This window comes from Palaemon carinicauda, chromosome 22, assembly GCF_036898095.1.
Source record: "Palaemon carinicauda isolate YSFRI2023 chromosome 22, ASM3689809v2, whole genome shotgun sequence".
Classification (NCBI taxonomy): domain Eukaryota; kingdom Metazoa; phylum Arthropoda; class Malacostraca; order Decapoda; family Palaemonidae; genus Palaemon; species Palaemon carinicauda.
In genome coordinates, this window is record NC_090746.1 from 38907541 (window position 1) to 39187540 (window position 280000).

General features: G+C 44.9%; 2 protein-coding genes and 1 long non-coding RNA gene across 4 annotated transcripts; 1 reads left to right on the forward strand and 2 right to left on the reverse strand.

The window, feature by feature from the left end:
- Positions 1 to 7938: 7938 nt before the first annotated feature.
- On the reverse strand, positions 7939 to 138735 carry LOC137616063 (OTU domain-containing protein 3-like). The gene is made up of 6 exons (XM_068345740.1): positions 138570 to 138735; positions 106856 to 107010; positions 106579 to 106727; positions 78375 to 78487; positions 19140 to 19265; positions 7939 to 8253 (listed from the first exon to the last, which is right to left on the reverse strand). The coding sequence occupies exons 2-6, from the start codon at positions 107008 to 107010 to the stop codon at positions 7939 to 7941; spliced, it is 858 nt and encodes a 285-aa protein (XP_068201841.1). The 5' UTR covers positions 138570 to 138735.
- On the reverse strand, positions 118721 to 119293 carry LOC137615846 (octapeptide-repeat protein T2-like). Its single transcript, XM_068345535.1, has one exon. It carries the CDS (start codon positions 119291 to 119293, stop codon positions 118721 to 118723), a length of 573 nt encoding a protein of 190 aa, XP_068201636.1.
- Positions 138736 to 161382: 22647 nt separating the features above from the next.
- LOC137616064 (uncharacterized) lies at positions 161383 to 164595 on the forward strand. Of its 2 annotated transcripts, none has more exons than XR_011039271.1 (3): positions 161383 to 161475; positions 163314 to 163423; positions 163974 to 164595. It is a non-coding gene; the product is annotated as an uncharacterized lncRNA (long non-coding RNA). The 2 variants fall into 2 exon arrangements; XR_011039270.1 differs by having other exon boundaries at positions 161385 to 161419.
- Positions 164596 to 280000: the final 115405 nt, after the last annotated feature.

Here is a 280000-nt window from a genome sequence, read left to right on the forward strand (position 1 = left end):
AAGATGATAGAGAGAGAGAGAGAGAGAGAGAGAGAGAGAGAGAATAAGAATTTTTGCAAGGATATACGAACAAATGAAAAAAGAGATTCATTCTATTATCTAATAAAAGGATGTACAGAGAGAGAGAGAGAGAGAGAGAGAGAGAGAGAGAATACAAGTATTTGTATAAATAGCAGGGGTATATAATTCGAGAGAGAGAGAGAGAGAGAGAGAGAGAGAGAGAACTACGCATCTGTCAAACTCAGTCCTACAGACGACGCCATAAGGATGACGTCATCATTTAAAGACCGCTATTTTCATTGTTTGGACAAATGATTGACTATTTGTTCTTTCTACAACCTTAGGTAACATTGGCCTTGCTATAATGTTCCCGAGGGCGTTGTGGAAACACAATGTACATACGAACTTCAAGTAAACAAACGCATACATTATAACTTCTATACATCTTTGGCATCTTTGGCTTCTGTTTTCTTGTTCTCCACTTACTTTTTGTTCTTTCTATCACCTTATGTAACATTGGCATTGCTATAAAATTCCAGAGGACGTTGTGAAAGCACAATCAACATACAAACTTCAAGTAAATAAACACATGCATTATAATTTCTATATGTCTTTGGAAACTTTGTGAAGTGTTCGTAGGTGGTAGTTTTCATTCACCTACCCTCTACCAATGTCTTTCATTTCTGCCAGAGGTACGAGATTTCGAAACATGAGAGAGAGAGAGAGAGAGAGAGAGAGAGAGAGAGAGAGAGAGTTGAACATTGTTATTATAGTATTTGTATAAATGGGAGTTTTAAATAATTCGAGAGAGAGAGAGAGAGAGAGAGAGAGAGAGAGAGAGAATAAAAGTATTTGTATAAATGGCAGTGGTAAATAATTCGAGAGAGGGAGAGAGAGAGGAGAGAGAGAGAGAGAGAGAGAGAGAGAACTGCGCACCTGTCTAACTCAGTCAGGCAGACGACGCCATAAGGATGACGTCATCATTTAAAGACCGCTATTTTAATTGTTTGGAAAAATTATTGACTATTTGTTCTTTCTACAACCTTAGGTAACATTGGCCTTGCTATAATGTTCCCGAAGGCGTTGTGGAAACACAATGTACATACGAACTTCAAGTAAACATAGGTATACATTATAACTTCTATACATCTTTGGCAACTTTGGCTTCTGTTATTGTAGTAGACTTCACTCATCTACACTCTACAAATGCCTTCCATTTCTGCCAGACGTACGATAGATCGAAATATAAGTGAAAAATCGCTATATATATGCAAAATTACACACAAAGACGATTTTGTCAAACTAAGTCATGCAGACGACACAGTAAGGATGACGTCATCATTTAAAAACCTCTATATCTTCGTTATTTGTAAAAATAATGGGTTGAAACTTCTGGAGAGCATGTACGATATGTTTCTCTATACAGAGAGACAATAAAACGATTTTTGAATTTTTCAAGTTGGTATGACAAAATACCACCGCGGACGGTCCCCTTAAGCTAGCCTCTGACACCCCAAATGGATCCTGTAACTATATGGCATTATTAAGAAAGTCACTTTTTCTTTTGAGCCTCGCCTCTGGCTCCAGAATCTCAGAATTGTCAGCCTTATCTAGAGACCCAGGTCATATAGAGTTTCTCTCTTCGGGTGAGGTCCTTCTCTCCCCTAACAAAGTTATCCTGGCTAAAAATGAGGACCCCCAAAACAGGTGGTCTCCCTGGAAGATTGTTCCACTTCCTCGGGATCCATCCCTGTGTCCAGTTACCACCCTGAAATCCTACTTAAGTAGAACTTCCACCACAACCACAGGGCCCTTATTTATTAGAGAACACAGAGGAACTATTACCCTTAAGGGAATCAGACAACAAATTCTTTATTTTATTAAACAAGCTAATCCTAAATCATTCCCACATGTCCATGATATTCGAGCTGTGGCTACCTCAATTAATTTTTTCCACCATATGAAATTTGATGAGCTCTCAAAATATACGGGTTGGAAGTCCCCTAAAGTTTTCAAGCGCCACTACCTAAAACCTTTAGAAGCTCTTAGATTTGCCACAGTGGCTGCAGGGAATATAGTTCCTCCTGAAGGTACCGAGTCCTAATCACCACGTCTTGCTCTATCCTCTTTCCCTCCTGCCTGGCTTACCTATTGTTCCTACCTGTTTTGTTTGCCATACACCCTTATGGCGTATTATTTTATTATTCATTGATCAATTTCACGAATTGTTTTTTATTTCACTTGTTCTTAAATCTCCGAGCTGATTTTATTTTTGTAATGTTAAATCTTTGTTATGGATTCACTTTTGCTTGGTTCTCTCTATCATCCCCTGATGGGATTTTGTACCATGCTCATATTCATATCTATGATTGAATTTTTACCTTTGCATTTTTGATTACCAACCTTGATTACCACTATTCATATCTGTTGAATTTTACCTACGGGTTTCATTATTGATTGTTTACCATGTCTATTTATCAGTCATATGCATGTTGATCTATTTTTACGGGTTTCCACATCCCTCTTTGTTTTTATATTAAAACTCATCAGCTATGTTATTTTTGTGTTATTCCCTCCTCAGGTAGTTAGCCATATTGGGTCCCCATTCTCTGGTACGATTTCCCTGGGCGCCACGGGTCGGAGCCCAGAAAAGGGATTTTGACGTAGGAAAAATCTATTTCTGGGCGAGAGACCCGTGCCGCCCAGTGAAATAAGAGTGAAATGCTCCTTTTACATCATTTCCAAGGTAAAAACGCCTATGAATTTACCAGAGAAAAATTTGTATAGGAATGCTAGGTTGAACCCAGCTCGCTCACCTTAATAAGGTGTCGGTATAATACTGGGGCGTGAATAAATCACAACCAGAGGCCTCGCACCATTTAGATATCTCCTGTCAATATCCCCGAACAGCGAGGTGCCATTCAACATCCTACTACTACTAGCGATCCCACGCCAGTGACGTCACTCCTTATAGCACCCCAGATTGGAGCCCAATTAGGGAGGGATGGGTGGGTCTATCCGCAGTCTCTCCATTTGCTATTTGGTAGAGCGATTTACTTGCTTACCACATGGGCTGTGACCTCAATCCCATTATGGAGAGGAGAGCACTCACTTCTACTCCTTACTAGATTTCCACACAGACTGGACTTGGAGAGAGCATCACAGGTAATATAATAACTGGTACAGGGATACCAAGAGAGCCACACAAACCTGGATTCCCTGTACAAGGGGGAGCACGGAAGGTACCTTTTTGGGTCTCCCAGACACCGGTCTTGCTGGGAAAGGGGTCATGGGCACTAGAGACAATCTTGGTCCTCACCACTGATGTTACTGGCGAGGAGGAGGAGAAGGAGGATTTGTTAACAGCTCCTTCAGAAAAGCTATAAAGGCCAAATTGAAAAACCTAAATAGAGCATGACTACTTTAGGTTGAACTTGCCTTCTGCAGTCTTTATGGCATTGGAAGAGTTCTCTGAACATGTTATGCTGGGGTCACACTTAGGCAATAGGCCTTGGCAACCAGAGGAGATATGGAAAAATCACAAAAATTTGGATACCGCAGGAGCTTTCAGGCGATATTCCAGCACATATTTTTCGAAACCCAGGACACAGTGGCATACCCGGAGTAGGCGAGTAGGGGAGATGCACACTGCAGGCACAAAGCAATAAGGGTGATACATGGGGATACACCGCTGTATATGGGATCACATCACAGTGGACAAGTTGTGACATCTCAATTGGTCCAGCACATTGTGGTAGTGATTTTTGTGATCCATGGGACTTCCCCATATAAAAAAGTATTCCACCACTCCATTCAAGCATTTTATAGAGTAAAAATAAGTTTGTTTCCTCCCAAATATATTTCATTTCAATTATCAGAAAATATATACTGTGTGTGTGTGTGAACGCATGCGCAGTGATGCAAGTTGCCACATCTTTAATAGGGAGGTATACTGCATATATAGTTTTCAGAGCAATTAGGTTAGCAATACCAGCGGAACAGAATACGAGTAAAGCGATGTTTTTTCTCCTTGCACGCATTGTACCACAGGTGCCCGACCATCATCGCACACTTCATGAAAAAAAGGAGCAGGTTTCATTCCGTCTGCCAGTGTTGTGACAGAGCGTGGCAACCCGGGATGTATTGTACACGTGACTACGCTCATCCTGGTCCGTGGGATTTTGCGCGAAACACACCGGGATTAATGGGGACGTATGGCGATATGCTCATAATTTAGTTAAAATCCACAGCTCACCGCATCGCCACTACCGTATTGCCCAAGTGTGACCCCAGCATTAGAGTGCAGTATAGACATACCATTAAACCCTGAAAAACTTGCCTGTGTAGATATAGGTTCTCCTAAATCCTGACATGTAATCACTGGGGACCCAGCAAGGGGCCTATACTGTATGGAGTAGATTAGGTGACCTGCTGTCTAGATGGTGAGAGAAAAGAGCTGTAGAACTTCTTCAGCATTGCCAAGGATGACTCCAAAGAATCCTTATGCTTCCATTTCCTCCTCAAAGTGAACACCTGCCACTGAACACAAGACCATGATCTATGCTAGGCACATGATAATTGCAAAATAAAATTTTGAGGTTTTCTGGAATCCTGACATCTAAGATCATTGACTCCGATATCATTTATTTTAAATAGAAAATAAAAGAATATTCAATTAAAACCATAAAAGCAAAGATGTCATTTTAATAGTTAAATATCTTTCAGAAGACCTGCTTCTGAAATAAAGCTAAAAATACAACTAGCATGGTCCCAGAATCTTGGCAAGGATGAACCTGCCATCCTCACCTCATGCCTCAAACAGATATCTATTTCTCTCACTACTATATGTGGGGCATTCGGTTAAAAAATGCCTCACTGTCAATGCTACCAAACAGTCATTGCCATATGGTTAATTTTGGCCAGCCAGCAGAAACTCATGTGTCATCTGAGTGTGACCAATGCGGAGACGATCAAGAGTAGTCTCTCTCTTTCGGGGCATCCCGTTATACCTCAAAGGGGATATAACATTACTTATTTCTCGCATCTTATTTTTTAGTAAACTATCCCAATGCTGTTGCCAATTATTATAAATAAAATTACTAATTGAATGTAAAAAATCACTACAGGGAATGGGATCCCTTCTTGGTAGCAACTCAGCTGCAGCACTCTTTGCCAGCAAATCCGCCTTCTAATTTCCAGTCACACCTACGTGTGCCGGAACCCAGCAAAATCGAACTGTTATACCCTTCATGACGCATTAAGGCTTTCATGAGGAAACTGAAGACTCTTATTTCATCAGTCATACAACAGTGACGATTTAACTGTAAATGAACAATATGTGATATGAAACTTTAAATACACTGAACGAACAAGGTAAAACGACAGTGGAGGTCCTGTAGAGAGTGGGGTTCTCCAGCTGTATGGGACCGGAAAAGCAGCCGTCAAAGTCAGTAAGTAAAGTAATAATTAAAAGCCACTAAAATTTTTAAAACTAAAGGATTATTGGAATTAAAAACTTCTAAAGCTCGTAGGACACTTCTTGCATTGCTAAAAAAGGTAAAATTGCCCTCGTCTTTTAAAGCTATTTTCTCTATAGTGGTTAGTATGTCATACAGTTTGGCAGTAAATATAGAAGATACTAGAGGAAGTGCACCTCTACAATTAAAAGCACTACTATATACAGTACTCCAAATCCAATGCCAGCATCAGATTTGGAGCCATCAGTATATATATATGTTGATTCGATGTGTTTCTCAATGTTCCATAAGGAGCAACCTGGCTTCTAAGTCAGTCATGTTCTTTTTTATACCAATAAAATATTTACAAAAAGATATATCCGGTAATTTCCAAGGGAGCACTTTATTTCTACCTATATCTAAACTGTCTCAATAATGTTTCTACCCGGAAATCATAAGGTTGAGGAGATTTTGGGTGCAGCTCAAAATATCTATAATGTCTTAAAAGGTTTGCAGTCTGACAAGCTAAAGATTCAGGGAGTCTTAGCAACCTAAATCAATACCGAACAATAGAAGACATCCGGTAAAGGTCTAAAGGTAACTCTCCAGCGTCAACAAGGAGCCTTGGGATAGGCAAAGTTCTAAAGCTCCTGTGGACAATCTGATACCAGCATGGTATAGACAGACTGTCATATTAGGTATAAAAAAGTTGCTCTGTACACCCTTTCCCTGGCACTTACGTACTTCCTGCCTAATTTGTGACAAAGCCAGCATAAGAACATTTAAAACTGTAAGTAAAAGTACAGTGATACCTCGGTAGTCGAACGACTCTATACTCGAACAATTCGGAGTTCGACCAAAATTTTCGAGAAATTTTTGCTGCGGTGCTCGACCAAAAATTCGGTACTCGACCAGCCGAACACGTGACGACCGCATGGGCTTTGTGATGATCGCGCCATCTCGGCCACTCTCGCTTGTTCGGGAAGCATCAGTTCTCTCGAGAGCGTCACTCAGACAACGCGCGATCAGCATTCGTTGTGATTTAGTGATTTTCAGTGCTTTTAATTGCTTTTTTAGCTTTCATAATGAGTCCCAAGAAAGTAATGAGTGTTAAGGGGAAGGAGAAGAGGAAAACAGTGCGAACAACGATCGAGTTGAAGAAGGAAATTATAGCGAAATATGAGAATGGTGTACGAGTGTCCGATTTAGCGGTAGAATACGGAATGGCGAAGTCGACCATTTCTACGTTTTTAAAGCATAAAGAAATGATTAAGAAGGCGAATGTTGCAACGGGAGTTACGGCGGTAACTAAGCAAAGGCCACAAGTGATTGAGGAGATGGAAAAGTTGCTTTTAATATTTATTAAAGAAAAACAGTTGGCCGGGGAAAGTGTTAGTGAAGCGTTCATTTGTGAAAAAGCGTTGCATATCTATGAAGAATTAGTGAAGAAAAGTCCGAGTACCAGTGAAAGTGATTCATTTACATTTAAAGCGAGCAGGGGTTGGTTTGAAAAGTTTCGTAATAGAACAGGTATTCATCGTGTTACTAGGCATGGGGAGGCAGCTAGTTCGGATCAAATTGCAGCCGATAAATACGTGGGGGAATTCGATCGGTACATAAATGAACAAAATTTGATCGCACAACAAGTCTTTAATTGTGATGAGACTGGGTTATTTTGGAAGAAAATGCCAGCCAATACGTACATTACCAAGGACGAGACGAAGATGCCAGGTCACAAGCCAATGAAAGATAGGCTAACATTGTTTTATTTTAGTACAGTAAATGGTTTAAAATTGTTTTATAGGATTTTCTGACCAATTTCATACACATTTAGATAATTATTGTTGTTTAGGTACACGTTTTATTAATATTTTGGGCCTGTTCGAGTGCTTGGGAACGGAATAGAATATATACCATTATTTCTTATGGGGAAAAAAAATTCGGTACTCGAACAAATCGGAGGTCGAACACGGATCTCGAACGGATTATGGTCGAGTACCGAGGTATCACTGTATATCCATACTAGTTGCGGCCAGTGACTAAAGATAAGAGCTTGACAGAAGAGTGGGCGGGGCTACTCACCTGCACTCACCACCTGTCATTGACTACCTCATTAAAAAATTCAGCAGCCATTACTGATCCAATGAAAAGATTTCCTGATTTAAAGGAAGAAGGGTTTTTATGCACGTAGGACCAAAGAGAATGTTACTTTTCCCACATGATTTCCATTTTAATCTAACCCTTTCATTCATTAAAATTGATGTCTTCTCACAACCAAGAATGTTTCATAAATCTCTTGTCTACAACTATGACAAGAGGGTAAAATAAGTTAATGTTTAAACACTGCTAAAAAAAAACAAATATACAAACATAAAAACTATACAGTGAATAAAAAATTAATATAGTACTGTATTATTCTTAAAGACTTCTTTTTACAGGTTACATTCAATACAAAATCACATGATGATAGTCAAGCTTTGTACTAACCTTTATGTTGTAATACTATAAAGTTGATAATCGCATCAACAGCTTCATGGACATCATAGTCATGAGCCTCTAAGTGGAGCCGAATTAGGCTTAAATCCTCACAGCCTGTTTGTTCCATAACCATTTGCTCAGCTTTAGATAATCCTTCGTAGACCGGTTCAGAGTAATCATAGTCTTTTGCTGACCAAGAATAATCTTTGGTTGGAAAATCTTTGTTAAAATTATCGGAGAAACTGTCAGATGAATCTTTAGATGATGTACTTTCAGCTTTTGAAGCATCTTTAGTGGTTCCATCTGAGGATTCTTGTACCTAATAATGAAATAAGAAAACTGTCTACATAACAGGAAAGTACTGTACTGTATTTCATTCAAATCTATAACCCCCTTGTGATTTATGACTATCAATTTATAATGTTAAGGAGCATACTACACATCAAAACCTTTCTCTAAAAATCATAAATTGTTATGAAAGCTACATGGAAGATTAATGACAATCTACAAAATATTGCCCTACTGTAAGAAAAAGGAACATCACATGAATGCATCAGCTATACAGCATATATCAGAAAACAGCACCTGTACTGTTCACTAAATAAAAATAAACCATTCCTGAATCACAAATTTAATGTATAAAACTAAAGAAATTATACTTCTTTATATTGCGACCATTGAAGCTTAATCAAGTGAAAATTAATATAAATGCACACTTTAGAACGTAAGCTGCTTTCTCCCTTTATTGTGCAGTACCAGTTTAGAAAACTGCAGTACAATAGTTAGATTAAATAGGTCAGTAGAAATTATCATCATTATGTAATGTACTGCATAGGAGTTTCATGAGCTCACCAAGACATACAGTATTCTTAAACTACTCTGGCTTTTATGGAGTTTCCTGTACATGTGACATATCCAAATGAGATTGAAATATGTTTTTCCAAGATCAGTTAAAGGATGTAACATATGTTGCTTTGCTGAAAAATATTGTTTTTGAAGGAAAACTATGTGTTGAGACATTCCATAAATCTTTAGCTATTGCATATAAATCATTCATTTATTCAAAGGATGTTTTCCATCTTTTTTTTTCACAAAATTATTTCACTTTCCTCAGCAAATTCAACCTACCTATGAAAAGATTACTACAGCTATACATAACAGCTGGACTCCCAGAAGGGAGAGATATAAAGGAGAGAACTTTCATTTTTATTTATTTATTTTTTTTTTTTTTAAGTTGAGAAGCTCCTGCTTTGAGTATATCAGCAATGTGACTTGCATGTAAAAATCATCAAAATCATGAACTTATGAAATTACAATTTACTCTAAACATCTGATAAAAAAAATAATTACAAATAGATACAAAATCCAAATAATTACTGTAATTCTCACTAGTTATTATTTGCTAGTTTTACCAGTATAATAAAGTCTGTAGTAAAAATGTATAGATTTCAAAGCTGATTCTTCAACATTAATTTTATACTTATTTTTATTAATGACATCTTATTTAAAACAAAGATACTGACCTATGTTTATGTTTAAAATTTCCTTTGGGTACCTAATGTAACTTCAAGAAGCATTGGAGGTAAGGATTACCATAGTGGGTACAGGAACTCATTTCCGCAACTATACCAGGCCTTTCGATACCATGAAATTAATGGTGTACAAACACTACAAATTCTATATAATTTCCATTTTTCTAAGCTATACAAACATGAGTCATTTATATGGGGTTACAACTTATGTTTTCTAAGACCAGCCAATTAAAATTTTAGTTGACTGCGTCATGCTTTGTGCTGGGTAAACGCAGCGCATGAGCAATTCCCGCTTCCTTACAGCATCTCCAGTCTCTTCGTCTTTGCGGTTGGAAAGAGATCCACGGGAGGACGACCCCAAAATCGCCACAGACTTTTGCAGACGTCTCGGTGTAAAATCCATTCTGTGGGGAGAACTTGACCCTCCTGCTGAGTCTGTCTGCACTCACATTGTTGACCCCTTGAATAAACAGAGTCAAAAGTGTCACTTTCCTTTGCTCTGCCCAAATGAGAAGAGGTCTCGCTATCTCGTACAAAGACCAAGAGTGGGTCCCGCCTTGCTTTGCAATATAGGCAAGAGCTGTAGTGCTGTCCGCATTGATTTGGACTACCTTGCCTCTGATCTGCTTCTCGAAGCCTCTGAGGGCCAGATGAATTGCCAGAAGCTCCTTTTGGTTGATGTGGAGAGTTGTTTGTTCCACTGTCCAAGCCCCCGAAAGCTCCTCCTTCCCTAAAGTAGCTCCCCACCCCGAGTTTGAGGCGTAGGAACACAACACGAGGTCTGGGCTCTTCTGATATAACGACAACCCTTCCTTCAGTCTGTGCTCGTTGTCCCACCATTGAAGATGAGACTTGATGGAGGTCGTGATGGGAACGCAATCCCTGTCTAGGCTGTCCTCTTTTTTCCAATGGCGATTGAGATGAAACTGAAGGGGACGCAAATGCAACCTCCCCAGAGTTACGAACTTCTCTAGTGAGGAGAGAGTGCCCAGAAGGCTCATCCAATCTCTTACGGAACAGAGTTCCTTCTTCAGGAAAGTTTGGACTTTTTGGAGAGCTGACTGTATTCTTACAGGCGCCAGAAAAGCCCGAAAAATCCGACTGTGAATCTCCATCCCCAAATAAAGAATCTCCTGGGATGGAGTCAGTTGCAAATTTTTTCAAGCTCACCAGGAGGCCCAGTTCCCTGGTTAAGTCCAGAGTTATTTTCAGGTCCTTCTGACAGCGATCGGCTGAGGAGGCTTTTATCAGCCAATCGTCCAGGTACAGAGAGACCCTGATTCCCCTCGAATGCAGCATGCTCGCTACATTCAGCATGATCTTCGTAAATAATAGAGGAGCCGTGCATAGTCCGAAGCAAAGAGCCCTGAATTGGAAGACCTTGTTTCCGTCCATGAACCTCAGATAACGTCTGCAGCTGTGATGAATTGGAATATGGAAATAGGCGTCTTGGAGGTCTATTGAGACCATCCAATCGTCTTTCCTCACCGCTGCCAGAACCGTCTTCTGAGTTTCCATCGTAAACGTCGAATTCTGGACGTAACCATTCAGAACACTTACGTCCAGAACCGGCCTCCACTCCCCGGAAATCTTGGGGACTAAGAAAAGGCGGTTGTAAAACCCCGGAGATGTTACATCCTGGACTTCCTCTATTACTTGCTTTTCAAGTAAAAGAAGCATCTGGAGACACATGGCTTGCTTCTTCGGACCCTCTCTGTACTTGGGCGAAAGATCCACTGGATCTGAGACCAAAGGAGGAATAGCTAGGAAGGGGATCTTGTAACCCTCCTTTAACACTTGAACGGACCAGGAGTCCGGTCCATTCCTCTCCCAGGTCTTCCAGAAGTGAATCAACCTGGCCCCCACTGCTGTCTGAAGGATAGGGCAGTCAGACTCTACCTCGGCCGGTTTTGTTTCCTCTGCTCCTAGGCTTCCTTCCGTCCGGTTTGAAAGAGCCCCTTGCGGAGGGTTTCCCACGAAAGGGCTGAGAAGGTCACACACCAGTAGAGACTTCCTTAGGTTTCCACGAAGCAAAAGTGGAAGGCAAAACTTTCCTCGGCCTATTGGTCACCAAATCATGCGTGGCCTTCTGAGTGAGAGCAGTGGCAACTTCCCCCACCAACTCTAGTGGAAACAAGGTGGAAGACAAAGGAGCAAATAGTAGCTCCGTTTTCTGTTAGGGAGAAACTCCTGCTGAGAGAAAAGAGCACATAGTGGCCCTTTTCTTGAGGATTCCAGCTGTGAACAAAGCAGCTAACTCATTCAAGCCATCCCTCACACCTTTGTCCAAGCAGGGCATCAAATGCACAAGGCCACTAGTGTCCGTGTCCTTCATATCCGAGACCCTCTTGCTCAAAGCTCCCAAAGACCAGTCTAGATAATTAAGTACTTCGAAGGCCCTGAACAGACCCTTAAGTAAATGATCGAACTCCGTCATTGACCACGAAACCTTTGTCTTCCTTAAGGCAAGACGACGAGACGAATCTACCAAACTTGAGAAATCCCCCTGGGCAGAGGAGGGAAATCCCAGGCCCAGCACTTCACCAGTCTCGTACCACACACTAGATTTAGAGGCTAATTTTGCAGGAGGAAAGGCAAAGGCCGATTTGCCAAGAGTTCGCTTAGAGTCCATCCAGGAACCCATTAACATCAAGGCCCGTTTAGAAAACCGTGAAAGGACCATCTTGTATACACCGGCACCTTGGTTGTTTTACCTAAGATAAACTCCGATGGAGGAGAACGAGGGGCCACAGGGGTAAAATGATCAAGGAAAACTTCTGTAAGAGTCAACATAAATTTCCGAAGGTCAACAGCATGTTGATAATGTTTCTCTTCCTCATTCTCAGAAACCTCCTCTAAAGGCTCGTCTACGTCAGACTTCTCTTCAAGTTCGTCTTCTGGCAGTGCACCAACTGCTGCAGCCTAAACTGAAGGAATAACGTCTGAGTGAGACCGCCTGTCAGAGTCAATAACTTCATCCAACTGAAGAGGGGAGGTCGAAGTAGACTGATGAGAGACCTGGATGGGTTGACGCTCGCCGTCAAAAGCCAACTGTCGCGTGTCGTCCCGAGAATGCTCAGAAACTGCTAACTGTTGAAGCGACCGACGCTTGGAATCGGATGACAACTGCCGAGAGTCAACGCGTGGCCCACTAGCGGTTGACGTGAATGATCTCTACCGTCAAAAGATGACTGTTGATGGTCGTCTCGTGGACGCCTAGCGTCCAAATGTTGTTGACGCTGCCGCTTCACTGCGTCCAAAGTTAGCTGCAGAGAATCTTCGCGGCGACGCCCTGCGTCCAAATGCCGACGTCGGTGTTCTTTCTCACGTACGGAAGGCGAAATTTGATTAGCAAGAACTCTCTGGCGTGACTCCTCTATATCAACCTGGAGTCGAGCACTACGAATGGGAGACCGCCAGTACGATAACTCGTCAGCTCAAGAGACCACCGGTCGCCTGTGCGACAACTGGTCTGATGTCTGACGCCCAATCGTACTGCCAACACCCGGTTGATAAGAATCCATGAACGATGAGAGTTGTTTCTTCATAGATAAAAGCATAGACCAATTAGGATCTTCAGGCAAAACATTTGACTCCTTCCTTGACGGTAAAACAGAAACCTCATCACCACGCTTTTCGGGTGACGAAAGCCAGTCTAAGAGGAGAGAAGGCGCATGAATCGTAACATCGGCTATAGAAACAAATTCAGAATCGGAAAGAATAGGCTCTACCCGAATACCGTGATCTGGACGCTTCGCAGGAGTACAAGTGACGGGAGAGCGAAAACGCTCAGGGGAATCCCACATACTACAGCCTGGACGTGCAGGCGATTCCGGATGCTGAGCAACCGCATGCCATCTCTTAAGCAGTCTAGACGCTCGCCACCACATCTCGCTACCCGAACCTTCATCGGAGGACGGGAATAACGTACCAACCTCACCTTTCCTACGATGAGGGTGAACGACCTGTGATACGGCAACAGGAACGTTCGAGGGAACATCTGCACGATTGTTGACGCTTCTCGTTCCCTTTAGCCGATCGACTTTACTTCTCCCATGGGTTTGAGAGCTCGAAAGAGGTCTAAGGCTAGGTGAACGACAAGATCGTGCAGACGCGCCCTCCACAACACAGAACACATTAGAAACACTTTCCACAGTTCCGACAGTTTCATGATTTTTCAGCACATTTAATTCAGAAAAAGTTTTATTTCTATCAGCCGATAATGACTGCACTTTTTCACCGAGAGCCAGAATCGCGGTAAACATGTCTTTCATAGATGATTCCTGATCTACTACTACGGTGGAAGGAATAGGATTAGGAATATTAACATTAGGTAAGGCTACCTCAACAAATCGTGAAGAACTACGCCTAACTCTATCCCTCTCAAGTCTCCTAACATAACGCTCGTATGTTACCCATTCATCATCCGTTAATGAAAAATATTCATTACATCTATTATCAAAAGAACAAGGTTTCCCCCTACATATGACACAAATATCGTGAGGATCAACAGACCCTTTAGGGAGTCGAGTACGACAACCTTCACAAATACACTTACGAATAGTAGGGGAGGGGTCGGCCATTTTGAATGGTTAAGAGAAAGACCAACAACCAAAAAACAAAGGAAATATTAATAAATATAACCACCAACAAAAGGATTTCAAGATTAAATGAAAGAGAAAATGATTAACGATAGTTCAAACTCAAAGAAAAAGTTGTACATCACCAAACAACTTCCCAACAGAGTAAGACAGCGAGAGCGAACTTCAATATGACAGCCAGCTATGGCGGCAGAAGAAGAACTGAGTGGCTGGGTGTAGTTCCACCTGTGGTACCGCTAGGGCGCTGTTGTACACCTGCCATATCTACGATAGTGTGAGATTTTGAATTTCTGCCACGGCGTCAGGAGACTTCAGCTCTTATATAACCAGCGGGTAAGTTTTATATTTAAAAATAACTCTTACTTAATCAGAAAATAAAGGCTAGAATCCCAAAAACTTTTTTGGTTGGCTGACAACAGAAGGGGTGTGGAGGATTAATTTTATTTAATTTATTTTTTTTTTGTTTTGCCAAAAAGAGAGAGAGAGAGAGAGAGAGAGAGAGAGAGAGAGTTGTTTTAGTATTGTTAAATCGAGACATTTTATTTGCTTTAGCTTTGTCATTAGAGAGAGAGAGAGAGAGAGAGAGAGAGAGAGAGAGAGAGTGTTTATTTACTTAAGTTTTGTCAAATTGCAAGAGAGAGAAAGTGTGTTTATTTGTTTTAGTTTTGTCAAATAGAGAGAGAGAGAGAGAGAGAGAGAGAGAATTTCATTTGCTTTAGTTTTACTAGATCGCGCGCATGAGAGAGTATGTGTGTATGTGCGTTTGTGTGTGCGTGTTTGTGTGTCCGCGGTGCGCGCCGAAGAACACGGGTAGTTAGCGAATGATTGTTTGTAGTGGGAAAGACTGTCGGTATATTTGAGGTTGTTTGTTTACATTTTTTTAGCTAGGATAGGGCGGTGATGAATGTCTTGGGCGAAAGGATTTGCTATTTGACTGTAGAAGGAGTCGGTTCTGTTTTTTTTGTTCTTCGAAAGCCGGCTGTGAAGTTTTTTTTGTATCGGAGCCGTAATTCCTCCTTTGGATTCCTTTAGACTCCTTGGAGTTTTAGTTTGGCCTGGAAGGTGGTGTTTGCCAGCCGTGTGTATTATATTGTATATGAATAGCTTGATGATGACGACCCGGACCGGACAATGAATGTAGGAATAGACTGCTGAAATACAGAATTTTTGAACGTTGATGACCCGGCTAAAAAATACGGATCTCTCACGACAATTGATGACGACGACCACCGCATAAGATTGCACGGTCGAATTGGCCGTACGATAGTGTTGGCCAGTGCCAGTAGGCTACAACTTGCGCAAGGACTGTTGCGTGTGAACCAAGAGGTTCTCTTGGTTTGGCATTACATTTTTCGTGTGTTGCAGAATATGATTGGTGTTTAGTATTAAGTAATTTATTTAGTCTTAAGTGTGCTTTTGGTACTGTGCGTGGACTGACGGTGTTGGGTGTATTAAAGGGATATTGTTTTTTTCGATTGTTGGCGAGTTCTCGGTACCCTCGCGCACCAATATACAGCAAATTTTGTGTGTATTTTTTGTCTATTGAATTTATGATAAATTGTGATTGTTCCTGGTTTATGGCATATGGTGGATGGTTTGGTGATAAGTGATTTGTTTTAGTGTTAAGTCGGTTTAATAATTTGTGTTCTGTTTTTGGTTGCGTTAATATAGTTTTAAGGCTATGTTTTGTTTTCATTTTCCTTCTGTCCAAGAGTCCAGTTGATAACGTAAGGGGAAAGTTTGTGCAGAGAAGACATTTGTCAGTTAGTGTGATCAAGGGTGTGGGGGTTGTTTTGTTTACATCCCGCCACAGGGGGAGGGGCTAATATTAGGGAGCGGAGATTCTTTAGTGAAATTTCCCCAAGAGTGAACTTAGGTGATATACAGCTGTGTGTTATACTCTTTCGTAGCTTATAAAAATCATTATAATAATGATAACAACAACAATTATAAAGATGATGTTATCCCGACGTCACTGTGTGTATTACAAGGCGTGTTTTGAAGTGTATTGACGTCATCGGAGTGAAGGGGTTAATAGAGATTTATCTTAAATTAGTACATGGTGCAAATTGTGCTATGAAGTTGAAGCCTAACAAAACTCAAAGTATGATTGTAAGTAGGTCGAGCACAGTGCCCAGATCTCTACATTGATAATTTTTCTTTAATTCTATATGACTTTTAAAATCTTAGGTATGATTCTTGATTGCAAATATAATTGAGAAAAAATTGTCTGTTTCTTCTTTGCAAAAAAAAATGGCTCAAGAAAATCCACTAAGATTTTTTATGATTAACCTATTCAGAAATTATTCAATTCTATCATACAGCCTTGTTTTGAGTATTGTTCTCCTGTCTAGTCTTTAGCTGCTGAATCCCATCTAAATTTGTTAAACAAAAACTTGCAGATTATTAATATTATTATTCCTGATCTAGATAAAAACATCAAACACTGTCGTTTAGTTAGTTCTTCATGCATATTGCATAAGATCTTTCATAATTCTGACCATCCTTTGCATTCAGATCTTCCCACATAGTACCATCCTGTATGCAGTTAATTCTAACAGTCTTGCCTTCTCCATCATATGGCTCAACACTGAACAGTACAGTGGTACCTCTACATACGATCTTAATTCGTTCCAGAAACTGCTTCGTATGTTAAAACAATCGTATGTTGGAGCAAATATTCCCATAAGAATACACTGTAATTTGTATAATTCGTTCCACACCCCAAAAACCTATATTATCTCCTTAATAAATTACTACATATAATTACACATAACAATAACATAACAGCATAATATGAAAGAAGCAAGTAAAAAAGATAATTATAAAGAAATAATAAATAAAAAATGTGTTTGTCACTTTACCTTAGAGACAGGCCAACGCAGGTGTAGGATTTGCTATGCCAGGAGGAGACAGACGATCGGCGAGAAGGTAGACATGGTGTTAACATGTTCTTTAAATAAATACACTCTCTCTCTCTCTCTCTCTCTCTCTCTCTCTCCCTCTCTCTCTCTCGTTCTTCTTCACTGTTAACGTTAGAGACGTCTATTAATTTTTTTCTGAGAGAGAGAGAGAGAGAGAGAGAGAGAGAGAGAGAGAGAGAGATTAAACAAAAATGTGTTGTGTACATATTTTTTTTAACAGCGTCAACGAGTTGAAAGACAATTAAATGTAACTAAAAGAATATCAGCGAATCTGAATTCCTTTATTAACTAAAACAAATATTGATACAAACACACTCGTGTGCGTATGCGCAAACACACACACACGCAGGAGGAGACACTATCTGCGAGGAGGTAGAGATGGTGACTGCGATAACGTACCGTAACTTACACTACGGAAACTTTAATCTAACTTAGCTTATTTATTTTTTTCATTTTTATATTTCATATTTTTTACATTTTATTTCTTTTGATTTTTAATTTTCATCACTTTCAGTGACGAGTTACGGTACGTTATCGCAGTCACCATCTCTACCTCCTCCCCGACTGTCTGTCTCTTACTGCGTAGCAATTCTTGTACCTGTGTATGTGTGTTTGTGCATACGCACACGAGTGTGTTTGTATCAATATTTGTTTTAGTTAATAAAGGAATTCAGATTAGCTGTTATTACTTTCATAGTTACATTTAATTGTTTTTCAATTCGTTGACGCTGTTAACAATCATATGTATTCTAAACACATTTTTGTTTAATCTCTCTCTCTCTCGGAAAAAAAATAATAGACATCTCTAACACTATAACAGCGAAGAGAGAGAGAGAGAGAGAGAGAGAGAGAGAGAGAGAGAGAGAGAGAATTTTTTATTTAAAGAACATGTTAATGCTATGTTTAGAGAGAAACAGAAAAAGAGAGAAGACTTTTTTAAAAGAGCTTGTTAATGCGGTTTTCATTGCTTCACTTTTTTCGTTCTTTCTGTTCATCACGCTGGCCCTTCTCACAAATGATCGTTGCCAACAATCTCTGTCCTTTATCCCTATCAACAAAAGGCGTTCCATCTTTTCCAGGGTATTGCTACGATGTTTTGTAATAATGGTGATCCCCTTCGATGGTTTATCTGCTTTAATGGCTGCCCTCTGCTTGATGATCGTCGAGATCATAGGCCTATTTCAGCCATATCACTCACATGCACACTGCTTTCATGTTTTTCTATAATTTCTTGCTTCAATTCTAATGAAAGAATTGCCTTCTTCCTTTTCTCACCACTACCTGTACTGAAACTTAGCTTCTTAGGCACCATGATTATAGGTAAAATCAAAAAGGAAATAAGAGAAAAGGAAGAAAATAAGCACTGTTAATAACAGACCAAACAGAGAACAACCACACGATACACACAAGAACAGAGAACAGAGCACTCGACGCTCAATGGTGTCCCTCATACGTGCTGCCATCTACCGGCGTAAACAAGATCTACATCGGATGTTGGAGCATTACTTCGGGTGTCGAGACAGAAATTTGGTCGAATTTTACTTCAGATGTTGGAAAATTTGTATGTTAGGACAATCGTATGTAGAGGTTTCAGTGTACGCTAAAAGTTTTATTCCAGATGTGATCAGATTCTGGAATGATCTTCCTAATCAGGGACTTGAATAGAGTAACTTAAAAAAATTCAAAGGTGCAGCAAATGTTTTTTGTTGAACAAGCCAATATGTTTTTCTTCATAGTTTACATATGACAGCAATTTAGCGTTATTACCAATCTTGAAATATTTTACATTCTTTACTCATTACTTCGTATGTAATTTATTTATTTCCCTTCCTCACTGGGTTATTTTTCCCAGTTGGGGCCCTTGGGTTTATAATATCCTGCTTTTCCAATAGTGTTATTACTTAGCTAGAAATAATAATATGCAAGCACCAGCTGAGAGACTTATCACTATTGTTAGGAACTTGCGTTTAACTTACTGATACACAGCCACACAAAAAAAGTTTAAATTTCAAAAGTTGAACACCAATAATAATCAATTTGTTCCCTAAATCTTAAGATAAAGAGATTTAACTATGCATATAATATATAAGGGCTTTACAAAAACAGGTTTCACACACAAAAACTCCTAATCATATTGAAGGTACTTACAGCTAATTTGATGCTCACAGGACTTGTAGTGCAATCACCAAATCGTCGCACGCTGTTGTAATGATCACCATTATGGTAGGAAATGTGAAGTTCACGTAGGTTCTTTTTACCTTCTAAACCACATATCTTTCGGTAGAGAAAGCAAAAACAAATATTAGCGACTTCAGAAGATAGAAATAATCCCAACAAAGACCAGATAATGCACATAGCATATTGTAATATGGCATGTTAAACACAAATAATTGTAAAGTATATTAGTTTTGTCATGAAAAATTGGTTTACAAAGGTTAAATTTTACACTACTGTAAACTACCAAATGCATTTAATAAATGAGTAAAAGAAATCTAATAAATAGAAATTATATTGGAACTGAAATGTTAGCAAGCGACATCTGCTCAGGAAGAAACATGAATTAACTCGGTTCACTGATCAATAGCCTCAAGTTTGTCTCATACAGTCAGTTATGCTATAGCATCAACATTGTGAGGAAAAGTATATTTAAAATCACTGTAAGGTATTGGTATTCATGTGATAACAGTAGTACCTTGGTTTACATTGGTTTATAACTAATAAATAAAAAAAAAGTAATTACTGTATAAAAACTTGATATAAAAAAATTCTGTTCAGTAATCAATTAAGTGGGAGTTTATAGTTCTTCTGTTTTGGGACACGCCGAGATTCAGCAATCTACTGGCGAGCCATAGTAATCTCTCGCAGCACCAGAGACGGGCTAACCCAACTACGCTCCAGGTACAAACAGGGTGCCTTTAACTGATCAATAACCTCACGTAACAATTGGTATTTGCGGGTTATCGACATCCTCTGATGTGAACCAGACACAGAATCCGTAGATTCAGAAGAGGACAATAAAAATCACGAAAAATCAGGCGATGACTCAGGCAAAGTTCTGTTTTTTCAGACAACCCAAACACTGCTGTTGCATTCAGGTTAGATACACATGACTGATTCCCTTCAGCCTCGAGTTCCGCCCTGTGTTTCAATCTGCCATCAGAAAGTCGGAAAGGGTTTGAGTTCTGAGGTGACTCAGGAGTGGAGGACAGTTTCCTCTCTCTAGCATTCTTCTGATCAGTGAGACAAGGCCTACACTCCATGACTCGAGGGTGGACTAAAGGTAGGTCAGAAACTGGACCATTTGACCTAGTCCATGGTGGACTACATCCACTAGAGGTGGTATTTTCAGGCAACAGTCGGCCGTCACAATCAGGCGGAAAAAAAGCCAATTATCATAATCAGGACAAATGGACACTGCTGAGTCAAAAACAGAGCTTTCTAAACTAGCAGGTCTTGACAAATTTGGACTGGTACTCATGGAGCCAGCAGAAAGTAGATCCAACAACGGAATACTGGAAGCTTCTTAGAATTCCCAACTACCTGGAGGATGAACGACACCTTCCTCTCGGAAAGAGGAGGCTAAGACTTGGGGTGTTGGAAATTCAGGCACAGGAGAGTGAACCACCAATTCAAGTCAAAAACGGGGTTTCACACATTTCAGTGGAGCCATTCTCCCACAGTAGAAGGACCGCACTGTCTCGAATAAGAATCAGGCTTCAATATAGGATTCTCATCAAAATTTTCTGGGGATATAACCAAGCATCCAATGCTCTTTTCCTCTAATAAGTCCTAGTTGGCTTAAGAATGGGCTTAGGTTGAGTAATAGTTTTCATGGAATGGTAACTTTTCCTTTGTTGTCAGAACTTGTTAAAATCCCAAGACAAAAAGTATGAAGCGACTATTGCAGCCACCCCATATAAGTCACCATTGCTACTAGAACCAGAACTCTCAGAGACTTGAGAGGATGTCGAACTATTATCCACACGTCCTGGACTATTCTGATGCTCAGTTACAGGATCAGGACCCCTCGGATACCAGAGAAAGTGCCTCCTAAGATAAACTGGAGGTTCAAGCCAGGTCTTTAACTGGATATGATGAGCTTTTACCAGTTCACCATCAAGCAGTCTCTGCAGCTCATAGGTGACCTTATTCTTGTGTATTAGTAACACGGAATACCCCCTCAAATCTAGGGATGAGCTTGTTCGACAGAAGGTGGCCCAACTGGTGCACTTTCTTAAGAACCTGAGAACCTTCCTTAAACTGTTTGTACCGAGGTTGCCCTTCAACCCATGGGTCTCTCGTTTCTGCCGACAGCAACATGATACTGTCAACATCGTGAGCACCCTTCAGTATGTTTTCACCTGGAGTACATCCAATCTCAATTGTGGTGGGCATGGTTGTAGCTGAGAACTGCTCAGGATAAGTACTAAACCCCATTTTTGAGATTCCCAGAAATTACCCTCAGTAACTCACCAGTGGTATGGTTCACCCACTCCACGGCACCATTACTAGAGGGTTATACGGAGTAGTTTTCACATGTACAACATTGTACCGCTCCAACAACTCGGTAAATTCCTGGGAAATAAACTCAGGGCCATTATTAGTCAATATCCAGACTGGAACACGAGGAATAACAGGAAAAACTTGGTCTTCAAACGCCTGGCATATCGTACTGCTCTTCTTATTCCTTATGGGTACTGCTGTCATCCACTTTGAATAATGGTCGACTACCATCAGACACCCAATAAAACCAGTACTGGTTGTTGGGAGACTCACAAGGTCCATAGCAATTAATTCAAAAGGAAAACAGATCACTATCTTAAAGGTTGGCAGGGCAACCACCTCCTTTAAAACCTTAAGTCTGATATTCCCAACATGTCCGGCACATAAACCTGATTACACTAATCAAAGATTTGTGCAAAACAAGTTGAAGGATAATTGCAATCATTTTTCCGATCCCCCAGTGAGCATTCTGGAGTTGTGTCTCAGACACTAGATCTATCAGAAAATTGAAAGTGACTACTGGGACTACTGAGCTGTCTGGGTTCCGCTTCACTAGAAAACCCTGGTGCACTTCCAGGTCAGACCAACATCTCTTATAGGGTAGATAGGAGCGTGGAACTCAAGATGCAGGAACCCTGGAGTAAATCATTGGATCTGTCAATGATCTCCTTGGATCTTGGCCACCTGACTAAAGGACAGAAGAGCATTCCACGAGAACACTCCACAATCAGGTTCAGGGTCAGTCACCTTCATAACAAAGGTCTCGGTATGCAGTTGGGAGAAGACTACCTTGAGAGACAACTGAAAAACAGTAGTGTGGTCATACATCAACTGTTTTTGAGGTGAATCCAGTGTCACGTAGGCTGCGTCCAGTAGATTCCTACCAAGATCAAAACAAAGGCTAATGTCTTTGGCAGCTACTAACGCATAGTTAAACAGCGGTATTCTCCACCCAGAAGGACAATTCACCTCTAACTGGACATAGCCTAGAATGCTGGTGCAGGAACAAGTCAACCCCTCTAACTGTTCTCCTGACAATAACTGGTACTTTATGCCAAGTTGGCTCAATACAGACTCATTTACAAGACAAACCTGTGCCCCTGTATCAACAAACACACAAAATAATGTTTCCTGTATCATTACTAGACCTACTGCTGAGTGTTGAGACATGTGTACAAGTAGACTGATAAGGTGCCTTTTCTGTCATTTACTGGATTACAGGACAATCCTTTGGTGCTTCCTGATTATCAGTGACCAAGCCCTCAGTGTCGGGCACACAAGATTTTACCTCCACCTTACGGCCCAGAATCATATCAGTTGGAGGGATGTAATTGCGGAGCTCGATTAGAGGGTTAAAATGCACTCCAGATGGGCACTGAAGATGCACACACTAAGGCTCAGTCACGGATGGATCACGATAGACTACAGGACAAGTGGGACCATAATGTACCCAGATTTCGAGGTTCAATAGGTTAGAAGCTGCCAAGAGCAACTCCAGAGCATGCTAAACCCTAAGCCCCCATCCTCGGCAAGGCTTCAGCATCTGGGGGGTTTTGCGAAGAGTTATTAATGCAGTACTGTAGAAATAACATCCTGATCATGAGATGATTCCACTTCAGAGATAACCGGTGGTTCTATCTTGCATGATTATCGATATGGCCAAAGCATAGTCTTTCCGTCTAGAAACAGGCTATTACGATTCAGGTAGATCACAGCAACCTTCTTCAAAATAAATCCCCTAAAGTGAAACAGTGGCAAAGACTTCTGGGGCACCTCGCATCTCCAGAATGGTTGGTTCTCTTCGGAAGGCATCCTGGAACTTGGCTTCCTTCAGTTGAATCGGGTGCAACACCTGACCCTTCCATCCTGCAGTTCACGACTAGCTCCAAGGATTCTATGAGAGAATCTGGGCCACTAGGAACCTCCTTATACAAGGCCAGTCCAGTAGGCAACTTGGGAGCGGTAGGTTCAGTAGCAAGCAAACAGTTAGTTAATGAGGGCCAGCAGGATAACCAGTCTGCGGCCACATTCTGATCACCTGGACAGTAGTTAACAACAAAGTTAAATTCAGACAGGTCCTCCAGTGTCTGTGCTAGGGAACTATACACAATCTTCATGTCATGAAGATACATCAGGGGATGGTGATCAGAATGAATCAATAAGAACTGACCATAGAGGAAGGCCCTGAAGGTATTCACTTCCCATCGCAGAATAGCCAACTCACGCTCAATGGTAGAGTAACGGGTCTTGCAGTCAAGGAAGGTAATGGAGTCGTACGCTATCACCCGACGCTCCCCTGGATGCTCCAAGGACTCCTGGCACAGCCAAGCACCAGCAGCCTAACGCAAATTGTCAACAAACAACTCCAAGGGTTTAGCATCAACGGAGTAGTCAGGGTACGACAACATAATGTCCTCCTTGATCAGTTCCTTCAAGCATTCAAAGGCACAGACCATTTCAGTTTTCTAGTCCCTTGGAATTTATGTCCTCCAGTCTTTGCAGATACTGGTTTGGCTATCTGTGCGAATATGTGGATAAACTTCCGTTGGAAGTTTACCATTCCCATGAGTCCTACGTAACTCAAGCACAGTGGTAGGTTTAAGGAAGTCCTCCACTTTCTGAATGTATTCTGGTAGCTTACGCATACCAGAACATCCAACCAGAGGACCAAGATACTTAACCTCGACTTGAACACAAGAACACTTCCCGAGTTTTATCTTGAGTCCGTGCTTCTGAAGAGTACCCAAAGTACGAAGTTCTACCAGTTCCTGGTGTTCCTCAAAAGAAGACCCAAGGATCAAGATGTCATCCACGTAGACAACTACCTTGGCTTTCGGGAACTCTTGGAGAATACTCTACATTTCTCTATGGAACACTGCAGGTGCATTCTTCAGTCCAAACGATAAGCGTCCGAACTGCCAGTGTCCAAAGGTTGTAGAGACAGCTATCCTTTGTCAACGGTAACTAGTAGTATCCACGAACCAGGTCAAGGATTGAAAAATATTAGACTCCTTGTAGCCCAAATAAGGAATCTGCCATGTTTGGCATTGGGAACTTAGATTGATTGATTGAAAGTTTTCTGGCATCCTGACATCAACTTATCAGACAGAGTCACCTTTTTCAGTCTACAGTAGTCCACATACAGTACAATCATATACTATTGTCCCTTTTTTTGGACTGGAACAATGCATGAAGACCAAGGAGAAATGCTGGGTTCAATAATAGCCAGTTTATGCAACTCCTTTACCGTTCCTTGATGGCGTTAGCGACGGGTTTTGCAAACCGCCGAACCCTCTGATAAATGGGTAATTTGTCATACAGGTGGATGCGTATTGGTGTGCTCGAGCACTCTCCCACATCATGGTCACCAGTACTGATGACTGGAAGATGATGTCTAAGCATTTGGCAGAACTGGTCCTCCTGAAAAGAGTTCAGTTCATTGGAGATAGTCAGATTGTCTATCTATTCCAATACACTTGGTTCAGGTGTCAGATCGCACTCCTGTGCTATCAGGCAGGATAGAGGAGCATACACCATTGCCATGGTGAACACCTTCCCCAAAAGATGACCTTTCTTGATCTTGGCAGTTCCTTTAGATGAACACATGATTAAAGCGGAGGTTTTTCCATCTTTCAGTTCTAAGATGCCAGGGATCGCTGTAGCTTTTTTTGACAGACCGGGGGTTATGATGTCGTCATCATAATACATCTCCAGCCAACAGCTGGTCGGACAAGCAGGTCACCTAAAAGAGGTGTCAAGTGCCTTAGGAAAGTCTACAGTAACAGGAACTAGTACTGGCTCAATACTGGCAATCCTTATTGAATCGGCTGCATGTACTTCAAGTGCATAAAGCACTTGCTGACAACAGGCTCCACGTATCAGGACATAATACTCCTAAAGAGGCTCTTGCCTTAGTACTGTAGATGACGTTGAAGGTCGAGAACCGACTTCGAGATTTACCCCGACTTCAAGATCTTGACTAAAATCTAGAAGAAGGTTTCTGTAGTATAGAGCCTGAGATTTGGACCGCCAGCAACAGCCAGTCATCCAGGTAACGTAAAGGTTTAATGTCCATGGCGTGAGCCCAAGACAATAACCATGTGAAGATTCTTGTGAACACTTGTGAGGTTATAGATAGGCCGAAGTAAAGACTAAAAATTGGAATCTCTCTCCCCCAAGAATGAAGTGGTGATACTAGATTTTGAATAGACTGGAAATCAAAAGTATGCATCCTTGAGGTTAATGTACATCACGAAGTCATTTCCTCAGAATACTTATAGGATATGCTAAGGGTCTACATTTTTAGCCTCGTCTGAAGAACACAACGGTTCAAACAAAACAAGTTACAGTGGAACCTCTACACCCGAACGTATCTACATCCGAATTTTCCAACATCCGAAGTAAAATTCGAGCAAATTTTTGACTCTACACCCGAATTTTATTTCGACACACGAAGTAAGCAATTTTCGTCGTACCGGTTGTATCCGAATTTTTCGACACACGAAGTACAATTCGAACACTTCCTACTCTACACCCGAATTTTTTTTTCGACACCCGAAGTAAACAATGCGTAGTCGGTGCTCATAGCGCCTGATTTGTTTTTTATTTCCGCCAATAGAAGGCAGCACTTCAAACTCGGAGGGACCCTCAATTAGCGTGGCTTGGGTCAGTCCTCTGTTCTCTTTGGCTTTGTGTGGTTGTGCCATGTGCGTTCTGCTATTAATTGTGTTTTAATCGTGATTTTTTATGTTCATCCTTTTACGGTATTTTACGAAAATCATGGGTCCTAAAAGGCTTAGTTTCACAAGTGGCAGTGGTAGTGGTGAGAAAAGGAATAAGGGAATGCTTTCTTTAGAAGTAAAGCAAGGAATTATTGAAAAGCATGAGCATGGCGTCCGTATGAGTGAACTTGCAATAAGTTCCGCGCAAATAAAAGAGGTGTTAGGAAAATATCAAGATGTGGTCGACTTCATCGACAAATACCATCCAAAGAAATTGCAGGTTTGTCGTGTAGTTGCGCAGTTTGATGATGTTTCCCTAACTTATTTTCGAAACATTCTGAAAAGCGATAGCTTCTTTAAAAAAACTACGAAGCGAACTCGTGATGAAGAGGAAGGAAGTGGTTCAAGGAAAACAGCAAAGAGTGAAGAGAAAAAAATTCAATCAATTTTAAGTGTAGAGAGTGAAAGTGATTAAAATTAATCATCAAAAAGAAAAAAAGAAAATGTAAAAAAAAAATATAAATTATAAAAAAAAAAAAATAAGCTAAGTTATGTTAAAGTTCACTTAGTGTAAGTTAGAATAAGTTATGGTAGTGTACGTTTATCGTAGTTAACCTCTCTACCTCCTCGCCGCCCGTCCGTCTCCTCTCTGTGTAGCAAGACTAACAACACCTGCGCTGGAGTTTCTAAGGTAAAGTGACGCTAAAAACCCGTTTCTTATTTATCATTTTTTGCTAATTCTTCTTATTTACATGTCTATTCTTCTTATTTACATGTCTATTATCTAATTTAGTGTTCATTATTCTCATGGGAAAATTATGTGTAGTAGTTTATTAAGAAGTTATCATAGGTTTTTGGGCTCAACCACGGATTAATCCTATTTCAATGTATTCTTATGGGAAAATTCGTTTCGACATCCGAACATTTTCTACATCCGAAGTTGGTTCTGGAACGGATTAAATTCGTATGTAGAGGTTCCACTGTAATGACTAGTCACCAACCATCCGTAAGCTTTTCAACCAGGAACAAGCTGCTGTAGATGCTTGGAGACCGATCGTGGACTTCCTCTTGGGCACCCTTTCCCTGTATGGTCTGAACCTCATCTTGTACAAGAAGATTTATGGTTGACCCTCAGAGTACAATGATTGGATCGTCGGAGTCCGAGTGGAGGAGGATTACAGTTCATGAACTGGTTGTGATACTTGGAGTGATGGGCCTCTACCATCTAGAGATCGGTCCCATAAAACTGTCATTTTGTCCAATGACTTCTCTACTGTGGACCTCGCTGACCTCGGACCCCCCTCCTTTTGTATAGTCCACTGCAACAAAATGAAAGTGACCAAGTTGTTTTGTGTCCTACAATATAATGAGGATGCTTGCCCCCAGAAGAAGCCCGCTACGCTGCTATTGCTGTTTAGTAGGAGAAGACTTAGACTTGGCAAAAGCCTGAGGTGCTTGTTTAGATGAAGCTGCCTGTCGCAACAAGGTGGCTTGGCTCGATTTCTACATCTCTACTACCACTGCAACATTTTTGGGGGGAACAAGGTTGAGCATTGTGTCAAGGGGGTGGTATGTAAAGCCAGCGCACCCGAGACGCCCTCTGATGAACAAACTTGTTTATTCCTGCATCCGTACCCTTGAAGATGCAATTACGCCACAGGAAGGAACATTAGTGGATAAAAAATTAAAGGGCCTTGCCACTGAATGGACGAGTTCTTTGTACCGTTTCTGTTTCTAGGAACCTGAGAGTTCTCCGAAGCCGCAAAGTAGGAGACTGTGCCCAACAAGTGGTCCAACTACGAACAAGCTTATGAAGTCGACATGGCCACAGTTTCCAAATTTAAAGTCTTAGCCGCAGAGAAGACAGTCGGTTGCTGAGCAAGTTTCTCTCTGGACATCCCCGGGGATCAAGGTAGCCCAGTCTGAATCAAGAGACAACGGGTTAGCACACCCACCCAAGTTATTCAGTTTCCGTAGGACCCCCAAAACTCTCAGGAGAGACGATTCCTTTCACGGTTCTAAAACCAAAGACTAAGGGATATGCTCCTGTTGGATCTAATAAATCACATCCAGTGAGATGCTCAATGGAAAGCTCAGGAATAGTTATGAAGATGTTACTTGGTGGACTAGCATTGTCCTCTAGCTACAACGATTCTTGCACCATTCCGAGACATCTTTCCTCTCTCCCTGGACCTCTGGAACAGAACAGGAGAATGAGACATGGATTCCTCTAGTGGAGTCAAGACATCAGGGAGGCAGGGTCAGGATATTGAGACAGGGCCCTACAGAATTGCTTCACATCCTCCATATCCGATTGTCAAAGGCCAAGACACTAGGGGAAGGTGATAGCACAACAGAGCACTTCTCAGACGGTGTGCGGCGAGCTGCAGTCGTAACATGCTTAACAACTGGGAATAAAGATGCAGCTAAAGGATCAACCTCTAGCGAAGGATCTCCTGCGTTACTATGGAAGGCAGAAAAATCCATGTCATCAGGAAATCCTGATAAAACACTTCATTATTATTATTATTACTAGCCAAGCTACAACCCTAGTTGGAAAAGCAAGATGCTATAAGCCCAAGGGCTCCAATAGGGAAAAAAAGCCCAGTGAGGAAAGGAAATAAGGAAATATATAAAAGATGACAATAAATTAACAATAAATCATTCTAAAGCCCGTAACAACGTCAAAACAGATATGTCCTATATACACTATTAACAATGTCAAAAACAGATATATCATATATAAACTATAAAAAAAGACTCGTGTCATCCTGGTCAACATAAAATCATTTGCTCCAACTTTGAACTTTTGATGTTCTTCCGATTCAACTACCCAATACTTGGTAACAGCTGGAATAAAACTTCTAGAATACTGTGTAGTATTGAGCCTCATGGTGGAGAAGGCCTGGCTATTAGAATTAACTGCCTGCCTAATATTACTTACAGGATAGAATTGTCCTGGGAGATCTGAATGTAAAGGATGGTCAGAGTTATGAAAAATCTTATGCAACATGCATAATGAACTAATTGAACGACGGTGCCAGAGATTAATATCTAGATCAGGAATAAGAAATTTAATAGACCGCAAGTTTCTGTCCAACAAATTAAGATGAGAATCAGCAGCTAAAGACCAGACAGGAGAAAAATACTCAAAACAAAGTAGAATGAAAGAATTAAAACACTTCTTCAGAATAGATTGATCACCAAAAATCTTAAAAGACTTTCTCAATAAGCCAATTTTTTGTGCAATTGAAGAAGACACAAACCTAATGTGTTTCTCAAAAGTAAATTTGTTGTCGAGAATCACACCTAAAATTTTAAGAGTCATACAAATTTAAAGAAACATTATCAATACTGAGATCCGGATGTTGAGGAGCCACCATCCTTGACCTACTTACAATCATACTTTGAGTTTTATTAGGCTTCAACTTCATAACCCACAATTTGCACCATGCACTAATTTTAGCTAAATATCTATTAAGGGATTCACCAACTCCAGATCTACATTCTGGGGATGGAATTGATGCAGAGAGAGTAGCATCATCTGCATATGCAACAAGCTTGTTTTCTAGGCCAAACCACATGCCATGTGTATATACAGTAGTATGAAAAGTAATGGGCCAAGAACACTACCCTGTAGAACACTCACATTCCTATACTCCCTATGGTGCCCATCAACAACAACTCTTTGAAATCTATTACTTAAAAAATCAATAATAATGCTAAGAAACGACTCATCCACTCCAAACTGTTTGAGTTTGAAAACAAGGGCCTCATGATTAACACAGTCAAAGGCAGCACTAAAATCAAGGCCAATCATACGAACTTCCTGACCACAATCAATGGATTTCTGTACAGCATTGGAGATTGTAAGAAGGGCATCACATGCTCCAAGGCCTTTACGAAAACCAAATTGCAAACTAGGGAATAGACGATTACCTCCAGCAAACCTATTAAGATGTTTTGCCAGAAGACGTTCAAAAACTTTAGATAATATGGGAGTTATGGATATTGGGCAGTAATCAGTGAGACTTGAGCTACCACAAACACATTTACATAGAGGAGTAATATTACCAATTCTCCAACAAGTGCTAAAAGCTCATCTTCTTGCTAACTTGCGCAAAATAACAGATAACTTTGGAGCTAAGAAATCTGCTCTTTATAAAAAAACAAAGGAAAATGCCATTTGGGTCTACACCTCCATAAGCATCAAGGTCCATCAACAGAGCTTTAATCTCATGAGATCGAAAAGCTAAACGAGAGTTAGTTTAGCCTCAGGAAAACAGGAATGAGGAAGTTCAAGTTTTTCATTACTCTGTTTACTGTCAAAAACATCAGCCAAAAGGGTTGCCTTTTCCTTTGGACAGTGACTGAGCCATCTGGTTTAAGTAAAGGAGGAACTGTTGCATCTACACCAAAGAGTGCAGATTTAAGGGTAGACCACCATTTATGTTCCTGAGTTGTACCAGAAGGGGTTTCTTTTATGGTTAAATTGTACTCCTTTTCAGTTGAGGCATAAACTCTCGGAGCAAAAGCTCGAAGCCGAGTACTGTATAGTTGTTCCAGGTCAAATCTGATCTGTTACCCTTCCAAAGATTATAGGCCTCCTGCTTCTCCAAATAAGCACGTCTACAATCATCATTGAACGACGGTTTGTCCTTTACTCGGTACCTTAGCACACGAGAAGGGATACGCCTATCAATTATGTTGACTAGATTCTCATTCAAAGCGACAACAGGATCTACACTACTATATAATTGTGACCAATTCAAGCACAAAAGATCATGCAAAATCCCATTCCAGTCTGCTTGGGATTTCATATAAATTTTACAAGAGTATGATATATCAGGGACAGGCTGCTCAGTCTTCACTACTAATGAAATCATGGCATGATCAGATGTCCCAAATGGAGAACCAACCTTACTAGTTATAACACCAGGGGAGTCAGTGTATATGAGGTCCAAGCAATTACCAGACCTGTGAGTAGCTTCATTTATGATTTGCTCACAGCCTGATTCCGAGGCAAAGTCTAAAGCTATTAAGCCATGGCGATCGGTAGGAGAGATAGAACTTAAACACTCCCTATGGTGAGCATTAAAATCACCAACAAAGACAAAAGAAGCCTCTCTATCATCTTCTTGTATCTTGGCCATAATGGTAAGAAGACAATCGAAGATAGAATCATCCATGTCTGGATTCCGGTAAATGGAACACAAATAAAAGTTGTTATGCCTGCCACAAACTTTTATTACCTGAATCTCATGACATCCACATTGATAGCAGGACTTATGAGAAGCAGGGTACTCGGTCCTAATATACACCGCCATTCCCCTGGCCCTAGGGATGGCATCACGTTTCAACATTATTGGCTTCTTAAAACCACTTATAAGGAGCTCAGAGGAGTACCTCATATTAGAAACCAAAGTTTCTGAGCACAAAAGAATATCATACTGTCTGGATGCAACTGTAAGGTCTTGGATATTTGCATGAAGACCATGAATATTGCAATACAGAAGACGACATTGACAAAATCTAGGACGTACTGGTCACGGATGTCACTCAATGTCTCCAGACAGCATAAGAATTAATAGAAATAAAAAAGAGACATCATATCTAAAAACTAGAAAAACAAGAATTATAACAAAAACAATATGTACAGAATTATGAATAAAGTGATTGATGAAACCCATAGACTATAGTAAAAAGTCGGAAAAACTGGTCAACATGGAGGAGCCGATACACCATGCAAGGCTAAATACCCTCCAGGATAGCCACTTCAACTGAAGGGAGGACAGTAAGGATGGTTTTGAGAAGAAAAAGAATCAGAAAAGGAAAAGACAACCTCTTGATAAACCACCAGGCATCCATGGCCCTTCTATTAAGCCTGCCCAATACACCATTTAAAAAACACAAGAGGAAGAAAAAAAAAGAATAATAAGATAGAATAGTGTGCCCGAGTGTACCCTCAAGCAAGAGAACTCTAACCCAGGACAGTGGAAAACTTGGCCGCCATCATCCTTCTTCACCTTGTCCTATGGAAGACTCAAGGACAAAAGAGCAGGAAGGGGAATTTCAGAAGTCGGAAAAAGAAATTTAGATGTTCTGCTCTTTCGAAGCTGAAGCTGTCGAAGGAGAAAAAACTCATCTTGATTTCTTTTTCTTTCTACCATGAAATTTCTCCTACTGGGAGGATGCCCATCCCCTACACAACACAAGAAGACTTTTATGTGCAGCGATGTCCTCTACACACCGGACACAAAGGATGAGAATCGACATCTTAACGACTCGTGTATGTTCCACATTGACGACCATCCACACCAAGACAAGTTCTCATCAGACAACTTGCTTTGCACTCATTGTGAAATAAATAGAAAAACAGAAAAACACAAAGAAGAAAAACTTCAAAGGCCGGATGCAACAATACGTTTTAGCAGGACAAGAGCCGGAGTAGAAATGGGTTGCTGCCCAGTGTGAGTAGAGCCTGTCCAGTCTACGCAGTGGTGGAGAAAGGCTGTCATGTTGGCTGCCAGATCCTTGATATTTCTTCATCGGCCACCTCCAGCTAGCACCAGAGGAAACCACTTTCAAATGACGAAGGTTTGTTTCATGAAGGAACAAACTCAATTTCAGCCATTATGTGATTTAGACCCATACTTGATTCTATGCCGCAGCATCGGGAATTAGATGTCCCTTTCAAGTAGTGGTTAAGTAATGACAGATAAATTTTCTGGAATTTGGTGGTAGTTTTACAATATTTAAAAGGTATTACAGTACTTTTATCTTTAAACTTATAAATCTGTAACTATTTATTGGGGATTATCCCTCAACAAAGCTGCAAGGGTAGCCATCAAGACTTTTAATGCGAGGTGGAAAGCCTACCTGACCACTATAGTGGAAAGGTTAGGGGGTGGCTGGGGGGTAACCAGCCACCTATATCTACTCGCACCTCGATGAACTACGTCACTTTTTTATTGCGGGTAGGACTAATCAGGGGACAGGTGATGGCGGGATAATTTGTATAAAGAGCTACAGGTTTGCATTAGTGACGAAAAATAAAAATTATTTCCAAATTTGTCATTAGTTCCTTCACCAACAAACCTTACGTTATTTATTAGGGATGACTCGCCCTTTGGTGGGTGGTAAGTCAAGTCCGACAACTAGCTTTGGTCATTGACCTGGGTTTTCTCTGTACAGTGCGAGAATGTAGCTAGAAGAAAACCTTGACTCCTCATTAAGTGATACATAAAATGAGTATTGATAGGAGCCTTAGCAACCTTTGTGGTTGTGAGAGATGGCATATGAACGTCTAAGTATATATATTTTGAGTTTAAAAATAGGAATACTTAAGGGGACAGTCCGCTATGGTGTTTGACATAACTTTAAAAAATTGAAAATTGATTCATTGTTACTAAGTATGCAGAAACATATCGTACATGCTTTCCAGAAGTTTGAGCCAATTATTTTTTTAAATAATGAAGATATGGCAGTCTTTAAATCATGAGGTAATCCTTACTGCGTCGTCTGCATGACTGAGTTTGACAGAATCGTGTTTGTGTTTTATTTTTGCATACATATAGCAATTTTTTCACTTGTGTTTCGAAATATCGTACATCTGGCAGAGATGGAAGGCATTGGTAGAGGGTAGGCTAACGCAAACTACGATCTACGAGACGACCAGCCAGTTTACAAAAACATATAGAAGTTACGTTGCATGTATGTTTATTTATTTGCAGTTCGTATGTACCGGTACATTATGTTTTCACAAGGTCCTCATGAACTTTATAGCCAGGCCAATGTTACCTAAGGTCAAAGAAAGAACAAAAAGTAAGCAGAGAATAACAAGAAAGAACCACGAGAGGGAAAAAAAAAAGGGTACGAAACTGAAACATTTTAACTAAAACTCTGGCAACAATGAGAGGCCGCTGGCAACTCATGACACCCTTACACCAAGTGTATTAGTAAACTTAAGGTTTAAATACCTCATTTAGAGTCTTCATGGAAGAATAAATAAAAAAAGTACAAAACAGATTTTGAAGCGAAGCGAAAAATCTATTTTTGGGCGAGATAGCCATGTTGTACTGATGGAATGTTCCTATTGGTAGCTTTCTAAGGGAAATTTGCCTACAGTGATTTTCCCAGTGAATTAACCTTCAGGTCTCCAGAATTCTAACTCCTGGCGCGAATATCTTTAAAATTTCACTAAAGGATATCGCACAATATCAGGGGACGTATATCTTGATACGACACATAGCAATCTTCACCCCGAATAGCGTTTTCGTTTCGAGGGGGAAGAGTGGCGAAAATAGAAGGGGAGCCGTTATCAAGGTTACCCTTCCGCCTGTACTATTACGAGTATCCAAAATGGAGCTCATTCCTATTTTAGTAGCGATTGCGCACGGTGGTTTTCCCTGTTATCTAACGTTTTTGATCGTTATTGAGAGGATTTAATATGCTATCTCCAGCTGCTTCTGCCTCTGGAAAGTTGAGTATTTTTATCTTTACAGTGTATAATTTTTGGCTCCTGCTTCACAGTGAAATTACCTTAATGTATTGTGTTTTGGAGATTGGCCAGTCACTGCAAGCGCCATGGGCGCTGTCGTTCGTTATGCATGTGTTATTTAGTAAGCAGTACGACATTCCCAGTGGTTATAGCATTAATAAATTATGAAAGCTATTTATTATTATTATTACTAGCCAAGCTACAACATTAGTTGGAAAAACAAGATGCTATAAGCCCAAGGGCTCCAATAGGGAAAAATAGCCCAGTGAGGAAAGGAAATAAGGAAATAAATAAATGATGAGAATAAATTAACAATAAATCATTCTAAAAACAGTAACAATGTAAAAACAGATATGTCCTATATAAACTATTAACAACATCAAAATAGATATGTCATATATAAACTATAAAAAGACTCATGTCAGCCTAGTCAACATGAAAACATTTGCTCCAACTTTGAAATTTTGAAGTTCTACTGATTTAACTACCCAGATTAGGAAGATCATTCCACAACTTTGTAACAGCTGGAATAATATTTCTGGAATACTGTGTAGTTTTGAGCCTCTTTTAGATACAATTATACTAGTAAAGATATATTATGCAAACAAAATTCCTCTTCCTTATGTCGATCGTATACGTTAGAGTTTCTGTGATTTAGGTAACCGAGATCTCGACCTGCGCTAGGCTACCTAGCATATGCGCTTTAGCATACTGTACTTTCTTTATCCCCGGTTACCCTCGTGTATCGTTTTATCAATTCAACAATAGATGGTATATCTCCTAGAATTATTTATATAACTCGATACTCGTCTCCTGAGGAGATTTAACAGTAATCCCTTTTTCCCTCTGAGTGCCGCCATAGGCGACAACCCTATCTTAGTCTTGCCATAGAGTAGTTCACTCAGGTTTGACTAGGCTAGTGTTTTCTGTCTCCCACCCTTGCCGACGAGTATGCCGGCTTGTGTTTTCGACAGAACCTCTGAGTATTCAGTCTTTCTGCCGGCAGCTGAGCGGCAGGGTGAGTAGTCACTTCCCTGCTGGCTTAGTGCTGCCGGCATAGGAGGCTAAGCCTCCCTAGACCGCAATTGAAGTGGTATTATGATGCCGCCACCTTCTCCCCTGCGGTCTAGAAGACTAGTCCTGTTTCGGCAGACCCTAGGCTGAAGAATATTTATTCATCTGCTACCTAGGATGGCGCCGATACTGAAACAATGTTTCACTCTTGTGTGGAAGTGGCGGCAATCTTGCCGCCTTCTTCTACACTTGATACAGGACCCTTTTCCCTCCCCTCTCTGTCCTTTAGCGATGGCTTAGCTATCGCAATCTTGTGGCCGTTGTCCTGCAATCTCACCGCTTGCCGGGTAGATTGTGGTGCCGGCCAGGCTCCTACATAAGCAGCTGTATAGTCACTCAGTCTTTCCCTTATGGCCATAGGCTCCGGGAAAGGTTGTGCCGGCTGTGACGGCTGCCAGTGAGAGACCCTTCCGCTACCGAGTGTTCTTCAGTCCTCTCTTGGACTGCCATCCACATTCCTGAAACCAGCAATGCCGGCAACGGATCTTGTGGCTGGATGGAAGCTTGAATGATGCATTCTCCCCTTCCATTTGAACCCTCATTCTAGAGGAAGGCAGTAGGGTTATATACCTACACCCTTATTTATTGTAAATATACATTTTAATATGGCAGCCCTTCACTCCATGCTTTCTCTCTCTCTGTCAGCTAGTGCAGCTAGGTACTAACCCAGCCGGCAGCATGTCGACTGGACTGGTGCCATCAGGTACTAACCCAGCCAGCAGCATGTCGACTGGACTGGTGCCATCAGGTACTAACCCAGCCGGCGACAACCCGGCATGCCAGGTGCTAACCCACGCCAGCAGACCGTGCCGCCAGGTGCTGGCCTAGCCGGCAACATGCCGGCTGAACTACCAGTATATGATTATACAGTAGCCCGTATATTTGCAGTATAGTATAAACTGCAGAGAGAAAACTATAGTATATATTATACAGTAGTAATTTTCCAACATACCTTGTATATCCTTGCACAGTCTATTGCTGAGACCAATCCTATATTAAAAGAATAGAATTCCTTCAATAATCTGATTAGAAATCAGTTAATAACTTACCCCACAACATTAAATAATTTAAGAAGGGTCAGTGGTAGTATACACTTTTTCTATCCCTAGAGGTTAGAACTCTTCTCTTTTGAGCTTGCTCTGATCAAGGAAACTCTATAACCTTAATATTGAGGGGAGGTCATAGCAATTGACTTGGAAGGATACACAAGTATGTGTCTTTCCTAATTTCTTCTAGCTTACTATCCTAAGCTATAATGGTTAAAATATTAATACTAATATTTTGCATAATCTGTTTATCATGTGTGATAACCGCATACTCATTTAATTTTCCTTTCTTTACAGGGGGAACCCCAGATGAAATGCGATGCAATCTTCTGCAACCATAGGAGTAACTTCTACGGTCACAAAGCATGCAGGTCTCATGCCCCCCGCACCATCATTACCGAAACCCTGCAGTACTGGGACCCCCAAGTCTGCAATATCTGTCGGACCTTGGTGACCGAAGGTTTCGACGACCCCAAGTCAACGGAGTTGAGGGATGCGGTACAAGAAATGCTACGCAAGTGGGTACGAGCGTTCCAAAAGAACTCTCTGGGACCACACCTACCTAACGATAGGATGCGTAGATTGCTGTTCCCGAAAGCGGGTAGTGAAACTGTCGTGCCCCATGCACGACCCGGACCTCCCTGCGTCCAGATTGCCATCGAGACGGATGTCAGTGGGGCGTTGCAAAGCATGGACATCCACCAGGAGGAAAGGATGTCGGAAGTGTCTACGGACACTGAAAAGGATCTACTAAAGGATGATCCCAGGGAGGAGTCTACTCTACCTCCGGAAGAAGATGATGATGTCGAGTCGGAGTTCCTTCCGTCTGTGCCGGCACCGGAGCCGTTACCCTCGACATCTTCAGCTTCTACCCCTCCATTGGACAACATGAACCAGGCACTGGCCCATCTTCAGCCTTAATGGAGAACATTCGCAGGTAAGGCAAAGCAAGGGAAGCAAGACTCGAGAGAGAGCTCCGTGAAGCTTCACTTACTGCCTTCCAAGGGTCATACAATCGACCCAGAGTCCAAGACCTCCCAACCTGCTCTAAAACCAATCCCTGGAGGTATGCAGAGTTTATGCTGATTACTAACGGCAAACTTTACATCTCGGAGAAAATGGGAGCCGTCCCCTTAGACTACATCCAGTTTTGGCCAAGCTTTAACGCTTACCCTGATTGCTTCATTCGACTGAAGCATGAACCATTGTCAAAAGAGGAGACTGAACCGAAGGAGGTCATCGTTTTGGACCACGATAAGGCACAGGCTCTCTTGTCGAATAGCCTAATAAAGGCGGGCTATTCTAATTCGTAAGTGTCCGCCTTGAGCAAGAAATACCCTACCTTCCTTGCTCCTGCTTCAATAGCCTTCCCCTTTACGTCAAAGGCATTTAAAACTGCACTAGAGGAGTGCAGGCCTCTGTCGTTAGCCTTACCCATGGAAGAGAAGGAATGGAAGGAAGTCCACCTAACCTTCTCAGTAAGGAAACTGGACGTAGACATCGCTGGACGACAGTTTAGCAAAAATATCGCTAAACTTTCTGACTTTCTCTTGCGCGAGGAACGAGAGACGAAAGAGAGACTTGCTGCATCCTTATCCCTACAAAACTGCATCGAGATGTGTGCAGGCCAAAGAAGTACCCCAGACATGCTCATGGTCCTGGCCACCCTAGTAAAGGACCTATATGCTTTCATAAAGGCTAGGAGAGCCTGTAGAGAGTTCGTGTTCGCTGCTGCTACAGTGAAACACGAACCCAGGAAGCTGATATCTTCTAACATCTGGGGTAAAGACCTCTTCCCGAACGAAGCTGTCAAAAAGGTAGTTGAGAAAGCCGCCACGGAGAATAGGAACCTTCTCCAGAAGTGGGGCATCTCCTCAAAGAGAAAGTTTTCCCCGGATGCGGGTCCCCAACCTAAAGGGAAGACGAAGGAGCCATGACTTCTCTCTCGGCCTGCTCAACAACATCCTGCAGTCACCATGAAAGCGGTGCCCCAAGTGGTGGACCAAACACAGACCACCTTCCAAGTGGTGCCTCAACAGGTTGTTGCCCAGTCACTAGCGTTCAACCCTGGGTTTGAGAGGCAAACCACTACCTTTCGGCCGAAAGGTAAAGAATCCAGCCGGGGCTCCTCTAGACATCCCTCAAGAGGTAAGTGAGGACGTGGTCGAGGAGGTAAACCCTCCGGACAATCGAAGCAAGATGTTTCCGGTAGGAGGGAGGATCCAACATTTTCAGGATCGTTGGACCTTCGATCCTTGGCTTCACGGCCTAATCAAGATTGGATTAGGATGGAAATGCAACAAGTCTCCACCATCATTTCCTCAATTCTTCCAACACTCCACCCCCTCATTAGAAGAATATACCCTAGAGCTCTTGAGCAAACGGGTTATAAGGAAAGCAAAGTCTATCGAATTCCAGGGAAGGCTGTTTTGTGTTCCCAAGAAGGACTCAGACAAACTCAGAGTCATTCTGGACTTGTCGCCACTCAACAAGTTCATAGAAAACCGCAAGTTCAGGATGTTAATCCTTCAACACATAAGGACCCTGTTACCCAAATGGGCGTTCATAGTCTCGATAGACCTGGCAGATGCCTATTGGCACATTCTAGTCAGTCGCTCCCTCTCCTCCTACCTAGGATTCAAGTAACAGAAGATAAAGTATGTTCTCAGAGCCATACCCTTCGGACTAAATATAGCCCCAAGGATCTTCATGAAACTTGCAGACGCAATCGTGCAACAACTATGCCTAGAAGGCGTTCAGGTAGCAGCATACCTGGACGACTAGCTGGTGTGGGCAGCATCCGAAATGGCTCGTCTGCAAGCATCCAAAGAAGTGATTCAGTTCCTGGGACATCCGGGATGCAAGATCAACTTCAAAAAGTCTCGACTCTCTCCAGCTCCAGGGTCTTAATGGCCGGAATTCCATTGGAACCTGAGGTCACACTGCCTCTCCATTCCCTCAGGGATGAGGAGAGAGATCGCAAGGTCTGTCAAGAGACTACTGAAATCCTACAGGATCTAAAGACGCTAACAGGAAAGATTACTCGGCTCTCTCCAGTTCGCAGCAGTAACAGACCCAGTGCTAAGAGCACAGCTGAAAGATGCGTCAGGAGTCTGGAGAAGATACGCATCAAACGCTCGAAGAGATCTAAAAAGACCGATACCAGCCTTACTACGATCACTTCTCAAGCCGTGGTCGAAGGCCAAGAGCCTTACGAGGACCGAGCCCTTGCAACCACCTCTGCCGTTGGTGACCATCCACACGGATGCCTCAACGGAAGGATGGGGAGTTCTCTACCATCAAAGGAAAATCCAAGGGACTTGGTTATCTCTGTTCAAGGCCTTTCACATCAATATTTTGGAGGCCATGGCAGTCCTCTTGAAGTTTGGAAAACTCTCCCCTCGCAGATCAGTCCACATCAGACTGATCTTGGACAGCGAAGTGATAATGAGATGTCTGAACCGACAAAGCTCGAGATCGTCCCATATCAACCATATGATATTAGCCATCTAGAGAGATGGCACTTATCAGCAGTTCACCTAGGGTTCCGCAATGTGACAGCGGACGCTCTATCCAGGCTCAAGCTGATAGTCAGAATGGTCCCTAGATGCAGACTCATTCTCCTCCATCTTGGAACAAGTCCCACAACTGCAGATCTACCTCTTCGCGACAAGCGACAACAAGAAACTACCTCGATATGTAGCCCCATACGAGGACCCTATAGGAGACAACGGACGCCATGTCCCTCGGTTGGAACAAATGGACCCGGATTTTCCTGTTCCTTCCATCCTACCTCTTGCTGAAGGTCCTCAACGAGCTGAAATCCTTCCGGAGAACAGCAGCTCTAGTGGGCCCCAAGTGGCCCAAGAGCAACTGATTCCCTCTAGTGATGGAACTGAAGCTGAGGCCAGCCCCTCTACCGAACCCAGCACTACCTCCACGGGTTCAAAAGTCGACTGTCATCGCTTCATCACAGAGAACCCAAAACCTTCATCTCATGATTTTCTCACCTTAGCGGTTAAAAAAAGATATGGGATCTCAAAAGGCAGTATAGACTTCTTAGAAGAATACAAGTCTAAGTCAATTAGAAGACAATATGAATCGTCTTGGAAAAAGTGGGTTGCTTTCGTTAAAGCAAAAGGACCGACAGAAATTTCAATAGACTTCTGTCTGTCCTTCTTTATCCACCTCCATGAACAAGGTCTGGCTGCCAACATGATAACTACGTGTGAGTCAGCATTGACTAGACCTCTTCTACACACCTTTCTAGTGGACTTGACGAACGAAATCTTGAACAGGATCCCGAAGGCATGCGCTAGACTTAGGCCTACAGCTTCTCCGAAGCCCATTTCATGGTCCTACATTATGCTTCATCTGTGAACAATGAAGATTGTTCTCTCAAGGATCTAACCCAAAAGGTTATTTTCCTGTTCGCTATAGCCTCAGAGGCTAGAGTTAGTGAAATAGTAGCACTATCAAGAAATCAGGGCCACATTCAGTTCACAGAAGTGGGAGAACTGAATCTTTTTCCTGATCCAACCTTTCTCGCCACGAACGAGCTACCCACTAAAAGATGGGGTCCTTGGTGAGTCTTCCCTCTGAAGGAAGATGTCTCTCTGTGTCCAATAGAATGTCTAAAGGTCTATCTTCGAAGAACTTCAGACTTCAGGGGAGGACAGCTCTTCAAAGGAGAAACTTCAGGATCAAACTTATCCCTAAAACAACTGAGGGCGAAGCTCACCTACTTCATTCGCAGAGCGGATCCTGACAGTACACCCGCAGGTCATGATCCAAGAAATATTGCTTCCTCACTGAACTTTTTTCAGTGTATGGACTTTGAGTGTCTTCGCTCATGGAAGTCATCCAGAGTGTTCTGCAAACACTCTGCAAAGCAAGTGCACGAGCTGAAGCATTACGTGGTGGCGGCAGGTAGTGTATTAAAACCTGTCGTCTAGTGCTGCGATGAACAGTGTATTGATTAGGACTATCAATTAAGGTGAAAAGGTGTTGACACTTCCAGTACAATACCTTTTAAGTGGGTGTCACCATGGTGACACTAAAACTGTTCAAAATCTCAGGTGTGGAATTATACAGATAACACTTGTGCCGGGTCTACATAGTACACAGTGTTGATAGTATACAACATGTACAGAAAATTATATAAGAAAATTTCATCAAAATTTTCAAATTTCAGAGTGACACTGATCATTTCTTCCACCTCAGGGAGAAAAAAGTTTTCTGTATACGTTGTACGTATAATTCCCGTAACATGTTACACTCGTTATTCCATTTGAACATTTATTCAAAATAAATGTCTATTAGAGTGTAATTGCGTCTTATTTCGCCCAGCAATTAGCACAATAAATATGGCCAGAGTTCTCTTACTTATTTAACTAAGTAAAACTCATATTATTGTATGCTTACAAACTATGGATATAGTTGATGCTTAGTTGTTCTGACAACATATACAAACCGTGAGACCTTTGTATATCTAGTTGATATTTATGTTTGTTCATACAATATATGCAAACCTTGAGACCCCTTTTCTACTGTCTAGTATGACTCTTCTCTATAGGGGACAGGAAGCCCTAACATGGTCCATGATTAGAGGTAATGACGTATAACGGTAACGTCATATATCTCAATGGTCCAGATGACCACAGAAAAATTTGTCCCAAGGTTAAGGCACCTATGAAAATCCACAGATACAGTACTTTCTAGTAATTCTCTGGTAAACTTCCATTGAGCCCAAAAATAACAAATTTGGAAATAATTTATATTTTTCCTAACATACAAACCTGGAGCTATTTATAATAGGGTATTACTTTCGGTAAATCAGTTGTTGTTTGCGGATGATACTGTACTGGTTGCAGACACAGAAGAGAAGCTTGACCAACTAGTGACAGAATTTGGAAGGGTGTGTGAGAGAAGGAAGTAGAGAGTTAATGTGGGTAAGAGTAAGGTTATGAGATGTACGAGAAGGGAAGGTGGTGCAAGGTTGAATGTCATGTTGAATGGGGAGTTACTTGAGGAGGTGGATCAGTTTAAGTACTTGGGGTCTGTTGTTGCAGCAAATGGTGGAATGAAAGCAGATGTACGTCAGAGAGTGAATGAAGGTTGCAAAGTGTTGGGGGCAGTTAAGGGAGTAGTAAAAAATAGAGGGTTGGGCATGAATGTAAAGAGAGTTCTATATGAAAAAGTGATTGCACCAACTGTGATGTATGGATCGGAGTTGTGGGGAATGAAAGTGACGGAGAAACAGAAATTGAATGTGTTTGAGATGAAGTGTCTAAGGAGTATGGCTGGTGTATCTCGAGTAGACAGGGTTAGGAACGAAGTGGTGAGGGTGAGAACCGGTGTAAGAAATGAGTTAGCAGCTAGAGTGGTTATGAATGTGTTGAGGTGGTTTGGCCATGTTGAGAGAATGGAAAATGGCTGTCTGCTAAAGAAGGTGATGAATGCAAGAGTTGATGGGAGAAGTACAAGAGGAAGGCCAAGGTTTGGGTGGATGGATGGAGTGAAGAAAGCTCTGGGTGATAGGAGGATAGATGTGAGAGAGGCAAGAGAGCGTGCTAGAAATAGGAATGAATGGCGAGCGATTGTGACGCAGTTCCGGTAGGCCCCGCTGCTTCCTCCGGTGCCTTAGATGACCGCGGAGGTAGCAGCAGTAGGGGATTCAGCATTATGAAGCTTCATCTGTGGTGGATAACGGGGGAGGGTGGGCTGTGGCACCCTAGCAGTACTAGCTGAACTCGGTTGTGTCCCTTGTCAGGCTGGGAGGAACGTAGAGAGTAGAGGTCCCCTTTTTGTTTTGTTTCATTTGTTGATGTCGGCTCCCCCCAAAAATTGGGGGAAGTGCCTTGGTATATGTATGTATGTATTACTTTCAGCGCAGCTGAAAGACGAGCCATGATAATTTCAGTGAGGGATAACTACCCCATCTGCTAGTTAGTGGGTGGGGGTGGGGTAGACTGGCTACCCCGCTCACTCACACCTCTCGGCTGAGTAACCACTTTGCTTTATGGCAGGACTTCTTGGGGGACAGGGTGGCGGGCCAATTTTAATAAATAGCTCCAGGTTTGTATGTTGGGAAAAATACAAATTATTTCCAAATTTGTTATTTGTTCCGACACAGATACAAACCTTCGCTATTTATAATAGGGTGACTTACTCTTAGGAGGGAGGAAGTCCTCACCAACTGGCCTTGGTCATGACCCAGGGTCCTATCTATTTCGATCTGTGATCAAAAGTAGAAGGGACCCTACCCTCGCTAAAATCAAGTGCTGATATGAGGTAATGCACTGATAGCGGCCTGCAGAAGCTTGTGTGTGAGTGGAACTAACAGTGTGGCTTGTCTTTAACATAGGAACTCGAGTACAGAACCTAATGTTCTTAAAGACTTACCCAATACCCTCCCTCTAAAAGGTATTGGAGACGTAACAAAGTATTCTTCTATACTTAGGAGGCACAAGGGAAATGGGTCTTACCTGCAGCGAGGTGAGGTCAGCTATGCCGAGGCTTGCGGAGCTGTTTTCCCCAGAGGGGAGAAGGTGAAAGGAAGAAAGGAACCAGGCATTCTTACTCATTCACCCGAGACTAATCCGGGTAGCCTCAACCCTCAACCTTCTGCTACTTGTCCATCAAGGAGCCAGAGGTGTTTAGACCATTTGTTGTGCGACCACCACAGGACCAATGGAAAAGGTCTCCATGTTCTTGTGGGTTACCTCTTTGCAGGTAGTGGGTCGTGAAGGTCGATTGACGCTTCCACATGCCCACTTAAAGTATCTGCACCACAGAGTATTTTCATGAACGCCAGGGATGTAGCAACGCCAGTGACGTTACGAACTCTGGGTCTTAGGATAGAGGAGAGTCTAGATTAAGAGTAACCTCAATTGGCTTCCAATCCCAGAGGGGAAGGAAAACATTGAGGTCCTCCTCTTGACCTTCCCCGTGCTGGTCAACAGTCCCGACACACAGGGGTGAGCTGGTATCGTTCTTTTAAGGTAACCCTACAGACTCCTCACTGGGTAAAACCCCAGTTGATGGGTTTCCGGTTACCGAACGAAGACTCTTTATTCGAAATAGGCTGCACCTAGGGTACATCACACTCAGATTTGAGTCTTGGCAATCCACTCAGGGACACCGCTGAGGATTACTTCTTCCCGTCTCCTAGGGTAGGAGACATCAGAGGTTGGAACATACAACACACTAACTTTCTTGGTCAAAAGCCCAATTGAGTAGAAAGGGCGTCTTCCGTGTAAGGATGTGATCTGCTGCTGGGCCTAAGGTTCGTAGAGAGGGGTCTTCAGAGACTGAAGGACCCGAACCGCGTTCCCAGAAGGAGGTTGAGATCTGACGGGGGACAAGTTATCTCAAACTTGCATAAGTAAAGGCACCGATGGGAGAGAATCTCCTTCTACGATATCAGTCACAAAGGACCGAACACTTCGCCTGGAAGACCGACGCTGAAAAGTGTCTGAGGTGCCTAGATATCTTCTCCGAACCTGTTGCGAAAGGCCTCTCTGAGAGGGGTGGTGTAGGATCGTCCCATGCGAGAAGTCGAAGCAAAGCTACAGCTTAGGAAAGCGTTAGCATGTGGCTGCTAGGAAGATCGTGCCGTGGAGGAAGATCCCTCGGAACTCTGTGAGGAGCTGTAGAAGGTCCTGGAACCATTCTGCGGGTTGCCATAGCGAAGCAATTGGAGATCCGTCAGGGGCTGCAGAAGGTCTGGGAACCATTCTGCAGGATGCCATAGCGAAGCTATTGGAGCCGTTGATAAGATCCTGCTTATCCTGACTTGGCTGAGGACTTGTTCACCAGACCGAATTTTGGGGGGTAGCCGACATCAACAAATGAAACAAAAAAAGGGACCTCTCCTCTCTACGTTCCTCCCAGCCTGACGAGGGATTCAGCCGAGTTTGGCTGGTACTGCTGGGGTGCCACAGCCCATCCTCCACCATTATCCACCACAGATGGAGTTTCATACGCTGAATCATCTACTGCTGCTACCTCTGCAGTTACCAAGGCACTGGAGGAAGCAGCAGGGCCTACCGGAACTGCATCACAATCACTCGCCATTCATTCCCATTTCTAGCACACTCTCTTGCCTCTCTCACATCTATCCTCCTATCACCCAGAGCTTTTTTCACTCCATCCATCCACCCAAACCTTGGCCTTCCTCTTGTACTTCTCCCATCAACTCTTGCATTCTTCACCTTCTTTAGCAGACAGCCACTTTCCACTCAACATGGCCAAACCACCTCAACACATTCATAACTACTCTAGCTGCTAAATCATTTTTTACACCGGTTCTCACCCTCACTACTTCGTTCCTAACCCTATCTAATCGAGATACCCAGCCATACTCCATAGACACTTCATGTCAAATACATTCAATTTCCGTCTCTCCGTCACTTTCATTCCCCACAACTCTATACAATCCATACATCACAGTTGGCACAATCACTTTCTCATACAGATGTCTCTTTACATTCATGCCTAATCCTCTATTCTTTACCACTCCCTTCACTAACCCCAACACTTTGCATCCTTCATTCACTCTCTGACGTACATCTGCTTCCACTCCACCATTTGCTGCAACAACAGACCCCAAGTACTTAAACAGATCTACTTCTTCAAGTAACTCTCCATTCAACATGACATTCAACCTCGAACCACCCTCCCCTCTTGTTTACCTCATAACCTTACTCTTAGCAACATTAACTCTCCACTTCCTTCTCTCACATACCCTTCCAAAACTCTGTCACTAATCAACCAAGCTTCTCTTCCGAGTCTGCAACTAGTGCAGTATCATCCGCAAACAACTACTGATTTACCTCTCATTCACGATCACTCTCGTCTATCAGTTTCAATCTTCGACCAAGCACTCTAGCATTCACCTCTCTCACCTCTTGCTTGAGGGTACACTAGAGCACAATATTCTATCTTATTTCTCTTCCTCTTGTTTTGTTAAAGTTTTTATAGTTTATATGGGAAATACTTATTCTAATGTTACTGTTCTTAAAACATTTTATTTTTTCCTTGTTTTTTCCTCACTGGGCTATTTTCCCTGTTGGAGCCCCTGGGCTTATAGCATTCTGCTTTTCCAGCTAGGGTTGTGGCTTAGAAATTAATAATAATAACTATAATAATAATAACTATAATAATAATAATTATAATAATAATAATAATAATTATAATAATAATAATAATTATAATAATAATAATAATTATAATAATAATAATAATAGTACTGTAATAATAATAATAATAATTATGATAATAATAATAATAGCACTGTAATAATAATGATAATAATAATGAAGACGACATTACTCTATGTCACTGTTTGTATTACCAAGCAAGTTTTGATGTATACCAACTTCATCAAGGCAAAGGGGTTAAAAGGGATGACTCACCCATTAGGTGGAAGTCCTGACTAACTGGCTGATCTTTGACCCGGGGTTTTCCCATACGTGCTCTGCACGTAACAGAAAGAAACACTGACACCTCACCAAACTAGACATGTAAAGCACAGTTAGCAGCCTAAACAATTTTGGTGAATGTATGATGCTAACAGTGTGATTAGTCTTTGGAAAATATTCCAAGAAATGTACGAATCTTAGAAATAACCAAAGACGTTACCCAATCCCACCTCACCAAGGGGGTATGGGTATGCAACAAGTATAGTAATCTATACTAGGTTACACAAGGAAAACTGATATACCTGCAGACAGTGGAGGTCAGCTTTGCAAAGCACCGTAGGAGCTGATGCCCCATAGAGAGGGAGGAAGATGAAAGAAAGAAGAGTCAGTCATTCTTTGTAAATCATCCCAGGCTTATCCTTGTTTAACTGCCCTCCCCATCTGCCCCTTGTCCATCAAGGAGCTCAAGGTGTTATAAACCTTTTATTGTGTAGCCACCACATGGGCAATAGAGAACGTCTGCATGCACCTGTGGGTCACATCTTACAGGAAGGGGAAGGTGAAGGTAAAAATGCTTTAATCTTGCCACTGACATAGTCTGCGGCACAAAGTAGCTGCTTGTAAACGTTATAGGCGAATTCCACCCAAAAAAATTATGAGCTCTGGGTCACCTCTAGAGGAGGAGAAGGATAAGGATTCAATGACTGGTCTATGATCCTGTGGGCCCCAAACGAGATCATGATGAGCCCTCTTTGACCCTCCAAAGGTTGGCGAAGAGTCACGAACCTTTGGGGCGATCTATTGTATCTTCCTCACGGTATAAACTCAAGTAAATCACTGGAGTACTGTACATTAATAGCCATTGATCATAATACGGAAGATTTCCAGTCCGAAAGGCTTGAACCTGAGGTTTGAGCTGTCTGGGAAAAAAGTTGGATGTTATTTGGTTCTTCGCCGTGAGTGAGACGTCGAGGGCGACCCATAAGGTACGCCTACTCTCTAGGTCGAGGGTATCACCGGGAGAGGGCTGTCCTCGGGATTAGGTGAAGGTCTGCTGTCTAGGGGTCCTGGGTCATTAGAAGGTGACATCCCCGGGACCTAAAGAAGCAACCCGTGCACCGTCGTAGGGCTGTATTACCAGACTAAGGGTAGGTAGGCTCAAACCATGTGAAGAGCAATGATTGGAGGCGAGGGAGAAAGGTACAGTGAATCCTTCCGGTCTGGCGGAGATACTTGAGGAACGAGCAGTGGCCTCTCGTCGCCTAAGTCTGGGAACGGAATTCTTCTCGATGGCAATTTTGAGGGTCTATTACTAGAATAGCGCCCTCGGGAAGAGAAAAACCTTACACTATTCCCACCATGGAGCATCTACTTAGTTACTTTACTTTAAGGGCTGCTTATTTGGTTCTGTACAGCAGGGGAACCCTACTCTCTACAGGGCCTCCATGGTAGTTTTATGATGTTCATTCGGGAGCATTTAACATTTTACAATGCGTATTATTCGCTTACTATTTGATAATCACTGTCAAAACACTTGTAGAATAAGAACGTCTTCAGTTTGCTCTTGAAAGCCTTAATATCTTCAATTATTCAGATGTCTTGTGGAAGCTAATTGTAGAGTCTCGGGAACGTATATTTAAAGGCTCTAGAGCCTACAGTAGACATGTATCTAGGTTCTAATACAGTAGTTTGAAACCATCTGTAACTTTTCTCCTGTCGGGATGATTTGTTGGTTACAAAATATGTAGCAATTCTCTTAGATATTTTGGATGACCGGTTCTGATAACTTGGTGAGTTATTGTACATATTTTAAATTCAATTCTTACTTTAATCGGCAGCTAATGTAGATCACTTAGTATAGGGGTGATCCTTTCTCTACGTGGGACACCTTTTAACAGTCTTGCTCTTCTGTTTATTATTTTTTGTAATTTCTTAAGTTGTACTTTTGGCATATTGTAGTAGATGGAGTTACAGTAGTCAATTCTGGTAATCAAACAGTTTATCACAAGTTTCTTTACAGAACATTCATCCAGGTACTTTTTTATAAAAGCAACATTTCTTAGATGATAAGCAGTTTTTACTACATTATCTATTTGGGCATTGAGAGAATATTTACCGTCAAGAAATACACCTAGATCACAAACTTTACTAGATATCGGCAAGTCATTATTTATGTTTATCTGAATATAACCCATGCTTCTCACACTGTTTCCCTTCCCACCACCATGAACTCAGTTTTTTTGTTCTTATTTAATTTTAGTTGTTTAATTGTGATCCATTCTCCAACACTATCAAGGATTCTGTTTAGTTTCAGTAGTGTCATCTATATCATTTATAGAGAAGTAAAATTGAGTGTCATTTCCAAATAGTTTGAACTTCACACCATGCCTTTGTAGTATTTTTGATAGACCAATAGTATAGATACAGAATAAGATTAGGCCAGTACACTCCCCTGGGATACCCTCTGTTTAAAGGTTCATAAGGTGAAAGAGTGTTTCCAGTTTGCACACAGTAATTTCTACCAACCAAATAGTCTGTTAGGTACAGGTAGTCGTCAACTTACGACATAAGCGACTTACGATAATTCGACTTTACGATAATGTTTTCAAGGTGATAACGTCACAAATCTATATGTGTGAGAGAGAGAGAGAGAGAGAGAGAGAGAGAGAGAGAGAGAGAGAGAGAGAGAGAGAGAGAGAGAGAGAGAGAGAGAGAGAGAGAGAGAGAGAGAGAAAATGATTACTACTGCTGATATAATAGTCATTATGAATATATTTTTAATAAGAAATTTATATAAATAACGCTGTCTGTGCATAATCGCAATATGGTAGCGTGACCTGGAGATCCGCTGATGCCTATTGAAAGTAAAACCAAAGTAATTGTTGAATATTGAAATGTTCCAGAAAATTAAAAATAGCATACAAACGTTCTTTAACCCACGAAGGATGCCCCGTCCATTTAATGGATGCATTAATTGCTATCAACTAGCGACCGTCTATATTGTGGATGGATTTTTTTCATCCTTTTTTCCCTCCTACATATGACTTTAGCTCCGCCTTCTATTGACGTCACAGGCTACTTTAACCAATCAGTGATCGTTTACAAAGCAAAGTTGCCAGAAATCTTATACTTTGAGATTATAGGAGTGTACTAAGCATGCGCCGTTGGTGGTGGGGGTAGGTGCCGTTTGGCTTATCGATCGAGATTTTGTTATCTGTTGGCAGGATAAAAGATAACTTTTTTATGCAAAATTAAGAGTTATTTTGTTTTATAATGGCTAATATGGAATATCTTTATGATTCAGAAACAAGTGCTGATGATTTGGACAGCCATAGTAAGCATGATAGTGATGATTATATGACTGATAGCGATGTTTATGACGACGATCTTGACATTGAACCTGTTGCCTCATCCTGGGCACGTGTTTATCCGCCTGAAGGTATTGACTGTGGGAGTGATTTGGTTTTTACCCAAAGAAATGTAGGTCCTTTAGGGATTCCTAACCGCAATTCACAGCCTATTGAATACTTTTCTTTATTCATAACTGATGATATTATAGATATTCTTGTTCGTGAGACTAACATATATGCCAACAGATTTTTAGCTAGTAAGGAAGAGTGGATTAGAGAACATCCACGAAGCAAATACAAAATCTGGAAACCAGTAACTCATGAAAGAATGAAAAAGTTTTTAGCTCTTAGTTTGCTCATGGGATTGATAAAAGTGCAGGATATAAAAGATTTTTGGAGTACGTTTCGTTCAACTAGAATTCCTTTTTTTGGAGAAACCATGCCACGCGATGAATATCTTCTAATTAGTCTATTTCTTCATTTGAATGATAATACCTTGAATAAGCCCAGAGGTGACCCACAGTATGACCCATGGTTTCGAGTGTGCCCTCTTTTAGATTCCTGCAATAAGTTATTCAAGGATCATTACAATCTTCAGCAGACTATCTCCCTTGATGAAAGTATGATTGGTATGCGTAATAGGTGTGCATTTATACAATATATGCCCAATTAACGGCACTGTAGGTATGGGATAAAAAAGTTTGAACTTTGTGAAGCTTCCACTGGATATGTTTATCATATAGATTTGTATTCAGGGCGTGATTTTTATGCTACTGGAAGTCACCAAGGCTTTACTCATACAGTAGTAATGAATATAATGGAGAAAAGCAAGGTTCTGAATAAAGGTTATCACCTGATTACTGACAACTTTTATACAAAGATTCCTCTAGCAGAAGCCCTACTAATACAAAAGACATCCCTCACAGGAACAATAAAGATCAATTCTAAATTTTTGCCTCAAATTTTGGTCAAGCAGAAGCTCAGCACAGGTGAAACTGTCTATGTAAGAAAAGGAAAGTTGCTTACCTGTGGTTTCAAAGAGAAAACAACTCGCAAGCCAGTTTACCTTTTGACAACATATGCTCATGCTGAAAATGTCACATTGCAGACAAGACATGGAGAAAAAATCAAGCCTAAAGTCATAAATGACTATAATGTTGGTATGGGAGGTGTTGACCTTTCAGACAAAAAACTTTATCATTATGCTGCACAAAGGTGAACCAGGAGATACTGGAAGAAAATTTATAGTAATCTTATAGATGTATCAGTTCTAAATGCTTATATTATCTATCAGCAAAATACTGATAAGCCATTCAAGAGAGATGATTTTTTTTGTGACATTATTGAATGTCTGTCAATCCCGGATGCTGCATCTTACCCTCTCATTCCACAGTTGCCTGGTAGCCGACTTTCTAATTTACCAGGTCGTAATCCTATTCCTGTCAGTTCACCTGGTTCAAGCCATGTATATGCTAGGTTAGATGGTTGCAAGCAAAGATTATGTGCAGTTTGTCCCAAGCGCTTGAAGCACTGGTGTCCTGGATGCAATGCTGGCATTCATGAGCAATGCTGGCCAAAGCTGCAACATTACTTCAGGGTGAAAGGTCGTCCTAAGAGGAAACATGAGGACAATGATGACCATGAAGACTGTCAGTAAATTCAAGTCAATAATTGTGGCTACTTTTGTGAACGCACTTGATAATTATGAATGTTGTGATATTTTTGTAAATCCGCGTTACCAAATGGTGAAAAAGTGTCACTTGATATGTTGATATATATTTTTTTTACCACGCTATCACTGAATAGAATAATCTGTTTTTTTTAGGACTTTTTCAAAATTACATTCTTTACAAAATTAGCACTGTTATAACAAAAAAGAATAATAAGTTTTGTAATAATCCAGCTTCAAAGTGACTTTGATTTTTTTGCAACTGTGATTTCTAAAGATATTTTTTTTATATCCAAAGTAATTAAATATGTATCAAACAATAAATGCCCTATTCAAAAAGCTCATCTTCTTGCGGTTTCAATGATACCAAATACTTATATATTAGAGAGAAAAATATATTTACAGATTTTTTTTTCTTTTTTCTATAAATATCAATAAACCGTCGTCGTCTTTTGGCAGCGCGGCCCGTCGTCCTTCGTGGGTTTAATAAGCCACAGTTAAAGACAATAATTTCTAGTGAAATATGAAAGCTTAGTAATGAATTAAAATTTAAATACAGTAGTGTATAAACTAGTTGTACAAACACACACACACAGAAAGAGAGAGAACATATTTGTATGATTAATAATAATGGTCATAAACGAACTATATGAAAACAATATCCTGTAACATACTGGTGCTGATGTAATATTCATCATGAATATATTTAAAATAAATTACATAAACAATACGCCATTCGTATGGCTTGATACGGTAGCGGGACCTTCCGATCAACAGCACAACTGATCACAACCAAAGGTAAACTTTAATGGCTAAAATGTTTCCAAAATTAAAAAAAATATATAATAATGCTTCATTAGAACATATGATATCCCATGGAGAAAGAAAATCAAATAATGACACAGTAAGAAAATAATGATAAAATATGACTTGGATGATTGCCAAATCATAACGCAGATTAATAAATCTATGGAAACATGACAAATTCGGAGATAATTTGTATTTTTCCTAACCATACAAACCTCAGCTATTTACATGGGGTATTACTTTCGGCGTAGCTGAAATGACGAGCCATTAGATTTTTAACGAGGGTTAACTACCCTCTCGCTAGCTAGCGAGGGGGTAGGGGAAGGGTAGCTAGCTACCCCTCCCCCCTCACACACCGGTGAACTGATTCACTTCGCTTAGAGGTAGGACTTGCCTTGGGGGACAGGGCTGGTGGGCAAATATGTGTAAATAGCTAAGGTTTGTATGGTTAGGAAAAGTACAAATTATCTCCGAATTTGTCATTTGTTCCGTAACCGAAATGCAAACCACGCTATTTACATGGGGTGACTTACCCCTTAGGAAGGGTGGAAAGTCCCAGCCTTACTGGCTTTGGCTTTGCCCGGGGGCTCAGAATCCGAGTGAGCAGCACTCGAGAAAAAGAGTCCCTGCACCTCGCAAGTCAAGGAACGTGCGGCCTACATAAGCCTGTGTGTGGAGGGATGAAGTGTGACTTGCCCTAGGGAGTTGACAGGAAGTCCCTTAGATGGAATTCTAGACTAGGACGTTCCCAATACCACCTCGTCAGGGTATGGGGGACGCGACAGTATTATCTTAATACTAGGGACACAAGGAAGCATGGTTTACCTGTAGAGGTTTGAGGTCAGCTATGCAGAGAACCCAGGATGCTGCTTTCCCCAAGAGAGGGGAGGATGAAGAAAGAAGTAAGGGCCAGACATACTTCTTTCATTCATGCAGTCTAAAACCGGGTAACAATGCCCTCAACCTTCTGCTACCTGTCCATAAGGAGCCTGAGGTTAGACCAGCTGTTGTGTAGCCACCACAGGGCTGATAGAAAACGTATCAAAGCTCCTGTGGGTCACGTCCTGCAGGTAGTGGGCTGTGAAGGTCGTTTGATGCTTCCAGACTCCAGCTTTTAGCACCTGCGTCACAGAGTAGTTCCTCTTGAAGGACAGGGACGTTGTGATGCCTCTGACGTTGTGTGCTCGAAGGCGACGTGACGGAGGAGGGTCTGGATTCAGGGCGTGATGGATGACCTATCGAATCCAGGCTGAAAAGGTATTCTTGGTGACCCTCCTCTTCGTCCTTCCTGTGCTCCCAAACAGGACTTGCACGTGAGGACGAACTGCAGCTGTTCTTTTAAGATAACACCTCCGACTCCTTACTGGGCATAGTATGAGATGGTCTGGGTCATCTGTTACAGAACGGAGACTCGAAATCCTGAAGGAGTTGAACCGAGGGTCCGGGCTCCAAGATTTTGAGTCTAGTAACCAACTCAGGGACGAACCTGAACGTTACCTCCCCCTCTCCTCTTGAATGGGCGACGTCGTACAAGAGACCATGAAGTTTGCTGGCACGCTTGGCCGAGGCCAGAGCGAGCAGGAGCACAGTCTTCCAAGTCAGGTGACGATAAGAAGCCTGGCGTAATGGTTCGCAAAGAGGCCTCCTAAGAGCCCTAAGAACACGAACCATGTTCCATGGAGGAGGTCTCACTTCCGACTGGGGGCAGGTAGGTTCGTAGCTTCGTATGAGCGAAGAAAGATCCAGCGAGGAGGAAATGTCTATTCCTTTCAGCCTGCAGGCCAGGCTTAAGGCTGAGCGATAGGCTTTCACTGCCGAGAGCGAAAGGCGCATTTCCTCCCGCAGGTATACAATAATTCCGCTTTTGCTAAATAATTCCACTATTGCTGGAATAGTGGCATCAAGGGGAGAGGTACCTCTCCCGCGACACCAACCACAGAAGACTCTCCACTTCGCCTGGTAGACCCCTGCGGATGACTTTCGCAGGTGTCGAGAAATCCGCTCCGCAACTTGTTGCGGAACGCCTCTTTCTGTGAGGGGATGCTGGATAGTCTCCAAGCGTGAAGCCGAAGCGATGCTACGGCTTTGTGGTAGATGTTGCAGTGTGGTTGCTTGAGTAGCTCGTGTCATGGGGGAAGCTCTCTCGGGAGTTCCGTCAGGGGATGCAGAAGGTCCGTGAACCACTGCATGATGCCGTAGCGGAGCTATCAGAGTCATCGACAGGTTGATTGATAGTCTGGTCTTGTTGAGTACCCTTCTCACCAGACAGAACGGTGGGAAGGCGTAGACGTCGATGTTGTCCCACCGTTGTAGGAAGGCATCTTGCCAGAGTGCCTTGGGGTCCGGGACTGGGGAGTAGTACAGCGGCAGCTTGAAGTTCAAGGCTGTCGCGAACAGGTCCACAAAGTCAGGAGTTTGTTGGCTACTAGAGGGTCCAAAGACCACTCGGTACTTACTATCTGCGAGGCTCTGCTCAGACTGTCGGAGAGCACATTCCTTTGCCCGGAATGAAGCGAGCCGATAGTGGTATTGAGTGGATTTCGGTTCATCTCAGTATCTCTACTGCAAGTTGGGAAAGCTGTTATGAAAAGGTACCTCTCTGCTTGTTGATATAAGCCACAACTGTGGTGTTGTCGCTCACGGAGTGACCCGCTAGGGTTTGTTGTAACTGTTGAAGGGCCAGATACACGGCCTTCGTTCCTAGCAGATTGATGTGGAGGTACCTTTCTGATTCTGACCATAGGCCTGAAATCCTTTGGTTCAGAACGTGCCCCCCCCCCCCCCCCCCACCCTTCTCTTGACGCGTCCGAGAACAGCATCAAATGCGGGGGAAGGACGAGAAGATCCACTCCCTTTCAAAGGTTCCCGTAGGTCAACCACCACTGCGGGTCCATTCGTTCCGCAGGTCCCATAGGGACCAGAATGTCCTTGGTTCCACCGGGACTTGAGCTGCCATTGCAGGGATCTCATCCTGAGGCGGCCGCTTGGAACTAAACGGGTCAAGGAGGAAAGGTGACCTAGGAGACTTAACCAAGATTGGGCTGGAAGTTCTCCTCGTCTGAGGAAAGGTTCTGCGACCCTCCTCAGCCTTGCTATCCTGTTGTCTGATGGGAAGGCTTTGTGGAGACTGGTGTCTAATATCATGCCTAAATATCCCAGTTGTTGGGATGGGAGCAGAGAAGACTTCTCAAGATTTACCAGGATCCCTAGATCTTGGCAAAGTTCCAGAGGCTTGTCTCGGTGTCGAAGAAGGGCCGATTCCGAGACTGCCGGGGTTAGCCATTCATCCAGATGGCGAAGGAGATGGATGCAGATCCTGTGGGGCCACGAAGATATCAAGGTGAACATTCTGGTGAACACCTGCGGTGCTGTGGAGAGATCGAAACACAGCACCTTGAACTGGTAGATCTTGTTGTCTAGGCTGAATTTCAAGTACTTCCTGGAAGACGGATGGATTGGGATCTGGAAGTACCCGACCTTCAGATCCAGTGTGCACCTGAAGTCTTGTGGTCTCACTACAAGTCTGATTGACTCTGATGTTCCACGCTTAAGGAAGTTTGTTCGACAAACTTGTTCAGAGCTGATGACGTGTCTCCAGCCTTCAGATGCCTTCTTTACAAGAAAGAGTGGACTGACGAAGCCGGGGGGGAGCCGTCGACGACCTTGGAGAGCATCCTTCTAGAGCATGGTCTCGAATTCTGCCCAAAGGGCTGGACCCTTTGCCGATCCCATGGCATAGGAGCTCAGCGACACTGGATTCGCTGTCAGGGGAGGTAGAGATGTTATGAACGGGATGCGATATACTTGGCTGATCACAGAGATCGAGCAGGAATCGGCCCAGAGTTGCTGCCACCTGAACGCGCAACTTTAGGCATCCCCCCACAGGGGAACATGCAGGGGGGGTGGGGGGGGCAATCCTAGCGTTTGCGGCCTCGGCCGCTCCCTCTAGGATTACTGCCTTCCCAGGAGGACTTCCCGTCCTTCTTGTCCCTGACAGGAGGGGGCTGCTGTTTAGACACCTTTGTCTTTGCTGCTGGAGCCGGTTCCGATGTCCTAGGCTGACGAGGCTGTTGTTGTTGAGGCGCTGGAGGCTTGTAGGGTCTGGATGTAAGCGCCTTTTGGAGGGGCGAATCGTGATTCGATTTCCTCCACCTCTCAGCTGTCCGTCCCACGTCCTTGGGCTCAAACAAGCTATTTCTAAGGATGGAAGTGTGTTTGAGCTTGCCGACATCCACGGTTGGGACTTTCGAGAGGAACCTCTCGGTCACTGCATCTCAATGTTTCAACATCGAGTTTGCCCACAATTTCGAAACCTAGTGAGCCGGAAATCGATCTTGCTCGTGCCCGAGAGGAGGAAAGTTCCATGGCCTTTCTGGTGCTCTCCTTAGACAAGTCCTCGGAGCGCAACAGGATGCCCAGAGATCCAAGCCAGACGACCGGCCACGAAGTGGCCTGCACGGCACACTTTGCGGCCTTCTCCTGGCTCAAGATCTCAAAAGCCGAAAATGTCACCTGCCAGGCGGAGAGTTTCTCGAGAGAAATTTACCTGGTAAGCCCTTCCATGGAATGGTGGAGAGGCAGAGCTAAACCAGGCTCCCCCATAAACTCGAAGTACCTCCTCTGCTGACGGCTGACAGACGCAGTGTCAGCGACTCCCGCTGGCGGGAAGGGGATCGGGTGATCCTGAGGAGTAGAGATGATGGGGCCTGCCTGAAAAGACTGAGAAGAATGTTGCCCAGACCTCTCTGAAGATTCTTCCTGCTCCTGCACGTGCGCTGCTCTGCGTTTACGGAGTGGAGATCGTGACGACGATGATCTGGAAGTACGCGCTCCAGAACTCGCCAGGTTGCCCGTGTTGCGAAAACAGACGGGAATCGCGGTCGAAATCGCGCTGGCGCTCGCGCGATGGTAAATCGTTGGTTCACGAGCGGGCGAACGTGGGGGCGCATGCGCGCGGGCAAATGTGGGGGCGCATGCGCGCAGGCGGGTGGGCGCAGGAGAGGGTGAGCGCGGGTGTAAGGGCGAGCGCTGGCAGCCGGGAGACCGATGGCGCGCAGGCAAGCGATGGCGCGTAGGCAAGCGATGGCGCGTAGGCAAGCGATGGCGCGTAGGCGAGCGATGGCGCGTTGGCGAGCAATGGCGCTTTTTGGCGAGCGATAGCTCGTTGGCGGGCGATGGCGCGTTGGCGAGCGATGGCGCGTAGCGGCCGATCGCGTACAGGAGTGTTAATGCGTGGGGGCATAGGAGACCTACGGCGATCTGAAGCGTGGCACGTTGGTGCGTTAAAAAACGCTTGCGAGCAGGCGAAGAATCGCGCGGGCGCTTAGGAGATCACTGGCGCGCAGGAGATCGTTGGCGCACCGTTGCGCAGCCAGAAGATATCAGCGAGGGTGCAGAACCAGATGGTGAGGTTGCGCGCAAGGGCGAACGCTCGTGGACGGGCACAGGAGACTTCTCGTGGGCGCGCGGGCGCGCAGAGACTCGATCAAGTCTTGAAGTGCGCACCGGTGATGGTGCGCAGGCAATGGCTTGCACGTGGGCGAGCTCTGAGGGAGCGCAGGTGATCGTCAGTGAGGAGGCGATAGAAAAATCTCCTTGCCTGCGCCAAGATCCGGAGATCGGGGGCGCGAGGGCGAACGTTGGCGCGCATTGCGCACATCAGTAAAGGGCGCGCAACTGTGCGCTGGCGAGCAGGCGATCGTGGGCATTCAGCGAAGGAATAATCTCCTCGCCTGCGCCCAGATCCGAAGATCGTGGGCGAACGTTGGCGCGCATTGCACACATCAGGAAAGGGCACGCAGATGTGCGCTGGCGAGCAGGCGATCGTGGGCGTTCAGGAGACCGTTAGCGCGCATGGCGCATAGCAGGAACATGGCGCGCAGATGTGCGCTGGCGAGCTGAAGAGTGCTGGCGCACAGAAGGTCTCAGAAGCGCAGGTGAGCACTGGCGATCAGGATATCTACGGCGAGACTCGGCTACAGGAGATCGCTGGAGAGTTGATTCAGCAGACGTCTGGTCCACAGCAGGAGAGAGATTGTGCGCTACTGCGCGCGAGCGCGTAGGAGAACAAGGTTGCACAGGTAAAACCTGGCACTTAAGGGACTTACTCACATTGTGAGGTAAGCCCTTAGCCCCGAAGGGACCAGTGCCCGTTGGATAACGGGGTGCGTTGGCGCCCACTGCGCATCTGCGTCCTGGAACATAGATGGAAGACAAGAAGGTCTGGAAGGCGTCGGAGATCGCGAACGATCTGCCGAAAGTTCTAGCGATGCAGCAGCAACGGTCAGCTCTCGTCGAGGAGGATCCTCTGCGGGGCGATGAAGATGAAGACGACCACAGACAGGAGCACCATCATCAGTCCTCCGAAGAGGAGTCTCTGTTAGTGAACTCCCCCGAGGGGGAGAAGCACTCGCAGGAGAGACCGTTGGACTCAGCTGCCCCCTCGAAAGATGTTCGGAGGGGGGAACCGAGCCTTCAGCAACATCAGCAACAACAGCAGGGGGAGTCCTCCGAAGAGGAGTCTCTATGAGTGTCCTCTCTCACGAACGAGAGAGGTGAACACTTCGTAGAAGAGACAAGAAAACTGATGATAGCGCCCCTTAGGGCTATTGGATCAGCAAGCTGACCTAAAAGCAGTAATCCTCCGAAGAGGAGCTCCTGCAGCTGCTCAGCCCCTTGAGCGTAGCTGCAAGTGCGACAGCTCAGCCCCAAGAGCATAGTCGCACGAATTCCATGGTCCGGCCTTGCAACCGCTCAGCCCCTTGAGCATGGTTACAAAAGCGGTCGCTCAGCACCAAGAGCATAACCGCCCGAGGACCAGGAAAAAACCAACCAGGAATTATGGAGGCGAACTTCTTGAGCGTTCTAAGATGGACTAAGGAGCTGACAGTTGTCACGGGAGAACTTCTAGGAGAAGGGAACACGCCCATGACGAAGGCCTAGAGAGGAGGCAGCAACAGCAGACTCCCCAGGCCCAAACAGGATAGCTCTGCTTCGTTAGCACATTAGGCAAACGAAAAACTAGATGGGTAACTGTGAAAATAAAATAAATAATTAGTTAACATTCATTCCCCCGGGGGAACTCCGAAGAGGAACCCCGAGGGAAAAGAACATAAGAATTACACAAGGTATGCGCCCTCCTACCCCACTGACACTCACGGGAGAAGGGGGGGAAGGCGGAGAACTGTAACAAAAATAGAATTATAACAATAGTAATTATGTAATTCATCTAAGAATGTTCACTAATAGTAAGAACGAATGAACCCCGAAGGGAAGCGTTCTACACAGAAGCTGAAAGGTTAACAAATACAATTAGATTTCATTAAAAATAATTGAGACAAAATAAACGGAGTAGCAACACAACCCGCAACGGGAAGGAAGCTACCGTAATACGTAGTAGTAAAAGGGTGAACGACCTCGAGAGAGAGAGAGAGACTGTAGTCAAACTAAACTCCCAAGTTCCCTTCGCTGATAGACCAAGTTCCCCGTAGGGAAGGAGGAACAGCGGAGAAAACAGATTAATAAATAGAGTCCATCGATGACGATTCCACACGGCGCCCGAGAATTGGCAGCCGAAGGAACGACCGAAGGACCAAGGGAGAGATCGCGACCCATGAAATGTTACCATGGTGGCCTGGAACTACACGGAAAAGTTGTCGTACACTACACACACACAGCACAAACACCGAAAAGGAAACTTACTGTATTTCTATACTCAAATATATACATAAACATAAGAATGTTTATATCAAAAATTCTAAAAAAATTTTATTTTTCCTAACATACTCACCGAGAACTACTTTCTATAGGAGAGTCACTTGACCTCTCAATCTCGACCAAGATTTTCCCGCGTTATCCCCCTATCTCGCTCCATATAGTTTCTACCCCCGCCGCCAGGATACGCTCTGAGGGCAGGATTAGGGCAGGTCACTGCCTTCCCGGGTCAGCATCCTCATTAAGTTCGACGTTTAGCCCAACTCGGCAATGGAAGAATGGCACTCGGGGACGGACGGGAGGGCCATTACCCGAAAGTGGTTCTCGGTGAGTATGTTAGGAAAAATAAAAATTGTTTAAAATTTTTAATTTGTTCCGACACAATATACTCAGCGAGAACTACTTTCTATAGGAGACTTACACCTTAGGAGGCGGGAGAGCCATTCTGCCACTTGGTCTGGCACATAGTGCCTGGAGGGCTAAGGAATGCGGGGGTTACAGAGAGCGGATAGAGGGTAACTGCGGAAACCTTACGCTTATATTTTAAGACTCACCTCTTAACATCTTCTCTACTGAATCTTCTCCTGAAGAAGTAGGGACGAGTCTATTCACCGTTGGGGACGTCTTCTAGCCTGCCGCTACACAGCTTGAAGGGCGGCGATGACTGTCCCAATGGAGAATCCATCCAAAGACTTTCTTGAATAGTCTTTGAGATAGTGGGCAGTGAAGGTCGACTGGTGCGACCAAGTGCCGGCCTGTAGGATCTGCCCCACTGCCATGTTTCTCTCAAAGGCCAAGGAAGTGCTCAGGCCTCTGATGTCATGGGGGCGGGGAGTGCCTGGTACTGCCACCTTGTCCTCTTCATAAGTCCTAGTGATGACTTGTCTCAGCCAGAAGGAAATAGTGTTCTTGGAGACTTGCTTCTTATTAACACCTGAGGAGACGAAGAGGTTCTTGGCACCTGGGCGGAGATGAGCCGTCCTTTCCAGGTACTTCCTGAGCGTCCTGACCGGGCATAACTTCAGGTCTTCCGTATTGCCTGTCTTGGGGATGGCCGGAATTGAAAAACCTTCAAACCTCGGGTCCCAGACTGCTGGGTTCTGAGTCTTTGCTACAAAGGAGGGTACGAACTTGAAGGATACCTCCCTCCACCCTTTGGAGTGTGCCACGTCGTAGGACAGACCATGGATCTCACCTACTCTCTTAGTTGAAGCCAAGGCTAGCAAGAAGACTGTCTCGAGGGTGAGGTCTTTGTCCCCGATATCTTTGAGGGGTTCAAAGGGAGGACGACACAGCATTTTCAGAACCTTGGCCAGGTCCCATCTGGGCACTCTCCTGGCTTGAGGAGGACAGGACTGCTCGAAACTTCTAATCAGCATCGCTATGTGTCTCGAGGTTCCCAGGTCGATGCCTTTCAGGAGAAAGACTTGGCCTAAGGCTGCTCGTACTCCTTTAATAGCTGGGATTGACATCCCTATTTTATCCCTAAGGTACACGAGAAAGTCAGCTATGTCAGGGACCGAGGCTTTAAGAGGTCTTATGTGTTTTGCCGCGCACCACTTCGTAAAGGCGGCCCACTTCGCCTGGTAGACCACGGTAGAGGATTTTCTTAGGTATAGGGACATCCTCTTAGCTGTGGAGGAGGAGTACCCCTCCTTCTTCAGGAGCCGCTCGATAGTCTCCAGGCGTGAAGGCGAAGAGAGAGAGGGTTGTCGTGGAACTTGAGGAAGTGAGGTTGACTCAGCAGATCTGGCCTGGGGGGCAGAGGCCAAGGCGGATGGCTTGCCAGGTCTTTTAGATCCGCGAACCACTCTCTCTCCGGCCACCAGGGCGCTACCAAAGTCATCCTTAGGTTTTGGGAGGCTCTTACTCTGTTGAGCACCTGCCTTAACAGCGTGAAGGGGGGAAAGGCATATACGTCCAGGTTGTCCCACTTGTGCTGGAAGGCGTCTTCTAGGGCTGCTCCTTCGTCTGGTACCGGGGAGCAATAGACCGGTAGCTTGGCGTTGAGCTTTGTTGCGAAGAGGTCCATCACCGGGGAGCCCCAGCGTTGAAGGATGAGTCTGACCCATTCTGCTGAGGCCGTCGGCTAGCACGTTTCTTTTCCCGGGGATGAACCTTGCTAGAAGTATCACCTGGTGCTCGTCTGCCCAATGCAGGATGTTTATGGTGAGGTCGCACAGTTCTTTCGACTTCATGCCACCTTGCTTCTTTATGTAGGCTACCACCGTGGCGTTGTCGCACATTAGGGCCACGGTGTTTCCCTTCAACCGACTTGCAAAGTGCAGACATGCCTTCTGTACTGCTTTTAGCTCCAGGACGTTGATGTGGAGATGCCTTTCGGTCTCCGACCAGGTACCGCTTGCTGTTTCCTCCCGCAGGTGGGCTCCCCACCCTAGGCTGGAGGCGTCTGTGAACAGGAGAAACTCGGGGGGACAGGACCCGAGGGGCATCCCCTTGAGGGAGTTCGACTGGCATCGCCACCATTCTAAGGCTGCTCTCGTGTCCGGAAGGACCGGAATCAACGCTTTCTGAGAGCCTGTCTGGGACCATAGAACCTTGAGGTTCCATTGTACGGGTCTGAGCCGTATCTTCCCTTGGGGAACCAGTTTCTCTAATGAGACCAGGTGAACTATCAGCCTCTGCCAGTCTTTCGCCCTCCTGGAAAGCTCCGACAGGAACGGCTGAATGATATTGATGAGGTTCTGTATCCTGTCTTCCGAGGGGAAGGCCTTCCCCTGCACGGTGTCCAACGTCATACCCAAGTACCCCATTCTGTTGGATGGAGTTAGGTTCAATTTTTCCAGGTTGATAATGATTCCCAGACTCCTGCAGAATTGGAGGAGGTCCTTCTCTTGCTCTTCCAAGAGGGCCTTTGAGCTGGAAAGGAGCAACCAGTCGTCCAGGTATCTGATGAGACGGATACCTCGTTCGTGAGCCCATACTGAGACCGTTGCGAAGACCCTCGTGAACACTTGAGGGGCCGTCGACAGGCCGAAGCAGAGGGTCCTGAACTGCAGGATCTGGGAGCCCCATTTTACCCGGAGGAACTTCCGACTCGACGGGTGGACCGGGATCTGGAAGTACGCATCCTTGAGGTCGATCGTCATCATAAAATCCTTCTCCCTCAAGGACATCAGGACGGATTTTGGGGTGTCCATCTTGAAGTTCGTCTTCTTGACGAACTTGTTGAGGGCCGACAGGTCTATCACTGATCTCCACTCCCCCGTTGCTTTCTCCACCAGGAACAGGCGGCTGTAGAAGCCTGGCCCTGGGAGAAGGACTTCTTCCATGGCTCCCTTCTCTAACATGGAGGAAACTTCTTTTTGCAGGGTGGCCCTTCTCAACGGGTCCCTGGGAGCCAACCATTCTGTCTGGGTGGCTGGAATAAGAGGGGGTGGATCCGCTATGAAGGGGACCCTGTAGCCTTCTTTCAGGACGGACACCGTCCAAGCATCCGCCCCATGCGTTTTCCATGCTTGCCAATGTGGTCTGAGGCATCCCCCAACCCGAGGCTTGGGCGGGAGTAGGGGGCCTCTCCCTCTACCTTCTCCTAGAGGGGCGGCCTGATCTGCCTCTCTTCGAGGCGGAGTAACCTGACCTGAAGGAGCTGGCAGAAGCTGGAGCTCCCCTGCGGGAGGGCTGAGGGGTTGTTGTCCAGGAGGAGGAGGGGGCGTCCCTCCTCGAAGAGCTGGGGGTGGCCTGAGGAGTCACGGCACTATCCGAGACTGATCTCCTGTAAGGAGGCCTCCTGGAGGATGTTTGTCTGGGGGCGTTGGTCTCTCTCCTCTTGGACACCTTCTCCATTAGCACTTCTAGCTCCTTCAATGGAAACAGCGACTCACCTCCTAGAGGTAGGCTACGAACCACTCTGGCCTCTCTGTCCGGGATTTTCCTTGCCAACTTAGAAAGCACTGTGTCCCGTTTTCTAAGGACCCAGTTGGCCGTCAAGGAGAGTGCTTGATAAGCCATAAACTTGAAGGCTTTCCCCCCGGAGGTGAGAAGGTCCATCAGGAGACCTTGTTGCTTAGGATCGTCGGGGTCTGTGGAGGCTCGTACGTTCACCAACGTGGAGGCCCACCAGTCCAGCCATGAGGAGACGTTCACAAGATCTCTTGACATCTCCTCCATCATGGCGGCTTCAGTGGGTGAGAAGGACACAGGGGCTGAAGAGGCCCTTTCGTCCGAGCCGCCTTGTCCCAGGATGTCCAAGGCTGGGTCCACCCTACAGGGACCTGGGCGCCGTCCTTCCGGAATATAAACCTTGCCCTGTGGTTTGAGACCTTGGAGGAGTTTGGAGGCACTCTGGGACTTGGGGGCCTCCGCACTGCTGGCCACCAAGTTATCAATGTATTCTTGTCCCAGTACTAGGTCTGGGGCGAGAGGAAGGGCCAGGGAGGACTTCGGCAGGGCGTCACGGTGAGTGTATCTCAGGAGGCTCGACCTCCAGGCATTCACCTTAGGCACCGAGGGTTCTGGAATTCCATGGAGCCTCCTGATGAGACCTACCACCCTTCTGTAGGCGGAGTCCTCCGACGGGGAAGCCTCGCCTCCGTCGGCCGAGGCCTCGGCTTGGCGTGGGGGCGCCGTGCTTGGACGGTAGACAGGGCGTTCTCCTCTTGGTTCCAGGGAGGTCGACCCGTAACCATAGGGCGCTCCGTACGCGGGTGGGTCTCGCCGTAGGGCGGAAGTCACCGGCTCCGGGAGGACGTTCGACTGCCCCAAGGCTCTGGAAGAGGAGGACACGGTCCCGGTGGGATGACCCGACCACGGGAACCGGTCCTTCCTGCTCGACGACCGCCCCAGCTGGGCTGGTTCGGTCGGGCTGCCTTCTCGGAAGCGCGTTTCCCCCCGCTGGGCGGTGTGAATTGGAGGCCCCGAGGACTTGTACCTAAGAGCGAGGTCCTTCCTGCGTGGCAGGTCGAGCGGTTCTAGGCTGTGCGTAGGTAGCGACAACCTAGAGGCTCGTTCACTGGACCGAGAGTCTGGAGAGCGGTGCCTTCTGGACTCTCCTGAAGGGACGTAGACCCATTCACCGCCGGGAGAGACATCCCTCCTGTACTTACGGGAGTGAGAGCGGGGGCGCTTCCTGCTGTGCCGCGACCTCGACCTGGAGCGGGAACGATCGCTTTCGGCCCGCTCTCTCTTCCGGTGTCCCTGAGTTCTCCTCCGGAGGATGAATCTGCCTCTGAAGAGTCTGAGGGCGCCACGTTCCTCGCGTAACGACTGCTCGAGTGATGCGCGGGGGAAGCTCTTCGCCGTCGATCGTCCGAGACAGGATGTTGAAGGAAGTCCTCGGGAACTGCTGTAGAGATCGAGGGCACTGTGTCTACTCTATCCCTGTTAGGAGGCCAGGGGCCTAGGGACACGTCCATCCTTAGCGGTGACCTCCCCGGAGTCTTCGGCAATTTCCACCCGAAGGCATCGCTACTCGGGCGGCGAACTCTAGCGTGGTTGTCCTCTGGAGGGGGAGAACCCGACGCACCGGCCCACGAGGGTGGGGGGGACTCCGAAATAGCAACACTGCCCCACACTGGGTCTTCTGAGGAAGCGTGATCCCCTGCCACGTGGCCCGATTCCCCCGAAGCACTAGCGGCCCTTCCGTTCTCTCCAGAGGGGCCAGCCCTTGGTTCCTCCCTCACACTGGGTTCACCGGGGAGAACACTATGGCTAACTATAACACTGGGGGCTTGTTGCCCGCTCCTCTGCGAAGGAGACGGAGAGGCCGAGGCTTCGTCGGACCGATCACTGACCGACGGTAAAGAGGACACGCCACTTACTTTCTTGGGGGAACGCTTAGACGACTTCTTCTTCTTGGTACTATACCGTACCCACTGTATGCCGTCCCAACTTACGCACTCCGGACACGTGTCCGAGGAGGAGCAAACTTTACCTCTGCACGTGGAACAAAGGGAATGAGGGTCCACTTCTGGCTTAGAGAGGAAAGCCCCACACGACTTTCCGGCTCTAGGACCAGGGCAACGACGCACATGCTCCATCGTTCGCACACGAAGGGCCAACACTATCGAGTTACAAGAACACTGGATATACGCAAGGGGGACGTACTGAGAACACTTTGCGAAAATGCACTACGCAGAAAAAACACAAGTCCCCACACTGGAAACACGTGGAATCACAACGCGCCAAAGGATCGAGAGTTAAGCGAGAGGGTGAGATGTTTCACATCTCACGACCAAGAACTTAATGAGGATGCTGACCCGGGAAGGCAGTGACCTGCCCTAATCCTGCCCTCAGGGCGTTTCCTGGTGGCGGGGGTAGAAACTATATGGAGCGAGATAGGGGGATAACGCGGGAAAATCTTGGTCGAGATTGAGAGGTCAAGTGACTCTCCTATAGAAAGTTCTCGCTGAGTATATTGTGTCGGAACAAATATATATTAAGTATAAGAAAAGTAAGTAATCAAGTAAAGACAAAACATTAATGGCTGCCATGCGAGGGCGGGAGCAGACACGTCTGCACACCGTCCGAGCCAAAAGCGAAGAGAATCAGATCACCGGTGTGTGAGGGGGGAGGGGTAGCTAGCTACCCCTCCCCTAACCCCTCGCTAGCTAGCGAGAGGGTAGTTAACCCTCATTAAAAATCTAATGGCTAGTCTTCTCGAAATTTTTTCCAGACTATTTTACACCAGTTACTCCGCGATCTCCCCCTTATGAGTTTACCTTAGGCAAGGCAGTGGAGACTTCCTTCTATACAAAATGGTGCTTTTCCCGCTCTTATAAGAGTTTTGAAATTAATGAGAGCATGGATGGATCTAAGAAAATGGATGTCCCGAAAAGAGGACCAGAAGGACTAGTCCTAGTGTCAATCTTGTACAGGAAGCCAAGGGCTAACTGTTGGTATGATCGCAAGCCTTCCCTCGCATGACAGGGTTTGAAGATCAGACTCTTTCCACAATCAGAGGCTAAAACTGGCAGTGGCCGGATGTTCCGATCGCGAGGATAGAGAGAGATTGATTCCCATCTCCTAAAAGAGAATGGAAGACACAGAGTATCTCCTGTAGCTTGGATGTGGACTCTTGGTCTTGGCAAAAAACTTGAGCCAAGTATTTTGAGCTCATAGGATGGGTTTTTCAATCACTAAAAACCTCCCTCTAGGACAAGAAAGGAAGATATTCCTTCCAAACAACTCCGGCCGAGGGGAGTGCTCCAGTTACAGAAGAGTCGTTGTCTGAGTTCACGAACAAGACCAAGTCTCTTGAAGGGTTGGGCAAATATGTTTTTCCCGAAAAGGATTTTGCAGATGGAGGCAAAAGGAGCTCCCTCGAAGTCCAAGAGCGTATAGGCAGACGGAAACTGGGAGTAAACAAGATGACAACAACCTCTGGTGTTCTACAAGGTCATTCATTCCAGGGATGACCTGGAATTCTAGGAGATAAGTTGGCATAGCTGTCACGTTAGAAAGCACTGAATTCAATTTTCTAAGAATGAGAGAATGAGAAGGGAGGTAACCCATGGGGTTGTGCCTCCGGATGCAGAGGGAGGAACAGAGTCAAGGAATCTGCCTCCACCATCGCGTCCGAGATCCGAATTGCTGTCGGGGACTGCGTAACTAGCTCAGTTCCTATCCAAGCAAAGTCGGCTCACGAGGTAGTCCTATACCATACGTGAAACAATAGAGGAGGTAGCACCAGAAGCAGCAACCTCGTCTTTGAGGAACCTGTCACGTAAGCAATTCTGTAGAAGGAACGAAGTGTAGGTGAAGAACGTATGTTAACGAGGAATGAACGTCCGCGAACGTGCCAAATTCAATGAAGAAACCTCGCTACACGAATGCGGGTTTTTCAAAGTTTGCAAGGGATAAAAACCTCAGGAACCAAAGAAACCCTGTTTGTGAGAAACAAAACCCACAAGGCGAGAGGGGTATTAAGCAAAAAGGTAGCTGACGAACGGTGAGCTGTCGTATGGAGATAGCGAATGCCTCAATTGGTAAGGTGGAGATCGTCCAGCCCTTGAATCGACGATTGGACAGCTGGCGAATCGGTAAACTGGCAACCAGCGAGCAGGCGATCGGCAGTCGGCAAGCTTGCAACCAGCAAGTAGGCGATCAGCAGTCGGCAAGCTTGCGATCGGCGAGCTGACGATTGGTGACCTGGCAACTGGTTAGCAGGCATTCGACGAGCCGGCAATCGGTTAGCTGGCGATCGGCGACCTGACGATCAGAGAGCTGCAAAAAGGTGAACAGGCGAATGGTCTAGCTGTATTTTTCCTAGTTACAAAAAATATAAGATTTTTCACATAAACCCCTTATTATTAAAGCGAGTCGACTGTCGGTGAGCGGGCGAGCCGGCGATCTACAAGCTTGGGATCGGGTATTGGCGAGAAGCGCAAATCTGAAGGGCGAGACGAGTCTGCTGGAGAAAATAGACAGCAGGAAGAAAAGAATCTACACGAGACGAGATCTGGACACGATGAGTGCTGTTCCGAAGATGAAGATCAGGAAAAAGACGAATCCAATTCCCGCTGAAGGAATCCCAAAAATGGTGAAGGAAGTCTCCTTGCAAGCTGGAAGAATGCCGAGCAGTGGCTGGTGGAGGGACTCCCCTTGGAAAGTTCCAACACCTGGAGGCAAACCTCCGGGCAGCCGTCTCGGCTTCTCTTCAACGAGTTCTATCTCAAATGAGAAAGAATCCAAAGTCCTTTCTCTGGGTTTCGCCGAACAGGCTACACGAAAAAAACGAAAGTCAACGCAAAAGACGGGAATGGATGAATCCAATTCCTGCCGGAGGAATCTCCTGAAGGAGAGACCAAAACAGGTGGAGGAAGACTCTCCCACAGATAGGAAAGGTTACCAACATCAGCTGCTGCTGTCAGCAATTCTCCGCCAGAAGGAAGATTGCTGAACAGCGGCTGGTGGAGGGACTCTCCCTCACAAGGGGTAGTTCCAACACTTATAGGCAAGCCTCCAGGCAGCACTCTCTGCTTCCCTTCAACAAGCTCTATCTCAAATAGAAGGTCGACAAAGATTTACTTGAGAAACGAAGCCGAAGCTTATTTCTGGGATCTCCCATAAGGGATTACTCACAGAACTCCGAGGAGTTCCGGACAGTCTGTTGTGGAGGTCCGAGACTGCAGCAGGTGCCGGTGAAGTAGCTGAAGGCTGCAGGAACATCTGACTTCACACTCCTACATCGGCTGCTAGAGTTGAGGAAAAATAAAAAAAAAGAGAGAATTAAAAATTCTTCCCCTCCCCCAAAGGGGGAAAATCTAACCTACAGACGGGCGAGGTATCCCACAAGAGGTGCAGTAAATCAAAGCGCCATCAGCGATGAGGACCAAGACCAAAGTTCAACTCTGGGTAAGCAGCACGAGGTCTTCCCTCCATGAACTCGCAGCGGGTCGCTGCACTCGGAGAAGCAAGAGAGGCCACCAGCCTGTGGTTGACCGACGTCAGAGAGGAGGAGACTGAACAAGATTTCTCCGCCCTCGAGAACGCCGCACACGCTGACAATAGAAAAACAGCAACATTCATACTGTAATTAAAAGAAAAAAGTTTATATATAGATATAAAAACATTGCAATAAAATGTTATTTTCATTAGTAAAATAAATTTTTGAATATACTTACACGATAATCATGTAGCTGTCAACTCCGTTGCCCGACAGAATTCTACGGGAGGGATACGCCAGCTATCACTATACTAGAAGGGGGTGTACTCACCAGCGCCACCTGTGGCCAGGTACTGCAGTACTTCTTGTTGACACCACCTCACTTTTTCCTCAGTCCACTGGTTCTCTATGGGGAGGAAGGGTGGGTCAATTAAATCATGATTATCGGGTAAGTATATTCAAAAATTTATTTTACTAATGAAAATAACATTTTTCAATATTAAACTTACCCGATAATCATGTAGCTGATTCACACCCAGGGGGGTGGGTGAAAACCAGTGTACATGACTAAAGGATAGCTAAGTATCCCGTATTTCATATAATCAGTTATTTCAGAATAACAATGAAATAATAAGTACCTGGTAAGGAAGTCGACTTGAACCGTTACTCTGCCTTTATTAAGTTCGTCTTCCTTACTGAGCGCAGCGTTCCTCTTAGGAGGCTGAATCAACTCTAAGGTGCTAAAGTATACAGGGCTGCAACCCATACTAAAGGACCTCTACACAACCTCTAACCCAGGCGCTTCTCAAGAATGAATTGACCACCCGCCAAATCAAAAAAGGATGCGGAAGGCTTCTTAGCCTACCGTAACAACCCAAAAAACAACAATAAAAGCATTCAAGAGAAAGGTTAAAAAAAAGGTTATGGGATTAAGGGAATGTAGTGGCTGAGCCCTCACCTACTACTGCACTCGCTGCTACGAATGGTCCCAGGGTGTAGCAGTTCTCGTAAAGAGACTGGACATCTTTAAGATAAAATGATGCAAACACTGACTTGCTCCTCCAATAAGTTGCATCCATAATGCTCTGCAGAGAACGGTTCTTATTAAAGGCCATCGAAGTGGCTACGGCTCTCACTTCGTGGGTCCTTACCTTCAGCAAAGCAAGGTCTTCATCCTTCATGTGAGAATGGGCTTCTCTAATCAGAAGCCTTATATAATACGAAACTCCGTTTTTGGACATGGGCATCGAAGGTTTCTTGATTGCACACCATAAGGCTTCTGACTGTCCTCGTATAGGTTTTGACCTATTAAGATAATATTTCAGAGCTCTGACAGGGCAAAGAACTCTTTCTAGCTCGTTACCCACCATGTTGGAAAGGCTAGGAATTTCAAACGATCTAGGCCAAGGACGTGAAGGAAGTTCATTCTTAGCTAAAAATCCGAGCTGTAAAGAACATGTTGCAGATTCGGATGTGAACCCAATGTTCTTGCTGAAGGCATGAACCTCACTGACTCTTTTAGCTGTTGCATGGCAGACGAGGAAAAGAGTCTTGAGGGTAAGGTCCTTGAAGGAAGCTGACTGGAGAGGTTCGAACCTAGGAGACATAAGTAACCTTAAGACTACGTCTAGATTCCAGCCTGGAGTGGGTAAACGACGTTCTTTAGAAGTCTCAAAAGACTTAAGGATGTCTTGAAGGTCCTTGTTGGAAGAAAGGTCCAAACCTCTGTGGCGGAGAACTGAAGCCAACATACTTCTGTACCCTTTAATCGTAGGAGCCGAAAGGAATCTCTCATTCCTTAGATGTAAAAGGAAGTCAGCTATTTGGGTTACAGAGGTATTGGTAGAGGAAACTGCTTTGGCTCTACACCAGCTTCGGAAGACTTCCCACTTGGATTGGTAGACTCTACGAGTGGATACCCTCCTTGCTCTGGCAATCGCACTGGCTGCCTCCTTCGAAAAGCCTCTAGCTCTAGCGAATCTTTCGACAGTCTGAAGGCAGTCAGACGAAGAGCGTGGAGGTTTGGGTGCACCTTGTCTACGTGAGGTTGACGTAGAAGGTCCACTCTTAGAGGAAGAGTCCTGGGGACGTCGACCAGCCATTGTAGTACCTCTGTGAACCATTCTCTTGCAGGCCAAAGGGGAGCAACCAGCGTCAGCCGTGTCCCTTCGTGCGAGACGAACTTCTGAATGACTCTGTTGATGATCTTGAACGGTGGGAATGCGTAAAGGTCGAGATGGGACCAATTCAGCAGAAAAGCATCCACATGAACTGCTGCTGGGTCTGGAACTGGGGAACAGTACAAAGGAAGCCTCTTGGTCATGGAGGTGGCAAACAGATCTATCGTAGGCTGACCCCACAAGGTCCAAAGTCTGTTGCACACGCTCTTGTGAAGGGTCCATTCCGTGGGGATGACTTGATCTTTTCTGCTTAGGCGATCTGCTGAGACGTTCATGTTGCCCTGAATGAACCTCGTTACTAGAGTGAGGTTTAGACTTCTTGACCAAATGAGGAGGTCCCTTGCTATCTCGTACAGGTTCCTCGAATGGGTCCCTCCCTGCTTGGAGATGTAAGCCAAGGCTGTGGTGTTGTCGGAGTTCACCTCCACCACCTTGCCTAGCAGGAGGGACTTGAAGTTCATTAGGGCCATATGAACTGCCAGTAGCTCCTTGCAGTTGATGTGGAGCGTTTCCTGTTCCCTGTTCCACGTTCCCGAGCATTCCTGTCCGTTCAAGGTCGCGCCCCAGCCCGAGTCTGATGCATCCGAGAAGAGATGAAGATTGGGGGTCTGAATCGCTAACGATAGGCCCTCCTTGAGAAGGAGGTTGGTCTTCCACCACAAGAGAGTGGTCTTCATCTCTTTGGTGACAGGGATAGAGACTGCTTCGAGCGTCAAATCCTTGTCCCAATGAGCTGCTAGATGGAATTGGAGAGGGCGGAGGTGGAGTCTCCCTAACTCGACGAACAGGGCTAACGATGACAGGGTCCCTGTGAGACTCATCCACTGTCTCACCGAGCAACTGTTCCTCTTCAGCATGCTCAGGATGCAATCTAGGGCTTGGCTTATCCTTGGGGCCGATGGAAAAGCCCGAAAATCCTGACTCCGAATCTCCATTCCCAGGTAAACTATGGATTGGGAGGGAATGAGCTGGGACTTTTCTAAGTTGACTAACAGACCCAGTTCCTTGATCAAGTCCAAAGTCCAGTTGAGACTCTCCAGACAGCGACGACTCGTGGAGGCTCTCAACAGCCAGTCGTCTAAATAAAGGGAGGCTCTGATGTCCGATAAGTGGAGGAATTTTGCAATATTCCTCATCAGATGTTTAAACACCATAGGAGCTGTGCTTAGGCCAAAACACAGGGCTTGGAATTGGTACACAACCTTTCCAAAAACGAATCTCAGGAAAGGTTGGGAGTCTGGATGAATAGGAACGTGAAAGTAAGCGTCTTTCAGATCCAACGAGACCATCCAGTCCTCCTGCCTGACCGCTACTAGGACCGACTTCGTCGTCTCCATAGTGAACGTCTGCTTGGTGACATAAGCATTGAGCGCGCTGACGTCCAGCACCGGTCTCCAACCTCCTGTCTTCTTGGCCACCAGAAAGAGACGGTTGTAGAAGCCCGGGGATTGATGGTCCCGGACTATAACCACTGCCTTCTTCTGTAACAGGAGCGACACCTCCTGGTGTAACGCTAGCCTCTTGTCCTTTTCCTTGTAGTTGGGAGAGAGGTTGATGGGAGAAGTGGTAAGAGGGGGTTTGCGGCAGAATGGTATCCTGTAACCCTCCCTGAGCCACCTGACAGACTGGGCGTCTGCACCTCTTCTTTCCCAAGCTTGCCAGAAGGTCTTGAGTCTGGCTCCTACTGCTGTCTGGAGAGGAGGAGAGTCAGTGTTTGCCTTTTGAAGTCTTGGGACCTTTCCTAGACCTGCTCCTGGAAGAGTCTGGACGGGAGCTTCCTCGGCTGGGGGCTCTGCCACGAAAGGGCGGAATAAACCTTGTAGCAGGAGTATCAGCCACTGGGGTGCGGTAAGTCCTGGGAACTGAGGGAGCAACCTTAGCCTTACGAGCTGAAGAGGCCACAAGATCATGAGTGTCCTTCTGAATCATGGCCGCAGACAAATCCTTGATAAGCTCTTCGGGGAACAAGAACTTAGAAAGCGGAGCAAAAAGGAGTTGAGACCTTTGACAAGGTGAGATGCTGGAAGAAAGAAAGGTGCAAAGTTGCTCCCTTTTCTTAAGAACTCCTGAAACAAACATTGATGCAAGCTCGCCAGACCCATCCCGAATTGCTTTATCCATGCAGGACATTAAAAGCATGGCTGAGTCCTTGTCCGCAGGGGAGGTCTTCTTGCTCAAGGCCCCCAGGCACCAGTCTAGAAAATTGAAAATCTCAAAGGCACGAAATACACCCTTTAAGAAGTGGTCTAAATCGGAAAAGGTCCAGCAAACCTTAGAGCGCCTCATTGCTGATCTACGAGGAGAGTCGACCAAACTTGAGAAGTCAGCCTGGGCAGAGGCAGGGACTCCCAAGCCTGGTTCCTCTCCTGTGGCATACCATACGCCCGCCTTAGAAGTGAGCTTAGTAGGAGGGAACATAAAGGAAGTCTTCCCTAGTTGCTGTTTGGACTGCAACCACTCCCCTGATATTCTTAAAGCTCTCTTAGAGGACCTAGCAAAGACGAGCTTAGTATAAGTTGACTTAACAGGTTGCATGCCCAGCGAAAACTCAGATGGAGGAGAGCGGGGGGTAGCAGAAACAAAATGGTCCGGGTATACCTCTCTGAAAAGAGCCAGGACCTTACGAAAGTCAATGGGTAGAGGAGAAGACTTGGGTTCTTCCACGTCTGATGAGGGATCCAGGTGCGCAGCTTCCTCCTCAGAAACCTCATCACCAGAGTGTAGCGAAGTGAGAGGTAATGTAACAGCGGTATGCTGAACAGCAGAATCTGAACAAGCGGGTGCATAAACACTTGTGGTTTCATCCTCAAGTCTCTGTTGCTGAGTTAAAACCTGAGGTTCAGGCTGCAAAGACTGGTCAAGAAGAGTAGAGGAAGGTAGGCGCATGGGTTGAGGTGGCTGACTCCTAACATGAGTTTCTTGTCTCAAGAGTTGCGCTTGCTGTAAGGGTTGCGGATGCGCAGTAGCAGGTTCCTGAGGAACGAGTTGAGGTTCCTGAGGTGTGAGCTGCGAGAGTTGAGGTAGCGGCTGCGCAGAACGCAGTTCCTGTCTCGCGAGTTGAGGTTCCTGAGGTGCTAGCCTAAGGAGTTGAGGCTCTCGCCTTGAGGAGGGTTGAGGTCGCTGCAGCGAGTGCTGAGGTGGCTGGCTCATGGATGGAAGAGGTTGTCGTACCTCAAGAGGTTGTTGCCTAGCTGGTTTAACCGCAAGAGGAAGCGGAGGAAGTAAGGCATAAGACTCCTGCTCCCATTGCTGAGGTTGCCTTAAGGAAGGCGGAGGTTGCTGCACACCGCTGGTAACTGGCAACTCAGAACGCGGTAAGGTAGCCTGAGGAACCTCAACTTCGTACGCCTGGCAGACTGGACTGCGGTGAGGCGGAGCGCTCGCAGGAGGAGGTGTAACCTTCTCAGCCTGAAACTCACGCATTAAGACCGCAAGCTGTGACTGCATGGACTGCAGAAAAGACATCTTGGGGTCAACGGACGTTAAGGTCTGCTGAGGCAAAGCCTTAACAGAAGATGAGGTCTGTTGCGGCATCACCTTACCTCTCTTAGGAGGTGTGCAGTCACCTGATGACTGCGGAGAGTCAGAGCTAATCCAATGACTGCAACCAGGTTGTAGAACTCTTGAGGTCTGGACTTTGCGTTTGAGAGGTCTTGAGACCTGAGTCCAGCGTTTTCTCCCCGACATTTCTTCTGCAGACGAGTAAAAGACGGGCTCAATCGTCTGCGGGTGGGAGTGACGGTCTCTGTAAGACACGCCCGCAACCACCGAGGATACTTCTGTGCGCCGATCAAGGCCTGCCGAACCCTTTTGCCCTTCGACATTGCTTCTCCCCTGGGCTTGGGAGCTTGCAAGAGGTCCCGGACTGGGAGGATGACTGGCACGCACAGAAGTACCCTCACGCACAACACTGACACTGACACTAGCACTTGGCACCGCACTGACACTAGCACTTGGCACAGCACTGGCACTATCACCTCCCACTGCACTTTTGACCTTAAGTTCTTTGACTTCTGCCATAAGAGACTTATGGTCACTAACCACCGATTCCACTTTGTCACCTAAAGCCTGAATGGCACGCAAAACATCGGACATATCAGGTTGAGCACAAATAGTAGGTTCGGGGGTAGCCACTACAGGGGGAGGAAAAGGTTGAGGATCATGAGGTGAGGAAAAAAGCGAAGAGCGAGAAGAACTCCTCCTAACTCTCTCTCTCTCTAACTTGGTTGAATATTTAAGGAATCGAACAAATTCAAGTTCCGAAAGTCCGGCGCATTCCTCACATCGATCTTCCAACTGACAGGGTCTTTCCCTACAGTCAGAACAAGCGGTGAGAGGATCAACCGAGGCCTTCGGAATACGCCTATTACAAGACCTACATCGTCTATGGGGAGGGGCTTGTGAAAGGTCAGACATCTTGAATCAAAGAGCAAGTCAAGGGGGATTCCAAATCAAGCAAAAGATCGTTAACCATTAATCAAAACCAAATAAAAGCTATCTAAGCTAATTAGAAAAGTTTCCAGTATAGCGAAAGCTGAAATCTTAGAGAAATACTTCACCAAAAACCGTGAACAATACTCCAAAATCATAAGCGTATCCAAGAACGTCTTGCCGGAAGCACGACAGAGGAAAAAGTGAGGTGGTGTCAACAAGAAGTACTGCAGTACCTGGCCACAGGTGGCGCTGGTGAGTACACCCCCTTCTAGTATAGTGATAGCTGGCGTATCCCTCCCGTAGAATTCTGTCGGGCAACGGAGTTGACAGCTACATGATTATCGGGTAAGTTTAATATTGAAAAATTTAAATATATATATAGATACACAAATAAAAAGAAAAAACAAAAGAAAAGTATAAGAGCCAAAAGAAAAGTATAAGAGCCAAAATAAAAGTATAAGAGCCAAAAGAAAAGTATAAGAGCCAAAAGAAAAGTATAAGAGCCAAAAGAAAAGTATAAGAGCCAAAAGAATAAAGAAGTGATCAGAAAACACAGGTGTGTGTGTGTGTGAGATGGGTGGCCGGTTACCCTGGATACCCCCTACCGCTAACTAGGAGTAGAGTAGTTCCACCTCGTTAAAAAGTCTTGTGGCTAGGTTCAGCTTTTCCGAAAGGATAATTCCTATTAAATAGCGTTAGGTTTCTTAGTGATGAACTAGTAGATATTCTCCTAGCCTCAAATACAATAACCTGAATTTCCAAAATTCCATCTGGAGGTTATGAGTTGCACACCTTAACCTGTTAGGTGTCACCCACATGATATTACGTTTATTGCGATCTACTCAGTACGGTACCATCTTCAACCTACTACAGTATGTTTATGACTTTAAACACATGTTTATAACTGTCATCCTCATAATAATATCTTTACTCATAAAAAGTGTAGGAACATAATGTGGCCACATACTAAGTACACACACAATGTAAATGTAAAGTTAATAGGGCTGCCTGGCAAAGTTTTTTAATCTGGCGCTTCAACGCTTGCCATCAAAAGGCTCAAATTTTTTCAGTATGCTTCCACCCTATTTTGTATAAACTAACCTTTTGGCTTTTATTTTTTACAATCTCTCTTGCTAAGATGTATATATCTTCAGGAGGTATTGAATAACTAGCCAGTAATAATAATAATAATAATAATAATAATAATAATAATAATAATAATAATAATAATAATAATAATAATAATAAAAGAAGACAACTCTAATATTGGTAACCCCTTAGATGAGCAGAGCTCTAGTCTTGAATCCTCCAGGGATGAATATATCAATTTTTTTATATCGACTGATGATAACTTTTCATTATCAAGTAACTAAATGACAAGATGTAGAGAGAGATAGAGAGTAAGAGATCCCTTAGCTTTTGTTGCTGATTTTGGTGGGAAATTTATGGTTGAAGATTAAAAAAAAACTCATTAAAACATATGGATTGTGAATGGTGTGATGGTACGAGAGCAGAGGGATCATGTGGGTGTTAACTATTAAGGCCAAAACATTTCTTAAATAATATACTGTACTTTGACATTTGAATAAGATTTTATAAAACTATCTGTAACTTACCTGCCAAAGAGGAGCATTAAGTTGGTGAATAACAACAATAACTTGATGAAGTCGTGCAAAGGCTACAATACAATCATTGCCACCATAGGTACCAAGCTCTGCCAAGTTACTCACTGTAAACATGAAAAATTTATAAGCAAATACTGATTATTCATTGGAATTTCACAATACCTAAAAAATGTTTACATTGGCCTTTGTTTAGGCAAATTTCTTGTTAATAAGGCTACAAATCAGGTTTTTTTTTTTGGGGGGGGATAGCTTTTTAAAAACAAAATGGATTTTTCCACACAATCCCATTGGTTAATTTGTGGTAACAAAATCATCCCCATGATCTAGTCCCTTTTAAAATAAACTGTATAGGCACAGGTAGATCCCCTTGTCCTAAGCAGCCCACAGACTAGGCATTCACTCCATCTGATCCATGAGCTGATAGAATACATAAGAGTTGGGAGGAGGGAACCTGCATTGTGAATAATGAGTTCAAGCTTTTGTATTACTTCAATTTAACAACAAACCAACTACTTACACTGCAATTCATGTGGTTAGGATAGAGCAGCTGTAGGCTCAAGCTTAGATAATTGAGACCTGCAAGGTCCGGTTGAAAGCTCCAGTATTCAAATAAATACTGGGAGATATGTTTGTGAAAGAAACTATTGTATAATGCTACAGTATTTTGCTATCTGAATTTTAATGTCTACCTTACACTTTAGACTTGTCAAGTAATACCATATGTCAATGGGCCTGTATTCCAATGAGGAAGTGCTGTAGCCTGGAATTATATTTATACATTAAGTGAGATGTATAACCAAAAGCCAAAAACACTTTTGCAAAAACAGCAAAATGGAAAATGGAAAGATAGTCAAGAGAATAGAGATGAAAACACTAAGAAGGGAATCTTAAATACAAGAAGTAGGGACCACCTGTCTGATCCCTACTACAAGGCCCAACAATCATAAATTTAACCAACTGGGTATTGCTCAAACTGTTTTGATCTCAAAATATCTTCCATAAACATGTATCAATGTCCAACTGTTAGAAAAGTGGTAAAGTTAAAAAAGCATAACTTTTGCATGGTTCCCTGATACCTAATAGATTTCTTGCATAGTATAAGTTTTCAAGTACCGTCAATAGACACCTCGGGTCTACAAAGAAACAAGAATTATTCTGATATAACAAAGAAGACTGTCATCTTTGTAATTGGCAAGGAAAAAGTGACATGAGCATCAGCAATTCTCAGCTTTCCAAGATATGTCTCTGTAACAAAGTCAGTTAAAAAAAAAACATATCTACTGACTTCCAATCCTTGGTAGATTTGGGCATCCCTAAGATAACCTGTACAACTTATTCACTACTTCCTTAGTTGCAAAGTTGACATAACAGCCTCGGTGATAATGAAGAGTCACACAGTTGTACTAATGGTTCTGACCGGAGAGGCTCTGACTAGGCATTTTTCTGTCTAATATCTACAGGAGTTGAGTATGAGCAGTGGATTCTCTCAGCTGAAGAGATTTCTAGGAAGATCCATCAACACCCTCAACCTGATAAAGTTAATACTGTACAGTAAACACTTACTGCAACTATAAGTCACTTGGGGCTCTGGATTTTGTTGGTTACTAATATGATCACCTATCCATTTGACCTGGTAAAGCAAGTCAAGGTAAACTCAAGAGAGCCTGAAATCACTCCAAGATGATATTCCTAACTCCTCCTGTTCTCAGAAGGATTATTACCTGGACTTTCTTCAACTACAGGTGGGTCACCCCCAGGTCACTGATGAAATGGATGAAGCTTCAGAAGCAACAGTACTTAAAAAAAAAAAAAAAGAAGAAGAAGAAGGAGAGAGAGGGAATTGCAGTACTGTACTTTAACCGCTAGGCAATCAAGCAAGGAGGCTTCCAGGAATTTGCTACTGCAGCTATTCCCCATTCTTGCTAACTCTCAACTGTCAAGCTCCAACAAGCAATATAAGACAAATTTTCATGTTGGCTGTAAAATGAGCATCAATCAGACAACATTCCTATTCCCATTTGTACAGATTTCATTCACCCGCGACTCCTAATGAAAATGTCAGCATTTTCAATCGAGGGTTATGGGGCCTTACTCTTAGGTTTGGAACTTTGGGGCATTAGAGATGAGCTGCAAGAGCTTAATAAAAAAAAAAATTTTCCTTCACACAGAAAATACTCCTTCTTAAGACAATAGTTACAGCAATTGGACCTCTCCTTGGTCCTATATAGCCTCAATACACCTACAGTATACAAAAGCAGCAATTTAGAATGACAGTTTTCCTTTCAATTATCATGTCCTTGAGGCCTATGAGTGAGTTGCATGCTCTTTCTACATCACCTATATCAATGGAGGATCTTTGACAGGATTATCATAAGCTCCCAATTTTTCACAAATACCTAGACTACTGATACTCAGGACTGCACAGAGTTCCTTTTCCCATCCAGCCTTAGAATCAAACAAGGCAGATAGGCAGTCCCGAATGACTACTTTTTCTTGACTACTTAAAGAGAAGCAAGAACTCCACATGAGATTGAACATAATTTTTATCCAAATATCAGTAAAGGAAACATGATTATAAGAACTCTGAGACAGGTCATACTTCAGGAAAGTTCAGATTTCATCAGAAAACCCAAGTTGCTTCAGTGACTGTGAAAGAGATCACAGTTATCTCAATTTACTTGGTTTTCAAGGACTTTCAAGAATGATTTAGAACACAGTATTCGCCTTTTATGAATGTTGATAATGGAGATGTTAATTTCACTAAATTTTCCTTATTTTTATACCAAATATATTATGCATCTCATTACAACCATTATTTATGACAGGTCAGGTTTCTCCAGTAGCAGAAGTGCATTTTTTCTCTCCCTAATTTTTGTCATCTCCCTAGTTCATTCAACTTTCATTTTCAGGAGTAGTCCTCTATCCATGTTATGGCCACTCACTTCTCTCTTCAACTAGCTAATCCCAACTGTCGCTGTACACTGCATATTCATTTACTCTGGTATAAAATTACAGCTAGATCTGAAATAAACTGGATTTTGATTAAAATGGTGTTCCACTTAACTCTATCCAATAATAATGCAAGTAATATTTACATTTTAGTATCGTATTTGTGAATAAGAACATAGCGAATTATAATCTTTACCATTGTTTACTTTATACTTTCCAAATCAGCTGATTAACCCTGTGTGGTATGCCATTGGTAACCTATATTTTCGCATCAAATAACTCCCTTATTATGCTATGCTACCGAAGGATATTTCATATTTCTTAAATGAAACAATTATTACTAGGATATTCATAATTTTACTTTATAAAATAAGCTGTATTTCTGTTTAAGTAAAAAAATAAAACAATTTGGGAGTTTAACTTTACATATTCTCCTCTCCCTCTTCCCCTTAACTTCTTCCTTCTTTTATTCAATATTTCCCAATATACTTTACCTACCTTAATATTTATATATCAACATAAGATTTTGTATACACTAGACGAATTTCTCAAGTAAAAGCAACGCTTTCTTTGCCTTCCCAGCACTCGCTAAAGCAACCCAAGTCACTTACTCTTTTATGTATCTTAACTCTCGTGAAAAATGAGTGCCAACTGTACAAGCAAAACAGCTGTTTTTTATTCTGTTGGAATTGTGGCTATATGCATTTACGCAATGACTGTAACATAATTAACGATACTTTTATCAGTACCTTAATTTTCTAACCCATTGAAGTAAATGATGTGATAATATTACTGAGTTACTGTAGATGCCGGACGGAATCCCTACAGAAGACGACACCAACGCATCAGGAATAGCGTCATACTAAAAGAAGGCAGCGTAGAACTTCATACAAAAATGGTTAGTGGTCGTTGTATAAAATATATGCAGTAAACATATTTAATATCACAAATTTTTAAGTAATTTGTATTTTTCCTAACATACTTACCTAGAACTACTTTCTTAGGAGTTACTGGTAACTCACTCCCAACCGACCAGAATTTTGTGTAGTTTACCCTATTCCCATTTTCTATGGGTGACCTCAGGCAGAGTGATACGCGCCGTGGGCGACCCGGGGTCGGAGAGCGTGCTAGCTCAGGTCGTGCTCCTCAGTAAGTTTCGTTGATAAAAGGGTTCTCCTCAATCCTGCAGGACCCTCGGGGAAGGATGGGCGGGCCATAACCCGAAAGTAGTTCTAGGTAAGTATGTTAGGAAAAATACAAATTACTTAAAAATTTGTGATTTGTTCCAACACAGAGTACTTACCAAGAACTACTTTCTTAGGAGACTTAAACTTTAGGAGGTGGGAGTGTCCTGCAGGGACTAGGGTCTGAAGGTTGGGATCACGAGTGGGCAAAAAAGGAACCTAGATAGGGACTAGGTTCCGATGACCCCGTACTAGAAAACTGAATGAAAATAGGGGAAACTACCCAAAAACCTAACTTAGTGTTTAAGTGGCTTACCTCTGTACCAATACTTCTGAGATGTATTTCTTGCTGAAGACGTATTTCCTGGCCGCCAGGGCCTCTTGAGTCACGCCCACGCTGGGGATTAAGGGCCAGGGGAAGGATGATAAGGGGAAAGGTAAGGGATGAACGTGTGTCTCTTGGCTTACCGCCCCCGGTTTCCCTGGGCCCGTGACTTTAAATCTTTTGCAGGGCCGATATGACTGGGCCAAGGGCGAACCCATCCAAGGATTTCCTAGAACAGTCCTTCAGGTAATGTTCCGTGAAAGTGGACTGTCTGGACTAGGTACCCGCTTTCAGGATTTGGCCCACGGCCATGTTCTTCTCAAACGCTAGGGAGGTGCCTAGACCCCTAATATCATGAGGCCTTGGCCTGCCTGGGAGAGGGGTTCCCGAAGCATCGTAAGCTCTCTTGATCACCTGTCACAACCAGAAGGAGATTGAATTCTTGAAGACTGGTTTCTTCACCCGACCGGTCGAGATGAATAAACCCTTGATCTCAGGTCGGAGTCTGGATGTCCTTTCAAGGTATTTTCTTACTGCTCTGACCGGGCATAAGAGTAAGTCTTTAGGATTGTCCGACCGAGGGATTGCTGGGACCGAAAAGCCCTCGAGCCGAGGGTCCCAACAAGCTGGGTTCTGTGTTTTGGCCACAAAGTTAGGGACGAACTTAAACGAGGCCTCACGCCATCCTTTTGAGTGTGAGACCTCGTATGATAATCCGTGCAACTCACTAACCCTCTTTGCCAGAGCCAGGGCTAAGAGGAAGACCGTTTTGAGGGTGAGCTCCTTATCCAGGATGTTCTTGAGGGGCTCAAAGGGCGGTTCTGACAGGGCTTTGAGTACTATGGCTAGGTCCCACTGCGGTACCCTCACCTCTTGTGGGGGGCATGACTGCTCAAAGCTCCTGATGAGCATCGAGATGTGACGGGAGGCTCCCAAATCAATGCCCTTAAGGAGGAAGTCTTGACCTAATGCTGCCCATACTCCTTTTATTGCTGGAATGGAAGAGCCCATATCGTCTCTGAGATACACCAGGAAGTCCGCCACGTCGTGGATCGAGGCCCCCAAGGGCTTCATATTCCGGGAAGCACACCATTTCGAGAAGACTACCCATTTCGCTTGGTAGACTGCGATAGAGGAACGCCTTAAGTAACCCGACATCCTCGCCGCAGTCCTCGATGAGTATCCATCTTTCTTCAGAAGCCGCTCGATAACCTCCACGCGTGAAGGCGGAGGGACCGAGGGTTTTCGTGAAACCTTTGGAAGTGGGGCTGACGTAGAAGGTCTGGCCTGTCCGGGAGCGGCCAAGGAGGAAGACGGGCCAGTTCTTTTAGGTCTGCGAACCACTCCCTCTCCGGCCACCAAGGCACGACCAAAGTCATTTGAAGGTTGGTTGTTGTTCTTACTCTGTTGAGGACTTGTCGTATCATCCCAAAGGGGGGGAAGGCGTACACATCGGGGCCGTCTCAAGGATGTTGGAAGGTGTCCTCGAACACCGCTGACGGATCTGGGACTGGAGAACAGAACACAGGAGTTGGGCGTTCAGACGTGTGGCGAAAAGGTCTACTACTGGGGAACCCCACTTGAGTATGACTGACTGAGCTATCCTTGGGTGTAGAGTCCCCTCTGACCCTATTACCTGTCCTACTCTGCTGAGGCCGTCCGCCAGGACGTTCTTCTTTCCCGGGATGAACCTTGCTGTGAACTCGATCCCTTCTTTTGCCGCCCATTCTAGAAGTTGTCGATAACGCGCATAGTTCTTTCGACTTTAGACTCCCTTTCTTCTTTACGTAGGCTACTACTGTGGCATTGTCGCACATCAACGCCACTGTGTTCCCCCGGAGGAGATGAACGAATTCTTGACTCGCCCTCAGCACAGCCATCATCTCTAGAACGTTTATGTGGTGCTTTGCTTCTTCGCTCGACCATTTTCCCTTCGTCGATTTGTCGAGTAGGTGAGCCCCCCAACCTTCCTTCGACCCATCCGTAAACAATAGGACTTCCGGAGGGTCGGGTACGAAGGGCATCCCCTTCTCGGTGTTCATCCTGTCGTGCCACCACTGCAAGACTACCTTTGCTTCTGGGGAGAGCGGAACCACCTTGTGGGGATTTCTCCCTTGGGTCCAGTGTTCCTTCAGGTTCCACTGTACAGCTCGTAGTTTGAGTCTCCCTTGTGGCACTAACTTTTCTAAGGACATTAGGTGGCCCAGCAGCCTCTGCCAATCCTTGGCCCCCCTGGGTTGGTCCAACAGAAAGGGTTGCAGAACTCGCTCCAGGTTCTCCAATCTCTCCAACGATAGGAAGGCTCTCACTAGTCGGGTGTCCAGGACCATCCCAAAAGTAGGTCATCCTGGTGGAGGGACTCAGTTGGGACTTCTCTAAGTTGACTGTGATGCCCAACTCCTCGCAGAGACGAAGCAACTTCGCGCCCTGCTCCTTCAATTCTTCCTTTGAGGCTGAAAGAAGCAACCAATCGTCTAGGTATCGGATCAGACGGATGCCCTGCCTGTGTGCCCATATGGAGACCATCGTGAAGACTCGTGTAAACACCTGAGGAGCCGTCGACAGTCCGAAGCAAAGGGTCTTGAATTGTAGCACTCGGGTATCCCACTTTACCCTGAGAAACTTCCTGCTGGAGGGGTGAACGGGGATTTGGAAGTAGGCGTCCTTGAGATCCAGGGATATCATGAAGTCCCCTTCCCTCAAGGTGGCCAACACTGTATTTGCAGTGTCCATCTTGAACTCGGTTTTCGCCACAAACTTGTTGGCCGACAGGTCTATTACTGGCCTCCACCCCCTGTCGCCTTCCCCACCAGGAAGAGCCTGCTGTAGAACCCCGGGCCGGGCTCTTCGACTAGTTCCAACGCTCCCTTGGAGATCATGGACGACACTTGTTCCTGCAGTGCCGCCCGTTTCAAGGGGTCCTTGGGTATCAACCACTCCGCCTGAAGGGCTGGAATGAGCGGGGGGAGGTTCTGCTAAGAAGGGTAGTCTGTAACCTTCCCTCAGGATTGTCACCGTCCAGGGATCCGCACCGTAATCCCGCCATGCTTGCCAAGAGTGTTTGAGGCATCCCCCTACTTGAGGCTCCTGTAGGAGTAGGGGGCTTCACCTCCTATCTCCTTCTGGAGGGGCGGCCAGACCGACCTCTTCTTGAGTTCCCGAAGGACGGTCTAAAGTTCGACTGAGGTGCTGTGGTACCTCTACGGGGGGGCTGAGTTGCTTGCAGCCAGGGATCCGAAGAGGCCTCTCTTCTAGGTTGGGCCGGGGATGAACGGGAAGGGTGAGGGGCGTCCACGGAGGGTCTCCTGTGTGGTGGGCGTCTCATCGGGGGAGGTCTATGGTCTCCCACGTCCTTCATCTTCCTCACCCTTTCCATCGTCTCTTCCACTATCTTAAGGGGAAAGATTGCCTCGTCCCAGACCGAGGAATTTCTCAACCTTCTCGCTTCCCGGTCAGGGAGTTTCCTCACCAATTTGCTGAGAATCGTATCTCTCTTCCTTAGGACCCAATTGGTAGCCTGGGAGAGAGATTGGTAAGATAAAAATTTAAGGGCTTTGCTCCCTGAGCTAATCAGCTCTCTCAATAAGGCTTGGTTCTCTGGTAGGGACAGATCGTGAGAAGACTGAAAGCCTACCAACGTGCAGGCCCACCAGTCTAACCAGGAGGACACGTAAACCAAGTCCTGGGCCATGTTCTCCATCATGGAGGTCTCTGAAGGGGAAAAACACACCGGGGCCGTGGATGCTCTGTCTTCAGCAGCACCCTGGTTCAACATGGTGATAGCTGTCTCCGTTGTGCGGGGTCCTCCCGACGACCTTCAGGCACGTAAAATCTCTTCTGCGCCCTTAGTCCTGGGAGCAGCTTCGAGGCACTTTGACTCCTAGGGGCGTCCGCCAGGCCGTCCGAGAATTTGTCTATATGCTCCATACCCAGCTTTACGTCAGGAGCTAAGGGTAGAGCTAAGGAGGGCTTTTGCTGTATTGGATTCTCCACCAGCCTGCTAAGTCCGGAGAGCCAGGTCTGTTCTGTGGTGGGCATGGGCTCATCCAGCCGATGGTGCCGCCTTATGAGGGCCAACACCTTTCAATAGGAAGAGATGTCATCGGATGAGCACTCTCCTCCCTCAACCAGGGCCTCCGTCACCAGTCCCTCCGCACGAGTATCATCGGTGACGGTGGGGGGGGTAACGTTGGACGGGCCTACCCGTGTCACGGGCGGGCCCGCAGAGACGAAGGTATCCGTCATGGGATTAACTTGCCTTGCGGGTTTTCTCGCATCTGTAGGGATATCCCTGGCCGTAGGGCGCCCTTGGAGCTTAATGAAGTCAGCCAAGGAGCCCGTGGCTGGCGCTACGCCTTCCATCTGGTGGAGCGCCTCCCTCCGCAGAGTAGAGGCAGCGGAGGCCTTCGTCGACTTAGGCGCATCACGGGGAGCTTGGGAAGACCTCCCTTGGTGGGGTTCTGGTCTGTAGGAGGAGAAGGCGGGGCGAGACGGTTTGGACGAGGCTCTAGGGAGCCACCCGGAAGCGGCCGCGGCTGTGGTGACCTTTAACAGCTCGCTACGGGGCAGCGTGATGTTCACCCAATCCCTCGACTTACTCCTCTTCGCCTTCTTCTTAGCTGGTCTGGACTCCTTCCTATTCTGTCTTGAACGGGAGAGGGACTTCTTCTTTTTCCTGGACCTCTCGCGTTTTCTCCTTGAGGACCTGGTTCCATCCTCCGATGACGATGAATCTGCGGATGAGGAAGACGAGGAGGAGGAGAGGGAATCAGCCGAACCACCTGAGACGTCCAATTTCGCAGGGGGGACTCCATGACGAATTTCTGGTGCCGCAGACTGCAGGAAGACGGGCGGGAGCATCGCCAAGGGCGACGGGGGGGGACCGAAGAAAGTTCTTCCGGGCGAGCCATTGGTCAAACTCTTCTTCTAGCATGAAGGGTGACCTGCAGGGTGTTCTAGGGAGATCCCAAACAGCGGGGTCCGAATTCGACGAATGACCTTTCTCGGCATCCCCCCCGGCGGCCAAAGTACCTGAAACACATACCAAAGATGCAGGGGAAGAGGTAGTACCCGACTTCCCCCACATAGGGTCTTCAGTAGAGACGGGCCCTGCGGGCACCAGGACTTCGTCTCCCACACACACTCCCGCACCTCCCTCAGGCCCAAACACATGCCTGTATCACATCAGTAGCTTCCCCCACAGGTAATTCAGACTCCTGGGAAAGGACAATGGGCGGCTTCCCCGCAACGGACTTACCTCGTCCCCTACTCTGGGTAGGGGAAGATGGAAGGGAGCCACGTTCCGACGAGGCATCTGGAGACACCAAAGCAGAGGACGCGTCAACACTCTTGGGCGATTTCTTGGCCGACTTCTTCTTCTTTGTTCTATAAAGGACCCACTGGATATCGCCCCAGGACTCGCACTCCGAACACGTGACGGTAGGGGAGCATACCTTGCCCCTACATGACGAACAACGCGAGCATGGGTCAACCTCGGGCTTCGAAAGGAAAGCCCCACAAGACTTACCGGCCACAGGCCCAGGGCAACGGCGGGGATGCTCCATAATGAAACACTAACACACCAAGAGACACAGGGACACAGAGGAAAGGAGTAAGGATACAGACACAGGTACCACGTGGTGTACACAAAGGGTCGGGGACACAAAGGGTCGCACTGGGTAAGAGAGCGCGCGGCAAGATGTGAATCACGTCGCGACCAGAAACTTACTGAGGAGCACGACCTGAGCTAGCACTCTCTCCGACCCCGGGTCGCCTCAGGGCGTGTATCACTCCGCCTGAGGTCACCCATAAAAATGGGAATAGGGTAAACTACACAAAATTCTGGTCGGTTGGGAAAGAGTTACCAGTAACTCCTAAGAAAGTAGTTCTAGGTAAGTACTCTGTGTTGGAACAACTTGAATTTTACTGTATACATATTGTACAGTACAGAATTACAGTAATATTTATTGTAAATGTAGACTACATGTGCCGAGAATCAAAGTTGTCTGAACCAAAAAAGGGAACACATAAAAGTACAATTAAGCTTTACTGTAGTGATAGTAGTATATTACAGTAATATACACTAAAGTATCAGCAGGTTTTATACAGTATTACTAGATAGGAACAACTATACTGTGATAGAAACCAAGTAAAAACCTATCAGGCAGTACTTAGTGGGTCGATTATCCGAGCGTAGGCAATAGCAGTGAGTTGTTAGGTTAGGGTAGGAGTTATCCCCCGCCAGGGTAACATGCTTTCACGATTTTTTCCTTATCACCCCTGTCTTTATAACCTAACCCTTGTAAAAAACGAGGACTGACTGTATATAGATATATATCCTACCTAAAGGCAATATAGAACTTGCCTGCAGTCAAAAGAGTTCTAGCTGACAGGGTCTTTGGATGCTATACTCAAGAGAGAGGAAGATGAAGAAAAGAGAAGGCCAGTTATTCCTTTTTCATTCATCCTAGATTAACACTGGCCACCCGTTGAGATACTACAGCTAAAATTATTGGGGCCTTTGACTGGCGAGATAATGCTACATGGGATCCGTCTCAAGTTACAGCTCATTTTTTATTTGCCTACAAAAACACTGAATAGTCTGGCATATTCTTTACACACCCTCATCTTTCCTCATACACCTGACAACCCCACGATAATCAAAAAATTCTTGTTCACTCAAGGAGACAACTACTGTACTGTAATTGTTCAGTGGCTACTTTCCACTAAGCGAGGGTAGAATAGACTCTTTAGCTATGGCAAGCAGGTCTTCTAGGAGGACACTCAAAAATCAAACCATTGTTCCCTAATCTTGGGTATTGATTTAGTTTCTGTAGCATGGTCTTCCAATGCCTTGGTTAAGAGTTTTCTTGCTTGAAGGTACACACAGGCACACTAGTCTAACTGTTACTTTGTTTCCTTTCCTCACTGGGCTATATTCCCTGTTGGAGTCTTTGTGCCTGTAGCGACCTGCTTTTCAAACTGAGGAGGAGGAGGAGGAGGAGGAGGAGGAGGAGGAGGAGGAGGAGGAGGAGGAGGAGGAGGAGGAGGAGGAGGAGGAGGAGGAGGAGGAGGAGGAGGATTATAGTCCACTTGCTGTGCAGCTACCACAGGTCCTATCGAAAATATATCTAACAGCCAGGGTGTCACATCTTGCAGGTAGTGGGCAGTGAAGGTTGTTTATCCCCCTCCACAACCCTGCTTTGAAGTACCTGCATCACAGAGAGGTTCTTTTTGAATGCCAGGAACGTATTTATGCCCATGAGCTCCAAGATAAACATCTTGCTGTCGTGAAGGGCAAAGATTGATTGTATGGTCAATAGCCTGCCTGATCAATGAAGCGATGATGTCCCTTGTCACCCTTTTCTTAACCCTGCCTGAGCTGACAAACAGATGCTCGATCTGTGGACGAACTCCTTGAGTTCGTTGTAAGTAACGCCTTAACACTAACAGGACGCAAAAGCAGTTGATCCAGATCATGGGCTACCTCCCGAAGACTTGAAATTCTGAAGGAACTGAACCTATGATTGAAAACCACCAGATTTTGAGTCTTGGCAACAAACTCAGGGACAAAGCTGAACACATCTTGAACAAATCCTGTTGAACGGGCGTCGTCGTAAGACCATGCAATTCGCTAACTCTCTTGACAGAGACTAAAGGGAGAAGGAAGACCATTTTCAACAATAGGTCATGGTCTGAAACCCTATGCAATGGCTCATAAGGTGCTCATTTCATGGACCGAAGAACTTGCACAAAGTTCATAGGAGATGGTCTTGTTTCCGACCAAAGACGAGCCTGTTCAAAATTGTGTGTGAGCATGGACAGCTCTGCCAAAGACGAATCTAACTATTTCAGTTTAAAGACTTGGCATATGGCTCAGCGATAGCCTTTTACCGCAAAGACTGAGCAGTTTTTCTTCTCGGAGATAAAGTAAAAATTTGCCAATTAGGGGTACAGTGGCTATGAGCCGAGAGGCACAGCTTCCATGACACCAATGACAAAAGATCACCCACTTTGCCAGGTAGAATGAGATCAAAGACCTCATGAGGTAACTATTTCACCACTGGTCACGAGATGCAGGATAACCTCCAGGCGTGAAGTCATGGGGATCCCTGTGACTGATGTTAAATTGGGCATGAGGTTGGCATAGCAAGTTGTGGAGAGGCAGCTTCCTCGGAACCTCTGTAAGCAGTCTAGAAACCATTCTTTCTGTTCCCATAGCACAGCTATAAAGGCCATGTATAGGGTGGTTGCCGACCAGACCTTATTGAGGAGTTTTCTCATTAGGCAGAACAGGAAGAACACAGATGGTCTCATGAATGTTGGAAGGCAACCTGAAGCAGTGCCTGTGGGACCGGTAATGGAGAGCAGTACTGTACATCGAAGGTTTCTGGTTCAAAGACGACATGAACCCCACAAAGTTATTACTTTGCTTGCTATCTGAGGGTCCAAAGACCACTAAAAACCGACTGAGTCTCCCTCGTGAGCTTCTCAGCCAAGATATTCTTTTTGCCAGATATGAAGTGGGATGACAGGGAGATCGCAATGTCCCCTGTCTATCGCTGGATTTAAAACTGCTAGTTGGCAGAGTTGCAGCGCAAAAGTACCTTCTTATTGTTTAGATAGGCCACTACGATCATGTTGTCACTCATCAACACTACTGAGCGACCTGAAAGAGCTGTTGGTTATATTGAAGAGCAGGGCAAGTTGATTTCAACCTCAGGAGGTTTATAAAGCATTGCCGATCTGACTCGTACCATAGCCCGGAGGCCATGTGCTGTAGCAGGTGAGTGCCCCACCCTCTCATTTGATGCATCCATTAAGAACAATTCGGGAAGGGAAGAAAGAAGATCTACCCCTCTGAGAAGGTTTTCATCTGAGATCCACCAACCACTGGAATGAAGATCCCATGGAATCCCTGCTTTGGGCCCAAAAGGTCTTCAGCTACCACTGAAATGACCAAATGCAATGATGAATATTGGGCACTAAGCACTCTAATGAGGCTAGGTGACCCAGCAGGCACTGGCACAGATGAGCTTGTAGCAAGCTTCACACCAGAAACCGGCAATCCTTGAATCCTAAGATTCTTTCTGATAAATTTAATATTTTTACAATATTTACCTTCTTTATATTTCCTTCTTTATCTGATGTTAGCTTTGTCCACATAAAAACAATTCCATCCCTAAATACATACGAACCAATACACACACGAGAGCGCGCCTGCCACCAAAATAGTTCAAACACCATGAAACCAGTGAGCTGACTGCTTCTCCAACAATCGTCCTCACTAACAACAACACGTGACCTGACGTCGCATAAACAACTCTTTCCTAAACTAATAATTGATATATTACCTATATTTATTGTAAAAAAAATCTGATGTTTTTTTCTCACAATCTTCTTTATACATCTATATATCAACCCTTCTAATAATACTGTACTTCTACACATATTAAGCCTTTCAACTATCATACTGTACTATTCTAAATTCTCTTACTTAGAATAAATCAAAATAAATTCTCTAATCTCTTTCCTGCGATGAGGAGACTTTCCCTTGTAAAGAGTCTATCCGCATACCCAGATATACCAGATTCTGTTTGGGCTCTAAAAAGGACTCCTTAAAATTTACTAGGATCCCCATATTGCCACAAAACTCGATAAGTATGGCTCGATGTTGGAGAAGGGCCTCCATTTTGTCTAACAGAAATAGCTAATTGTTTAGATAGTGAAGGAGACGAATGCCGTTGGCATGTGTCCAAACTGAGACCAGTGTAAACACTCAAATGAGCACTCGGCACTATTGTATCTTTCCCTGCAAAATGAATCTTAGGTACTTCCTTAATGAGGGATGAAGAGAGATATGGAAGTACGTATCTTTAAATCTAACGTGAACATGAAAGTCTTTCATACTTACAGCTAGTTTGACCAATGCTGCAGTCTCGTCCTTGAACGGTGTTTGACTGGTCTCCAGCCTCCAGATACCTTCTCTACAAGAATGAGTCCACTGATGAAGACTGGGGATTCGTTGGCATTCTCCTGAAGACCCCTTCTTCATCATGGTCTGGATTTACTGCCCATTGGGCAACATGCTTCAGAGATCCATGTGCGAAGAATAATGATCTCGTTGCTGGACGAATTACAGGAGAGGCCGAGGACATAGCCTTTGCGAAGGACAGCAACCACCTAACGTTTGGCCTTGTGGTGTTGCCACTGCTGCCACCTTGGTAACACGCATCCTCCCACCAGTGGCATAGCAGGAGGAAGGCCCACACTAGCAAGGATGCTAATAACATCCACCGGCTTTAACCCCTCAACCTTTCTACTTATTACCCTGAAAGGGTAACCTAAAAGGGGTAGACTTTTTGGCGGTGTTCTGCCTTGAAGTATCCTTAGCGGACTTGTGAGGTTGCCTTGCCACAGGAGAAGCTCTAGATGATACAGTTGCTGAGGTGAATCAGGATGTCATATTGAAGATGGAAGCTTGGGAAAGTAGGCACGTGTTTGCACGGAGGCAAGGGCTGGCGCGTTGGCGCAGCAGTGAGCAGGAGAGCGTTGCTGCGTTGGTGAACGTTGGCATGTTGGAGCAGGCTGGTGCGTCGGCAAACATTGACGCGCACGGGATGCTTTGCAATGAGAATTAACTGCCTGGTGGTCCATTGATGAGCGCACGCGTTGATGATCAGGCGACTGTTGCCGTGGAGTAAGTTGGTGAGTACGGACGGCAGAAACCTCAGGGGATCTCCTTGAGGTATGGTGAGGGACAGCAGTCGTGCGTCCAGGAGAACGATGGCCTGCAGCAGTGCGCTGTCTGAGCGAACGGTGCTTTGCAGGAGCTTGGCACGCTGGCGAACGCCACGTTTGTTGCCGTTGGTTGGAGAGCGCGCGACGAGCAGGATCCTCTTGACGAGTTGGAAAGGAGCGCGCAGGAGAAAGACGCACAGGCAAATGGTGCGTGGGCGAATGACACGTTGGCGATTGGCGCGTGGTTGGTTGTCTTAGACTTCTTTCAACAAAACCCAAACCTTTTCATCTGGGAGGCAGACCACTCCGAACACTCAGAACATGTGTTACCCACATCACACCGTTGACCTCTGCTGGAAGGGCATAGGGTGAGGATCGGTGTCCCCAGCGGACATGAAAGTACTGCAGGAGCGGCCCTCAGGTCTAGGGCAGGTACGCATGGCCGGCAGAAGTCAAAACACACAAAAATGGCATTAATGGCAGTCCAATTACAGTCAGACCTCATTAAACGCAGTTTCGTTTTTTTGCGGCCAAGGAGGTAAAAAGAAAATTGGGTTATTGTTTACCCAACATTAAGAATTTGATTTTGAAAAGTTGGCAACAGCATTAGGATGGCCAACAATTCAATACCTATTAAATATAAATTCTCATATAAATTGCAATAAAATTCAAGCTGGACAATAATTTCAAATAGACCGTGCTCCTTTACACTGGGAGCGCTGCGCGACACTATCCTAGCTCTCTGTACAGTGTGTATCCAATCACCATGATAAAAAATTACAGCTATATTTGAAATAAACCAGATTTTGATTAAACTGGCATTTCACTTAACTGTATCCAATAATAATGGATGTAATATTCAGTTCTTAGTATCGAATTTATAATTAAATATATAGCGAATTATAATCTCATACATTGTTTACATTCAAATCAGCTTATCAAATCTGCGTAGTCCATCGTCAACCTACATTTGCTTTCACAATATTATTCCCCTGATATGACCATTCACTTTCACAGAATTACCTCACTGATATAACCTATCATGCATATTAGTATGATATCTCCTTCACATTATTATTGTCCTTCACTTATATTACTATATCCTTAATCCTTTTACCAAATCCCTTTTATACATTTACTTTGCTCTCGCACACACATCTACAACTCTTTCGATTCTCTTTATTTTTTGCAATTTTATTCATCTTCTCTTTTCAAGCATTCATTCCTCATTTTCATCTTATTAACCATTCTAAATGCCTTTCTTATTCCTCATTCTACATATTCCCATTCCTATTTTTCATTCCTTCTCGCATTTCCAAAATTCATTGATTTATTTAATTTAGCACATATTTGGCTAAGGGAATGTGCTACCACAAGGCTCGGGCAATCTGAACGCACGCTACCGCCTCCCTGTCTCGTCTCTTTGTCATATTGTTTCATCCTTCTCTCTCCCTGGCGTTTCAGTTAACTGTATCCAATAATAATGCATGTAATAACCACATTTTAGTATTGTATTTATAATTAAAAACTTAGCGAATTATAATCTTATGCATTGTTTACATTAAAATCAGCTGATCAAACCTGCCTAGTCCGTTGTCAACCTCAATTTTCGGATCAAATAACTCTGGTGATGCATGATATTCTAGTTTTTAGCTCTGTGGTGCTTGATTATAAAGCCACAATAAAGACTTAGCAAAGAAACAGATTTCATTTAATACAGAGAGAGAGAGAGAGAGAGAGAGAGAGAGAGAGAGAGAGAGAGAGAGAGAGAGAGAGAGAGAGAGAGAGAGAGAGAGAGAGAGAGAAATATGAATGATTTGAAGTTTTCTGGCATCTCTCTCTCTCTCTCTCTCTCTCTCTCTCTCTCTCTCTCTCTCTCTCTCTCTCTCTCTCTCTCTCTCTCTCTGAGAGAGAGAGAGAGAGAGAGAGAGAGAGAGAGAGAGAGAGAGAGAGAGAGAGAGAGAGAGAGAGAGAGAGAGAGAGAAATATGAATGATTTGAAGTTTTCTGGCATCCTCTCTCTCTCTCTCTCTCTCTCTCTCTCTCTCTCTCTCTCTCTCTCTCTCTCTCTCTCTCTCTCTCTCTCTCTCTCTCGATTTTGTTTCAGAGGCATTATTGGATTTTAGAAAAATTATATTTTCAATTTAAAATAAATTTTTTAATATACTTACCCGGTGAATATATAAATAGCTTACGTCTCCGACGGTCGACAGATTCCAAAAACTCGCGAGCGATCGCCATGAAGGTTGCCGGGTGTGCCCACCAGCGCCGACTATCGGCCAGATACCACATATACTTCTCAACCAAACCAGTTCTTCTCAGTCCGTAGGGTCTCTGTCGGGGAGGAAGGGAGGGCCTTGAATTATATATATTCACCGGGTAAGTATATTCAAAAATTTATTTTAAATTGAAAACATCATTTTTAAATATTAAACTTAGCCGGTGAATATATAAATAGCTGATTCACACCCATGGTGGTGGGTAGAGACCAGTATTAAAACAATAAAGGCGTATATGCTCAAGAGTTTTTGACAAATATTCAAAAAAACAAACTTAAGTATAGGTACCTGATAAGGAAGCTGACTCTGATGATTACTCTGCCTCATTAGTCCGCTATCCTCACGAAGCCCAGCGATCCTCTCAGGATGCTGAAAGACTCCCAGGAGCTGCTATAACCAGGGTAAACACCCCTACAACAGGACCTCATCAATACCCTTAATCTGGGCGCTCTCAAGAAACAATATTTTGACCACCCGCCAAATCAAAAGATTGCGAAAGACTTCTTAGTCTCCCGTGCAACCCAAAACAAGATTAAAAATTTCAAGAGAAGATTAAAAGGATATTGGGATTAAGGGAATGTAGTGGTAGAACCTTCACCCACTACTGCACTCGCTGCTACAAATGGTCCCAACGTGTAGCAGTCCTCATAAAGAGTCTGGACATCTTTCAAGTAATATGAAGCAAACACCGACTTGCTTCTCCAAAAGGTCGCGTCCATAATACTTTTACGGGATCTATTTTGTTTAAACGCTACTGAAGTTGCTATCGCTCTAACTTCATGAGAGTTGACTTTAAGCAAATTACGATCTTTCTCACTTAAATGAGAGTGTGCCTCTCTAATCAATAGTCTAATAAAATAAGACAACGCATTCTTCGACATGGGCAAAGAGGGCTTTTTAACGGAGAACCATAAAGCCTCTGAAAAACCTCGCAGCGGTCTAGTTCTGGATAAATAAAATTTAAGAGCTCTAACGGGGCACAGCACTCTTTCAAATTCATTCCCACAATCTCAGATAGACTGGGGATTTCAAATGATTTAGGCCAAGGACGAGACGGAAGTTCATTCTTGGCCAAGAAACCAAGTTGAAGAGAACATACTGCTTTATTAGCAGAGAAGCCGATATTCTTGCTAAAAGCATGTATCTCGCTAACCCTTTTCGCAGAAGCCAAGCTCACCAAAAAAAGTGTCTTGAGGGTAAGATCCTTCAGGGAGGCTGAATTTATTGGTTAAAACCTGTCTAACATAAGGAACTGTAGGACCACGTCCAAGTTCCAAGCAGGAGTAGAAATATGACGCTCCTTGGAAGTCTCGAAAGACTTAGGCAGGTCTTGAAGATCTTTGTTATTAGAAAGATCCAAATCTCTATGCCTGAAAACAGAAGCTAACATGCTTCTGTAGCCTTTAATGGTAGACACAGAAAGGGAGCGACCGTTTCTCAGATAAAGCAGAAAATCTGCAATCTGCGCTACAGAGGTACTGGAAGAGGAAATAGAGGAGGACTTGCACCAGTCTCTAAATACCTCCCATTTAGACTGATAGATCCTGATGGTAGAGGATCTTCTAGCCCTCGCGATCGCTCTAGCTGCCTCCTTCGAAAACCCTCGAGCTCTAGAGAGTCTTTCGATAGTCTGAAGGCAGTTAGACGAAGCGCGGGGAGGCTTTGATGAAATCTCTTTACGTGAGGCTGCCGCAAGAGATCCATCCGCAACGGCAGACTTCTTGGAATGTCTACTAGCCATAGAAGTACCTCTGTGAACCACTCTCTCGCGGCCAGAGGGAAGCAACCAACGTCAACCTGGTCCCTTCGTGAGAGGCGAACTTCTGAAGCACCTTGTTTAGGATCTTGAAAGGTGGAAAGGCATAGACGTCTAGGTGAGACCAGTCCAGAAGAAACGCGTCTATGTGGGCCACCTCTGGATCTGGAACCGGAGAGCAATAAGTCGGGAGCCTCTTTGTCAAAGAGGTTGCAAAGAGATCGATGGTGGGTCAACCCCAAGTCATCCATAGTCTCTCGCACACATCCTTGTGGAGCATCCACTCCGAAGGAATCACCTGTCCTCTTCGGCTGAGACAGTCCGCTAAGACATTCAACTCCCCTTGGACGAATCTCGTCAAAAGAGAGATGTTTCGATCTTTTGACCAAGTGAGAAGGTCCCTTGCGATGACGAAAAGAGAGTGGGAGTGAGTGCCTCCTTGCTTCGAGATGTAAGCCAAGGCCGTGGTATTGTCTGCATTCACCTCCACCACCTTGTTTCGAACCAGACTCTCGAAACTCCTTAACGCTAGATGGACTGCTAAAAGCTCTCTGCAGTTTATGTGAAGACTCCACTGGTCTGCGGACCAAAGACCCGAGCACTCCAGATTGTCCAGAGTCGCCCCCCAACCCAAATCCGATGTGTCTGAAAACAACACATGGTTTGGGTTCTTGACTGCCAGAGAAAGACCTTCCCGAAGTCTTATGTTGCTGTCCCACCAAGCTAGACAAGTCTTGACTGAATCGGAGATTGGAATCGAGACCGTCTCTAAACCCTTCTCCTTGTTCCAATGGAGGTCTAGGTGAAACTGGAGAGAGCGTAGGTTGAGGCTCCCTAGAGAGATAAACTGCTCCAGCGACGAAAGAGTCCCTAGGAGGCTCATCCAAACTCTCACAGAGCAACTGTTTTTCTCTTGCACGAGACGGACTTTGAGCAAAGCCTGCTCGATCCTGTTGGAAGACGGAAAAGCCCGAAAAACTTGACTCTGTATCTCCATCCCCAAATAGAGAATGGTCTGGGATGGAGTCAGTTGCGACTTCTCCATGTTCACCAGGAGACCTAACTCTTTGGCTAGGTCCAAAGTCCACTGTAGGTCCTCCAGACAGCGATGATGGGACGACGCCCTGAGTAACCAGTCGTCCAAATACAGGGAGGCTCTGATCCCCAATAAATGTAGGAACTTCGCTACATTCCGCATGAGCCTCGTAAAAACAAGAGGAGCAGGGCTGAGGCCGAAGCACAGTGCTCGGAATTGATACACCACCTTCCTGTACACAAACCTCAGATAATGTTGAGAGTTTGGATGTATCGGAATGTGGAAGTACGCATCCTGCAGGTCGAGAGAGACCATCCAGTCGCCCTCTCTGACCGCTGCTAAAACGGATTTGGTGGTCTCCATCGTGAATTTTGTTTTTACAACAAACACATTGAGAGCACTTACATCCAGCACTGGCCTCCAACCTCCTGTGTTCTTCGGAACCAGGAAGACACGGTTGTAAAAACCTGGGGATTGAAGGTCCGAGACTTTCACCACCGCCCCCTTTTCCAACAACAGACACACCTGCAGATGCAATGCCTGTCTCTTTGTCTCCTCTCGATACCTGGGAGAGAGGTCTATCGGAACTTTCACAAGAGGAGGTCTTCGTACAAAAGGAATTTTGTAACCCTCCTTCAGCAACAAAACAGACTCCCGGTCTGCACCCCTCTTCTCCCAGGCCTGCCAGAAGTTGGTCAATCTGGCCCCTACTGCTGTCTGAGGACGTGGGCAGTCAGACTCTGCCATGTGAGGATTTAGATCCTCTCTTCTTACCTCGTTTGCTATCGGCACGAGAGCCTCCCCTACTGGGAGCTCTGCCACGAAAAGGCGGGATAAACCTCGCCGCTGGCGTGTCAAACTTGGGTCTGCTGACATGAGAAGACGAAGGCAAAACCTTACGAGCAGACGTGGCCATTAAATCATGCGTGTTCTTCTGAACAAGAGATGCCGCGATATCTCTAATAAGCTGTTGAGGGAACAAAGTAGAAGATAAGGGAGCAAAAAGAAGTTCTGACTTCTGACAGGGAGTAACCCCTGCAGAAAGAAAAGAACACAGAGTCTCTCTCTTCTTAAGAACTCCTGCTGTGAACGTAGCCGCCAGTTCATTAGAGCCATCCCTTATTGCCTTGTCCATGCAAGACATTATCTGAATAGAGACATCCCTGTCCGCTGAAGAGACCTACTTACTTAAGGCTCCCAGGGACCAATCCAAAAAATTAAAAACCTCGAAGGCACGGAAAATTCCTTTAAGGAGATGATCCAGATCTGTAGAGAACCAGCAAACCTTCGAGCGTCTCATGGCTAGACGACGAGGAGAGTCTACAAGGCTTGAGAAGTCTCCCTGGGCAGAGGCAGGCACCCCCAAGCGGAGAACTTCTCCCGTGTCATACCAGACGCTCGCACGAGAAGCCAATTTGAAAGGGGTAAAGGCAAAAGAAGACTTCCCTAAACCTCTCCTGATCATTAACCAGTCTCCCAACAAACGCAAGGCTCTCTTAGAAGAGCGAGAGAGAACCAACTTCGTAAACGACGGAGTCGAAGAAGTCATGCCTAACGTGAATTCAGATGGCGGTGAACGTGGAGCCGCAGTAACAAAATGATCGGGGAAAAGATCCCTAAAGATAAGCATAATCTTTTTAAAATCAAGGGATTGCTGGACAACCCTAGGCTCCTCTCCATCTGAAGGGATCCCCAAAGGAACATCAGTAGGAAGGGGATCAACAACTTCCTCCTCCGAAGGAACATCATCCGACAAAGGCAAAGTCTTGCGACACGGAGAAAACACAGCATGCCGAGGCGGCAACGATTGACAGGCCACATCAATATGCGAAGGAGCCGCAGCAAAAGTCGAGGGAACGACGTCACATCGAGACTGCAAAGACTGAAGGTCTTGAGGCTGAAAAACAACACCAGACTGTGGCGACTGACGTTCGACATCACGTCGGGACAACGGAGTCGGCCGACGAACGTCACGTCGGGACTGCGGCGACTGCTGCTCAACGTCACGCTGTGACTGCGGAAATTGAAGTTCAACGGCACGTAACTGACGCGACTGACGAGGAACACGATCAGAATCACGTTTAACAGCACCGCTAACATTAGCGCTAACGTCAAAACGACGAGACAAATCTCGCTTAGGAGGTTGAAGACCTGCGTCACGCTTGCTGGACTGACGAACCGCAAGCAAAGGATCTTTACGAACCTGGTCATGATCATAAACTTCCATTAAGGATGAAAGTTTCAACTGCATGTCTTGTAAGACACTCCACTTAGGGTCAACAGGAGTCGAAACGGACCGTGACGTCGGCAACGTCTGTGCATGCAAGTCATCGCACCGAACGAGACCCTCGAACTCAACGTCACGTTTACGCTTAACAGGAGAACAGTCATCCGATGACTGAATAAGGTCAGAGCTGTCCCAATGACTACAGCCAGGATGCTGGACCTGTCCTGAAGGGACCGACTTGCGTTTCAAAGGTCTTGAAACCTTACGCCAAGGCTTCTTATGAGACGAATCATCGGAAGACGAGGAGAACTTCGTTTCTCCCGTCTTATGGTAAGGACGCGCTTGAAGAGCAACGTCTGATACCTTTGAGGGAACGTCTGTACGTTGGTTTACACCTCTCACTCCCTTAAGTCCTACGACTTTCCTTCTCCCTGGTGCAGGGGAGCTTGAAAGAGGTCTCGGACTAGGCAAGTGACAAGCACGAACAGACGAACCCTCCGTCAAAACACTAAACACATTTGAAGCACTTTCCACTTTACCAGTTTGACCCTTTAAAATTTTAATGTCGGACATAAGCTGGTTCCTGTCCGAGGCCAAGGATTCGACCTTCTCACCCAACGCTTGAATGGCCAATAACATCTCACGCATAGAAGGTTCATTAGTGCCAATAGGGGGTTCTGAAACTACCACTACAGGAGAAGGATTAGGTTCAGGGCCATGGGAAGAGGAAAAATCTATAGATCTAGAAGAGCTTCTTCTCACCCTATCTCTTTCGAGTTTCCGAATATATTTCTCATACTCCAACCACTCGAATTCCGATAAAACAATACATTCCTCACATCGATCCCCTAATTGACAAGATTTACCACGCCAATTAACACAAATAGTATGAGGATCGAGGGAAGCTTTAGGAAGACGTTTATTACAGTCTTTCGCACATTTACGATAGACAGGAGAAGGGTCAGCCATTATGAAAATCTCAAAAAAAATCCAAAAGAAAGCCAAGTTCAGCAACAATAATCAAAAAAGGGTTTCAAGAGTTTTATCGAAGAAAACCAACACAGCGAAAGCAATAAAACCAAGAACAAGTACTTCACCAATCAGTAGAAACTTCAGGTTAAGCGCGAGCGGAACCAATGCTGTCACTACCACCAACAGAGAAGAACTGGTTTGGTTAAGAAGTATATGCGGTATCTGGCCGATAGTCGGCGCTGGTGGGCACACCCGGCAACCTTCATGGCGATCGCTCGCGAGTTTTTGGAATCTGTCGACTGTCGGAGACGTAAGCTATTTATATATTCACCGGCTAAGTTTAATATTTAAAATTACTATTTAAATAGTTAATTGTGCTTAAATAAAACATTTGTGCTTTTTAAATTTTGGGTCTATTTAATCAAGCTAAGTATTTTGGGTGTTGTGCTCAGATCATTTGATATGATCACTTGTTTCGGACAATTAGGAACTTTTACATTATTTGCCAAGAGATCGCATGGTGGTTGTTCGAAACCTCTAAATTTGCAGGTTATCGGTACTTACACTATGAGATACAGGAAAACAAATGATGCAAAAAAGTTTAAGAAAAAAAACAATTCAACAAACTTGAAATTAAAAACCATAAAAATCAACACTACCATTCGAACTTTTAAAAAGTGCTTAAAAAATTCCACCATCCTCTAGGGGATAATCTTCGTTGCTTTCATTTGTACTACAGTACTAGCACATTAGCACTGTCATCGTCCTCTGTTTAGTCTAAATTGATTGAAATGCTTTTACTGTATACAGTACTTAGAAATCCTAAACAAATTAAATAAAGATGATTTCATATCATACTTTTGCTAAACACGCCATCTAAAACCAAATTCATTGCTTAATTTACATTTTATCGACAATCATAATGAACAAACGAACGCAGTTACACATCTGTGTATGGGTTAGAAACTTAACATAAATGAAATAAGAGCAATTTTATGCCATGATTTTCATAAAAAAAGCCCCCTAAAACAGAAAAAGTTTTCTTTATGTTTCATTGCCGATCATGATGAACAAACGAACGCATTTACACATGCAAGTGATAACCAATGATAATAAGAGCTTTTAGTAAAGATGTTATTATGAATAAAGATTATATGTGATAAAATACTTATAACCAAAGTATAGTAACAGGCTGGCCTTGAAATTGCTGTCTGCCCATTACATGGAGTAGTGTATATGATAAAACTGCTTTTTTTTTTAAAGGAAATTTTGGGGTTCGCTGTTTACATTTAGTCGTCCTTTACACGGTAATATACGGTATATGATTTATTAAAGCTTAATTAACGATTTAAATAATCGTAATTTTCTAGAATGCAATAATGCTTCCGAAACAAAATCGAGAGAGAGAGAGAGAGAGAGAGAGAGAGAGAGAGAGAGAGAGAGAGAGAGGAGAGAGAGAGAGAGAGAGAGGAGAGAGAGAGAGAGAGAGAGAGAGAATCAGCTGTTGAAAAGTGATCAAATGCACAGATTTTGTTTTATTTATTTAAAAGAAACAATTATTATCAACATATTTAAGTTTTTAGTTTATAAAGTACAGTAAGCTGTATTTCTGTTTACGAAAGCATAGATAACATACTGCGCAAGAGACAACACAAAGTTGCGTCATGCTTCTACAGTAGCGGCATAGGCTACAGTCGTCTATACAAAAACACCGAACATTTACAGTAAGTACAGTTCGGCTGTAATGTAGTAATACATATACAGTGGTACCTCTACATACGAATTTAATTCGTTCCACAACCAACTTCGGATGTAGAAAATGTTCGGATGTAGAAACGAATTTTCCCATAAGAATACATGGTAATTCATTTAATTCGTTCCTCAGCCTAAAAACCCATACTAAATACTTAATAAATGGCTACACATAATTACACATAACAATAACATAACTGCATAATATGAAAGAAGCATGTAAAAAAGATAATTATAAAGAAATAATAAATAAAAAATGTGTTTTATTGCCACTTTACCTTAGAGACAGGCCAACGCAGGTGTAGGATTTGCTACGCCAGGAAGAGACGGACGATCAGCGAGAAGGTAGACATGGTGTTAATATGTTCTTTAAATAAATACTCTCTCTCTCTCTCGTTCTTCTTCACTGTTAGTGTTAGAGACGTCTATTATTTTTTTTCTGAGAGAGAGAGAGAGAGAGAGAGAGAGAGAGAGAGAGAGAGAGAGAGAGAGGAGAGAGAGAGAGAGAGAGAGATTAAACAAAAATGTGTTGTGTACATATCATTTTTAACAGCGTTAACGAGTTGAAAGACGGCTAAATGTAACTAAAAAAACAATATCGGCGAATCTGAATTCCTTTATTAACTAAAACAAATATTGATACAAACACACTCGTGTGGGTATGCGCAAACACACACACACACACACGAGGAGACACGATCGGCGAGGAGGTAGAGATGGTGACTGCGATAACATACCGTAACTTACACTACGGAAATTTTAATCTAACTTAGCTTATTTTTTATTTTTTTATTTTTATATTTCATATTTTTTACATTTTTTTTTCTTTTGATTTTTTATTTTCATCACTTTCAGTGACGAGTTACGGTATGTTATCGCAGTCACCATCTCTACCTCCTCCCCGACCGTCTCTCTTACTGCGTAGTAATTTTTGCACCTGTGTGGTGTGTGTTTGTGCATACGTACACGAGTGTGTTTGTATCAATATTTGTTTTAGTTAATAAAGGAATTCAGATTAGCTGTTATTACTTCTTAGTTACATTTAATTGTTTTTCAACTCGTTGACGCTGTTAAAAATCATTTGTACTCTAAACACATTTTTGTTTAATCTCTCTCTCTCTCTCTCTCTCTCTCTCTCTCTCTCTCTCTCTCTCTCTCTCTCTCTCTCTCTCTCTCTCGGAAAAAAATAATAGACGTATCTAACACTATAACAGCGAAGAAGAACAAGAGAGAGAGAGAGAGAGAGAGAGAGAGAGAGAGAGGAGAGAGAGAGAGAGAGAGAGAGAGAGAGAGAGAGAGAGAGAGAAAGAGAGAGAGAAAGAGAGAGAGAGAGAGAGAGATATTTTATTTAAAGAATATGTTAATGCTATGTTTAGAGAGAAACAGAAAAAGAGAGAAGTCTTATTTAAAAGAGCTTGTTAATGCTATCATGGTTTTCTTTGCTTCACTTTTTTCTTTCTTTCTGTTCATCACGCTGGCCCTTCTCACAAATTATCGTTGCCAACAATCTCTTTGTTCTTTATCCCTATCAACAAAAGGCGTTCTATCTCTTCCAGGGTATTGCTAAGATGTCTTGTAATAATGGTGATCACCTTCGATGGTTATTTGCTTTAATGGCTGCCTTCAGCTAGATGATCCTCGAGATCATAGGCCTATTCCGGCCATATTGTTTAGCCATACAGTATCACTCACATGCACACTGCTCTCATGTTTTTCTATAATTTCTTGCTTCAATTCTAATGAAAGAATTGCCTTCTTTCTGTACTGAAACTTAGCTTCTTAGGCACCATGATTATAGGTAAAATCAAAAAGGAAATGTGAGAAAAGGAAGAAAATAAGCACTGTTAATAACAGACCAAACAGAGGACAACCACACGATACACACAAGAATAGAGAACTGAGCACTCGACGCTCAATGGCGTAATGTTTACTTCGTGTGTCGAAATAAAATTCGGGTGTAGAGTCAAAAATTTGCTCGAATTTTACTTCGGATGTTGGAAAATTCGGATGTAGATACGTTCGTGTGTAGAGGTTCCACTGTATTATAGTAATATAAATTACAGTATCAGTGAGTATTAGGTTACAGTACAGTATTACTAGGTAGGAATAACTTTTGCTATACAGAACAGTAAGGGAATGATGACGACTCTGTAAACTTTACCTTAGCACAATAATGTACTGTAACCTTACCGTGTCCAGTACACGGTGTACATGTGTGCAAACGTTCTATACACTGTACGTATGATTATAAACTGTTGTAGAAACCAAATTAAAACTATTAGGCAGTACTTACTATGTTAATCATCATCTCGGGCACCCGCTTGTGGCACAGGGCAGTGACTTTTTAGGTTGGGAGCTAGCCCACCCTAGAGTATTATTTATTCGCGATTTTTCACTTATCGTGTCTCTCTCTGTAACCTAACTATCACGATAATCGAGGTCTGACTGTACTGTATTTGGGAGGATGAAGAGCGGCAACAACAGTTCACCATCCAAGCCAAAAGCAAAGTGAGCTCAATCACAGGTGTGAGAGTGGGAGGGATAGCAAACTAACCCCCCTACCGCCCTCACTAAATTTTAATGGCTCAACCTTTCAGCTTAGCCAAGAGTAATACCGCTAATTAATAGCGTAAGTTTGTATTCCAGTTACGGAACAAATTCCATTTTCATATTACAATAACTTTTTCATACAAACCCATCAATCATACACTAGCACCACCCACTATACCCTTATTCTTCTTGTTGTAAGAGTTACTCTGCAAGAGAAAAAGATCCAGATAGTTACTAATAACTTAAGTGCATGTGTGTATTGAGTATTTCCTAGTTATTCTACTTTCCCATAACTTGGACATCAGAATTGCCATGTTACGGGATACTGCAACCACAAGTTGGGCTCTATAGATTGATATATTTGTATGAATACAACATACACACACATAAGTACAGTACTGTATATGTTAACTTTATAAAACTTACAATGGCGGTCAAAAGGGACATCATCCTCCACAAAGGGTTCAAAATCACTACGGTGTTGACGCATATAAGCTACAACATCTTGTCTGTGCTTCTGATGAGTATTTGGAGTTCCATCTAGTTGATCACCTAAAGCTCTAAACAGACAATTTCTGCAAACAAGATAGCACAATCACATAAAAAAGCCAATAAACTTCATGTTTATTTACTACATTATAATATCCAAACAACAAAAATTTAAAATCAATATCAGTCGCAAAACAAATATAAAAAATCTTACCCATCACCAGGGATCTCTCTAAGAGTAAGTCCCATGGCAAACAACTGTTGTTTTAATGATACGTAACTTGAATCTGTACCATTCTGACCTGATCTGGCTTTTCGTGCAGCTCGCTGGGCACTTCTAGTAGCCCTTTCTTCACGTTTGCGGGCCATCTATGAAAATTATAATACAATAATTAAATGTGCAATGCTTTACTTCTTATTGCGATTCTGATAAACAGTAACTTAAAATGGCAACAAAATTGCATCCTACTAAAAATAAACTGCAAATATGACTTCTCCAACAATGGGTGTGTGACATGTGGATGAATATCCAACAGGGTGAAGGCTACCAATTTTCCCACTGCAAGCAAGAAATACTGTATTCTTATTACATAATCATCAAGCTTATTTCATACTTGATATAGAAATCTTTATTTTCTTCAGTCCTCACTTCTTATTACAATTTTTAATCACCAATCAATTCTAAACCACATCATTATTGTTTACCTCCAAAAACCAATTGTCACCTTTTATCATTAATTTTTAAATACACCAATCTTACATGATTGCATATGCTGTACCTTTGATAAATTAAGTATGACCTATTCGGATATAATTTGTATTTTTTCCCCAATAGAAACCTTAAGCTATTTATGTGGATTAATCTTTCAGTGAAGCTGGAAGGTAGCCATTACACTAAAAGTGCGATGGTGGCAACCCTGCCTGACCGCTTGAGCAGGTAGGTCGGGGGTGGGCTATAGGGTACCCAGCCGCCTCTATATATACACCTCACGGCCGTGAGCTACGTCACTTTTTGATTGCAAGCAGGACTTCTGGAGGAACAGGTGATGGCAAGCCAATTCATATAAATAACTACAGGTTTGTATTACTAAGAGAAAAATACAAATTATATCTGTGAATTTGTCATTCGTTCCCATACAAATAAACCTTACGTTATTTATGTGGATGACTCACTCTAAGGAGAGTGGAAGTCCTGATTCTGGAATGGACATTGACCCAGGTTTACCTAGTACAGTATATGACTGTGGTCTAGGGAAAACCTTAACACCTAGCTAAACATAGAAAGTGAGTATAACAGCGGCCTGAGCTATGTGTCATGAGAGCTATGTAAGTCTTGTATGAACACATTTCAAGTTTATATAGGAATTAACATAGAAGTTTCCTGTTGCTTACCTCGCGGGTAGTAACGGGGGACATGGACAGTATATTAATTTATGACAATACTACGCTACACAAGGGAAGTGATAATTACGTGCAGAGGTTAAGTCAGCTTGCAGAGGGACCCATGGTGCTGTAACCCAAGGGAGGGGAAGATGAAGAAAGGAAAAAGCCAAACATACTCTTTTTCATCCCAGTCTTAACCCCGGGTAACCAATGCCCTCGACCATTTACTACTTGTCAAACATGTAGCCCAAAGTATTTCTTAAACCACTTGTTGAGCAGCCACCACAGGACGATAGAAAATATATCGAGTCTCCTGTGTGTCATGTCTCTTAAATAGTGGGCTGTAAATGTATTTTGACGTTTCTACACTCCCACATGTAATACCTGCAGCAGAGAAAAGTTTCGTTTGAATGCCAGGGACGTACTGATGTCCCTGACGTCATGGGCTTTAGGTCGTCGTGCCGAAGGAGTACCCAGGGTAATTGTTTACAACACCCACCCACGCCTCTCCACTTACTCCGAAATAATGCAATCCTGCAGTTCTCAACCTCCTTGCACGGGTAATTAGGTGGTTATTTAAATTCTGGGAAAACAACAATTAGCAAGATATGTTGAGGCAGGGGGAAGGGGGTTATAAAAAGAAAATAGCTCGGTTTCCTCACTAAAACGACTTGGAACTGACATGTCAACATAGTCAACCAAACAGAATTTGTGATGCCTGCGTACAAAAACAAGAAGTTTGTGATGCCAGCACACATTTGATATACTGTATATTCAAAATATACATACATACATACATATACCAAGGCACTTCCCTCCAATTTTGGGAGGTAGCCGACATCAACAAATGAAACAAAAAACAAAAAAGGGGGACCTCTACTCTCTACGTTCCTCCCCAGCCCTAACAAGGAACTCAACCGAGTTTCAGCTGGTACTGCTAGGGTGCCACAGCCCACCCCCCTCCCCTGTTATCCCACCCACAGATGAAGCTTCATAGTGCTTGAATCCCCTACTTGCTGCTACCTCCGCGGTCATCCAAGGCATCGGAGGAAACCTGCAGGGCCTACCGGAACTACGTCACAATCGCTCGCCATTCATTCCTATTTCTAGCACGCTCTCTTGCCTCTCTCACATCTATCCTCCTATCACCAAGGAGCTTCCTTCACTCCATCCATCCACCCAAACTTTGGCCTTCCTCTTGTGCTTCTCCCATCAACTCTTGCATTCATCACCTTCTTTAGCAGACAGCCATTTTCCATTCTCTCAACATGGCCAAACCACCTCAACACATTCATATCCACTCTAGCTGCTAACTCATTTCTTACACCCGTTCTCACTCTCACCACTTCGTTCCTAACCCTATCTACTCGAGATACACCAGCCATACTCCTTAGACACTTCATCTCAAACACATTTAATTTCTGTCTCTCCGTCACTTTCATTCCCCACAACTCCGATCCATACATCACAGTTGGTACAATCACTTTCTCATATAGAACTCTCTTTATATTCATGCCCAACCCTCTATTTTTTACTACTCCCTTAACTGCCCCCAACACTTTGCAACCTTCATTCACTCTCTGACGTACATCTGCTTCCACTCCACCATTTGCTGCAACAACAGACCCCAAGTACTTAAACTGATCCACCTCCTCAAGTAACTCTCCATTCAACATGACATTCAACCTTGCACCACCTTCCCTTCTCGTACATCTCATAACCTTACTCTTACCCACATTAACTCTCAACTTCCTTCTCTCACACACTCTTCCAAATTCTGTCACTAATCGGCCAAGCTTCTCTTCTGTGTCTGCAACCAGCACAGTATCATCCGCAAACAACAACTGATTTACCTCCCATTCATGGTCATTCTCGTCTACCAGTTTTAATCCTCGTCCAAGCACTCGAGCATGGATTAATTACTCAAAACTGTCCATAAAATATGCAATTTACAAATAGTGACACTTTTGAGTAATCACTCACTTTTTGATTAAGTATATTTTGAATATACAGTACGTACATCAAATGTACGCTGGCATCACATACTTGTTTATGTACGCTGGCATCACAAATTCTGTTTGGTTGATTATGTTGACATGTCAGTCCCAAGTCGTTTAGTGAGGAAACTGAGCTATTTTCTTTATATAACCCCTTCCCCCCTCTTCAACATATCTTGCTAATTATTGCTTTCCCAGAATTTAAATAACCACCTAATTACTGTGCAAGAAGATGTGAACTGCAGGAATGCATTATACTGGAGTAAATGGAGAGCGTGGTGTTGTAAACAATTACCGTATCCGAGACTAGAGCTTTTTCAATCACTTGGCTTATCTGGGATGAAATAGTGTTCTTAGTGATCCTCCTCTTAACCCTTCCAGAGCTAACAAAAAGTGATGTTAGTCTGGGCTGTGTTGCTGCAGTGCATTCAAGATATCTTAAACTCCTCACTGGGCACAGTAACAATTGATCTGGACTATTGGTTCCAGAACGTAAACTCATAATATGAAAAGGCCTGAATCTAATGTCCAGTACCCCCGGGATTTTGAGTCTTGGCAATGAACTCAGGGACGAAGCGGAGTGTCACTTCCCCCCATCCCCTTGAATGGGCGCTGTCATATGAGAGGCCATGAAGTTCACCAACTCTCTTTGCCGAGACTAAAGTGAGCAGGAACGCTGTCTTTAAAGTGAGGTTTCGGTCAGTTGCATGACATAATGGATCGTAGGGAGGTCCTTTAAAGGACCTCAAAATGCGAACCGCGTTCCAGGGAGGACGACGGATCTCTGACCGAGAGCAAATGATCTCATAACTCTGTATAAGTAAAGAAAGCTCCAACAAAGAGGAAATATCCACTTCTTTCAGATTAAAGGAGAGGCTCAAGACTGAGCGATAGCCTTTCACCACCAAGACTGGAAGGAGCTTTACCTCCTGAAGGTATACAAAGAACTCCGCTATTACTGGAATAGAGGCATCGAGAGGAGAGATATTCCTTCCACGACACCAACCACAGAAGATTGTCCATTTTGCCTGGTACACTGAGGTTGAGAACTTAGTTGCGTATCTGGACATTCTCTCAGCAACTTGTCATGAATAGCCCTTCTGAGAGAGGAGACACTGGATAATCTCCAGGTATGAAGTCAAAGCAATTGCACTGTTTTGTGGAAGACTTTTGTGTCTGGCTGTTTAAGTAGATCTGATCGTGGAGGGAGTTCTCTCGGTAGATCTACTACAAGTTGCAGGAGGTCCGGGAACCACTCTGCATGATGCCATAGTGGAGCTACAAGGGTCATCATTAGATTTTTGGATGCTCTGGTCTTGTTGAGCAATCTTCTTGTCAGACATAACGGAGGAAAGGCATATACGTCTATGTTGTCCCACCATTGTTGAAATGCACCCTGCCATAGAGCCTGAGGGTCCGGCACTGGAGAACAGTACAGCGGAAGGTTGCTGTTCAGAGATGTTAAGAACAGGTCTACAGTTGGGAAACCCCCCAAAGTCAGGACTCTGTTGGCTACCAGAGGATTCAAAGACCATTCGGAGCCAACCATCCGAGTCGCTCTGCTCAGATTTTCCACGAGCACATTCCTCTTGCCCGGTAGGAAGCGAGCTGATAGGGACACCGAATGTTCTTCTGACCATCTGAGAATCTCTACTGCAAGATGGCACAGAGGCTGCAAAAAGGTACCGTCTTCTTTGTTTAAGTAAGCCATCACTGTGATGTCACTTATCAACACCATCGAGTGGCCTGCCAGCAACTGTTGGAACTGATGAAGAGCTAGGTATGCTGCTCTCATCTCTGGTACCTTTCTGACCCTGCCCAAAGGCCGGAGATCATGTGATGCATCTGTAAACTGTGAAGAGCATCACGTGCGGAGGAGAGACGAGAAGATCTTGACCTCTGCGAAGATTTTTGTTTGCCACCCACCTAAGCAGATCAGTCACTTGTTCCTGAGTAATTGGAACTCGAGTGTCTGGCAGATCCGAGTGTTGGTTCCACACAGACTTTAGCTGCCACTGTAGGGATCTTATCCTGAGGCCTCTGCTTGGAACGAGACGGAGAGTGAGGTTAGGTAACCTATCAGACTCGACCAACAATGGGCTGGTAGATCTTCTCATCTGAGGAAGGATGATGACACTTCTCTCAGCCTGTGTACTCTTTCGTCTGATGGGAAGACTTTCTGTTGGACGGAGTCTATTATCATACCAAGGTATACCAGTCTCCGCGAAGTAAGCAGTGATGACTTTTCGAGATTTATCAAGACCCTCAGATCCTGACGAAACTTTAGAAGCATGTTTCGGTGACGAAGAAGGGTCATCTCCGAGTCAGCCAGAACCAGCCAATCACCTAGATATCTGAGGAGACGAATGCCATTCCTGTGAGTCCAAGATGACACTAGGGCTTCTGGTAAAGACCCGAGGTACTATTGCGAGACTGAAGCAGAGAACCTTGAACTGGTATATTCTGTCCTCGTGTATGAATCTGAGATACTTCTTTGAAGATGGATGGATTGGGATCTGGAAGTATGAATCCTTGAGATCCAGTGTGCACATAAGTCCCTTGGTCGAACCAACAGGATGACCGTGTCTGCTGTCTCCATCCTGAACCGAGTCGGTTGAACAAACTTGTTCAGGAGAGAGAGAGATCAATGACTGGTCTCCAGCATCCAGTCGCCATTTTCACTAGAAATATTTGACTGTAAAAGCCTGGAGACCCATCCACAACCTCTTGGTGAGCGCCCTTCTTCAGCATGATCTAGACTTTGACCCTGAGGACCAGCTCCTTTGCGGATCCCTTCGCATAGAAGCTTAAGTGTACTGGATCCCGAGTCAGAGGAGGGAGAGAATGAATGAACGGGACGCAATACCTTATGGCAACCACTTCGACCATCCAGGGATGTGCCCCGTGATGCTGCCACCTCTGCCAGAAACACTGCAGGCATCCTCCCACGGGTGGTAGGTGGTGAGGATTGCCATTCTTAGCAGGAGTGACCAACTTGGCCATTGCCCTTCACTTCTTTCCTCTAAAGGACTTGTTCCCCTTCTGGCCTTTGGACTGAAAGGGATGTTTGGACACCTTAGGAGGTCCTGAGGACCTGGAAGTTGAGGGATTAGAGGTAGCCAGTTGACCACGTGAAGACTGGGATAGTCTTCCATAGGGCCTTGATGTCATGGCCCTCTGGTGAAGAGAATCGTTCGACGATTTCCTCCATCACTCAGTAGCTCTCTCGATCTCTTCAGGAACAGAGAGAGATGAACCCTCAAGGGTGGAACTCCTCAAACGTGAGACTTCCTCCTTCGGAACTTGTTTATAAAATTTCCCTATGATGATATCCTTTCTCTTGAGTACAGTATAGCATTCGCACACAAGTTGACAACATGGTGCGACAAAAATTCATCATTTCGGGTACCAAACAAAAGGAAAGACTCCAAGGACTCCCTAGCGGACTCCTTTGAGAGATCATGGGAGCGCACCATGTAGCCCAAGGACCCCAACCATAAGTCGAGCCGCAAAGCAGCCTGCAAGGCGTACTTCACACCCCTCTCTATGTTGTGGAGCTCAACTGCCGAGAGGGAAGCTCTCAAAACTGAGAAGGATTGAGACAGAAGACCCTTCGTCAGAGATTCCACCGAAAAATTGGGGGACATGGTGGCATGCGGTTCCCCCCAATCTCATAATACTTCCTTTGTTAAACGAAAGGAAGCGGTAAAGACTGGGCCATCTCTAAGGCGACCTTTAGAAGCAGCAGTCCTCCGCAGAGGTGTCTCTATGAGTGAACTCCTACGAGGAGGAGAAACACTCGCAGGAGAGACAGACAAAGAGCTTAGTTTCCCCCTCGAAGGATGAATAGGAATGGGGGAAACACAGTCGGCAGCAACAGCTGGAGAGTCTGAAGGTGCAGCGGCCACAGAAGACGTCTCAGACACCATAACGTCAACGCATGACAGAGGATCCAACTGGAACCATTCCAGTGATTTCTCAGATCTTCCATGCCCATAGGTCTCTAGAGGGGAGGAGGGGGGGAATTAAATTATATATAACTACCGGGTAAGTATGTTCAAAAATTTATTTTATTATGAAAATATCATTTTTAAACATCTGACTTACCCGGTAGTTATATATATAGCTGATTGATACCCTTGGTGGGGGGTCAGAGACCACCTACATTGTTGGAATTTTACTTAAGAGTTAATAAACAAGCTTAAGGGTTCGTACCTGATAAGGAAGCTGACTTCAATGAATTCCTGCCTCATTATGTCCGCTTTCCTTACGAGATCCAGTGATCCACCCAAGGGGCTGAAGACCTCTAGGAGCTGTCAAACCGGTGTAAATACCTCTATGTGACAGGACCTCATCTAATACCCTTGTTCCGGGCACTCTCAAGGAACAAAACTGACCACCTGACTAAAATCAATGATTGTGGAAGACTGTCGACCAATCTCCACAAACAACCATAAAAATACAAAAGTTCCAAGAGAAGAAAAGGGTACTAGGTTAAGGGAATGTAGTGGTAGATCCTTCCCCCACTACTGCACTCGCTGCTACGAATGGTCCCAGAGTGTAGCAGTCCTCATAAAGGCCCTGGACATGTTTCAAATAATGTGAGGCGAACACAAATTTACTCCTCCAAAAGGTTGTGTCCATAATGATCTGCAAAGATCGATTCTGCTATAAGGCTACAGAAGTTGCTACAGCTCTAACTTCATGCGTCTTGACTTTCAACAGTTTGAGGTCTGCCTCACTGCAATGTGAATGAGCCTCTCTTATTAAGAGCCTGATAAAAAATGATAGGGCGTTCTTTGACTTGTGTAATGAGGGCTTCTTGACCGAGCACCAAAGAGCTTCCGACTTGCCTCGTAACTCTTTCGTTCTGTCCAGGTAGAACTTCAGTGCTCTTACTGGGCACAGGACCTTCTCCAATTCCTCACCAACCCCTTCCGAAAAGTTCGGAATCTCGAAAGACTTGGGCCAGGGGTGAGAAGGGCGTTTGTTCTTGGCAAGGAATCCTCGTTGCAAGGACCAGATAGCTTTGTTGTTTCTGAAGCCAATGTTCTTACTAAAAGCATGAATCTCACTGACCCTTTTAGCTGTCGCCAGACTAGCTAAGAATAGTGTCTTCATAGTGAGATCCTTAAAAGAAGCTGAGTGCAAGGGCTCAAACCTGTCACCCATGAGGAACTTCAGGACTACATCCAGATTCCAGGCCGGTGATTCCTGGTGTCGCTCCTTAGATGTCTCAAAGGATTTGAGAACTCCTGTAGGTCTTTATTACTAGATTCCAAGTTCCTGTGCCTGAAGATGGCCGCTAACATGCTCCTGTATCCCTTGATGGTAGAAGAAGAAAACTTGCATTTTCTTCTAAGGTCTAACAGGAAGTCAGCAATCTGAGTCAAAGAGGTACTGGATGAGGAAACAGAGTTGACTGCACCATTCCCTAAAAGCCTCCCACTTGGACTGGTAAACATTGATGGTAGAAGTCCTCCTTGCTCTTGCGATAGCCCTAGCTGCCTCCTTCAAAAATCCTCTAGCTCTTGTGAGTTTTTCAATAGTCTGAAGGCAGTTAGATGTAGAGCTTGGAGGTTTTGATGGTATCTTTCCAAGTGTGGTTGAGTAGATCTACTCTTAATGGATGGCTTCTCGGGGTGTCCACCATCCATTCTAGTACCTCTGTAAACCACTCTCTTGAGGGCCAAAAGGGAGCCACCAAGTCAATCTGGTTCCCACGTGAGACACAAACTTTTGCAACACTGTACAGAACTTTGAATGGAGGGAACGCGTACACGTCCAGGTGGGACCAATCTAGAAGGAAAGCATCTATGTGGACCGCTTCGAGATCTGGCACTGGGGAGCAGTATGTTTCTAGTCTCTTCGTTTTCGAGGTTGCGAACAGGTCTATGGACGGACGACCCCAAATCCGCCATAGGTTCTTGCAGACCTCTTGATGAAATGTCCAATCTGTGGACAGAACTTGATCTCTCCTGCTGAGGCTGTCTGCCATCATGTTCTTTTCCCCCTGAATGAACCTTGTTAAAAGGGTTACATTCCTCTCTTTTGCCCAAATGAGAAGAACCTTCGCAGTCTCGTAAAGGGACCTCGAGTGAGTTCCGCCTTGTTTGGCTATGTAGGCCAATGCTGTAGTGTTGTCGGCGTTGACCTGCACCACTCTGTTCAATACTGACCCTTCGAAACCTTTGAGGGGCAACAGGACTGCTAATAGCTCCTTCTGGTTGATGTGGAGGCTCTCCTGATCTTTTGTCCACAGACCCAAGATCTCCAACTTGCCCAGTGTTGCTCCCCACCCCGAGTCCAAGGCGTCGGAACACAACACAAGGTCTGGGCTCCTCTGTTCCAGTGAGAGACCTTCTTGAAGTTTGCCCGGATCATTCCACCACTGGAGGCAACTTCTTACAGATTCCGTAAGGGGGATGCATTTCGTCTCTAGATCCTTTTCCTTGTCCCAATGACGATTGAGGTGGAACTGAAGAGGACGAAGATTCAGCCTTCCCAGGGAAACAAACTGCTCCAACGAGGAGAGGGTTCCCAGCAGACTCATCCACTCTCTCACAGAACACTTCCGTTTCTTTAGAAAGGTATGAAGTTTCAGGAGGGCTTGTTCCGTCCTTGAGGGTGACGGAAAGGCCTGAAAAACTAGACTCTCAATCTCCATCCCCAAATAAAGGATCTTCTGAGATGGTGTCAGTTGGGACTTTTCTCTGTTTATACGAAGACCCAGTTCTTCTGATAACCTCAATGTCATTTGTAGATCCTCCAGGCAGCGATTGTGGAATGAGCTCTGAGTAGCCAGTCGTCCAGAAACAGGGAGGCTCTGATACCTCTTGAGTGCAGTATGCTTGCAACATTTAGCATAAGCTTCGTGAATATTAGAGGAGCGGTGCTGACGCTGAAACACAAGGCCCGAAACTGGAAGACTTCCTTCTTGTAAACGAACCTCAAGTAATGCTTGAAACTCGGATGAATGGGGATATGGATGTAAGCGTCCTGGAGGTCTAAAGAGACCATCCAGTCGCCCTTTCTTACTGCTGCTAGGACACACTTTGATGTCTCCATGGAGAACTTTGTCTTCTGAACGAAGGCGTTGAGGGCACTTACGTCCAGGACTGGTCTCCATCCCCCGCGAGTTCTTGGGAACCAGGAATAAGCGGTTGTAGAACCCTGGTGACCGCAAGTCTCGCACCCTCTCTACTGCCTCCTTCTCCAACAAGAGAGACATTTGAAGTTGTATAACCTGCCTCTCTGACTCCTCTCTGTATCTAGAGATCTATCGGAGCTAACACTAAAGGAGGTTTCCTTATGAAAGGAATTTTGTATCCCTCCTTCAGTAAAAGAACGGACCAAGGGTCTGCTCCCCTCTTCTCCCAAGCTCGCCAGAAGTTGTTCAGTCTGGCTCCTACTGCTGTCTGAAGGCGAAAGCAGTCAGATTCTGCTTCGCCCAGGTCTGGATCCTCTTCTCCTTGCTCTCCTTCCCTTGGGTCTGGAACTACCCCTACTGAAAGACTTCCCTCGAAAAGGCTGCGAAAACTGAGGGAATGGAGCTCCTTCTTTCGGCTTGCGGCTAGTGAAGGAAGTAGGTAGGACCTTCCTTGCTGTCTTTGAAACCAAATCTTGTGTGGCCTTCTGGGTTAAAGCGGAAGCAACCTCTCTGACCAGCTCCTGAGGAAAAAGGGAGGGAGAAAGAGGTGCGTACAGCAACTCAGACTTCTGAAAGGGTGTAACCCCCATGGACAGAAAAGAACACAGTTGTGCTCTTTTCTTAAGAGCCCCCGCCGAGAATAGGGCTGCCAACTCATTAGAACCGTCTCTAACGGCTTTACCCATACATGATATGATGTGGATGATACTATCAGTGTCAACATCCTTTAAGGTCCAAACCTTCTTCCCCAAGGCCCCCAGAGTCCAATCCAGGAAATTAAAAACCTCGAAGGCTCTGAAGACGCCTTTGAGAAGATGATTGAGTTCTGAAGTTGACCAGAGAATTTTGGTCGTTCTCATGGCCGTCCGACGAGGAGAGTCTACCAGACTTGAAAAGTCTCCTTAGGCAGAGGCATTAACTCCCAAGCCGAGAACTTCTCCCGTCTCATACCACACGCTAGACCTGGAGGCTACTCTAGCCGGAGGAAAAGAGAAAACCGTCTTACCCTGGTCTTTTTTGGACTGCATCCAGTCTCCTAACATCCTTAAAGCTCTCTTCGACGATCGAGAAAGAACCATCTTAGTGAAAAGAGACTCCTTCGCTGCCTTCCCTAGGGTAAACTCTGAAGGAGGTGAACGCGGAACAGGCACAAAATAATCTGGAAACTCGTCCGTAAAAACTCTGAGTTTCTTACGGTCAACCGAAGGATGAAGGGTCTTAGGCTCTTCTCCTTCCGAGAATTCCTCTAACAGCTCAGTAGGGGAAAGGTGATCACCAATCCCTTCCTCCGATAAAGCTCTAACTGAAGTAGAGACGTCTTGAATATCCTTAGGCAACTTCTTACAGGCCTGACTTTTGTCGTCAAGAGGTGCAGGATCATCACGTATCGCGTCACGTTGATCCAACGCTCGACGCTCAGAAACAAGAAGCTCACGATCATTACAATCGGAACTAAGTCGCCCGCGATCTCGACGCTCGGTTCGACTAGCGTCATCACGACGTACTGTACGAGGCTCTTATGCTTGGCATCACGTCTGAGTGCTTGACGTTAGGCATCTGCTCGACGCTCGGCGTCACATTCTACTTGACGCTCTGCGTCACGTCCTGCTTGACGCGCGGCGTCACGTCTAGTTGCTTGCCGCTCGATGTCACGTCTTGCTTGACGCTCGGCGTCATGTCTGGCTGATTGACGCTCTGCGTCACGTCTGGTTGCTTGACGTTCGGTGTCATGCAGATCAGTCTCTCGACGTTCAACAGAAGGAACTTTATAACGTCGTTCGGTGTCGTGTTTGATTGCTTGACGCTTGGAAAGCTGTCCGTCGTCAAGAGCCTCTTGACTAACCGCCTTCCGACGCTTGGTGTAAAGGTGCGAAGCTTCCTGACGCTCGGGGTCTTGGCGAGCCACTCTCTTGTTGTCCGCAGGCTGATATGCTTGCATGAGAGAAGAGAGTTTCTGCTGCATATCTTGCAGCATACTAAAATTAGGGTCAACTTGTTGTGGCAAAACAGGAGAGGTTACTTCTACCACAAGCTCGCTTTCTCCGTCGCTCACGGAATGCGCAGAGCGTCCAGAGGACGACAACCAATCTGAAGGTGGCAGCGGAGCATGAACCGAGGTCATGCCAGACTCAGGAAATTGTTCTGCAACAGGCTAGGCTGGACGCTTGGCAGAATCTGACATCCTTACAGAACACTTAGCAGGAGAGCCTTCTTCGGAAGAAGGAAAATGCTCCGGACTGCTCCAATGACTACAACCAGGAGCTTGCGGCGACATGGCACGACGCTGGTCGACCCCGTCCATCTTCCTCTTCAGAGGTCTGGAAGCTTGCGCCAGCCCCGACTGGGCACTGTGTCATCCGAAGATAAAGTAAACACTTTCACCTCACCTTTCCCGCGGTGAGGGCGAGCGTCCCGTGAAGCGTCAACAGGTACGCTCGAGGGGACGTCTGCTCGGGCGTTAACGCCTCTCGTTTCCTTTCGCTGATCGACATTCCTTCTACCATGAGTTGGGGAGCGTGGAAGAGGTCTAAGGCTAGGTGAATGACAGGTCTGAGCAGACGCACCCTCCACTGCACTAAACAAATTAACTGCACTTTTCGCACTGACACTGGCACTTTTTAATTGATTAACATCGGACATTAACTGGTTTCTGTCCGCAGCAAGTGATTCAACTCTAACGCCCAGGGCTTGAATAGCAACCATCATGTCCCTTAGAGTTGGTTCCTCAGCAGTAACAGTAGTGGGATCTGTAACTACCATTACAGGGGAAGGATTAGGTTCATTGACACGGGAAGAGGAATAATCTCTAGAGGAACAAGAAGAACTTCGTCTAATTCTATCTCTCTTAGTGTAGCGGTCAAATTCTAACCACTCACTTCCAGACAACAAAATACATTCATCACACCGATCCCCCAACTCACACACTTTACCCATACATTTTACACAAATGGAGTGGGGATCAATAGAGGCTTTAGCAAGCCGGGTCTTACAACCTTTCACACACTTTCTATAAGCAGAAGAAGGGTCAGACATTTTGAATATTTTAGTAGAGAGATCAGATGAGCAACAGTCAAAATAACAAAATTCAATATAGGTTCAAAAAAATCCAAAAGCAAATCCAAACAAGCGAAACCCAATACCCAATTAGTAGTACATCAAGATAACTGCAAAAATTTAGGTTAACAATGAGTGAAATATCCAACGATATCGCTGGCGTGGCGGCAGGGAAGATCTGAGGAATCACTGGAATGGTTCCAGGTACCTGGCTGGAGGGCACACCGGTGGTACACCTGGCTACCCAATCGGCGATTGCCGTGAGTTTTGAAATTCTGCCGGGACGTCAGGAACTAAAGCTAAATATATAACTACCGGGTAAGTCAGATGTTTAAAAATACAAATTTCAAGGAATTCAACACTGAGTAAAGACAATTTCCTTATGAGCCCTTTGCAATGTAAGAACAAGTTTTTAACAAGAGCTCTCATTGCTATAAAACAGTGCCAAGTTTGACACGAGTATCACAGGAAGCAAAATAAACACCTTACCTTTGCAATTTGTAGTAGTAGTAGGTTGGCCAGGGCACCAGCCACCTGTTGAAATACTAAAACTATAGAGTTATGGGCTCCTTTGACTGGCCAGACAGTACTTCATTGGATCCTTCTCTCTGGTTACGGTTCACTTTCCCTTTCCCTACGCATACACCAAATAGTCAGGCCTATTCTTTACAGATTCTTCTTTGTCCTCATACACCTCACAACACTGAGATTACCAAACAATTCTTCTTCACCCAAGGGGTTAATCATTGCACTGTAATTGTCAGTGGCTACTTTCCTCTTGGTAAGAGTAGAAGAGACTCTTTAGTTATGGTAAGCAGCTCTTCTAGGAGGACACACTAAAATCAAAACATTGTTCTCTAGGTTGCTGTGGCCTGATTGGTAACGTCTCTGCCTGGTGTTTGCCAGTCGGGGGTTTGAGTCCCGCTCAGACTCGTTAGTGCCATTAGTGTCTGCAACCTTACCATCCTTGTGAGCTAAGGTTGGGGGGTTTGGGGGAGCCTATAGGTCTATCTGCTGAGTCATCAGCAGCCACTGCCTGGCCCTCCCTGGTCCTAGCTTGGGTGGAGAGGAGGTTTGGGCGCTGATCATATATGGTCAGTCTCTAGGGCATTGTCTTGATTGCTAGGGCAATGTCACTGTCCCTTGCCTCTGCCATTCATGAGTGACCTTTAAACCTTTAAACCTTTGTGTAGTGCCATAGCTTCTGTACCATGGTCTCCCACTGTCTTGAGGTATAGTTCTCTTGCTTGAGGGTACACTCGAGCACACTATTCTTTCTCATTTCTCTTTCACTTGATTTGCTAAGTTTTTATAGTTTATATAGAAAATATTTATTTCAAGGTTGTCAGTTCACAGAATATTTTATTTTTCCTTGTTTCCTTTCATCACTGGGTTATTTTCTCGGTTGGAGCCCCTGGGCTTATAGCTTCCTGCTTTTTCAACTAGGGTTGTAGCTTAGCAAGTATTAATAATAATATTAATTATCAACACAGTTCATACTCCCTACAAGTTATCCGGTCCACAGAAATAGTCAGTTCCTGACAGGATCGAAGGGTGATTGCAGAATTGTTCCATGTAGAACTTTTTTTTAAGCTGACTTGCAAAAAAATTATACAAATCAATGAAAATCCACCCATGGATATCACATACGAAACACTAACACAGTAACTGGTGTTACACAAGAACCAACAAACGCTTGAAGAATGAAGGCTCACTGGGATAAAAGGAAAATGGAAATGCAATATACCAACAGTATGCCACCGCTCGGTATTTACTGATTATCAACGCAAATGGAAAGCCAGTTCAGCAAGCAGTGTTGCCAACGTGAGGCTAGAATAGAAGGTAACAGGGTTGCCAATGTGGCTAGTTAAATTATCCTAAAGTAATGTTTATCAATAAGCTTTACTCAACCAAAGCAGTACGCAGGGAGGTACATATGTCAGTACATCATCATGGCTGAAGTCAAAGTGACGGTTGCTCTATGACTACCTCCTTACAACCTTAACGACCATTCCAGCTAAGATGTACTGTAGTCATACTGCTATTAAATGTTAAGGGTTTGTATTACATGCGGGAACAAACCACACTCCACGAGGGAAACAAATAGGGATGTGACCTAACATAAGTTCCACAACTAACCTAGCCTTAGACACACAGCTTGCGTAGGCTGCGGACCTTTCATAGCAAGGTTTCAGTGAGGCGCAGGGACCCCTTATATTTCAGTACTATAGCTTGCATAGGCTGCGGACCTTTCATAGCAAGGTTTCAGTGAGGCGCAGGGACCCCTTATTTTTTAGTACTATAGCTTGCGTAGGCTGCGGACCTTTCATAGTAAGGTTTCAGTGAGGCGCAGGGACCCCTTATTTTTGAGTACTAGTATGATAGTACTAAAAAATAAGGGGTCCCTGCGCCTCACTGCAACTTTGCTATGAAAGGTCCGCAGCCTACGCAAGCTATAGTACTAAAAAATAAGGGGTCCCTGCGCCTCACTGAAACCTTGCTATGAAAGGTCCGCAGCCTATGCAAGCTATAGTACTAAAAAATAAGGGGTCCCTGCGCCTCACTGAAACCTTGCTATGAAAGGTCCGCAGCCTACGCAAGCTATAGTACTAAAAAATAAGGGGTCCCTGCACCTCACTGAAACCTTGCTATGAAAGGTCCGCAGCCTACGCAAGCTATAGTACTAAAAAATAAGGGGTCCCTGCGCCTCACTGAAACCTTGCTATGAAATGTCCACAGCCTACGCAAGCTGTGTGTTATGATATATAGAAGTGTGACCGTCCCGGTAAAGTTATTCATAGCTCCGCTATGGCATCGCGCAGAATGGTTCCCGGACCTTCTGCATCTCCTCACGGAGATCCCGAGGGAGCTTCCTCCACAACACAACCTCCTCAAACAACCACATGCCAACATCTTTCACAGAGCCGTAGCCTCGCTTCAACTTCACTGGAGACTATCCAGCACGTCCTCACACAGAGAGGCTTTTTGCAACCGGTTGCGAAAAGAATGGCTGGACACCTCAGGAGATCCACAGAGGCAGTCTACCAAGCAAAGTGGTCAGTTTTCTGTGGTTGGTGTCGTGGAAGGGGTATCTCTCCCCTCGATGCCTCTATTCCAACTATAGCGGAGTTTCTTGTATACCTTCGGGAAGAAAAGCTTTCCTCAGTCTCAGCAGTCAAAGGCTACCGCTCAGCCTTGAGTCTCGCATTTAGACTGAAAGGAGTCGATATTTCCTCCTTGTTGGAACTTTCTTTGCTCATATGCAGTTACGAGCTTACTAGCCCCCAGGCAGAGCTAAGACCTCCCCCTTGGAACGTGGTTCGGGTCCTCAGGTTTCTGAAGGGCTTTCCCTATGAACCACTACGCCAGGCCTCAGATCGCATCCTCACGTGGAAGACAGTGTTTCTGTTCGCTTTGGCTTCGGCCAAGAGAGTCAGCGAACTTCATGGTCTATCTGCTGATGTCTCCCACTCTAGGAGATGGGGGGAAGTAATCCTCAACTTCGTCCCTGAGTTTGTAGCTAAGACTCAAAATCCGGGTGTGCCGGACTCCAGGTTCGGCCCATTTCGGATAGAGAGTCTTCGTTCTGTAACCGAAGATCCAGACCAAATGTTACTATGTCCAGTGAGGAGTCTGAGGTGTTACTTGAAAAGAACAGCAAAAGCTCGCCCCCTTGTACAAGCACTTTTTGTCCGCATGGGGAAGGTTAAAAGGAGGGTCACGAGGAATACCATTTCCTCCTGGATAAGGAAAGTAATCGAATACGCTCTATATCCAGATCCTCCTCTGTCCAACCGACCCAGAGCTCATGACGTCAGAGGCATTGCTACGTCTCTGGCGTTCAAGAAAAATTTTTCTGTGGCACAGGTATTGCAAGCGGGCGAGTGGAAGCGTCAGTGGACCTTCACAGACCACTACCTGAAAGACGTAACCCACAGGAGCATGGAAACCTTCCCCATTAGTCCTGTGGTGGCCGCACAACAAGTGATCTAATGCCTCAGGCTCCTTGATGGACAAGTAGCAGAGGGTTGAGGGCTGAGGTTATCCGGGTTAGTCTAAGGTGAATGAAAAGAATGTCTGGCTCACTTCTTTCTTTCTCCTTCTCCCCCCCTGGAGAAATAGCTCCGCAAGACCGAAGCATAGCTGACCTCACCCCTCTGCAGGTAAGAATCATTTCCCTTGAGCATCCTGGGTATGAATGAATACTTTGTTACATCACCAATACCTCTTGAGGGAGGGTATTGGATATGTCTTAGAATCGTCGAGTTCCTACGTGAAGACAAGCCACGAGTCTCTCACACAAGCTTCTGCAGGCTGCTATTAGTGAGTTACCTCGTAACTATTTTGATTTTAGCGAGGGTAGGGTCCCTCTACTATCGATCGCAGGTCGAAATAGAGAAGACCCTAAGAGTAAGTCACCCTAATAAATAGCGAAGGTTTGTATCTGTGTCGGAATAAATAACAAATTTGGAAATGATTTGTATTTTTCCTAACATACAAACCTGGAGCTATTTATACAAATTGGCCCGCCACCCTGTCCCCCTAGAAGTCCTGCCAGAAAGCAAAAGTGGTTACTCAACCGACAGGTGTGAGTGAGCGGGGTAGGTAGTCTACCCCAACCCCCTCCCGCTAACTAGCGGATGGGGTAATTATCCCTCACTAAAATTGTCTTGGCTGGTTTTCAGCGTTGCTGAAAGTAATACCCTAATCAATAGCTTCAGGTTTGTATCTTAGGAAAAATACAAATTACTTCCAAATTTGTTATGTTGAGTGCGCGGGCGCGCGGGAGAGTTTGCGCGCACCTATACCACCCATAGGGCGCGCAGGAGAAAGATCCCTAGTGTGCGGGCGCGCAGTTGAATCATGTGGGGCGCGTGGGAGCGAGAGAGAATGTTGACGCGCATCCTTTGGAGAGGATGGGTGAGCGTGCGCGTATCCTCGCGGATGCGTGCGGGAGAAGGCTGACGCGAAGGTGAGCGCTGGCGCGATGGTACTGGTTGGCACGTGGGAGAAGCCAGCTTTGTTGACTTCTCAAAAGCACTACGTTCAGTAGATCGTTGGCGCTCAGGAGAGTTGGATGTTGGGCGCGTATGTGCGCGGGCAGGAGACTGATGGCGCGCGGGAGAGCGCTGGTGCGCAGGAGGTTGACGGAGCGCAGCTGGGCGCTGGCGCGTAAGAGAATGTTGGCGCGTAGGCGCACGGCGCGCAGGAGAACGTGGGCGCATATGCGCATGAGGGCACACACAGCGCGTGATGGAGCTATGCTCCTGTTGGGGCGTATGCGCGTGTTGGCGCGTACACCCTTGATGCCCTGTGTTAGGGCTTAGTGATGGGGACTGACGAGCTACTAAGGAGCGTTCGTCAGGTTTCGTTGGCGTGTAGCACGTATGTGGTTGGCGCGCCTTAGCGTGCTTAGGTGAAGCCTTGTTAGGCCCATGTAGAAATGGTGACGGCAGGTAGGCAGGTCTGTCGGATGGAAGGTTGACGTGTCCTTTAAAAGGACGACCTTCCACTGAAGGAGATCGCGAACGATCTGCAGAAAGGTCCAGGACTAGTTCAGGAGCAGTGATAGAGTATTGGTCACGAGGCTCCTCTGCAGTGAACTGCATCGAAGATGTTGAACCAAAGAGGTAAAGTGAGCCTTCCGACGAATGCGCCCTCTGGGGGCCGTTGGATCAGTAAGCTGACCTTCTGCAGTCCTCCGAAGAGGAGTCTCTGTAAGTGAACTCCCCAGAGGGGAAGAAACACTAGCAGGAGAGACTGACGATGGACTTAGTTTCTCCCCCGTAGGTTGAACAGGAACGGGAGAAACTAAGCCGTCAGCTACCGTAGAGTTTGGAGAGGCAGAGGTGATGGGGGTGATACCGCATTGGATACCTCTGACACCACAACATCGACAAGAGACAGAAGATCAACCTCTGACGGTGACGGCAATTGCTTGACAGCGGCCCCAATCGGATGTAGTTAAGCAAAACCTGAGGGCGAACCCGTAAGCCTCAAGGAGTACCAAAGCTGAAATAAGGTTATCCTCCCGGGGGGGGGGGGTGGAGTGGAGCTGCTTCGCTAGGGGAAGCAACGTCATCTCCCGAGCCCCGAGGTTGGTAAACAGTACATCGGTCTACGCTACCACTCGACGGTCTTTCGAAAGAGACCGAACGAGTGGTAGCTTCGGAGGAGGTTTGGGCAACGGAAAAAAAGGCCTTGGGTTTTTCTCCTTTCAAAGAAACCTTTGAAGGAGAAAAATCCTTTTTGGATTTCTTCCGTCGTCGCGAAAACCTCTCCCACTGGGAGGTAGACCACTCCCTACACCTGTTGTTGCTATCACACCGTTGGCCCCTACAAGAAGGACAAAGGGCGTGAGGATCAGTCTCGACCGCCGACATGAATGTTCCAGAGGGGCAGTCGGGAAACACAGGGCAGGTGCGCATGATCGCAGAGGCCAACTTCACATATACAGAACTTAAAAAAAAAAAGAAAAGACAAAAGCAATTAAATGGCTGCCAAATGACGGCGAGGATGAGAGCGGACACGTCCGACCACCATCCGAGCCGAGAGTGTGAGAGGGGGGGGTAGCAAATTGTGGGTAGTAAACCCTTGTTAAAAATGAATGGCTCGTCATTTCAGCTACACCGAAACTAATATCCCTATTAAATAGCGTGGTTTGCATTCCAGTTACAGAACAAAAGGAGGTTAGTGATATATCCTCCCTCGGGGGGAGAGGTGGAGCTGCTTCGCTAGGGGAAGCAACGTCATCTCTCGAGTCCCGAGATTGGTAAACAATACATCGGTCTACGCTACCACACGACGGTCTCTCGAAAGAGACCGACCGAGTGGGAGCTTTGGAGGAGGTTTGGGCAACAGAAGAAGAGGCATTGGGTTTTTCTCCTTTCAAAGAAACCTTCGAAGGAGAAATATCCCGTTTCGACTTCTTCCGTCGTCGAGAAAACCTCTCCCACTGGGAGGTAGAACACTCCCTACACTCGCTACACCTGTTGTTGCTATCACACAGTTGGCCCCTACAGGAAGGACAAAGGGCGTGATGTTCAGTCTCGACCGCCGACATGAATGTTCCACAGGGGCGGTCAGGAAACTCAGGGCAGGTGGGCATGATCGCAGAGGCCAACTTCACATATACAGAACTGGAAAAAGAAGAGACAAAAGCAATTAAATGGCTGCCAAATGATGGCGAGGATGAAAGCGGACACGTCCGATCACCATCCGAGCCGAGAGCAAAGTGAGCTCAAGCACAGGTGTGGGGCGGGGTAGCAAGCTACCCTCCCCTACCCCAGCTAACTAGCGGTGTGGGTAGTAAACCCTCGTTAAAGATGAATGGCTCGTCATTTCAGCTACACCGAAAGTAATACCCCTATTAAATAGCGTGGTTTGTATTCCAGTTACGGAACAAATGAATTAATGGCAGTCCAAATAACAGCGAAGAATGAGGAACGGCAACGACCGTACACCATCAGAGCCAAAGGCAAAGGTGAGCTAAATCACTGGTGTGCGAGTGGGAGCGGTAGCAAGCTAACCCCCCCTACCCCTGCTAACTAGCGGTATGGGTAGTTAACCCTCGCTAAATTTTAATGGCTTGTCATTTCAGCTACGCAGAGAGCAATACCCCTAAACAAATAGAGTAGGTTTGTATTCCAGATACGGAACAACTCTCCATTCAGTATAGAATTATTATTGCTCATCTTAAGGTAAAAAATATCCCAGAAATAATGACCCACATGATTGGTGTGTGCAGCTCATCCATGTACTGCTTGCCAGATTAGTGAAGCAGTGACATTATGTTTATTAACTAGTGAAGCACGCCACGGCGGAACAAAATTCATTTGAGGAACGTGATATAACTTATAGATACTGTAATTATGATACAGTACTTGAATAGCAATCCAAAGAGACAGTGCAGCAGCACATCCATATACAGCTTGCCAGAACAGAGGAGCGGTGAGATTATGTTTATTTGCCAGCGAAGCGAGCCCCGGCAGAGTAAAAACCACTTAAGGGATGTGAATTATAAGTAATTATGAAACTTTAATTTTCAACCACCACTCATATGATCCATATAATTTTCCAACTGGTTACCTTGTGTTTATTTTCCATTTCTGATCATTACTATTGCTGCCAATCACTGGTTTTTGACATTTCCCAAACCAAAACACCAGTTTCTCCCTGTGATCCCCCAGAATTGTTTTCGTAAAGGGATAGTAAAACTCATGAACAGGTGGTTTTCCCCAATATTCAAGGTCAGAAATGAACAAAACACAAATCAACAAGTATGGTATTTTTATTATAAAATAAATTTTTAAATATACTTACCTGGTAGTTACATATATATATAGCTTAAATCCCGCATTTCGACGCGGCACGACAGAAATTCCAAATTCGTGGCGATCGCCGCCATGACAGTAGGTGGTCATACATGAGCGCCATCACTCGTAGGTTATTAGAACCATTCTCAACATCTTCAGAAATTCGATGTCTCTGTTTTCAGAGGGGAGGAGGGAGGGCCCTTTTATATATCTAACTACCAGGTAAGTATATTTAAAAATTAATTTTTAATAAAAATACTATTTTTAAATATGTAACTTCCCTGGTAGTTACATATATATAGCTGATTCACACAGTTGGAGGTGGGTTGAAAACCTCATCCCCTTGGGAATTCGTATAATTATTAATAACTACAATAGTAGTACTAACAATCTGGTTCTAACCTGATAAGAAAGCTGGCTTTACAATGATACTGCTTCATTTCACCTGCATTGCTTAAGAGACTCAGCGATCCACTCAGTGGGCTGTAAAAGTCTCTTGGGGTTGCCACAAGGTCGTCGACCTTAGCGTGGCTAGACCACCACCCTTGCAAACCTGGCAAAGCCAAGGATACTGATTCTGGCGTTCTAACTTGATAAGGAAGCTGGCTTTAAAATGATACTGCCTCATATCGCCTGCATTCCTCAAGAGACTCAGTGATCCACTCAGGGAACTGAAAAGTCTCTTGGGGCTGCCACAAGGTACACGACCCTTAGAGTGGCTAGACCACCATCTTTGCAAACCTGGCATAGCCAAGGATACTGATTCTGGCGTTACAACTTGATAAGGAAGCTGGCTTCACAATGATACTGCCTCATTTCGCCTGCGTTCCTTAAGAGACTCAGCGATCCACTCAGGGGGCTGAAAAGTCGCTTGGGGCTGCCACAAGGTCCACGACCCTTAGAGTGGCTAGACCACCACCCTTGCAAACCTGACATAGCCAAGGATACTGATTTTGACCACCTACTCCATATCAAAACTAATTTGATTTGCATCCCAGATTGACGGAAGGCTGCAATAAGCTTCACAGATAACTGTGAACGCATTAAAACTAACTTGACTTGCATCAGAAACTGACGGAAGGCTGCAACAACCCTCGCAAACAATCTATGAACAAGTACAAGAAAAAAAGGCAAGGGTATACATTAAGTTATAGGGAAGAGGCAGTAGACCCTTCTCCAACTAAGAAGACGGAGGTAACGTACGGACCCAAGGAATAGTAATCCTCATACTGGGTCTGGACATCTTTGAGATAGCAGTCTGAAGATTGATTTACTTCGTCAGAAAGTATGCTCCAAAATTGACTTCATTGACCTATCGTGTTTGTAAGTCATAGAAATTGCTACAGTTCTAACCTCGTGTGGTTTTACCTTAAGGATAGGGAAAACTTCCTACTCACAATCTTGGAGTTACCCTTAAATCCTTAATGAAAAAAGCCAGGGTATTCTTTGATAAAGGGAAAGAGGGCTTTTTAACTGAGCATCATAGGCTGTCTGTCTCGTGTTTGAAAAGAAAGCCTAGCTGAAGGGAGCAAATTGAATTGTCTCCATTAAAACCCATCTTCTTGCTGATGGTTTTAAACACTCCTACTTCTTTGACTGAAGCCAATGAAATTGGGAAAAAGTCTTCTTAATAGGATACTTCCAAGATGACTTGTCCAACTGTACAAACCTACTTGAGGTTAAAAAGGCCAGGACTACATCTAGGTTCCACGAGGAGGTTGGATTGTCCTTCCTCTTGGTTGTCTCAAAAGATCTAATGAGATCTGAGAGGTCCTTGTTACCTGACACGCCAAAATTTCGGTTACGAAAGACAGAGGTTAATATGCTGAGGTAACCCTTGATGCAAGGCATAGCTAGCTTCTCTTTTGTACGTAGATACAAAAGAAATCTCTGCTATATTGGTTATAGAGGTATTGGTAGAGGAAAATCTATTATTCCTGCACCACACTCTAAATATGTACCACTCAGATTATTCAACCCTAATAGTGGTAATGATCTGGGGGTATCTACCAGCCACTCCATCATCTCCACAACCCAATGTCTCATAGACCAAAGAAGCAGCTATCATGGTAATGCGGACGTTGGCCGAATCCCTGAATCTTTTCAGGACTCTGTCTAGGATCTTGAATGGAGGAAAAGAGTACACTTTTAGACCTTTCCAGTTCAGAAGAAAAGTATCCAGTGCGACTGTTTCCTGGTCTGGTACTGGAGAGCAAAATACCGGAAACCTCTATGTCATTTGTGAGGCGAAGAGGTCTAACGAGTGTTGACCCCAAAATCATCCAAAGGTTGGTGCACACCTCGTGATGTAGGGTCCATTCTGCAGTAAGAACTTGCCTTCTGCTGAGAAGTGAGTAATCAGGGCTCGGTGAATTGCCACTAGATCTTTGATATTTATGTGTCTTCTCCTCTGAGACTCTATCCAAGGATCATTGTCGCAAATTGTATGTGTCAAACAGGGACGAAATCAACTTCTCTAGTTAAGGCAGACCAGACACATGAAGCGCGCCGTGTGCGCGAACTAAACCGTGTGCTGTTGGCTGCAAGGGATCGTCAACCGTAGCCGGGTGACCACCAGGGGAAAGTCCTTGTGACATTTCTGGAGCGCCTTGAACACGAACTGAATCGACTATCATCCCAAGAAAAATGAAATTCTGTGAGGGTGTTAGTTGAGATTTGGCCAGCTTACCATCAGACCTAACTGTTGCGTTAAGGGCATTAACCTTTGAAGAGCCTCCAGACACTTTACTTGTGATTCTGCTCTGAGTGGTCAGTAGTCCAGGTACAAAGAAGAAACCTTACTCCCTTTATGTGTACAATGGACTGATGTCCAGAACAGGTTTTCATCCCTCCCGAGTGTTTCGGAACAAGGAAAAGTATGATGTAAAGAGCCCTCCGATGAGGTGACCTCTACATTACTATGAATGAAGCTGACAGCATAAGGCTCACTTGTTCTTAAAGAGCTGCTGCCTTGTCTCCTGAGTGGACTGTTGTCAGCTCTAGGGGTATAGACGACATGGGAGGCATAAAACGTCTCACTTTTTTATTCGGTTTGTCGACTTGAGAATCTGCGAGCTTGATCTCCAGTCGCAATCCTCTGAGGTCTTTTTAAGAACTCCTGCCATAAAAAGGGCGGAAAGTTCGATGGGGACATCCCTCCAGGCCTTAACCAAACAGGCAAACAGATGCATCTGAGCCTTGTTCCTAGGGTCTGTGGCTTCTGCGAGAGTTCCGAGAGTCCAGTCCATAAGGCTGAAGACTTTTATTGTCTAAAAGTTTACTTCAGCCGATGGTCTATTTCAAAATTGGACCACAAACTACGACTTGCTCATGATTGACCTGAGTGAGGAAAAGAAAAAGGAGGCCTTCCCTAGAACCACCTCTTGAACGTCCATTGGTTGAGGGTTGAGAAAACTCTCTTAACCAATCTAGCCAGAACCATTTTTTTTTTTCATTTTTTAGTAGACTGTAATGAATCCTGAGATTAGTCTTCTAATTCGGCTAATGGAACATCGATTCTCCGATTCGAATGAGTAGGAGACAAAACCTCGTCATTGTGACAGTTATTATCTTCCAAAATAATTCATCTTGTCTGGAAGAAATCTCGTGAAGGATATCGTCCAGTTGCGAAATAGTATCACGTTTAAGTTCGAGGGAGAGAGAGGTTCTAGTGCTTCTAGCATAAGATCATCATGCCGTAAGGGAGCAACAACATCTGTAAACCCATTTGAGGGAAAATCTATGAACGCATGCGTCCAGCATGTTGTATGTCAACAGCGCGAAGCGAGGGAGCGTTAGTTGCGGGTTCAGAAAATCGTGAAGGAGAGATAAAAAACTTATCTATCCTGTTGCGAGGACAAGTTCCGACCATATGAGTCCATCATGGGTCTAGCTTGAGACTGTTGTATGTTTCTCTGAGAGGTATCATCAGTCTAATGCACGAGTCCCGAATGCCGTGAGTTTGCCGCGAGCGGCGAGGAAACGCGTCCAGTCAATCGCAAAGAAGAGACAAATGTTTGTCTACCGTGACGTGTGACAAAACCTGACTTCATGCGTCTAGTATATGTCCAGACTGCCGCATGCATCCACTTTGCCGTGAGATTACAGACTGCTGCACGAGTCCAGATTGCTGCGTCCGCCGTGGCATGTGTGTCTGCCGTGGTGTCTGTGTCTGCGTCTGCCGCGAGGGAGACACCAGACTGCTGCATATCGTCAACTGTCGATACTTCTATGTATCGATTGTTGTGAGAGATCTCCCCCGAGAGACCAGACTGGCGTCTACGTCTGCCGTGAAGGAGAGACCAGACTGGCGTCTTTGTCTGCCGTGAAGGAGAGACCAGACTGGTGTCTGCGACTGCCGTGAAGGAGAGACCAGACTGGTGTCTGCGACTGCCGTGAGTCAGAGACCAGACTGCCGCATGCGTCCGTCCTCGCGCTTGCCGCAACGCAAGCTGATCGCTGAGAGGGAGCAATGCTCAGTATCGGAGAACTATGCTGTCCGATACTATCGGAAGACCGTTTTCTTGGTCTATCGCAGTGTGCCCGAGAATCGTAAGCGTCAACAGAGACGAAATAGACGTCTTTAATTCTGACAAATCAGATACATAATGAGCGGCGTGTGTTTTAACTGAACTATGTAGTGATCGCTGAGAGGTATCGTCAACTGTCGATACTTCTAGTGTGCGATCTGAATCGTGTTACAGTACGTGTATAGATTGTTGTGAGCTGAGCACCTTCTTTATCTGACGGACTATGCGTCTTACGCAATTGTTTCGGTGCTGACACGTAGTCTTAGTTCGAAAGGAAAACCTCCGGTGAACACAGTCACTGCAGGAGGGTTTATTAGGAGACATACGTCTCTTGCGTGGTTTAGAACGTAGTGGTTGGCTCCAACCACGTCGCGATTTTTGCGTCCGATGAAGACGCATACATTTTTAACCTCGTTTTTACTATTAAGATGGAGCGATCTGTACATTGTTAACATGATCGTTCGAGGGGACGTTCGTTCGCTATCAAGGTCTGCCATATCCTTTTGCCTTTCGAATTTCCTTCCCCCAGGGGTTGGGGAGCATGGAAGAGGTCCCTCGTTGCGAGAGAATATTCTCTTTAGTCAAGGGCCAGAATGAAAATACAATAGGATATATGAATAATATTAGTATTCTCAAAAGCGAAATATTAAATAACGATACAAGTATTGTGAAACAAAAATGATCGTTTAATATCGGACATCTCTCTTAGTCGTACTACGAGCGTAAAATGACTGTACGCTCGAGAAAACTCCAAATCGAAAATTGACTAGGCGAAATATACTAATATTACAAATATATACTTGAAAATAATATACTGTATTTCCTTACATTATAAACATACTTTGCTTAGAAAGCTAATATTTTAAACATTTCTTGCAAGAAAGAAAATAATTCATAAAATGCAAGTTACTGTATACTAAACGAATTACGTCACATGACTGTGACTTCATCACCAAGAAGGACTGAATTCCTACAAGGTAATCACATTCCGCTCTGCTAAGAGTTACGTTACAAAATAGTAACATCACAATGTTTAATGTAGAAAATGTCTTCCTTCCATTATAACTTTAAGAGTTGTTCGTTAATAAAGTAGGGGGGAAAAAATCTTTGATCCCTCAATACAAGGAACGAAAACAAATACATTCATGTTCCCTTTTAATTACAGTGCGGGAAGAAAGAGCAGCTCGAAAGCTGGTCTAGCCCAACAACCAAAGTTTAACAACAGAAGAGCCATTACTGGGTCTGGACATCTTTGTATGAAATCAAGTTCCCTTAAACTGTCCAAGTTGGACCCGCAAAAAAAATTATCTTATATAAAATCTTTGATAGTTGAAAGGCAGCGAAAGCTATTAACAATAATCAGACAAAAGGTACTTCACCAAATTGTAGAATAAAGTAATATATCCACGAAAAGAATTCCCGAGGTGTTGACACGATCAACGACAGAGAATTTCTGGAGATATTGGGAATGGTTCTAATAACCTACGAGTGATGGCGCTCATGTATGACCACCTACTGTCATGGCGGGGATCGCCACGAATTTTGAATTTCTGTCGTGCCGCGTCGAAACGCGGGATTTAAGCTATATATATGTAACTATATATATATGTAACTACCAAGGAAGTTACATATTTAAAAAATCAGATTTAGAGATACAAGAACGCCATTAATAGGGTTCCTCAGTGGGAAATCGGGATTTTAGGGTATGAGAATACAGAAAACAGGTAAACTAAGAGAAGCTGTCTACCCTAAACACACCAATGATCATAATAAAAAAAACAGTTACGGTAATCAAAATTGAATAATAGAGATGATACACTGTCAAAACACTGGAGCTTTTGTTTGCCAGACTTCCGGATGCATAGAAAACATGGTTTTTCCTCTGCAGCATGCTCGCTTCGCTTGCTATTAAACATTATCTCACTGCTCCTATGTTCTGGCAAGCACACTGCGTTTCATTATGCACATTACCCCCTGGGCTAGTATTTTTGGGTTAATTATCAATTATACAAACTTTATCAGCAAACATTTCCGTAACCCTTAATTTGCGGAAGATTCGAGTAACTCTTTTGTATGAATCATCTAAAAACTATACGGTAAGTAAAAGAATAATAGATATCGGATTTTGGATGAAACTGTAGAGCCTTCATAGTTTGTTGGGACAGGGTTGGGATTGCCAGAAAATGGAGTACAAAACATCAGAAAACGGCCCTTGATTTACAGGCATTGTCACCGAACGAAATATTAATGAATTCACTAGTTTTGTAAATGGTTGTCCCAACAATCTACATACTAGGACCACTAAGCGCATGAACGAAGGAGACCTGACAGAATAGCCAACAAGAAACGTGTTGGAACACTAAGAATACCCTCATTTTGTGCATAGCATTTCATACAATATCAAATAACTGAAACTTCATTTGTATGTCCCAACGTTCTACATCCTAGGAACACTATGTATATAAGAAAATCCGGTAAAATTATAGAACAACACGAGACAACATTTCTAATATGAAAAACAGCTTTTCTTACAGTAAATATTGTGTTTTCAACGAATTTGACCTTTATTTCAACTGAAAATAAGCTGTTCTACCATTATGGACTCCGCTCCCCGACAGACACAGGTGGGAACCTGGGACTTTGGGTGTATGAAAACAGGACAAAACATGATTACTGTAGTTGACACTTTCAAGATTTGTAAAAGGCCACAGAAATTAACAAATACACATAACCTAACCTAGTAGTGACAAAGTCACAGACCTAGTCAGGGGCAAGACCCCAGACCCTCCTTCCTAGGTCACACATTAAAACTAAACCACAAATAAATCCTTACATTATGATATAGAGAAAAACAAATGAATCCTTACCTTATGACTGACACCCACGTCTCTTATTTTTTCGTCTTGGCAATCTTTACAAAACCAACAACTAAGGTTCCCGCACCTCCAATTATAGAGGTATTGGACAGTATGTACTTAGCGGCCATCACGCATAAGAGCAACATCACTGTTATAAGCTTCACAAGACTTCCTAAAATCCCCTTAAAGTTCTTCACAGTATAATAATTAAAAAAATTTTGGGGTGAACTCAAATTTTCTTAATATAAAAACTTAATTATCGTCAAAGCATCAAGCTGATCAATATCAGTGATAAATTTGACCACATCACTCAAAGTAAAACTATGGGGTATATGTTTGTCCATCACAGCAGTTAACGTTTAAAAGGCTTACCTCAGTTCGGTCAAAGTTACGTCGTGGCAGGAGGGTTTAAAGATTTTGAAATCACGCAGCCAACAAAAGCAGGTCTACAAGCGCACGAAGCTTTGAATGGTTGTAAATACAATAATAGACTGTGCAGCAAAATAATTGGAAATGTCCCAACAAACTAGAAACTTAACAATTTTCAATCTTGCGACACCAGCTGATAGGCGAAAGACACGCTTCCAAACAGATTTTTTTAAGTCAAAGAGAAAGCATTGCTTGGGGGCAATTTTATGATAGAGTAACTTAGCCGTGGCTTCAGCGACCGAGGCATTATATGGACATGTTCCCTACCCCACATTTCATGATAACGATTACAGCAGTACTCAATGCAAGTGTACAGGACATGTCCCAACCAACTACAAACTTAACCAAGAGGTAAGAATGTATATGGATGGAACAGCATTAATAGTAAAAACGAACGCCTCATAAACTGGGACGACACAGACTCTATCTATCAGAAAATTTGGAAACTTAGGAGGAGCTGAGCTACCAGTGGATGGTGTGTGGACTGGGCTGAACTTGAAAAATATTGCTTGGTAAAGGTAAATCATACTATAATGTAAACTGATAAAATAGCTTCATATTATGTTATTTCAAACCAATACAAAGAACATTTTTCCCATAAAGAAAAACGATTTGACAAGTAATAAGATATCGCCTGTCCCAACAAACTAAATTTATTCGGAAACTGTAATAATACCGATAATGGGTTTCATTGTATATTATTCCATGGTAATGTAACCTAGGAAAAAACTACTGTTTCATATAGAAAAAATTACGCTCTCTTTGAAAATGACACTCATTCCCGTCGCAAATTAATAGTTTCAGAAATAAATATACATCTATATCCTCCAATAATGGGGGACCCCCAGTGGGAACTCGGGGTTTTGGGTGGGGAAAACATACTGGGGAATCGATATATAAACGTAAAACAAGCCTTTTCTTCTCTATACATTACCTTCTTGAAATTATAATAACTGGAGGAAAATACAAAACAGTATATCTGGATAAACTTTGGAGGCGCCGTTACAAAGATTGTGTCATGAAAAAATACAGTAACCAGTGCTGCCAACGTCCGATGTAGATCAAATGTTATTTTGTGACCTGTCATACTACTAGGCTAGGTTAGGTGGGTTTGTTAGGTTCTGTGCCCTTTTTGTACATTTTATATATTGAGTAAAACTTATATGAAGAAATTATTTAATATATGGAAATATCTATCATTACTATCTTTAGTAATGTCAACGTGCCGTTGGTAACTCTGTGTACCATACGTCAACGTTGGTAACACTGTGTATTATTGGTAACGTTGCTAATGTTATCGTTCGTTCGTAAGAGAAGTGACACCGTGCATCTTAAAGTTATCCGAATTGGTTGATCTGTTTGTTTCCCATTGAAATGAACATCAAATTCGCTTAATTCACGTTATTTACTATAGGAAATCAATTATATTTCGTTTTCCCAGTATGTTTTCCCCACCCAAAACCCCGAGTTCCTACTGGGGGTCCCCCATTATCGTAGGATATAGATGTATATATATTTCTGAAACTATTCATTTGCGATGGAAACGAGTGTCATTTTTGAAGAGATCGTAATTTTTTCTGTAAGAAACAGTAGTTTTTTTCCTAGGTTACATTACCATGGAATAATATACAAAATTACCTACCTATCTACCTTTTATTTTCTTCAATAGAGATATTGTACTATACTATATTTTCACCAGAAAGTCACCAAGCAAGTACCAAATGGCCCAGCCTAACCTTGGACACATGCAGTCAACCAAGAGCCCACTTCCTATTATAAAGAGTCAAGATTAAGCACCTGGTCATCATGGACTAAAGGTTACACCAAATTAAAAGTTAGATTGACAAGAAAATATTTGTAATTTAAAAAACTTTGCAAAAATGGTGTAGTCCTTGCGAGTAACATTACCACTGGTAGAGGCTAAAATAACACTGTAGCATACCGTAAGGCCAAGCTAAATGAACATGTTTACCTGAATTAAATGTATCTTACTCCTTACTCAGTTTTGAATATACTATGATATTTAGTACGTTACACGTATATAAGTGATGACAACAACAAATACATGGTATGGTGGTGTACCGTAAATAATAACAGAAAAAAAAATAAGAATTAAGTCATACAAGTCAACTCGTGCTTTGAATTGCTGAAAACGTAGGCTAGTATATAAAGTCTATAGCATAGCTGACACTTGTCCACTAATCACTCTTTACCTTTACAGTGGCGACACGGGTCACGCCAATACCAATTGGCAAAAGTGGGTCAACAACGCTCACTTGAAGACTGTCGAGGACTCGAATAGCGATTGAAGTTTCGAAAGGCGACGAAGTGACGACAGTCGCCTGAACGCCACCAGTAGAGCAGACACAATCGGTTTCACAGCTGATTGTCTCATTTGTTTACATCAATAGTCTTTTCAAATCGGCAATATTCCGTATTGTTAATCCTTGCAATAGTAATGGCATAGTTTTAATTTAATGAAAGGTTAATAAAAGGCATAAATTGAGTCATTCTTTTATTGTATATTAATCTAATTCACACGCCTGTGATGACGATTTTGTTTAATTGTAGCTTGCACTATGTGACGTCAATCAGCAGGCAATTATTACACTTCAGATAACAATACTAAATAAACTTTCACAAATTCATGTCTGCATGTGGATATGGATATTCTATACAAAAAAATTATACACACCTGCAAAATCATATTTGTATAAGTTTATCCAAAATCTATGTAAAGATTATTACTTTTATATGCAGTATATACAATTATACAGTCGTGTAAACACACGCATATATATATATATATATATATATATATATATATATATATATATATATATATATATATATATATATATATATATATATGCAGATTACATTGGGATTTTGCAAAATCCCAATGTAGTCTGTATATATATATATATATATATATATATATATATATATATATATATATATATATATATATATATATATATATATATATATATATATATATATATATATACAGACTGCATTGGGATTTTGCATGATCTTTTGGGGTTGAATTGGTCACAATTGTATAGTAGTGTTGATCCTGGTGTCCTTTTAAATGAGAATCTAGTCAACATAATTGATAGGCGTATCCCTTCTCGTGTGATAAGTTACCGAGTGAAGGACAAACCACGGTTCACTGATGACTGTAGACGTCCTTATATGGAGAAGCAGGAAGAGTAACAGATCAGATTTGACATGGAATAACTATAGGCTACCCAGGTTAGAGTTTATGCTCAGAGAGTTTGTACTTCAACTGAAAAGGGATACAATCTAACCACAAAAGAAACCTTTTCTGGTACAACCCAGGAACATATGTGGTGGGCTACCCTTAAATCTCCACTCTTTGGCGTAGATGCAACCGTTCCTCCTTTACTTAAACTAAAATGGCTCTGTCACTCACTGCCCAAAGGAAAAGATAACTCTTTTGGCTGATGTGTTTGACTTTATGCAGAGTAATGATAAACACGAACTTCCTCATTCCTGTTTTCCTGAGGCTAAACTAACTAGTTTAGCTTTTCGATCTTATGAAATTAAAGCTATGTTGATGGACTTTGATGCTAACGGAGGTGTAGACCCAAATTAAATAAGAGCTTGGTCCATTTATTCAAATGTCTTTATTATTGAACAATGACCACGGTCAATCTGAAATGAACATTTTCATATTAAGAATAAATGATGAACAATGTATATAACCCAAATGAACATAAAACATATTAAGAATAAATGATGAACAATGTATAGGCTATAACTCAATGTTTATAACCCTCTATCTCCCCCCAAGGTTTTAAACGGCTTTTAAAATGTCTCTCGTGAAGGTCGGTTTAAAACTGATGTCAAAACATTGGGTGGCAATTAAACGTCCAAATTATAGGTTCATGAACACTAAACTCCTGTTAGCACGTGAAGGAACGGAAACTTGATAAACAATTATTGTCATGTATTGATCATGATGACACTATAGCTAGTTCATCTCGAAATCACAGTGCCATGCTGGCGGTCGACGGGTACGACTGGACTTGCGTTGCTCCAAATTTGGCATGGCAGGAGTTAACTGCGATGGAGAGTTTGTGCTATCATTGGGAGGCGGAATCTCTGCTTGATGATTCGCAGTGTTACCGAGGTCGTTGAGATAGCATTCCGGAGCAGCAACATCAAAATGAATGTTAGGGGTAGTACCACTTGGTAACGGCAAAGTGGTCAATGGAAGAGTACCATGTGTGTCCGGATTTTGGGTTGTCGGAATGGTGTCCTTCGCAATGGTCTCAGACGTTTTAGTGGTCAAAGGATTGGCAATAGGTACAATCTGATTCCGATTATAGTCATCTCTAATTGTACGGACTTCTGGAATACTCCTGACAGGCACGTATTGTCTCAAAAACTTTCGGTTCCTTAGCGTGACCCTACTAGAGCCATCAACTCTGACGACGTATTGGTCGAATTGGCGGACTTCTATGATGACACCGGTTTTGTCCCATTTCAGGGGGTGATTTCCTGTTTGACTTTAGATGCAAACCCGGTCACCTACGGACAGTAGGGGTAGTCTCTTAGTGTGCTCTGATAAGCGCTTTCCCTGTTTAAGGTGTCGATGTCTTAGGGCCTCCTCTCTTGCATCGAGTGTTTCCTTCCACGTGTCGTGGGGACGGTACCTGCCGGGCGGGACAGGTATGAAGTCTCTGATGGGACGACCAAATACACATATTGCAGGAGATAACTTGGTATCTCTGTCAGGTGTGTTCCTGTATTGGAGCATCGCACGTTGGAATTCATCAGTGTTGAGATCACCGTTACTGCCCGTGTTGTCCGCTATAAGACGCTTGACAGTTTTGACGCCTATTTCGGCTCTACAATTACTATGTGGGAAGGCCACAGAGGAAAGGCGGTGATGGACTCCCCAGTCCTTTAAAAACTGCCTAGTTGCCGTCGTTGTAAATTCAGGTCCACCATCAGATGTCAATTCATCCGGAATCCCAAATGTCACAAATGTTCGGCGTAGTGAAGTTATAAGACCCTCTGCACCGTTCGAAGATCGTTCAACTATGGGCCAATTCGATTATCGATCAACTATAACTAAATATCCAACTCCTCGGTAGTGAAAGTAATCTGTACAAACACATTGGAATGGGTAGTCTGGAGATATAAGGGGTGTAGGCAGAGCACTAGGATTCGAAGGCGCGATGCGATTGCAGTGGTTGCATCCAGCTCGAAGTGCTGTTATAGCAGGTGTTATCCCTGGCCAAAACACAGATGACTCTGCTCGCGATACCATAGAGGTAATTCCTTGATGTGCTGAATGAAGAGATGTGAGAATTTCCTGACGAAGGGCTGGAGGAATAACTATACGCTCCTTGTATAGTATCACACCATCAACAGTGTAGAGATGCTCGCGGAATTGAAAATACTCTCGGAGATGTACAGGAAACTCTTGGCGAGACTCTGGTACTCCGTATTCTATAAGGCTGAGCAGTTCATGCATGTTATCGTCACTACTTGTGGCAGTGCGAACTCTGTCCCAGGTGACTGCTCTCACGTTAAGTGAGTCAAGTGAGCATACTACTGATGCGGTGATACAAGTATCAATATCATTGTCAGTGGAAACAGAATATGCTGATGGCAATTTGTGTAGGGGAACATTTCTCACGGAAGGTACACTGTCAACTGATGCAATGTCATCTTGAAGCGATAGCTTTTCAGATTTTCCAGTTGGGTGGCGCGATACTCCATCTGCAGCGAGATGCTTGACCCCTGGGATATGAATCATGTGAAATCGATAGCGGAGGGACTTTTCCTTCAAGTTTCTGAGACGTGAATTTGATATGTCCTCCAATGATCTGTCACCAAATATTTTCAACAGGGGTTTATGGTCAACTGCGACCACAAGATCTTCACAGCCAAGAACAAGGTATCTTGCCTTATCAAGAGCATTAACGACTGCCAACGCTTCACCTTCAACTGGTGCATATCGAGACTCAGCTGCATGTGTGAACCTACTTCCGACAAGTGTGATCTTCCAACCAGTGCGACAACAAAACGGTCGGTAGTCTGGACAGTCGCAATGTTTCTGGAACAGCCAGAATCCAATTCCTGATTTTGACCAAACGGTGGCGAGACAGGTAGGTTTTGTCTTGTCAAAGATTCGCACGCCTTCTTCAATTTCGTTGATAATGGCAGTTTTAGACTCCTCAAAGAGTGTATTAATATTGTCATTCCAGGTGAATGGTGTTCCTGGTTTCAGTAACTGTCTGAATGGTAGCATTTTGTCGGTCATGCTGAAAGCATACGATACTTGGTTTACTAAACCAAACCAAGATCTGACATCGGTGATATTTCTTGGGGTTGGAAAGTCCATAATTGCACTAAGATATCTTGCACATGGGCGAACTGTGTCTGGGGTTATTTCGAATCCAGCGAATTCAGCTGTGTCTTCTGCAAAACGAAATTTGTCAGGGTTGAGTGTTATGCCGTGTCTTCCACATATGTCGAGCCATTGTACAGCTTGGAAAAAACTCTCCTCTATTGAGTCAGACCAAAGAAGAACATCGTCGACACATTTAGTTTTGTTGGGTATCTCGGCAACTATTTCATCATACCGTTGAGTATATCCGTCGCCAGAAGCAATATACCCTTGAGGGGCTGTTTTATAATGATAGCGTCCCCAAGGAGTGATAAACGTAGTTAAGTGACGGTCAACGTAGTTAAATGACGGTCATATTCTTGAATCGGTACACTGTGGTATCCGTTCCAGGCATCAAAGACGGTTTTCTTTTTTCCTTGTGGTACTGACCTTGCTTGGTGAAATGGAGAAGGCATGTGATGCGTTTCTCTCTTAGCGTGCACATTGAGAGGCTGAAAATCAACTGTTCGTCGAGGTGTGCCATTTTTCTTAGCACACACAACCATCCGATGGCATCAAGTTACTGGTTCTCTGATTGGGACAGGTTCAAGGACACCAAGGCGGACGTCCTGGTCAAGTCCAGCTTTAACTTCCTCTTGCCAGTGTAACGGCACTGGCACTGGTGTGTGACGAGCAACAGGATCAGCATTCGGATCGATCATCAGCTTCATTGGGGGTCCATCCATTAGTGGTAACGGTTGGTGGTCACATATGTTGAATGTACTTGATTCGTAGTACTTCAAGAGGTAGTCCTTTAGTTTAGACCGGTTGGACTCGGTTGCACTGAACAGTAATTCTGTAGGCGGCGGAGGTGGTAGTTGACGTTTTGGGCAGTCACACTGATTGGCTAGTCCACTAACGCTTCCTACTCCATTGTTGGTGGCATCAGGAGTTTCCGATTGTGTGTCATAGATTTAACCAATAGTCAGAAAACTATCCGATATTATGCCAAGGGCGATGCAGGCTTCCCTACTGATGAAGAGCTTATCCGAGTTGTCGGTGACATATGTCATTTGTCTAGTCTCAACAAGGTTCCCCTGCTCATCTGTTCCTGATATACAAAGGATTGTGGCACCGAGGATTTTAATGCCTCTGTTATTTGCAGCGTGCATTTTCATAGTTACAGGAATGAGGTCACTTTACTTGAGGCCAATTGGCATCCAGTGTCTGCCATTGCAGATATACGAACAGCATGTGTACCAGCTTGAAGGTGGAAACCAAAGGCTTCGTAATCCTTAGGTGACGTTCTGATTGTCAGATTTATGAAAGGTTGAGATTTGGAAGGTCTCTTTATCCAAGTATCAGATAAGTTGTCATACAGATGGTGGTCCAAAGCCAATGTCTTGTTGGTGTGTCGTTTAGAGATTGATGATACGCTGCACAAGGTGTTGAACACCGCATTCTCGTAGTCATTGGCATTGTGAGCACTGGGTTTCACTTTTGGTTTGCCCTTACTACGGCAAACACTCTCGAAGTGATTTCCTCGGTTGCAGTGTTCACATCTATGACCGTAAGCTAGACATTCTGATTTTCTTGCACGTGCAGGAGTGTTTTTACCATGTCCTTTCTTGCCACAGTATGAGCAAACTTCGTTTTTATCTTTGACAGCGGTTTGTTTTGCCTTTCTGTATGAACTACTGGCCGCTGCTTGGACCTCATGAGAGTCTAATAGTCGGGAGGCAGATCGTTTACCAGATTCTTTAGCTTCGACAAACTGTGCAACTTCTTCCAATGACATGTCCTGATTCTTATCACCAAGTAGATCTAATTGTATTTCAGGGTCACATATGCCGCGTGCTAATACGTCTCTCACTATTGTGTCAGTATAATTTACATCAACGTTGCATCCTGGACATTTTATCAGGAATTTGCAAACACTAGCCTGTCCTATAAGTCGTGCGCAGAAACGTCGTACAGGCTCATCACGGTCTTGACGCATGTTGTGTAGAGTCACTCGAGCTACCATGGTGTTTTCCTCTCGAACTGCCAGTTTTTTTATTGCTCCCATCACTTCTACTTCAGTCTTGTTAGTAAGACTGCCACCAGCTGATCGTGTTAAGTCTTTTCGAAGTTGTTCTTCGCAGCATTCTAGAAGCTGTACCACACGATCACGGCCCTCAATTTTAGTTGCGTCTACATAGTCAGACCATCGTGATTGAAAATATGCCCATTCTTCACTTGTTCCCGCTGTCAATATTGTGGATCTTTTAACTCTTTCTACTTTGGCAGCTTGTCCAGGAGCATGTGTGGTGCAGTGAGCAGTTATGAGTGCAGCTACGATGGCGGCCTCAAGGTCGTCCATGACGTAATCACAGCCTGGTATTGGACATCCTACTGCTGGCATTTGCTTATAACATCACTGTGTTATTTTCCCTGTATTGCTGCAGATATACTTGACGGTTGTTGTGATGTTGAATTTTAGTGCCAATACAAGATTGATGGTGATGATACAAAATACAACTCGGAAATCTTGGAAAGAAACGATATTTGAACTGTGTTGCTGATTATCATCATTGGCATAATGTTCTACGTTCTGCAGACTCCTCTAAATATCTGGATTTTGTCATCATCCTCCCGTGATCTAAGCTCCAGGTCACAAACATTGAAACTCAGATTGACCGTGGTCATAAATAAGAGCTTGGTCCATTTATTCAAATGTCTTTATTATTGAACAATGACCACGGTCAATCTGAAATGAACATAAAAAATATTTAGAATAAATGATGAACAATGTATATAACTCAAATGAACATAAAACATATTAAGAATAAATGATGAACTATGTATATAACTCAATGTTTATAACCCTCTACAAATGGTATTTTTCCTTTGATTGTTTTTCTTTTCTTTATAAAGATTGCAGATTTCTGAGCTCCAAAGATATCTTTTATTTTGCGCAAAGTTAGCAAGAAGATGAGCTTTTAGCCCTTGTTGGAGAATTAGTAATGTTACTAGACTATGTAGCCTAAATGTGTTTGTGGTAGCTCTAGTCCAACTGATTACCGCCCAATTTCCATAACTCCCATATTATCTAAAGTTTTTGAACGTCTTTTGACAAAACGTCTTAATATGTTTGCTGAAGGTAATCATCTGTTCCCTCGTTTGCAATTTGGTTTTCGTAAAGGCATTGGAGCATGCAATGCCCTTCTTACAATCTCCAATGCTGTACAGGAAGCCTTTGGTTGTGGTCAGGAAGTTCGTATGATTGGCCTTGATTTTTGTGCTGCCTTTGGCCGTGTTAATCGTGAGGCCCTTGTTTTCAAACTCATACAGTTGCGAGTGGGTAGGTCGTTTCTTAGCATTATCATTGAATTTTTGGATCACCTGAAGATAGCGACCCCAAATAGTTCTCCTGGAGATAAAGGACCCCAACTACACTCACCTGAAGAAGAGAGACCCTGATTTTCTTCATCTGAATATAAGCGACCCCAGCTTATTGACGTCCCCAATCTTCAGGTGATCCATTTTGGCTTATAATACTATAGAAAAAAAGGTAATAAATATATATATATATATATATATATATATATATATATATATATATTGTGAAGAATTTTCTTCACTCTTCTTCTTTTAATCGTATTTTTAGCTCTCTTCTACTAATAATATAGCTACCCCTTAAACATTCTCTCCTACATTCAATTTTCTTTAACGAAATATAGGGAAGACTAACCTAAACTTGTTGACAGTGGCGCACGCCATGCTCGTGACGTCACAGCGTAGATACGCACGTTAGAGGGCCTTAGTGTAACCACGGCGTATGTTGGTTCTTTCCTTAACTACATGGGTCGAGATTAAATTCATAAACTGCACATTTTATATAAATTCCAATACTGCTGAATTAATGCATCTTATATTTCTCAATACCAATTAAGGTTTGTTAATTTTAAGATGTATGCCCATCGTACCAGTCCATTGCTAGTTAATCATTTTAAATATTAATTTTTAGCAAGCCAGAATAGGTAGGATTGTTGTATATATAAACTCCCTTAGAGCAGCAAGATTTATCTGAGTATTTAGTACAAAATCCTGCCTCCTCTGCACTCCTTTCAACAATATATTGCCCTGTCCTTAAGTCCCGATATGGCAACCCCAATGGATTACCATGCGCATCATGACCGTCACTTGTTTGGCAAGGTGAAGCCAGGTGATCTCCTCGACCTCTGTGTCGGCCGATTCTACGAGGAGCTGCCCTAGCTTGCTGACCTGCCTGGTCATTGAGTCCGTGCAATTCTGGCTCACCCCTCTCACCCTCTCTCCCAAAACTCGACTCACAAAAGGTTGCTGCCGGTCGGAGAGATTGAGAAGAGGACCCTGATGTACCTAGTTACAGCTACAGTGAGAATTCTTGGGGTGAGCCAGGCAAGAAATTAGTGCGACAACCAGGTCAACAGCTATCACGGGCATAGGACTATCTTTAAAGGAGTGCAGGTACTACACCAATGGCCATTTAGTTTTCCCCCATTTTTTATTAGCTTAGACTAATTTTAACTTGATAGGGTACCTGGCTAATTACACTATTCGGACTGTGTGCGGTGGGATTGTGTGTATATATTTTTTCTATACAATTTTTTGCCTTTTGAGACTAACATAGTCTCTGGGTCACGTGGGCCACGTGCCAGACCCTATTTTGATTTTGATTGTTGCAGACCACGTGTCTAACCCATCATTTTCATTATTTGAATTGCATTTTTATGATTCCATTTTGTTAAGATGTCCGTTTTGTTTCAATGTAAATTTGTGAATAAATCAATATTAGGTTAATTAAACCTCTTTAGTATTTTTGCTCCCTCATTTATTTTAATGTGTGAAATGAATAGTTAATCACGGGACAAAGTACCCAGTATTTAAAGAGAAAACCTAAGTAAGTCTATAGGTGGTAACAGCGAGGAACTTTGCATTAATATATTTGCTTCGAAGGTAAAGATCCTTATCTTTAAACTTTTAAACTACTTTACATCACTGCTCCCATTTTGGATTTTGTCTACCTTACGTTAACGTAAAATAACTGTCCAGCATTTCATTGGGGTAGCTGGGACGGAGCCGGAACAGAGCCTGAGAATGAGATGACTATAGACCTGACAAAGCTAGAGTAGGCCATAAATTATTGAGATTTCTACGTGTGGAGTGCTTCGGCCTCTGGACAGTAAATTCCCCCTTTTGTATTTGAGTGATGGTTAGTGAATTGTGACAGTAAAGTATTAGCAGGGTGTTTGTGCCCCGAGAGTAAGTGCTCCTATCCTCCCCTGTTGAACTTTGTGTAACTGTTGTAAGGAGACTTTCCCGGACTAAGTTCCCACTCAGAACATAACCATTAAAAAATTCTCCACACGAGTGGTCCTTCGAACCGGATCTTTTACCTTTGACTTATGAAGCATTAACGTAATTAATCAGCTGGATTAAGCATATAGTAACTCGCTATATCACTTACCCACACGCACACAGCCAGTTTGTCGAATATGTAATGCCCAGACTTTAATTGGGAAGAGAAATTTGTAATCAACATGATCTTTTTGTATCGACCACGTGTTTAAGGAAAGAACTACGTAACCAGGTTAATTTGTTGCTTGAATGTTCTCTACAGAAAGACTAGAATTTGTCGTAGGAACTTCACTTTGTCTCGGATCCGTTCACCCACGTGTGGCGGAATCCACTCATACCAGAAAGTTCTAAGCTACTTGAACTAAGGTTTTTTGTTGTTCAGACGCCCGTGTTTACTGCTCAGCTAGAGCGCCGGTGTACTCGTCCTGTCAACTAATTTTGCTAGCTAAGCATCTAATTTGTAACATTTTGTACCTTGGTTTACCTTCCTTTGTGTCGTTTACCTTCCCTAACCAACCTTAATTTTTCTAACTAAAGTTTCCCGTATACCTAGCACGTGTCCTTGTCCTAAAGAGCGAATTGGCGTAACATAATTTTAAGTGTTCTTACAAATAACGTAGAAACTTAACACCAAGTCCGTTTCATTCCACATGTTTGTTCCGAGATGGCGGATCTTGTTTACAGCCCAAACTAAGGGTTCGTAATTGTTTGCTACCGTAAGTAAATAACTTCGTGTAGTTCACTTAAGTTCCTTTAGCGAGGAAATATTGTTTTTGTCCTTTAGCGAGGATATTTTTGTTTTACCTCCGCGTGAGGGAAATTTATATTTGTTTAGACTCCACGAGAGTGCTCTTTAAAGTCGCTGCCTTGTGCGCCAATCTACATTTTGATTAGTTCAGTGGTCGCCTTAGTGCACCCGTAATTGTGAAATCGTCACAACAGTGTCAGCCTCGACCTGTTATTTTAACATTTAACTTGAATCTTTGCATTCATAAGCCCATGTGCTTTCTAATATGTTCTTTGAAGTAAACTGATTAGTCATTATCGCCACGTGCGTAAATAATTCATTTTTAGCAAAGTCTAAAGTCACGTGACCTGGGCATCGTCTGCTTTGTTGGACCCGGTCACTTTGAATGTTAAAGTAATTTTGTGATTTACATTTTGATTTATCATTTAAACAATTTTCCCTTATCATGAGTAAATTTAAATATTCAATTATCAACCTTGTAAATTTGTAAAGTTTCATTTTCCCATTCCTTTAAAATTCAGATTTATCCCTTGTTTTGTTTTACGAATCCGTTCATCAAACATGGTCATTCCAAGATGGCGGACTTCATGTTTAACGTAAACATCCCTCAACCGCCTAAGGCGGAAACGCTTAGCCCCGAGGAGATTAACGCTAGGCTTAAGGAACAGGAGTTGACGTTCACCTTTGTTTGTGAGGACGCAGACCTAGCACTTCATGGTCTGGCTTCTGTAGATTTTCCCAGCATGGGTCCAGAAGCCGTAAATCATTTTAAAAACCTTATTGGTAAAGTAAGAGACGAACTTTTTAATTACAAGAATTTTTAGAGACGTCATTACGACCATCCCATTGTTAAATTAAATTATCCCGTACTTGCTGCCTGGTCGAGTAAAGTTGAGATTGCTTTTAATAGCCTCATGGCTCATCCAAATTTACTTATAAAACCTAATCAGTCTTGTTCTTTTTCGAGTGCAACACCTTCAGTGACACGTTCCCTAATTGAAACTTCTAATATATCAGCAGTCAAGCACAATGTTCATAATTTTGTCTCAATTCCCCAACCAGTAAAATCATCACATTTCAATACTATGTTGCCAACACGGCATACGATTAGTAATTTTGTGTCAGCCCCACCTGCTCTGTCCTCATCTCCGAACCTTAAGCCACCAGCGTATGATCGCCCTCATCCCCCTTTGTCTTTGCCGCCGGTGACAGTCCGTCCCGGAGAAAAACTCATTCATTGTCTTGAAATGGACCCCCCAAGTGGTAGCGCAGATACCACACAACTTAACCGTGTGCGTGATGGCCAGCAGAGGCCTGTACCGGTTGTAGATTCAATCATTAAAGTCGTACCATCCTATGGACCAGTGCTCACGTTGCCTGACTGTCCAGTTCTTAAGCCCGTTATTTCCGCTCTAACCCGTGTTGACGCTAAAACATCCCCGTCAGGATTTGAAACCCGCCCTCAGAAAGAGCCGCGTGATCGCAAGGTTGAGACTTTAGTTGTCAGAAAGGAACCTTTTGCGCTGACGGCGGATTTAGCGAAGGTCACACATGTAGACCTAGCACCGGAGCTTAGAGCCTGTCTACGATTCACCTTGCTTAAGGATAACTGTACATTGAACGTTATTCATTATTTTTATTCAGTCATATATGACGTCACATTAAACTTTTATGATTTTTGCCAAGTCATTCAGCAGCATTTTTTCAATCAATCCCATGCTTTAACTTTAAAACGTAAGTTTAATTCTTGCCTTGACAATTTGTCATTTTACTATAATCCCCCCGACATCCTTCAGCTCGTGCTGAAATTAAGTTTTGTTTTTAATGTTCCCATCTTAAACGTTTCCCTTGAGGATGACATCCAAGACCTTAGTTGTCAGAAATACGATGTCCCCAGGGACCTAGTTTGTCTCATTTTATCATTCAGGCTAGTGTCAAAGAACTTTTCACCTTTTAACGCCGAGAAGGAGGTAACTTTTCTCCTTTTGTCAGGCGACAAATTCAAAGCTTTCAGCACGCCAGTCACTTTATATGTAAAATCATTTCATGTAAAACGTTGGGTGTCAGACCGGGATTGGGATTCACCCCCCTAATTCTTAATTTGTCATTTAGCCTGACTTGTTGCTGAACTCGACCGTTATTGGCTTTCGTTTTGTTTGCTCTATCCGTACCCCTAGGGTGGGAAGAATTGAGTGTTTTTAATCCTTTAATTACTATTGCATCGTACGTTTCAAGTTAACACTGATCAATTACTTATATTAACGCTTCCGTGAAACATTGCCTGCGTGGTTCAATTTTCCCCAAATTCACGTGAAAGCATAACTTTTGATTCAATTGATTTCAATTAACGTTAAAGGCGTTTTGTTAACTTTAAACGGACGATGATGTGAAGAACAACTTCACTCATCATTCAGCCAGTAACCTTATCTCGCTCATACTAACCAGTAGTTGAATCACATTTGCCGGAACTAACCCCTCTCCCCTTTTTCTCCCCTTTATCCCCAGGGTGTGAAGAATTTTCTTCACTCTTCTTCTTTTAATCGTATTTTTAGCTCTCTTCTACTAATACTATAGCTACCCCTTAAACATTCTCTCCTACATTCAATTTTCTTTAACGAAATATAGGGAGGACTAACCTAAACTTGTTGACAGTGGCGCACGCCATGCTCGTGACGTCACAGCGTAGATACGCACGTTAGAGGGCCTTAGTGTAACCACGGCGTATGTTGGTTCTTTCCTTAACTACATGGGTCGAGATTAAATTCCTAAACTGCACATTTTATATAAATTCCAATACTGCTGAATTAATGCATCTTATATTTCTCAATACCAATTAAGGTTTGTTAATTTTAAGATGTATGCCCATCGTACCAGTCCATTGCTAGTTAATCATTTTAAATATTAATTTTTAGCAAGCCAGAATAGGTAGGATTGTTGTATATATAAACTCCCTTAGAGCAGCAAGATTTATCTGAGTATTTATTACAAAATCCTGCCTCCTCTGCACTCCTTTCAACAATATATTGCCCTGTCCTTAAGTCCCAATATGGCAACCCCAATGGATTACCATGCGCATCATGACCGTCACTTGTTTGGCAAGGTGAAGCCAGGGGATCTCCTCGACTTCTGTGTCGGCCGATTCTACGAGGAGCTGCCCTAGCTTGCTGACCTGCCTGGTCATTGAGTCCGTGCAATTCTGGCTCACCCCTCTCACCCTCTCTCCCAAAACTCGACTCACAAAAGGTTGCTGCCGGTCGGAGAGATTGAGAAGAAGAGGACCCTGATGTACCTAGTTACAGCTACAGTGAGAATTCTTGGGGTGAGCCAGGCAAGAAATTAGTGCGACAACCAGGTCAACAGCCACCACGGGCATAGGACTATCTTTAAAGGAGTGCAGGTACTACACCAATGGCCATTTAGTTTTCCCCCATTTTTTATTAGCTTAGACTAATCTTAACTTGATAGGGTACCTGGCTAATTACACTATTCGGACTGTGTGCGGTGGGATTGTGTGTATATATTTTTTCTATACAATTTTTTGCCTTTTGAGACTAACATAGTCTCTGGGTCACGTGGGCCACGTGCCAGACCCTATTTTGATTTTGATTGTTGCAGACCACGTGTCTAACCCATCATTTTCATTATTTGAATTGCATTTTTATGATTCCATTTTGTTAAGATGTCCGTTTTGTTTCAATGTAAATTTGTGAATAAATCAATATTAGGTTAATTAAACCTCTTTAGTATTTTTGCTCCCTCATTTATTTTAATGTGTGAAATGAATAGTTAATCACGGGACAAAGTACCCAGTATTTAAAGAGAAAACCTAAGTAAGTCTATAGGTGGTAACAGTGAGGAACTTTGCATTAATATATTTGCTTCGAAGGTAAAGATCCTTATCTTTAAACTTTTAAACTACTTTACATCACTGCTCCCATTTTGGATTTTGTCTACCTTACGTTAACGTAAAATAACTGTCCAGCATTTCATTGGGGTAGCTGGGACGGAGCCGGAACAGAGCCTGAGAATGAGATGACTATAGACCTGACAAAGCTAGAGTAGGCCATAAATTATTGAGATTTCTACGTGTGGAGTGCTTCGGCCTCTGGACAGTAAATTCCCCCTTTTGTATTTGAGTGATGGTTAGTGAATTGTGACAGTAAAGTATTAGCAGGGTGTTTGTGCCCCGAGAGTAAGTGCTCCTATCCTCCCCTGTTGAACTTTGTGTAACTGTTATAAGGAGACTTTCCCGGACTAAGTTCCCACTCAGAACATAACCATTAAAAAATTCTCCACATATATATATATATATATATATATATATATATATATATATATATATATATATATATATATATATATACATATATATATGCATATATATATTTATATATATATATATATATATATATATATATATATATATATGTGTGTGTGTGTGTGTGTGTGTGTGTGTGTGTGTAAAAAGAACAAATTTATACAAACAATTTATATTTAATTAAAAGCGCATATTCTTGCAATTACAGTACAAAATAATCGAACCTACCATTAACATATCTTTCGAACCACATAAATTGCTGTAAATATGAATTTAAAAATTCTCTTGCATCCGTGCATTGTCTTAATCCTTGATTTATGCTTATTCCAATAACTTTCGATGGCTTGTGTGTGTACTGTTTCAATATTAATAAAGTTACGGTAGTGATTTACGGTCTGATGCGGAAATCTTAGATGTGATTGAATTTTTGAATAAGCTTTCCATTCATCACTGTATATTACTGAACCAGGCAAAACAACTTTTTCTAGGATTGGAAGTAGAGTTGCAGCATCACGTGTTTCAACGATCTTTACATATCTAACACTTGGCTTAATGTTTGTGTCGACATTTCCCAATATCCATATTGACCGATTTGGTGCACGTTTTCTGTGATATTTGCTTTCGCTTGCAAAGCAACTCCTCAATTTGCAAAATTATATAGTGTCTCTCATGTCGGTACACCAGTAATAAATAGTCTGAATCCACTTTTGCAGTGGAAGTTTAGATTTAGCAAAGAATGAGTCCTTACTAATAGAAACTTTGCTTTTGAATTTAGTACACTCTTTAAATTGACATTTTCGCACATAATTATCTTGTATAGAAGACAGTTTAGTCCAGTTCATTGAATTTGGGTACCGACTGAACTTTATTCCTCTCCTCAAAAGATTCTTGCTCTTTAACCAGTTGATAGCAGGAAGAGTATCATCCGTTAAAAGTGGCCGCACAACTTGTTCATAAACTGCACAGTCCATGAGGGATTCTTTCCCACTTAGTTTTATGTTGAAGAGTAAAAACATTTTATATCTTAGCCATTGAAAAAAATAAGATTTTTTTAAGTACCGTCAATTTGAATATATATATATGTGGAGAATTTTTTTAATGGTTACGTTCTGAGTGGGAACTTAGTCCGGGAAAGTCTCCTTATAACAGTTACATAAAGTTCAACAGGGGAGGATAGGAGCACTTACTCTCGGGGCACAAACACCCTGCTAATACTTTACTGTCACAATTCACAAACCAACACTCTAAATACAAAGGGGGAAATTTTACTGTCCAGAGGCCTAAGCACTCCACACGTAGGATTAAGAATAATTTATGGCCTACTCTAGCTTTGTCAGGGCTAGAGTCATCTCACTCTAAGGCTCTGTTTCGATTCCGTCCCAGTGACCCCAATGAGATGCTGGACAGTTATTTTACGTTAATGTAAGGTAGACAAAATCCAAAATGGGAGCAGTGATGTAAAGTAGTTTAAAAGTTTAAAGATAAGGATCTTTACCTTCGAAGCAAATATATTAATGCAAAGTTCCTCGCTGTTACCACCTATAGACTTACTTAGGTTTTCTCTTTAAATACTGGGTACTTTGTCCCGTGATTAACTATTCATTTCACACATTAAAATAAATGAGGGAGCAAAAATACTAAAGAGGTTTAATTAACCTAATATTGATTTATTTCACAAATTTACATGAAAAAAACGGACATCTTAACAAAGGCAAAAAATGGTATAAAAAGAAATGCAATTCAAATAATGAAAACGATGGGTTAGACACGTGGTCTGCAACAATCAAAATAGGGTCTGGCACGTGGCCCACGTGACCCAGAGACTATGTTAGCCTCAAAAGGCAAAAAATTGTATAGAAAAAATATATACACACAATCCCACCGCACACAGTCCGAATAGTGTAATTAGCCAGGTACCCTATCAGGTTAAAATTAGTCTAAGCTAATAAAAAATGGGGGAAAACTAAATGGCCATTGATGTAGTACCTGCACTCCTTTGAAGTTTAGTCCTATGCCCGAGATAGCTGTTGACCTGGTTGTTGCACTAATTGGCACGCTGCACTCTTGCCTGGCTCACCCCAAGAATTCTCACTGTGGCTGCAACTAGGTACACCAGGGACCTCTTCTCAATCTCTCCGACCGGCAGCAACAGGACTCGTTGGTGAGACACGTTTTGGAAGAGGGGGATGGGGTGAGCCAGAAGTGCACGGATTAACTACTGACCAGGCAGGTCAGCAGGCCAGGGCAGCTCCTCGTAGAATGGGGTCGACACTACGGTCGAAGAGATCACCTGGCTTCACCTTGCCAAACAAGTGATGGTCATGATGCGCATGGTAATCCATTGGGGTTGCCATATTGGGACTTAAGGACAGGGCAATATATTGTTGAAAGGAGTGCAGAGGAGGCAGGATTTTGTACTAAATACTCAGATAAATCTTGCTGCTCTGAGGGAGGTTATATATACAATAATCCTACCTATTCTGGCTTGCTAAAAATTAATATTTAAAATGATTAATTAGCAATGGACTGGTACGATGGGCATACATCTTAAAATTAACAAACCTTAATTGGTATTGAGAAATATAAGATGCATTAATTCAGCAGTATTGGAATTTATATAAAATGTGCAGTTTAGGAATTTAATCTCGACCTATGTAGTTTAAGGAAAGAACCAACATACGCCGTGGTTACACTAAGGCCCTCTAACGTGCGTATCTACGCTGTGACGTCACGAGCATGGCGTGCGCCACTGTCAACAAGTTTAGGTTAGTCCTCCCTATATTTCGTTAAAGAAAACTAGATGTAGGAGAGAATGTTTAAGGGGTAGCTATAGTATTAGTAGGAGACAGCTAAAAATACGATTAAAAGAAGAAGAGTGAAGAAAATTCTTCACACCCTGGGGATAAAGGGGAGAAAAAAGGGAGAGGGGTTAGTTCCGGCAAATGTGATTCAACTACTTGTTAGTATGAGCGAGATAAGGTTACTGGCTGAATGATGAGTGAAGTTGTTCTTCACATCATCGTCCGTTTAAAGTTAACAAAACGCCTTTAACATTAATTGAAATCAATTGAATCAAAAGTTATGCTTTCACGTGAATTTGGGGAAAATTGAACCCGCAGGCAATGCTTCACGGAAGCGTTAAGTTAAGCATATGATCAATTTTAAATTTAAACGTACGATGCAATGGCAATTAAACGATTAAAAGTACTCAATTCTTCCCACCCTATGGGTACGGATAGAGCAAAGAAAACGTAAGCCAATGTCAGTCGAGTTCAGCAACAAGTCAGGCCAAATGACAAATTAAAAATTATGGGGGTGAATCCCAATCCCGGTCTGACACCCAACGTTTTACATGAAATGTCTTTACATATAAAATGACTGGCGTGCTGAAAGCTTTGAATTTGTCGCCTGACAAAAGGAGAAAAGTTACCTCCTTCTCGGCGTTAAAAGGTGAAAAGTTCTTTGACACTAGCCTGAATGATAAAATGAGACAAACTAGGTCCCTGGGGACATCGTATTTCTGACAACTAAGGTCTTGGATGTCATCCTCAAGGGAAACGTTTAAGATGGGAACATTAAAAACAAAACTTAATTTCAGCACGAGCTGAAGGATGTCAGGGGGATTATAGCAACATGACAAGTTGTCAAGGCAAAAATTAAATTTACGCTTTGAAGTTAAAGCAAGTGATTGACCTGGAAAGTGCTGCTGTACGACTTGGCAATAATAATAATAAATGCTTACAGTTGCGCCATATAAAACTGAATAAAAACAATGAATGTTGTTCATGGTACCGTTATCCTTAAGTAAATTGATTTGTAAACAGGCTCTAAGCTCCGGTACTAGGTCTACATGTGTGACCTTCGCTAAATCCGCCGTCAGTGCACAAGGTTCCTTTCTGACTGCTAAGGTCCTAAGGTTGCGTTCACGCGGCTCGTTCTGAGAGCGGGTTTCAGATTTTGACGTGGATGTATTAGCGTCAACACGGATTGGAGCGGAAGTTACGGGCTTAAGAATAGGACAGTCAGGCAAAGCGAGCACTGGTCCATGGGATGGTACGGTTTTAGTTATTGAATTTACCGGTACAGGCCTCTGCTGGCCATCACGCACACGGTTAAGTTGAGTGGTATTTGTGCTACCACTTGGGGGGTCCATGACAAGACTGTGATTGGTATTTCCTCCGGGACGGACTGTCACCGGCGGCAAAGACAAAGGGGGTTGAGGGCGATGGAACGCTGGTGGCTTAAGGTTTGGAGATGAGGACGGAGCACGTGTGACTGACACAAATTCACTAATCGTATGCCGTGTTGGCAACATAGTATTGAAATGTGATGGTTTTACAGGTTGAGGAATTGAGACAAAATTACGGACATTGTGTCTGACTGCCGAGACATCAAAAGGATCAACTAGGGGACGTGTCACTGAAGGTGTCATCCTCGTTGAAGAACAAGACTGATTAGGTTTAATTATTAAATTGGGATGAGCCATGAGGCTATTAAAAGCAATCTCAATTTTACTTGAACAGGCAGCAAGCACTGGATAATTTAATTTAACAATGGGATGGTCGTAATGACGTCTCCAAAAATTCTTGTAATTAAAAAGTTCATCTCTTACTTTACTAATTTCACTTTTAAAATGACCCACGGCTTCAGGACCCATGTTGGGAAAATCTACTGAAGCAAGAGCATGAAGTGCTATGTCTGCGTCCTCACACACAAAGGTGAATGTCAACTCCTGTTCCTCAAGCCTAGCGTTAATCTCCTCGGGGCTGAGCGTTTCCGCCTTAGGCGGTGAAGGGTTGTTTACGTTAAGCATGAAGTCCGCCATCTTGGAATGACCACGTTTGATGAACGGATTCGTAAAAGCAAACAAGGGGTAACTGAATTTCAAAAGATCATGAAAATGAAACTTTACAAATTTAATAGCATGACAATTGTATATTTAAATTTACTCATGATGAGGGAAAATTGTTTAAATGATAAATCAAAATGTAAATCACAAAATTACTTTAACATTCAAAGTGACCGGGTCCAACAAAGCAGACGATGCCCAGGTCACGTGACTTTAGACTTTGCTAAAATGAATTATATACGCACGTGGCGATAGTGACTAATTAAGTTATTTATGAGAAGCAAAACATATGAGAAAGCGCTAGGGCTTATAAATGCAAAGATTTAAGTTAAAAGTTAAAATAACAGGTCGAGGCTGACACTGTTGTGACGATTTCACAATTACGGGCGCACTAAGGCAGCCACTGATCTATTCAAAATGTAAATAGGCGCACAAGGCAAAGACTTTAAAGTGCACTCTCGTGGAGGCTAAACAAATATAAAATTTCCCTCACGTGGAGGTAAAACAAAAATATCCTCGCTAAAGGACAAAAACAATATTTCCTCGCTAAAGGAAATTAAATTAACTACACGCAGTAATTTACTTACGGTAGCAAACAATTACGAACCCTTAGTTTGGGCTGTAAACAAGATCCGCCATCTCGGAACAAACACGTGGAATGAAACGGACTTGGTGTTATTAAGTTTCTACGTTATTTTTAAGAACACTTAAAATTATGCTGCGCCAATTCGCTCTTTAGGACAAGGACACGTGCTAGGTATACGGGAACGTTAGTTAGAAAGGTTAAGGTTGGTTAGGGAAGGTAAACGACACAAAGGAAGGTAGACCAAGGTACAAAATGTTACAAATTAGATGCTTAGCTAGCAAAATTAGTTGACAGGACGAGTACACCGGCGCTCTAGCTGAGCAGTAAACACGGGCGTCTGAACAACAAAAAACCTTAGTTCAAGTAGCTTAGAACTTTCTGGTATAAGTGGATTCCGCCACACGTGGGTGAACGGATCCGAGATAAAGTGAAGTTCCTACGACAAATTCTAGTCTTTCTGTAGAGAACATTCAAGCAACAAATTAACCTGGTTACGTAGCTCTTTCCTTAAACACGTGGTCGATACAAAAAGATCATGTTAATTACAAATTTCTCTTCCCAATTAAAGTCTGGGTATTACACATTCGACAAACTGGCTGTGTGCGTGTGGGTAAGTGATATAGCGAGTTACTATATGCTTAATCAAGCTGATTAATTACGTTAATGCTTCACAAGTCAAAGGTAAAAGATCCGGTTCGAAGGACCACTCGTGTGGAGAATTTTTTTAATGGTTACGTTCTGAGTGGGAACTTAGTCCGGGAAAGTCTCCTTATAACAGTTACATAAAGTTCAACAGGGGAGGATAGGAGCACTTACTCTCGGGGCACAAACACCCTGCTAATACTTTACTGTCACAATTCACAAACCAACACTCTAAATACAAAGGGGGAAATTTTACTGTCCAGAGGCCTAAGCACTCCACACGTAGGATTAAGAATAATTTATGGCCTACTCTAGCTTTGTCAGGGCTAGAGTCATCTCACTCTAAGGCTCTGTTTCGATTCCGTCCCAGTGACCCCAATGAGATGCTGGACAGTTATTTTACGTTAATGTAAGGTAGACAAAATCCAAAATGGGAGCAGTGATGTAAAGTAGTTTAAAAGTTTAAAGATAAGGATCTTTACCTTCGAAGCAAATATATTAATGCAAAGTTCCTCGCTGTTACCACCTATAGACTTACTTAGGTTTTCTCTTTAAATACTGGGTACTTTGTCCCGTGATTAACTATTCATTTCACACATTAAAATAAATGAGGGAGCAAAAATACTAAAGAGGTTTAATTAACCTAATATTGATTTATTTCACAAATTTACATGAAAAAAACGGACATCTTAACAAAGGCAAAAAATGGTATAAAAAGAAATGCAATTCAAATAATGAAAACGATGGGTTAGACACGTGGTCTGCAACAATCAAAATAGGGTCTGGCACGTGGCCCACGTGACCCAGAGACTATGTTAGCCTCAAAAGGCAAAAAATTGTATAGAAAAAATATATACACACAATCCCACCGCACACAGTCCGAATAGTGTAATTAGCCAGGTACCCTATCAGGTTAAAATTAGTCTAAGCTAATAAAAAATGGGAGAAAACTAAATGGCCATTGATGTAGTACCTGCACTCCTTTGAAGTTTAGTCCTATGCCCGAGATAGCTGTTGACCTGGTTGTTGCACTAATTGGCACGCTGCACTCTTGCCTGGCTCACCCCAAGAATTCTCACTGTGGCTGCAACTAGGTACACCAGGGACCTCTTCTCAATCTCTCCGACCGGCAGCAACAGGACTCGTTGGTGAGACACGTTTTGGAAGAGGGGGATGGGGTGAGCCAGAAGTGCACGGATTAACTACTGACCAGGCAGGTCAGCAGGCCAGGGCAGCTCCTCGTAGAATGGGGTCGACACTACGGTCGAAGAGATCACCTGGCTTCACCTTGCCAAACAAGTGATGGTCATGATGCGCATGGTAATCCATTGGGGTTGCCATATTGGGACTTAAGGACAGGGCAATATATTGTTGAAAGGAGTGCAGAGGAGGCAGGATTTTGTACTAAATACTCAGATAAATCTTGCTGCTCTGAGGGAGGTTATATATACAATAATCCTACCTATTCTGGCTTGCTAAAAATTAATATTTAAAATGATTAATTAGCAATGGACTGGTACGATGGGCATACATCTTAAAATTAACAAACCTTAATTGGTATTGAGAAATATAAGATGCATTAATTCAGCAGTATTGGAATTTATATAAAATGTGCAGTTTAGGAATTTAATCTCGACCTATGTAGTTTAAGGAAAGAACCAACATACGCCGTGGTTACACTAAGGCCCTCTAACGTGCGTATCTACGCTGTGACGTCACGAGCATGGCATGCGCCACTGTCAACAAGTTTAGGTTAGTCCTCCCTATATTTCGTTAAAGAAAACTAGATGTAGGAGAGAATGTTTAAGGGGTAGCTATAGTATTAGTAGGAGACAGCTAAAAATACGATTAAAAGAAGAAGAGTGAAGAAAATTCTTCACACCATATATATATATATATATATATATATATATATATATATATATATATATATATATATATATATATATATATATATATATATGCTAACTTATAAATTAGTTTGTTGGCACTTTTATTGGTTAGTCTCACTCATGATGTTACACTAATGATAATTACCTTATAAACTGGCTAGTTAGCCTGTTAGTCCCATTATTTAATTTGAAATCCTCACCTGAAGAAAAGAAACCCTATTTTTTTTCACCTGAAGATAAGCGACCCCAGCGTGCGTTGGGGTCCCCAATCTTCAGGTGATCCGAATTTTTAAGTAATAGGTCTCAAAGAGTTGTTGTTGATGGGCACCATAGTGAGTGTAGGAATGTGATATTTGGTGTTCCCCAGGGAAGTGTTCTTGGCCCATTACTTTTCATACTACATACACATGACATGTGGTTTAGCCTAGAGAACATGCGTGTTGTATATGCAGATGATACTGCTCTCTTTGCATTAATGCCATCTCCTGAATGTAGATCTGGGGTTGCTGAATCCCGTAACAGAGATCTAGCTAAAATTAGCGCATGGTGCAAATTATGGGGTCTGAAGTTGAAACCTAACAAAACTCAAAGTATGATTGTAAGTAGGTAAAAGACAGTGGCTCCTCAACATCCGGATCTCAACGTTCTTAATGTTTCTTTAATTTTGTATGATTCTTTTAAAATTTAAGGTGTGATTCGCGACAGCAACTTTACTTTTGAGAAACACATTAGGTCTGTGTTTTCTTCAATTGCACAAAAATTGGCATATTGAGAAAGTCTTTTAAGATTTTTGGTGATCAATCTATTCTGAAGAAGTGTTTTAATTCTTTCATTCTATCTTGTTTCGAGCATTGTTCTCCTATCTGGTTTTCAGCTGTTGATTCTCATCTTAATTTGTTGGACAGAAACTTACGGTCTATTAAATTTCTTATTCCTGATCTAGATATTGATCTCTGGCACAGTCGTTCAATTAGTTCATTATGCATCTTGCATAAGATTTTTCATAATTCTAACCATCCTTTACATTCAGATCTTCCTGGATAATTCCATCCTGTTCGTAATACTAGGCATGTAGTTAATTCTAATAGTCAGACCTTCATCTTGATGCTCAATACCACAAAGTATTCTAAAAGTTTTATTCCAGCTGTGATTAAGTTGTGGAATGATCTTCCTAATCGGGTGATTGAATCAGTAGAACTTCAAAAGTTCAAAGTTGCAGCAAAGCTTTTATATTGAACAGGCTGATATAAGTCTTTATGGTCTATATATGAATTATCTGTTTTAATGTTGTTAATGTTTTTTTTTTTTAAATATTTTATCTTAATTTTTTGTTACTTCTTATATCGTTATTTATTTCCTTGTTTCCATTCCTCACTGGGCTATTTTTCCTTATTGGAGCCCTTGGGCTTATAGCATCTTGCTTTCCAAACTTGGGTTGTAGTTTGGCTAGTAATAATGATTATAATACCCATTGAAGTGAGTGTGTCGGCATAATAGCCATTCTTCCATTTGAAGGCAGAGAACGGTCGTGATGGCATATATATTATAACTATGCAGCTTTTGTATTAATTTTAAAAGATAGGGGGAAAGGCAGGTGGTTAAAATGTGTAGTCAGTTAATGGCTGAAGAAATGTACTTACACTATATAGTGATAAAAACTGCAGAAACAATGAAATGAATGAATTTTAGGTTTTTTCCTTGGGGAAGAGTATATGAGGATAACTAGGGAGATGGAACAATGCATAAATGTTAATATAATTGATTGAAGACTGCAAACAGATTTTTAAATGTTGTTAAAAATAGTTTTAGCAGATGCTGGTATAAAAACGTGGGTCATTGGATATGTGAAGTAAGGAGGGTAACAGATGTATGATTATTTCTTTTAAAAAACAATTTGTCATTAGCAATAATCTTTAAAATGTTGTTTTGTTTTGTTTACATTACCGTTATTTTTATCATATATATATATTTACAGTATTGATTATCACATTACAATGCCGAATCATTTGAAATGCAGCATATGCGTTTTGTCCATTTATCAAGGTTAATGACTTTAGATTTTGTGTTATCCTGCTCTAATTAGTTCTTGTGACATCTTCAGCAAAATTATATTAAATATACATAGATAAATTGAATTCTACGTAGAATTAACAATGTTTTTAATTTTCAGCATGAGAACTAAGAACTGTTACAATTGCAACATCACCGACAATGGATTATTGTGCCAAAGGTAACAAAATGTCAATAGGCCTACAATCCCTACAAGTTCAAGCCAAGGAGGTTGGTTAAAGCTAGCTACTGTATTAGAAAATATATCTCGAAAAGTATTGTAGCATATATACCATTTCCACTTATTTCAGGCGACAGATTGGATTTGACAATCTTTTACCGCAGGGCTCTACAGTAGACAACTTGCCCTACTGCTGATAGTTTTCAAAAGTTTCATTATCATCGAAGGGAATTTTTCTTATTTTAAAATTTAGGCCCAGCACTAGAGCCAGGAAGACTATTTATATTCAAGGAGCAATGGGGAGAAACCCTGTAGTTGCATTTAGAAGTAGGCTAAAAGTTAATGACGGAAAGGAAGATGGAGTAAAGAATAATCCTGCAGGAAGTAGAGAAACAAGAGGTCAGCTAATATGATTTATCATCAACAGTAGAGCCAAGCCTTTCTGGAAAAGTATATAAGGCTGTTAATTAGCCATATTTGGCAATTTTGTTGTTGCCATTCTCTTGCCATGAAATTTGACATTGTATTTTTGGTTTACTTTTAACAACTATAACATTTTATTACTAGATATATCTAATTATGTAACTAATTTTTTTAAAGGAACAGTGACATGACAAATTTTGGTTAATCAAAGTCCGGAGGACCAAATGAATACAGTGCCGTAACTTCATGCCATCTAACACCTTACCAGATGGAAACTCTTCATACGTGGCCATGTGTGGTTCATTACAAACGAAGCACCACTCACTGCATCTTGAGTGGCTGCCATTTAAGTTTGTTTTCATATTTTTAGTGTTTATTCGTTTAGGCTTATCACTGGTAAAGACTTGCCATGCTTTCTTAAGTAGTCCTAGGCTACACGTGCAAGTGATAATTCATTTAAAACTTTCTCCTGTTTTTCATAGTTTTGATTCATTGTTCAAAATTTATGTTATTTTTCTTAATCTTTAGTAAACAAGAAATAATTATGTTCCAGTGACTGCTGGAACTAAAGTGTCTATCTAGACAATATTCATTGGTAATATGTTCAAATGTATAAGTATTATATAAAATATGTACCAAATAGTTTGCAGGTGTTGGTGATTAAGTTTGTGTATTTGATTTTTATAGATTTTACTATCGTTCTAATTATCATATCATAATAGACAGTATCATGCTATTAATATCGCAATATGCAACATTGTAGGTCTATATATATATATATATATATATATATATATATATATATATATATATATATATATATATATATATATATATATATATATATATATATATATATATATATATATATATATATATATATATATTAAACAGTTTACTGTTGTGCAGCAGATTAAAGGGTATATTACATATACGAGAGGGAGAATGCTAGTGATAATATAACATTGCCCCTACTATACTGTACTGTATTTTATAGAAGGAAACTTTAAACCAAATGTTGAGTTTTAGTGGCCCATTATCGAAGGCATTTGTCAACCATGTGATGGGGGTGTTAGAGCCTCATGACCGATGATAAGGAGGTTTTTCAGTAATACAGGCTACTGTATACTGTACAATATAAATATATATAATAACTCCCCAAGCTAAGAACATTCGACTTACGGATATTCAAAAATAAGAATCTGTGAATGTCAAAACAATTTTCTTAGACTCCATTTAGAAGTATTTTATCGGGCAGAAAAAGGGATAAGAATTCATAATATGGTTACCCCACCATATATACAGGTATTTCACCACTACGAAATAAATTATTCAGATAGCATTTCTTTTTATAGCCCATATATTAAATAGTTTGAATATTTTTCTATATATAATTAAAAAATAATTATCTTAAAAATGAAACCATGAAAATTCCTTGTTTTATGCTGGTTTTTAACTATTGTGCAAAACACTATTTGATACTCCAATATATTTAGATAGGAACAGAACTACCAAGTATTATCAACTATCATTATTTTAAAGATTTCTCTGTTGAAAGGAAGACTTATTTTCTGTAAATGGGTCGAAAATGTTTCTTTAGCAAATACACACACACACACACACACACACACACACACACACACACATATATATATATATATATATATATATATATATATATATATATATATATATATATATATATATATATATATATATATATATATAATCTAAAATGGTTTGATTGATTGATAGGCATCGTACTGTATTGGAGCAGGAGGCTAGATTGGCATCATTGCAGTGTTCAAGATTCTGCATTTAGACAGACAGACAGACAGACACACACACACACACACACACACACACACACACACATATATATATATATATATATATATATATATATATATATATATGTGTGTGTGTGTGTGTGTGTGTGTGTGTGTGTGTGTGTGTGTGTGAGTGTGTGTGTGTGTGTAACTAAAATAGTTTGATTGACTAATAGGCATTGGACTGTATTGGAGCAGGAGGCTAGATTGGCATCATTGCAATGTTCAAGATTCTGCATTTAGAGTATGAATGGGGTAGAAATCATTGCACCTCGTGTATTTTTCTAACCTATATAGCAGGATGCATGTGGTGTTTAACGATCATTCAGTAAATTTAGCTCATTTGATTAAGTTTCAAATAGATTTTAAGCTGTTTCCAGCTTAATGTATAATGACTTGAGCTAAAAACCTATTGTAGATATAATGATATTGGCAACATGGTTTTGAATCCTCTATGAGTTATGAATGTTGTACATAGTCAATTTCCTTTTTACATTATTAAAAATGTAGAAATTACATTTTTTTATATAAATATGATGGAATAACAGGAAAAGTAAATGCTAGACTACAGTTGTTACAACAATGTAATTGTAATTAAGCCTAAATATATATATATATATATATATATATATATATATATATATATATATATATATATATATATATATATATATATATATATATATATATATATATATATATATATATAGCAGCCCTATATAGTATATACAGTATGGTATTCTGATTCATGTGATTGGTTCATAATGATATAAAGGTCAGTTTTATTACAGGCCTATAATTAACTACCGTATATTCAAAGTATAGTAGACCCTTAGTAATAAAAAATTACCATTCTTTTAACAGGTCAACAATTACATATTTATTTATTATAAGAGGCCTATAAATGAATGTATAAATGTTTAGCATTCAAGATAGGCATATACAGCATGCCTAATTTCTGTAACAAAGTAAATATTATGGCAATGTGAAGACTTAATGGTTGTAAAACGTAGCGTTATGAAATGATTGTTATACCTGAGACATGGAAGTGAGAGTGTATGTGGTAATGGCAATCTTGATTTCGTTGACAGCCAACTGATCAGTGTCAAATGGTTTGTTTCTCTTTCCTACCCAATGTCTAATTCCAATGCCATGACAGACAATGAAATGTTTTTTTTTTTTTCGAGGCTGGAACACATCTATAAATTTCGATACTTTGTAATTACCTTGGTGTTTGATATAATTATTTGAAAATAAAAAAGTAACTCTATAAAATGATGCAATGCTCTGAAAACATAAAAAGGTAAAGGTAATGGTGTATGGTTTCAGTTTCAGCAAAATAGATACTCACCACAATGTCAGCTGGGCAAGCCCAAGCCCCCACTGTGGTGCCCAACCACAGCAGTAGCCTCCCCAGTAAACAGCTTAAAATTATGGGCCCAGACAGGGATCGACCTTCTGCCATGGAAGTGTTGGGCGAACACGTTACCACTGTACTAACCAGGAAGTTACTGAGAATCTGGAACCATCATGCAATGAATGGTAAAGTCTCTGTGCCTACGCTAGCAGGGCAAATAGTTGCCAGATGCTGATTGCTGAATATAACTATATAACTTATGTTTGAAACATTGAGGGAACTGATGCATCACTTTATACTGTAGTGCAACTGTACCCATGTTAGCTAGCTCATTTGTATTAGAAAAACCAGCAGACAGAAAATGAAGAAAACTAGGTAGCTGAATGTTATGAGCAAGATGCATAAATTAATTAATCATGGTGGAGTCAAGAAGTTTTCAACTTAAGGATCACTCTTGGAGCACATATATATATATATATATATATATATATATATATATATATATATATATATATATATATACATATATATATATATACATATTGGGGGGGGGGCCTCAAGCCATGTCGTCCTGATGGAAGGTTCCTATTGGTAGCTTTCTAAGGGATATTTGGCTACAGTGATATTCCCAGAAAATTGACCTTTAGGTCTCCAGAATTCTAACTCCTTGCGCGAATATCCTTAAAATTTCTCTTAAGGATATCGCATAAAATCAGGGGACGTATATCTTGATACAACACATAGCAATCTTCAACCCGAATAGCTTTTTCACTTTGAGGGGGAAAGTGGCTAACTGAAGGGGAGCCGTTATCAAGGTTACCCTTCCTCCCATACTATTACATGGCTCCAAGATGGCGCTCATTCCTATTTCAGTAGCGATTGCACATGGTGGTTTTCTCTGTTATCTAACGTTTTTTATCGTTATTGAGACGATTTAATATGCAATATCCAGCTGCTTCTGCCTCTGGAAAGTTGAGTATTTATTCTTTACAGTGTATAATTTTTAGCTCCTGCTTCACAGTGAAATTAGTTTAATTTAATGTGTTTTGGAGCTTGGCCGGTCACCGGAGGCATCATGGGTGCTGTCGTTCGTTATGCATGTGTTATTTAGTTAGCAGAACGACATTCCTGGTGGTAATAGCATTGATAAATTATGAAAGCTATTTAGGCACAATTATACTAGTAAAGATATATTATACATACAAATTTCCTCTTCCTTATGTCGATCGTATACGTTAGAGTTTCGGTGATTTAGGTAACCGAGATCTTGCCCGCGCTAGGCTACCTAGCCTATGCGCTTTAGTATACTTTCATTATCCTCGGTTACCCTCGGGTATTGTTTTATCAATTCAACAGGAGATAGTATATCTCCTAGAATTGATTATATAATTCGATACTCGTCTTCTGTGGAGATTTAAGGGTAATCCCTCCTTCCCTCTGAGTGCCGCCATAGGCGACAACCCTATCTTAGTCTTGCCATAGAGTAGTTCACTCAGGCTTGACTAGGCTAGTGTTTTCTGTCTCCCACCCTTGCCGGCGAGTATACCGGCTTGGGTTTTCGATAGAACCTCAGAATATTCAGTCTTTCTGCCGGCGGCCAAGCGTCAGGGCGAGTAGTCACTCCTCTGCCATCTTAGAGGTGTTGGCATAGGAAGCTAAGCATCCCTAGGCCGCACTTGAAGTGGTAGTATGATGCCGCCACCTTCTCCCCTGCGGTCTAGAAGACTAGTCCTGTTTCGGCTGACCCTAGGCTGAAGAATATTTATTCTTCTGCTGCCTAGGATGGCGCCGATACTGAAACAAAGTTTCACCCTTGTGTGGAAGTGGCGGCAACCCTGCCGCATTCTTCTACACTTGATACAGGACCCTTTTCCCAGCCCTTCTCTGTCCTTTAGTGATGGCCTAGCTATCGCAGTCCCGTGGCCGTCGTCCTGCAATCTCACTGCTTGTCGGGTAGATTGTGGTGCTGGCCAGGCTCCTACATAAGCAGCTGTATAGTCACTCAGTCTTTCCCTTATGGACACAAGGCTCTGGGAAAGGTTGTGCCGGCTGTGACAGCTGCTGGTGGTCGACCCATCTTCTGCTGAGTGTTCTTCAGTCCTCCCTTGGACTGCCATCCACATTCCTGAAACCAGCAATGATCGGCAACGGATCTTGTGGCTGGATGGAAGCTTGAATGATGAATTCTCCCCTTCCATTTGAACACTCATTCTGGAGGAAGGCAGTAAGGTTATTTACTTACACCCTTATTTATTGTAAACATACATTTTAATAAGGCAGCCATTCACTCCATGCTTTCTCTCTCTCTGTCAGCTAGTGCCGCCAGGTACTAACCCAGCCGGTAGATTGTTGGCTGGACCGGTGCCGTCAGGTACTTACTCAGTCGGCGGCATGCTGGTTGGACCAGTACCGTTAGGTACTACCCAGCCGGCGACATGCTGGCCGGACTGTGCCGCCAGGTGCTAGCCCAGCTTACAGTATATGATTATACAGTAGTCAGTATATTTGCAGTATAGTATATACTGCAGACAGAAAACTATAGTATATATTATACAGTAGTTACTTTCCAACATACCTTGTGTATCCTTGCACAGTCTATTGCTGAGACCAATCCTATATTGAAAGAAAAGAATTCCTTCAATACTCTGATTAAAAATCAGTTAATAATTTACCCCACAATATCAAATAATTTAAGAAGGGTCAGTGGTAGTATACACTTATTCTATCCCTAGAGGTTAGAACCTTTCTCTTTTGAGTTTGCCCTGATAAAGGAAACTCTATAACCTTAATATTGGGGGAGGTCAAAGCAATTGGCTGGAAAGGAGACACAAGTATGTGTCTTTCCTTTTTCCCTTCTAGCTTACTATCCTAAGCTATAATGGTTAAAATATTAATATTTTGCATAATCTGTTTATCATATGAGATAAACAACCGCACACTCATTTAATTTTCATTTCTTTACAGGGGGCACCCCAGATGAAATGTGATGCGATCTTCTGCAACCATAGGAGTAGGAACTTCTATGGTCACAAAGCGTGCAGGTCTCATGCCCCCTGCACCATCACTACCGAAACCCTGTGGTACTGGGATCCCCAGGACTGCAACATCTGCCGGGCCTTGGTGACCGAAGGTTTCGACGACCCCAAGTCAACGGAGTCGAGGGATGCGGCACAAGTAAAGCTGCGCAAGCTGGTACGAGGGTTCCAGAAGAACTCTCCAGGACCATACCTACCTAACGATAGGATGCGTACCTTGCTGTTCCCGAAAGTGGGTAGTGAAGTTGTCGTGCCCCAAGCACGACCCGGACCTCCCTGCGTCCAGATTGCCATCGAGACGGATGTCAGTGAGGCGTTACAAGGCATGGACATCCACCAGGAGGAAAGGATGTCTGAAGTGTCCTAGGACACTGAAAGGGATTTACTCAAGGATGATCCCGAGGAGGAGTCTACTCTACCTCTGGAAGAAGAAGATGATGTTGAGTCGGAGTCCCTTCCGTCTGTGCCGGCACCGGAGCCGTTACTCTCGACATCTTCAGCTTCTACCCCTCCATTGGACAACATGAGCCAGACACTGGCCCATCTTACGGCCTTAATGGAGAACATTCACACGCAAGGCGAAGCAAGGGAAGCGAGACTCGAGAGAGAGCTCCGTGAAGCTCAACTTACCGCCTCCCGAGGGTCATACAAGTGACCCAGAGTCCAAGACCTCCCAGCCTGCTCCAAAACCAATCACTGGAGGTATGCGGAGTTTATGCCAACTACTAACGGCAAACTCTACATCTCGGAGAAGATGGGAGCCGTCCCCTTAGACTACATCCAGTTTCGGCCAAGCTTTAACGCTTACCCTGATTGCTTCATTCGACTGAAGCATGAACCAACGCCAAAAGAGGAGACGGAACCGAAGGAGGTCATGGTTTTCGACACGATAAGGCACAGGCTCTCTTGTCGAGTAGCCTGAAAAATGCGGGCTATTCAAACTCGAAAGTGTCCGCCTTGAGCAAGAAACACCCTACCTTTCTTGCTCCTGCTTCAATAGCCTTCCCCTTTACATTGAAGGCATTTAAAACTGTTGCCAAGGCAGTGGAGGCAGGCAAACCATGCCCTGCACTAGAGGAGTGCAGGCCTCTGTCGTTAGCCTTGCCCATGGAAGAGAAGGAATGGAAGGAAGTCCACCTAACCTTCTCAGTAGGGAAACTGGATGCAGACATCGCTGGACGACAGTGAGAATCTCCCTAAAATTTCTGATTTTCTCTTGTGCCGGGAACGAGACAAAGGAGAGACTTGCTGCATCCTTATCCCTACAAAACTGCATCAAGATGTGTGCAGGCCAAAGAAGTACCTCGGACATGTTCATGGTCCTGGCCAAAATCCATGTGGCCATCCTAGTAAAGGACCTGTATGCTTTCATGAAGGCTAGGAGAGCCTATAGAGAATTCGTGTTCGCTGCTGCAACAGTGAAACACGAACCCAGGAACCTGATATCTTCTAAAATCTGGGGTAAAGACCTCTTCCTGAACGAAGTAGTCAAAGAGGTAGTTGAGAAAGCCACCACGGAGAATAAGAACCTTCTCCAGAAGTGGGGCATCTCCTCAAAGAGGAAGTCTTCCCCGGATGCAGGTCCCCAGCCTAAAAGGAAGACGAAGAAGCCTAGACTTCCCCCTCAGCCTGCTCAACAACATCCCATAGTCACCATGACCGCGGTGCCCAAAGTGGTGGCCCAACCACAGACCACCTTCCAAGTGGTGCCTCAAAAGCTGGTTGCCCAGTCATCAGCATTCAACCCTGGGTTTGAGAGGCAAACCACTACTTTTCGGCCGAAAGGTAAAGGAACCAGATGGGGCTCCTCTAGACATCCCTCAAGAGGTAGGGGAGGACGCGGTCGAGGAGGTAATCCCTACGGACAATCAAAGCAAGGAGATGCTTCCGGTAGGAGGGAGGCTCCAACATTTTCAGGATCATTGGACCTTCGATCCTTGGGCCCACGGCCTAATCAAGAATGGACTAGGATGGAAATGGAACAAGTTTCCACCATCATTTCCTCAATTCTTCCAACACTCCACCCCCTCATTAGAAGAATATTCCTTAGAGCTCTTGAGCAAACAGGTTATATCGAAAGCAAAGTCCATCAAATTCCAGGGAAGGCTGTTTTGTGTTCCCAAGAAGGACTCAGACAATCTCAGAGTCAGTCTGGACTTGTCGCCACTCAACAAGTTCATAAAAAACAGCAAGTTCAGGATGTTAACCCTTCAACACATAAGGACCCTGTTACCCAAAGGGGCGTTAACAGTCTCGATAGACCTGGCAGATGCCTATTGGCACCTTCTAGTCAGTCGCCCCCTCTCCTCCTACCTAGGATTCAAGTTACAGAAGAAAAAGTATGTTCTCAGAGCCATACCCTTCGGACTAAACATAACCCGAAGGATCTTCACAAAACTTTCAGACGCAGTCATGCAACAACTACGCCTAGAAGGTGTTCAGGTAGCAGCGTACCTGGATGACTGGCTGGTGTGGGCAGCATCCGAAACGGCTTGTCTGCAAGCATCCAAGAACGTGATCCAGTTCCTGGAACATCTGAGATGCAAGATCAACTTCAAGAAGTCTTGACTCTCTCCAGCTCAAGAGTTTCAATGGCTGGAAATCCATTGGAACCTGAAGTCACACCGCCTCTCCATTTCCTCAGGGAAGAGGAGGGAGATTGCAGGGTCTGTCAAGAGACTACTGAAATCCGACAGGATCTCAAGACGCTAACAGGAAAGAGTACTCGGCTCTCTCCAGTTCGCAGCAGTAACAGACCCAGTGCTAAGAGCACAGCTGAAAGATGCGTCAGGAGTCTGGAGAAGATACGCATCAAACGCTCGAAGAGATCTAAAAATACCGATACCAGCTTTGCTACGATCACTTCTCAAGCCGTGGTCAAAGGCCAAGAGCCTAACGAGGACCGTGCCCTTGCAACTACCTCTACCATCGGTGACCATCCACACGGATGCCTCGACGGAAGGATGGGGAGATCACTCCCATCAAAGGAAAGTCCAAGGGACTTGGTCATCTCTGTTCAAGGCCTTTCATATCAATATTTTGGAGGCCATGGCAGTCCTCTTGAAATTGGAAAACTCTCCCCACGCAGATCAGTCCACATCAGGCTGATCTTGGACAGCGAAGTGATAGTGAGATGTCTGAACCAACAAGGCTCGAGATTGCCCCACATCAACCCTATGATATTAGCCATCTTTCGTCTAGAGTAAGAGAAGAGATGGCACTTATCAGCAGTTCATTTACAAGGGATCCGCAATGTGACAGCAGACGCTCTATCCAGGCTCAAGCCGATAGATTCAGAATAGTTCCTAGACACAGACTCATTCTCCTCCATCTTGGAACAAGTCCCGGAACTGCAGATCGATCTCTTCGCGACAAGCGACAACAAGAAACTACCTCGATATGTAGCCCCATACGAGGACCCTCTGGCAGAGGCAATGGACGCCACGTCCCTCGGTTGGAACGAAAGGACCCGGATTTACGTGTTCCCTCCAACCGATCTCCTGCTGAAGGTCCTCAACAAGCTGAGATCCTTTCACGGAACGGCAGCTCTAGTGGCCCCCAAGTGGCCCAAGAGCATCTAGTTCCCTCTAGTAATGGAACTGAAGCTGAGGCTGGTCCCTCTACCGAACCCAGCACTATCTCAACAGGTTCAGAAGTCGACTGTCTTCGTTTCATCACAGAGAACCCAAAACCTTCATCTCATGATTTTCTCGCCTTAGTGGTTAAGAAAAGATTTGGGATCTCAAAAGGCATTATAGACTTCTTAGAAGAATACAAGTCCAAATCAACTAGAAGACAACATGAATCGTCTTGGAAAAAGTGGGTTGCTTTCGTTAAAGTAAAAGGACCGAAAGAAATCTCAATAGACTTTTGTCTGTCCTTCTTTATCCACCTTCATGAACAAGGTCTGGCCGCCAACACGATAACTATGTGTAAGTCAGCCCTGACTAGACCTCTTCTATACGCCTTCCAAGTGGACTTGACGAACGAAATCTTTAACAAGATCCCGAAGGCATGCGCTAGACTTAGGCCTACAGCTCCTCCGAAGCCCATTTTATGGTCCTTGGACAAGGTCCTACATTATGCTTCGACTGTGAACAATGAAGATTGTTCTCTTAAGGATCTAACCCAAAAGGTTACTTTCCTGTTTGCTATAGCCTCAGGGGCTAGAGTTAGTGAAAGAGTAATGCTATCAAGAAACGAAGGCCACATTCAGTTCACAGAAGTGGGAGCACTGAATCTCTTTCCTGATCCAACCTTTCTCGCCAAGAACGAGCTACCCACTAAGAGATGGGGTCCCTGGAGAATCTGCCCTCTGAAGGAAGATGTCTCTCTGTGTCCAGTAGAGTGTCTAAAGGTCTATCTTCGAAGAACTTCAGACTTCAGGGGAGGACAGCTCTTCAAAGGAGAAACTTCAGGATCAAACTTATCCCTAAAACAACTGAGGGCAAAGCTCACCTACATCATTCGCAGAGCGGATCCTGGCAGTACACCCGCAGGTCATGATCCAAGAAAAATTGCTTCATCACCGAACTTTTTTCAGTATATGGACTTTGAGTGTCTTTGTTCATGTACTGGATGGAAGTCATCCAGAGTGTTCTACAAACACTATGCAAAGCAAGTGCACGAACTGAAGCATTACGTGGTGGCGGCAGGTAGTGTATTAAAACCTGTCAGATAGTGCTGCGATGAACAGTGAATTGATTGGGACTATCAATTAGGGTGAAAAGGTGTTGACACTTCCAGTGTGATACTTTTAAGTGGGTGTCACCATGGTGACACTAAGACTGTTCAAAATCTCAGGTGTGGAATTATACAGATAACACTTGTGCCGTGTGTACATAGCACACAGTGTTAATAGTATACAACCTTTACAGAAAATTATATAAGAAAATTTTATCAAAATTTTCAAATTTCAGAGTGGCACTAATCATTTTTTCCCTTTCAGATAGAAAAACCTTTACTGTCAACGTTGTACGTATAATTCCCTTAACATGTTACACTTGTTATTCTATTTGGTCATTTATTAGAAATAAATGTCTTTTAGAGTGTAATTGCGTCTTATTTCGCCCTGCAATTAGCACAGTAAATATAGCCAGAGTTCTCTTACTTATTTACCCAAGTAAACCTCATATGATTGTATGCTTACAAACAATGGATAGAGTTGATACTTAGTTGTTCCGACAACATATACAAACCGTGAGACTTTTGTATATCTAGTTGATACTTATGTTTGTTCATACAATATATGCAAACCTTGAGACCCTTTTCTACTGTCTAGTATGACTCTTCCCTGCAGGGGACAGGAAGGCCTAATATTGTTCCATGATTAGTGGTAGTGACGTATAACGGTAACGTCATATGTCTCAATGGTCCGAATGACCATAGAAAAAATTGTCCCAAGGTTTAGGCACTTATGAAAATCCACAGATATAGTACTTTCAAGTAATTCTCTAGTACACTTCCATCAAGACGACATGGCTTGAGCCCAAAAAATGGATTTTGAAGCGAAGCGAAAAATCTGTTTTTGGGTGAGATGGCCATGTCGTCCTGATGGACCCGCCCTCCTTCTTCCGTATGAGAAATAGGCTTAGGCAAGATTCCTCCCGAAACTACTATATCTGTAGCACCATGCTCAATGCTACAAGGAATGAGCGCCATCTTGGAGCCATGTAATAGTATGGGAGGAAGGGTAACCTTGATAACGGCTCCCCTTCAGTTTAGCCACTTTCCCCCTCGAAGTGAAAACACTATTCGGGGTGAAGATTGCTATGTGTCGTATCAAGATATATGTCCCCTGATTTTATGTGATATTATTAAGAGAAATTTTAAGGTTATTCGTGCCAGGAGTTAGAATTCTGGAGACCTAAAGGTCAATTCTCTGGGAATATCACTGTAGCCAAATATCCCTTAGAAAGATACTAATAGGAACCTTCCATCAAGACGACATGGCCATCTAACCCAAAAATAGATTTTTCGTTTCGCTTCAAAATCCGTTATATATATATATATATATATATATATATATATATATATATATATATATATATATATATATATATATATATATATATATATATATATATATATATATATATATATATATATATATATATATATATATATATATATTTATATATATAATCTATATATTCATACATAGTACTGTATAGTGTTTGTATAGACTAACACAGTGGTAGTTGCAAGTAAAATAAATTGCCATCAAGGCTTTAAATTTATAGTCCCTTAAAAGTCATAATGTGTGCATTAAGCTACATGGGAAACTTAACCAGTGGGACTGCTAGTTCTGGCTCATGGAATTTCTTTAAGCCTTCAATTCTCTGATAACCAAGCCAGCAACGTACAATGCCATTACACTATAGTCCTATAGCAGCATCTATCATTTTATTCCTCTAATTTTCATTCCTACACTAATTTTGACAAATTCACTTTCTTTCCATCATACAATTTAATTAGAACCTGTAAACTTCTATCAAAAAATACGAGTAATCAATTCTGTTATTCCTAACACTATATATATATATATATATATATATATATATATATATATATATATATATATATATATATATATATATATATATATATATATATATATAAAATAAAGGAATGGGAATGGATTGGACTTGATTAATAAATTTGGTCAATAGAGCCTGGCACTGGGGCCTAGGATGCCATTCGGAACCCAGATGCAACCCCACTACTACAGTATTAAGTAAACGTTAAGAGGCTGGACAGTAAGATGGAAGAAATGAAGCAGTAAAGGGGGTAAAGTAGAAAGCTAAAACATGAGTGCAACTAGGGGTCACCAAAAGAATGCTGCAAACCCCTTTCAGTAATACCTACAAAGCACCACTTAAGGTGCACTGATGGGAATATAGTGAATATGGAGTATCTTTAAATCTGATGACACTACTCCTTTACTAGGGGAATGGAGAATGGGTATCTTTAAATAAATGAATTAGTTTTGTAAACCAAAAGATACCTCAAAACTGATCAAGATTATACGCAAATTTTTAATGCCAATTGTAATCTCCGTCATCGGATATCAACTAAGAAATTTGAAATGGTTCAGTGCTATTGAACAGAGAGAGGTATAACATTACAAAACCGGGAGTAGATAACTTTACAAAATGGAGACTCAACACTAATGCCTTCATTCTAAAGGGAAAATTAGAAATTATCTGTTCATTCTAAGTACTGTACTTAATGATGGGGATTTATTCAAGGAAAAATTATAATAGTATTTGTCGTGAATTTCACTTCGACAAATATATATTGAGTTCTAAGCCCGATGTTAAGGGCGGATAGCAAGACCTTGAAGAGGTAAGACTCCCAAAACCTTCTAGGAATCAACAAAATACAGCTACACTTTAACAATTTTATTGCAAAAATAGTTATTTAAAAAGGGAATAACATAACAAAACAATTACTCTGCATACTAAATGAAATATCGGACTTGAAATAAGAAAAAATACACACAATTTCAGCAATATACCTTGGTAGACAGCATACCAAGGCTTTCTAACGTAATTTAATGAATAACACTGATCCCCAATCACAAGGATCACCTAAATATACATAGATACAAATCTCACATAACACTTGCAAAAACTATAGGGAAACCGACCTGGTTACAAAAGGAGTAGAGACATAACAATGGGACACCACTTACTTGGGCTGGGGAGACTAGGCAAAAGAGCCCGATCTGAGCTCCGTAGCTCCGACGAAAACTCTGATTTCCCGCACTTTCTAATGGGTCCTTGGCAAAGGGGAAGGAATTCTTACCTTATTTATTTATAAGGGGTTATTTAAGCTTCTTTATTTGCCACAAGACTGAGAAACGGTTAAAGTTTTACTTTAAATACAAGTGGGGGGTTAATGATTCGGCTGAAGGCCATAATTTTCCATAATCCACCAGCTTAGGGAGTCCTTGACTCTAAACATATACATAGGATATTTTCATCGTGGTACAATAAAATGACATTACATTCGTGAATCATAAATTACCAATACAGTACTCATTTTCTCTAACATCCGCTCCTTCCTTACCAAGTGGTTAATCTTTAGGCTCTAATACCGTCTTGTATTAGACCATAGTCATTCGTCTCAACGCCCGCGAGTTCTTCCAGCCTTCCCTCAATTTAACGTAACGTTTGTGGAGTTAAATGGCGGGACTTTCGAATGATCAGTTCGAAATTCCCGACATCATTGAATGAAATTAGAAGTAAGCTGAAGATAAACTTGGTGTTTGTTGTCTTTAAGAGATAAGATGGGTGTAATCCGACCATGCGTTCTGAGATCCAGGAAATTACTGCCTGTGGCTGGTGAAATACATGGATGGTTTGTAAGAACCTTTTGGTTGATACCTTGATGATCACACATGGAAAGAACCTGTCAAGATGGCTGTAGCTGAGTATGACCATAGGGTTGTCTTCTTAGTGCTAGGTTTACTGTCTCTTCTAACCATGTTACCTAAAAATTAAATTGAATTAATTTGGGAAAGGCTTTCAGCTGTGCATATAGAATCCTAACAAAAGGGGATATATAACCCAAAAGCATCTTTATTTAATTACCACAAAATTTCACAGGAATATCAAGAACACAATAGAGACTTGAAGGGTTTCATAAAAGAATGAGCCAAAAAAGGCTAGCAAATGGATCAAGAAAAAACAAGCTACAGAGATAGCTGTCAAAACTAATCTAAAAGGAAATTTTAACAAAAGTATTAGATGCCTTGGGTAATTTAGAAGGCCAAGTAAAATGAAGAAGATGGAACAAGTGAATATGTCACAATAGTATTTCTATTATTATGATAACAAACAAAACTGAAACTTTGGTTAGATAAGCAGAAAGCTACAAGCCCAAGGGTTCCACAAGGGAAAGCAGCCCAGATTAATTTTCTTATGTTTCATGGAAACAAAATAAGATAAATAGCATTGTTTAATAAATAAGTAACAGACAAAGTAAGAAGATCGATGAAAGGAGACTTATGTCAACCAGCTTAATAAAATAGTATTCATGAAAAACATTATGCATCATGGAAGACTTTGCCAAAAATCAATATTTAGATTATGGCCAAGGAATTTAACATATCTAACGATTTCATACAAAAAATTAAGATGGGTGTCAGCTACCGAGGACCCAACTCCAAAACAATACAATATTCAATTCATGGCTGAATAAAAGAATTTTTGGGCTCAAGCCATGACGTCCTGATGGAAGGTTCCTTCAGTAGCTTCCTTGGGTATATTAAACTACAAGGATATTCCCAGAGAATTAAACCACAGGTTATCACAGAATTCTAACTTCTGGTGCGAGTATCCTAAAGGTTTCCCTTTAAGACATCGTATATCAACAGGGGACATATGTATTAACACGCCACATAGCTATCTGCACCCCATATAGAGTTAACACTTCGATATGGAAAGGTGGAGAATAACTGGGGAGCCGTTCCACAGTTACACTCATCCGTGGCTACTTTTGGTACTCGAAACGTAAACAAACGGGCGCCAATGCTAAATGACGTCATGTCCGTCCTCATCCTTCTGCTTGTAGCACCTTGCTCTAGACGGATTTCCCCTTGTGCGATTTTCATCGACTTGCATCGCCGTTATGTCTTTACCTTCAGCCTCGCCTTCTTCCGGAAAGTTGAGTACCAGGTCCCAATATTGTTTAAATAAGCTCTAGCCATAAAGTAACTTCTACTTTTCGTAATATTTTGTGTTTTGTGGCGGAGCTGTGCTGCTACCGGACACGCCATTTTATGGCGTCGCTGTTCTCTTGCATGCCTTATTTAGCTAGCCAGAACAGCCTTTTCCGGCCTCTTAACTAATTGATATTGTTAGTTATTCAGTCTTCATAGCTAGGAACTTCATATATCGTGTTTTGACGCTCTATTACTCGGTCGTCGCTCGACCCCATACTAGATTGCTAGCTTAGCCCCTAGGCTAGATAACCTAGCACTTGTGTTCATGCATGATATATTCCAGTGATCCTAGGTTAAGTTATGAAGATAGTGGCATTATTTATCATACTGTTAACTGTGATGTAAGTGTTTTCGCCTTCAGGGACCATATAGGGGACCGGTTTGATTGCATTCCTTTCTAACCTAACCTAAATCTAGGAACCCCTATATGCTCCCTACATCCCCTGCCTACGGGCATTCCCTCTGTATGGCCATGCTTCCCCTTCTATATAGGGGAATCTTGTCCACAATCAGAGTATTTATCGCTTTCTCTGTCTACCCTAAGGGAACGATCCCCCCTTAGGGTTGCGACCGAGAAAGAGGAACGGCTCTGCCCTTCCTCAGTTGCTTCTGGTTGGGATTACTCGTCCCTCCCTGCAACTTGCGATGTGTCTTTCAGCCTACCTAGTCTGGGAATTAACACTCCTTTTCTAGGTTAGGCTTGGGGGGGGGGGGCTAGTTCTGTACTTTTATAGTTTGAGACGGTACTCTAGCACCATTCTCATTCTGGTTACCTACCCTAGGCTAGGGAGCGATCTCCCTTTCCTTGATGGCCGTTCTTGTACAGAGCCTCCTCTATGAAAGACCCCTCTTCTTCTCCCTCCCCACCTATCCCTTTGGTGTAGGCTAGCCTATACATAGGCTTGCCTATACACATCTGTCCCTAGTCCTACAACTCCTCCCTTGGGTGGAGTGATAGGGCTATCTTGCTCTTCTGCTGAGCAGGCCGCTCTGGTACACATACCCTTCATAGCGTTCTATGGAGTTGTCCAGCAGGGGGTTCCCCCTCTTGAGTATACACTAACCCTCCCTTGGGTTACCCTGGCACCCGGCCGGCTGCCGGCCCCCTGCCATTGGATGCTAGGTGTATCTACTCCTATCATGTGTACACTCTCTCTCTGGAGGGATGCCAGAGGGGTATGTGGTCTTACCCCTCCAATCCCTCCTTATCTTTCTCTCCATCTACCCTGGCGCCGGTCCCTTGCCGCCTCTACTGCCGGCGATACCGCCCTACACTTTGGTGACTCTCTTTCATAAGATACCCTCCCTCCTCTAAGTCGTCAGCCTTCCGTGTGCTGGGGGCTGCCGCCTTCCGTCGGCATACAACCGATGATCCACCCATCCCTTACCTAGTTTCAGTTGCCCGACCTTCGGGCCGGCATTGATTGCCGGCGGTCTGGGTATACTACCATATACTTAATTATCTTATGAACTGATCACCAAGCCGTCAGCCTTCGGCTGCCGGAGCCGCCGCCTCCCGCCGGCGTTCCGCCGCTGTGCCGGCGGTCGCCAAGTTGGTATTATGCTTAGATACTCAATGTGTCTGTCTTGATACCTTACACCCTGCTGGAGCGGCCTCCGGCGTGCCGTCGGCCTGCCGGAGCCCTCCGGAGGCGCCAAGGGACATGCACCCCTTCTCTTACCTGTCAACAACCTGCCGACAGTCCTACACTGCAGCCAGATGGCTTAGCCACTTCTATATATAGGTATTGTCTTACCATCCTAATTTGTGGCTGGGCTGTCTTCTTGCACATTACAATTTTCCAGCATACTCTGTGTGTCTTAGCACGGCCGGTTGCCGGAACCTAGATCTATACGGGGTCTCCTATTACCCTTTTACCCCAGGGAACTGAGTGGTCTCAGTCCCTGATACACCTCGCAGGCAATCTCTGCTAGAAACTTAGCTTCTACCCACCACGGTGATCCACGTGGATTTCTGTTTTGTGTCCCTCGGCCACAAATGAAATTGCCTGATGATAAGGTTACGGTAACCGACTGGGCGGGATTCACAAGTATGTGTCTATCTACTTCCTTTCTCGCTCCTATCCTCAAACATTACAATATTTATGAATTATTTAATGTTAGATAAAATTTTGACTACTTAAAATTTAATCTTAGAGTAATGTAAGTCATTCTTATGCCTTCCATATACTCATGATCTCTTTCTTTTACAGGAGGAGTATATGAAGTGTGAAAGCAACTTCTGCGGAGTGAAACGCCCAGACTTCTACGGGCACAAGGCGTGTCGGACCCACACCCCCTGCGCCGCCAAGAAAGGCGACCTGAAATTCTGGGACCCGCAGCACTGTACAGTCTGCAAGAGTCATTTGGTCGAAGCGTTCGACGATCCTCCTTCAGCGAAGGCAAGGGACAATGCTCGGGAGAAGCTACGCAAGTGGGTGCGTGGCTTCCAGAAGAACGCCACCGGACCGTATCTCGCCACCAAAGATTTGAGGGCCTTGCTATTTCCGAAGGCATCAAAAGACTCTGTGGTCCCCAGTGATCAGATTCCTACTGTCCAGATAGTGGTGGAACCTGATATTGTCATGGCCCAGTCCATGCATGAGTGCCGTCTAGATTCCGACAACGCGGAACGTATGTCGGAAGTTTCGGAAGCAACGGAGAGGAACCTCATGGGCGAGGAGCTCGACTATGAGGAAGATCAGGTGGAATACCCTGATTCGGAGCATGAGGTCGCTCCCACTCCTACCCCTGCACCAACTCCTACGCCGACCAAGGAATCCCTTCCTTCGACATCTGCCACCCCGGATCCTCTCCCATCAGGCACTCAGGAGGTCTTCAAGATGCTTGAAGCCCTCATGGATAAGAAACTTCGCGAGACCCACGAGCTATTCAGGTCTAACCTAAGAAGTTTTAAGCCGAAACGGATTTCGGTTAAGGACCTCCCTGCTTGCTCGGATACTAACCCATGGAGGTATGCCGAGCACATGCCGATCACCACGGGCAAGATCTTCATCAGTGAGAAGGTCGGCTCGATCGCGTTGGAAGAAGTGGAGTTCTTCCCGAATTTTGAGGCTTATCCGGACTGTTACGTCCGGCTCAGGTCTGAACCCGCCTCTAAAGAAGAGACCGAACCGAAGGAGGTAATTGTGTTCGATCTCTCGAAGGCCCAGGCTATGCTAGCCAACACGGTGAAGAGTAGGGGCTTCACCAATTCCAAGATGCCGGCGCTTAGCAAAAAGCACCCAACCTTTGTCGCACTGAACAATGCGACCTTCCCCTTTATAGAAAAGGCCTTCACTGTGGTATTGAAAGCAGTGGAAGAAGGGAAACCTTGCCCTGTACTGGAGGAGTGCAGGCCCTTCTCCCTGACTGTTCCCCCTGATGATAGACACTGGAAAGACGTCTAGTCAACATTCACAGTGGGGAAGTTAGAGCCTGACGTTGCCGGTCGTCAGTTTAATGAGGACCTCCCGAAGCTCAACGATCACCTCCTTCGTAGGGAACAAGATACGAAGGAGAGGCTTGCCGCATCACTGTCCCTCCAGGTACAGCTTGAAGTCATGGCCGGAGACACTAGGATTCCGGACTTCTACATGGTCCTAGCCAAAATGCATTTGGCAACTGTAATGAAGGACCTGTACAGCTTCACTAGGGCTCGCAGAGCCTGTCGTGAATTCGTGTTCGTGAACGCTACGGTGAAACACGAACCCCGGAGGCTGATTTCCTCTAATATCTGGGATAAATACCTCTTTCCATCCTCCTTAGTGAAAGAGATCGCTGACAAAGCCGCCACGGAGAACAGGAACCTTCTCCATAAGTGGGGCATGTCGAAGAAAAGGAAATTCTCTCAGGACGATGGCCCTCAACCTAAGAGGAAACCTCAGAAGCCCAAACCCCAGCAACGTCAACAGAGACGGCAGTTTCCGGGTTCCGCTACTCCCCAAGTGGCAGCTCAGCCACAACAGACCTTTCAGCTGGTCACCCAACCGATGGTCTCGCAGTCACCGGTCTTCACCCCTGCATTTGAGCAGCACACCACTACCTTTCGTCCCAAAGATAGAGGTTCAGGCAGAGATGCGTCTCACCGCCCCTCCAGAGGCAGAGGAGAAAGGGGAGCCAGCGGCCGAGGTAGCAAACCCTCGGGAAGCCAGAAGCAATGAAGTGCTTCCGGTGGGAGGAAGACTCCGCCAATTCCAGGATCGTTGGACCTTCGATCCCTGGGTACACAGCATCGTCAAGAAGGGACTAGGCTGGAGCTGGACACAACAACCCCCAGCCTTACAGCAATTCTTCCAACAGTCAACCCCCCTCCTGGAAGAATACGTCCTAGAACTCTTGAACAAGAAGGTGATCAGGAGGGTAAAGTCAACCAGGTTCCAAGGGAGACTATTTTGCGTTCCCAAGAAGGACTCCGACAAACTCAGAGTCATTCTAGACTTATCCCCCCTCAACAAGTTCATTGCGAACAACAAGTTCAAGATGCTGACTCTCCAACAAATAAGGACCCTTCTGCCTCAAGGGGCCTACACGGTCTCTTGCCGGAATCTACATATTATTAAGGGGTTTATCCTATTTTCCCCTCTCCCCCACTAGGCTCTGAGCGATCTCAGATCCTTTTATACTCTGCAGACAATTCCTAAGATAGGAAGCCTAGCTTGGCTCATCCATACGGATTCTCCCTCCTTTAGAACCCTCGGGTCCTAAGGAATTGTCTACAGAAAAGGTTACGGTAACCGGCTGGACGGGATTCACAAGTATGTGTCTCACTACTTTCTTTCCCGTTCATCTATCCTGAGCATATAAATCATATGCTAATATTATAGGTTAAGTTATTCTTAAGCCTAGAGTAAGTAAGTCATATTATGCCTTCCATGTACTCATGATCTCCTTCTTTTACAGGAGGAGTATATGAAGTGTGAGAGCTCCTTCTGCGGAGTTGAACGCCCGGACTTCTACGGGCACAAGGCGTGCTGGACCCACGCCCCTTGCGCCGCCAAGAAAGGCGACCTGAAATACTGGGATCCGCGAAACTGTCCGATCTGCAAAGGTCTCCTGGAAAAGGCGTTCAAGACTCCTCTTACCATGGAGGAACGGGACAACGCTAGAGAGGAACTGCGCAGATGGGTGCGCGGTTTCCAGAAGAACGCTTCCGGACCTTATCTTCCAAATGAAGACATGAGGGCCCTGTTTTTCCCAAAAGCTTCTAAGGACGCTGTGATCCCTCAAGATCAAATCCCAACCGTCCAGTTGGTGATTACACCCGACATTGTAATGGAACAGTCCCTGCGCACGTGCCACTTGACTCCGAAGAGGTGGAACGTATGTCGGAGATCTCAGAAGGAACGGAGAAAACCCTCATGGGTGAGGAACTCGACTATGAGGAGGACCGTGTGGAGTACCATGACTCAGAGAACGAGACCGATCCAACTCCCACGGTAACCCCAGTGGTACCCGAGGAACCCGTTTCCTCGACTTCCGCCGCCCCGTATCCACTCCCAGCGGCCACTCAAGAGGTCTTCAAGATGCTGGAAGCCCTCATGGAAAAGAAACTAAGAAAGTCTCAGGAGCAGTTCCGGACTACTCTCATCGGCTTCAAGGACCTCCCTTCGTGCTCGGAATCTAACCCTTGGAGATACGCTGAGCACATGCCAATTACGACAGGCAAAATTTTCATTAGTGAAAAGATCGGTTTTGTTCTCCTGGAAGAAGTGGAGTTCTTCCCAAACTTCGAAGCTTATCCGGACTGTTACGTCCGACTCTGGTCCAAACCAGCCTCAAAAGAAGAGACCGAACCTAAAGAAGTGATCGTGTTCGATCTCGCAAAGGCCCAAGCTATGCGGGCTCATGCAGTGAAGAGTCGGGGTTTTACCAACTCCAAGATGCCAGCACTGAGCAAAAAGCATCCAACCTTTGTTGCTCCAGCTACTGCTACCTTCCCCTTCGTTGAAAAGGCCTTCCAAGCGGTCATGAAGGCTGTGGAGGAAGGGAAATCTTGCCCTGCACTGGAGGAGTGCAGACCCTTCTCTCTCACTCTTCCCCCCGATGGCAGGTACTGGAAAGATATCCAGCTTACCTTTACGGTTAGGAAACTCGAACCTGATGTAGCCGGTCCTCAGTTCAACGAGGACCTCCCACGACTGAACAACCATCTCCTTCGTCGGGAACAAGATACTAAGGAGAGACTCGCTGCTTCGCTGTCACATCAGGTACAGCTAGAAGTCATGGCCGGGGACACCAGGGTCCCAGACTTTTACATGGTCCTTGCAAAGTCACACCTTGCTACTGTGACCAAGAATCTCTACAGCTTCGCTAGGGCTCGCAGAGCCTGTAGAGAATTCGTGTTCGCCAATGCAACGGTGAAACCCGAACCCCGGAGACTGATTTCCTCCAACATCTGGGGCAAACATCTCTTCCCTTCTACCTTGGTGAAAGAGATAGTGGATAAAGCAGCCACGGAGAATTGGAACCTTCTCCACAAGTGGGGCATGTCTCGAAAGAGGATGTCCTCTCAGGACGGAGGCCCCCAACCTAAGAGGAAATCCTCGAAGCCTAAGCCCCAGCAACGTCAACCAAGACGTCAGTTTCCGGCTCCCGCTACTCCCCAAGTGGTTGCGCAACCACAGCAGACCTTTCGACTGGTCCCCCAACCGGTGGTGTCGCAATCACCGGTCTTCACCCCTGCCTATGAGCAGCGTTCCATTACCTTTCGTCCCAGAGGTAGAGGCTCAGGCAGAGATTCTTCTCGCCGTCCCTCCAGAGGCAGAGGAGGAAGGGGAGCTAGCGGCCGAGGTGGCAAACCCTCGGGAAACCAGATGCAATGAAGTGCTTCCGGTGTGAGGAAGACTCCGCCAATTCCAGGAGCGTTGGACCTTCAATCCTTGGACTCACAGCATCATCAGCAAAGGACTGGGCTGGAGCTGGATTCAACTACCCCCATCCTTCCAGCAATTCTTCCAACAGTCAACCCCCCTCCTGGAAGAATATGTCCTGGAACTCTTGAACAAGAAGGTGATCAAAAGGGTAAAGTCAACCAGGTTCCAAGGGAGACTCTTTTGTGTTCCCAAGAAAGACTCATTCTAGACTTGTCCCCTCTCAACAAGTTCATTGCGAACAACAAATTCAAGATGCTGACTCTGCAACAAATAAGGGCCCTTCTGCCTCACAAGGCCTACACGGTCTCCATAGACCTGGCGGATGCCTACTGACACATTCCAATGAATCATTACGCTTCCTCCTACCTAGGATTTCGACTCCAAAGGAAAAGTTACGCCTTCAGGGCCATGCCCTTCGGGCTCAACGTGGCTCCACAAATCTTCACCAAGCTGGCAGACGCAATCGTCCAACAGCTACGTCTTCAGGGCGTCCAAGTGATGGCCTACCTAGACGACTGGCTAGTCTGGTCGACATCGCCCGAAGATTGTCTGAGAGCCTGCAACAAAGTCACCCAGTTCCTAGAGCATCTGGGTTTCAAGATAAACACCGAGAAATCTTGCCTCACTCCAGCTCAGAAGTTCCAATGGTTGGGAATCCATTGGGACCTTCAGTCACACCGCCTTTCCATTCCACCGAAAAAAAGGAAGGAAATAGCAGGGTCTGTCAGAAGGCTCCTAAAATCCAAACAGATCTCAAGACGCCCACAGGAACAAGTTCTAGGCTCTCTACAGTTCACCTCAGTGACAAACCCAGTGCTTCGCGCACAGCTAAAGGATGCCGCGGGAGTCTGGAGACGATTCCCATCCATCGCTCGAAGAGACCTCAAGAGACGGCTTCCAAACAGACTTCGCTCACTTCTAAAGCCGTGGTCGGAAGCATAGGCCCTGAAAAGGCCCATCCCTCTTTAACACCCGCTTCCATCGATCAACATCCACATGGACGATTCACTGGAGGGTTGGGGAGGTCACTCCCACCAACAAAAGGTTCAAGGAACATGGTCTCCCCTCTTCAAGACGTTTTCACATCAACATCTTGGAGGCCATGGCGGTTCTTCTCACCCTGAAGAAACTCTCCCCGCCTCCCTCGATCCACATCTGTCTGACTCTGGACAACTCGGTGGTAGTCAGATGTCTCAATCGTCAGGGCTCGAGATCGCCCCAGATAAATCAGGTGCTTCTACCTATCTTCCGTTTGGTAGACAGGAAGAAATGGCACCTGTCTGTAGTTCACCTACAAGGATTCCGCAACGTGACAGCGGACGCTCTATCAAGGACAAGCCCAATGGAGTTGGAATGGTCTCTAGACGCAAGATCATTCTCCTTCATCTCTCGCCAAGTCCTGGAATTTCAGATCGATCTCTTCGCGACGAGCGACAACAATCAACTTCCTCGATATGTGGACCCGTACGAGGACCCCAAGGCAGAAGCGGTGGACGCCATGTCCCTGGTTTGGGACAGATGGTCCAAGATCTACCTGGTCCCTCCACCCAACCTTCTGCTGAAAGTCCTATCCAAACTGAGAACATTCAAAGGGACAGCGGCCCTAGTGGCTCCCAAGTGGCCCCGGAGCTGCAGCCCACGCTGATCCCCGTACCGGGCCCAGTCCTCTCTCAACAAGTACAGAAGTCGACTGTCTTCGCTTCATTACTGAAAGTCAGGGACCTTCATCTCATGATTTTCTCTCCTGAGCCGTAAAGAAAAGGTCTGGGATCTCGAAGAAAAGCTTAGACTTCCTCGAGGAGTACAAAACAGAGTCTACCAGAAGGTAATACGAATCTTCCTGGAAAAAGTGGGTTTCCTTCGTCAAGGCGAAAAATCCTACGGCGATCACCATTGATTTTTGCATGTCCTTCTTCATTCACCTTCATGGACAAGGCTTAGCGGCCAACATGATTTCCACTTGTAAATCGGCCTTGACTAGACCACTCCTATACACCTTCCAGATTGATCTGTCCAGTGACATCTTCAATAAACTGCCAAAGGCATGCGCTAGACTACGACCAGCACCTCCACCAAAACCTATCACCTGGTCCCTGGACAAGGTGCTCCATTTTGCTTCTAGCCTGGACAACGATTCGTGCCCTCTGAAAGACCTGACTCAAAAAGTTATCTTCCTTTTTGCTCTTGCCTCGGGAGCCCGAGTCAGTGAAATAGTGCCATTATCAAGAGAAGAGGGTCATATCCAATTCACCGATACTGGGGATCTTACCCTCTTCCCCGACCCAACGTTTCTCGCAAAGAATGAACTACCCACCAAGAGATGGGGCCCCTGGAGAATCTGCCCCCTGAAGGAAGATGTCTCTCTATGCCCAGTGGAGAGTCTTAAGGTCTATCTTCAAAGAACTTCAGACTTCGGTGGAGGACAACTCTTCAAAGGAGAAACCTCGGTTAGCGACCTGTCACTGAAACAACTAAGAGCGAAAATCACCTGCTTCATTCGCAGAGCGGATCCTGACAGTACACCCGCAGGTCACGATCCTAGGAAAGTTGCCTCTTCTCTGAACTTTTTCAGAATATGGATTTCGAAAGCCTCAAGAGCTTTACAGGCTGGAAATCATCGCGCGTGTTCTTCAAGCACTACGCAAAACAGGTGCACGAAGTGAAACATCTCGTGGTAGCTGCAGGTAGTGTAATGAAACCTGCCGCTTAAATCTGCATATAACAGTGAGTTATTTGGGACTCTAACTCTACGGGAGCCTGTGTTGACCCTATCGTGATACATAGTGATTTAATGGACACTTAGTGTTTCTAATAGACTGTTCTTTATCAAGGTGAAATGTCATAGAAATTTTACACATGTGCCACATGCTCTCGAGCATGGAGTGTTTTTTGGACTATAGAAGACTGGCGTTCCCCTGGGAACTTGTGTTTCTGAAAAGCGAAATTTCCTTTTGAGACTCAAGATCACCGTCTTTAATTTTCTATGTACATTATTCATTATTATTGTAAATAAATTCTATAATCATTATTGTAATTACTTCTATAATGACTTGCAATCTTAGAAATAAAATGTCTATTTTATTTCCCATGTGCGTCTCCTTTCGCTCCCATTCCTCATTCCTTATTAGGAAATATACGATTGTTATAGTTTCATTTACCCCTTTCCTGTCTGATTTAAAGAATAAGTATTTATATTATATACTCACCTATGCCTTGATAATATTCCTACTCGAATATTAACCTTTGATCTGTCTCCGAAACCAGCATGATCTCTCCATCAGGTGAGTAGTTCTTCAATGATCACTTCGAGATATTCCTCTTGTCCACCAGGACTTCCCTGCCAGGGGGGCAGGAAGCCAGTTCATCGTAGAATCTCTGGTAAGGACAATCACTAAAATTGTCATAGTCTTTACGGTCTCCAGACCATAGGAATATTACTCGAAGCCCTTGGCACTTGGATCAAGGGAAAAAATCCACGATACATTAATTCTCTGGTACACTTCCATCAGGACGACATGGCTTGAGCCCAAAAATCGGATTTTGAGCGAATCGAAAAATCTATTTTTGGGTGAGATAGCCATGTCGTCCTGATGGACCTTCCCGTCTATTCTAGTTCAGCCTTTCCGGCCCCTCCCTGACCTACTGTATCGCGGAGATTGGTAGGAGCTGAGCTCAGGATGAAGACGGACGTGACGTCATTTAGTAATGGCGCCCGTTTGTTTACGTCTCGAGTACCAAAAGTAGCCACGGATGAGAGTAACTTTGGAACGGCTCCTCAGTTACTCAGCAACCTTTCCATATCGAAGTGTTAACTCTATATAGGGTGCAGATAGCTATGTGGCGTGTTAATACATGCGTCCCCTGTTGATATACGATATCCTAGAGGGAAACCTTTAGGGTACTCGCACCAGAAGTTAGAATTCTGTGATAACCTTTAGTTTAATTCTCTGGGAATATCCACTGTAGTTAAATATACCCTAGGAAGCTACTGAAGGAACCTTCCATCAGGACGACATGGCTATCCCACCCAAAAATAGATGTTTCGCTTCGCTCAAAATCCGTTTATTTACAAGGACAAGTCGTATATGCCTATATGTTATAAATAGTAATAGACCAAGAACACTACTCTTGGGGATAACAAAGATTATATTCTAATAGGACACTATAGCTTCCATTAACAACTATTTTTTGCAAAGCATTAATTAAATAATTATCAAGAATAGAGGAAATGATCCAACTGCCATTTGCTTAAATTTAAGAAAAGTGCCTCATGATTAAAAAATAAAAAAAAAAAACAGTACTAAATTCATGACCAATCCACCCTCCTTATGGCTGGGTACTGTATTTTATAGGTTATCAGAGACTATAAACTTTACAAACATAAAAGACTATATGTTTAAAGTATTTATAAATATACTTTTAAGTACTAAAATTATACTTCATATCCATGCAGTAATAAGCCCTGTAAGGACAGTGAGACAAGCTTCACCAAAGACAACTGACAGTTTATTCAAACATACGTGGGAATATAATACAGGGTGCGGACGGAAAAGTAGCATGCACGCAGGCGCCAATTCGGATTGAACTAACCGCCAAAATATGTGTTTTTACACATGCACAAATACTTGAATTACAAGTCAATAGAAATAGGTAATGAAATAATAAATACATGAAATTGTAGCTCTGAGGGAGCGGAATAAATATATACAGTTAGCCACAGTGTGGCGAAAGGAGAATTTAAATAAAATAGAGAATTCGGTGAAATTGCTGGACGACGGAGGAAGTGATGTCCTTACTCACCCCCAAGACATCAGGCGGTGTAGAGGGCTGATGAGACTAATCTTCGTATCGTTTCGGGCGTCGGAGGGTTCCTCTTGTTCTTGAACGGAGGGGCGCGTCGGCGGTCGGTGTATGGATCGCTACCTCTCGTCGTCATTTGTTGCTTTTCTTCTCATTGGGCGCCTTTTTTGAGGTGGCACTCTGGATCTGCCAGGTCCTGCGGAGGCAGTGTCGCTCCCTTCGAGAAACGCCGGTTTCACGCGGTCTATTGAGACCCAGTCTTCTTGGCCATGCATGTCGAGAAGGAAGGCTTTCGTCGTTTTCTTGATTACTCGGTAGGGGCCTCAATAAGGTCTGGTTAGCGGCTGTCGATGAGCGTCGACACGGACGAAAACATACCCGCAGTCATCCAGGTTCTTTGGCTTGAAATGCTTAGTTCTGTCCTGGTAAGTTTTAAGACATGGCCTGAATTTCCTGGCAATGTCCCTAAGATGATCCAGCTGTGTGTTGTCGGTTGATGTGGGAAAGAATTCGCTGGGGACTGCGATAAGACATGGCCTGAATTTCCTGGCAATGTCCCTAAGATGATCCAGCTGTGTGTTGTCGGTTGATGTGGGAAAGAATTCGCCGGGGACTGCGAGCGCCTCTCCGTAAACCTTTTCGGCGGGCGATGGCTCGCCATCTGCGCGAGGGGCAGTGCGAAGGCCAAGGAGTACCCAAGGAAGTCATGATTTCCAGTCCCCGTCGGTGCAGCTCGCCATCAGGGACGCCTTGAGGGCGCGATGAGTTCGTTCGACCATGCCGTTTGCTGTGGGGTTGTATACCGTGGTGCTGTGGAGAGTCGTTCCCATCAGGTTTGCCAGAGCGAGCCATATCTCCGACAGGAAAGCGGGGCCTCTGTCTGTCGTGATGTCGTCAGGAACGCCAAATCTGCTCACCCAGCTTGACAAAAGGGCTTCAGCGCATGCTTGGGTCGTAGCTTCAGTCATCGGCGATGCTTCCAACCACCTCGTGGAGCAATCGATGATTGTCAACAGGTAGCGAGCAGATCCCGAAGGCGGCAACGGTCCCACGACGTCGATGTCGATGTGTACGTGACCGAAACGTCTTTTCGGTTGGGGAATATCACCTATCCCCGATTCGGTGTGGCGGCTGATTTTGCTTGATTGGCAGTTGATGCATGTCTTCGCTCATTCCCGGGTGTCCTTTTTGATTCCTGGCCAGACAAACTTTTCAGACAGAAGGCGACCAGTGGTGCGTCCCGAGGGGTGTGAAAGTCCATGGATGATGTCGAATATTATTCTTCTGCAGGAAGCTGGAATCCAGGGACGTGGGCGGCCGGTGCTGGTGTCGCAGAGGATAGTTACTCCTGCTGGCCCGAGAGGAATCACAGTTATCTTGAGCGCGGATGGCCCCGTCAGGTGATTCTGTGCCTCTTGGTCGGTGCGCTGCTCGGATGCGAGGTTGGCGTAATCGATTACCAGGTGGATTGTGTCGATTTCAATCCTTGAAAGGGCGTCCGCGACTGGGTTTTTCTTTCCGGGAACGTAGCTTATGGTGCACCCGAATTCGGCGATTGCTGCGAGATGACGTTGTTGTCGGGAGGACCATGCGTCTGTCGATTTTGTGAAGGCGTGTACGAGGGGTTGATGGTCCGTCGTGATTGTGAAGGGTGTGCCCTCCAGGATGAAGATTTCGTTAGAGAAGTCCACCTGGAAGGCATACAGCAAGGGTGTAGTCAAGGCAGATTTACACGTAGAAATCGTGTTGGCTGCTAAACCTTGTTCATGGAGATGAATAAAGAATGATAAACAGAAAGCTGTCGAAATTTCTTTTGGTTTTTTTGCCTTGACAAAGGCAACCCATTTCTTCCAGGATGACTCGTATTGTCTTCTAGTAGATTTAGACTTATATTCTTCTACAAAGTTTATACTGTCTTTCGAAATCCCAAACCTTTTCTTGACTGCTAAGGAGAGAAAATCATGAGATGAAGGTTTCGGGTTTCCTGTGATGAAACGAAGACAGTCGACTTCTGCACTTGTTGAGTCAGAACTGGATCCGGCAACGGGACCAGCTTCAGTCGCAGTTCCGTTATTAGAGGGAACCAAATGCTGTTCGACCACTTGTGAGCCATTATCGCTGTTGGTCCCTGAAAGGATCTCAGTTTGTTGAGGACCTTTAACAGAAGGTTGGGTGGAGGGAACAGGTAAATCCTGGACCATCTGTTCCAATCTAGGGACATCGCGTCCACTACTTCCGCTAGAGGGTCCTCGTACGGGGCTACATATCGAGGTAGCTTCTTGTTGTTACTTGTCGCGAAGAAGTCGAGCTGTAGTCCTGGGACTTTCCATAAGACGAAGGAGAATGATCCTGCGTCTAGGGACCATTCTGACTCTATCGGGATAAACCTGGATAGAGGCTACGCCGTCACATTGCGGAACCCTTGAAGGTGAACTGCTGATAAGTGCCATCTCTTCTTTTCCTCCAGACAGAAGATGGCCAACATCTCTTGGTTGATTTGGGGCGATCTCGAACCTTGTCAGTTTAGACATCTCATTACCACTTTGCTGTCCAGGACCAGTCTGATGTGGATCGAGCAGCAAAGCTTCAGTTTCTTCAGAGATAGAAAAACTGCCACGGCTTCCAGAATGTTGATGTGGAAGATCTTGAAGAGGGAGGACCAGGTCCCCTGAACTTTCTGTTGGTGAGAGTAGCCTCCCCATCCTTACTTTGAGGCATCCGTGTGAACGATGACTGAGGGTGGAGGTGGTTGTAAGGGTACCGATTTCTTTAGGTGCTCGGCCTCCGACCATGGCTTGAGAAGTGATCGCAGACGGGTTGGTATTGGTCTTCTTAGATCTCTTCGAGCGTTTGATGCGTATCTTCTCCAGACTCCTGATGCATCTTTTAATTGTGCCCTCAGCACTGGGTCTGTCACTGAGGCGAACTGGAGGGAGCCCAGTACTCTCTCCTGTTGTCGTCTTGATATCCGAGCAGATTTTAGAAGTCTCTTGACAGATCCCGCTATCTCTCTCCTCTTCTTTGGTGGAAGGGAGAGGCGGTGTGACTGTAAGTCCCAATGAACTCCAAGCCATTGAAACTTTTGAGCTGGAGATAGTCGAAACTTTTCCATGTTGATCTTGAATCCCAGATGTTCCAGGAACTGGATCACTTTCTTGGAGGCTTGCATACATTCTGCTTTGGATGCTCCCAACACCAGCCAATCGTCCAGGTAGGCTATTACCTGAACTCCTTTTAGGCGTAGTTGATGAATGACTGCGTTTGCAAGCTTCGTGAAGATCCTTGGGGCTATGTTTAGTCCGAAGGGCATAGCTCTGAAGACGTATTGTCTCCTTTGTAGCTTGAATCCTAGGTAGGAGGAAACTTGTCGATTGATTGGGACATGCCAATATGCGTCTGCCATGTCTATGGAGACTGTGTATGCCTTTTTGGGCAGTAGGGTCCTTATGTGTTGAAGGGTGAGCATCCTGAACTTGTGGTTTACTATGAACTTGTTGAGTGGCGACAAATTCAGAATGACTCTGAGTTTGTCCGAGTCCTTCTTTGGAACACAAAACAGCCTTCCTTGGAACTTGATGGACTTTGCCCTCTTTATTACTATCTTGTCTAAGAGTTCTTGGACATATTCTTCCAGAATGGGGGTTGAGTGTTGGAAGAATTGAGGGAAAGCTGGTGGAGTTGCGTTCCAGCTCCAACCTAGTCCGTTCTTGATCAGGCTGTGGGACCAGGGATCGAAGGTCCAACGATCCCGGAGAGAGAATAGTCTCCCTCCTACCGGAAGCATCTCACTTGGAGTGCTGACCGGAGGGCTTGCCTCCTTGGCCACGTCCACCCCTGTTGCCTTTGCCTCTTGAGGGGCGTCTAGAGGAGCCTCAAAAGGAGCCTCTAGATTTCGGCCGAAAGGTAGTGGATTGCCTTTCAAAGGCCAGGGTAAAGACAGGCGACTGTGTCGCCAACTGCTGGGGTACCAATTGGTACGTGGTGGGTGGTTGTGCCACCGCCTGGGGCACCGTGGCCGCGGGAAGGCGTTGCTGTTGTCTAGGTGGGCGAGAGGACGCTCTTGGCCTCTTCGTCTTCCTCTTGGGTTGGGGACCCTCATCCTGGGAAGACTTCCTCTTCATCGACAAGCCCCACTTTTGGAGAAGGTTTCCAATCTCCGTGGCAGCTTTGTCGACGACCTCCTTAACCACATCGCTTGGAAAGAGGTCCTTACCCCAGAGGCTGGATGATATCAGCTTCCTTGGTTCGTGCCTCACCGCAGCCGAGGCGAACACGAACTCTCTACAAGCCCTTCTGGATTTGATAAAATTGTACAAGTCTTTGGTCACTGTTGCCAGGTGAGCCTTGGCAAAGACCATGAACATGTCTGGGGATTGGGAGACGCTTGCCATCGTCTGTAGTCCGGTTTGAAGAAACATTGAGGCGGCAAGTTTTTGTTTCGTTTCCTGCTCCCGGCGCAGGTGAAAGTCTGACAACTTAGGGAGGTCTTCGCCGAACTGACGTCCGGCAATGTCGGCCTCCAACTTCCCGACTGAGAAGGTATGATGCACATCCTTCCAATCTGTTTCGTCCAATGGTAGGGCGAGGGAGAACGGCCTACACTCCTCGAGTGCGGGATATGGTTTCCCTGCCTCGATTGCCTTCAAGGCTGCCTTTTACCCTTTTTCCATAAAGGGGAAGGCTCAGGAAGAAGAAGCAATGATGGAAGGGTGCTTCTTACTCAGAGCCGGCACTCTGAAATTAGTGAAGGCCCTCTCCTTCAGCGTGCTGGATAGCAAGGCCTGAGCTTTGGGGAGGTCAAGGATTATGACCTCTTTCGGCTCTGTCTCTTCTTTCGAGGGTGGTTCCGTCCTCATACGAACATAGCAGTCTGGGTAGGCCCCTAGGCTGGGCCAGAAATCCACAACTTCGACAGGAACTGTGCCCAGCTTGTCGGAGATGAAGATGTTCCCCCCTGACATTGGCATGTGCTCAGCATGCCTCCGGGGTTGACGGCCGAGAAAGGGGGAAGATCCTTCACGTTCAGCTTCTTCGGAGCTGCACGGGAAGCTGCGAGTTGGTGCATTTCCAGCATTAACGCAACTTCTTTTTAAGTGGACTGCTTCTTCAGATCTTGGACCACAGGGAGGATAGACGTTAAAGTCTGACTCATATCGGCCAATTGGGGAGCAGAGGAGGTCGAGGGGACGGGCTCTGCGATCAGAGCCGATGAAACCGAAACTATCTAGGTCCCTTCTTCGTCGGTCTCGGGAGCCACCAATGACTCCTCCTCCTGATCTTCGGCAAGAAGACTTCTTTCAGTGCCTTCTGACACTTCTGACATCTTGTCTTCCAGGTGGATGTCCTTCATGGTATCCGATACATCAGATTCTATCGGAATCTGGACATAGGGAATCTCTGGGTGACGTTGCGGGATTAATGCATCCGAAGATACCCTTGAGAAAAGACAGGCCCTCATCTTTTCGCTAGGAAGGTAGGGCCCGGTGGTGTTCTTTTGAAAACCCCTGACCCATTTTCGCAGCTTCTCTCTTGCTGCATCCCTTGACTCAGTTGTCTTTTGATCATCAAAAGCCTCAGTAACCAAGTTAGAGCAAACGTCACATACCTGGGGGTCCCAATACTTCAGAGCTCCCTTTGTTGCTGCACAGCCCGCGTGCATCCTGCACAGTCCATGGCCACAGAATTTCTTGCTGCAGACATTGCAGAAATGGTTCCCGCACTTGGGATGGTCCTCCTGTAAAGAGAGGAAAATACAATGAGTATTCGGTGAATTATCTCACAATATTGTTATGTATATATAGCTTAGGATAGGTAAGCTAGAAAGGAAGAAGGAAAGACACATACGTGTGTTTCCTGTCCAGCCAATTGCTGTGACCTCCCTCAAAATTAAAATCATGAGTATTTCTAATGTTACAAAACCGTTGGAAGATCTCTATCCAATAAGGATATATATACAGTAAGTGTAACCTAACACTGTCTTCCGGATTTTAATGTTGGGGATTGAATTTAGTGATCACTAATTATATTAAAGAAAGAACTCACTTTCTTTGTATTAAGTGGTCTCACAATAGGCTGCCCATGAAAACACTGTGTATGTTAGAAGAATTATGGGCTACCGTATAATCTATACTGTAGTTTTCTGATTGCAGTATGATCAATATTGCAATTATACTGGCTACTGTATAGTCATATACTGTAGTAACCGCCGGCATATGCTGGCAGGCTAGCACCTGGGTACAAGTCAGAAGGTGTACTGTACTGCCTTCTGGGGGTAATGGGCAGCAGATCGCCAGCTGTCACTGGGTTGCCGGCTGCCGGGAGGTCGCCGTCAGTCGGCAACCTCCGTTAGCCGGCGGTTAGGTAGTATACCGCCAGTCGGCCGTCCGTCCGGCTGCCGGCAGATAGCAGGTGGGCCGCCGGCCGCCGGATGGTCGCCGGCTGTCGGCAATCTATGCCAATCGGCGATTAGTTTTTATTATATCAGCGGTCTGCAGCCCATAAGGCTGCCGGCAGGTAGGACCCAGGGTACTAGTCAGAAGAGAGAGAGAAAGCATGGACGAAGGATCATGGAAAGGCTCAGCCTTACTGTCCTCTATCCAGAATGAGGGTTCAAATGGAAGGGGAGAATGTAACATTCAAGCTTCCATCCATCCATAACCTTGCCGGCTCTGCCGGCAGGGTTTATGGATGGCAGACCAAGAGAGGACTGAAGAACACTCAACAGGGGGTTGGGGCCTCTGCCGGCAGCCGGCACAGCCGAGCAACAGACAGAAAACCCGAGCCAGTCCCACAACCTACCGGCACTAGGGTCAATTGTAGGATGATGGCCAAAGGAATGTGATGGCTAGGCCATCATTAAAGGAAAGAGTGGGGGAGGGGTGAGGGTCCTGTAGAGTGTGGAAGGAGCTGGCAGTAAAGCCTGTCCAACCTCACCTAACAAAAATCTGTTCCACTATTAGAACTATCCCATGTGGCCAGAGAATTCTATTCCCTAGCCTAGGGTTAATCCAATACAGAAAACGGATTTTGAGCGTAGCGAAAAATCTATTTTTGGGTGAGATAGCCATGTCGTCCTGATGGAAGGTTCCTTCAGTAGCTTCCTAGGGTATATTTAACTACAGTGGATATTCCCAGAGAATTAAACTAAAGGTTATCACAGAATTCTAACTTCTGGTGCGAGTACCCTAAAGGTTTCCCTCTAGGATATCGTATATCAACAGGGGACGCATGTATTAACACGCCACATAGCTATCTGCACCCCATATAGAGTTAACACTTCGATATGGGAATGGCCCGAGTAACTGAGGAGCCGTTCCAAAGTTACTCTCATCCGTGGCTACTTTTGGTACTCGAGACGTAAACAAACGGGCGCCATTGCTAAATGACGTCACGTCCGTCTTCATCCTTTCGCCTGTAGCTCCTACGCTAAGTCGGATTTTTCCCAAGTGCCTATTTTATCTGCTTACATCGCCATTATGTCGCAGCCTTCAGCCTCGCCTTCTTCTGGAAAGTTGAGTACCAGGTCCTAGTATTGTTTAAATAAGCTCTGGCCGTAAAGTAACTTCTATTTTTCGTAAAATATTGTGTTTTGTGGCGGAGCTGTGCCGATACCGGACGCGCCATGACGGCGTCGCTGTTCATGTTGCATGCTTTATTTAGTTAGCCAAAATAGCCTTCTCTGGTCCTATAACTAATTAATATTATTAGTTATTTAGTCTTCATAGCTAGGAAGTTATTATATCGTGTTTTAGCGCTCGTTAGTCACAGTCGTTGACCGACCCCATACTAGATCGCTAGCCTAGCCCCTAGGCTTGACAGCCTAGTGCTCATATTACTGCATGATATATATAAGTGTTCCTAAGTTAAGTTATGAAGATTCAGACATTGTTAAACATACTAGTTACTGTGATGTAAGTGTTTTTGCCTTCGGGGACCATACAAGGGACTGTGTTGGTTCGTGTACCAACCCCCTCCTAACCTGATTTAGGAACCCTTGTATGCTTCCTATTCCCCTTACCTACGGGTAATTCCCTCTGGGTAGCCTTGCTTTTCCCTTATTCTATAATAGGGAGAATCTTGTCTTCACCCAGAGTACAGGTATTTATCGCTTCTCAGCCTACCCTAAGGGAATGAACCCCCCTTAGGGTCATGCCTGAGACCTTAAGAAGGGCTCTGCCCTTCCCCAGTTGCACTTGGTTGGGTTACTCCTTCCTCCCTGCAACTAGCGATGTGTCTTTCCAGGCCTTCCTAGCCTAGGAGTTGGTCCTCCTAATCTAGGTTAAGCTCTGGGGGCAGACTCTGGCTTATTATAGTTTAGGACAGTACATCAGTACTGTACCTGATCTGTGCTACCTATCCTAGGTTAGAGAGTGTTCTCCCTTGCCTTGGTGGCCTCTCTCATACAGAGTCTACCAACTTAGAAAGACCCCTATTTCCCCCTCCCCACTCTATCCCTTTGGTGTAGGCCTGCCTACACACCCCTGTCCTCGGTCCTAAAACTCCTCCCTTGGGTGGAGTGGTAGGGCTAGCCTTGTTCTCCTGCTGAGCTGGCCGCTCTGGTACACATAGGCTACCCTTCATAGCGTTCTATAAGGGTGGTTGCCGGTGGCGGTCCTGCCGGTGGAGGATTCCCCCTCTTTGAGTGCTCTCTATCCCTCCCTTGGGTTACCTCAGGCTCCCGGCCGTCTGCCGGCCCACTGCCGCCGGATGTTAGGAGCACCTACTCCTATCATGAGTGCACTCTCTCCGGAGGGATGCCGGAGGGGTATAGGACATTACCCCTCCCTTCCCTCCTTACCTTTCTCTCTCTCTATCATGGTGCCGGTCCCTTGCCACCTCTACTGCCAGCGACAGCTGTCACTACCTCAGGTGACCTCTATTCATAAGATTCCTCCCCTCTACGACGTCAGCCTACCGCCTGCCGCCTTCTGTCGTCATTCCGCCGACGTCCCACCCCTTATATTTACCCTGGTTTACCTAGCGACAGCCGGCCGACTTCCGGAGACTGCCGCCCACCTGCCGGCATTGATTGCCGGCATTCTAGGTATCCGCCCTTTATATATATATATCTTATGAGTTGAACTAAGATTCACCATGCCGTCAGCCTCCGGCTGCCGGAGCCCTCCGCCCCTGCCGGCGATCCGCCGCTGTGCCGGCGGTCGCCACTGTAGTGTTGTCCATCTCGGTCGCTCAGTGTGTCCTCCTTGATGTTGCCCACCCTGCAGGACCGGTCTCCGGCGTGCCGTCGGTCTGCCAGCGCCCCCTAATGAGGCGCTAAGGGACATGTACCCCTTCCTTGGCTGCCGGCACCATGCCGGCAGTCAATCTGATGCAGCCAGATAGCCTGGCCACCTCCATATAGGTATTGTTATACCAGCTAATATAGTGGCTATGCTGTTTGATTGCATATTACAACATTTCCAGCATACTCTGTGCATCTCAGTGCAGTCGCTTGCCGGAACCTACATATTACTAAGGGGTTTATCCTATTTTACCCTCTCCCTCAAGGCTCTGAGCGGTCTCAGATCCTTTTACACTCTGCGGACAATTCCTCTATTAAGGAAGCCTAGCATGGCTCATCCATATGGATTTTCCCTCATTTGAGACCCTCGGGTCCTAAAGAATTGTCTATGGATAAGGTTACAGTAACCGGCTGGGCGGGATTCATAAGTATGTGTCTATCTACTTCCCTTCCTGCTCATCAATATTGAACATACTGTATATTAATGTGCTATTATAGATTAAGTTATTCTTAAGTCTAGAGTAATGTAAGTCATTCTTATGCCTTCCATGTACTCATGATCTCTTTCTTTTACAGGAGGAGTATGTGAAGTTTGAAAGTAACTTCTGTGGAGTTAAACGCCCGGACTTCTACGGGCACAAGGCGTGCCGGACCCACGCCCCCTGCGCCGCCAAGAGAGGCGACCTTAAATTCTGGGATCCGCAGACCTGTTCAGTCTGCAAGAGTCTTCTTGACGAAGCGTTCAACAATCCTCCTACCACGGAGGTAAGGGACATCGCTAGAGAGAAGCTGCGCAAATGGGTGCGAGGCTTCCAAAAGAACGCTTCTGGACCTTATCTTCCAAATGAAGATATGAGGGCCTTGCTTTTTCCGAAAGCATCCAAGGACTCGGTGATCCCTCAAGAACAAATTCCCACCGTCCAAATAGTGGTTGAACCCGACATCGTCATGGCACAGTCTATGCGTGAGTGCCATATCGATTCCGACAACATGGAACGTATGTCGGAGGTGTCAGAAGAAACGGAGAAGAACCTCATAGGCGAAGAACTCGACTATGAGGAAGATCAGGTGGAATATCCTGATTCGGAGAATGAGGTCGCTCCAGCTCCCCCAGCAACTCCAGTGCCATCTGAGGAACCTGTTCCTTCGACTTCCGCCACCCCGGATCCTCTTCCATCGGCCACTCAAGAGGTCTTCAGGATGTTAGAAGCCCTCATGGACAAGAAGCTGAGAGAGACTCAGGAACAATTCCAGACTACTCTCGTCGGCTTCAAACAACCGAAAAAGATTTCGGTTAAGGACCTCCCCACCTGCTCGGAAGCTAACCCTTGGAGATACGCCGAGCACAAGCCAATCACTACTGGCAAAATCTTTATTAGTGAAAGGGTTGGCTCTATTCTTCTGGAAGAAGTGGAGTTCTTCCCGAACTTCGAGGCTTATCCGGACTGTTACGTCCTGCTCAGGTCCGAACCAGCCTCAAAAGAAGAGACCGATCCTAAGGAAGTGATAGTGTTCGATCTCGCAAAGGCCCAAGCTATGCTAGCTCAGGCAGTGAAGAGTCGGGGTTTCACAAACTCCAAGATGCCAGCGCTGAGCAAAAAGCATCCAACCTTTGTTGCTCCAGCTACTGCAACCTTCCCCTTCGTTGAAAAGGCCTTCCAAGCGGTCATGAAGGCTGTGGAGGAAGGGAAACCTTGCCCTGCACTGGAGGAGTGCAGACCCTTCTCCCTCACTCTTCCCCCGATGACAGGTACTGGAAAGACATCCAGCTTACTTTCACGGTAGGGAAACTAGAACCTGATGTGGCTGGTCGTCAGTTCAACGAGGACCTCCCACGACTGAATGATCATCTCCTTCGTAGGGAACAGGATACTAAGGAGAGACTCACCGCTTCGCTGTCACATCATGTACAGCTAGAACTCATGGCAGGGGACACCAGAGTCCCGGACTTTTACGTGGTCCTTGCTAAGTCACACCTGGCGACTGTGACCAAGGATCTGTACAGTTTCGCTAGGGCTCGCAGAGCCTATAGAGAATTCGTGTTCGCCAGTGCAACGGTGAAACACGAACCCCAGAGACTGATTTCCTCCAACATCTGGGGCAAGCATCTCTTCCCGTCCGCCTTGGTGAAAAAGATAGTGGACAAAGCTTCTACGGAGAACCAGAACCTTCTCCACAAGTGCGGCATGTCCCGAAGGAGGAAGTCCTCTCAGGATGATGGCCCTCAGCCTAAGAGGAAATCCTCAAAGCCTAGGCCCCAGCAACGTCAACCAAGACGTCAGTTTCCGAGTTCCGCTACTCCCCAAGTGGCTGCACAGCCACAGCAGACCTTTCAACTGGTCCCCCAGCCGGTGGTGTCGCAGTCATCGGTCTTCCCCCCTGCCTATGAGCAACATTCCACTACCTTTCATCCCAGAGGTAGGGGCTCACGCAGAGGCTCCGGCAGAGATTCTTCTCGCCGTCCCTCCAGAGGCAGAGGAGGAAGGGGAGCTAGTGGCCGAGGTGGCAAACCCTCGGGACACCAGAAGCAATGAAGTGCTTCCGGTGGGAGGAAGACTCCACCAATTCCAGGATCATTGGACCTTCGATCCTTGGGCGCACAGCATCGTCAAGAAAGGACTGGACTGGAGCTGGACTCAACCACCCCCATCGTTCCAGCAATTCTTCCAACAGTCAACCCCCCTCCTGGAAGAATATGTCCTGGAGCTCTTGAACAAGAAGGTGATCAAAAGGGTAAAGTCGACCAGGTTCCAAGGGAGACTCTTTTGTGTTCCCAAGAAAGACTCAGACAAACTCAGAGTCATTCTAGACTTGTCTCCTCTCAACAAGTTCATTGCGAACAACAAATTCAAGATGCTGACTCTGCAACAGATAAGGACCCTTCTGCCTCACAGGGCCTACACGGTCTCCATAGACCTGGCGGATGCCTACTGGCACATTCCAATGAATCACTACGCTTCCTCCTACCTAGGATTTCGACTCCAAAGGAAAAGTTACGCCTTCAGGGCCATGCCCTTCGGGCTCAACGTGGCTCCACGAATCTTCACCAAGCTGGCAGACGCAATCGTCCAACAGCTATGTCTTCAGGGCGTCCAAGTGATGGCCTACCTAGACGACTGGCTAGTCTGGTCGACATCGCCCGAAGATTGTCTGAGAGCCTGCAACAAAGTCACCCAGTTCCTAGAGCATCTGGGTTTCAAGATAAACGCCGAGAAATCTCGCCTCTCTCCAGCTCAGAAGTTCCAATGGTTGGGAATCCATTGGGACCTTCAGTCACACCTCCTTTCCATTCCACCGAAGAAAGGGAAGGAAATAGCAGGGTCTGTCAGAAGGCTTCTAAAATCCAAACGGATCTCAAGACGACAACAAGAACAAGTTCTCGACTCTCTACAGTTCGCCTCAGTGACAAACCCAGTGCTTCGCGCACAGCTAAAAGATGCCGCGGGAGTCTGGAGACGATTCGCATCCATCGCTCAATAAACTGCCAAAGGCATGCGCTAGACTACGCCCAGCACCTCCACCAAAACCTATCTCCTGGTCCCTGGACAAGATGCTCCATTTTGCTTCTAGCCTGGACAACGATTCGTGCCCTCTGAAAGACCTGACTCAAAAAGTTATCTTCCTTTTTGCTCTCGCCTCGGGAGCCCGAGTCAGTGAAATAGTGGCATTATCAAGAGAAGAGGGTCATATCCTATTCGCCGAGACAGGAGATCTTACCCTCTTCCCCGATCCGACGTTTCTCGCCAAGAATGAACTACCCACCAAGAGATGGGGCCCCTGGAGAATCTGCCCCCTGAAGGAAGATGTCTCTCTATGCCCAGTGGAGAGTCTTAAGGTCTATCTTCGAAGAACTTCAAACTTCGGTGGAGGACAACTCTTCAAAGGAGAAACATCGGGTAGCGACCTGTCACTGAAACAACTAAGAGTGAAAATCACCTACTTCATTCGCAGAGCGGATCCTGACAGTACACCCGCAGGTCACGATCCTAGGAAAGTCGCTTCTTCTCTGAATTTCTTCCAGAGTATGGATTTCGAAAGCCTCAAGAGCTTTACAGGCTGGAAATCATTGCGCGTATTCTTCAAGCACTCCGCAAAACAGGTGCATGAAGTGAAGCATTTCGTGGTAGCTGCTGGTAGTGTTATGAAACCTGCTGCTTAAATCTGCATAGAACAGTGAGTTACTTGGGACTCTAACTCCACGGGTGCCTGTGTTGACCCTATCGTGATACATAGTGATTTAATGGACACTTAGTTTTCCTAATAGACTGTTCTTTATCAAGGTGAAATGTCATAGAAATTTTAAACGCGTGCCACATGCTCTACAGCATGGAGTGTTTTTTGAACTTTAAAAGACTGGTGTTCCTCTGGGAACTTGTGTTTCTAAAAAGCAAACTTTCTTTTCAGACTCAAGACCACCGTCTTTCATTTTCTATGTACATTGTTCATTATTACTGTAAATAAATTCTATAATCATTATTGTAATTACTACTATAATGACCTGCAATCTTAAAAATAAAATGTCTATTTTATTACCATGTGCGTCTCCTCTCGCTCCTATTCTTTATTAAGAAATATACGATTGTTATAGTTTCATTTACCTCTTTAATTTCTGATCTAAAAGAAGTAATCAAGGGATTTTGACGAAGGAAAAATATATTTCTGGGCGAGAGACCCGTGTCACCCAGTGAAATGCTCCTTTAGCACCATTTCTAAAGTATATAACTGCTATATATTACCAAAGAAAAAATTGCCTAGGGATGCCAGGTTGAACCCAGCTCACTCACCTATAAAAGGTGTCGATATATATTACTGGGGCGGGATAAATCACAACCAGAGGCCTCGCACCATTTGGATATCTCCTGTCAAAATCCCCGAACAGCGAGGTGCCGTTCCACCTCCCACTACTACAGTACCAACAATCCCACGCCAGTGACGTCACTCCTTATAGCACCCCAGATTGGGGCCCAATTAGGGAGGGACGGGTGGGTTCACTGGGCGACACGGGTCTCTCGCCCAGAAATAGATTTTTCCTTCGTCAAAATCCCTTTTCTGGGCTCCGACCCGTGTCGCCCAGTGAAATATTACCAGAGAATGGGGACCCAATATGGCTAACTACCTGAAGAGAGAATAACACAAAAAAACAGAGCTGATGAGTTTAATATAAAAAAGAGGGATGTGGAAACCCGTAAAATTAGATCAACATGTATATGACAGTGATAAAAAGACATGGGAAACAATCAATAATGAAACCCGTTGGTAAAATGCAACAGATATGAATAGTGGGAATCCAGCTTGGTAATCAAAAACGCAAAATAAAATCAGCTCGGGGATTAAGAACAAGTGTAATGAAAACAATTCGTGAAATTGAACAATTGAATAATAAAATAATACACCATAAGGGTGTCTAGTAACAAAAAAGGTAGGAACAACAGGTAACCCAGGCAGGAGGGAAAGAGGACAGAGCAAGACGTTGTGATTAGGACTCAGTACCTTCAGGAGGAACTATATTCCCTGTAGCTACTGTGGCAAATCTAAGAGCTTCTAAAGGTTTTAGGTAGTGGCGCTTGAAAACTTTAGGGGACCTCCAATCCGTATATTTAGAGAGCTCATCAAATTTCATATGGTGGAAAAAATTAATTGAGGTAGCCACAGCTCTAATATCATGGACATGTGGGAATGATGCAGGATTAGTTTGTTTAATAAAATAAAGAATTTGTATGATTCCCTTAAGGGTAATAGTTCCTCCATGTTCTCTAATAAATAAGGGCCCTGTGGTTGTAGTGGAAGTTCTACCTAAGTAGGCTTTCAGGGTGGTAACTGGACACAGGGATGGATCCCGAGGAAGTGGAACAATCTTCCAGGGACACCACCTGTTTTGGGGGTTCTTCATTTTTAGCCAGGAAAACTTTGTTAGGAGAGAGAAGAACCTCACCCGAAGAGAGAAACTTTATATGACCAGGGTCACTAGATAAGGCTGACAATTCTGAGATTCTGGAGCTCGAGGCGAGGCTCAAAAGAAAAAGTGACTTTCTTAATAATGCCCTATAGTTACAGGATCCAATTTGGGTGTCAGAGGCTAGCTTAAGAACAGCGTTCAAAAACCAGGAAACTGCGCTAGGGCGAGTTGAAGGTTTCAGCCTGGCACAAGCTCTCGGAATGGATGAGAAATATGAATCCGTTAGATCAATGTCAAAACCAATATGGAAGATCTTTCCCAAGTCTGACTTGATTGTAGTAATGGTATTGGCTGCCAGGCCAGATTCGAAGAGAGTTCTGAAGAATGCCAGAGTTCGGTTCAGCGTCATTGTCTCAACTTGGGAATCTTTCAAGAATTCATCTAATTTCTTGATAGCTGAGTCATATTGACGGAGAGTAGAGTCCCTTTTGTCAGATTCCAGGAAAATAGTATTCAAAGACTCGATGTTTGTACCACGTTGGGCTGCGAACTTCATGAACTCCCTAAAGTTAGGGCATACAGAATCCTTGAGGAAGCGAACACGTTGCGAGTTTGCACTGTCTTTGTTATCACCGGATTGGGAATCCGCTGGGGGCGGAGACCTAGTTCTAGCAACAAGGGGAACCAAGTGCTCTTGGGCCAGTTGGGGGCTACGAGAGCCACTCGACCTTTGACGGATCTGAGCTTGTGCAGAACTTTCAGCAGGAGATTCACCGGAGGAAACAGATAAATCGTCTTCCAGGTATTCCAATCTAGAATCATAGGGTCCGTGGCATAAGCCTGAGGGTCCAGGTGACAGGTGCCACTTGTGCATTGCCGCCATGGGAAAAAACTTCAACATGATGTGGTTTATCTGGGCTGATCAGGAGCCCTCTCTGTTGAGGCAGTGTACTATGCCTGCACTGTCGAGAACCAGTCTGATATGGAGATTCCTGGCTGGGTTGAGACGTTTTAAAGTGAGGAAGACTGCCATGATTTCTAGGACGTTGACGTGTATTTGTTGAAAGACCGGTGACCATAACCCTTGGACTTTCTTGTGTTGTAAAGGAACCGACTTGGAAAGATTCTTGATCTTTCCAAGTCTGCAGACTTTTTCTCAGGGTTGGGGAAAGGCGAGCACGTCTGTCTCGGTGTATTGCGGTTGCTCTGGAGCGCCACACCCTGTTTATGTCCCTGAGTTTGGACCTCAGGATGATGTCTGTCACGGAGGCGAAGTGTAAAGAACCTAGGATCTACTCTCGGCTTCCTCGGAAGGCAAACTTTCCCCTGAGAAATTTGTTTGTATTCCTCCCTATCACCTTCCTTTTGGCTTTGGGGAGGCACAGCGTATGGGAGCACAGGTCCCCTTGTAGTCCCAGCCATTGAAACTTGGTCTCCGGGACCAGGCGGGATTTCTCGAGGTTGACTTGGGATCCCAGTTGCCGAAGGAAAGTGAGGACTTTGTCGTTGCTACACGGGAAATCTGGGCATTGTCTGACCAGATTAGCCAATCGTCTAGATAGGCCACTACCTGTACCCCTGAGTCCGGAGCTCTCGAATTACTGTCTCTGCTAATTTGGTGAAGATTCTGCGTGGTATGTTGAACCCCAATAGCATCAGTTTGAATGCATGGGCTTGTTTGCCTAGCTTGAAGCCCAGAAAGGACGAAAATGCCTTGCTATTGGAACGTGATAGTAGGCATCTGTAAGATCGATGGAGGTGGTGACGGCCCCACGGGGAAGTAAGGTCCACACCTGCGAGACGGTAAGCATATGGAATTTGTCGCAACGAATGAAGGAATTTAAACGAGACAGATCCCGGATTACTCTCCGTTTGTCTGAGCCTTTCTTTGGCACGCTGAACAAGCGTCCGTGAAATCTTAAGCGACGTATACTTTGGATTGCATTCTTTAGTAGCAGATCTTTTGTGAAGGAACCCAGTTCTTTCGTGAACTGAGACCGGTTGAGCCACTTGCAGAGGTTGCCTGAATTGGGAAGATTGGCAGGGTCTCAATCTCTTCCTACCTCGAATTGGGGTACTAGTAGGCTCATATCTCCTCTTTGAAACCAGGCCCCACCTAACCTTGAGGTTTTGGTTGGCTCTAGCTGCCTCGCTAAGGACCGAGTTAACTAAGTCCCCTGGTTGAAAAGATCCGGACTCCAGGCTGGAGCTTTGATGAGCCTATTAGGTTCGTCCCTAATCGTGGCTTCGGATAGAACGTGTCGTCGATGATGGGTCCTGGCATTTGCAAAATCATAGGCGTCAGCCATAAAGTTTTGCAAAAGTGACTTAGTGAGGACCTTAAGGAGGTCCTCCTCGTTGTAAGTGGCGACAGTCAATTCCGAAAGGGCAACTGAATTAAGGGATCTGCTGAATCAACACCTCGATTCATACTCCAATTTAATGAGAGACTCCGGGAAGTTGGGAAGCCGTTCGCTGAACTGCGTCGAGGCACATTCAGGGCTCAACTTACCTACCGAGAAGGTAGCTGGGATGTTCCGCCAACATTCACCGTCTCCCGGAAAGAGAAGGGAGGGTAAGTCGGTCTCCCTGAGGTGAGGTAAAGGCTTCTCTTCCTTGATAGGCTGAAAGACCGTCTCTATGATCTTGGTCGCACATGGGGTAGGGGTCTGGTCGTCGGCCACAAACATAGTATATGAATGTTTGTAGGCCGTAATCATAGTGTTCAAGCAATCCCACTCATTGAACACGCCGACCAAAGACAGACTGTGCCTGTTCCTTAGGAAATTTAACAGTTTCCTCTGGGCCCTTAACCAATCGAATCAGAGCCTCTTCCTTGCGGCGAGCGTAGCCGGGGAAGGGGAATTCAAGACCCGGCGGGTAGAATTCATAATCCGCAAGAAGCCGGGTACCGAAATCTCCAATGGACAACATACCCTCCGAGAAGGGGGCATGCACTGCCAACCTCCAAGGGTTATTCTTATTGAAAGGGGGTATTGCTGCTGTGGCGGTGGCAGCCCCGAGCGCATGAGTCCCTTAACTAGGCTCTTCATAGAAGCTATTCTCTCTTGTGATTGTCGCGTATGAGACGATAGTATTGACTCAAAACGAGCAAACATCTTCTCGGAAAATACACCGGCCAGATGATTCCCCTGGGGGGGAAACAGGTGCCAGAACGGAGATACTCCGTGAGAGGTTGAAGACGCAGCAATTGGGTCTTAAGAGACTCTGGTGGAGGAAGATTTAGCCTTCGAAGCTGATGATTTCAAAGACTTGTGTTCCTTGGAAGACTTGTGGGTCGTATATAAATTCTTACGATGAGCCTTCACCTCGGGGATAAAAGGCCGGGGATTGAGACCAGTCCCGGTTGTCCCTGGAAAAACCTCGAAAAGAAGAGTGTTCTGAAGGAGAAGAGAAAGCCGGGCTAGGGATAGGAATCTTAGCCCGGGAACCACCTGACTCACCTACGTCCCTACCTGCGTCGGGATCGTCAAGAGCCATGGATTCCACATCGAGGTTGAGGGTAGAGACGTCTTCAGTTAGGGTGCCGCCCGTCTCTTCTTGGTTCGGGGCCAGAAGAAGGGATTCGAACCTCTCGATGAAAGGATCCGCCAATTCTTCAGGGACCGCAGGTGAAGTTTTAGCATGTGGTAGAGACGGGAACACCATTCCCAGGAGGATATAAGGCTGTGTGGCCTTCAGGTTGCGGGCGAACCCGTCAATCCAGATCTTGAGGGTAGCCCGAGCTGTATCTTTCTCAAGTTGGGAGCACTGAAAGAGAACAGACTATTAGCGAGGGATATTTGTGCCAAAGAAAGTGAAGAAGTCCAAGGACTTCATAGACACTAAGTGAAAGGCATGCGGGATGTCCAGAGGACTAATGGCCTTAAAATTAATATTTAAAATTAATGTTAACTCCCTAAAGTCTGTATCAATGAAAATGTACTCACCGAGTCAGATGTTAGAGTGGAGGTCATTGTGTAGCAGACTACACAAGCGTCTGGATGCCATACAGCTAAGTCATCCACTCGGACAGAACAGTGGGTGTGTGAATGACACATGCACATGTCATGGCCGCAGGGTTGGAAGATGACAGCGGCACATGCCGTCAATGCACAGCATACAGTCTGTAAAATAAAAGATACATGAGTATCTTAAAGGAAAGCAAATTAGGAGCCTGGAGGCCCCGGTGCTTAATATATATATATATATATATATATATATATATATATATATATATATATATATATATATATATATATATCTATCATGATAAAAATGTTTTATATGTATTCATCAGGAATCCTGAATGAAAGCAAATAGGGGCTCGGGGCCCTGAATTCTTAAATTATAGCCAAATCATGCTAAAAAATTTACATATCAATATCATGATAGAAATGTTTATATATATATATATATATATATATATATATATATATATATATATATATATATATACCCATATACATAAATCAGGAGTCCTGAATGAGAGGGAAAATGTTTTATATATATACATCAGGAATCCTGATGATAAAAATGTTTGTATATATATACATCAAGAGTCCTGAATGAAAGCAAATAGGGGCTCGGGGGCCCCAGGTGCTTGAATGATATCAAGATCATGATAAAGATTTATCTATCAATATCATGATAAAAATGTTTTCCATATACAGTGATACCTCGGTACTCGACCATAATCCGTTCGAGATCCGTGTTCGACCTCCGATTTGTTCGAGTACCGAATTTTTTTTCCCCATAAGAAATAATGGTATATATTCTATTCCGTTCCCAAGCACTCGAACAGGCCCAAAATATTAATAAAACGTGTACCTAAACAACAATAATTATCTAAATGTGTATGAAATTGGTCAGAAAATCCTATAAAACAATTTTAAACCATTTACTGTACTAAAATAAAACAATTTTAAACCATTTTCTGTACTGTAGTGAACATACCTTTGAGCAGCGGTTCGATGGCATACAGGGATGGATGTGGAGAGGATGGAAGGGGGAGGTTACTGCTTGGAAGGAGAGTCCCCTTCCATGATGTGGCGGGGTAGTTCTCCTTCAGGAGTTGTTTCTCTCTCCAATGAAAGGGTGGGCAGATCTATTTCAGGGGTTTCTTCTCTTCTTTGTCTCTTCTTTGGAGGAGAAACAGGCTTTGATGTAGCAGCTTTCTTTTCTTTTGTGAAAAACTGGTCTATTGTTAATTGTTTCTTCCTCCTCTGCAGTATTCTTCGAAAATGATACATGACACTATCATTAAACATATGCACTGCCCGGTTTGCTACTGCAATTTCTGGGTGGTATTTTTCAGCAAAAGCCTGCACATCTGCCCACTTGGAACAAATTTCATTGATGAGAGAACTTGGAACATCCTCCCTTACCTCATCCTCTTCTGAAGATTCCTGCTCCACAATCAGATCCTGCTGCTGTTGTTGTTGCAGGTGCAACAATTCCTCCACAGTCAACTCGGTAGAATGGCTTTCTACAAGCTCATCAATATCATCCTTGTCGACCTCAAGCCCCAAACTCCTGCCCATGACAACAATTTCCTCAACGACATCAGTGTCATCAGAAATTACAGGGGTAGCAGTGCTTGGACCCGCCTCTGGTTGGAAACCTTCAAACTCCCTCTCTGTGACACATGATGGCCACAGCTTACGCCAGGCAGAGTTCAATGTCCTATAGGTCACACCTCGCCAAGCTTGGTCAATCATGTTAACAGAGTTGAGGATGCTGAAGTGTTCCTTCCAGAATTCCTTTAGGGTCAACTTCGTGTCACTGGTCACTTCAAAACACTTTCTGAAAAGGGCCTTGGTATAGAGTTTTTTGAAGTTTGAAATGACCTGTTGGTCCATGGGCTGGAGTATGGGAGTAGTATTGGGGGGCAAGAATTTGATTTTGATAAAGCTGTATTCTTCTTTCAAGTCATCCTCGAGACCTGGAGGATGTGCAGGAGCATTGTCCATAACCAGAAGACATTTCATTGGCAAGCTCTTTTCAATGAGGTAAGCCTTAACCTGGGGGGCAAACACTTCGTTTATCCACTCAGTAAAGAATTGTCTTGTGACCCAAGATTTAGTGTTCGAGCGCCACATAACTGGTAGTGCACTTTTACAAATATTATTTCGTTTGAACACCCGGGGGTTGTCCGAGTGGTACACTAACAAGGGTTTGATCTTGCAATCGCCACTTGCATTTGCACACAGCAACAATGTTAGCCTATCTTTCATTGGCTTGTGACCTGGCATCTTCGTCTCGTCCTTGGTAATGTACGTATTGGCTGGCATTTTCTTCCAAAATAACCCAGTCTCATCACAATTAAAGACTTGTTGTGCGATCAAATTTTGTTCATTTATGTACCGATCGAATTCCCCCACGTATTTATCGGCTGCAATTTGATCCGAACTAGCTGCCTCCCCATGCCTAGTAACACGATGAATACCTGTTCTATTACGAAACTTTTCAAACCAACCCCTGCTCGCTTTAAATGTAAATGAATCACTTTCACTGGTACTCGGACTTTTCTTCACTAATTCTTCATAGATATGCAACGCTTTTTCACAAATGAACGCTTCACTAACACTTTCCCCGGCCAACTGTTTTTCTTTAATAAATATTAAAAGCAACTTTTCCATCTCCTCAATCACTTGTGGCCTTTGCTTAGTTACCGCCGTAACTCCCGTTGCAACATTCGCCTTCTTAATCATTTCTTTATGCTTTAAAAACGTAGAAATGGTCGACTTCGCCATTCCGTATTCTACCGCTAAATCGGACACTCGTACACCATTCTCATATTTCGCTATAATTTCCTTCTTCAACTCGATCGTTGTTCGCACTGTTTTCCTCTTCTCCTTCCCCTTAACACTCATTACTTTCTTGGGACTCATTATGAAAGCTAAAAAAGCAATTAAAAGCACTGAAAATCACTAAATCACAACGAATGCTGATCGCGCGTTGTCTGAGTGACGCTCTCGAGAGAACTGATGCTTCCCGAACAAGCGAGAGTGGCCGAGATGGCGCGATCATCACAAAGCCCATGCGGTCGTCACGTGTTCGGCTGGTCGAGTACCGAATTTTTGGTCGAGCACCGCAGCAAAAATTTCTCGAAAATTTTGGTCGAACTCCGAATTGTTCGAGTATAGAGTCGTTCGACTACCGAGGTATCACTGTATACATTAGGAATCCTGAAGGAAAGCAAATAGGGGCTCAGCCTCGGGTGCTTAAGTGATATCAATATCATGATAGAAGATTTATATATCAATATCATGTCTTTCATATATAGCCATAAAGTGTCTTGAATGTAAGCAAATCGGGACCGTGGGGTCCGGATTGCTTAAGTATCAATACCAAAATAATGATATAAATCTTTTATATATAGCCACAAAGTATATTGAATGTAAGCAAATCGGGACCATGAGGTCCGGATTGCTTAAATATCAATACCAAAATAATGATATAAATCTTCTTTATATATCAAATAAATGATAAAAACTATTCATATGTAAGTGCCTTAAAAATTGAATGAAGGCAAATTAGGGGACCCCCAAGGGGACCCCGGTGTTTAAAAAATCAAATAACAGCTATACTTGATTATAAAATTATTAAACTAAATTAAATTAATGAATTAAATTAAGTCAAACCGTAGTCGTGATCATATCTTGGAAGGCAAGGTCGAGAACTAGGATCATATATAATAGATAAACGTGACTAAAATATAAAGGGAATCCAAGTAATAATGAATAACGTTGGCTCCGGGACTCAACTAAAAAACTCGACCGAATGGTAATGAATAAAAGCTACTCCCGGGGATCCCGTAAAGGAAGTCTTTAAACATATACAGTATATATATATCTATATGAGGTCCGTGAGGTGCGTGACAGAGGGGGGGGGGAGGGATCTTAAAAGGGTCCGTGAAGTGCGGGACCAAGAGGGAGAAGCCCGTACACAACTTAATATCAAATAACATAACAAGGTACCACAGAACGAATCGAAAACTCCCCGCCGATCGTCGGCCAAACAAGCGACGGAAAGAAAACGACTACGACCGGGTAGAGTAGTGGGGAAGAGTAATGTACGTTAATGAATAATATGCCTCACAGAACAACGGGAACCGCCCGTGTAAAGCGGATGCCCCCGGGAGGGGTACATTGCGCTATAAAGTGACTCAAACTCGATCGGAGAGAGAGAGGGGGGGAACCCTGGGGTGGGGTAACGGCGGGAGGAGGCTAGGAGTGGGGCGATAGCAGGTATACCAACCTGCCAGACCCACGATTGATATAATCACTCGGAAGGACTAATAACACTATAATAAACATAACGTAGTGTAAAATAAGGTAGGAAGGCATGCTGGATGATAATAATAAAGGGATTTTGACAAAGGAAAAATCTATTTCTGGGGAGAGACCTGTGGCGCCCGGTGAAAAGGAGTCCTTCTTATATACCTTTTCTGATAAAACTTCCAATTATACCAGAGAAAGATAAAAGCATGGAATGCAGAGGTTACTACCCTCGCGCGAGCACCTTGTGGGTGTCGTGTATAAAGCAAAGGCGCGTGAAAGCCACTATTCACAGGCTGTCTTCCATTTAGTTAATTCCTTCGTCAAAGGGATGGGCCGATACAGAGGCACCAGCCAATCTACCAGAGTCCCGCCACCCACGCCCCGACGCGAGCGCCATCATCCTTCTGCATTGGACATGATGGCTTGGAAAGGAAAGGGTGGGATCGTGCAAAAGAATAGGGAAGGGTTTCACCGGGCGCCACAGGTCTCTCCCCAGAAATAGATTTTTCCTTTGTCAAAATCCCTTTTCTGGGTCGACCTGTGGCGGCCGGTGAAAATGTACCAGAGAATGCCTTCCAAGCCCAATAATAATTAGTAATGAGAGGAGAGAAAAAACACCATGTAAGGAGAACCATATATTATATTAAGGTAAGTAAGCATGAATCATAAACTAGTCACAGGACATAGTGAGCATAAGGCTAAACAAACATAATAACAAGGAAACCTCCGAGTATCAGAGCACAACAAGCAACAAAACTGACATGGCTAAGAATATCCCAACACTAAATTACGGTAAACACATTAAAAGTTAAAATCATCTTAACCTAATATGTAATAAACTAGGACTAACGAACCACCAAGGAAGCAGCGTCGTGGTGCGAGTGGCGGGTAGGAGGGAGAAGAAAAGAGATGGATGAAAGGAAGAACAAGAGATCACTGGGGAGAGATACGGCTCCCAGCTGCAACCGTTGGGTATTTAAGGGCCTGTAAGTTCTTTAGATAGTGGCGTTTGAAGACCATAGGAGATTTCCAACCTGTGTACTTTTTAAGGTCATCAAAGTCCATATTTTGGAAATAATTGATGGAGGTAGCTACTGACCGGATATCATGAGCATGGGGAAATGATCCCGGATTGGCTTGTTTAATGAAGTATAGGATCTGTTGCCTAATACCCTGTATGGAAATGGTACCTCCTTGTTCTCTGATAAACAAGGGGCCAGACGATCGGGTAGCAGTCCTGGCTAAAAAGGCCCTGAGAGTAGTGACTGGACATAGAGAAGTATCTTGGAGAAAAGGAATAATCTTCCAAGGGGACCACCTATTTGAGGGGGCTTCATTTTTAGCTAGGAATGTCCTGTCTGGAGAAAGAAGTACTTCACCTGAAGGGAGGAAATCTATGTTTTCTGAGTTTCGTGAGAGAGCTGCTAGTTCTGAGATTCTAGCACCCGAGGCCAAAGCTGTTAGAAATAAAGTCTTCCTAAGAAGAGTGATATAGGAGCAGGATTCGTTGTCCGTGTCGGAGGCAAGTTTGAGGACATCATTTAGAGACCAAGAGACCTTTTGTGGGCGAACCGAAGGTCGAAGCCTAGCACATGCTTTTGGAATAGACGAGAAATAAGAATCTGCCAGGTTAATGTTAAACCCAACCAGGAAGACTTTCTTCAAAGCTGACTTAATGGTGGATATAGTGCTAGCTGCTAGGCCTTTGTCAAATATGGACCTAAAGAAGGAGATGGCTAAATTAGGAGTCATAACCGAATGGTCTGAATTCTTTAAGAAATCTGCTAGTTTCTTAACTGCCGAATCATATTGGCGAATCGTAGAGTCCCTTTTGTCTGATTCTAAGAAGAGGACATTATCCGGGTCGATGTTTGCATCCTTACGAGCCGCAAACTTTATGAAATCCACAAAGTTAGGGTTTTGGCTATCCTTGAGGAATCTGACACAGTCCGAGTTTGGACCACTTGGGTCAGTTTGGGGAATGGGATCCGGAAGGGACGGAGTTTCAACTCGAGGAGGAGAGGAAACCAACTGCTCTTTGGCCCGTGAGGTGCCACTAAAGCCACTGCCCCGTGGAAGGAGCGGAGTTTGTGTAAGACTTTCAGTAGAAGATTCACTGGAGGGAATAAGTAGATCTTCTGCCAATGGTTCCAATCCAGGGTTAATGCATCCATGGCATAAGCCTGAGGGTCCAGGTTCGGGGTCACATAACATGGAAGTTTGTGATTGAGTTGGGTCACGAATAGATCTACCTGGAGACCTGGAACCAGCCTGAGTATCCACCGGAAGGAGTGTATGTCCAGGGACCATTCTGGTTCCAGTGGTTTTGTCCTGGATAATGAGTCTGCTATCACATTCTGGACTCCTGCTAGGTGAGTTGCTGACAGGAACCAGTCTTTGTCGGCTGCCAAGGCGAAGATAGTGACCAGGATCTGATTCAGGTTGGGTGACTTGGATCCCCCTCTGTTGAGGCAGTGGACTACTGCTGTGCTGTCTGAGACTACTCTGATGTGGGTCGACCTCGGAGGAGAGATTCTCTTCAGGGTCAAGAACACCGCCATGGCTTCGAGAACATTGATATGGAACTGCTTCATGGCGGGTGACCAAGAGCCCTGAAACATCTGATGTTGGGAGTAACCCCCCCATCCACTCAGAGATGTGTCGGTATGAATTGTCACTTGTGGAGAGGGGAACTGTAGAGGAACCGATTTGGAGAGGTTCCTCCGTTCGGACCATGGTCGTAGTCTCATTTTTAAGACAGAGGGGATCTTCGAGATCTTGTCTCTTAAAGGTATTGTCGCTCTCTTTCTCCAAACTCGATTGATGTCTTTGAGTTTGGCTTTTAATAGGAGATCGGTCAGCGAGGCAAATTGGAGAAGGCCGAGGATTCGTTCTAAAGCTCTTCTGGACACCTGTTTGTGTTTGAGAAAGTTCCTGACCTTGGAAGCTATCTCCCTTACCTTCTTGGGAGGAAGGGAGAGCCTGTGCTTTGAAAGGTCCCACCGGATGCCTAACCATTCGAAGTGGCTTGATGGTTGTAGGCGAGACTTTCGGAGATTGACTTGGAAGCCCAGTTTGGCGAGAAAGTGAATTACCTTCGACGTAGCTCTGTTGCATTCCTGGGTCGACTGGGCCCAAATGAGCCAATCATCCAGATAGGCGATGATCTGTATCCCTTGGTTTCTGAGTTGTTCGAGCACCGTCTCCCCCAGTTTCGTGAATATCCTGGGGACAATGCTGAGACCGAAGGGCATGACTTTGAATGCAAAGGCTTTCTTGCCGAGACGGAAGCCTAGGTAAGGAGAGAAGTTTCGAGCTACTGGGACATGATAATAGGCGTCGGTAAGATCGATAGAGGTGGTGACGGCCCCACGGGGAAGTAAGGTCCGTACCTGAGAGATAGTCAGCATACGGAACTTGTCGCAAAGGATGTAAGAGTTTAGTTTCGACAAGTCCAGAACTACCCTCAACGCCAACGAGTCTTTCTTCGGGACTGTAAACAGGCGGCTTGGAATTTCAGGGATCGAACTCGTTTGATCGCTTTCTTCTTGAGTAACTCTGTGGTGTACTCTTCCAGGATGGGAGTGGGTCTCTGGAAGAAGGTCACTGGTGGAGGATGGGATCCCTGTGACCATTTCCAACCCAAGCCCTTGGATATTATGCTGTGAGCCCATGGACTGAAGGTCCAATGGTCTCGGAAGTGATAAAGTCTCCCTCCTACCGGCATCACATCATTGGGAGGGAGTGAACCTAGGTCCCCTCCCTCCACGGGCACCCCTTGCTTTAGGTCCGCCTCGTTGGCGGAACTGTCCTCTACCCCTGAAGCTTCCTCTCTGGTGTCCACGAAAGGAACCGGAGGATTCGTAGGTAGGGTTGTATGCAGGAGAGGACATCCAAGAGGGGTTGGGCTGTGTACCAGGGGGAGCAGTGAGGTAGACTACTTGCTGAGGGGGAGCCGGTTGTTGAGAAGTCGAGGCAGAGGAAGACTGTGGTGACAAGTTACCCCGGACCGTCTTGTAAGGAATAAACCTCTGCTTCTTCTTGAAGAACGTGTTTCTGGGATTCGATCCTCCTTTTGGCTGAGAGACCCCACCTTACTTGCAAATTTTGGTTAGCCCTCGCCGCGTCCTGAAGAACCTTATCAACTTCGTTCTGAGGGAAGAGGTTTTTACCCCAGCAGGAGGACGCTATCAGCCTGTTCGGTTCATGTCTGATGGAGGCCTCAGAAAGAACGAACTTCCTGCAACTAACTCGAGCCGACCAGAAGTCATGGAGGTCTATTTGGTAGGACAGCAGCAGGTTCTTTGTGGTGACTCTGAACAGCGTTTCCTCTGGGTAAACCGATGCTAGGGACTCTATGGAGGTGATGGAGTGGAGGGACCTAGCTAGTCTATTACGGGTCTCGAACTCAGTTTTGAAAACTCTCTAGTAATCTGGGGAGCTTCTCAGAGAAAAGAGTAGAGGCACAGTCCGGGTCTAGCTTCCCCACTGTGAAGGTAGACGAAGCGTCATCCCAGGTTGCAGAGGTACCCGGAATAAGCAATGAGGTGGGGTCCGTCTCCTTGAGAGCCGGCATGGAAGAGCCTTCCTTGATGGCCTGTATTGTCAGCTCTGTGATTTTGTCTATGAGCGGCAAAGAGATGGAGGCCGCTGTCGTAAAAATAGTGTAGGCACCTTTGTGTGGGGTGAGCTTGGAGTTAATACACCCCCACTCTGATAGAGTTCTGGCCCAGATAGCCTGGGCCTGCTCTTTCGGAAATATCACTGTTTCCTTCGGTACCTTGTCCATACGGACCAATGCATGTTCCTTTAAACGTACGAAGCCATTGAATGGGAATTCTAGCCCAGGGGGGTAGAACTCCAGGTCCTCTAGAGGGTGGGTGCCTATGCCCTCCAGAGTTAGGGAACCATCTAAGAATGGGGCATGCAAGGCAAACCGCCAAGGATTGTTTTTATCGAAGGGAGGTAGCTTCGATGCGTCTGGGGCGGAAGGAGGAGGAAGCTGAGTTCCGGAGCGGATCAGAGTAGCCACCATATCCTTAATCTCTGTCATCGCCCCAGACTGATGTTGAATTTGTTCTCTGACGATATCCCTGACCAGTTCGATGGGGAAGACATCGCCCCAGTGTACCTGAAAGCCACCCGTTGGTGGTGTCTTGGATTTGGTAGACTTAGACTTCTTAGGAGTCGTGGTTTTACGGGGAGCAATATGAATATCAGGAGCTGTCGAGGGTCCGGGGACCGGTGACGTTGATACTGGCAAAGCTGAAGACTTATAAGTGCGAAGTGGCTTCACCTTGGGTCGTACGGGGACAGAGGGATCCCGAGGAGAAGCCTTAGGCTTATCTAAACCTAGAAAGGAAGAGGTAGAAGAAGGAGTAGGAGAGAAAAGGGTTTCCACCAACTCGGCACCACTTACCTGCTCGTCCATGGGTTCTACGTCTATATCTAGATCAGCCACGTCCAGCGGTACGAGGGGTTCGTCCTCCGCGGAAATGGTTGCTCTGACTTCTTCAATTAAGGGGGCAGCAACTTCAGGAGAGACTGCTGCAGTAGTCGAGCCTGGGAAGAGACGGGAGGCCATGTCTCCATCGAGGAGATAGGGTGCGCCAGACGGGGCATTCCTGCCGAAGCCCGACACCCAAGGACGAAGAGTAGCCCTTGCTGACCGAAGAGAGTCATCATCGGCCTGAAAGATTTGTAGTGATTAGTGATGCAGGAGGGGGATTGCTCTCCAAAATATACCGTGTATGTCATATTAATGGCTAAATTACTGTCTGCCAAAGATAAATAAGGAACAAAAGGAAAACCCACTCACATCATCGTTCAGTAGTATTGAGGACAACTCGTAACAGAGCGAGCACAAATCCGGGAACCAGACCATATACGGGGCCTGTCCCGGTTCCCGGATAAAGGGGATGGCGCAGTGTGCGTGGGACCGACAGAGGTCATGCCCAACGGGGTCGTTGAACGAGGCAGGGCATCCTTGGGCAGTACAACGGACCTTCTGTAAAAGAAAGGAGACATAAGTCTTGGTGTTCCTTGAAACTCTGGTAAGGGATTAAAAACCCTACTAACAGATCTTAGTTTAATGCAATATTGGTGCTTAAGGGAATTCAGTGAGAGCCGGAGCTCCATATTAAAACACATTAAATATAAAAGCACCAGCAATGGCAATGGGGCTGTATCATCTTAAAAGTGATAATAATGAAATAAGAATAAATAATCTAAAGCAATCTGCCGACCTGTGAGGGTCGGGGAAGCAGTGACAGTCCCGTAAAATAAATATAAAACACAAGCCGTAGCTAAAGGCAAGGCTAATATAAGTGTGAAGTGTATGGGCGATCTCCGGTGAAGCCGGAGGTCGATGAGAGGTCCTGAATAATTCAATTGTGGATAATAATTCAATTGTGAAATTTATAAAACACAAGCCGTAGCTAAAGGCTAAGGCTAATATAATAGTAAAGCGTATTGACGATCTCCGGTGAAGCCGGAGGTCGATGAAAGGTCCTGAATAATTCTATTGTGAATAATAACTCAATTGTAATAACAATGGATATTTGTATGGATATGGCCGTGGCCTGAGACCGGAGTAAGGGCCACCGGAGGGTCGTATCTAAACAATATGAAGCCCGTCCCAGAGGGTTGTAAGTAAACAATATATATATATATATATATAACAATAGTTCCAAAGTCATTGAGAATCCCTCATGGCGGAGTGGAAAAATGTTCAGAACTACTCCCAAGCCGTAATGGGGAGAGGACGGAACTCGGACCTAATAAAAAACGCTAACTATTGAAAAGTAACCAAAACTAAATAAGTCGCAAGCTATCATACACCCGTAGGGGGAGGGGTGAGGGAGGGAGAACCCGTTGAATGCACAAAACGGAAAACGGGAAATCCGCTCACCCACCTGAGTTAAGAAAGAAAACGAGAGAAAGGGGTAATTCGTGACTGCGAACAGAAAACGGGAACCCCAATCTCTCGCTCCCTTGGTCACAAAATCAGGACTTAATAAGCACACAACACTATTATAAACGTATAATAATAAAATTGTAACATCAAAATAAGACTACGAACGAAGAATAGCATTTGCTAAAACCTAAATAAAGAGAAATAGTCGACTGACGAACGCCCCGGTGGGGCGGGTACTAAACTATAATAAAGCTAGAACGCTAAGATGAACTCCCAGCAAGACAAGGGAACAAACAATGGCCGCCGACGGACGGGCCCAGACGGTAATGATAAAACAGACTATACTGGTTAGAAGACAAAAGCCCGGTACTACAAAAAGCTGTCAAAACAAACTATGGTACTTAACATTGGAATGGGTGAAGATGGAGCTTCGGTCATGACGAAATAAATCCACAAGTGTGAAAACACGCCGAAATCACAACAAATTACACACAATTCTAGCAGTCCAAAAAGAAGGATATTGTTCAGATGGCGCTCGCGTCGGGGCGTGGGTGGCGGGACTCTGGTAGATTGGCTGGTGCCTCTGTATCGGCTCATCCCTTTGACGAAGGAATTAACTAAATGGAAGACAGCCTGTGAATAGTGGCTTTCACTCGCCTTTGCTTTATACACGACACCTACAAGGTGCTCGCGCGAGGGTAGTAACCTCTGCATTCCATGCTTTTATCTTTCTCTGGTATAATTGGAAGTTTTATCAGAAAAGGTATATAAGAAGGACTCCTTTTCACCGGCCGCCACAGGTCGACCCAGAAATAACATAGTTAAACATCAATCGTAAAACCAACGAGGGAGCAAACACGAGACAGGAGAAATCAAGCCTGACGGCGCTGGGAGTAGGCAGGGCTACCAACTTAACATAGAGCCGCTGGGAGTAGGCAGGGCTACCAACATAACATAGGGTCAGTGAAGTTCTAACAAAATGAAAACTAATATGTAATATCTGACTTATGAAAGCCCCTCGAGCTAATGCAAGCAAACGAATGACGTTAAAAAGATAAGCAAGTCCGTGCCGTGCGAACGTAAGTAAACTAAGTAATAAAATGTGAAAAAGAACGCCGAAGGCGATCAGGCATGCCAACCTACCGAAAATACGCACACGTATATGTAATTACTGTTATCATAAAAACCAGGCAATAAAAATTAGAACGGTGTGTAAACCGTGGATATCCGTAAGGTTCATAACGAGAAACAATCAGTATGGAGGACTTATTGAAAATCGCTAAGAACGAACGATAGAGAGAGAGAGAGAGAGAGAAAGGAGCCGAGCCCATCTGAGAGACCTAGAAAAGGTCGTGAATAATAAAACTGAATACTATAAACAAAAAGGGGCAAGGCCCCCTCCAAAATCTCAAAACTCATAGATCTGGTACTTAACTTAGATGGAGGGACAGTGGAGTCCGACATCTTGAGGTAAATCCAGAAAAAAACCCGGTAAATACACACAAAAGGTAAATAACGGCTATCAAATTTGCCTGCTAAATACGAGTGTCGTCACTGGCGTGGGATTGTTGGTACTGTAGTAGTGGGAGGTGGAACGGCACCTCGCTGTTCGGGGATTTTGACAGGAGATATCTAAATGGTGCGAGGCCTCTGGTTGTGATTTATCACGCCCCAGTATTATATATCGACACCTTTTATAGGTGAGCGAGCTGGGTTCAACCTGGCTTCCCTATGCAATTTTTTCTCTGGTAATATATAGCAGTTATATACCTTAGAAATGGTGCTAAAGGAGCATTTCACTGGGCGACACGGGTCGGAGCCCAGAAATGTTATATACTCACTTATGCCTTGATAATATTCCTACTCGAATATTAACCTTTGTTCTGTCTCCGAGACCAGCATGATCTCTCCACCAAGTGAGTAGTTCTTCAATGATCACTTCGAGATATTCCTATTATCCACCAGGATTTCCCTGCCAGGGGGGCAGGAAACCAGTTCATCATAGAATCTCTGGTAAGGACATTTACTAAAATATTGCTTGAAGACCTTGGCACTTGGATTAAGGGAAAAAATCCATGATACATTAATTCTCTGGTACACTTCCATCAGGACGACATGGCTTGAGCCCAAAAATCGGATTTTGAGCGAAGCGAAAAATCTATTTTTGGGTGAGATAGCCATGTGGTACTGATGGACCCTCCCGTCTATTCTAGTTCAGCCTTTCAGGCCCCTCCCTGACCTACTGTATCGCGGAGATTGGTAGGAGCTGAGCTCAGGATGAAGAGGGACGTGACGTCATTTAGCAATGGCGCCCGTTTGTTTACGTCTCGAGTACCAAAAGTAGCCACTTATGAGAGTAACTTTGGAACGGCTCCTCAGTTACTCAGCCCATTCCCATATCGAAGTGTTAATTCTATATGGGGTGCAGATAGCTATGTGGCGTGTTAATACATGCGTCCCCTGTTGATATACGATATTCTAGAGGGAAACCTTTAGGGTACTCGCACCAGAAGTTAGAATTCTGTGATAACCTTTAGTTTAATTCTCTGGGAATATCCACTGTAGTTAAATATACCCTAGGAAGCTACTGAAGGAACCTTCCATCTGGACGACATGGCTATCTCACCCAAAAATAGATTTTTCGCTTCGCTCAAAATCCGTTTTTTGGGCTCAAGCCATGGCGTCCTCATGGAAGGTTCCTTTTTGGTAGCTTCCTTGGGTATATAAACTACTAGATATTCCCAGAGAATTTAACCACAGGTTATCACAGAATTCTAACTTCTGGAGCGAGTATCCTAAAGGTTTCCCTTTAAGACATCGTATATCAACAGGGGACGCATGTATTAACGCGTCACATAGCTATCTGCACCCCACATAGAGTTAACACTTCGATGTGTAGGGGCGGAGAATAGCTGGGGAGCCGTTCCACAGCTAATCTCGTCCGTGGCTACTTTTTGTACTCGAAACATAAACAAACGGGCGCCATTGCTAAATGACGTCACGTCCGTCCTCATCCTTCGCATAGTAGCTTGCCTTACTAAGACGGATTTTCCCTGTGCTTACTTTATCGACTTGCATCTTAGCCATGTCTTTACCCTCGGCCTCGCCTTCTTCTGGAAAGTTGAGTACCAGGTTCCAATATTGTTTAAATAAGCTCTGACCGTAAAATAACTTTTACTTTTCGAGATATTTTATGTTTTTTGGCAGAGCTGTGCTGCTACCGGACACGCCATTTTATGGCGTCGCTGTTGTCTTGCATGCCTTATTTAGCTAGCCTCAACAGCTTTTCCGGCCTTATTAACTAATCGATACTATTAGTTATTTAGTCTTCATAGCTAGGAACTTTATATATCGTGTTTTGACGTTCTTTTATTGGTCATCGCCTGACCCCATACCAGATCACTAGCCTAGCCCCTAGGCCAGAGTGCCTATCATCAGTGTTCATGCATGATATATTACAGTGATCCTAGGTTAAGTTATGAAGATAGTGGCATTATTTTATGATACTGTTTACTGTGATGCAAGTGTTTTCGCCTTCAGGGACCATATAGGGGATAGGTTTGATAGTGTGCCTTTCTAACCTAACCTAAATGTAGGACCCCTATATGCTCCCTTCACCCCCTGCCTTAGGGCATTCCCTCTGCATAGCCTTGCTCCCCATACCACGTAAGGGGATCAAGCTCATATCAGAGTACCTATCGCTTCTCTGTCCTCCCTAAGGGAATGATCCCCCCTTAGGGTTGCGTCCGAGAATGAGGAACGGCCTGCCCTTCCTCTATTGCTGAGGCTAGGTTCCTGACCTTCCCTGCAATAGCGATACGTCTTCCAACCTTCCTGGTTCAGGGTGTAATATCCCTGCTCTAGGTTAGGCTTGGGGGGAGCTAGTTCTGTGCCTTGCTTGAAACGGTACCCATGCACCGTTCTCAGCCAGGCTGCCTGCCTTAGGCTAGGGAGCATCCTCCCTTCCTTGGTGGCCGTTTTGGTACAGAACCTCCCCTATGGAAGACCCTTCTTCTTCTCCCCTCCCCACCTATCTCTTGTATGGCCTAGCCTATACTTAGGTTAGCCTATACCCATCTGTCCCCTGTCCTACAACTCCTCCTTAGGGTGGAGTGATAGGGCTACCTTGAGTCCCTGTGTGCAGTCCGCTCTGGTACATATACCCTTCATAGTGTCCTATGGGGTTAGACACTGGATGCGTTTTGTCCGCAGGGGTTCTCCCCCTCTTGGGTGTTCCCTAGCCCTCCCTTGGGCTACACTGGCTCCCGGCCGCCTGCGGCTCCCTGCCACTGGGTGATAGGGCTAGCCCCTATCATGGGTACACCCATTCAGGTGGGATGCCTTGGGGTTCGTGTCCGTACTCCTACATCCCTCCTTCTGTCTCTTTCACTGTCCTGGTGCCGGTCCCTTGCCGCCTCTACTGTTGGCGATACCGACCTCCCCCCTTGGTGACACCTTCCTTGCCCCCCGTGGTCGACAGCCCTCCGTGTGCCAGAGGGCTGCCGCCTCCCGTCGGCGTACAGCCGATGGCCTACCCTCATACCTACTACCTTCGGTCGTCCGTCCATCGGACCGGCCCCCGGCGTACCGGCATCCATTGCCGGCAATCCGGTTCTGCTATAGCTCACCCTTGTCCTCCCGCCGGCGTGCCGCTGTTGTACCGGCGGCCGCCATCCTGGCATTACTCTTGACTTCACTATTTGTCTTCCCTAATGCCAGAAACTCTGCTGGAGCGGCCTCCGGCGTGCCGCCGGTCTGCCGGGGCATTCCGGAGGCGCCAAGAGACTTGCACCCCTTCTCCTAGCTATCAACACATGCTGATAGCCCTACCTTGCAACCAGATGGTTTGACTACATAAATAGATAGGTATTGTCTTACCGTTCTATTAGTAGCCGTGCTGTCTTCTTGCATATCACAATTTTCCAGCATGCTGTGTGTATCTTAGCATGGCTGGTTGCCGGAAACCGTTACCCTATGGGGTTTTCTACATCCCCAATTCAATGGTCTGAGTGGTCTCAGTCCCAGTTTTATATCCTTGGCAATTCCTTCTAGAATTCCCTTTGCCTCCCTGGCAATCTATGGAGAATTCTACCCTGTGTCCTCGGACACAAACAAATTGCCTATGGATAAGGTTACGGTAACCAGCCGGGCGGGTTACACGGAGTATGTGTCTATCTGCTTCATTTCCCGCTCCACTCTCAAACATCACAATGTTTATATCACTTAAGATTAAGTTAAAAATTAACCTTTTAATATTTAACTTTAGAATATAAGTCATTAATATGACTTCCCCATACTCATGTTCTCTTTCTCTTACAGGAGGAGTACGTGAAATGCGACCACGGTTTCTGTGGAGTGAAGCGCCCGCACTTCTACGGGCACACGGCGTGTAGGACCCACGCCCCTTGCGCCAACAAGAAAGGCGATCTGAAGTTTTGGGACCCGCAGAACTGTACAGTGTTCGATCTCCCGAAGGCCCAGGCTATTATTATTATTATTACTTACTAAGCTACAACCCTAGTTGGAAAAGCAGTATGCTATAAGCCCGGGGGCTCCAACAGGGAAAATAGCTCAGTGCGGAAAGGAAAAGAGGAAAATAAAATATTCTAAGAAGAGTAACAACAATAAATATCTCCTATATAAACTATAAAAACTTTAACAAAACAAGAGGAAGAGAAATAAGATAGGAGAGTCTCCCTCCTACCGGTAGCATCTCACTTTGAGTGCTGGGAGGAAGATTTACCTCCTTGGCCACGTCCACCCCTGTTGCCCCTACCTCTGGAGGGGCGTCTAAAGGAGCCTCGAAAGGATCCTCGAGACTTCGGCCGAAAGGTCGTAGACTGTCTTTCAAACACGGGTGAACACTGGTGACTGAGTCGCCAGGGTTTGGGGCACCAGTTGAAAGGTGGTGGGTGGTTGTGCCACCGTCTGGGGCACCGTGGCCACGGGAAGCTGCTGTTGCTGCTTAGGCCGAGAGGGCACTCTAGGTTGCTTTGATTTATTCTTCGGCAGGGGACCCTCGTCAGCTGAAGATTTCCTTTTGGTGGACAAGCCCCACTTGGAAAGGAGGTTCCTGTTTTCAGTGGCGGCTTTGTCCACGACCTCTTTGATCACTTCACTTGGGAAGAGGTCTTTTCCCCAGATGTAAGAAGCTATCAGCTTCCTGGGTTCGTGCCTCACCGCAGCCGAGGCAAACACGAACTCTCTACAAGCCCTTCTGGCTTTAATAAAGTTGTACAGGTCTTTAGTCACCGTCGCCAGATGGGCTTTGGCGATGACCATGTACATGTCCGGTTTATCTGGGATGCTTGCCATTGTCTCCAGGCCAGTCTGTAGAGACAAGGAAGCGGCTAAGTGTTCTTTTGTCTCCTGCTCTCTACGCAGGAGAAAGTCCGGACAGCTTGGGAGGTCTTCGCCGAACTGTCGTCCGGCAATATCTGCCTCCAGCTTCCCGACTGTGAAGGTGTTGTGGATCTCCTTCCAGTCCGCATCGTCTGATGGGAAGGCTAGGGAGAAGGGTCTACACTCTTCCAGTGTAGGGCACGGTTTCCCTGCCTCGATTGCCTTTAAGGCTGCCTTGAGCCCTTTTTCCATAAAGGGGAAGGCACGTTGAGGATCAGCAATGAAGGACGGGTGCTTCTTGCTGAGAGCCGGCACCTTAGAGCTAGTAAAGGCCCTCTCCTTTAAGGTGGTGGTCAATAAGGCCTGAGCCTTAGAGATTTCAAGGACAATCGTTTCCTTGGGCTCTGTCTCCTCTTTGGACACTGGTTCCGTCCTGAGACGGACGTAGCAGTCCGGGTAGGCCCCTTTGCTGGGCCAGAATTCAATATCCTCTACTGGGACAGTACCCAGTTTATCTGAGAGGAAGATCCTCCCACCCGACATGGGCATGTGCTCTGCGTACCTCCAAGGGTTAACGTCAGAGAAGGCAGGGAGATCCTTAACGTTCAGCTTCTTCGGAGCTAAACGTGCCGCAACCAGTTGATGAATTTCAGTCCAAAAAGAGGCCTCCTTTTCGGTCGATTTCTGTTGCATGTCATGCACCATGGTCAGCAACGAGTGCAAAGTACTCGTAATCGAATCCAGTTGGGGCGCAGTGGAGGAAGTAGAAGGCACCGGCTCATTCCCTGTGGCCGATGACACCGAAATCGTATCGGCTTTCTCCGTTAGTGGTTCAGATGGAACATCATCCGCCTGATCCAGCTCCTCCACTAGGAGATTGTTCTCAGTCTCCTCTGAGACAACTGACATGTTGTCCTCAAGTTGGATGTTCTCCAAGGCATCCGAAACTTCAGATTCTACCGGAATCTGAACAAGGGGAATCTCAGGTTGAGCCTGGGGAATGACCGCATCCGAAGATGCCCTAGGGAAAAGACACGCCCTCATCCTTTCATTAGGAAGGTATGGGCCAGAAGTATTCTTCTGAAAACCCCTAACCCATTTACGCAGCTTTTCCCTTGCTGTGTCCCTTGACTCAGTTGACTTTTGGTCATCAAAAGCCTCTGTTACATGGTTAGTACAAACGGTACATACCTGCGGGTCCCAATTCTTGAGAGCCCCATTGGTGACAGCGCAGCGAGCATGGGCCCTGCACATGTCGTGGCCGCAGAAGTTCTTACTGTGGACCCGGCAAAAACTATTCCCGCACTCGGGATGCTCCTCCAGTAATGAAAGGAAAAGTCTATTAGTATTCAGTGAAATTCTCAAATTTCAACATACATAATGTGTTATATTAGCTTGGATAGGGTAAGCTATAAGTAGGAAAAGACACCTACATGTGTTTCCTGTCCAGCCAATTGCTATGACCTCCTCCAATATTGAAAACAGAATTCTTAAGAATCTTTGGGGGAAGATGATATCCTATGATATTAGTGTATCTTAACACAATCTTCCAGTTTCAATAATGGGGATTAAGGACAATAACGGATCATATCCATTAAAAGAAGAGAGAATCGCTCTCTTATATGTGACGGTCTCACAATAGGCTGCCCATGAAGCACCTTGTAGGTTGGAAAAACTTTGGGCTACAGCACTGACTGTTTGGCAACAAGTTGTCAGACTTGTCAGGCCTGCCGGCACCTGCTGGGCCTGCCGGCATCTGCCGGGCAGGCCGGCGGGCTATTGAAGGCAAGTATTGTCTTCATAACATTGTGTGATAGGCCACCGGCAACGGCTCTTGCCGGCTACCGGCGGTTCTGCCGACCGGCAACAGCCCTGCAGGCTGCCGGCGGCGGCGGCACTGCCGGCTGCCGGCGGCGGCGGCTCTGCCGGCCGGCAATGGCTCTGCCAGCTGTCGGCGATGTCATGGATCTGCCGGCCGGCAGTGATACTGCCGACCGGCAGTGATACTGCCGACCGGCAGTGATACTGCCGACCGGCAGTGATACTGCCGACCGGCAGTGATACTGCCGACCGGCAGTGATACTGCCGGCCGGCGGTGGCTCTGCCGGCCGGCAGCCGAGGATCCTTCCATCAAGGGGAACCAAGGCAGTCGGCAGCAGAGGACCAGGATTGAGTGGCCGGCCGCCGGCCGGCTACTCAGCGGCCGGCAGTCGGTACCCGAATGTCCAATATCTTGGCCCAGTATGAAAGTACGAGAGAAAGAAAGGATGGAGGAAGGCAAGGGTTCAGCCTTGCCGGCCTGCATCCAGAATGAGGGTTTAAGTGGAAGGGGGAATTAAATTCGGGCTTCCACCCAACCATATCCCAGTCATGAGGGATAATGGAAGGCAGTCCAAGGGAGGACCGATGAACACTCTAAAGAATATGAGGACACCCGCCGGCAGACGATGGGGAGCCTCAGCCCAGTCCTACAAGGACCCTAGGGTCAATGTAGAACGACGGCCAGGAGGGTGTTGGATCATTCAACATGAAAGGGATAACGGGTAGGGGGTAGGTGTCCTATAGTTAAGGTAATGTCCGAAGGCACTACCCAACTTAGAGGATTCTGTTCTCGCAAAGTAACCTCAGATAGGGGAAGTCATTTCCCCAGGTTGGGTTAGTCAAGGGAGAGGGTGTCCGTAGGACCCCGACTCGCCGGAGAGCAGAATCTCGTACCAGAGACCCTAGGCAATGAAGAAATCCTTTCTTCGGTCTAGGGGCTACTGGCACAGGACTGTCTGCTAGGCCAGGAAAGGGGGAATTGTCATACAAAACTCCCAAGTATGGCCTAGGGAGGTCTAGCCTGCTGAAAGGGCAGCTTAACCTGACCTGGGAAATCATTTCACCAAGACAGGGAGATGCCTAACACAGACTAATACTCTGATGTCCCGTCCTAAACTCAAAACCGACTCAGTGGTTAGGAGAAAGAAAACGGAACATCTCAGTAAAACTTTGCAACTCTGTTCACAGCAAAGAAAACTGAGAATAGCCTAGGCTAATCAGAGGGAAGGGGATTGCTCTTAAATCTCCTAGGAGATTGGTATCGACTTAAAAGGTATAGGAGGGGTCAGTCTCCCCTTAAAAGGCAATACAAGAGCAATGGGGACATGTAAGAAAGTATACTAAAGCCCCTAGGCTAGAAGCCTACGAGCATTGAGAATCGATCACCAAAACTCTCTGTATACTATCTTGGAAGAGGAAAGCATAATTAACGGAGATATCTATTTTTGGGTGAGATAGCCATGTCGTCCTGATGGAAGGTTCCTTCAGTAGCTTCCTAGGGTATATTTAACTACAGTGGATATTCCCAGAGAATTAAACTAAAGGTTATCACAGAATTCTAACTTCTGGTGTGAGTACCCTAAAGGTTTCCCTCTAGGATATCGTATATCAACAGGGGACGCGTATATCAACAGGGGACGCGTGTATTAACACGCCACATAGCTATCTGCACCCCATATAGAGTTAACACTACGATATGGGAAGGAGGCTGAGTAACTGAGGAGCCGTTCCAAAGTTACTCTCATTCGTGGCTACTTTTGGTACTCGAGACATAAACAAAGGGGCGCCATTGTTAAATGACGTCACGTCCGTCTTCATCCTGAGCTCAGCTCCTACCAATCTCCGCGATACAGTAGGTCAGGGAGGGGCCTGAAAGGCTGAACTAGAATAGACGGGAGGGTCCATCAGGACGACATGGCTATCTCACCCAAAAATAGATTTTTCGATTCGCTCAAAATCCGTTTTTTGGGCTCAAGCCATGTCGTCCTGATAGAAGTGTACCAGAGAATTAATGTATCGTGGTTTTTTTCCCTTAATCCAAGTGCACAGGGCTTCGAGCAGTATTCCTATGGCCTGGAGACCGTAAAGACTATGAAAATTTTAGTAATTGTCCTTACCAGAGATTCTACGATGAACTGGCTTCCTGCCCCCTTGGCAGGGAAGTCCTCGTGGACAAGAGGAATATCTCGAAGTGATCAGTGAAGAACTACTCACCTGGTGGAGAGATCATGCTGGTCTCGGAGACAGATCAAAGGTTAATATTCGAGTAGGAATATTATCAAGACATAGGTGAGTATATAATTCAAATACTTATATTATTCTTTTATAATCAGATAGGAAAGGGGTAAATGAAACTATAACAATCGTATATTTCTTAATAAGGAATAGGAGCGAAAGGAGACGCACATGGTAAATAAAATAGACATTTTATTTCTAAGATTGCAAGTCATTATAGAAGTAATTACAATAATGATTATAAAATTTATTTACAATAATAATGAATAATGTACATAGAAAATGAAAGACGGTCATCTTGAGTCTGAAAAGAAAATTTTGCTTTTTAGAAACACAAGTTCCCAGGGGAACGCCAGTCTTTTTATAGTCAAAAAAACACTCCATGCTCGAGAGCATGTGGCACACGTGTAAAATTTCTATGACATTTCACCTTGATAAAGAACAGTCTATTAGAAACACTGTGTCCATTAAATCACTATGTATCACGATAGGGTCAACACAGGCACCCGTAGAGTTAGAGTCCCAAATAACTCACTGTTCTATGCAGATTTAAGCAGCAGGTTTCATTACACTACCTGCAGCTACCACGAAATGTTTCACTTCGTGCACCTGTTTTGCGTAGTGCTTGAAGAACACGCGCGATGATTTCCAGCCTGTAAAGCTCTTGAGGCTTTCGAAATCCACCCTCTGGAAAAAAATTCAGAGAAGAAGCGACTTTCCTAGGATCGTGACCTGCGGGTGTACTGTCAGGATCCGCTCTGCGAATGAAGTAGGTGATTTTCGCTCTTAGTTGTTTCAGTGACAGGTCGCTACCCGAGGTTTCTCCTTTGAAGAGTTGTCCTCCACCGAAGTCTGAAGTTCTTCGAAGATAGACCTTAAGACTCTCCACTGGGCATAGAGAGACATCTTCCTTCAGGGGGCAGATTCTCCAGGGGCCCCATCTCTTGGTGGGTAGTTCATTCTTGGCGAGAAACGTTGGGTCGGGGAAGAGGGTAAGATCTCCCGTATCGGTGAATAGGATATGACCCTCTTCTCTTGATAATGCCACTATTTCACTGACTCGGGCTCCCGAGGCGAGAGCAAAAAGGAAGATAACTTTTTGAGTCAGGTCTTTCAGAGGGCACGAATCGTTGTCCAGGCTAGAAAAAAAAAGGAGCACCTTGTCCAGGGACCAGGAGATAGGTTTTGGTGGAGGTGCTGGGCGTAATCTAGCGCATGCCTTTGGCAGTTTATTGAAGATGTCACTGGACAGATCAATCTGGAAGGCGTATAGGAGTGGTCTAGTCAAGGCCGATTTACAAGTGGAAATCGTGTTGGCCGCTAAGCCTTGTCCATGAAGGTGAATGAAGAAGGACATGCAAAAATCAATGGTGATCTCCGTAGGATTTTTTGCCTTGACGAAGGAAACCCACTTTTTCCAGGAAGATTCGTACTGCCTTCTGGTAGACTCTGTCTTGTACTCCTCGAGGAAGTCTAAACTTTTCTTCGAGATCCCAAACCTTTTCTTTACGGCTAAGGAGACAAAATCATGAGATGAAGGTCCCGGACTTTCAGTGATGAAGCGAAGACAGTCAACTTCTGTACTTGTTGAGAGAGGACTGGGCCCAGTAGGGGAATCAGGGTGGGCTGCAGCTCCAGGACCAGGGGATACCAATTGCTACGGGGCCACTTGGGAGCCACTAGGGCCGCTGTCCCTTTGAAGGTTCTCAGTTTGGATAGGACTTTCAGCAGAAGGTTGGGTGGAGGGAACAGGTAGATCTTGGACCATCTGTTCCAATCCAGGGACATGGCGTCCACCGCTTCGGCCTTGGGGTCCTTGTACGGGGCCACATATTGAGGAAGTTGATTGTTGTCGCTCGTCGCGAAGAGATCGATCTGAAGTTCCGGGACTTGGCGAGAGATGAAGGAGAATGATCTTGCGTCTAAAGACCATTCCGACTCTATTGAGCTTGTCCTTGATAGAGCGTCCGCTGTCACGTTGCGGAATCCTTGTAGGTGAACTGCAGACAGGTGCCATTTCTTCCTGTCTGCCAAACGGAAGATAGGTAGAAGCACCTGATTTATCTGGGGCGATCTCGAGCCCTGACGATTGAGACATCTGACTACCACCGAGTTGTCCAGAGTCAGACGGATGTGGATTGAGGGAGGCGGGGAGAGTTTCTTCAGGGTGAGAAGAACCGCCATGGCCTCCAAGATGTTGATGTGAAACGTCTTGAATAGGGGAGACCATGTTCCTTGAACCTTTTGTTGGTGGGAGTGACCTCCCCAACCCTCCAGTGAAGCGTCCGTGTGGATGTTGATCGATAGAGGCGGGTGTTGAAGAGGGATGGACCTTTTCAGGGCTTTTGCTTCCGACCACGGCTTTAGAAGTGAGGGAAGTCTGTTTGGAAGCTGTCTCTCGAGGTCTCTTCGAGCGATGGATGCGAATTGTCTCCAGACTCCCGCGGCATCCTTTAGCTGTGCGCGAAGCACTGGGTTTGTCACTGAGGCGAACTGTAGAGAGCCGAGAACTTGTTCCTGTTGGCGTCTTGAGATCCGTTTGAATTTTAGAAGCCTTCTGACAGACCCTGCTATTTCCTTCCTTTTCTTCGGTGGAATGGAAAGGCGGTGTGAATGAAGGTCCCAATGGATTCCCAACCATTGGAACTTCTGAGCTGGAGTGAGGCGAGATTTCTCGGCGTTTATCTTGAAACCTAGATGCTCTAGGAACTGGGTGACTTTGTTGCAGGCTCTCAGACAATTTTCGGGCGATGTCGACCAGACTAGCCAGTCGTCTAGGTAGGCCATCACTTGGACGCCCTGAAGACGTAGTTGTTGGATGATTGCGTCTGCTAGCTTGGTGAAGATTCGTGGAGCCACATTAAGCCCGAAGGGCATGGCCCTGAAGGCGTAACTTTTCCTTTGGAGTCAAAATCCTAGGTAGGAGGAAGCGTAGTGATTCATTGGAATGTGCCAGTAGGCATCCGCCAGGTCTATGGAGACCGTGTAGGCCCTGTGAGGCAGAAGGGTCCTTCTTTGTTGCAGAGTCAGCATCTTGAATTTGTGTTTCGTAATGAACTTGTTGAGAGGGGACAAGTCTAGAATGACTCTGAGTTTGTCTGAGTCTTTCTTGGGAACACAAAAGAGTCTCCTTGGAACCTGGTTGACTTTACCCTCTTGATCACCTTCTTGTTCAAGAGCTCCAGGACATATTCTTCCAGGAAGGGGGTTGACTGTTGGAAGAATTGCTGAAACGATGGGGGTGGTTGAGTCCAGCTCCAGCCCAGTCCTTTCTTGACGATGCTGTGCGCCCAAGGATCGAAGGTCAACGATCCTGTAATTGGCGGAGTCTTCCTCCCACCGGAAGCACTTCATTGCTTCTGGTGTCCCGAGGGTTTGCCACCTCGGCCACTAGCTCCCCTTCCTCCTCTGCCTCTGGAGGTTCGGCGAGAAGAATCTCTGCCGTAGCCTCTGCCTGAGCCTCTACCTCTGGGACGAAAGGTAGTGGAATGCTGCTCATAGGCAGGGGTGAAGACCGGTGACTGCGACACCACCGGTTGGGGGACCAGTTGGAAGGTCTGCTGTGGCTGTGCAGCCACTTGGGGAGTAGCGGGACCCGGAAATTGACGTCTTGGTTGACGTTGCTGGGGCCTAGGCTTCGAGGATTTCCTCTTAGGCTGAGGGACTCCGTCCTAAGAGGACTTCCTCTTTCGAGACATGCCTTACTTGTGGAGAAGGTTCCGATTCTCCGTGGCGGCATTGTCCACTATCTCTTTCACCAAGGCGGATGGGAAGAGATGTTTGCCCCAGATGTTGGAGGAAATCAGTCTCCGGGGTTCGTGTTTCACCGTTGCATTGGCAAACACGAATTCTCTACAGGCTCTGCGAGACCTAGCGAAGCTGTACAAATCCTTGGTTACAGTCGCCAGGTGTGACTTTGCAAGGACCATGTAAAAGTCTGGGACTCTGGTGTCCCCGGCCATGACTTCTAGCTGTACCTGATGTGTCATCGAAGCGGCGAGTCTCTCCTGGGTATCCTGTTCCCTACGAAGGAGATGATCATTTAGTCGTGGGAGGTCCTCGTTGAACTGACGACAGGCCACATCAGGTTCTAGTTTCCCGACCGTAAAGGTAAGCTGGATGTCTTTCCAGTACCTGTCATTGGGGGGAAGAGTGAGGGAGAAGGGTCTGCACTCCTCCAGTGCAGGGCAAGGTTTCCCTTCCTCCACAGCCTTCATGACCGCTTGGAAGGCCTTTTCAACGAAGGGGAAGGTCGCAGTAGCTGGAGCAACAAAGGTTGGATGCTTTTTGCTCAGCGCTGGCATCTTGGAGTTTGTGAAACCCCGACTCTTCACTGCCTGAGCTAGCATAGCTTGGGCCTTTGCGAGATCAAACACTATCACTTTCTTAGGATCGGTCTCTTCTTTTGAGGCTGGTTCGGACTATGTTGCCAGTGGCGGCCCAAGGGAGGGCCGAAGAACACTCAAGAAGGGAGGTCCTCCGCCGGCAGACCAACCGACGAATGCTAACCCATAGTTCGACTATATGCAGGCAGCACAGCAGTACGGACCAACCAATGAAAGGACCGAGCCGAACCGGCAACCCACCGGCTCTTGGTGGATTTGTAGGACGGCGGACAGGGGTCTGAAGGCTAAGCCAACACCAAAGGGATAGAGGGGGAGGGAAGAGGGTCCTGAGGGGGAGTGTAGGGGAGAGGCGTAGCTCCCACCGGCACTCCCAGGGGTGGGGATTCTGTTCAGGGCTAGCCTATCTAGGTAGGAAGAGTCCATTCTCCAGCCTAGGGTAGGTTAGCACAGAGTAGGTACAGCACTAATGTCCTCTCCTAAACTATAAAGAAGCAGAATCCCATGGACTGCCTAACCTAGGCTAGGTGAGCTAGTCTCCTAGACTAGGAAGGGCAGGGGGAGGACAAGTCACTAGGCCAGAGGGAGGACGGGACTTAACCCAACCAAGTGTGGACTAGGGGGAAGGACAGAGCCCCACCACCTTCATCCTCCAGCAGGGACCAGAAGGAGAGTACATTCTCCTAATGGAGAGCTTGGGGCGAACGACTGGTACTCTGAGGTTCCGTCCCAGACTCAAAGCGCATGTACTACGGCAAGGAGTGGGGTAGGAAAATATCCTAGCCTAACCTTACCCGAAAGCATATCGAGGTAAGGAGGGGTAGGATGTAGCCTAGGCTACCTCAGAGGGAGGAGATTACCTTAGGAAAGGTAACTGGGGAGGTAAGGGAGTATACTATAGCCCCAGGGTTAGGTTAGGGGCAAGGGAGACGACTACCAATTTCACCGAAAACCATTGTATACTACCTAGAAGGCGAAAACGGATTTTGAGCAAAGCGAAAAATCTATTTTTGGGTGAGATGGCCATGTCGTCCTGATGGAACGTTCCTTCAGTAGCTTCCTTAGGGTATATATGACTACAGTAGATATTCCCAGAGAATTAAACTAAAGGTTTCACAGAATTCTAACTTCTGGCGCGAGTACCCTAAAGGTTTCCCTCTGGGATATCGTATATCAACAGGGGACGCATGCATTAACACGCCACATGGCTATCTGCACTCCACATAGCGTTTACGCTTCGAGGGGGAAAGGTGGCGAGATAACTGAGGAGCCGCTCCAAAGTTATCCTCCATCGTTACTGTTACGGTACTCGCAACATAAACAAACGGCGGCCATAGCTGTCCGCCAAACTGAGTGACGTCACGTCCATCCTCATTCCGAAGTCCAGCTTTCTACCAGCCTCCGCGATGCAGTAAAGCAGGGAGGGGCCTGGCAGGCTGAACTGGAACATTCGGGCGGGTCCATCAGGACGACATGGCCATCTCACCCAAAAATAGATCCGTTTTTTGGGGCTCAAGCCATGTCGTCCTGATGGAAGTGTACCAGAGAATTAATGTATCGTGGATTTTTCCCCCATTTCAAGTGCCTTCTACTTCGAACAATATTCCTGTGGTCTGGTGACCGTAGAGACCGTGACATCTCCGTTAAATGTCACTACCAGTGGCATTACAATGACCTGGCTTCCAGCCCCCCCTGGCAGGGAAGTCCTGTTTTGGACAAGAGGAACATCTCGAAGTAACCTGACGAAGATAGACTCACCTGGATGAAGAGATCGTGCCGGTCACGAAGACAGATCGGAAGGTTAAATATTTGTGTAGGAACAATATTATACCACTAGGTGAGTGTATATTAGACAGTAGGTATATTAAATATAAATAACCATAGAAATAGGGGCAAATAAAACTATAACAACAATTTATTTTCATATGAAAGATAGGAGCGAAATAAGACACGTATGGTAAACAAAATAATTATTTTATTTGAAAAATTGCATGGAATTATAGAAAATTATTTGCAATAATAATATCGGATAACAGACATAGATTTCCAGTAAAGACGGTGATGTGGAATCTGAAAGGGAAAATATTTTTCCTTTAAACATAAGTTTCCGGGGGAACGCCAGTCTTTAAAATCACTATACAGTACACTTCATGTCCAAGAACATGTGGCACGCGTGTAAGAATCTATGTCACTTCACCTTGATGAAGAACAGTCTAGTAGTGACACTAAGTGTTCCTTGAAATCACTATGTATCGCACTAGGGTCAACACAGGCACCCGTCTGAGTTAAAGTCCCGAAAAAACTCACTGTTCTACGCAGCACTAAACAGCAGGTTTCATTACACTACCTGCTGCTACCACGAATCTCTTGATTTCGTGCACCTGCTTCGCATAGTGTCTGAAGAACACTCTAGATGACCTCCAGCCTGAGAAGGATCGGAGGCTTTCGAAATCCATTCCTTGGAAAAAGTTCAGGGAAGAGGTGACTTTCCTAGGATCATGACCTGCGACACATACTTGTGAGTCCCGTCCAGCCGGTTACCGTGACCTTTTCTGCAGTCAATTCCTTAGGACCTGAAGGTTCTAAAGGAGGGAAGAGCATCCTTATGGATGAGTCAAGCTTAGGCTTCCTTATTAAGGAATTGTCTACAGAATGGAGAAGATCTGAAATCATTCAGAACCTAGGGAGAGAGAGGGGAGAAAATAGGACAAACCCCCTTTTATTTGGGTAGGTCCCGGCAAGAGACTGCACTGAGAAGCACAGAGTATGCTGGAAATATTGTACTGTACAACCGTACACCGTAGCCACTGGTTTTAAAGTATAAAATACCAAAGAAAGAGCGGTCAGTCTATCCGGCTGCATCAGATCGACTGCCGGCGTGGGGCCGGCAGCCGGGAGGGAGGGGTGCTTGTCCATAAAAGCTGCTGGGGCGGCGCCGGCAGACCGGCAGCAAGCCGGAGGCCGGTCCGGCGGGGTGAATCCATCTAAGGCCACACACTGAGCAGCAGAGAGATAGGAGACACAGAGGAAGGCGATCGCCGGCAAGACAGCGGCCTCCGGCAGCCGGCAGGCTGTCGGCGCTGGTGAACCTTAGCTGGCTGCATAAGATGGAGGGGAGGGTTACCCGAGATGTCGGTGGTAGCGTCGGCAAGGGGCGGCGGCCCCCGGCAGCCGGCAGGCTGTCGCCCTAGGTAATCCTTAGATAGTAACATCCTATGAAGTAGGAAGGTCACCTGAGGTGTCGGCAGTGGACCGGGACTGATAGGAGAGAGAAAGGTAAGGAGGGAAGTAACGAAGGGTAATGCCCGATACCCGACCGACTTCCCTCCAGAAGGAGTGCTCTCATGATAGGTGGGGATACGCCTATCATCCGGCGGCAGGGAGCTGGCAGACAGCTGGATGCCTGTGGTAATCCAAGGGAGGATCAGAGGACACTCAAAGAGGGGGATCTTCCGCCGGCACCACCCCACAGTTCGACTATGAGGGGGAAGGGTAGCAGAGCGGCCAACCAAGCAAAAGAGCACAGCCGAACTTACAACTCTCCCCAGGAGAAGAGTTGTAGGAGAGCAGACAGGAGTGTGAAGGCAAGCCAACACAAAGGGATAGAGTGGGGAGGGGGTTAGGGGTCTTTTGAGGGAGCAGAAGGGGACACAACCCTAATACTCCCAAGGGGTGGGGGGAATCTGTTAGGTGCTAGACTGCCCAGGCAGGAGAGAAACGCTCTCCAACCTAGGGGAGGTTAGCTCAGATCAGGTAAAGCACTGGTGTACTGTCCTAAACTATAATAAAACAGAATCCCCCAAAGCCTAACCTAAACTAGTAGAACCTTCTCCTAGATTAGGGAGGGCTGGGAAAGACACATCGCTAGGCTACAGGGAGGAAAGGACGTGTCCCAACCAAGTGCAGTCTAGGGGGAAAGGCAGAGCCCTTCCACCTTCGGTATCAGTCGATACCTTAAGGGAAAGGCATTCCCCTTAGGGGGACTGGGATGAACGATAGGTACTCTGGGGTTCTGTCCGAGGTCCCTCCATATACTATGGTAGGGAAGAGGGAAGAACGATCTAGCCTAGCCTACCCGAAAAACTATTCCGGGTAAGGGGGCTAAGATATAGCAAGGCTACCTAGAGGGAGGTTACCTGTAGGTAACAGGGGAGATAAGGAAGCATACAAGGGGCCCAACGTTGGGTTAGGGGAGTGTGACATGGATGGACCAGGCATGGTCCCTTGTATGGTCCCTAGAAGGCAAAAGTACATGTGCAACACTGAATCTTGTATGTTTAAAATGCCTATATCTTCATTTACATTAACACTAGAAAACGGATTTTGAGCGAAGCGAAAAATCTATTTTTGGGTGAGATAGCCATGGCGTCCTGATGGAAGGTTCCTTTTTGGTAGCTTCCTTGGGTAAATAACTACTAAGATATTCCCAGAGAATTTAACCACAGGTTATCACAGAATTCTAACTTCTGGAGCGAGTATCCTAAAGGTTTCCCTTTTAAGACATCGTATATCAACAGGGGACGCATGTATTAACGCGCCACATAGCTATCTACACCCCGAACAGAGTTAATGCTTCGGTGTGTAAGGGCTGAGAATAGCTGGGAGCCGTTCCATAGCTAATCTCATCCGTGGCTACTTCTGGTACTCGAGACGTAAACAAACGGGCGCCATTGCTCAAATGACGTCACGACCGTCTTCATCCTGAAGCCAGTTGCTTGCCGATCACCATGATACAGCAGAGCAGGGTGGGACCTAAAAACTGGACGAAGTAGCAGGGAGGGTCCATCAGGACGCCATGGCTATCTCACCCAAAAATAGATTTTTCGCTTCGCTCAAAATCCGTTTTTTGGGCTCAAGCCATGGCGTCCTGATGGAAGAATACCAGAGAATCAATGTATCGTGGTAGATTTTCCCCTATTAGTAAGTGCCAAGGGCTTTGACAAAATAGCATAGTAATCTTAGTAAAGAACCGTAGGGAAGAATCTTCCTGCCCCCCTTGGCAGTGAAGTTCCCACGGGCCATGCCGACGTCAAAGTGGTATTGAAGGGCTATTCACCCTGATAGAAGAACTTGAAGAACTTGGAGATGAAGCTGAATGTTTGGCATTCGTATAGGAACATTCTGAAAAGCAGACCAGTGGTGGTTGGACACTGTGTGCTGAGAAGGTTGGTTTCATCTCCAGGGTATGAAGAGTAAGTATTCGTATTGGAACATTACATAGTCAGAGTGAATATAAATTAAGGGTTAGTATCTTAATTTCTCCATGAACCATAAGGAAAAGGGGGATAATAAAACTATGACAGGCATGTATTTCATAGTAAGTAGGAGCTGATTGAGACGCACAGGTAATAAAATAGAAATTTTATTTCACAAATGCAGAAATTAAATGAATTGCAGCAATAAGTAAAGTTCATTTACAGTAATTATAATGTACATAGTAATAAAGACTTGCTCTTGAATCTGAAAAGGAATTTCAAATTTATTAGTAGGCACTCGTTCTCGAGGAACGTTAGTCTTTGATTAAAACACATCATGCTCAGGGCATGTGGCACTTGTGTGACAACTATGACATTTCACCTGGGATAAGAACAGTTATAAAAGCGCTAAGTGTTTTCGACATCACTATGTATCGCTCGAGGGTCAACATAGGCACCCGAAGAGTTAGAGTCCCAAGTAACTCACTGTTCTATGCAGAGTTAGGTGCAGGTTTCATAACACTACCTGCGGCTACCACAAAATGGTTGACTTCGTGCACTTGTTTCGCATAATGTTTAAAGAAAACGCGCGAGGACTTCCAGCCTGTGAAGCTTTTAAGGCTTTCAAAGTCCATACTCTGAAAGAAATTCAGAGATGATGCAACTTTCCTAGGATCATGACCGGCGGGTGTACTGTCAGGATCCGCTCTGCGAATGAAGTAGGTGATTTTCGCTCTTAATTGTTTCAGTGACAGGTCGCTGCCCGATGTTTCTCCTTTGAAGAGTTGGCCTCCACCAAAGTTCGAAGTTCTGCGAAGATAGACCTTGAGGCTCTCTACTGGGCATAAAGAGACATCTTCCTTCAGGGGGCATATTCTCTAGGGGCCCCATCTTTTGGTGGGTAATTCATTTTTGGCGAGAAACGTCGGATCAGGGGAGAGGGTAATGTCTCCTGTATCAGTAAACAGGATGTGACCCTCTTCTCTTGATAATGCCACTATTTCGCTGACTCGGGCTCCCGAAGCAAGAGCAAAGAGAAATATAACTTTCTGAGTCAGATCCTTGAGAGGGCATGAATCATTATCCAAGTTGGAGGCGAAATGGAGCACCTTGTCTAATGACCAGGAGATCGGTTTCGGTGGGGGTGCTGGGCGTAGACGAGCACATGCTTTCGGTAGTTTATTGAAGATGTCGCTGGACAGATCAATTTGGAAGGCATACAGAATTGGTCTGGTCAAGGCCGATTTGCAGGTTGAAATCGTATTGGCTGCTAATCCTTGTCCATGAAGGTGAATGAAGAAGGACATGCAGAAATCAATTGTGATTTCTTTAGGATTTTTTGTCTTGACGAAAGAGACCCATTTTCTCCAGGATGATTCATATTGCCGTCTTGTGGATTCGGTCTTGTATTCCTCGAGGAAGTCTAGACTTTTCTTCGAGATCCCAAACCTCTTCTTTGCGGCTAGGGAGAGAAAATCATGAGATGAAGGTCCTTGATTTTCGATGATGAAGCGAAGACAGTCGACTTCTGTACTTGTTGGGAGAGAACTGGGCCCGGGAGAGGGATCAGCTTGGGCTGCAGCTCCAGGACCAGGGGGTACCAGTTGCTCCGGGGCCACTTGGGAGCCACTAGGGCCGCTGTCCCTTTGAAGGTTCTCAGTTTGGAGAGGACTTTCAGCAGAAGGTTGGTGGGAGGGAACAGGTAGATCTTGGACCATCTGTTCCAGTCCAGTGACATGGCATCCACTGCTTCTGCCTTGGGGTCCTCGTACGGGGCCACATACCGAGGAAGTTGATTGTTGTCGCTCGTTGCGAAGAGATCTATCTGAAGTTCTGGGACTTGGTGAGAGATGAAGGAGAATGATCTTGCGTCTAGAGACCATTCCGACTCTATCGGGTTTGTTCGAGATAGAGCATCCGCTGTCACATTGCGGAATCCTTGTAGGTGAACTGCAGACAGGTGCCACTTCTTCTTCTCTGCCAGACGGAAGATTGGGAGAAGCACCTGATTTATCTGGGGCGATCTTGAGCCCTGGCGATTGAGACATCGAACTACCACCGAGTTGTCTAGGGTTAGACGAATGTGGATCGAGGGAGGCGGGGATAGTTTCTTCAGAGTTAGAAGGACCGCCATGGCCTCCAAGATGTTGATGTGGAACGTCTTGAACAGGGGAGACCAGGTGCCTTGAGCCTGTTTTTGGTGGGAGTGACCTCCCCAACCCTCCAGCGAAGCGTCCGTGTGGATGTTGAGTGATGGAGGTGGGTGTTGAAGAGGAATGGACCTTTTCAGGGCCTTTGCTTCCGACCACGGCTTGAGGAGAAGTCGAAGTCTGCTTGGGAGCCGTCTCTTGAGGTCTCTTCGAGCGATGGATGCAGAACGTCTCCAGACTCCCGCGGCATCCTTTAGCTGTGCACGAAGCACTGGGTTTGTTACTGAGGCGAACTGTAGAGAGCCTAGAACTCGTTCCTGCTGGCGTCTTGAAATCCGTTTGGATTTCAGTAGTCGCTTGACAGACCCTGCTATTTCCTTCCTTTTCTTCTGGGGGATGGAAAGGCGGTGTGACTAAAGGTTCAATTGGATTCCTAACCACTGGAACTTCTGAGCTGGAGAGAGGCGAGATTTCTTCTCGTTTATCTTGAATCCCAGGTGTTCTAGGTACTGGGTGACTTTGTTGCAGGATTTTACACAATCCTCGGGCGATGGAGCCCAAACTAGCCAGTCGTCGAGGTAGGCCATCACCTGGACGTTTCGGAGGCGGAGCTGTTGTACTATGGCGTCCGCCAGCTTTGTGAAGATCCGAGGGGCCACATTGAGGCCGAAGGGCATGGCCCTGAAGGCGTAGCTTTTCCTTTGGAGTCGAAATCCTAGGTAGGAGGAAGCGTGATGGTTCATTGGAACGTGCCAGTAGGCATCCGCCAGGTCTATGGAGACCGTGTAAGAACCTCGAGGCAGAAGGGTCCTTATTTGTTGAAGAGTCAGCATCTTGAACTTGTCGTTCGCTATGAACTTGTTGAGGGGGGATAAGTCTAGAATGACTCTGAGTTTGTCGGAGTCTTTCTTGGGGACACAAAACAGTCTTCCTTGGAACCTGGTGGACTTTACCTTCCTTATCACCTTCTTGTTCAAGAGATCTAGGACATATTCTTCCAGAAGGGGGGTTGATTGTTGGAAGAACTGCTGGAATGTTGGGGGTGGTTGAGTCCAACTCCAGCCTAGACCCTTCTTGACGATGCTGTGTGCCCAGGGATCGAAGGTCCAACGATCCTGGAATTGGCGGAGTCTTCCTCCCACCGGAAGCACTTCATTGCTTCTGGTGTCCCGAGGGCTTGCTGCCTCGGCCGCTAGCTCCCTTTCCTCCTCTGCCTCTGGAGGGACGGCGAGACGCGTCTCTGCCTGCACCTCTGTTTGAGCCTCTACCTTTGGGACGAAAGGTAGTCGTCTGTTGCTCGAAAGCAGGGGTGAAGACCGGTGACTGTGACAACACCGGTTGGGTGACCAGTTGAAAGGTCTGTTGTGGCTGAGCTGCCACTTGGGAGGTAGCGGGTCCCGGAAACTGACGTCTTGGTTGACGTTGCTGGGGTTTCTGTTTCGAAGATTTCCTCTTAGGTTGAGGTCCGTCGTCCTGAGAGGATTTCCTCTACTTTGACATGCCCCACTTGTGGAGAAGGTTCCTATTCTCCGTGGCGGCTTTGTCGGTGATCTCCTTCACAAGGTCAGAAGGAAAAAGGTGTTTGCCCCAGATGTTGGAGGAAATCAGCCTCCGGGGTTCGTGTTTCACAGTGGCACCTGCGAACACGAATTCACGACAGGCTCTCCGAGCCTTCATGAAGTGGTACATGTCCTTCACCAGGGTTGCCATGTGGGATTTGGCAAGTACCATGTAGTGGTCTGGTACTCTGGTGTCACAGGCCATAATGTCAAGTTGGACCTGGTGGGACATGGATGCTGCGAGCCTCTCCTTCGTATCTTGTTCCCGACGAAGGAGGTGATCGTTAAGTTTCGGGAGGTCTTCATTAAACTGACGTCCGGCGACGTCAGGATCTAGCTTTCCCACGACGAAAGTATGCTGGATGTCCTTCCAGTGTCGAGCGTCAGGGGGAGTAACTATGGAGAAAGGTCTGCACTCCTCCAGTGCAGGGCAGGCTTTCCCCTCTTCCACAGCTTTAAGGCACGCAGCGAAGGCCTTTTCCATGAATGGAAGTACCGCATTTTCAGGTGCGACGTAGGTAGGGTGCTTCTTGCTCAGGGCCGGAAGCTTAGAGCAGGTAAAACCCCTACTCTTGAACGTGTTGGCTAGCATAGCCTGGGCCTTCGCGAGATCGAACACTATCTCTTCTTTCGGTTCGGTCTCTTCTTTAGAGGCAGGTTCAGAGCGAAGTCGGACGTAACAGTCCGGGTAGGCCTCAAAATTTGGGAAGAATTCCACGTCTTCCAGGGGGACCGAGCCGATCTTGTCGCTGACAAAGATTCTGCCGGTCGCTATCACCATATGCTCAGCATACCTCCATGGGTTGGCATGAGAGCAAGCGGGGAGATCCTTAACCGAGATCTTCTTCGGTTCTTTGGATCCTATCATGGACCTGATGAACTCCTGATTCTCCTTTAACTTGTCGTCCATGACGGCTTTAATCAACCGGAGCATTTCCTGAGTGGATGATGAGGGTTCCGGGGTCGTGGAGGTAGACGGGAGAGACACTTCCGTCGGTGTAGGAGTAGGGGCGGAGATGGAAGGAGGAGCGACCTCTTGCTCCGACTCGGCGTATTCCACCTGGTCTTCGTCATCTTCAGCTCCTTGAGCCATAAGGGTCTTTTCCGTGTCTTCCGAGACATCCGACATGTGTTCGTCATCTTCGGAATCCAGGCGGCACTCGTGCATGGACTGGGCCATGTCTACATCAGGTTTCACTGTAATTTGGACAGTGGGGATCGAATCCTTGGGTACCACAGAATCAGGGGAGGCCTTAGGGAACAGGAGTGACCTCAATTCTTCAGTGGCCAGGTACGGTCCGGTGGCATTCTTCTGGAAGCCACGCACTCACTTGCGTAGCTTCTCCCGAGAAGTGTCCCTGACCTCCGCTGAGGGAGGGTTATGGAAGGCATCAACTAGGTGAGCCTGGCAGACCGTACAATTCAGTGGGTCCCGGAATTTCAAATCCCCTTTCTTGTTAGCACAAGGGGCGTGAGTCCTGCAAGCCGTATGCCCGTAGAAGTGCGGGCGTTTCACAGCGCAGAAGTCGAAGTCACACTTCATCTGCTCCTCCTGTGGAAGAAAGAGAAAATGAGTATGGGGGGAGTCATAAGAATGGCTCTTAAGCTAAGTTAACATTAAGCATTAATTTTAACTTAATGAAGGGTGTGATGCATAGAGATTGAAGTAGTAAAGAAAACATACTCCATGCATCCCGCCCGGCTGGCTACCGCAAGCTTTATCCCTGGATAATCCGAGATGGCCGAAGGCACAGGATAGTATTCCTTAGAAGTCCATAGGGCAATGGAATTACATGGAAATGCCAAGGATAAGTTTGGGACCGAGGCTACTCAGTCCCAAATTAGGGGGCTAACAGGTCCCTTAGGGTAACTGCTTCCGGCAACCAGCCTCGCTGAGATACATGCAGCATGCTGGAATTTTGAAGAATGCAAAGAGACAGCATGATTACTAATAGAACAGTACCAAGGCACTGATCTAATAGCGTAAACAGGCCATCTGTTTGCAGTGTAGGGCTATCAGTATTCAAATGATAGCTAGTAGAAGGGGGTGCAAGTAGTCTTGACGCCTCCGGGGGGTTCCGGCAAACCTCCGGCACGCCGGAGGCCGCTCCAGCAGAGTTTCTGGCATTAGAACAGACAATATATAAGTCAAGAGTAATACCAGGGTGGCGGCCGTCGGCACAACGGCGGCACGCCGGCAGAGGAGCGGCGGCTCCGGCAGTCGGAGGATGCCGGATTGGTGACTGGGACAAGGATGATTATAGCGGAACCAGGTTGCCGGCAGTGGATGCCGGCACTCCGGTGGCCGACCGGCAGGCGGACGGCGAAGCTATGAGGAAGGAGGAGAGCCATCGGCAGGAAGCCGGCAGCGGTCGGCAGTCCCCCGGCACGCGGGGGGGGGGGGCTGGCGGCCATGAGGGTAAGGGGAGAGTCACCAAGGTAGGAGGCGGGTATCGCCGACAGTGGAGGCGGCAAGGGACCGGCACCCGGATAGTGAGAGAGACAGGGGGAGGGATGTAAGAAGTCCAGTCATGGACTCCCAGACATCCCCCCCTGAGAGGGTGTACCCATGATAGAGGCTGGCTCTATCACCCAGAAGCAGGGGTCTCAGAGGACCGGGAGCTAGGGTAGCCCAAGGGAGGGCTAGGGGACACCCAAAGAGGGGGAGACCTTTACATACAGAACACATCCAGTGGCTAACCCCATAGGACACTATGAAGGGTATATGTACCAGAGCGGACTGCACATAGAAGCTCAAGGTAGCCCTATCACTCCACCCTAAGGAGGAGTTGTAGGACAGGGGACAGATGGTTATAGACTAACCTAAGTGTAGGCTAGGCTATACAAGAGATAGGTGGGGAGGGGAGAAGAGAAGAGTCTTCCATGGAAGGGGTTCTGTACCAGAGCGGCCACTAGGGAAAGGGAGGACACTCCCTAACCTAAGATAAGGCAGCCTGGCTGAAACGGTGCATGGGTACAGTTTCAGCAGGGGACAGAATAACCTTTCCAAAACCTAACCTAGAGCAGGGCTAAGAGCCCTGAACTAGGAAAGATAGAAGACATATCGCTATCGCAGGACAGTCATAGACTAGTCCTAGCCATAGAGGAAGGGCTAGCCGTTCCTCACTCTCGGACGCAACCCTAAGGGGGGTTCATTCCCTTAGGGAGGACTGAGAGGCGATAATATACTCCGTTAGGCGCTTGATCCCTTTACTTAGTAAGGGAATCAAGGCTAAACAGAGGGAATGCCAAGGGCAGGGGGATGAAGGAAGCATATAGGGGTCCTACAAGTAGGTTAGGTTAGGAAGGGACACTAACTAACCTATCCCCTATATGGTCCCTGAAGGCGAAAAACACTTGCATCACAGTCGAAAGTATTGTAAAATAATGCCACTATCTTCATAACTTAGCCTAGGATCACTAATAAAATCATGCATGAACACTGATATATAGGCGCTCTGGCCTGGGGGCTATAGAAGCCGACTGGTATGAGGTCAATCGATGACCGATAAAAAGCGTCAAAACACGATATAAAAGTTCCTAGCTATGAAGACTAAATAAACTAATGTTATCGATTAGTAAATGAGGCCGGAAGCGTTGTTGTGGCTAACTAAATAAGGCATGCATAACAACAACGACGCCATAAAATGGCGGGTCCGGTCGAGGCACAGCTCTGCCACAAAACAACAAATATCTCGGAAAGTAATATTTACTTTACGGTCAGAGCTTAACTAAACAATACTGGAACCTTGTACTCAACTTTCCAGAAGAAGGCGAGGCCGAAGGTAGAGACATAACGTAGATGCCAAGCGATAAGTAAGGCACAGGGAAAATCCGTCTAAGTAGGGCGAGCTACTGAACAAAGGATGAAGACGGTCGTGACGTCATTTGAGCAATGGCGCCCGTTTGTTTACGTCTCGAATACCAGAAGTAGCCACGGATGAGATTAGCTATGGAACGGCTCCCAGCTATTCTCAGCCCTTACACACCGAAGCATTAACTCTGTTCGGGGTGTAGATAGCTATGTGGCGCGTTAATACATGCGTCCCCTGTTGATATACGATGTCTTAAAAGGGAAACCTTTAGGATACTCGCTCCAGAAGTTAGAATTCTGTGATAACCTGTGGTTAAATTCTCTGGGAATATCTTAGTAGTTATTTACCCAAGGAAGCTACCAAAAAGGAACCTTCCATCAGGACGCCATGGCTTGAGCCCAAAAACACTTATTATATCATGCAAAAGTAAACATGAACACGAGCCTTCGGCCTAGGGTAGGCTAGTAGGCTAGCATGGGGTCGGCTAACTAAGAACGCTGAAGAATACCATCGGCATAATATAACTAATTCCTAGCAATGAAGACTAAATAACTAATGACATTAAGTAGTTATAAGACCGGGAGGGCTGTTCTGGCTAACTAAATAAAGCATGCGAGGCGAACAGCGGCGTCGTAAAATGGCGCCTCCGGTCAAGGCACAGCTCTGCCACAAAACACAAGATTTAAGGGTAAAAAATCGTTACTTTACGGCCAGAGCTTATTTAAACAATACAAGAACCTGGTACTCAACTTTCCAGAAGAAGGCGAGGCCGAAGATTGCGACATGACGAAGGATGCAAGGGATAAAGCGAGATCACTGGAAAAAACCAACCGTTGTAGAAAGCTACAGATGGAGGAATGAGGACGGACGTGACGTCACACAGTATGGCGGACAGCTATGGCTGCCGTTTGTTTATGTTGCGAGTACTGTAACAGTAACGAAGGAGGATAACTTTGGAGCGGCTCCTCAGTTATCTCGCCACCTTTCCCCCTCGAAGCGTAAATGCTATGTGGGGCGAGGCCGAAGATTGCGACATGACGAAGGATGCAAGGGATAAAGCGAGATCACTGGAAAAAACCAACCGTTGTAGAAAGCTACAGATGGAGGAATGAGGACGGACGTGACGTCACACAGTATGGCGGACAGCTATGGCTGCCGTTTGTTTATATTGTGAGTACTGCAACAGTAACGAAGGAGGATAACTTTGGAGCGGCTCCTCAGTTATCTCGCCACCTTTCCCCCTCGAAGCGTAAATGCTATGTGGGGTGCAGATAGCCATGTGGCATGTTAATGCATGCGTCCCCTGTTGATATACGATATCCCAGAGGGAAACCTTTAGGGTACTCGCGCCAGAAGTTAGAATTCTGTGAAACCTTTAGTTTAATTCTCTGGGAATATCTACTGTAGTCATATATACCCTAGGGAAGCTACTGAAGGAAACTTCCATCAGGACGACACGGCTTGAGCCCAAAAATAACATCTGTGCATCTGTGCAATCACTGAATCTTGTTTGTATAAATGCCTATGTCTTCATTTATAAAATAACACTAGGAGCACTATTATATCATGCAAGAAGTAAACATGAACACTAGGCTATCGAGCCTAGGGGCTAGGCTAGCAATCTAGCATAGGGTAGGCTAACATAATTGCCTAAACGAATACTAACGCATAATATAACTAACTCCTAGCAATGAAGACTAAATAACTATTGAAGTTATTAGTTATAAGACCGGGAAGGTTGCTCTGGCTAACTAAATAAACGGATTTTGAGCAAAGCGAAAAATCTATTTTTGGGTGAGATAGCCATGACGTCCTGATGGAAGGTTCCTTCAGCAGCTTCCTAGGGTATATTTGACTACAGTAGATATTCCCAGAGAATTAAACTAAAGGTTTCACAGAATTCTAACTTCTGGCGCGAGTACCCATAAGGTTTTCCTTTAGCATATCGTATACTAACAGGGGACGTATGCTTGACACGCCACATAGCTATCTGCACCCGACATAGCGTTTACGCTTCGAGGGGGTAGAGTGGCAATTATGGGAGGAGCCGTTCCAAAATTTCTCCTCCTACGCTACTGTTATGGTACCTAGCGATATAAACAAACGGCCGCCATATTGGCTGACGTCACATCCGTCCACGCCAAATCCATTCCACCCGGCGTATCCGCCAGCCTCCAAGATACAATAAGAAAGGGAGGGGCTTGACAGGTCAGAATAGTTTCGGGCGGGTCCATCAGGACGTCATGGCTATCTCACCCAAAAATAGATTTTTCGCTTCGCTCAAAATCCGTTTTTTGTGCTCAAGCCATGACGTGCTGATGGAAGTGTACCAGAGAATTAGTGTATCGTGGATTTTTTCCCCAATTCAATAGTGCCTTTGACTTCCAATCAATATTCCTTTGGTCTAATGACCATAGAGACCGTGACATCTCCGTTACATGTCACTCCCAATGGAATAAGCTATGACATGGCTTCCTGCCCCCCTGGCAGGGAAGTCCTAATTGAACGTAAGATGATTTTGAAGTCACCTGGGGTCTTTATAGAAGACTCAGCCTTGGACGAGGGACTTGTCGGTTTCATAGACATGTCCTGAGAGATAAGTACTTTTTGTAGGAACAAAAATATTGCATTTACAATTGAGGAAGAAAGAAGTTCTGTTCTGCCCTTTTTAGACGTAAATGTTCATAGACATAATAATAGATTTAAGTTTAGCGTTTTTAGAAAACCCACCAATGTATCGTCTTACATTCACTTTTATTCTAATCACCATATTAAAGTAAAACTGTTTTTTCCTCAATGTTTTTGAGAGCTCTTAGAGTTTGTTGCCCAGAATTTTTAGATGATGAGTTTTTAAGAATATACGAAATTGCCTTTAATTTGAAGTACCCAAGATACTTAGTTGACGTAGCATTACAAAAAGCCAAAAAAACTTATTAGGCAATTGACAATGTAACATCTTTTAATCATGATAATTTATTAGTTTTACCGTATAATGATAGTTTTCTCTGTCTACCAAAAATTTTAAGATGTTTTAAGGTTAATGTTGTTTTTAGAAATTCTTCTACTATAAAGTGTATTTTGATAAAGAACTCTCCGTGTAATAGTGTAGGCTGCATATATGAAATTCCATGTAGTGGTTGAAATTTGAAATATATTGGGCAAAGTGGTAAAATGCTGGCAACAAGGATAAATCAACATAAATACTGCGTTCGAGTTGGTAATATGTCTAACGCACTAAAGAGCTGCTATTCTGTAAAGATGTTGTAAAGAGAAATATTATAGAATCAAGTATTATAAGGATAAAGTCGGATTGTGTTTTTAATATTAGTGCTGGTTTATATAAATTGGATAATTTCATCATGACCAATATTGTTCAACGATTCAGAATTATATAATTTGTGTTTACCTTTTTTTGTGTGTGTGTTTATGACCAGTTTGTGTTCAAGTACAAATTTTGGCTGTGGGTTGTTTGATTGTTTGACAATGCTAGTTAGCTGACTATGTTTTTCTATCATTTCTCTACTGTTAAAAAAATGTTAGTTTTTTGTTTTTATCCTATTTTACTTATTGACGTCCTTCAACTATGTCTCACTTTTTATTGTACCCTGAAGAAGTGTATTAAAATGCACGAAAGCGCTTGGTACTAAAGCTTTTTATTATTTCCTACTGGCTTTTGCGTATACCAAGTCACGTGATCCTTGTGGCAGTAAAGCATTTCTTAGGTGAGTATCTCTGCCAGGAGCAGTATAATAAGATGAATTATAATGCTAATAAAATTAGGATAATTAAAAAACTAAAACAGTAGTATATTTGGTTATAGTAGGGCGAAATAAGACGCATTTGATAGCGAAATTTCAATTTATTTGGAAGAATTTCGCAATAAAATGAAATAAGGTAACAACTTATTTAACCTAAAAATATTTAGATACAGACATAGGCTGGAGATTGTCGAAGACGAAGGTGTGAAATCTGAAAAGAAGATCTTGCCACAACACACGTAAGTTCCGGTGGAACTGGATAGTCTTTGAAATCTGAAATACACTTCATGTCCAATGAACATGTGGCACACGTGTACGAGTCTATGTCATTTCACCTTAAGGAGGAACAGTCTCTAGTGACACTGAGTGGCACTTAAAACACTATGTATTGCACAAGGGTCAACACAGGCACCCGTTGAGTTAGTGTCCCGAATAACTCACTGTCCTTCGCAGTGTTAAGCAGCAGGTTTTAGTACACTACCTGCAGCTACCACAAAATGCTTGAGTTCTTGCACCTGCTTCGCATAGTGTTTGAAGAACACTTTTGAGGATTTCCAGCCTTTGAAGGATCGGAGGCTCTCGAAATCCATACTTTGGAAAAAGTTAAGGGAAGAGGCGACTTTTCTAGGATCATAACCAGCCGGTGTAATGTCAGGATCCGCTCTGCGAATAAAATAGGTGATCTTCGCCCGTAATTGTTTGAGTGACAAATCACTTCCTGACGTTTCGCCTTTAAAGAGTTGTCCTCCGCCAAAGTCTGAAGTTCTTCGAAGATAGACCTTTAGACTCTCTACTGGGCATAGAGAGACATCTTCCTTCAGAGGGCAGATTCTCCAAGGGCCCCACCTCTTGGTTGGGAGCTCATTCTTTGCCAGAAACGTTGGGTTAGGGAAGAGGGTAAGTTCCCCTGTCTCGGCGAACTGTATCTGGCCCTCCTCTCTAGATAAGGCCACTATTTCGCTGACCCGCGCTCCCGAAGCGAGAGTGAAAAGGAAAATCACTTTTTGGGTCAGGTCTTTCAGAGGGCAAGAGTCATTGTCCAGGCTAGAGGCAAAATGAAGCACCTTGTCGAGAGACCAGGAGATAGGTCTCGGTGGAGGTGCAGGACGGAGTCTAGCACATGCTTTTGGAATTTTGTTAAATATTTCATTGGACAGATCAACCTGGAAGGCATAGAGTAATGGTCTTGACAAGGCCGATTTACAAGTGGAAATCGTGTTGGCTGCAAGGCCTTGTCCATGAAGGTGAATGAAGAAGGACATACAAAAATCCATAAAGATTTCCGAAGGATTCTTTTCCTTGACAAAGGACACCCACTTCTTCCGGGAAGACTCGTATTGCCTTCTGGTAGACTTTGTTTTGTATTCCTCTAGGAAGTATAAGCACTTCTTCGATATTCCAAATCTTTTCTTCACAGCTAGTGAGAGAAAATCATGAGATGAAGGTCTCGGGTTTTCCTTAATGAAGCGAAGACAGTCGACTTCTGGACCTGCTGGGAGAGAACTGGGTCCGGCAGGGGGATTAGCTTGGGCTTCAGTTCCAGGATGAGAGGGAACCAATTGCTCCTCGGCCATTTGGGAGCCACTAGGGCTGCCATTCCCTTAAAGGTTCTCAGCTTGGTGAGGACTTTTAGCAGAAGGTTAGTTGGAGGGAACAGGTAAATCTTGGTCCACCTGTTCCAGTCCAGGGACATGGCGTCCACTGCTTCCGCCTTGGGGTCCTCGTATGGGGCCCCACAAAAAGAGGAAGTCGGTTGTTGTCGCTCGTCGCGAAGAGGTCGATTTATAGTTCCGGGACCTGATGGGAGATGAAGGAGAATGATCTTGCGTCTAGGGACCATTCCGACTCTATCGGGCTTGTCCGTGATAGAGTGTCCGCCGTCACGTTGCGGAATCCTTGTAAGTGAACTGCTGAGAGGTGCCATTTTTTCCTATCCGCAAGGCGGAAGATGGGTAATAGCACCCGGTTTATGTGGGGCGATCGTGAGCCCTGACGGTTGAGACATCTGACCACCACAGCGCTGTCCAGGGTGAGGCGGATGTGGATCGAGGGACGAGGGGACAGTTTCTTCAAGGTGAGAAGAACCACCATGGCCTCCAAGATGTTGATGTGAAACTTCTTGAATAGGGGACACCATGTTCCTTGAACCTGTCGTTGGTGGGAGTGACCCCCCCACCCTTCCAGTGAGGCATCCGTGTGGATGGTGATCGACAGGGGAGGTGGTTGGAGAGGAACGGATCTTCTGAGGTTCTTTGTCTCCGACCAGGGTTTTAAGAGTGAACGAAGCCTGGTTGGTAGGGGTCTCGAGATCTCTTCGAGCGATGGATGCGTTTCGTCTCCAGACTCCCGATGCACCCTTTAGCTGTGCTTTTAGCACTGGGTCTGTCACTGAGGTGAACTGCAGGGAGCCGAGTACTCGTTCCTTTTGTCGTCTTGAGATCCATTTAGATTTTAGAAGTCTCTTGACAGACCCTGCTATTTCCTTCCTTTTCTTCAGAGGGAGGGAAAGACAGTGTGACTGAAGATCCCAGTGGATTCCCAACCACTGAAACTTCTGAGCTGGAGACAGTCGAGACTTTTTGGTGTTGATTTTGAAACCCCGATGTTCCAGGAACTGGGTCACCTTTTTGCAGGCACGCAAGCATTCTTCTGGCGATGTCGCCCAGATCAGCCAATCGTCCAGGTAGGTCATCACCTGGACGTCTTGAAGACGTAGCTGTTGGACGATCGTGTCTGCGAGCTTCGTGAAGATTCTTGGGGCCACGTTGAGGTCGAAGGGTATGGCCCTGATGGCGTATTGTCTTCTTTGAAGCCTGAATCCTAGGTAGGAGGAAGCTTGATGATTCATTGGAACATGCCAGTAGGCATCCGCCAGGTCTATGGCCCTTATATGTTGAAGGGTCAGCATCTTGAACTTGTTCACAATGAACTTGTTGAGAGGGGATAAGTCCAGGATGACTCTGAGTTTGTCTGAGTCTTTCTTGGGAACGCAGAATAGCCTTCCCTGGAACCTGACGGACTTTACCCTCTTGATCACCTTCTTGTTCAAGAGTTCTCGAACATATTCTTCCAGAATGGGGGTTGATCGTTGGAAGAAATGATGAGGGACTGGTGGAGGTGATATCCAGCTCCAGCCCAGTCCTTTCTTGACGATGCTGTGGGCCCAAGGATCGAAGGTCCAGCGATCCTGAAAGTGGCGGAGTCTTCCTCCCACCGGAAGCACTTCATTGCTTCTGGTTTCCCGAGGGCTTACCACCTCGGCCGCCTGCTCCTCTTCCTCCTCTCCCTCTGGAAGGATGACGAGAGGAGTCTCTGCCGGAGCCTCTACCCTTGGGGTGAAAGGTAGTGGTCTGCCTTTCGTAGGCTGGGGTGAAAACTGGTGATTGGGACACCACCGGCTTAGGGACCAATTGAAAGGTCTGCTGTGGCTGAGCCACTAATTGAGGAGTAGCGGGAGCCGGAAACTGGCGTTTAGCCTGACGCTGTTGGGGGCGTGACTTGACGGGTTTCTTCTTAGGCTGGGGGCCCTCATCCTGAGAAGACTTCCTTTTGCGCGACAAGCCCCACTTATTGAGAAGGTTCCTATTCTCAGTGGAGGCTCTGTCCACAATCTCTTTCACCAGATCCACGGGAAAGAGATATTTTCCCCAAAAGTTCGAGGAAATCAGTTTCCGGGATTCGTGTCTAATGGTTGCGTCCGCAAACACGAACTCTCTACATGCCCTCCGAGTCTTGATGAAGCTATATAGGTCCTTCAACAAGGTGGCGAGGTGGGTTTTTGCGAGGACCATGTAGACGGTGGGGACCAGAGTATCGGAGGACATTGTCTCGAGGACCACCTGAAGAGACAGAGAGGGAGCCAGCCTCTCTTTGGTGTCCAATACCCGACGGAGGAGGTAATCCGTGAGCTTGGGAAGGTCCTCGTTGAACTGACGTCCGGCGACGTCAGGTTCCAGCTTCCCAACCGAGAAAGTTAGCTGGATGTCCTTCCGGCTCTTACCGTCCGGGGTTAGGGCGAGGGAGAGGCCTACATTCCTCCAATGTAGGGCAGGGTTTGTTCTCCTCCACCGCCTTTAACACAGCGGTCAAGGCCTTTTCAGCAAAGGGGAAGACCATGGTGGGGGAAGCAAGAAATGACGGGTGTTTCTTGCTTAGGGCTGGCACCTTTGAATTGGAGTAGCCCCTGCTCTTGAGGCAGTTGGCCAGCAGAGCCTGAGCCTTGGAGTGCTCTAGCACGATTACCTCCTTCGGCTCAGTCTCCTCCTTGGAGGATGGCTCAGGCTTCAGACGGACGAAGCAGTCCGGATAGGCCTCAAAGCTAGGGTAAAATTCCACCTCTTCAAGGGGAACGGCACCTAGCTTAGCGTTAATCACGATACGTCCAGTGGTGATAGGCATATATTTCGCATGCCACCAGGGGTTCGTCAACGAGCACTCGGGGAGATCCTTGACGGAAATCTCCTTGGGCGCCTTTTTCAACCCTACAATCTCCTTCTTGATGTCCACCTGCCCCTGGCGGAGCTTTTCATCCAGGAATGCCATCAAGACCTGGAGGGTATCCTGGGAACTTGCTGGGGTGGGTACTGGGGTGGCCGATGTGGAAGGAATTGGCTCCGAGGTTGCAACGGAAGCCACAGAGGGTGTACGGGCAATCTCGCCCTCAGAATCCGGGGACTCCACAAGGTCCTCTTCTTCCTCCTGACCCCCTTCCATGAGGGTCCTCTCGGTGTCGTCGGAGACCTCCGACATCCTCTCCATCTCATCGAGGTGGCACTGACTAAGGGCGGCCGAGACATCCGGCTCGACCGTTAGTTGGACGCACGGGATCTCGTCCTTGGGGATGACAGCATCCCCAGATGCTTTGGGGAAGAGCATCGCTCTCATCCTCTCGCTTGGGAGATAGGGCCCCGTGGCGTTCTTTTGAAACCCACGCACCCACTCTCGGGCATTGTCCCTAACCTCCGTAGACGGAGGGTTGTCAAATGCCTCATCCAGCAGTTTCTTGCACACGGTGCAGACCTGCGGGTCCCAATAGCGAAGGTCCCCTTTCAAGGTGGAACAGCCAGCGTGGGATCGGCATGCCTGGTGACCATATAAGGCCGGGCGACGAACGCTGCAGAAGGCGCTCTCACACTTCACATACTCCGCCTATGAGTACTTGAAAGTCAATACGAAAGTGATTTAATTCAATCTTAGATTAGAACTAAGTTTAATTATTTATAATATAAGATTCCATGTATAAGCTTAGGATAGTTAAGCTAGAAAGGAAGGTAGGGAAGACACATACTCGTGCTTCCCGCCCAGTCCATTGCCGTGACCTCTCAACGTAACCAATTACAGAGGGCTGAGTATGCCCTGGGAGGAAGAGGAACACCCGTGGGGGATGAGCCAAGCTTAGTCTTCCTGCAGAGAATTAGGCACGATGGGAGGGAAAAACTGAGTTCATTCAGTTAGTTGAGAAGGAGGGGTATGCGAGACCTTCTTCTATAGGATAGGTCCCGGCAAAAGACTGCACATGGATGCACAGAATATGCTGGAAGATTATTTACTGTACAAATATACACAATAGTTTTCAGTTTAGGGTATCACAATACCATAAGAGTACTGGCTATTATCCATAGCTGGATAATAATCCCTGCCGGCACCAGGCCGGCAGGAGTAAGAAGTGACTGTCCACTATAATGTACCTGAGTGTCGCCGGCAGCCCGGCGGCATGCCGTGGGCCCGACCGGCGCCGGCGGATCTCCATCAGGAAGGAACCCTTTTAAGCCAGTAGTCTAAGTGGCAAGGAGAAAGGGTGATGCTAAAAGGTGATGGCAGATCGCTGGCGTGCTGGCGGTTACTGACATGACAATGGTACTGGTAGTGGATGGGCGCTCGCCGGCAAGTCAGCAGTGATATACCAACCCTGTCTGCATTCAATGAGACAGGTAGGAAGTCGGAGTTACCGCCGGCAGGCGCCGGGAGAGAGGGAGCGGCAGTGGATCAGCACTGACAGAGAGAGAGAGAAAGATTAGGAGGGGAAGGGGGGAAAGGATAACTCAGTACCCAAACCCTTTCACTCCGGAAGGAGTGTTCAAATGAAAGGAGGGGTGAAGCCTTTCATCCGGCGGCAAGGGGCTGCCGGCAGCGGTTAGGTTGCCGGTGGCGGCCCAAGGGAGGGCCGAGGAACACTCAAGAGGGGGAGGTCCTCCGCCCGAAGACCGACCAGCAATGGCAACCCCATAGATCGACTATAAGAGGGAAGCGTAGCAGAACGGACTAGCCAACGAGGGGACAGAGCCGGACCTACAGGTCGCCGGCACACGGCGGGGATGTAGGCCGGCGGACAGGGGTGTGATGGCAGGCCAACATAAAGGGATAGAGTGGGGAGGGGGAGAGGGTCCCAAGAGGAAGGAGGTGCAGGAGGGGCCGAAGTCCCCTACTGCATACCCCATAGAAGGGGATTCTGATCAGGGCTAGCCTGTCTAGGCCGGAAGAGTATATTCTCCAGCCTAGGGTAGGATAGCCCAGAAAAGGTACAGCACTAGTGTTCTGTCCTAAACTATAATGAAGCAGAATCCCCATGGCTGCCCAACCTAGGCTAGGAGAACCAGTCTCCCAGGCTAGGTAAGGCATGGGAAGGACAAGTCGCTAGGCCACAGGGAGGAGGGGTCGTAACCCAACCAACAGTGGACTAGGAGGCAGGGCTAAGCCCTCCCCCTTCTTTCTCCAAAGGACCAGAGGGGGAGTACATTCCCCTAAAGGAGGGATGGAGGCGAACGACTGATACTCTGAGGGTCTGTCCCAAACTCAAAGCACACATCTATGGCCAGGAGAAGGGTCAGAAGGGTCCTAGCCTAACCTATACGACAGTATCGAGGATAGGGAGGCTAGGGTGTAGCCTAGGCTACCTCAGAGGGGGGGGGAGATTACCTAGATAGGTAACCTAGGGGGGAATGAGGAAGCATATAAGAGCCCTAGCATAGGTTAGGTGCCAGGGAGACGACTACCAAAATCGAAACCCCTATATACTTCCCCGAAGGCGAAAAATAATGTATGCAATCACTGAATCTTGTATGTATAATGCCTGAATCTTCATTTCACTCATAACACTAGGAACACTATCATATCATGCAAAAAGTAAATATGAACACCTAGGCATCTTGCCTAGGGGCTAGGCCAACAGGCTAGCTTAGGGTTCGGCTAACATGATCGCCGAAGGCGAATACTAACAGCATAATATAACTAATTCCTAGCAATGAAGACTAACTAATATAATCATTAGTTAAGGGACTGGGAACGTTGCTCTGGCTAACTAAATAAAGCATGCTAGGCGAGCAACAGCGTCTCAACATGACGCCTCCGGTGAAGGCACAGCTCCGCCACAAAACACAAGATTTAAGGAAAAGTAATCGTTACTTTACGGCTGGAGCTTATTTAAACAATATACGGATATGGTACTCAACTTTCCAGAAGAAGGCGAGGCCGAAGATTGCGACATGATGCGGAAAATGAGCGAAAACTGGGAAAACACAACTCCTAGGATGCGCTACAGAAGGGGAATGTATTTGGCGCGGACGGATGTGACGTCGGCCAATATGGCGGCCGTTTGTTTATATCGCTAGGTACCATAACAGTAGCGTAGGAGGAGAAGTTTTGGAACGGCTCCTCCCATAATTGCCACTCTACCCCCTCGAAGCATAAACGCTATGTGGGGTGCAGATAGTTATGTGGCGTGTCAAGCATACGTCCCCTGTTAGTATACGATATCCTAAAGGGAAACCTTATGGGTACTCGCGCCAGAAGTTAGAATTCTGTGAAACCTTTAGTTTAATTCTCTGCGAATATCTACTGTAGTCAAATATACCCTAGGAAGCTGCTGAAGGAACCTTCCATCAGCACGTCATGGCTTGAGCCCAAAAAAGCATGCGGGGCGAGCAACAGCGTCGAAACATGACGCCTCCGGTTGGGGCACAGTTCAGCCACAAAACACAAGATTTAAAGATAAAAAATTGATACTTTACGGCTAGAGCTTATTTATACAATACAAGAATATGGTACTCAACTTTCCAGAAGAAGGCGAGGCTGAAGATTGTGACATGATGCAATAAAATAGCAAAAACTGGGAAAGAACACTCTGTCAGGATTGCCAGGTCTAATGGTAGAGGAGACGGGTCGTTCTCTACCATCTCGTAGTACTTCCTCTCCTGGTTGTGCGGTGGAGGAAGCAATTGAGAGGAGTAAACTGAAGGAAGAGATCGGGACGTTCCTATCACTTGGCCTGAAGTCCTCTTCTTTACAGGTTTGACTGCCCTTGACCAGGGTAAGGCTACCTTAGTTTTGTTGGGTCTTGGCGTATCACAGAAGAGGTCTAGGGCCGTGTCCTTTTCCCTCTGCCGGGACCTGATCAGGCTCCCCTAAATTATTCACTTTCCTAATGCGGGCGAGAACTTGCAGAGAGAGGCTATCTCCATCTTTCTGCTCCAGAAATTATATCTTGGGGCTAACAGACAAAGGCAGCACTCCGTCGATATGTTCATATCCGTCATTGAATGGTCCATCCTCCTCCAAGCTAGCACTCATAGCAACCCAGGGAGGGTCGAGGTCATCAACAGTTTCTTTTGTTCGAGGACTGAGCCCTCAGAAGAAGACCACTATGCTACAGTCTTACGGAGGCAGACGGGACCAACGAACGTTCCTCTCGAGATTGATGTTCACCCATGGAAAGCCAATTCTTGGGTGACATTTTCTTGTCTTCCCTTTCCCTTGAGCGGATGTTGAAGCCTTCAAGAAGGGAAGAATTCTCCTTCTTTCCCGCCTTCTTAGGTCTTGCTCCTTCAGAGGGGGCAGAAGGGGGAACCTCTGTCGCCTTAGACGAGGGTTCCAGATGGCTCGATTCTATAAGTGAAAGGGTATAGGTATAGAGTATATGTCTGTGTAGGTAATCTCCTTCAGATATCTTGAACCTCTACTCAAACGCGGATGTAAGGTATCCCCAGAGAGGGAGTGCTTGTCCTCTGCTACCTTATCTTCTACTTTCGAATGATTGCGACCAATTCTAGCTTCGTCAAGACCAGGTCTTGGTTGGTAGGAGCCTTGATCTTTAGGTATTCTTGATACCTGGAAGAAACCTGATGCTTGGGAAGAGGTTGCCTAGCATTACTATTGCATCAAGGGTCAAACGGGCCTTCACTCCCTAGGGAGAATTCCAGCGGGATGATAGGAGTACCGGGTGAAGGAACTTTTTTGGAACTGGTAGTTGATCCTGAGACTGCCTGTTTCAATACCAGTACATGGTCGAGAAAGCAAAGGGCATCCTTCGAAAATGGAAATGTTTCCGATTGAGCCCCTTGTGCTAGCTTCTTTGGGTTAGGAGGCATGCCATCGAAAGGAAGGGGGTGCGAAGAAGGTAGCTTGCTCCCGTCTGTGTTCGTCTTCCCTGTGGAAGTGAGTGCTATCAACTTGTCAAGTAAGGAGAATGAAATAAGAGGAAAAACCTACTTTCTTTTGTGAGGGAATGAACTGTACCTCTCACAAAATAGATCTATTAATTGGCGAATGTTGGTGAGGCGAATACTGATAGACCGTGCGCTCTCGTCAGTTTGTACAGTTAAGTTGAACACTCTACCTGTGCGCAGTGCGCGTTAAAGAGGTAGCGTAAGTTGATGAGGTAGCGCTCGTTGATGAAAGAGCAAATTATTGAGGTAGTGCTCGCCTTTGCTCTGGGGAAAGTGTCTAGTACGTTACAGTCTATATGAAGAGACTTACTGGAAGGAGCAATGTGTGTAGCAATAGTGTGTGCATCTAGATAAAGACTTGCTGGAAGGAGCAATGCGTGAAGCAATAGCGCACACGCCTTCTTCCAACAGAAGAGCTTGCCCTTCCATCTTGGTAGAGGGTAGAGTGCGCAACACTGAGCAAAACTCGTCCGCTGAAAGTTGGTCAGCGCTCTCACTTGCTAACGCATGTAGGAGAGAAACTCTCCTACTTGCCTTTTCCAACACAGGAAAAATGTGAGTTGTTTTTCTTTCCTGTAAGAGAGAGGATGAACAGGCGGTTGCTGCGCACTTAGCCTAAAACAGAAAATTAGGTGTTCCCGTAAGAGAAAGAACTAAAGGGGCAAGCTTACGAGAGTTTTTCCTCCCATAGCATGTAGCACTTTGTTGTGTCTCACAGACACGACAATGAGGGAGAGGGATCGCAGGTATTCGCCTCCCAACATTATCGTCCAGCGCAGAAAAGCTGCTGGGCTCTGATGGACTAGAGTAGGGTATGGAAGAATCCAATGCCCTTCGGAAGGCCGTCCCTCCCGCCCACAACCCCTTTTGCCTCTGATGGCAAAACTTTCAACACATGGTGAAGAACTACTCTCCCTCGTAAGGGAAGATTGCTCAACACCTGAAGGCAGTTCTACCGAGAACTCCCAGTTAAAAGATCGATTCCATGAATAGGCTTTGGGAAAGAGCCAAAGCAAGACCCTAGGTTCCCCCCAGAAGCGACCCTCCAACAAGTACCGTATTTGATGGCATATCAGACGCAGTTTTTTTCTGAAATTTTTGCTCAGAAAATCGCCCTGCGTCTTAGACATCGTAGGTGAAGTTTTAGACCTCCTGTAGGCCTAGGTTAATCTTCTCTCTGACGCTTGCTAACCCAGCTTACGCTCAGTACTTTTACCAACCCTAAACTTCAGGTATCCTTATTTTATTTCTGGTATTGTATTATTACTAGAGCTTTAAAAAATGAATCAGTAAAAATGAAAGCAATCTTATCTGAAATGCTGTGATTTGCGTTTATAAACATCAGCTGAATGGTGCTCTGACTTGCCAGTAATGCCACCCGTTAGTGAGGAATAAAACTATGGTATGATCGTTTCCAGTACTGCCACATGTGTGACTGAGTGCTGTACGATCTACGACATTTTTAATTTTCTAATGATTGTACATTTTGAAACCTTATTGTACACCAATTGATGACACTATGGTATCTGGCAATGCTGATCGTTGCCAGTTCCTTTTTTCCTTATGGTTACTTGTATGTTTAAGTATAGTGGCAGAATGCTTTAATAAAAAGGATTCAACTTTACCTTACTTCTTGCTTTATGCAATTCTGGCTTTATTCTTGTCCAATGTTTTGTTACTATTGTGATTGTTCTGCATCCCTATACTAATTACTTGCTTATTTCCTGCTATTGAGATGTCATGTCTTATGTTTATTGCTTGTCTGTACTGCCAATTTTTTTTTCATTATTATAATCATTACCAATACTACAGTACTATTATTATCTTCATCATTATTATTATTATCTTTATTATTATCAATTTTATTATTATTATCATTATTATTATTATTATTATTTACTTCTATTAGAATGTCTTGTGTATGCTTAATGCTTTTCTGTACTGCCAAATTGCTTTTATACTTTCATACAGCTTTGTTTCTGCTTGTGTAATGTACAGTTAACCTACCTAAAACAATATATGCTTAAATACACACAAAACTATATTTCCTGAATCTGACCTGCTGACATGAAGGTGTGTCTAATATGCCCGTGCATCTTATATGCCATCAAATACGGTAACTCCTTGGAGTACTTGTCTACAACTGCTAACGCCCAGCCGCCGAAGCAGAGCGAATGTCGGGGAGAGCATAAGTTGAGGACAAAACTCTTTAGTTTGCCCTTCAGAGCCTTAGGGGAAAAATCAACTCCTGGGAAGGAAGTTTGTTCCCATTGCGTGCCCACCAGCAAGACCTCTTGTAACCTTTTCTTGCACTGAGAACCTGTGAGCCCTAAGGATAGCCACAGAAGACGAACTGCTTCGTCGGAAAGAGACTTCCCTTCGGCGGCGGCTAGTGCTGTTTCTCTAGGGTAAATAACGGGAGCCTCCAACACGCAAGGTTGTTTGTCCCGGAGTCACATGGGTGCAGGTTGTACACATTCTATTCCAAGGGTAAGTAGAACGAGCATAGCAAAGATCGAGTTGATGGAGAATGATGGCGAGGTTTCTTCCCTTCTGAGGCTAACCTCGAAAGGAAATTATCTCTCTTTGCATTCCTATTCTGTCGCTTACTAAATCTTTTCCACTGGGAGGGCAACCACTCCCTACACACCGAACAAGTAGACCTCTGTGTGCAAGTGTGACCCCTACGTGCAAGGCAGAGACCGTGAGGATCCGTTTCATTAGCGGGCATGAAGGTACCGCAACGGCGCACTTCATTACCAAGACAAACGTGCATACTGTAACTCATGGGGAGTCAAATCTGTAAAAGAAAAAGAAATGAAAAGGGTCTAGGCCAGTTGTTCTTAAAATGACTGGAAATCTTTAATTTAGGTTTACCAGAAGTCAGACACATCTCCAATCCACCAAGCTGAAATAAAAAATGACTGTTTACTAGTGCTGGTGTGAGTAGGATGGTGGGTTGACCACGCTAACTAGCGGAGGGTAGTTACACCTCGCAAAATCTTAACAGCTGGTTAATAAATAAATACTCCTATGTAAAGAGCGTAAGGTTTATATCTAGTATCAGAACAAAGGAATTTTTCAAAAGGGGAATTTAAAAAGGTCTGTAACAAAATTTTATGGGTGAAGGACACCTTTAAAATTTCAAGAATATCACCATATAAGTTGAAAAAAATTTGGGCCTGTTTCTTTCTTTTTGCTGAACATGCATGTGTGTAAAGATATTTTCAGCATTAACGAACTGAAACTCACAAAAAAAGCAGGTTAGTTATTTCATAAAAATTTTGTGTGACATTTGTCTAATTACAAGATTATATTATACAAAGATTTTCTATGAAAAGAAGGCCCATACATCAAGCTGAAAAGAAAACAATGACTAAATTCAAAATTGAGAACATTTAATATTTTAAGTTCATCACATGTCATTTACATTTTTGAAATACTGTACTACATAAGCTTGTGTTACTGTTTGCTGTGAAACAGAATATAAATATTCCCCCTTTACGCTAGATATTCCAACTGAATTGGTAGTACATAAAAGTTATGCTTCAAAATCATGCAAAAAATGTTATTTTTATTAATAAAATAAATTTTTGAATATACTTACCCGGTGATTATATAAGCTGCAACTCTGTTGCTCGACAGAAAACTCTACGTTCAAAATACGCCAGCGATCGCTATGCAAGTAGGGGGTGTACATCAACAGCGCCATCTGTCGAGCAGGTACTCAGTACTCAATGTAAACACAGAACCAATTTTCTCCTCGGTCCACTGGGTCTCTATTGGGGAGGAAGGGAGGGTCCTTTAATATATAATCACCGGGTAAGTATATTCAAAAATTTATTTTATTAATAAAAATAACATTTTTCAATATTAAACTTAGCCGGTGATTATATAAGCTGATTCACACCCAGGGGGGTGGGTAGAGACCAGCATTACTTGTTTACATTATTATGAGCTAAGTATTTTGTATTTCATTTTAGCAGTTATTCAAAATAACAAACATAAAATAAATAAGTACCTGGTAAGGAAGTCGACTTGAACAATTACTCTGCCTTTTTAAGTACGTCTTCCTTACGGAGCCTCGCGATCCTCTTAGGATGCTGAGCGACCCCTAGGATCTGAAGTATCAAGGGTTGCAACCCATACAACAGGACCTCATCTAAACCTCTAATCTAGGCGCTTCTCAAGAAATGACTTTGACCACCCGCCAAATCAAGTAGGATGCGAAAGGCTTCTTAGCCTTCCGAACAACCCAAAAAACAATAATAAAACATTTCAAGAGAAAGATTAAAAAGGTTATGGAATTAGGGAATTGTAGTGGTTGAGCCCTCACCCACTACTGCACTCGTTGCTACGAATGGTCCCAGAGTGTAGCAGTTCTCGTAAAGAGACTGGACATTCTTAAGATAAAAAGACGCAAATACTGACTTGCTTTTCCAATAGGTTGCGTCGATTATACTTTGCAGAGATCTATTTTGTTTAAAGGCCACGGAAGTTGCGACAGCTCTAACTTCGTGTGTCCTTACCTTCAGCAAAGCTTGGTCTTCCTCATTCAGATGGGAATGAGCTTCTCGTATTAACAGTCTGATAAAATAGGATAAAGCATTCTTTGACATAGGCAAAGATGGTTTCTTAACTGAACACCATAAAGCTTCAGACGGGCCTCGTAAAGGTTTAGTTCGTTTTAAATAGAACTTAAGAGCTCTTACAGGACATAAGACTCTTTCTAGTTCATTTCCAACCATACGATAAGTTTGGAATATCGAACGATATTGGCCAAGGCCGAGAAGGCAGCTCGTTTTTGGCTAGAAAACCAAGTTGTAGAACATGTAGCCGTTTCGGATGAGAATCCGATGTTCTTGCTGAAGGCATGAATCTCACTGACTCTTTTAGCTGTGGCTAAGCATACCAGGAAAAGTGTCTTTAAGGTGAGATCTTTCAGGGAGGCTGATTGTAGCGGTTCGAACCTGTCTGACATAAGGAATCTCAGTACCACGTCTAAATTCCAACCAGGTGTAACCAAACGACGCTCCTTCGTGGTCTCAAAAGACTTAAGGAGGTCCTGTAGATCTTTATTGTTGGAAAGATCTAAGCCTCTGTGACGGAAGACTGATGCCAACATGCTTCTGTAACCCTTGATAGTGGGAGCTGAAAGAGATCGTTCTTTCCTCAGATATAAGAGGAAGTCAGCTATTTGAGTTACAGAGGTACTGGTCGAGGATACGGATACTGACTTGCACCAGTTTCGGAAGATTTCCCACTTCGATTGGTAGACTCTAAGGGTGGATGTTCTCCTTGCTCTAGCAATCGCTCTGGCTGCCTCCTTCGAAAAGCCTCTAGCTCTCGAGAGTCTTTCGATAGTCTGAAGGCAGTCAGACGAAGAGTGTGGAGGCCTTGGTGTACCTTCTTTACGCGTGGCTGACGTAGAAGGTCCACCCTTAGGGGAAGTGTTCTGGGAACGTCTACTAGCCATCGAAGTACCTCGGTGAACCATTCTCTCGCGGGCCAGAGGGAAGCAACTAGCGTCAACCTTGTCCCTTCGTGAGAGGCGAACTTCTGCAGTACCTTGTTGACAATCTTGAACGGAGGGAATGCATATAGATCTAGATGTGACCAATCTAGTAGAAAGGCATCTATATGAACTGCTGCTGGGTCCGGGATTGGTGAGCAAAATATTGGGAGCCTCTTGGTCATCGAGGTTGCGAAGAGATCTATGGTTGGCTGGCCCCAGGTGGCCCAAAGTCTCTTGCATACATCCTTGTGGAGGGTCCATTCTGTTGGAATTATTTGTCCCTTCCGACTGAGACAATCTGCCATGACATTCAAGTTGCCTTGGATGAACCTCGTAACTAGTGATATGTCTAGACCTTTTGACCAGGTGAGGAGGTCCCTTGCGATCTCGTACAATGTCAGAGAGTAGGTCCCTCCTTGCTTGGAGATGTACGCCAAAGCCGTGGTGTTGTCCGAGTTCACCTCCACCACTTTGCCTTGAAGGAGAGACCTGAAGCTTTTCCAGGTCAGACGTACTGCCAGTAGCTCCTTGCAGTTGAAATGCATTGTCCTTTGACTCGAGTTCCATAATCCCGAGCATTCCCGACCGTCTAATGTCGCACCCCAGCCTACGTCCGATGCGTCCGAGAAGAGAACGTGGTTGGGAGTCTGAACAGTCAGGGGAAGACCCTCTCTAAGGTTGATATAGTCCTTTCACCAAGTCAGACAAGACTTAATCTTTCCGGAAACCGGGATCGAGACCGCTTCTAGCGTCTTGTCCTTTTTCCAGTGAAAAGCTAGATGGTATAGAAGAGGACGGAGGTGTAGTCTTCCTAGTGACACAAATTGATCCACGGATGACAGTGTCCCTACCAGACTCATCCACAGCCTGACTGGGCAGCGTTCCTTCTTCAGCATCTTCTGGATGGATAGCAGGGTTGGGGGCTGATCGTCTTGTTCAGCAACGTCCTCATCAGAGGGTTCCTCATCCGAAACTGATGAGGAAACGGCAACGGAGTGGGCAACGTCTGACTCGCTGAATCCGGTCGCACTGGTGGATGCGTGACGGAGCCGGACGCAAAATCATGGAACTGCTGCACAGTCTGTGAACTGTCAACAACCATGGGTGATCGAGGAAGTACAGCGTCAACCCGAAACTGTCTAGACTGTCTGGGTTGTGCAGTCAACACCCTACCGGGTTGCTGAGGTTGACGCACTGCGTCACAACAAGTCACCTCTGCTGGTTGTTGAACGTCCTGAACGTCAACAACCACCTCCGAGCGTCGCTTAACGTCAACGTGCGACTGGCAACCCACACTGGGTCGCATCGGTGGAGGAACCACCTCAACTGGCAGACGCGAGTAGGTTACCTCAGCGTCAACAGGGCGCACAACCGACCGGTTGGAAGGTTGTTGGCCAGAAGGAGGAACCACCTCAACTGGCAGACGCGAGTAGGTTACCTCAGCGTCAACAGGGCGCACAACCAACCGGTTGGAAGGTTGTTGGCCAAAGGAGGAACCACCTCAACTGGCAGACGCGAGTAGGTTACCTCAGCGTCAACAGGGCGCACAACCGACCGGTTGGAAGGTTGTTGGCCAAAAGGTTCTTCTCCGCATTTAAGTCCTCTATCAAGGACGCAAGCTTGGACTGCATGTCTTGCAGCAAAGCCCATTTAGGGTCTACGGGAGCAGGTGTGGCAACAGACGGGGTTAGCGACTGAGGCGGAACCATTTACCATCCCTGAAAGCCTTGTTATGTGTGACATAATAGTACAGCAAAACTTCAAAGGCTCGACAAGGTTAGCGACTGAGGCGGAACCATTTACCATCCCTGAAGCCTGTTATGTGTGACATAATAGTACAGCAAAAACTTCAAAGGCTCGACAAAAGTTGAGAAAGTTGACCTGTAAACAACTTGGAGCGTCTCCTGGCTAGGCGCCAGGGCGAGTCTACCAGAATTGAGAAGTCTATCTGGGCAGAGGCATGAAACTCCCAAGCTGAGAAACTTCTCTCGTGTCCTATCAGACTCTCGCTCTATAAGCCAGGTTTAAAAGAAGGGAAATCAAAGGCTGTATCCCTAAAACTCCTCCTGGTGCAAAAAACCAGTCGCCTAGCCAACGTAACGCTCTCTAGGAGAGCGAGAGAGCACTAGCTTAAAAACAAACGGCTTCGAAGTAGCTAGGCCTAGTGTAAGTTTCTGACGTTTAGGCGAACGAGGAGCAGCAGTTACAAGATCCGGACGAAGATCCTTAAAAAAATCATCATGATTTAATTAAAGTCCATAGGAGGCCTAAGCAGCTTAAGGCTCCTCTCCAAAATGACAGAGTCCTCAAGGGAAAATCAGTAGGAGGGAGAACAGCAACTTCCTCATCTACAGGAACCTTGTCCGATAAAAGCTAGGTTACCTCAGTGAGGTCTCTCACTGGTGCATTAGTAGCAGACCAGAAGGCAACGTCAATGTAAACTGCTTGACAGTCCAGTGAACTGTCAACAACTGACTGTCAACCACAACAGGTGCGTGAGGGACATACAGTGTCCACTCGAGGACTGCTTTGGACTGTCTAGACTGAGCAGTCAAAAACAACTCTAGAATGCGGAGGTTGACGCACCGCGTCAAAACAAAACAACTTAGGACTGTTGTTGTACCTCGCGAACGTCAACGGAAGGTTTCCGTGCGTTACTGAACGTCAACATGCGGCTGGCAGGGTACACTGGAACGCATGGGTGGCGGGACTCTCTCAGCTGGAGTGCGGCAGAAGGTCGCCTCAGCGTCCCACAGGACGCACAAACCGTGGTTGGTTGTAGGCTAGAGGTTGGTGCAGTGTCAACCTTCTCCGCACGAAAGTCCCCGCATCAATGACGTTAAACTGAGACTGCATGGTCCTGCAGCAAAGGACCACTTAGGGTCTACAGGAGCAGGTGCGGCAAACAGGACGGTTGTGACTGCCTGATGCGGTACCGCTTTGCCTCTCTTAGGAGGTGAGGAGTCGTCGGAAGACTGCAGCGAGTCCGAACTGGACCCAGTGGCTACAACTGGGGCCGTTGGACTTGCGCGGAAATGGACCGACTTGCGCTTAATAAGCCGCGAGGACCTTGGTCCATGGTTTTCTTATGAGAAAACCTCTTCCGCAGACGAGAAAATAAATGGGCTCTCTTGTCTTTGTGTGGGTGGGGCGATCTTGGGTAGATACGCCCGAAACCACGGAGGGAAAAAAAACGTCTGTTTCGTTGATCAAGGCCTCTCGAACCCATAAGTCGTTCGACATTACTTCTCCCCTGGGCTTGGGAGCTTGCAAGAGGTCCCGGACTAGGTGAACGACAGGCACGAACAGACGAAACCCTCGGACGCAACACTGTAAACACTTTGCGCATATCACTTTTATCGATTTTCTGTTTTGCACTTATTTCACTGAAATCGAAACTTTTTACTGATTTTCTACCTGAAAACACGCAATTCTACCCTTCATTAAAAGGTAGTAATTGCGAAATCAGTCGTATAATGCAGCTCATTAATACTAGCAAAAAACAGAAAAACATATATAAAGATAAAAAATTCAGTGGCTGGGAAAGAGGACTAAAACACTAGTTTCAAATAAAACTACGTTTACAAATCTCTCACCGCACATAGCCTGGGGGACAAGAATAAAACCCTAGAAACGTTTTACCTTCCTCCCCGTACAGCGACTAGGGACGAGGAGTAACACGAGAACAACGTTACCCGGTTGAAACGGAACGTTTTCTCTCCTCTCTCTCCCTCCGTCTCTATCTCTCCTCTCTCTTGATTTCGCACCTAAGAGAAGAGGCCCCAATTATATATCGTCAAAAAAAAAACATGTTATTTGACTAAAGGAAAAAACTGAAAGGTTTTTCCAAATAAAAAGTTCCTTTAATTTAGAATTTAAAAACATTTAAGCTAAGAAAGAAAGAACAAAACGTCAGAATCGATTTACTCTTACTGCAAAGTGAAACCGTGATACACTCTCTCTATCGTAACGATAGAGCGCATGTTGAAACGTCCTGAACGTCAACAACTGCGTAGTCTAAAAAAACTAAAACGTAGTTCATCTTTGAAAAACAGTACGAAGGACTATCAAAGAAATTCTTTCATAAAACATTAAATTTAAAAAAGTTTTTAAATTCTTTAAAGGCTAAATACGATATAACGGGCTTCAACGTTGATTAACTTCGGTTCCAAGTTAGGGACCGCCTACTATCAGGAAAGGTCGCATATAAACAAAACATAAAATTTATTTTTTATTATTTTATAATAAATGGAAAGTTAATCGAAGAGGGCCTAATAAAGGCGGAGAGATATAAAATATATAGATCTATAACGTGTTAAGCAAAATTACTAAAAACCTAAAACACACTTCCGTCTAAGGGAAGGGTCGGCCATTTTAAAAAGTGAAAGAGAGTCCATACTCTCTTTGTCACCATAATTAAATCTATCCAAAAACGAGTTTCAAGTTTTGAGATGAAGATAAAACACCCTGCATAGCGAAAGCTCAAAAACTAGAATAGTGTACTTCACCAAATAGTTTGTGAAAACAAAATCCAGTTTAGTAACAGCGAATTAGTAGGTCTTGCCGGTAGCCCGACAGAGAGAAAAATTGGTTCTGTGTTTACATTGAGTACTGAGTACCTGCTCGACAGATGGCGCTGTTGATGTACACCCCCTACCTGCCATAGCGATCGCTGGCGTATTTTGAAACGTAGAGTTTTCTGTCGAGCAACAGAGTTGCAGCTTATATAATCACCGGCTAAGTTTAATATTGAAAAATTCTATTTTACTTTTTTAGAGGCAGCTAAAATTTCAATTATACCATACACAAAGTTACTTAAAAGATGTTTCTCCAAAAACATGAAAATGAAAAATTATCTTTATAGATTAGAAATTCCTTCCCATAATCTATGTATCTTGTTCTATTGTGATGCCCAATCAAACAAAAGCCACTTACAATTGGTTTTTTCTAAAATAACTTTTCTTTAGATTTTGTAAGAATATTCACTCATGCAAATCAAGGATTCACAACATTTAAGAAGCAACCCAGAGATTGTAAAATTCAAATGCATTTTTGTACTATACATATGTAGTCCTTGGTTTTTGACTAGCACCTCTGATGAAAAGATTAAAAAATTTACTCTGAAATACTTCCTAACCAATAATTTTCAGTCCTCTGAGAGAGAGAGAGAGAGAGAGAGAGAGAGAGAGAGAGAGAGAGAGAGAGGAGAGAGAGAGAGAGAGAGAGAGAGAGAGAGAGAGAGAGAGAGAAGCCTAGATTGCTGCATCAAAAGGAGTAAAACATGGGATTATTGATAGGATGAAATGCTTTAAGAGTGGGAAATGAAAAGGGGGAACTTGAGCTATCAAAACTGTCCCCCCTACTCTTGCATGAAATTTTTTCTTAAGAAACATGGCATCAAAAGAAAAATTACAAGTTTAGATTAAAAATATGTTTATTTTCATTAGTAAAAATAAATTTTTGAATATACTTACCCGATGATCATGTAGCTGTCAACTCTGTTGCCCGACAGAAATCTACGGTCGGGATACGCCAGCGATCGCTATACAGGTGGGGGTGTACACAAACAGCGCCATCTGTGGTCAGGTACTCCAGTACTTCTTGTCAACACCACCTCAATTTTTTCCTCGGTCCCACTGGTTTCTCTATGGGGAGGAAGGGTGGGTCAATTAAATCATGATCATCGGGTAAAGTATATTCAAAAATTTATTTTACTAATGAAAATAACATTTTTTCAATATTAATCTTACCCGATGATCATGTAGCTGATTCACACCTAGGGTGGTGGGTGGAGACCAGCATACATGTTAACAAAGAAGCTAAGTATCCCGTATTTCATTTTATTAGTTATTCAAAAATAACATAAAATAAATAAGTACCTGGTAAGGAAGACGACTTGAACCATTACTCTGCCTTTATTAAGTACGTCTTCCTTACTGAGCGTAGCGGTCCTCTTAGGATGCTGAACGACTCTTAGGTGCTGAAGTATAAAGGGCTGCAACCCATACTAAAGGACCTCATCACAACCTTTAACCTCGGCGCTTCTCAAGAAAGAATTGACCACCCGCCAAATCAACAAGGATGTGGAAGGCTTCTTAGCCGACCGTACAACCCATAAAAAGTATTCAAGAGAAAGGTTAAAAAGGTTATGGGATTATGGGAATGTAGTGGCTGAGCCCCCGCCTACTACTGCATTCGTTGCTACGAATGGTCCCAGGGTGTAGCAGTTCTCGTAAAGAGACTGGACATCTTTGAGATAGAATGATGCGAACACTGACTTGCTTCTCCAATAGGTTGCATCCATAACACTCTGCAGAGAACGGTTCTGTTTGAAGGCCACTGAAGTAGCCACAGCTCTCACTTCATGTGTCCTTACCTTCAGCAAAGCAAGGTCTTCTTCCTTCAGATGAGAATGTGCTTCCCTAATCAGAAGCCTGATTAGTAAGAAACTGAGGTCTTAGACCTTGGAAGAGAAGGCTTCTTGATAGCACACCATAAGGCTTCTGATTGTCCTCGTAAAGGTTATGACCTTTTTAGATAGTACCTAAGAGCTCTAACTGGGCAAAGTACTCTCTCCAGTTCGTTCCCCACCAAGTTGGACAGGCTTGGGATCTCGAACGACTTAGGCCAAGGACGAGAAGGAAGCTCGTTTTAGCAAAAAACCGAGCTGCAAGGAACATGTAGCCGTTTCAGATGTGAAAACTATGTTCCTGCTGAAGGCGTGGATCTCACTTACTCTTTTAGCTGTTGCCAAGCACACGAGGGAAAGAGTTTTTAATGTGAGGTCCTTAAAAGAGGCTGATTGGAGAGGTTCAAATCTTGATGACATAAGGAACCTTAGGACCACGTCTAGATTCCAGCCTGGAGTGGACAACCGACGTTCCTTTGAGGTCTCAAAAGACCTAAGGAGGTCCTGTAGATCTTTGTTGGTGGAAAGATCCAAGCCTCTGTGGCGGAAAACCGCTGCCAACATACTTCTGTAACCCTTGATCGTAGGAGCTGAAAGGGATCTTACGTTCCTTAGATGTAACAGGAAGTCAGCAATCTGGGTTACAGTGGTACTGGTTGAGGAAACTGGATTGGCCTTGTACCAGCTTCGGAAGACTTCCCCTTTAGACTGATAGACTCTGAGAGTGGATGTCCTCCTTGCACTGGCAATCGCTCTGGCTGCCTCCTTCGAAAAGCCCCTAGCTCTTGAGAGTCTTTCGATAGTCTGAAGGCAGTCAGACGAAGAGCGTGGAGGATTGGGTGTACCTTCTTTACGTGAGGTTGACGTAGAAGGTCCACTCCTAGAGGAAGAGTCCTGGGAATGTCGACCAGCCATTGCAGTACCTCTATGAACCATTCTCTCGCGGGCCAGAGGGGAGCAACCAACGTCAGCCGTGTCCCTTTGCGAGAGGCGAACTTCTGAAGTACCCTGTTGACAATCTTGAACGGCGGGAATGCATACAGGTCGAGATGGGACCAATCCAGCAGAAAAGCATCCACGTGAACTGCTGCTGGGTCTGGAATCGGAGAACAATACAACAGGAGCCTCTAGGTTATCGAGGTAGCGAACAGATCTATGGTTGGCTGACCCCACAGGGCCCAAAGTCTGCTGCAAACATTCTTGTGAAGGGTCCACTCTGTGGGGATGACCTGACCCTTCCGGCTGAGGCGATCTGCCATGACATTCATATCGCCCTGAATGAACCTCGTTACCAGCGTGAGCTTTCGATCTTTTGACCAGATGAGGAGGTCCCTTGCGATCTAGAACAACTTCCACGAATGAGTCCCTCCCTGCTTGGAGATGTAAGCCAAGGCTGTGGTGTTGTCAGAGTCCACCTCCACCACCTTGTTAAGCTGGAGGGACTTGAAGTTTATCAAGGCCAGATGAACCGCCAACAGCTCCTTGCAATTGATGTGAAGTGTCCTTTGCTCCTGATTCCATGTTCCCGAGCATTCCTGTCCGTCCAAAGTCGCACCCCAGCCCGTATCTGATGCGTCCGAGAAGAGACGGCGGTCGGGTTTCTGAACAGCCAAAGGTAGACCTTCCTTGAGAAGAAAGCTGTTCTTTCACCACGTTAGAGTAGACCTCCTCTCTTCGGAAACAGGAACTGAGACCGTCTCTAGCGTCATGTCCTTTATCCAGTGAGCAGCTAGATGATACTGAAGGGGGCGGAGGAGGAGTCTCCCTAACTCGATGAACAGGGCCAGCGATGAAAGTGTCCCTCCCTAACTCGATGAACAGGGCCAGCGATGAAAGTGTCCCTGTTAGACTCATCCACTACCTGACTGAGCATCGGTTCCTTCTCAGCATGCTCTGGATGCATTCTAGGGCTTGGTAGATTCTTGGGGCCGACGGAAAAGCCCGAAAAGCTCGACTCTGAAGCTCCATACCCAGGTAGACAAAGGTCTGGGATGGGACGAGCTGGGACTCCTCTAAATTGACCAGGAGGCCCAGTTCCTTGGTCAGATCCATAGTCCATCTGAGATTCTCCAGACAGCGACGACTTGTGGGAGCTCTTAAAAGCCAGTCGTCTGACGGAGCCGGACACAAGAACATGGTACTGCTGCACAGTCTGTGAACTGTCAACCATGGGGAAGCGAGGAAGTACAGCGACAACCCGAAACTGTCTAGACTGTCTGGGTAGTACAGACAACTCCTTATCGGGTTGCTGAGGTTGCCGCACTGCGTCACAACAAGTCCCCTCTGCTGGTTGTTGAACGTCTTCCCAGTGACACACTGACTCCGTAAACAAAAAATCCTCTAACAAGGACTAACCTTGGACTGCATGTCTTGCAACAAAGCTCAAGGTCTATGGGAGCAGGTGTGGCAACAGACGGGGTTAGCGACTGAAGCGGAACCATTACCCTCCCTGGAAGCATGTTATGCTTAAATAAAAGTCCATAGGAGGCTAAGCAGCTTAAGGCTCCTCTCCAAATGACAGAGTCCTCAAGGGAATATCAGAAGGAGGGAGAATAGCACTTTCTCATCTACAGGAACCATATCCGAGAAAAGCTAAGTTCTCTCAGTGAGGGTTTCACTGGTGCAAAAGCAGCAGACCAGAAGGCAACGTTATGAAACTGCTTGACAGTCTTGTGAGTTGGCAACAACCAAAGATGTGTGACTGAGGAGCATGCGGTAAGGTATGCAGAGCATGCTGTAAGGTATGCAGAGCATGCTGTATGCAGAGCATGCTGTAAGGAATGCAGAGCATGTTGTAAGGTATGCAGAGCATGCTGTATGCAGAGCATAGTATGCAGAGCATGCTGTAAGGTATGCAGAGCATGCTGTAAGGAATGCAGAGCATGCTGTATGCAGAGCATGCTGTAAGGTATGCAGAGCATGCTGTAAGGTATGCAGAGCATGCTGTAAGGTATGCAGAGCATGCTGTAAGGTATGCAGAGCATGCTGTAAGGAATGCAGAGCATGCTGTATGTAGAGCATGCTGTAAGGTATGCAGAGCATGTTGCATGGCATGCGGCTTATGCTGCATGGGATGAGGCTCATGCTGCATGGGATGAGGCTCATGCTGCATGGTATGAGGCTCATGCTGCATGGGATGAGGCTCATGCTGCAAGGGATGAGGCTCAGGCCGCATGGGTTGAGGAGGATGCCGCATAGTATGAGGCTCCTGCCTCATGGGTTGAGGAGGTTGCCGCATAGCATGAGGCTCCTGCCTCATGGGTTGAGGAGGATGCCGCATAGCATGAGGCTCCTCATAGCATGAGGCTCCTGCCTCATGGGTTGAGGAGGATGTCGCATAGCATGAGGTTCCTCATAGCATGAGGCTCCTGCCTCATGGGTTGAGGAGGATGCCGCATAGCAAGAGGCTCCTCATAGCATGAGGCTCCTGCCTCATGGGTTGAGGAGGATGTCGCATAGCATGAGGCTCCTCATAGCATGAGGTTCCTGCCTCATGGGTTGAGGAGGATGCCGCATAGCATGAGGCTCCTCATAGCATGAGGCTCCTGCCTCATGGGTTGAGGAGGATGCCGCATAGCATGAGGCTCCTGCCTCATGGGTAGAGGAGGTTGCCGCATAGCATGAGGCTCCTGCCTCATGGGTTGAGGAGGATGCCGCATAGCATGAGGCTCCTGCTTCATGGGTTGAGGAGGTTGCCTCATAGTGCTGGAACCCGGCAACTCCCGATGCGGCAACTCACGCATGAAAGCAGGAGGCGCAGCAAGAACATGCGTCTGGCAGGGTGGACTGCGCATCGGAGGTGGAGCTCTCACAGGTGGAGGGTGGGAGCAGGCAGCCGCAGTATCTGCTGAGCGCACAACCTCGGCGGGTTGTAGGTTAACAGGCTGCATTGTCAACCTTCCAGCATGATACTCCTGTATGAAGGAGCAAGCTGAGACTGTATAGTCTGCAGCATGGACCACTAGGGTCTATGAAAGACAACAACAAACGGAGCTACTGTCCGTTGAGACTGAGGGTCTAAAACAGCTGGTGCGGCAACAGACGGAGTTACTGCCTGTTGCGGTACCACCTTGCCTCTCTGGGAGGTGTGCAGTTGTCGTACTGCAGCAAGTCCGAACTGACCCAGTGGCAGTGGCTACACCTAGGAGTTGGACTTGCGCGGAAGGGACCGACTTGCACTTAAAAGCTGCAAGATTTGGTCCATGGTTTCTGCGAGAAACCTCTTCCGCAGACGAGGAATAAATGGGCTCTCTCGTCTTTGTGTGGGTGGGGTGATCACGTCGGCTACGTGAGTGGATACACCCGAAACCACGGAGGGAAACGTCTGTTCGTCGATCAAGGCCTGATGAACCCATAAGTCCTTCGACATTACTTCTCCCCTGGGCTTGGGAGCTTGTAAGAGGTCCCAGACTAGGCGAACAACTGGCACGAACAGACGAACCCTCGAACGCAACACTGTAACACTTTGCGCTTATCACTTTATCACTTTTGATTTTCTGTTTGTACTTATTTCACTGAACTCGAAACTTTAAGTGGTTTGTACCTGAAACACGCAATTCTATCCTTCATTAAAAGTTAGTAATTGCGAAAACAGTATTACAATGTAACAGAAAAACATAATGAAAGATAAAGAATTCAGTGGCTGGAAAAGAGACTAAACACTAGATCAAATAAACTACGTTTAAAATCTCTCACCGCATAAAGCCTGGGAACAAGAATAAAACTCTAGAAACGTTTACCTTCTTCCCCTAAAGAGACTAGGGAGAAGAGCAAAAACGATAACAACGTTACCCGCTTGAACGAAACGTTTATCCTCCTCTCTCTCCCTTCGTCTCTATCTCTCTCTCTCTTGACTTAGAACCTGAGAGATGAGCCCAATTATATATATCGTTAAAACATATTATTGTTAAAGGAAAAAAACTGAAAGATTTCCCAAATAAAAAGTTCCTTTATTAGAATTAAAACCATTTAAGCTAAGAAAGAATGAACAAAACGCTAGAATCGGTTTACTCTTACTGCAACGTGAAACCGTGAATACTCTCTCTCTCTATCGTAACGATAGAGCGCAAGTTGAACGTTCTGAACGTCAACAACTGCGGAGACAAAACAAAACGTTAGTTCAACTTTGAAAACAGTACGAGACTATCAAAGAAATTCTTTCAAAAACATTAAAATTAAAATAGCATAAAATCTTAACAGGTAAAAACGATATGACGGGCTCAATGTTAATTAACTTCGGTTCCAAGAAAAGACCGCCTACTATTAGGAAAGGTCGCATATAAACAAACATAAAAATTAATTTTTATAAGTTTATAATAAAAGGAAGTTAATCGAAGAGGCCTATAAAAGGCGGAGAGATATAAAATAAATCTATAACTTTGTTAAGCAAAATTAAGAAAGAGAGTCTATACTCTCTTCGACACCAACACTTCCGTCTAAGGGAAGGGTCGGCCATTTAAAAGTGAAAGAGAGTTCATACTCTCTTCGTCACCAAAATTAAATCAAATTAATTCCAAAAACTTGCTAAGCTAATGTTAAAGCTTCCTGAATAGCGAAGGCTAAACTCTAGAGCAAATACATCACCAAATCGTGAACAATAACTCCAGAATCAACAGCGTATCCAAGTAGGTCTAGCCGGTGGCACGACAGAGGAAAAAT

Bases quoted from the DNA above. Each gene is read 5' to 3' on its own strand.
- LOC137616063 (XM_068345740.1), bottom strand. From the start codon at position 107,010: ATGGCCCGCAAACGTGAAGAAAGGGCTACTAGAAGTGCCCAGCGAGCT. The intron at 106,728-106,855 runs GTAAGATTTTTT...TCTTGTTTGCAG, and splicing joins AGAGAGATCCCTGGTGATGG to AAATTGTCTGTTTAGAGCTT. The intron at 78,488-106,578 runs GTAAGTTTTATA...TCATGTTTACAG, and splicing joins TGTCCCTTTTGACCGCCATT to TGAGTAACTTGGCAGAGCTT.
- LOC137615846 (XM_068345535.1), bottom strand. From the start codon at position 119,293: ATGACCTCGGTTCATGCTCCGCTGCCACCTTCAGATTGGTTGTCGTCC.